Source organism: Pleurodeles waltl, chromosome 3_1, assembly GCF_031143425.1.
Source record: "Pleurodeles waltl isolate 20211129_DDA chromosome 3_1, aPleWal1.hap1.20221129, whole genome shotgun sequence".
NCBI lineage: Eukaryota > Metazoa > Chordata > Amphibia > Caudata > Salamandridae > Pleurodeles > Pleurodeles waltl.
The window spans coordinates 348,743,750-349,032,107 of NC_090440.1; the positions used below are offsets into that span (position 1 = coordinate 348,743,750).

General features: G+C 47.7%; 1 long non-coding RNA gene across 1 annotated transcript; it reads left to right on the forward strand.

Moving 5' to 3' along the window:
- Positions 1–23,660: 23,660 nt before the first annotated feature.
- Positions 23,661–167,038, forward strand: LOC138284081 (uncharacterized). The gene is made up of 3 exons (XR_011201341.1): positions 23,661–23,792; positions 91,553–91,633; positions 166,592–167,038. It is a non-coding gene; the product is annotated as an uncharacterized lncRNA (long non-coding RNA).
- Positions 167,039–288,358: the final 121,320 nt, after the last annotated feature.

Here is a 288,358-nt window from a genome sequence, read left to right on the forward strand (position 1 = left end):
TAAAAGTATTACGTTTTTCTTGAGATATGCCGGTACTCTCCCTCTCAAAATAAAAAAGTGCCGGCACTCAGTACCTGTGAGTACCGGCCCATATAAAGCACTGCCCTTAAGTCAGGGAGGCCGAGGCCCCCTTCCCTTATACGGCAATATAATGTATCCAGAGACAGTCTAGGAATTGTTTTGGCCTATAAAAAAGCTGAAAAATTCCCTCTAGCTCCACAAGAAACTTCATCTGCAGTGCCAGAGGGAGGGCGGCAAATAGAAAGTTGCATAGGGGAAGAATAGACATACGAATCAGGGCAGCCCAGCCTAAGATCGATAGTGGCAAATTGGTTCATTTAGAAAACAGTGTCTTAATTTTAACAATGAGGGGGTATAATTTAGCACATATAAATCATTAATATTGCCAGATACAAACACTCCGAGGTAGCACTTAAGATTAACGTTAATTAGCAAGCGAAACTCAGGATGTAAAGTATCGGCTGCGCAGTTGTGCAGCAAAATCTCTATTTTGGATTTATTAATTTTATATGTCCCAAGCACTTGATATTTTCGAAAAATCCCAAAGACCTTTTCTTGGGTTTCTATGCCAGCTTTTAGGGACAAAGCAATGTTATCTGCATAGAGTTTAATAGTCGTCATCCCACTTGTGGGAGGTACCACTTCTGTATTCGTGTGAATAGCTATTGCTAATGGTTCAGTGAACAAGGCAAAAAGTAGTGATGACAGGGGTCAACCCTGCCGCGTGCCCCTGTCCACTTGACACCTGCCGACCTTAGTGTAGTCTACAATTATTTGTTCCATTGTGCCCCTACACAGGTGCATTACAATCTATAAAACTAAAAGGAAAGACAAATTCCACAAGAATGATAAAAAGACGTTCCCAGCAGACCAAATTAAATGCCTTTTTGGCACAAAAACATTCTCTGAACTGCTGGTATTTTCTGTGTAAGATAGTCTAAAGCTTCAATTGGAAAGTTAGTGTCAGTGAATAATTGCCTATTTGGCACAAAGCCACACTGGTTAGCATGTATAACAGAACCCATGACCTTACGCATGAGATTGGCTAATAATTTAGCAAACTTTTGGGTTCCACATTCAACAGGCTAATAGGTCTGTAAGAATTGATGTTACTCTTATCCTTGCCCTTCTTTAAGAAGCTTACTACTGCAGCTGTGCAAAAGGACAATGGAATTCCCCTCCCTTGTAGAATATGATTTGCTAATTTTAGTAATTAAGGGTTTGCTACTTGTGCAAATTTCTTAAAATATTTGGCTGGTAGGTCATCTTGCCCTGCAGCTTTACCACTAGCCAATGATTTCAGAGCCAGCTTTACTTCTTCTAACGTAGATTTGGCCATCAAAGCCTGAGCTTGGCTTGTTTGTAGCTTGGGGATGGGAAGTTTACTTAAAAGTGCCCTTAATCCAGTAGCACCTACCTGCTGTTGCTTATTGAAGGCTTCTGTATAATGTTGAAGGAAAACTTTATGAATGTCTTCTGGATCAGTTATAGGGAGATATGTGCCCTGTTCAATGAGCAAAGTGATTTTATTTTGCAAAGCCCACTGTTATACATGCAGTGCAAGAAACCTACCTGCATACTCACTTTCTTTGTATACCTGCTGGAGATAAGCAAAGTTGGTGGCATAGCCTTTCGTCAGATAATAGTACTGCATGCGACTTTTTGCCAGGTTAAGCGCTGCCTTATTAGCAGGAGTTCTACAGTGCGAAACATTAAAACTCTCAATATTCATTGCTGTTTCAAACTCTGCCCTCTAAGCCACCCGGTTTCTGCACTGTGTAATTTCTTTAGAAGTAATGTGACTACAAATAGTTGTTATACAGGCCTCTCAGATATTCTCCACCTGGGCCGAGCTTGTATTAACTTTAAAGTAATGTATGAATTTGGTGTTGATGTCTCTACACCATCCTTTATTTTTCAAATTTACTCTGCTAAAGGACCACCTCTCACCTACCCTTTCAACCTTAATACTCACTACCTCCATTTTAACCAGAGTGTGATCGGAGAATCCATTCTGGACATGCATGCAATTTTTTAATTGCAAATTATATGAACTAATAAAAATACAGAGTTATATTTAGCTGAGTAGCATGAGAACTCTCAGGCATCTGGATATGCATTGCGCTAAAGATCTATGAGACTGGGGGCATCCGCAAACTAAGCCAAACAGCTGGTCATATGTTGCTTATCCTGCCTACACATACCTGTTGAATCCAACTCTGTGTTTTGGAGAAAATTAAAATCTCCCCCCAAATTCAACAAACCTGGTATAATAAACAATGTCTGGCACAGTTCAGTCAAGGGCTTTGAGTCATCTGAAATTGGTGCATATAGAGTGGCTATAGCAGGCCTAGTTTGGTTTAAGAGCCCACTTACTAGCAGCCATCTACCTTCTGGATCAACCTGGGAGAAAGTAACCTCAAAAGGAAAATATCTACTAACATGAAGAGCTACTCCTCTGCATGCAGCACTCACATTTGACATACAGCAGAACCCAGCTTACTGTATTAACATTCTATATGAATCAAGACTCTTGTCCCTGAAGTGCATCTCTTGAAGAAGCATGACATTCGGAGAGTGTAACTTAATACAAGCTTCTACGGCCCTAGCTTTGTTTTTATTATTGAGGCCGTTTACATTAAATGAACTATCCTTATATAGTCTTTGTGTATCGTCGTTGTAGATATTAATACCTAATGTCTACATTATAAGTATTCTAATTCAAATAACATAACAGCTGAATTTACTTCTAGCTTCCCGGGCAATCTAAAGTGCCTAAAGTGACTACAGTGCCTAAAGTGCCTTGATTCCTCCATCATTTTAAAGTGCTTAAAGTGACTGAGGGAGCTACTTTCATGATCACTATGATCAATCAGCATTACATAAATTACAGTTGCTTCATATTTTGACAGTGACTAGTTCATCTCTCTTTTGGTCCTGTACACCATATAATATTCCTGGAACGAGTGTGTTTGCATTGTTATGGGGCATATCTTTAACCAAATTCATTGTTAATTTCCAACCCATGTTCATTATAGAGGAACTCCCTCTTTTTCCAACTTGCAGTGACTTACCCAGCCCCTCTACCTCTTGCCCAACCCTGTGCCCATCCAAAGAAAGGAGTGCCCACATTTTCTCCCTTACCCCCAAAAGTCATTTTGCTGCCTTTCTATTGCACCCTACTGTGCCCTTAAACCACCAGGCCCCTGCCTGGAAGGTTCTCGACCCAAAACCCCCGCCTCCCAGAAGAGTCAAATAAATATCGCTCAGCCCCCTGCCTCATTATGATATTATGCATCATTTGTGAAAAATAGATTACTTTCATGCAGAGCTTTCCAATGCCAGTGGCACTTCCCGCATCTGTTACAAAATATACTCAGTAGTACCCCTGCCTATCTAATGTCCTGGCAACCCACCTCCCGAAGGACCACCTGCTCTTGGCTGTAATGCTATGTGTATTAAACCACCAACTCCATCTTCATCATTGACTCAGTTTTGTGCACTGCTTCAGATGCCACCACAGCAGTGCAGGGCTTTTCCACACACAGCTTGTTTTTAGCACAGAAAGGCCCTCATTCTGACCCTGGCGGTCGGCGGAGAGACGGCGGTCGGACCGCGAACAGACCGGCGGTATTAAAAATGGCATTCTGACCGCGGCGGTCCCCGCCGCGACCGACCGCTACTTCTCCACTCCGACCGCCGCGGCGGTCATGACCGCGGGGCTGGAGTTTGCGCACTCCGGCCCGGCGGTCGTCCCAAGACCGCCAAGGGTATTATGACCCTGCCTACCGCCGCGGTTTCTTGCGGGCGGGAACCGCCGTGCGAACCATGGCGGTAAGCACTATCGGGGCCAGGGAATTCCTTCCCTGGCACTGATAGGGGTCTCCCCCACCCCCCACTACCCACCCGAGTCCTCCCCCCACACCCTCCACCCCCCTGCCACCCCCCAGAGGTGGTACGAACCCCCTCCCCACCCCCACCCCGACATGCACATACATGTACCCCGACATGCACACACCCCCAACATGCACATATACACCCCCCCTACACACACATACACAACGGGGACACATACCCGCACACATACATGCCGACATGCGCACCTGCCGAACAGCACACATTACCCATAGACACAGCAGCACCCCCGCCCGCATACACGCACTCACACACCCCCTCTACACACTCACACGCACACCCCCATGCACGCCCACATCACACAACACCCCCCCACCCCCTCCCCTCACGGACGATCAACTTACCTTGTGCGTTGATCCTCCGGGAGGCGACGGGAGCCATAGGGACGTGACCGCCAACAGAAGACCGCCAACAGAAGACCGCCACACAGAAATGTGGGTCGTAATTCTGTGGGCGGTGTTCTGCTGGCGTGGCGGTGGAGGTTGACCAGTCTCCACTTTCCCGCCGACCGCCAGTGTGGCTGCTGGCGGTTTTCCGGCGGAACGCTCCCAGCGGTCAGAATGCGCACAGCGGCACACCGCCGCGGTCGGCGGTCTTCACCGCGGCGGTAACTCAGCGGTCTTGCGAAAAGACCGCCAAGGTCAGAATGAGGGCCAAAGTGTTTTTGCTTTTCTCATCAGGACAGGGTCATACCGTGTTGGAAGATATTATTATTGGAGTCTGGCCAGTTCTTTTGCATGTTTTCGACACAGACCAAGTACAGCCAGCAATTTTGTAACAGAGGGAAGAGTGTTCTAGAATGCTCTCCTAGCTTGTTTAAGGTATAAAAGACTTGGCGCTAAGAGAGGAGCTCACCTGTGGAGTGGACGCACTGCCTGGGAGAATTTTAATCCCATGTGTGGTCTACTGCCAAGGCCGTCAGAAGGTTTCCCAGACGTGGTGCTGGCTAGAATGATGGATTAACCCCTCATGGTTATGCATTTTAGCTTTTGATTATGCTACGTATACATATATACGTATTCTCTGTTGATGCATTCCACATCGCTGTCTGTGATTGTTTAATTGCTTTGATTCTTCTTGTGTATACACGTTTTACTTCATTTAAGTTAATTGCTTATTTTCGTATACCTGTGTAATTTTATTTGATATCTGGATAAGTTCATTACTCAGACTGAGAGTGCTGCATTCTTTGGCATAGTTTCCTCTTAGTTTAAGCAAGAGAACTACATTTGCTAACATCATTAAACAGACAAAAACTGTCCCTTTGCAAGGACATGAAGTTTGGACTGCTGAACGACAGTTGCTTGAGCCCCACTGACTTTAAAAAAGTAAATTATCATAATGAAATCTTTGCACTTCAGTGCCACGGCTTCTGACATGTCGGAAAAAAATCAGAATTGAGGCACCTGCAGGGTTGAAAGAGTTCTCTTTACAGTAGTCTTGGACAAAATAAGCTCCTTCACCTATAAACAGCAAAGTTTAGTAAGATAATACATGAATATTTTGCCCGCAGAATTTGTTGCGCAGGAAGTCTATATGATCTGGTAATAGTTAAATCCCCAGACAGCTCTGGAATTGCTTACTTCAAAAGAGATTCTGTCCATTTCCTTACTTGGGATCTTTTACTCCCTTCCACCACTCCCACTATAGGGAGATTCAGACGCCGATTGTAGTTCTTCAGATCCTGTAGTTTAAATTCCAAGGTGTTTTTGCCATTTGTCAGTTGTGTGACTTCCTGCTGCATCAAGAGGACCTGGTCCTCTAGTGCCGAAATCCAACTCTCAGCCTCTTTCAATCTCTGTGGGAGCAAAGCCAGCACTTCCTCTATTTTTGATAGCCTTTCATGGATCATAGCTATCTCAGGTGCCTGTGCGCTCTTCAGATCCATAAGTTTAATCAAAATAGTGTCCAAAGTACTTTTTACGGACTGCGCAAACTATTCTTAATGGTCATTTGCATTCAATGTCTGTTGAATCAGCTGGGGCCCCATCTTGATCATATCTGCTGCTGGGAATGGAGACACCACCCCCTCCGTATTGCTGGTGTTTAGGGATCACTCTATTTCCACTTCACCTTCTCTATCTTAGTTGTTATTCTGGGAGTTCTGAGGGTTTGCTTGAGAAATTGTTTGAGGAATTGTTTGAGCTTCCACCAGAGCCAAAGGCTCACTTGGTTGTTCCACAAACAGCGGATACTGTTTGAGGCTAGAAGGGGGAGATATAGGATAAGCATGCGTATCTTGAAAGGAGTTTACTATTCCTACTGATGCAGGATCCACACCAGAGGTCTCTAATTCCGCTTGCCCCCTGTCCCTTAGCGGCTCTTCATGGGTCATACAGTTCTTTAAGCCCCCTGAAATGTCACCTTCCATGCGTGAGAAATTGGGCTACAAGAAGAATTATCAGGATTTGTATGTGCATGCTGCATAGTGGATCTAGCACAGGGAGAGATAGTCTAGCGTGAATTTTCATAAAGTAGTGAGAGAAGACAGTGTTCAGAAATATTTTCGAGGACATCTTTAAGGTGTATGATATGCCTATTGAATAATAATCAAGGCACAAAAACACAAACAGTGGTGAACCATAATAACAAATCAGAGGCAGACGTTATTGAGCTGCTAATGTACAATGAATTGAAAAGCTTGTTAGTAATTCTCTGCTTGTTCTCTAAATGGGTTGAGGCCTATCCTGTGCGGAGATCAGGTAGCCTAAAATTGCCACATTGTTATGAGGTAATTGATTCAGAGATTTGGGTTGCAAACTTTGATTGGGACAGGTTGTGGTACTCATTTTAAAAATTAAGTTTTGCAAATATTTTGTACAGCATTTCAGATCAACCAGAGGTTCCAGTCTAATTATTGTCCCCAAACTTCTGTTGTGGTTGAGAGAGCTAAAGGTACTCTAAAAAATAAACCATTCTTCTATTGGATGCATTTCCTTTCAAAGAGCATGAGAAGTACTCTTGACTAAAAAAAGACTTGGTTGTCACCCCAAGAAATAGTTATGGGGAGAGCAATGAGGCTTGCATGTGTTCCTTCGGTTGTACTAGTTTCATTAACAGATTATATTGTGCTAGATTAATGCAACTGTCTTATTGATATGGTAAAGTCTGTCTCTCATTGGGTAAATGTGGCAAAAGAAGAAACAAAAGATATTTACTTTTACAGTTTGGATCCTGGGGATTGGGAGTGGATCAGAATCACATCAGGAAAAACTGCTGTGAAGAGAGGCGGGGGGACCCTTTCAGGTGATAATGACGACAAACACTGCGGTGAAGAGTGCAGGGGTGCCACACAGCATATCCACTCTGCTCACGCCAAAAGAGGCTGATGAAGCACTCAAAGAATCAACTGATGAATCAGACATAAGTCCACATAGACAAGTGCAAAGGCAATTACAAAGTGAAAAATCTCAAAGCCAAGCTCAAATTTGCGATGTGTATCCAAAGGGGAGGTGAAAATTTTTAAACTGGTGAAGAAAACGAAAGAAATCAAGTTGAGAAATTTCAAGTTATTGAAAGGTCTATAGAAAAACCTTAAAATTCTGAAGCCCAGTTTCAAAATGGAGATCAGAGTGAAGGGCTATTACAGTGAAAATGTCAAAAGCATGAGTGGCAGCAAGAAGAAGTAGTATCTGATCCAGTCAATGAGGAAGTTCACTTGAAAATCAGTTTTGCAAGAACCTCCAAAGGAAAATGAAGTTCACTGTAACCAAGCAGACAAATTTGATCAAGGTTCAAGCTCACATTTAAGTTCAGATCTAAGGTCTTCTCTAAGGAGACCTTGACATAGACTGTTGCTACAGAGAGAAAAACTGAAAAATAAATTTGAAGAAAAATAACTCGCAAAAGAAAGCACTGTGAACCAGAAGAAAGGCTTGAGAGACGGATAGCGGGAGTGAATCACCAGTGGCAAAAATATCAAGAAGCAGGGGAGTACTAAACAGAAAGTATGTTTCACCTCAGTGGGTATATAGAGCTAAAGAAGAAGAAGGAAAAGAAGAAAGAGAAGGAGGAGAAGAAGGAGAAGAAGGAAGGAGAAGGAGGAAAAAAAGATGATGAAGAAAAAGATGGTTAAGAAGATGATGATGATTAAGAAGAAGAAGATTATAATTAAGAAGAAGATGATGATGGTAAGACGAAGAAGATGATAATTCAGAAAAAGACTCTGATAATGTAGAAGAAGATGTTGATGATTAAGAAGAAGATTATTATTAAGAAGACAATGATGATGATGATTAAGAAGATGATGACGATGATTAAGAAGAAGATGGTTATTAAAAAGATGATGATGATTAAAAAGATGATGATGATTAAGAAGATGATAATGAATAAGAAGATGGTGATGATGAATAATAACATGGTGATGATAAAGAAGATGAAGATGATGATTAAGAATAAGATGATTATGTTGATGATTAAGAAGAAAACAAAAAAGAATATGATGGCGATGATTAAAAAAAGATGATAATGATTAAGAAGAAGGGGAAGATGATGATGATTAACAAGAAGAAGAAGATGATTGATTAAGAAGAAGAAAAGGATGATGATGAAGAAGATGATGATGATTAAGAAAATGATGATAATTAAGAAGAAAAAGATGATGATAAAGATAAAGATGATGATTAAGAAGATTATGATTATGAATATGAAAAACAAGTTGATGATTCAGAAGAAGATGATGATAATGATTAAGAAGAAGATGATTAGGGAGAAAAAGATGAAGATGATTAAGAAGCAGAAAAAGATAATTAAGAAGAAAAAGATGATGATTAAAAAGAAGATGATTAAGAAGCAGAAAAAGATAATTAAGAAGAAAAAGATGATGATTAAGAAGAAGATGATTAAGAAGCTGAAGATGAAGACGAAGATTACAAAGAAGAAAAATAAATAGATGATTAAGAAGATGATTGAAAAAAGAGGATTAAGATGATGATAATGATTAAGAATAAGACGATGATGATGATGACAATGATGATTAAGAAGAAAATGATGATGATTAAGAAGAAGAAGTAGGTGATGATGATGACGATTAAGAAGAAGAAGATGAAGACTATGATGATGATTACGAAAAAGGTGATTAAGGAGATGAAGATGATCATTAAGAAGAAGATGAAAAAGGAGAAGAAGATGGTTAAGAAGAAAAAGAGAAAGAAGAAGACGATTAAGAAGAAGAGTAAGATGAAGTGTAAAAAGAAGATGATTAAGAAGAAAAAGATGATTAAGAAGAACCTGAATATGATTCAGAAGACGGTGATGATGATTAAAAAGAAGATGCCTAAGAAGAAGATTAAGAAGAAGATTAAGAGGAAGAAGAAGATTAAGATTACAACCCAGTGAATCATTGCCAGTACAATTTTGAAACTTAATCTGATAATGGACCAGAGACAGAAGAATAACCACATCAAATAACAAAGAAAGTGTTACGGCAAAACTAAGAAGTGCTGTTGAGCAAGATAAGAGATTTTAGAGTCTAGAAACTGAGTAACTGAAATTAACTGAATTAATGAAAACATTGCAAAGAAAAGAAGAAAATTATTTTTTGAAATTTTGTCTTTGACTATTGTTTTAAAGAAAGAAGAAGAAATCGAGAAACATCATTGTTTTAAAGAAATTGTTTTTTTGCTTTTCTTTTTTGAGTTTCACAATACTTTTTGTATTAACCAGCAAACCGTGTACAGCTAACACTGTAAAATTATAAAGATAATGATAATAATAATAATAGCAATACCAGTTTTAGATGGACTGCTGGTGTGCCCACTATCTCTGGTGAGAAATGCTTCTGATTTTGAACTAACTACTTTTAGCAGTAAGTTAAATCATAGTATTTTGGAGCATAAGGAAATTTGAATTTTGGATTTCATGATACCATATATATTACAATGATTCATAAGTATGTTAATATAATAAAAGTTAGTAAATGCTAAATATGCACATTACTTCCTACTTCTGTTGATAAGGAACCAATCTACATACACCTTCCATTGTCCTACACAATGTCATGCAATGTGTATGTTGGTATATTTTCTTTCTCCTTACTACATACAGGCTACAATGGCAGGCCTGAGTTATGCTTTATGAGGCTACATCATAAGATGGCACAATAAGCTCAGCAGGTATATTAGTAGTCTTTAATTTACAGGGCCGAAGTCTGACAGTTCTAACGAGTTGGCTCTTGCTATTTTGCTTTAGTGTTTCCCAGAGTTTATCATTTGAGTGAAATAGATGATGTAGTGAACCAGACAAGGATGAAAAGGAGTTTTTGAAAGGTAGTCATGGATATATTAGGTGCTATGACTCCTTCTACAGTGTGGCAATCAATAGTGTGAAAATTAGATGTATGTCTACTTTAGTTGAAAAGTATAGTTATTCCTATCCAATTAGCATTCAATATTTTGCTGGTGGAGGAGAGAGGAGTATACAATGGAATTAAAGCAAATCATTATTGTACATACATACCTGATTACATTAGGGTTATTCATTCTTGTATAACTAACATTACTAGTGTTTTGCATGCTGTTAAAACTGTGGTAGCATTTTTCTAGGTTTATATTTTCAGGATTAAGCATTGATGATAAATAAAGATTTTTATGATTGATCCAACACGAAAATGCTGAATTAATATAATTGTAGTTCAAACTGATTAATATGATATCTAGAAGTGTATGTATTACCATGAGTTAGCTGTGCCATATTTTTACAAACACCATATTAGTTACCATGGATATTTTTCTGATGCCTCATTGTCATCTCACTCTACTCTTTCCTGTGCACATCTTTTCACCTCATAGCCTCTGCAGAAGCGATAACGAGCTGATGTCATAGCATTTTCATAGTGTGCATTGTATTATGAATGCACACTATGACCTGGTTAGTGAACTGCTCTGCCTCCGCACAGCTCCACCAGTAAGTGGAAACCCGTTCTGACTTGAACTCTGACCTCGGTCAGAAGTTCAAGGCCCTTCTCCACCCGCAGGCTTCTGCATGTGCCTCATCCCTGGTATCTAGTGGGATAGCTATGTTCTTCTGCTGGGCTGCCCTCTGCCTCTTTTCTCTTTTCTCCTCATTTCTTCTTTTGTGTGCTGTTTTTGTGCCTTTCACTTTCTGCGCTTTCCTCTATCTTTTCCTCATTTTCTCCTCACTCTTGCATCTCTCTCTCGCCTCTCTCTTACTCTCCTCGCCGCTGCTAGCTCTGTGGCCCGCGCCTGTCCTTTCTCTCATTCTCCCTGCCACTGCTGCCCCTGTGGTCCCACCCCCCAGCCCCCTTTTTTGCACCGCTCCCGCCTCCCAGGAGTCCTCTTCTTCCCCCTCCCTACTTATTGGCGGCCGAACACAGCGGGCACGCCACTGGTGCGCCCCTGGCACACTAAAGATGCACCTAAGGCAAGCCTGTCTGCGCCCGTCCGTGACCCGGCCCGACCAGTGCCAGGACCCCTGGACCTCTCGCCCACCACCACTATACGCCAGCAGCACTCATCGCTCTCAACCCAGGACTCAACAACAACTGTAAACAGGCCTCACAAAGCAACACCAAGGGACCCTTCACCTGTCACCACTGCAAATTCACCAGCCCCCATCACTCAAGCCTACCCCCGAGGACCCACAAAGGAGAACACAACCCCAGATGTATCCTAATCAACACTTGCTCCATCCACAGGAACGCCATAAAACTCTGGAACCTCATCGATACCACATCCCCAGATGTCGCCTTCTGCACAGAGACCTGGCGTAACCCCTCCACGGCTCCACACATCGCCATCTCAGACAGCTGCAAGATCATCCGCAAAGACTGCACAAACTGCCCCACGGGAGACATCGCCATCGTACACAAAGAGTCCCTACCCCTCTCCACCAGCACCGAAGACTGCAAAACCAACATGGAACTCCTCCACTTCCAGATTGGAACCAACCCTAACACAATGCTGTGGGGCACCCTCATCTACAGGCCGCCGGGACCCACCCCCTGAACTCCAATGGGCCGACCACCACTGTATCCACTTTACCTTCACCAAAACCCCCGACTGACACCTCGCTCACCTACCCCCCCCCCACAGAAGCTGGAAAAAGATCACCAAGGACTAGCTACTCACCAGTCTTAACAACTCACCCCCCCCAGATGTCCTCAATACTAACACAGCTGCCCAAGACCTCATCAACTGGATCTCGGACTGCGCCAACAACTTAGCCCCCATTAAAAAACCCTCCAACAGGCGCAAATCAACGAAAGCCAGCTGATTCACCCCCACCTTGAAGGAGTCCAAACAAAACTGCAGGCGCCTCGAAAGAAAATGGCGCACCAAGAAGACCCCTACCAACCACAAAGTCTTCAAAATAGCCATAAACACACACCACCAACTTATCAGGACCACCAAGAGAAACGCCTTCCAGGAAAGCATCAACAGCAACGTACACAACAGAAAGGAACTCTTCACAATCACTATCGAACTGACCGACCCAAGAGCGAACTCCACGGATATCCCCCTCACAAGAACTCTGCAATAACCTCTCCACCTACTTTCACCCCAAGATAGAAGACATCTACGACAGCTTCCCGACTCAGGACATTCCCACGCCCACACCGGCATATCCACCACCAAAGTTCCTCCAAACCCCCACCACCTCCTCTGCTGGCCAGCATCTCAGATGAAGAAACCCTCAACATCAGGAAATCCATCCACTCTGGCTCTCCCTACGGTCCCTGCCCCCACCATATCTTCAACAAAGCAAATAGCACCATCGCACCTAAACTCCGGCACATCATCAACTGCTCCTTCGAAACCGCCACCTTCCCAGAAATCTGGAAATACGGCAAAATCAAGCCCTTCCTGAAGAAACCCACTGCAGACCCAGGCGACCTCAAGAACTTCCGGCCCATCTCTCTGCTCCCCTTCCCAAGTAAGTCATCAAAAAGGCTGTCAACAGACAACTCACCAGACACATCGAACTCAACAACTTCCTGGACCCCTCACAGTCAGGCTTTCTGAGCAACCACAGCACCGAGACCGCCCTCCTGACTGCCACAGAGGACATCCGCATCCTCCTAGACAGGGGTGAGACCACAGCTCTCATCCCCCTCGCTCTCATCCCCCTCAACCTGTCTGCCGTCTTCAACACCATCTGCCACCGCACGCTACAGACTTGTCTCCACGACGCCGGCATCCAAGACAAAGCACTAGAATGGATCACCCCCTTCCTCTCCGACAGGACCCAAAGAGCTCGACTCCCCCCTTCTACTCAGAGACCATCACTCTCTTCAACCTCTACATGGCCCCCCTAGCCAACATCATCAGACACCACACACTCAACATCGTCTCATACGCTGAAGACACCCAGATAATCATATCCCTCACCAACAACCCGCACACAGCCAAAACCAACTTCCACAATGGAATGACGGCAGTCGCCGCCTGGATGAAGGAGAGCTGCTTCAAGCTGAATACCAAAAAAACAGAAGTCATCATCATCGTCAACAACCCCTCAGCCTGGGACATTTCCTGGTGGCCAACTGCCCTTGAAAGCACTCCGGCCCACACCGACCACCCCTGCAACCTCAGCTTCATCTTGGACTCTTGATGAACCGTCAAGTAAGTACAGTCTCCTCCGCCTGCTTCAACACCATGCGCATGCTCTGGAAGATCTTTAAATGGATCCCACCCGAATCCAAAAGAACAGTCACCCAGGCCCTAGTCAGCAGCTGCCTAGACTACGGCAACGCACTCTACGCCAGAACCACCACCAAGGTACAGAAAAGACTGCAATGCATCCAGAACGCCCCCGCCCGTCTCATCTTTAACACCACAAACACAGCCACACCTCCGCTCTACTGAGAGACCTGCACTGGCTCCCAATAGACAAGAGAATCACATTCAAGCTTCTCACGCATGCATACAAAGCCCTCCACAACACTGGACCAGATTACCTCAACCAAAGACTCCACTTCTACACGCCCACCAGACAGCTCTGCTCCGCCAACCTCACACTCGCTGCTGTCCCACACGTCTGGAAGGCCACAGCAGGAGGAAGATCCTTCTCCCACCACACCGCCAAGACCTGGAACTCCCTTCCCATCCACCTCAGAAGATCTTCCACTTTATTGCAATTCAGAAAGGACCTCAAAACTTGTCTCTTCACCTGATCCCCTCTGTTGTTCAACGACCTCTCACTTACTCCCCCCTAGTGCCTAGTCGTGCTTTACAAGTATTATGATTGATTGATTAATTAAGTTAATTTCCCTGTGCTGTTGTAGTTGTTCCCTAGAAAAGTTGATTGATTCAAAAAATGTGCAGGACTTTTGTTCCCTGGTGAAGTTGATCCAAATATCGGAGTCAAGCGCTAAGGGAGAAATATGTGCAAGTAGTGTCTTGATTTTTTAATACCATAAAAATATCAAAAAACATTAACTGTAAAACGTATGCATGCCTAGAATACGACATAGACATTTGGTTTTTGACGACAGAAGCTGTAGCATGCTTTATGTTTGTGGCTGCATAATATTAGGGATTTGGTTCATTCAAATAACATGAAAACAGACATTGAAATGGGTCCCTGTCTGGCCTGGTATTCATGCCCTTAACATTAATGCTAAAAACACAGATTGATTTTTGAACAATTAATGTTAAAAATGTTAAGATAATTGTAGTAATCACGCAGGTGATTATTAGTAAAGTTTCTTTTATTGCCAATAAGATCATGAACAGCTTATATAACTCCCAGCTTCCTCCCAGACCAAACCTCCAGTGTCCTCACTCCATTCCAAGCCCCCACCTAGAATCTTATCCATCCCATATTCTATTCCATTCCATTCCTATGAACTTAACCCTACACATATTCCCCTTAAATAATCTAAACAAAATGTGTTACTAATTACATAACCTACCATGACTTATATACATAGATAAATAATATGTAACCATGACTTATATACATAGATAAATAATATGTACACATGACATCCTATACCATCCTGTGTACTTAGCAAAATCTTTACACATCCTTCAATTTACATAGATTTCCTACGCTCCATTCTCTGCCATCCTCCAACTTAACTACAAAATGTTTCACTGATATTACTCTCTGTGGTTCATAAAACTTACTTTCACCTTTCTTTATAATTCCAACCTTCCTCACCGCAACCAGATCTCCAGGCTTCACATTGGCACTCTTCACACTTTTCCTTTTGTCATAATTCATTTTATTCTTTCTTTGGAAATACACAGCTCTCGCCTTCAAGTCTTTCTGATCAATCCTCACCTGTTTTTCACATTCATCCACCAAGGAGATTCTTTAGTTCCTGGTTCCCTGCCCTTAAGGGCAATGAAGGGTGACACCTCTGTCACCGAATGAGGCATTACTCTGTGCGCCCACAACATCTTGCTCAATTCCTCCCTCTAATTCAACCCATTCTCCAACGACAACTGTATGTTCTCCATTATAATTCTGTTCACCCTTTCCACCAACCCATTAGCCGGTGGTCGGAACAATGCCACCCTTTAATGTTCCACCCTCAACCAATTGTACTCCATTATCTGTCACTAAGACCTTAGGGATACCTTCCTCCAAAAACATTTCCCTAAGGAATTCTTTAACATTGTTGGTAGTAACTTGTTCAATAGTTTTGACTACAAACCACTTACTATAATAGTCTACTAAGACCATTATAAAAACGACTCCTTCTTCCCAATTTGTCCACAGGCCCCAATAGGTCAAAGGCTAATTTCTCCCACGGTGCCTCAGGAAACTGCCTGGAACCCAAAGGCGGTTCCCTGACCACTTTCGATTTGTCACTATTCCTACAAGCTTGACATTCCTCCACCATCTTCTCCACATCCCTGTCCATTCCAGGCCACCAGCAAAATTGTCGCAACCTCCTCTTAGTCAAGCTCCTCCCCAAATGCCCTTCATGAACAATTTTTCCCAATCTTACTCTGAACTTTATGGGAGGCACAATTCTGTCCCGCCTCAACACACGTTCACCTTGCACACTCAGTTCATCACTCCCCATTAAGTACTGCTTCAAGTTACTCCGCACCGCATCAGAACTTTCACCCATTATGAATCTTCTTAATTCATCATACTATACATCATTTCTTACAGCCTCCTCCCATTCATCCTCACCTAGGGCTAATTCTCCATCAATAGAAAATGCTTCCAACTGCATATCACATGCTCCATTAACACCTCCATCAATTCGCTATCTACCTCCCTCACTCCTCCTATCTTCCTATCTCTCTAGCTCCCTATCTCACTATCTAACTCCCCCACTCTCCACCTCCTCCTACCTACCTATCTGTCTATCTATCTATTTCCCTATCTATCGACTTCTCTATCTATTTTCTCTATCTATTTCTCTATCTCTCCCCCCCTCCCGCCACCCCCTCTACTACCTATCTCCCTATCCTCTCACTCTACCTCTCTCCCTCACCCACCTCTACAACCCCCCCTCCCCTATCTTGACAACCCTACTCCTATCTCTCTCCCTAACCTCCTAACACTCACCCTCCTCCACCCTAAACCCCCTCCCCCAGCTCCTCTCACTCTACCTGTCCCCCCCCCCTCCCTCGCGCTTTCCCGCCGCGACCTCCTGCACGCCCCCGCCCCCCAGCTCCCATTCGCCCCCAGCTGACCCCTCCCCCCCTCCTACCTCTTATGGCGGCCGCTGCGCGACAGTGGTAGCGACCCTTGACCCAAGGGTAGGTCGCTCCCCCTGCCGCTGCAGCTCCTCCAAGTTCCCGAGTTCCTGTGTTCCTGAGACCCACCTAACTGTAAGTACCCCCCTCCTCCCAGCCCCTCGCCCTGCCCCGCGCCACTCACCTTCTCTCCTGCTCCTGCTTCTTTTCCTCCTCTCTGTCTCTTCCTCCTCGCCCCCCCTCTGCAATCTTCTTCTGTGTTCTTCTGTTCTTCTCTTCTGTTCTTCTGTTCTTCCCTTCTGTTCTTCTGTGTTCTTCCGGTCTTCTGTGTTCTTCTTCTCTGTTCTTCTCGGTGCTTCTGTGTTCTTCTTCTCGGTTCTTCTGTGTTCTTCTGTGTTCTTCTCTGTTCTTCTCTGTTCTTCTGCTCTTCCGATCTTCTGTGCTTCTGTCTTCTGGTCTTCTGTCTTCTGTTCTCCTGTCTTCGGCTCTTCTACCTCCTCTGTCTTCTTCCCCCGAGCCTGCCCTCCTGCTCCTTCCTCATCCCCCTCCCTCACTCGCCTCCCCCTCTCTCACCCCTAGCTAACCCGTTCGCTATCTACCTCCCTCACTCCTCCTATCTTCCTATCTCTCTAGCTCCCTATCTCACTATCTAACTCCCCCACTCTCCACCTCCTCCTACCTACCTATCTGTCTATCTATCTATTTCCCTATCTATCGACTTCTCTATCTATTTTCTCTATCTATTTCTCTATCTCTCCCCCCCCTCCCGCCACCCCCTCTACTACCTATCTCCCTATCCTCTCACTCTACCTCTCTCCCTCACCCACCTCTACAACCCCCCCTCCCCTATCTTCACAACCCTACTCCTATCTCTCTCCCTAACCTCCAAACCTCCTAACACTCACCCTCCTCCACCCTAAACCCCCTCCCCCAGCTCCTATCACTCTACCTGTCCCCCCCCTCCCTCGCGCTTTCCCGCCGCGACCTCCTGCACGCCCCCGCCCCCCAGCTCCCATTCGCCCCCAGCTGACCCCTCCCCCCCCTCCTACCTCTTATGGCGCCCGTCCGCGCCTGGCCCGCGCCCAGCGCCACGACCCCTGGTCCCCAGCTCCCCCAAGCCCCGCTGATCCGCTACGACCCCACCACCCTCCACGCCCTCAACCCAGGGCGCTCCAAAACCTGCTTCCTAGCTCACCCCAAACGCACCCATGGACCCTTCGCCTGCAACTCCTGCAAACGCATCTTCCACCACGCAACTACCACGACCACAAGCCCACGCGCCATCAACCACCTCAAGTGCATCCTGATCAACGCTCGTTCCGTCCACAAGCACGCCGTTGAACTTTGGGACCTCCTGGACTCCACAGCCCCGGACGTCGCCTTCATCACGGAGACATGGAGGAACGCCTCCTCTGCTCCAGACATCGCTACCCGCCATCCCCGAAGGCTACAAGATCTCCAGAAAAGACCGCACCAACCAAGTAGGAGGAGGTGTCGCCATCATCTTCAAAGACTCCATCAGCGTCACCACCTCCACCGAAGACCCCCCCCTCGCCGCTGAACACCTGCATTTTCAGATTCGCACCGACCCAAGGACCACCCTCAGAGGATCCCTCGTCTACCGTCCTCCCGGACCTCGCGCCTCTTTCAGCGACGCCATCGCCGACTTCATCTCCCCGCACGCCCTCGCCTCACCGGACTACATCCTCCTAGGCGACCTCAACTTCCATCTGGAACAAAACAACGACCCCAACACCACCACCCTGCTCGACAACCTCGCCAACCTCGGCCTCAAACAACTGGTGAACACCGCCACCCACATCGCCGGACACACGCTCGACCCTATCTTCTCCGCCAGCAAACACGTCTTCTTCAGCCACACCTCTGCCCTACACTGGACCGACCACAGCTGCGTCCACTTCACATTCCGACGCGAGACCTCCCACCTCCGCACTCAACCCATCCCTCATCGACAGTGGAACAAGATCCCTGAAGAGCAACTCTTCTCCGCTCTCGCCGCCAACCAACCCACCCTCACCACCGACCCCAACGACGCAGCTCTCAACCTCACAAACTGGATCTCCAACTGCGCTGACAACCTTGCTCCCCTCAAACGCACGCATCGACAGACCAACACCAAAAAACCTCTCTGGTTCTCTGACACCCTCAAAGAATCAAAGAAAACTTGTCGTGCCCTTGAGAAGGCCTGGCGCAAGGACCACACCGCTGACAACATGACCGCCCTCAAGAACGCTACACGCGAACACCACCACCTGATCCGCACTGCCAAAAGGAACTTTTTCACCGACAGACTAGACAAAAACAGCCACAACAGCAGAGAACTCTTCAGCATCGTCAAAGAGTTCTCCAACCCCAGCGCCAGCGCCAACGCCGTCACGCCCTCACAGGATTTGTGCGAATCCCTCGCCACTTTCTTCCATCGCAAGATCAGCGACCTCCACGACAGCTTCGGACACCAGACCCAACCATACACCACTGAACCCGCTTCCCCGGACATCACCCTCAACAACTGGACCCACATCAACACGGAAGAAACCAAATCCATCATGAACTCTATCCACTCCGGCGCCCCTTCGGACCCCTGCCCGCACTTCATCTTTAACAAAGCCGACGACATCATCGCCCCGCACCTCCAGACCGTCATCAACTCTTCTTTTTCTTCTGCTACCTTCCCCGAATGCTGGAAGCACGCTGAAGTCAACGCCCTACTAAAGAAACCTACGGCTGACCCAAGCGACCTGAAAAACTTCCGCCCCATCTCTCTTCTACCTTTCCCAGCCAAGGTAATAGAAAAGACCGTCAACAAACAGCTGACCACCTTCCTGGAAGACAACAACCTGCTCGACCCTTCACAAACCGGATTCCGAACCAACCACAGCACGGAAACCGCCCTCATCTCAGTCACAGACGACATCAGAACCCTGATGGACAACGGTGAAACAGTCGCCCTCATTCTCCTCGACCTCTCGGCTGCCTTTGACACCGTCTGTCACCGCACCCTAATCACCCGCCTACGCTCCACCGGGATCCAAGGCCAGGCCCTGGACTGGATCGCCTCCTTCCTCGCTAACCGCTCCCAAAGAGTTTACCTCCCTCCGTTTCGCTCAGAACCCACCAAGATCATCTGCGGCGTACCTCAAGGCTCATCGCTCAGCCCGACACTCTTCAATGTCTACATGAGCCCCCTCGCCGACATCGTACGCAAGCACGACATCATCATCACCTCCTACGCCGACGACACCCAACTTGTACTCTCCCTCACCAAGGACCCCGCCAGCGCCAAGACCAACCTACAAGAGGGTATGAAGGACGTCGCAGATTGGATGAGGCTCAGCCGCCTAAAGCTGAACTCTGAAAAAACGGAAGTCCTCATCCTCGGCAACACCCCGTCCGCCTGGGACGACTCCTGGTGGCCCACGGCCCTCGGCACCGCACCGACCCCCGCAGACCACGCCCGCAACCTCGGCTTCATCTTGGACCCTCTTCTCACCATGACCAAGCAAGTCAACGCCGTGTCCTCCGCCTGCTTCCTCACTCTCCGCATGCTCCGTAAGATCTTCCGCTGGATCCCCGCCGACACCAGAAAAACCGTGACCCACGCCCTCGTCACGAGCCGCCTGGACTACGGCAACACCCTCTACGCCGGGACCACAGCCAAACTCCAAAACCGCCTGCAACGCATCCAAAACGCCTCGGCCCGCCTCATCCTCGACGTACCCCGCAACAGCCACATCTCCGCACACCTGAGACACCTGCATTGGCTCCCAGTCAGCAAAAGGATCACCTTCCGTCTTCTCACCCACGCACACAAAGCCCTCCACAACAAGGGACCGGAATACCTCAACAGACGCCTCAGCTTCTACGTCCCCACCCGCCCCCTCCGCTCCGCTGGCCTCGCACTTGCTGCCGTCCCTCGCACCCGCCGCTCCACGGCGGGTGGGAGATCTTTCTCCTTCCTGGCGGCCAAGACCTGGAACTCCCTCCCCACCAGCCTCAGGACCACCCAGGACCACTCCGCTTTCCGGAGACTCCTAAAGACTTGGCTGTTCGAGCAGCGATAACCCCCCCCTTTCCCCCCTAGCGCCTTGAGACCCGCACGGGTGAGTAGCGCGCTTTATAAATGTTAATGATTTGATTTGATTTGATGATTTAGGTAACCGAGATAAGCAATCTGCCACCACATTTTTCCTTCCCCTCACCATTTCAATTACAAAATTGAAATCAATTACGGTTATTAGCCACCTAGGGATGCGAGGTGTTAAACTCCCTTCCAGTCCATGACCATTTTTGAAAATTTGCAATACAGGCTTATGGTCTGTATGGAGGATAAAAGGTAAACCCCATAAGCAAATACCTAAAGTGGTTTATGCCCCAGCAACAGGCTAACGCCTCCTTCTCTATAGCAGAATAAGACCGTTCAGCCCCTTGTAAACGGCGTGAGGCAAATCCAATGATCCTTTCCTCTCTGTCCACCATTTGGATTAATACTGCACCCAAACCTACACTGCTAGCATCAGTCATTACAATTGTCTTTTTGGTGACATCAAAATGTCCCAACGTAGGGGCACCAGCAACCAATCGTTTAATATCTTCAAATGCCCTCTCACTATCAAGTTTCCACTCAAACACTGTTCCTTTTTTCAACACTCTCAGGGCTCCACCAGATCAGCAAAATTATGCACAAATTTCAAACAATACTCAGCTAAACCGAGGAAAGACCTCAACTGATCTTTGTTGCTTGGTCTAGGAGCTTCACTAATAGCCTTTACAATGCTTTTTTTGGTTTAATTCCCTCTGCAGATATCTCATGCCCCAAGTAGTTCACACAACCTTTCCTTAACTGGCACTTTTCCATCTTTACTGTTAGTCCATGGTATTCAGTTTTTCGTAGCACATTCTCCAATAACTTATTATGCTCCTCAAAAGATTTGCCTACAATGATTATGTCATCCTGGAAACACAGTACATTGCTTAGATCTTTGAAAATGTTCTGCATTATCCTCTGGATGCTAGGCTGAAAGGCATCCTACAATACTGATATGCCCCCAACGGCTTCACAAAGGAAGTTAGGGGTCGAGATTCGGGATGCAAGTTGATCTGATGATACGCTGCAGACATGTCCAAAACGCTAAACACCTTCCCACCTCCCATCACACTTAACATCTCTGTGATGTTCGTTAAGGGTTGCCTATCTACCCAAATACTCCTGTTCAGATCTCTCAGGTCAATGAAGAACCTAATCTTATTCCCTTCCTTAGGTGCCATGACTATTGGTGCCAACCACTCAGATGACTCTATTGGTTCAATTATATTTTGTTCAAGCAACTTCTCCGACTCTTGTCGCAGTGGTGTCCTCATCAAAAACAGTACAGGCCTCAATTTGTGTACAACTGGAACTGCATTACTTTTTAAAATTATACGATGTGTGAATCCTTTCAATTTGCCTAGTTTGTCAGTAAAAACTCTAGGAAACTTGGCCACTATTTCTTCACACCACTGCTAATTAGATTTTAAATATTCCACATTAGCCATCCACTCTACAGCCATAACCGGTTCCGGTGCATTGGGATCAAGTATAATGTTCAAGTCCTTCTGATGCTGCCATCCTAGGAGGTCCGAACCCTCACCAGTGATGTACACCTTTCCATGAACTCCATTATCTTTAAATAAAATGTCCATCCATTGCATCCCCAATATATCTATTCTCTTCCCACCATATCCAACCGCCTTTACATCAGTTTTCAACAGGTCTGCAAATTTCTTTCCCAAGATCTTCTCATATGTTTCTCTCGATATGAGTGTGAACAAACTTCCAGAGTCCACCAACACCTTTACAATTGCGGAATCCATCATCCCATTGCAATGCGTTTTCTGCAGTTTACATGAACTTTCTGTCTTCCACTTTCCACTGCTCGAGGATTCTGCAACTAGTTCACCAGACTCCTCAACTTCATCAACAGACAGCACAATTTCATGATGTTCATCTTCCTTATCATCCACAGATTTAACACTACCAGTTATTACTTTTCCTTTAGGCCTACATACCTTAGCTGTATGACTCCTTTTCCCGCACGATCTGCATGTTAAAGTTCGTGCTGTACAACTTGGACTAGAAGCTATGTGCCCTGGACATCCGCACCTGAAACACAAAATATTAATCTTTTTCTTCTCTCCAGCTTTCATTTCAACATTCTCTGGCATCCACACTTGTTTCTTGGACTTAATCTCCTTTACCTCCACAGTGGTCCCTAAGTATTTCATATAAGTTCTAGTTGCTTCAATTTCCTTCATCCAAGCAGCAGTATGTTCCATACTTCTTGCTATTTGAAAGCGTTCTTCTAACATCGGATCCATGGACAATAATTTCTCTTTCACTTTGCTATTACTTGTACTACGCACTATTTGGTCACGTATCTGAGAGTCACATAAGTCACAGAAATCACACGTGACAGCCAAACTCTTAAAGCAGCCACATATGACATTACATCCTCATCATGAGCTTGAACTCGGGAAAATAATTTATGACGTTCAAACACTATGCTTAATTTAGGAGTAAAATGTTTTTCTAACATCTGCAGGGACATCTCATAAACGTTCATCTGTTGTCCCTCTCCTGTACTCAAGGGTATTTCAGGTAAGTCATCATATATCCTCCTTCCTTCTGCTCCCAAAAGATGTAGTAGAATCACTTGTTTCCTCATAGGACTATATGTATCTCCTGCTATAGCCAATAAATAAGTAGTAAATATGTTTTTCTATCTTAATATAACGTTATTACTGGTTCAGCTGGCACAGGCAGAAAGCACAGTGGTGCAGAAATATTCTGCTCAGCCATCCTGCAAAGAAAGATGCAAAGCAACAAACTACCAAAAATTTCAAAAATAACAATCCAAATTAATAAACTAATAATATAACAATCTAAAATAAAAATGTAAAATAATAATTTAAAATAACAAAGCGAATAATTTAGCCAAGAAGTTATCCCCCATAAACTCCACTTCATCTCAGATGCAGCAGTCCCCTTTCTATTGTTAATACTTTGTAACTTTGTATAGTCCTTTTTCCCTTTCCACACTTCCAGAGTGTGAGTTTTGCCAGCAGTAATGCCCAATTCCTATGCAGATGAAGTCACGCCTACAAGCTTCCCGATAGCTTTACAGATCCTATGAATACTCATGTCAATTCCGGTCTTGGATCGTCTTCAGAGAGCTTGTGAGTATTACAGTTTTATACTTGCAATGTCGAATATCCGCTTTATATTACGGAGTTAACACGCACATACACTGTAGACCGGCGCCGCATGCCAAGGAGAGTGTGTGGCGCGTGAGTTATTTTCAAAGAGCGTCTTCGCACGCAGCAGCTATTGCGCTTCAATATGTTTCCCTTTAATAAATACGCTGTATATCTTCTCAACAATATACTCCTTAGCATATGCTTGTGCTTTGCCCTTTTGCAATACGTAAACTTGCTGAAACAACGCCGATGACCGTTACAATTTCATTAAACACATTACATGACAGTTCCAAGCACCTTCCTCCATGATTCAGGGCTCTGTAGAAGAAAAGTTACTTTATCACCTTTCCCAAATAAAAACACTTTAAAGTTGCACGTAGGTTCTGTAAGTCACATCAATCTCGGTCTTGATCTCGTAGAACTGGCATCCAGTTTCTTTCAACCAGGGGTTGGTAGTTACACCTGTCTCTGCCCCCTGCGCAGAGTCCCTCGTCGCCAATTCATGTAGTAATCACGCAGGTGATCATTAGTAAAGTTTCTTTTATTGCCAATAAGATCATGAACAGCTTACATAACTCCCAGCTTCCTCCCAGACCAAACCTCCAGTGTCCTCACTCCATTCCAAGCCCCCACCTAGAATCTTATCCATCCCACATTCTATTCCATTCCATTCCTATGAACTTAACCCTACAATAATACCTCAGCAATTTAGCTCCTGTTTCTATTTTAAATATTTGACCTAATCTTGCATTCCCTAAGAGTGTTAGCTAATTCCATCATGTTGTGTTTCTGTGTTTTTTTGTGTAGTGCATATTTTCAATTGCACCAGGCGTTTATAACGGGCCTTGATTGAGAGCTCTGGTGCTGAGGCTCTAGGCAGTGCAAGTTTCTCACAGTGCATGTTAGTAGGTTGGCCTCTCTGCAAAGCAATGGTCACAGATTTCAGTTTCAACTGAAATTGTGCGTCATTGTGTGCCAATAGGGGTGCATCGTTATCAAAATATTGAGAAGGCAAAGAAAATAAAGTGCGTATATGTGAGTAAGTGCGGTGTGTGTTTTTAAGGTTGGTAAAGTGAAGGAGATGCAAGGAAGTGCAATCAGGAGAGGAGAGAATGAAGAGAGGGTACTAGAGAGGAATGAGATGAGGTTTAAGATATGCAGCTGGGTGAGATGTGGAAAGAAAAAAAGGCATACATGTCTAAGTGCCCTTAACTGAAGACCAATACTCCTTCCACAAGCCTCAAGAATATTTAATTTACAGCCTCACAATTTCAGAATTGAAACATTTTCAATATTATTTATTTACAACAGTCATTGTTGCTACTCAGTTTCATAGACAGCTAAAAATCATTGACAAAGCCAATAGTCCTGGCAGGTTTTAGGTGTATGTCAGTTGTTTTATATATCTGACTGCATTAACAGAAAGCTCAAAGAGAAACCAAAATACCAGTTGGGCAACCACTATGGGAATTTCAGAAAATTATTTTACATGTTCAAGCCACGTCCCTTTTAGAGACCCCACTTTTATCTTCCCACTTAAAGCACTTTCTGCACATATTTCTCTATGAGTGATTGAGGCCAGCAGCTGGGTGGGCTTCTCCAAACCTGGATAGAGCATTTTCTTTCAAAGTTGATGCTGCACACAGTGCAAGACACTGGGCAAGCACACACTTTAAAGAGGCCGAAGTTGCCACACTGTGTAATTTGCACACTACAATAACTGTTGAATATGTTAATGCAATAATGTATGGGGCAGTTTTTGACCTGTTTAAATATTTCAAGAATACATGTTCAGAACTGCTTTGTAAAACGTCTTGCTTTCCCACTAAATTCTTTATAAAAATGTGCTTTAAAATGTACCATTTGCCAATCTTTTTAAAATTTTTAGGTTTGCCCACTGAGCTTTGCTCACTACTTACAAGTCATAGCTAACTTTTACAACCCACCACTTTCAAATGTAAGCAGCCGCCAATGACCTGAATAAGAGTTTCACAAACTGAGGACCAAACATACTACTTTAAATCTTCTTCTTTTCTGTCTCTTAATTTTGTAGAGTTTCCCAAGTACTGGCCTTTTTTATAATCAGAATTTACATTAACAATGTGCTTCATGGCCGTCTTATATTTTTCACAAGCAATTAATGGAAGGGCATGTTTATGTTGGTGCAGCTGAAAAAAGGCCTGTTGAGACATTTTACAAATCGTGGATTTAATATTTAGGTCGTGATCCCAAATGATAACCCCACTTTTATCTTTCTGTATGAAGGCAAATCAGAATATAAAGCATTGTTACTCCTCTTCCCATGACAAAACATCTCTTCTCATTGAAAAAACTTAGGGCCTGATTTAGATTTCGGCAGATGGGTTACTCCGTCACAATGGTTACGAATATCCCATTCCCCAAAATCTAAATCCCATAGAAAATAATGGGATGTATATGTTGGGGACAGGGTATCCAAATGTAAAACAAAGACAGACTGTGAGAAAGTAGCCTCTTTCTAGCCTTGTTACCCCCACTTTTGGCCTGTTTGGGAGTGTATGTCAGGATGTTTTCACTGTCTCACTGGAATCCTGCTAGCCAGGGCCCAGTGCTCATAGTGAAAACCCTATGTTTTCAGTATGTTTGTTATGTATCACTGGGACCCTGCTAGTCAGGACCCCAGTGCTCATAAGTTTGTGGCCTATATGTATGTGTTCCCTGTGTGGTGCCTAACTGTCTCACTGAGGCTCTGCTAACCAGAACCTCAGTGGTTATGCTCTCTCATTTCTTTCCAAATTGTCACTAACAGGCTAGTGACCAATTTTACCAATTTACATTGGCTTACTGGAACACCCTTATAATTCCCTAGTATATGGTACTGAGGTACCCAGGGTATTGGGGTTCCAGGAGATCCATATGGGCTGCAGCATTTCTTTTGCCACCCATAGGGAGCTCTGACAATTCTTACACAGGCCTGCCACTGCAGCCTGAGTGAAATAACGTCCACGTTATTTCACAGCCATTTTACACTGCACTTAAGTAACTTATAAGTCACCTATATGTCTAACCTTTACCTGATAAAGGTTAGGTGCAAAGTTACTTAGTGTGAGGGCACCCTGGCACTAGCCAAGGTGCCCCCACATTGTTCAGAGCCAATTCCCTGAACTTTGTGAGTGCGGGGACACCATTACACGCGTGCACTACATATAGGTCACTACCTATATGTAGCTTCACAATGGTAACTCCGAATATGGCCATGTAACATGTCTAAGATCATGGAATTGCCCCCTCTATGCCATCCTGGCATTGTTGGCACAATTCCATGATCCCAGTGGTCTGTAGCACAGACCCTGGTACTGCCAAACTGCCTTTCCTGGGGTTTCACTGCAGCTGCTGCTGCTGCCAACCCCTCAGACAGGCATCTGCCCTCCTGGGGTCCAGCCAGGCCTGGCCCAGGATGGCAGAACAAAGAACTTCCTCTGAGAGAGGGTGTGACACCCTCTCCCTTTGGAAAATGGTGTGAAGGCAGGGGAGGAGTAGCCTCCCCCAGCCTCTGGAAATGCTTTCTTGGGCACAGATGTGCCCAATTCTGCATAAGCCAGTCTACACCGGTTCAGGAGACCCCTTAGCCCTGCTCTGGCGCGAAACTGGACAAAGGAAAGGGGAGTGACCACTCCCCTGACCTGCACCTCCCCTGGGAGGTGTCCAGAGCTCCTCCAGTGTGCTCCAGACCTCTGCCATCTTGGAAACAGAGGTGCTGCTGGCACACTGGACTGCTCTGAGTGGCCAGTGCCACCAGGTGACGTCAGAGACTCCTTGTGATAGGCTTCTTCAGGTGTTGCTAGCCTATCCTCTCTCCTAAGTAGCCAAACCCTCTTTTCTGGCTATTTAGGGTCTCTGTCTCTGGGGAAACTTTAGATAACGAATGCAAGAGCTCATCCGAGTTCCTCTGCATCTCTCTCTTCACCTTCTGCCAAGGAATCGACTGCTGACCGCGCTGGAAGCCTGCAACACTGCAACAAAGTAGCAAAGACGACTACTGCAACTCTGTAACGCTGATCCTGCCGCCTTCTCGACTGTTTTCCTGGTGGTGCATGCTGTGGGGGTAGTCTGCCTCCTCTCTGCACTAGAAGCTCCGAAGAAATCTCCCGTGGGTCGACGGAATCTTCCCCCTGCAACCGCAGGCACCAAAAAGCTGCATTACCGGTCCCTTGGGTCTCCTCTCAGCACGACGAGCGAGGTCCCTCGAATCCAGCAACTCTGTCCAAGTGGCCCCCACAGTCCAGTGACTCTTCAGTCCAAGTTTGGTGGAGGTAAGTCCTTGCCTCACCTCGCTGGGCTGCATTGCTGGGAACCGCGACTTTTGCAGCTACTCCAGCCCCTGTGCACTTCTGGCGGAAATCCTTTGTGCACAGCCAAGCCTGGGTCCACGGCACTCTAACCTGCATTGCACGACTTTCTAAGTTGGTCTCCGGCGACGTGGGACTCCTTTGTGTAACTTCGGGTGAGCACCGTTTCACGCATCCTTGTAGTGCCTGTTTCTGGCACTTCTCCGGGTGCTACCTGCTGCTGAGAGGGCTCCTTGTCTTGCTCGACGTCCCCTCTCTCTCCTGGTCCAATTTGCGACCTCCTGGTCCCTCCAGGGCCACAGCAGCGTCCAAAAACGCTAACTGCACGATTTGCAGCTAGCAAGGCTTGTTGGCGTTCTGTCGGCGGGAAAACACTTCTGCACAACTCTCCACGGCGAGAGGGATCCGTCCACCAAAGGGGAAGTCTCTAGCCCTTTTCGTTCCTGCAGAAACCTTAGCTTCTTTTGTCCAGTAGAAGCTTCTTTGCACCCACAGCTGGCATTTCCTGGGCATATGCCCATCTCCGACTTGCTTGTGACTTTTGGACTTGGTCCCCTTGTTCCACAGGTACCCTAGATTGGAAATCCACAGTTGTTGCATTGTTGGTTTGTGTCTTTCCTGCATTATTCCTCTATCACGACTTCTTTGTCTTTTGGGGAACTTTAGTGCACTTTGCACTCACTTTTCAGGGTCTTGGGGAGGGTTATTTTTCTAACTCTCACTATTTTCTAATAGTCCCAGCGACCCTCTACAAGGTCACATAGGTTTGGGGTCCATTCGTGGTTCGCATACCACTTTTGGAGTATATGGTTTGTGTTGCCCCTATCCCTATGTGTCCCCATTGCATCCTATTGTAACTATACATTGTTTGCACTGTTTTCTAAGACTATACTGCATATTTTTTGCTATTGTGTATATATATCTTGTGTATATTTCCTATCCTCTCACTGAGGGTACACTCTAAGATACTTTGGCATATTGTCATAAAAATAAAGTACCTTTATTTTTAGTATAACTGTGTATTGTGTTTTCTTATGATATTGTGCATATGACACTAAGTGGTACTGTAGTAGCTTCACACGTCTCCTAGTTCAGCCTAAGCTGCTCTGCTAAGCTACCATTATCTATCAGCCTAAGCTGCTAGACACCCTATACACTAATAAGGGATAACTGGGCCTGGTGCAAGGTGCAAGTACCCCTTGGTACTCACTACAAGCCAGTCCAGCCTCCTACACAGACCAAGTGTAGTAGGTAACACAGTATGCATAGCACACTGAATGGAAATGTCTTCAGTGTGGTCATGGATGGATACTCCTACCTTAGTGCTCCAACTGAACTGATGTCTGGATGCTGATTTTTGTTGTCATATGTAATTACGTGTCATGCATAAGCACCATGAAATATGCATGTTTCATGGATTGCAGTCTTGTTTGGACCAGAAGGGGCACCACAGGCACTACTGTCGTAGTGGTGAAAGGTCCAGGAGTTGAGCATCACAAGCTTACTGGTGGCAACATACCATGTAGTGATCAGTAGGCGGGAACAGGTCCTTTTTAACCTGTCACTGAAGTGAGGCTTACAGGGTCACTCATTTAAGGTTCTGCTGCTGTGTGCGTAGCTCACCCTTGGCCTACGTTAGTTTGATGTGTAGTGCTGTGCAGTGTGTGGGTGGTATAGATATGCTGGATGTGAGAAAGTCATCCTTTTAGCATGTTCACCGAGATGTCAATGGCTGATACTGATGGTAACTGACCCTGACTGTGCCCTGGGCTCTGCTTAACAGGCCCAGGACCTGAAAACAATGTATATGGTCAAATGGCACAATGTTATAATTCCAATTGGCAATGACAGACCCTGTAAGTCCCTAGCATATAATAGGGCAAGGGGGATTCAAACTATCTGTAAGTCTCTAGTATATAACAGGGCAGGGAAGTTTAGAACCCAGTAGATTTCCTTCACTGGAGTGTGCACAGGTGTGTGCCTGCTGTCATTTTTTAAGGCAACCCTGCCTTGCAGACTGTCTTTAAAATGTAAAATGTATGCAACTTCGACTTTGGAATTAAAGGTACTTCCAAAGTAACAATCTATCTTGTTGTTACATACATATAACCTTTCTTCCGAGCAAAATCTGTTGTCCTCCCTTTGTATCCTGACAAGTGGAGCCCAATACTTTCAGCTTCTGCGCAGAGAATGGAGAGTCAAGGCCGGACAGCCCGGGTCCCGCACCTACCCCGCTCTGCTTCTTGGAGGGCTTGACCCGCGCGAAGATCTTTATGGTCTGCTTCACCATAGCGCCTCTGAGCTTACAGCGCCCCGACGGACCGCAGCAAGGCGCATGCCAACAACTTCAAACCAATGGTCAATAGCCGTAAGGCCGAGGCCTCATGGAGACGGACCCCGTCCAACAGTAATATACGAGTGGAAAGGAAAGGAAAGGAAGCGCCTCCTCTTTAACGGACTGTCCGTGACCACAAGGGGGCTGTGACGCGTGAGTCCTCCGTCGCCATGGACGAACTGGGAACTGAGGAGCCTCTCGCACAAAGGAGAGCCGGTTGCCAGCCACGAGGCGCTGCCATTTTCTTGGTGCGACGGTTGCGGGTCCTTTCTGCTGGTTTATAGTCCTCGAGTTTCGGCTCTCAGTTTCTACCGAGTAGCGGGTTGGACGTTGCGAAAACTGTTAGTTTAAATCGTGTGCCGCACACCGGGGTATGTTTCTGAAGAGAACTCTTAAATCGCGCGCGTACATGTGAAATAGGAGTCGTTTTTCGCCAGGTCTTAGTTAATCTCCGGTGTAGCCGAGGGTTGAAGTTATCGAAGGGGAGAGGAATTTGCGTTAAGGTCGGCGCTGAGGATCCGGGGTCGACCCTCGGCGTCGCCTCAACATCCAGTGATTTTTGGCAAATTACCCTTAGCACAAAAGTGACCTTGTGTAATATAACTGACTTGTTTAAAGCGCTACAGTACATAAAACTGCACAAAAGTTGAGGTTCTGAACAGAAAGCCTCTATTTCGGTCACAGGACCATGGTGCCTGACCCCAAAATGGCGGCGGAACGACGGCGACGGACTCCGGGCTGGGGGCTCCTGAACACGCCGACAGTGTAGGTGGTGTACGGATCAGCATGAATGTGGGTTGATGGTGCGAGCGGGGATATCGTGCTGGATATTGGAGCCAGGAGTTGCGCAGGCCGCAGATGCCTACTTTGCTGCACGGGCGCTTCGAGATATGCGCGATTGTGCTATCACAATATATTTGAGGCTGCCTGTCTTTTAATTTTAGCTTTGTCAGACCCTCTGATCCTTGGGTAACAGTTTCTTCCTTTCAGCATAGAGACGCGCTGAAAACAGAGGCTGCCTGTCTCTCCTTGCTGGTGATTTAAAGCCCAGGACTGGAAACTTAATATTACCTTTTAGAGTCACGTTTTTCGAACATTTATTCAGTGGGTTGTGTGCACTTCAAAGACTCGAGTTACATCACTTGACGGAGGCAGACATATCCCTCTGAATGTAATGCACAAAAGGAATAATTCATACAGTAAAGTACTCAGCCTCGACATCATTTATATTTCCAATACCGGAAATGACTTCTATTTTGAGGGACTAAAGTCATCAATTATTTTTCTCTTGCCTGAGACATCAAGGTCACATCATTCTTCTATACTTCCCTGAAGAAGTTGTCTGGACTATATACGGTACTGCACGGACCACGCTGGTTGCTTTTTATGCAACACCAGTAGAAATTGAAGATAAAGGACTATAAGAAATGTTAAAAGACTGAATAAGTTCTTTTTGTCCTAGTCCGCTGCTCTTTATATAATTTAAGCTGGAGACAATGGTGGGAACAGCTGCACAATAAGAGCAGATAAATCCTCTCCCAACGGGTGAACTGACGAAAGTTATCCTCCTCTAGACTCTTAGGGCATTTGGAGGTAGTTCTGTCTGAGTTAGGAGTGAGATGCACTCCTTGCACCATTTCTTCACAGCTGTGCAGCACTTAGTGCCAGTTGCAACGTTTAGGTTTGCGCAAGTACGCACACTGGTCTTTCGCTGCATTGGCAGCAGCCCCGACATTCTGGAAACAGGGCATTTGAGCCCCTTTGAGTTGGCCAGTTGACCAGGGGGTCCTGGTGGTTTGTAGGGTGCCAGGCCCCATTGTGTATTTGTGGTGCTAGGAAATGTATTTCTTGTAGTTTGATTTTCAGACCCTGTTCTGGCTACCTCTAAATTGTGTTTTATGATTTTGAGGTTGTCTTGCATACTTTGGGTTATGCTAGTGAAATTATGTTCCACCCTGTGCTTTTTGCCCATAATGTTGGTGTTACTTAGGAGGTAAGTGTCTAATATTAGACTGTTGAGATTTTGGGCGTACAATGCGTTTGATACCTATTGTGATGCTGTGCTTTAAATAGTTTATATCTCAGGATGATAAGTACAGTGATTTTCCTCTTACACCACTCCATCTTCAGTCCTATCTTGTTGAATCAGCCCTGTTCTGAAGTAACAACCTATCCTTAATCGCCTCATTTTCCTGTCTCCACAATAACTCAGGTTCCTTCACCCGACGTCTGGAATACGTGTCCCCTTCTTGCCCTCATACTTCTCCCCACCACCACCGTCCTAGTAACACCCTTCCCTTATCCCCACCACCCTCCTCCTCCACAATTTCCCAACATGGCCACCGCTCGAATTAAGTCTGGAATTAATTGCTACAAAATCATCTACCCTTCTAACCTGACTAAAGCTGCAGCAAAACGTTTCAAGCATAACACCATTGAATGTTTCCCCGATTCCCTTTTTGTCGATCAGTTTTACAATGGTCGGTATGGGGGGCTCAAAAACGATCTAATTTTTTTCACGCGCGACATACCCTCTTGGTCTACCAGCTTTTACAATTTCTCTAACGTCACCTCCTCCTCCTCTATCCCTCATGGGAAACAGCTAAAAATTTCCCCCTCTGCGGGTTTTAACGGCTCCCTCACTATCTCACTCTATAACAACGGTACTGTTATGATCCAAGCCAAAGACACCTGTCTCTCTCTCTTTGACCGCCTCTTCCCTTCCCTGCTCCCCTCCCCTGCGACCGGGCTATCCCTTGACTCTCCATCTAGCTCCACCAATTACTCCCTTTCTCCTCCCTTGACCCCCCCACTCTCCAATAGGCTGCACCCTGGGGAGGCACAGGTCGACCCTCTTCTCTCCCCTCGGACCTCCCCTCCCACTCTTCCCCCCTCACAGTATGCCCCTCCCCTCTTCACTTCAGCCTTACCTCTAGCTAACACGCTCCTCGTCCATTCTGCACCGTCCCGGCACTCCATTCTCATCTCCTTCCCCCTATCCCTTCCGGCCACCCCCCTCCTTAGACCACCTCTCCTCCAGCCCTCTCCCCTTGTCTATGTTCCCTACAATCCCCTTGTTCCCTCCTCCTCTCTGCTTTTCCGCCCACTCCTCCCCTCACTATGTACCCCGATTTCCCCACAAATACATTCCATCTCTCTCCCTCCCCACTCTCCTCCAGCAATGCTGTGCTACCCCCTTTCCTCCCCTGGTAACCCCTTCCCTCCCTCGGACGGAGCAGAATCACTTCCTTTCTTCAACTTCCCTTTCTCCCAATCCCCCCCACTCTGCCTGATACCCGCTCCCTCACAGCCACCTCACTTAGCTACCAGGACCTATCCAACCCCCTCCCCTCCCTTCCTTCCAAACCTCCCTAATCCCTATGACTCCTCACTCTCCTCCCCTCTCCTACCGCCCCACCGCCCCACTCCTCTCCTATCGCCCCCTAATTTTGCCCTTAATTCCTATCCTTCTTGCAACGCCAACAACGACAACTCTCCTCTCACCCCTGACGCACCATCTCCTGCTCTCATCCAATACCTTTCCTCACCTCTGAACCCTATACCCCTACTCCCCTCCCGTTCCCCCACCTCTCCCTGCCGTACACTGCCTAGTGCACCCCCTCCTGTTTCCATCGAGCCACCCAACATGCTGTGCTCTTCCTTACTCTCTCTGGAAAATAAGCTAGGCTCTCTAATCTCCGCCATCTCCCAACTTGAAGCTACCATTTTAGTTTTAAGCTCCAAGATCTCGACTTTTCCACACACCTCAATTCCTTTGGCAAACACTCACCCTTCCACGAGATGCACCTCACCCCCATACCCCATTATAGCTAAGCATAGCCTGTCGTCTGCAATTCCACACAAGCACTTGAACGCCACCCTTCCTTCACTTCCACTTCCCAGTAACCCTGTTATCTACACTATTCCGACCATCTCCTCTGTCAGAACGACTCGCCCACCTAAACCCTCCCAAGCGCCCTCATATAAGTACAATATCCCTATCACCCCTCATAGCCCAGGTGCCCCCGTCACCAAAACAGTTGCGTCAGAGCTGCGCTGTTTGCTCCACAACTGCAGATCTGCAATAAAACACAAACTTGAAATCTCTGATACCATCAACTTGCACAATATTGACATGCTCTTCCTCACAGAGATCTGGTTCAACGATACCTCTCACTCTATGTTTGATCTCCTTGTACCCACAGGCTATTCTATACTTAGAAATGACAGAATTGACAAAGTTGGGGGAGGTGTTGCAGTCATCTTTAGAAACTCCCTTCAACTTAAGGCTCTTCCTAACAGCTCCTTCCACACTTTTGAATGCCTATCTCTTGAGCTTCAATTGCACCACCGCTCACCTCTCAGATTCCATGCTATTTACCACCCGCCTGGTAGCAGCCCTTCGTTTATGGAGGAACTCACGGACTGCATCAGCGACCAATACACGCAAAGTGACAATCAGATCTTCGTGGGTGACTTCAATGTCCACTGGGGCTCGCCTGAAGACACCTATGCGAATTTGCTGGCCACCTTCCTCTCTGCAAACGATCTTATCCAACACTGCACAGAAACAACACACTCTAAAGGCTCAATCCTGGACATTGTTATTTCTAAAGCAGGCTTGCTGACTCTCGCTACCCCTATTCATGTAGACTGGTCGGACCACCTCCTCATCCCATTCTCTCTTCACCTATCACACTCTATAACTCTTGGCCAGCCTAAGAGGGCTACTTCCTGGTTCCGTGACACTAAAAATATTGACCTCAGTACCCTCTGTGATTCTGCTTTGCTATCACTTCCAAGGCTAGACCCGGACCTAGATGTTAACGAACTCACCTCCCAATGCCTCACAGTCCTTGCAGTCGAAATCAATATTGTCACTCCTCTCCAAAGCAAAAAGAAAAGGCCCACTCCCTCAGCACCTTGGTTCAACAAATCCCTCTATGAAGAAAGGAAGTTCCTAAGAGCCCTTGAGAAACAATGGAGACAAGCGCCCTCCACTGAAAATTTGGCCACGCTTCGTTCAGCAAGATCCAAGTACCACAAGCTCATCTTCCTTGGAAAAGCGTCACACTACAAATCCCTCCTTGACTCAGCCAAAAATAGACCCAAAAAACTATTCGACCTCATCAAGAACCCAAACAGCTCTCCCCCAACCTCCAAATTGGAAGATTCCACAAAGAAAGCAGCGGAATTCGCTGTATTCTTTGACGAAAAGGTAAAATCACTTGTAGATCAGGTCATTCATCCTACCCCTACAGAGGAGCGCAAATCCTTAACCATTTGGCAAAACTTTGACCCCATCTCTGACGATGCTCTCCTTAAATGCATCCTCGATACAAAGCCCTCTAACCATTCTCTTGACCCCATCCCTAGTGCCATTGCCATTGACTTCTATACTAACTCTCTTTCCTATTGGACCACTCTGGTCAACCTCTCCCTCAGTCAAGGCTCCCTTCCTGTTTCCTTCAAAACTGGGCAGGTCACCCCTCTGCTTAAAAAACCCACCGCTGATGCAAACGACCTCAAGAACTACCGTCCCATCACTAACCTACCCTTTCTTGCGAAAATCACAGAAAAATGTGTAGCGAAACAACTCTCTCGCCATATCAAGGAAAATGATCTTCTTGACAATTTCCAGTCCGGCTTCATTCAAAACTGCAGCACTGAAACAGCCCTGCTGCTAGTGATTGATGACGCGCTGCGGATACTCGATTCAGGGGAGTCTTGTCTTCTAATTCTTCTTGACCTTTCTGCAGCCTTTGACACTGTCAATCACAACACTCTCCTTAACACTCTTCAACAGAGAATGGGCATGGAGGGCACTGTGCTCAAATGGTTTGCCTCCTTCCTCTCTGATAGATCCCAAATGATCAAAATAGCGAACAGTCTTTCAGCTCCTTTAGCGGTCAGTCAAGGTGTTCCTCAAAGCTCCATACTTGCACCCACACTGTTCAATCTCTATTTAGAACCGTTGGGAAATCTCCTGAGTAAATCCGGGATCCACTATCATCTATATGCGGATGACACTCAGATTTACCTTAAGGTGGCCTCCAATCACGATCTCTCCTTCCTTAGCTCTACTCTCGACTCCATTCAAAACTGGATGTTAACTCATCAACTGATCCTGAATCCCTCCAAAACAGAATTCATCCTCCTCTCCTCCTCACTTTCTCATCCCCCAGTGCAATCATGGATGGATCAGATCAATCTAATGAACAATAAGCCCATCATTGTCGAGAGGGCAAAATCCCTTGGTGTCATACTCGACAAAAAACTCAATCTACTCTCCCACATCGACTCCATTGCAAAGCCTGCTCGACACCAACTGCGCCTTCTTTGGGGGATTCGGCGCTTCTTCCCGGAGCACGACCCTAAAACCCTGGTCCAATCGCTGGTTCTCTCCAGATTGGACTACTGCAACTCTCTTCTTACTGGCCTTCCCAAATCCCACCTTTCCCCCCTGAAGTCTATTCTCCATTCAGCAGCTCGTTTCATATATGGGGCCAAAAGAAGCGACCACATTACACCCATTTTATCCACCCTCCGTTGGCTTCCCATAGAGGCAAGATCTATCTACAAAACTGCATGTATCACCCACAAAGCCTTGCACTCCTCCTCCCCTTGCTACCTGGTGAATAAACTGAAACTCTCTGGGGGCTCCAGACCATCACGTAATGCAGAAAAGTTATTGCTTGAACCTCCCATTTTCAAGAAGGAAAGATCGATGGCCCAATCCTTTTCAGGCAACGCGGTGAGAATCTGGAACTCACTTCCGCCTCAGCTTCGGACCACCACCTCTTCCCAGGCCTTCAAAACTGACCTCAAAGCTCTCCTCCTTCAAAGACACTTCCAAATTTAATTCAAGCCCTCTGTTTTCTGAAGGAAGTCCTTCCATTATAGGAAATTCTGTTCTCCATGCCTATAGAAGTGCCTTCCCAGGGTGTTTTTGTGTTTTGAGTGTCTGCCATTTAGTGCAGTATTATACCTCTACCTGTATTTTGTACTCTTTTGTATCATGCACACCGCACCTTTCCTTTTACAACGTATCATTTGCTACCTGTTATATCTTGTTTGCTTTTGATACATGCACAACGGCCACCACTGCCTCATGTAACGTAACTATTGTTTTAGTGTTTTGAGTGTCTACCTTTTTTTTTTTTTTTTCCTCTACTCGTACTTTATTTGCTCTTGTAACCTGCACACATCACTTTTTCCTTTCGTAACGTATCGTTTGCTACCTCGTTTATTTTTTGATACTTGCACAATTATCACTATTGCCTCATGTAATGTAACGTTTGCTTTTGTAACAGGCTCACTTGTAATTCTTCTCCTCTTGTATCTTTACTTTGCCTATTGTGAAGCGCTCTGACACCTTCGGGTAAAGTCCGCGCTACATAAAAACGCATTAAATAAATAAATTAAAAAAAATATAAGGCACCCCCAAGGTCTCCCCTAGATGCCCTAGGGGTAGCGTGCCATGTAACTATTACAAGGGACATCATAAAAGATGTTTTATATGCCCTGGTGAGGTTAAAAGTGCACCTTTCATTTTTGCCCTTTGTAGAATGTTGGCTTCATGGGCTACAATGGAAATATTTTTAATAAGCCTAAATATTACTAGGAAAAAGATGAAAATTCCATGAAAAGACTCAAATGAATGGTAATGATAAATGCAACAATTTGCAATTGTTGAATTTATCATAACGTATACAGAAAATAAGTTATGAGACTTTAGTTACTATAAGCCAAATTACAGCCTGTTAGAGGTCTCTCCTGATCCTCTGCCATAACAGGATTAGCCAGGCTGCTTTGATGAGGTGATAAGTGGCCTGCACTGAGCAGAGGTTATCTCATGCGAAAGGTAGGCAGATGGTGAAGCCAGACCAGGAAGGTGGCTGGGTGAATCAAGCTGAGGCTTCAATCAGACTACCAGTCAGAAAGGAATGCATCCAGGCTTGCACCCCACAGATAGACGGTGGATTTAGGAAAGGGATTTGCAGATGTCTAGAGGGGGAGTTAATGGAAATGCGATACACCACAGGGTTGGTTTAGCCAGATCTTACTCTTCAGGAGGAAAATCATCCACCTTTATAGGACAAGAAAATGACACACTTTGGAGAAAGCTGTTATACTTCTGGGTGGCACCCGGCAGCTCAGTGGACAAGGATGCCCAATGACTGTCCCCGAAGATGATTGCATAAAAGTGGCTGATCTGCATTGGAATTCAGATCTGCTGCCTGAAACCACAAGAAAAAGAAGGACTGCTCTGCTGAAACCCTGGTTTGCAACTCAGAGGCCTGCACACTTGAGGATTGTGCCTGTTGCACACTGGAACCATAAAAAGGGCTTCTAAAAGGGCTCAGGCATGGACTCTCTGAAGTAACAGGTTAAAAGAGCTTCCCTGCACTAACTTCCACTTAAACCCCAAGCCTGGAGTGCATCCAATGGACTTGCAAGGATTTGACCAGGTGCATTGTGGAAATTGTAGTCCCAACATCCTAATGAGCAACTTAGAGATTCTGGGACCTTGGATTGGGGTTGTGGATCACTTTTCTGCACCAAGAAACACTTCTGGAAGTAAGTATAAAAGTGTTACATTGTGGACGGCTGTAACTCTTTACTGTGTCCCGGTCCAGTGCAACCTTCCCTTTGAGTGCTATTTGCTTCTAAGTGCTAGTTTTACTTTTAATCTTTAAAAATTAATATCTCTGGTTCCCTATATTGGATTTTTGTCATTTTGGTGTCATTTTAGAGATAAACATATTTACTATTTTTATAGATTGGTGTGGGATCTTTATTGTGTGTTGTGTCTTACTTACTTACTGTATTGATGTATTAAAATGCCTTACATACCTGTCTCCTGAGTTAAGCCTGACTGCTCATTGCCAAGCTACCAGGGGTTCAGTTAGGGGCTAGTGTGTGGGACCTTGACTTGGCGCAACCCTGGTAGGTGTATTGCTAGTGGTAGGTGTGCACTTACCCCTACCACTAACCGGCCTCTAACATGTGCCTGTGAAAGATACAATACAGGGATAATGCAGTACATGAGCTGGATGTTGGTGTGCCTGTTAATAGTACAATACAAGAATAATGCAGTACTGTGCAGTGCATGTATGAAATGGGCATTTGATGTGTCTATGTGTGTAGGATGCTGGCCTGCTTTGTAGTGGGTACCATGGGTACTTACACCTTACACAAGGTCCAGTTATCCATTGTTAGTGAATGTAGTAGTGTTCTAACAGATTAGGCATATAGAGGTAGCTATAGAAGAGCAGCTTAGGCTGAACTAGGAGACATGCAAAGCTCATGCAATACCACTTATAGTTACACAGTACTTATACACAAGTAAAGACAATACTCAGTGATACCAAAAATAAAGGTATTTATTTGGGTGACACAGTACCTAAAATATCTCAGAGACAATACTCCTTCTGGAGGTGAGCATTGTACACAGTATATACACTAGACACCAAAATTAGACAAGTAAATAGTCATAGAACAATGCAAACAGTAGGAAATCCTATAGAATAAATGGGAGAAAATAGGTCTAGGGGAAACAAGAACCAAATACTAAAAAAGTGGAATGTGAATTATGAATTCCCCCCTAGACAAGTGTAGTGTGTGCAGAACCGCTGGAAGAGTAAGAATACAGTAAAGGTAAGTAAAGTACCCCGCCCTAGAGCCCAGAAAAGCAGGAGTAAAGTACTGCAAGTTTCCTTAGGACACAATACACCTTGTTTTGGGGATTGTGCAGCAGTCTACCAAGTCCGCAAAGAACAACTGCTGGATTATTGAACCTGAAGACCTGCAAAGGAAGGGGACCAAGTCCAGAAGTCGAAAGAAGTTCCAGGAAGGACAGGAGCCCCTGCCAACCCAGAAGAGGGTGCAAAAGAAGAGTCCCTGGTTAGTTGAAAACTGCAGAAATGCACCCTAGCAAGATGTGAGCGGGTTCATGCATGATGCAAAAGATGTCCTACGGCGTGAAGATCGCTGCAGATGAGATTTCTTGTTGGAAGGCACCAACAGACCTTGGGTACCGCAAAAGTGCATTTTTCATCAAAATGCGCTGGATGGACCCAGGAGGGACCTAGGGGCCTCAACTCTGTGTGAGGAGGAAGAGGGGTCTCTCAGCACTTTAGAGAGCCCTCAGGATGCCAGCCATCACCCCCAGAAGCCGCAGGATCCGGGTTCAAAGGAGGTGCAAAATGCAGTTGATGCAGCACAACAAATGAAGGTCCCACACCATCGGAGAACATCTCAACGAGTTGTGCATTGCAGGGTGGAGTGCTGGGAACCTGGATCAGGCTGTGCATGAAGGAATTTTGCAAAGAGTGCACAGAGGCCTCAGAAGGTGAAGAAGACACAAAACACAGGGGTACCATCATTCTCGGGGAAGGCAAGGTCTTACTTCCTCCAAATTGCATCAGCAGGACCTCAGGACAGTCTATGTTGATGATGTCCACCCTAATTGTCCTTAGGAGCATGCTCGTCGACGTGAGAGGAGTCCCAAGGTACCAGTCGTCGCTTTTAGCCTGCTTGGAGCAGGGGAGTGACTCTGTCACTCCACAGGAGATTTCTTTGGTCCTTCTGGTGCAGGATGAAGACAGGGAGTCCCCAGAGCAAGCAGACCGTGGAAACTGTTACAGTTCTGACTTGGAGCTGAGGTTGCTGAAGAAAACTGTCTCTTGTAGACACTTTGTTGCAGTTACAATGTTTCTTGGAGCAGGCTGCAGTTGATCTGAGGTCAGAGGATGCTGAAGTTGTTGCAGAGGATTCCCAAACGAAACTTGCAAGTAGAATCTGAAGAGAACCCACAGGAGAGACCCTAAATAGCCCTGAGAGGGGGATTGGCTACCTTATCAGGTATGGACCTATCAGGAGGAGTCTCTGATATCACCTGCTGGCACTGGCCACTAAGAGCCCTCAAGAGTGCCCCCACACCTTGCAAAGCAAGATGGCTGGAGTCTGGGAAACACTGGAGGAGCTCTGGGAAACACCCCTGGTGTGGTGATGGACAGGGGAGTGGTCACTCTCCTTTCCTCTGTCGAGTTTCCCACCAGAGCAGGGGAGAAGGGGTCTCTGAACCGGTGTAGACTGCTTTATGCAAGGAGGGCACCATCTGTGCCCTTCAAAGCATTCCCAGAGGCTGGGGGAGGTTACCCCTACCCAGCCTCCAACACCTATTTCCAAAGGGAGAGGATGTAACACCCTGCTCTCAGAGGAAATGCTTTGTTCTACCTTCCTGGGACTGGGCTGCCCAGCCCCAGGAGGCCAGAAGCCTGTCTGTGAGGTGGCAGTAGCTGCATCTGCAGTGCAAGCCTCAGAGAGCTGGTTTGGCAGTACTGGGGGTCCATGGTGGAGTCCCTAGGATGCATGGAATTGGCACCCCAATACCAGGTTTGGAATGGGGGAACAATTCCATGATATTAGACATGTTACATGGCCATATTCGGAGTTACCATTGTGAAGCTACATACAGGGAGTGCAGAATTATTAGGCAAATGAGTATTTTGACCACATCATCCTCTTTATGCATGTTGTCTTACTCCAAGCTGTATAGGCTCGAAAGCCTACTACCAATTAAGCATATTAGGTGATGTGCATCTCTGTAATGAGAAGGGGTGTGGTCTAATGACATCAACACCCTATATCAGGTGTGCATAATTATTAGGCAACTTCCTTTCCTTTGGCAAAATGGGTCAAAAGAAGGACTTGACAGGCTCAGAAAAGTCAAAAATAGTGAGATATCTTGCAGAGGGATGCAGCACTCTTAAAATTGCAAAGTTTCTGAAGCGTGATCATCGAACAATCAAGCGTTTCATTCAAAATAGTCAACAGGGTCGCAAGAAGCGTGTGGAAAAACCAAGGCGCAAAATAACTGCCCATGAACTGAGAAAAGTCAAGCGTGCAGCTGCCACGATGCCACTTGCCACCAGTTTGGCCATATTTCAGAGCTGCAACATCACTGGAGTGCCCAAAAGCACAAGGTGTGCAATACTCAGAGACATGGCCAAGGTAAGAAAGGCTGAAAGACGACCACCACTGAACAAGACACACAAGCTGAAACGTCAAGACTGGGCCAAGAAATATCTCAAGACTGATTTTCTAAGGTTTTATGGACTGATGAAATGAGAGTGAGTCTTGATGGGCCAGATGGATGGGCCCGTGGCTGGATTGGTAAAGGGCAGAGAGCTCCAGTCCGACTCAGACGCCAGCAAGGTGGAGGTGGAGTACTGGTTTGGGCTGGTATCATCAAAGATGAGCTTGTGGGGCCTTTTCGGGTTGAGGATGGAGTCAAGCTCAACTCCCAGTCCTACTGCCAGTTCCTGGTAGACACCTTCTTCAAGCAGTGGTACAGAAAGAAGTCTGCATCCTTCAAGAAAAACATGATTTTCATGCAGGACAATGCTCCATCACACGCGTCCAAGTACTCCACAGCGTGGCTGGCAAGAAAGGGTATAAAAGAAGGAAATCTAATGACATGGCCTCCTTGTTCACCTGATCTGAACCCCATTGAGAACCTGTGGTCCATCATCAAATGTGAGATTTACAAGGAGGGAAAACAGTACACCTCTCTGAACAGTGTCTGGGAGGCTGTGGTTGCTGCTGCACGCAATGTTGATGGTGAACAGATCAAAACACTGACAGAATCCATGGATGGCAGGCTTTTGAGTGTCCTTGCAAAGAAAGGTGGCTATATTGGTCACTGATTTGTTTTTGTTTTGTTTTTGAATGTCAGAAATGTATATTTGTGAATGTTGAGATGTTATATTGGTTTCACTGGTAATAATAAATAATTGAAATGGGTATATATTTGTTTTTTGTTAAGTTGCCTAATAATTATGCACAGTAATAGTCACCTGCACACACAGATATCCCCCTAACATAGCTAAAACTAAAAACAAACTAAAAACTACTTCCAAAAATATTCAGCTTTGATATTAATGAGTTTTTTGGGTTCATTGAGAACATGGTTGTTGTTCAATAATAAATTTAATCCTCAAAAATACAACTTGCCTAATAATTCTGCACTCCCTGTATAGGTATTCACCTATATGTAGTGCACGTGTGTAATGGCGTCCCCGCACTCACAAAGTCCCGGGAAATGGCCGTGAACTATGTGGGGGAACCTTTGCTAGTGCAAAGTGGCCCTCACACTTAGTAACTTTGCACCTAACATTCAGCAAGTGAAGATTAGACATATAGGTGACTTATAGAGTACTTAAGTGCAGTGAAAATGGCTGTGAAATAGTGTGTGCACTATTTCACGCAGGCTGCAATGGCAGTCCTGTGTAAGGGTTTGTCTGAGCTCCCTATGGGTGGCAAAAGAAATGCTGCAGCCCATATGCTTCTCCTGGAACCCCAATGCCCTGGGTACCTAGGTACCATATACTAGGGACTCATAAGGGGGGTCCAGTATGGCAATTGAGATTGGTAAATTAAGTCACTGGCCTACAGTGACAAATTTAAAGCAGAGAGGGCGTAAGCACTGAGGTTCTGGTTAGCAGAGCCTCAGTGACACAGTTAGGCACTACACAGGCATACACATTAGGCAACAAACTATGAGCACTGGGGTCCTGGCTAGCAGAATCCCAGTGAGACAGGCAAAACATACTGACATATTGGTTTTTATCTATAAGCACTGGGGTCCTGGCTAGCAGGATCCCAGTGACACAGTAAAAACACACTGACAAGCACTCACAAACAGGCCAAAAGTGGGGGTAACCATGCTAGAAAGGGGCTACTTTCTCACAATGTGTGCCTGTGAAGCCTACAATACATAAAGAATGCAACAATGTGTAGTGCGTGTATATTGTATGCACATGCTGGGTGTATGTGTGCCTGTGAATGGTACGGTGCATGTCAGACTCTGGGTTCCATTTTGGGAGACACCGGGCTGCATTGTGAAGCATGAGGAGAGGAGGTAGAGGAATCCCATGAGACAGATTGTGTATTGCTGCATTTCTGTAAGCTCGGTGAGGCACACTGGAGAAGGGAGAGACAGGATCCCCCAGTACACCTGAAAGGGTGCTCTTTGATTCAGATAGAAGTCACATGGAAGGGGCTTGGGCACATCTCTGTTAAAAGAGTCATTAAGAGTAGGGCTGAGTCCACAGGCTAACCTTTTTCATACCCATAGCACTATAGCTGGCCTCCAGGTGTGAACTGTAGTCATTCCTGTGGCCCATGTTGTGGGGCTATGCTATCAGATTTAGAGACACTCCTGCTGTCACAGACTGCTTTCAAAAGGAATGGAGAGCAGATGCGTGGGCACTTCAAAAGAAAGCAGACCCATAAGCACTGGAAGCAGGGGTGCTGGGGGTGCACCCTTAAAATAATCATGCTGGAGTTCAGAAGGTGAATGAGCAGTAAAGATGCCTTTACATTTAGTTTTAAACTGGTAAAACATTTTAGTGCTTCAAAGATAGAGATTAAGGCTCTCAATATGACTGTGGCAGTAGTGCTGCGTTGCACCGTCAGGACTGCCAGATTATGACTTAACGTTGGTCTGGCCATGCTGGCAGTCCTAATCTGGGATGCCCTGGAGATTATGACTCCCTTCTCCCCAAGGGGTTTCATGGCATTTGGCATGGGCAGTGCAGAGGCCCCCTTGGCCAGCCCTGTGTGCTTTGCAGAGAGTGAACATTGCAACAGGTGCTGCTGCACCCTACACACTACAGCATTGCTGCCGGCTCTATTATGAGCTGGAGACAATGTTGTAGACCGTTTACCGCTGGGCCAGCGGGCATAAACTCAGTTTCTGCCCACTGGCCCAGCGGGAAACTCATAATGGGCCCGGTGGGAAGACTGATGCACTGGCAGTAACCTACCCATAACCTACACATCGGGATGTCGGCAGACAGGCTATTCCGTCTGCCGAAGTGATAATTAGACCCTAAATTTCAGGCAATAACTTCTGGCAAATGCCTGTTTATCCCTTCCATATGGAGATTTATTTATTTTTAAAGTGAACTATGTGGCAATCTTGCAGGTACCCAGTAGAAGTCATTTTTAACACATACAATTTAAATACCTGTAAGTAAACTGTAAAATGTTTTAGACTGTATCACCAATTCATAAAATACAAATGAAGCACAATTGTGATAACATTCCGAAGTGTGATGGAAACAAAGATTTTAATAGGATCTAAATAAATCAAATAGTACTTATTTCCTAAAACTGGGTTTCCACCCATTATCGGTTGTGTGCTTTTTTCAGTAAAAACTGTGTGTGTCTGAGCAAATTTAGTCGCCATTTCAATAGAAAATGTGTTGACTATAAATGATGCTGTGTGATCATGCTTTACTAATATATTTGCAACAGTGTTCTCCAAAAAGCACCTAACATAATAAAATATGACCGCTCGACAAGGTCAAACCTAACTCAGGTTTTCTACTTAACCCACTATTTTGGGACTCAGTAGTCCTCTCTTTTAGCCATATTAGGAAGAGAACAGAAGAAAGGGGGGGATGAAACAGAACACAAGGAGGGGTCTTTCATTTTATGGAAGAGGAGGCCTCACAAACCTAATAATGTCATTCTTCATTGGCTTCCTCTCCCCATCCTGGTAGGAACAACGTCACTAGGGCGGACTCGACCCTGTCACTTATATAACAGTATGGATTTCTTAATAAATAACTACTGGATAAAAACTAGAATTTTATATTAGAATAAAAAATATCTTGTGTACAACCTTGGCAATTTGCATTTATTGGAGGGGAACACAGATATCATTAAAAACAACAGACCGTGAAACCATGATGATTATGGCCGTCATTACAACTGTAGCGGTTGGTGATAAAGTGGCGGTAATACCTCCAACAGGCTGACGGTAAATACTGCAAAATTATGACCATGGCGGAAACAGCTCAGACAGACAGCCACTTTAACACACCGACCGCCAGGGCAGAATCGACAGGCACAGAGGCAGTAACTGCCTACAGCCAGGCAGAAGCCAATGTTCCCCCACAGGAAACCGCCACCTTTTCCAAGGCTGTACCAACGACATCAAAATCCTGGTGGAAACAGATCTCAAAAGTCAAAGGATTCACCTGTGGAGACCTAGGGAAGAACCACAACGCCATGGAGCCCGAGCTGCACATATTTCCAATATTGATTTAAGTTCTGCTCCACTATGAACACCAACGATGGCGAAGACAACCACAATGAGTACAGTTGCCTAGCACACAGGGGAGTGGGGGAGGAAAAAGAGAGTGACACAAACACGCACAACACACCTCCCCACCCCCAACATCATACACACAAGCAGATGCAGTAACATAACATATTTACCCCGTACCCCTCAGGAATAATGCAAGGACAACTCCAATAGAGAAAAGGGAGTGTAATCAGATACATATAGCAGAAATACATGCATCCAAATCAAAAAGTATATACTTCTTTACAAATGAAGGGACACTGCCCAATTCTCATTGTTAGTGGGCCTCAGGGCCACATTACAAAGTCCAATGCCACACTTCACTCTTGCAACAAGACAGAGAGAACACTGCATGGAATCAGGTTGAAAATAGGCAGGCACCTCAGGGGGACAGGGAACGGGGGCACCTCAGCCGACAGATGCCCTGTGCTTTATCCTAGAGAGTGCAAGGCCACAGTTTCTCAAGTGGGTGACTTGCCCACTGGCACTGGAGGGTGCATCGTGCACTGTGCTGTGTCCTGGGGAGTGCAAGGCAACAGTCTCTCAAGTGGATGACTTGCCCACTGGCACTGGAGGGGGCAACATGCCCTGTGCTTTGTCCTGGGGAGCACAAGGCCACAGTTTCTCAAGTAGGTGACTTGCCCACATGCTCTGGAGGGGGCAACATGTCCTGTGCTTCATGCTGGGGAAGATGGGGTGAGTGGGTAGCTTCGCCACTGGTTCTGGAGGAGGCATTGTGCACAGTGAGCTTCATCCTGGGGAGGATGGGGTGAGTGGATGGCTTCTCCACTGGTTCTGGAGGGGGCATCGTGCCCAGTGGGCTTCATCCTGGGGAGGATGGGGTGAGTGGATGGCTTCTCCACTGGTTCAGGAGGGAGCATCGTACCCTGTGAGCTTCATCCTGGGGAGGATGCAGTGAGTGGATGGCTTCTCCACTGGTTCTGGAGGGGGCATCGTGCCCTTTGATGCAGATCTTGGGGAGTGCAAGGTCACAGTCTCACAGCTGGGTGTCATACCCACAGGATTTGCAAGGGACAGGCTTCACAACAGCCCATAGAGGCAGGTTTACAGAATGTCCGTCGGCGGTAACAGCTGTTCAGTGGTAGCAGTGGTGTTACTGCAGCTGGTAGTGGTGGGTGGAGGCTCCAGCCCATCCCCTGCAGCGTCGGACAGCTGCAAGGGCAGCTGGTGGTAGTGCTGTTGGCAGTGCTGCTGGCAGTGGTGGGGGGAGGCTCCAGCCCATCACCTGCAGCCTCGGACGGCTGCCCACTGGTGCTGCTGCTGCTGGTGGTAGTTGTGGAGGGAGGCTCCTGCCCATCCCCTGCAGCCTCGGATGGCTGCCCACTGATGCTACTTCTGCTGGTGGTAGTTGTTGAGGGGAGGCTTCAGCCCATCCCCTGCAGCCTCAGCGGGCTGCCCATTGGTGCTGCTGGTGGTGGTAGTGGTGGGGGAGGCTGCAGCCCATCCTCGGCAGCCTTGACGGCTTCCCACCGGTGCTGCTGGCGGAGCTGGTGGTAGTAGTGGTGGGGGGAGGCTCCAGCCCATCCCTTGCAGCCTCGGACGGCTGCCCACTGGTGCTGCTGGCAGAGCTGGTGGTGGTTGTGGTGGGGGGAGACTCCAGCCCAACCCCGGCAGCTTCAGACGGCTGCCCACTGGTGCTGCTGCTGGTGGTAGTTGTGGAGGGAGTCTCCTGCCCATCCCCTGCAGCCTCGGACAGCTGCACCACTATGGTTGGTGGTGGGGGCTCCAACTGAATCCCAGTGCCAGGCCCCTTGTACTTACTGCCTGCTTGTGCAGGCCCCTTGCCCTTCCTGCCAGCAGCTGGGGATGGCTCCTTGCTCCTTTTGGCAGCAACTGGGGATGCCTCCTTGTTTTCTTTTGGCAGCAGCTGGGGGTGGCTCCTTGCCCTTCCTTGCTGCAGCTGGGGGTGGCTCCTTCCCCTTCCTTCCTGCAGCTGGAGCTGGCTCCGTGCCTTTCCTTCCTGCATCTGGAGCTGCCTCCTTGCCCTTCCTTCCTGCAGATGGGGCTGGCTCCTTGCCCTTTCTTGAACCATTTAGGGCAGTCTCCCTTTCTGTCTGGCTGACTGGTGGCCGGGATCCTTTCCCACTGGAGTTGCTGGGGACACTACTGTGCCCATGGACTGGGTGGCTGAGGTGCTTGCCTGGGTTCTGACCACCCTGGCCTGACGTGAAGGACGGGGGGAGAAGGGGTAGGGAAGAGGTCAACGGTGGAGAGGAAAAGCTTCTTAGGGACATTGGGGTGGGGAGAGTGGGAAGGTCTGGGAGTGGAGGAAGAGGGAGTGGTTGTAGGAGGTGTCTGCTGTGTTTGGGTGCAGGTGCATGGGCTAGATGCTGTTGTGAGGCGGATGGCTGTTGAGTGTCTGAGTGCTTGCGTTTTTGTACTTTGGGAGGAGGGGGCACAGACACAGTGGGAGAGGACACAGGGGACGTGTGCATGGATGTGGGGTGGTGTCTGCCAGCGAGGTGTGTGTTCTGATTGGTGTGCTGGTGATGGGGTAGTGGATGAGGATATAGTGCATGGAGGTGTGAGTGTAGACGAAACTAGGAGGGAGGTAGAGGATGAGGAGGAGGGGGCCACAGTGGAGGCAGTGGATGTTGGTATGTCTGCATCTGTTTGTTGTTTGTGTGAGTGCCTGTGGGATGAAGTGTGTTGCTTGTGTTTGCCATGTCCACTCGTGTGCTGTCCTGTGTGCATGCTCGTCTGTCTGTGTGCTTGGGATAGGTTGGAGTTGAGGGGAATGGGACTGGGAAGAGGAAGTTGGAGGGTGGAAACAGGGACAAAGGCTGCTATCACAGAGGAGGCCAGAGCCTTGATTGATCTCTGATGGGCCGCCAAGCCAGTGTAAATGCCCACCAGAAATGCATTTGACTGTTGCATTTGGGCTGCCAGCCCCTAGATGGCATTCACAATGTCCAACAGAGATAGATCGCAGCAGGTCAATAGTCTGCTCACTCAGGGCAGCAGGGCTAACTGGGGCAGGGCCTGAGGTGCCTGGGGCAAAGGAGATGCCCACCCTCCTGGGTGAGTGGGCATGGCAAACCCGCTGAGGGGCTGCTGGGAGGGCGGTGCTGGTACGAGGGTGGTGGCTGTACCTGTTGCTAGGGTGGTCACACAGGTGTCCACCACCACCGGGTAGCTTCCATCGGAGGAGGTATCTGTGTCTGAACTGTCCCCTCCTGTCTCCGCTGTGGTGCTCCCCTCGCCCTCCATCCCACTGGTACCCTCAGCGTCGGAGGACTCTGCTTCCTTGGTTCTGTGGGATGCAGCTCCCCCCATCGCCGGTGCCTCTTCTCCTCCACCAGATGATGCTAATGCACATAAGGACAGGATGACAAAACAAAAAGGGGGGGAGAGACAAAGCATAAACTTGGTCAATGGCGCCACCAACACCACTGTTGGCGTACACAACAAACTCACACACAGGGAACAGCCCTACGCACTAGGCAATGCACTACCAGTTACAATGCTAGTCACCAGACCATGGGTAGGGACAGATACCACCAATTGCAGCATACCTGGAGCCCACACACCCCTGCCCAGTAGTGGATGGCTACTAGCTTGGTTGGAGGAATTTCACATCAGAACCCTGTCCAACATGGGACCTACTCTGCAATGTCAGGCCTGGCCTAGGGGCACCCACAGGCCCACATCCCCCAACCGGATACCACCCCACCAGGCGTAAGTAGTAATGAAGGGCACTGTTTCCTCACCCCCTTTTTGCTGCTGTGATGCCCCAAAGCACCCATCCAGCTCCAGATAGGCCACCGCCAGTACGCGGGCCCTCAGGGGGGTCAGTTTTCGACAGGCACCCCTTCCTCATTGGGAGGCCATCCCCAGCTGGGCCTCCTCCACCTTCCGTGCCCAGCATCTCGGGTCCTCCCACTGTTTGCGACAGTGGGTGGTCTGCCTGCCGTAGACCCCCAGGGTCAGCACATGCAGTGTAGGTCCTCTTCTGTTGAAGGTCAGGTAGCAAGTGAGTGAACAGATAGAAAATGGCAGTAATATCCGCGGCAATGCATACCATCACCGCCAGCGTACATCACCATTGGCCACTGTACCCCATAGGGCCCAATGGTAACCAATGAGGAGTTGCATGGCAGTTCACGACCACCTTCCACAACGGCGCCCAATGTCAGAGGAATTACCTCATTTCCGCTTGTCCCTCCATACAGAACAGGCAGACGCCATTTCAGGGGAGGGGGGCAGGTCATGGATCCTAACTGAGTCACTTTTCACAATTTCCCATTCTGGACATATACCATCAAAATATTGTAGCAATCACAATATGCCTTGTACTGTAGTGGTTACAATGTACAGATAATGGCCAGCTGCACACTCTTTTGCCCCATAGATTGCATCCGCTGCAGATGAATAGGAGATGGAGACATCCCCCGTGTACAGACCCCTTGTGGACTTGGCAACAATGGAGGACAGGCACATTATCCTCACCTACAGACTTGCCAGGGCCACAATCACAGAGCTGTGTGCCCAATTGGAGCCTGACCTAATATCTGCTATCCATCACCCCATCTGGATGCCCCCTCTTGTGGAAGTGCTATTAGTGCTCAATTTTTTGACAACAGGTTCTTTCCAAGTGACAGTGGGCTTGGCAGCTGGAATGTCACAGCCAATGTTCTCAATAGTTCTGACCCGAGTGTTGGGTGTCCTGATTAAACATATGCGCATCTACATTACTTTCCCCCAGGTGGAGGATTTGGCCACAGTGAAGGCTGACTTCTATGCAATGGGACATATCCCCAACATCATTGTTGCGATTGATGGGAAACTTATTGCATTTATCCCCCCCCCGGCGAAATGAACAGGTCTTCAGAAATCAAAAAGGTTATCACTCTATAAATGTGCAGATGGTGTGTTTGGCGGACCAGTACATTTCCCATGTCAATGCTAAGTATCCAGGCTCGTTGCATGATGCTTTTATCCTGAGGAATAGCAGCATCCCAAATATGATTGCCCAACTCCAGAGGCACAGGGTGTGGCTAATAGGTGAGCCCTGGTTCCCACCCAGTGGATGTTGGTGTATGGGTATGGTGTGGGACATAAGGGTTAGTGTATGGCTAACAGTTGTCCCTCGATATTTGCAGGTGACTCAGTTTACCCAAACCTATCATGGCTACTAACCCCTGTGAGGAATACCAGGACAAGGGCTGAAGAACGTTACAATGAGGCACCTGGGTGAACAAGAAGGATTATTGAATGTACATTCGGCCTTCTGAAGGCCAGGTTTCGGTGCCTCCATCTAACAGGTGCTACTCACCCAAGAAGGTCTGCCAGATAATCATGGCATGCTGCATGTTGCACAACCTTGCCTTGAGACGCCATTGGTGACCCGTATGGCAGGAAGGGTCACCATGAAGTGAGCCATGATTTTACCTGTGCTGAACTGTTCAGTGAGTGCTCTGAAGAGTTTGCTATGCCGAGCGGGCCATAGCCCATGTGTGGTGGGAGCTAGTTACCCTGTGTGCCAGGATGTGATGCCGTGAGGAAATCTACTGTGCAGATAGGGGTGTATCCCTCTGCAGGGGAGAGATAGTGGCCCTGTATGCTAGAGGGAGGGCACAGGGACCAAGCATGAAGTATGACCTGGTCAGAATCATCACCAGAGTAGAGAGGCTGCAGTGGTAACCCCAACGGACCTGCACCATGACTGAGGATGAGGATCAAGACCTTCGCTCTACTCGCCCGCAACTCACCATGGGATGGACCATAGAACTTACCCAACTTTTAGAAGACACAAAGGACATCTGGTTGCTGCAGCTGCACATCTGTGTGTGGGGAACTTGCCGACAGTTGAATGTAGGGCGCCAAAGCCGTGTGCAGTGCACTTACCTGAAAAAGCCACTGTACCTCCAGTACATCCTCTCGGACTCTGGTCACTCCGATTCTGCAGGTCTGGGTAAGACTGATTTCGAGGCTGTTGGCCTTGGGGCAACTTGCTTGCAAGATAGCACTTCATGCGCTGGAAACACTTGTTTTAATTCCGAGTTATTGGTAAACTCTTGAAACTTGGACTTCTAGTGGGGCTTAACCTGGATGTTGCCTCTAGTGAATTGGTACTTGTAGGAAAGTACCATCTTGCCTGGTATGTTACCCCCATTTTTACTGTTTGTGTGTTTGTTTTTGCCTGTGTCACTGGGATCCTGCTAGCCAGGACCCCAGTGCTCATAAAGTGTGCCCTGTATGTGTTCCCTGTGTGGTGCCTAACTGTATCACTGAGGCTCTGCTAACCAGAACCTCAGTGTTTATGCTCTCCCTGCTTTTAAAATTGTCACTGCAGGCTAGCGACTAATTTTACCAATTCTGATTGGCACACTGGAACACCCTTATAATTCCCTAGTATATGGTACCTAAGTACCTAGGGTATTGGGGTTCCAGGAGATCCCTATGGGCTGCAGCATTTCTTTTGCCACCCATAGGGAGCTCAGGCAATTCTTACACAGGACTGCCACTGCAGCCTGAGTGAAATAGCGTCCACATTATCTCACAGCCATTTTACACTGCACTTAAGTAACTTATAAGTCACCTATATGTCTAACCCTCACTTAGTGAAGATTAGGTGCAAAGTTACTTAGTGTGAGGACACCCTGGCACTAGCCAAGGTGCCCCCACATTGTTCAGGGCAATTTCCCCAGACTTTGTGAATGCGGGGACACCATTACACATGTGCACTGCATATAGGTCAATACCTATATGTAGCGTCACCATCGTAACTCCGAACATGGCCATGTAACATGTCTAGGATCATGGAATTGTCCCCCCAATACCATTCTGGTATTGGGGGGACAATTCCATGCACCCCCGGGGATCCAGCATAGAGCCTGGGTACTGCCAAACTAACTTTCCAGGGTTTTCTCTGCAGCTACCGCTGCTGGCAACCCTCAGACAGGTTTCTGCCCCCCTGGGGCCTGGGCAGCCCAATTCCAGGAAGGCAGAACAAAGGATTTCCTCTGAGAGAGGGTGTTACACCCTCTCCCTTTGGAAATAGGTGTGAAGGGCCTGAGAGGAGTAGCCTCTCCTGGCCTCTGAAAATTCTTTGAAGGGCACAGATGGTTCCCTCCTTGCATAAGCCAACCTACACCGTTTCAGGGATCCCCCCAGCACTGCTCTGGTGCGAAACTGGACAAAGGAAAGGGGAGTGACCACTCCCCTGACCAGCACCTCCCAGGGGAGGTGCCCAGAGCTCCTCCAGTGTGTCCCAGACCTCTGCCATCTTGGATGCAGTGGTGTGAGGGCACAATGGACACCTCTGAGTGGCCAGTGCCAGCAGGTGATGTCAAAGACCCCTCCTGATAGGTGCTTATCTTTCTCTGTAGCCAATCATCCTCTGAGGGCTATTTAGGGTCTCTCCTGTAGGTATCTCACCAGATAACGAATGCAAGAGCTCACCAGAGTTCCTCTGCACTTCCCTCTTCGACTTCTGCCAAGGATCGACCGCTGATTGCTCCAGGGCGCCTGCAGAACCGCAACAAACTAGCAAGAAGACTACCAGCAACATTGTAGCGCCTCATCCTGATGGCTTTCTCGACTGTTTCCTGGTGGTGCATGCTCTGAGGGCTGTCTGTCTTCACCCTGCACTGGAAGCCAAGAAGAAATCTCCAGTGGGGTGACGGAATCTTCCCCCTGCTAACGCAGGCACCAAACTTCTGCATCACCGGTCCTCTGGGTCCCCTCTCATCTTGACGAGCGTGGTCCCTGGAACACAGGAGCTGGGTCCAAGTGTCTTTGACAGTCCAGTGGCCCTTCTGTCCAAATTTGGTAGAGGTAAGTCCTTGCCTCCCCACGCCAGACAATAATCCTGTGTTCTGCGTGACCTGCAGCTGCTCTGGCTTCTGTGCACTTTTGCAAGACTTCCTTCGTGCACAGCCTAGCCCAGGTCCCCAGCACCCAGCACTCCGTCCTGCATTGCCCAACTCACTGAGTTGGACTCCGACATCGTGGGACCCTCCTTTGTGACTCTGAGTCGACCGCTGTCCTCAGACCTTCTAAGTGCCTGTTCAGGTGCTTCTGCGGGTGCTGCCTGCTTCTGCGTGGGTTTTCTGTGTTGCTGAGCGCCCCCTCTGTCTCCTCCTCCAAAGGTTGATCTCCTGGTCCTTCCTGGACCCTAGCAGCACCAAAAATCCTCAGCCATGACTCTTGCAGCTAGCAATGCTTGTTTGCGGTCTTTCTGCGTGGAAACAACTCTGCATCCTCCAGCACGCCTTGTGACATCTTCTGACCAAAGGAGAAGTTCCTGACACCTTCCGTTGTTGCAGAATCTTTGGCTTCTTCCACCCGGAGGCAGCCCTTTTGCACCTTTATCCGGGGTTTAGTGGGCTCCTGCCCCCCCTGGACACTTGCGTGACTCTTGGACTTGGTCCCCTTCCTTTACAGGTCCTCAGGTCCAGGAATCCGTCTTCATTAATTTGCAGTCAATTGTTGTCCTTGCAGAATCCCCTGTCTCAACTTTGCTGTCTTTCTGGGGTAGTAGGGTAACTTTACTCCTACCTTTCAGGGACTTGGGGTGGGGTATCTTGAACACCCTTAGTGTTTTCTTACACTCCAAGTGACCCTCTACACACTACACTAGGCCTGGGGTCCATTCGTGGTTCGCATTCCACTCTTGGAGTATATGCTTTGTGTTGCCCCTAGGCCTATTTCTTCCTATTGCATTCTATTGTGATTCTACATTGTTTGCACTACTTTTCTTACTGTTATTTACCTGATTTTGGTGTGTGTGCATATACTTTGTGTGTATTACTTACCTCCTAAGGGAGTGTATCCTCTGAGATACTTTTGGCATATTGTCACTAAAATAAAGTACCTTTATTTTTAGTTACTCTGAGTATTGTGTTTTCTTATGATATAGTGCTATATGATATAAGTGGTATAGTAGGAGCTTTGCATGTCTCCTAGTTCAGCCTAAGCTGCTCTGCTATAGCTACCTCTATCAGCCTAAGCTGCTAGAACAGCTCTATTCTATTAATAAGGGATAACTGGACCTGGCACAAGGTGTAAGTACCACAAGGTACCCACTCTAAGCCAGACCAGCCTCCCACAATTCCCCAGTATTTTAAGTTGAGGAAACATATGTCAGCTGAGGGATCCATGGCAGTGTGAGGGTAAAGTGATAGCGTATGGGGGTGGGCCACTATGAGGTTGTGCCTCCTTATCGTGCCAGCCGGGTCCTGTCCTATAACCCTTATAAGACCCACCCACCAGAGTGGAGTAAGTGTGGGGAGAAGTAAATGGGGCAACTGTGTCAACATGGGGCTGGTAAGATCCTAGTACTGGAGGTCCACCACAACCAGTGGTACGCCCAAATGGGGAATGTTAGGTGAGCTCTAGTGTATCGTGGCATAGCCAATGCCGGATGATAGTTGAGTGGCCATGGTGCCCTTAGTGCATTAGGGGTAGATTGTGCCAGCTTTGGCAGGAGACTTCCAGCGACCCAGGCACCCTATGTCGAAGTCTTGAGTGGAAAGAGCACAGGGACCTTGAATTTGGGTAGGAAGGGGAAGTGTGTGATGCAAGGAATTCAAGAGAGAAGGGCAGATGAAAAGGGCCTTCACTGAGGTGGCGGTGTGCGTATTGTTGATCTATTGAGTAGGACAAACCAGTTTCATGGAGCAGTTATCTATGGGAGCTCTGGGGACTCAGTGTTCAGATAAGGTTGTCTGCCATTTGTGACATCACCGGGAGGGGAGTTTGTGAGTCTTGATGAGAGTCCTTAGACTGGAGAAAGTAATCAACTAAAGAGAAAATATATGAGCCTTTCTCATCATTTGTGGCTGTGGAGTTAGTTCCCAGGTTAGTTGCAGCCTGTATAGCACGCCTGTGGTCTGCGATTATCTGCTCCAGGTTAGGTGAGTTTGTCAAGAATAGCGGATGTTGGAAATTACCCTTTCTGCATGGTTATCCCTAAACTTTTTTGCCTTCCTCCTTCTATTTTTCTGACCCTCTTTTTGTTGGCTTTAGGGCTCTGGGCAGTTTATCACTGCTAATCAGTGCTAAAGTGCACATTCTCTTTCGCCTTAAGCTTGGTATAGTTGACTTACACCTGTTTGGCTTATTTAATTTACCTATAAGTCCCTTGTAAAGTAGTATACCACTTATCCAGGGATTGTAAATGAAATGATGCTAATGGGCCTGAAGGGCAGATTGTGCCACCTACAGAAGTTAACTTTTTACTACACCTAAGTCATCCCTAATGTAGGCTCTAGATAGCCCTATGGGCTGGGTGCTGTGTATGTAAGAGGTAGTACATATATTTATATGTGTTAAATGTCCTAGTAGTGACAAACAGCTATTTTAGAAATGCCACTTTTAGAAAGAGGGCACATCTCTGTGCTTATAACTCTATGTGCTTTGTAACCTGACTCCAATCCACTTCCATGGAATAGTGACATCTACACTTTGTGCATACTTTCCAGACAGCCATCACACAGGAGAGCCTGGGTATGTCTGCATACTGATAGTATTCCTGGGCTGGAGGAGAGGGAGGTGGGGTGCACTTACATTTGTATAGACTGTGTCCTGCCCTCACACGAAGGGCTTGTTTACCCCCTACTGGTACTAGAGCCAAAGTAGGGGAGGAGGGAAACCCCTGGAACTTGTCAGACCTTCCTGGAAACCTCTCCCACCTTCTAGAAGCAGGGCACCAGGGCATAAGTACAGGTGCTCTGATCCCACGGAGGAGAGCACTTTTGGAACTAGGGCTAAACCTCTGTCAGAAGGACTGCTGGAATGCACAAAGGACTCATCTGGAATACTCTTCTGGAGATGCCCTGCTATCTGCTGCTGCTGGGTGGCATAAAGGGCTCACTAAATTGCATTTCAGTTTGTTACTCTGCTGCAAGCAGTTCCAGGACTTTGGAATCCCTAAGGCAAATTAGTGATGTGAAGAGGAACGGCCATCCCTGTTTTTTACCTGCCTGCATGTGCTAGCCTTCTTTTATGCTGTTCACTGTGTGTGCCCCCTCTCAATGTTCTAATGGGGCTTGGCGTCCTGCCATGTGTTTTTAAAGCGTGAGTGCATGGTGAGCGCTCCCTTTTGCATCTCAAGTATTGTGCCAATAGCCAGCACATGATGAATTGCTGCTCCCTCTTTTCTGAAACCCTAAGAGCATCGCGTGTTGGAGCCTTTTCTGACTCCAGAAGAGGCCCGGTTGTGATAGTCCCAGGGTTGACTAGCAACCCTGAAGCCTTCCTGATGGGACCCAGCCGCCGAGAGGAATCATGCTCTGCTCGGAAGTCAAGCCGCATAAGGAAGCCTAAAAGACCACTGTGACATGCCTGAACCAGCATCTGAACCGAAGACCACTCCCCACCGCCACCGGACACCAAGCAGACATGGGATAGAGTGGAGTGGTGTGATTTGTTCACCCCATGGGTGCGCGTGCCACCAGAGAAATTGTGCAGAGCCCGGGGCTGTTGCTTGGTGTCCTGCTGTCCCGTGCTGCTTCTGAGAGATCACTAGTCCCTTGTCAGTGAGTGGGGGTCCCTGAGGATTTCTCCCAGTCCAAGGACCACACCACCACTGTCTTCTGGGAAGGGGTGGCCCCACCATACTCCCATAAATGGATTGCTGCATCTTTTCTCTGTGCCGTTGCAGTTGTGTGGGAGCTTCGGGACTGAGTGAGGTCTCCACTGCGATCCCGATGCATGTCTCCCCCATCGCTGTGACATACTTAGGGGCACTGGTTCTTGGGGATACATAATGGGTAATCCTCAACAGAAGACCATGCTTTGTTAGTTCAGAGATCAGTAATCACTGTGTTCCATGTAGGAGGTGCCCAGAGGCTTCTGAGCCCTACAGGGTCTATTTACTACCGTAAGGAGTCCATTAGAACCACAAGAGTACTGTGAACTGTGTTTTTGTTGTGATACTATGTGATTTATTTGCTTTGCCTGTAACTTCCATGATGCATTTTATGCACTGGTGTTCTGATAAATGCCCTTTTGCCTTTTGACTGTCAGGATACCGAGTACTGTATCAGGAGTCTGCATGATATGCACAGTAATGTTTTCTTCCATGATGTTTGGCAACCTAACAATAATTCCTTTGTTGTACTCATTGTGATGTTTGTAACATTTATCTAGTAATCACCAAGTGATCACTGATTTATGTCATAAATTTATTTGATTTGTGTATAATATACATTATTTTTTATATAAAATTGTGTAGAGTCTCTTTTGTAATGTAATTTATTGTGTTACTGTTGTGAGTGAATTACGTAAATGCTTTACACATGACCTCTGGAGATAAGTCTGAGATCCAAAGTGGATCCAAGTGATGTTGTGTGATGAGTAGGGGGACCCACTGGTGTTGAGGCACGGGGGAGAGGAGAAAATGTTGGCATTGATGTTTCTGGCAAGGTAGGAGGGTCACCCCTTTATGCTGAGTCCTGAGTGCAGGCCTAGGCAGGTTCAAGAGTGGCCCAAAGTCTCACAGCATAGCAGGTAATCCATGTGCACCTCAGTTATGGTGTTGTTGCAGGAGAACTAAGAGGCAGATAGAGAGGAAGCCTCCCAACATCTGACCTGGAACTCTCAGCTCGGGTGATATATGGTATTGCAAAGGAGGAGGCGTCTGTGGAGCTTCAAGAGCAATGTTAGTCAGAAGCACCAAGGGCCCTATGGGTTGATGCAGTCAGAGGCCTTGGGGTCCACAAGGTGGTTGATGAGGGTCGGGTGCATGGGTTAGAGTTCCATTAGAACACTGCGTGCTGCCCCCCACACACCTCAGTTGCGTCGCCAGAGCAGGATGTGGGCTGGCTAGAGATTATCTGGTACCCCCAGGCATTATGACAAGAGGTCCTCCAGGGTGGAACCACTGGAACTGCGGAGGAGGTAGTCCACAGGGTGTTTGCCTCAGGTGTGGACCACTGAGGAGCCGCCGGCAGTAGAGCTTCTCAACTGACACCTCAGTGAGGGGCTAGATGTAGAGCGTTGTGTGGGTCCCAGGAGCTAGCTCGGGGGTTGTAGGAAGGTGAGTGAGTCTTCCCCATTTAGGGAGGGCGCCAGGCCGCAGTTATTATGATGAGCTATCATGCAAGCCACGAATATGGCACTGATGCTGTGAGTCAAGGTTTTTGAGAAGGAGGAAGCTTCCCAGTGGTGAGCCCGAGGCCCCTATCTGGACTGGTATACTGCCCTGCGTTTGGAGCAGGTGTTGCTTGGAGCCTGCAAAATCAATAAAAGCCTGGGGCTGATGAAGTCCCCGGGGCAGATGTAGCTGAGGCTCGGGCGGAGATACCCAGTGGGTCTGCAATGTGAGTGGTGGGGGTGAAGTGTAAGGGTGATGGCCCCCTGGCCCACCAAATGGCACCACTTCCTCCCGCACACCATGGTTATACTGCAGATGTGGGGGTTGAGGAATTGGGGGGAATAGGCCACCAGGCATTTTTTTGAGTTGCAGGGAAGGAGCCCACAGGGTAGAATCAAAGGTGGTGGGAGTGGAGGTGCTCTTCAGGGCACTCACCCAAAGAGGGTCCCCCCGGCCAGAATGTCCCATTTACTGGGGACTTACAGTGATATTTAGGAGTGTGTCTAATTGTGCCAAGCATCACAACATATTTAGGGGAAGAGCTCTGGCCCAGGGAACCTGGTTAGCAGGGGCCCTGGGCACTACATTTTATAGGACACATCAACATCAGGCAAAAATTGGGGGGCTAAGCTGGCAAAATGAGGCCTCATCTCACACGTCACTTTTTCAAATCTTTAAGAGATCCTTTCAGGCTGCCTTGAGCTTCACATAATACCCCAAAAATCGAGCTTTAAGCATACTTGATTTTTCAAAGAGACCAAATTCCAGATATATTTAGGAAGAAGGGCGGCATCTGGCAGCTGGAATAAGCATCTGTAGCATCGAGTTTGTCCTTTATCCAGCCAAGTAGCAAGGTGATCTTTAAACATCAATGAGCCATAAAATAAAGTTGGCATATACTTGGCATCAATTACTCTACAGATGCCAATTTAGGGGTATCCAGGGGTCACAGCTGCGACCCCTATCTTTCCCCCTGCGGCCCCCGGCATCTGAGGTAGCAAAATCAGTGGCAAAAACTCAGGGGCGATTTGCGTTATAAGAGTAATGTTCCAGCCTCGTGTTCTGCTCATTTCTATTACATTAATAGTGAATAATAGTGTATTATTCACTGTTAGTGTAAGAAAAAGTAGAGCAGCAAGATCTGGATCGGGACCTTCACTGGCATCTTAGGTGAGAAAAATAAAATTACTTTAAATGTATGTTGTGTGCGTGCATGTGGGCGAGAGTGAGTTTGTGTGAGAGAGCATTTGTCCTTAAACATGTATGTTTGTATGTGGGATTTTGAGTGAGTGTATATATGTGTGAAATGAGTAAGTATAATTGAGTTAGGTTAAGAGTGAGTGAGAGAGAGAGTGCAAATGACTGAGTCAAGGTAAGACTGAGTGCAAAATACTGAGTGAAAATGGATGAGTGCTAATTCGTGAATGAGTGTGAGTAAGTGAATGTAAGAGAGCATGAGTGAGAATTTGTTATTATGCTTGGAAATCTGCTGTTGGAGCAGGCATGCGTCTCGGCTTAAAGAAGCATCCTTGGCAAAATGCCGGCACTGGCATACTTGAGGCAATCCTTGCATGTAGGATACCAACAGCAATATGCTAGTGCTGGCATACAGTAGGTACATTTTGGCATGCAGCACAGGTGAAAATATGCTAGTGCTGGCACAGTGAAGAAAAGTATTGGTATGGGTAGCATGTGTGGCAAATGGATGGTGATGGTACACTGGAGGTAATTTTGTGGCATACGGGAGGACAACAGTGGCAATGTCATTGGGCCATCCATGACAAATTATGGTCCTTTTGACAAAACGGTCCTCTATAGCAGTGTTCCCCAAACCGGTCCCCGGATCAATCGGCACCGGGCCGCCCGAGGTCTTCAAATCTTGAAGGCATGTTTAAATACAATTAAATTAAAATTATTAAATCAAAACAAGCGGGCCACGGAAAAATTATCAAACATTTACCGGTCCGCGGCGATAAAAAGGTTGGGATTCACTGCTCTATAGTAAGCAGCAGTATTAACAAAATTCTGGCACTGGCATATTGCTTATAATGTTTGGGCAAAGGCGGGTGACATGGCAGAATGCTGGCCCTGACAATGGGGGTAATTTTTCACATAAGCGTGCACCCAAAGTCCATTTTAAAACATAGTTCAGTCAACTCATGGGGACTGTACGGTTTCATTAGATTGGCACACCAGAAAAGGACTTAAATATTTAATTAGTGTCTTTTCAGAGTCTGGCTTTTTACCAGATCTATGTGAACATTTTGTGTTAAAATGCCCTATTAGAGACCGTGTTTTCCAAAATGTGCTCAATAGAGAGAAACCCCAACCTTTGCTCTCCCCTAGAAGATGTCAGACTCATTTTCCCTTCTTGCTACAATTCAGCTGACTGTTCACATGACACATCATGTTCGCACCTTTGAATAGATGATATCTAAAATTAATTATGTAAGTGCAGCATTGTTAAATATTATGATGTCGTCGGGATTAAGGGCATGTGACATCACTTCCTAGGAAAACTCAGGCTCAAAGGTCATATGATGTCACTTCCTGTCACATCATTAAGGTCAAAGGGTATATAATGTCAGTTCCACTACCCCTGACATTCTGGTGAATGGATGTCTGCAGTCATGACAGAAATTAAGAAACAGAGACCCATCTTCAGAGCCCATACACCATTCTGCTCGGGCTGTGCTGGTGGTATGACAAGGCCAAAACTCTGAAATTGCTGGTCGCCAAAGAGATTTTTCAACTCTGGCACATTCAGAAAAGTTAATTATTATGGAACCTCTGAAAACAGCCATATTACGATACTACCATCCTCCAAAGACACATATCTTGAAAACCATTGGATGTTGTTAACTTTTCGTGTGCTAGCAGATGTGTCAGCCGTTCAAGACACCGTAGGGCAGAACAAAAGCTTTGTACGAGCAGCAAATTTAAAGTAGAATTTCTCTGTAACTGCTTCAAAGACTAAGCCACTGTTTGCAGCATAGAGATCATCACAACAGTCCCTATCTTGTAGCCACAACAGCGTACTGGGTTGGAAGTGAAGTATATAGGGGTATATCACAGATACTGGCCTGCACTTCTTTTCCACCAAGTCACACACAGTGCAGGTGGTCTTTCTTAGGGCTTCAGCAATCTCATTCTAGTAGGTCTCTTCGCAGCGGAGCCACACTCCATGGCGGATTAGCGGTTCCCTTCTTTTGGCCATCCTAGCCATAGTTTTTAGAGAGGCTAACTTAAAAATATCCTGCTGGTGAAAGTGGAGGAAGGTGGAGACAGAAGTCTAACCTCTCTCCATTGTCCATGGTACTAAGGACATTCTTGTCACCCTTGCCTCCTTGCTCAAGGCCAACACGATTAAAGATGCCCCTTCCCTCTATACTGCCTTCCTCGACTTTATCATTGCGTTTGACAAAGCTCTGGCTGAAGCTTCAAAAGTGGGATTTTCCAGAAAAACTGTTGAGCGCTATCATGAGCATATACACAAGAACCTGGCCAATAGGGTTACAATACACAAGATTTTGACTAAAACTGGGCTAAAACAGGGATGTATTCTAGCTCCCCTCCTATTTAATCTGTACTTGGCAGACATAAACAGTGCATTAGCCTCAGTGGGAACTCCCCCAAATTTGCAGGCACTCATATGCCAGTGACACACTATTAGTCGACCATATGACTGTTGGCCTTCAAAGGGCCTTGGGCGCCCTCTCGCTGTGCTGCAAGGAAAACAAGTTAACAGTTAACCAAAACCAATCCAAAACAAAAATCATGATCTGTGGTGCTAGAAGCGTCAACCAAGAAAAAAATTGTCACTGATGAAGTGAGATTGCAACAAGTACCATGCATAAAGTACTTGGGCATCCACTTTGATCAGGGTGGCTTGCATCAGGCTCAGCTGGCAACCTCAAAAGTCTCCTCCTTAGCTATGATCATGAGTTTCCAAAATGTATTAAAGAAGATGGGCAGCCCAGAACTTACTCTATGCCTAATTTTCATAAAGCAATGCCACATTCAAATTTCTAACCCTCTACAATTTGATAAATCAGGCCGATTTGTTTGATTCCTCACACAATCCTGATATTAATGCAAGCCTCTGCATGCTAAACCAGAATCAGCATTGGCAAGCCAACAAGTCTGGCTTTATCATGGTAAAATGTAGAAACACAGGCATACACAAGTGCTCATAGGCAATTTGTGCCATGACTTTGTGTTGTGCAATCTATCTCTTTCTGTGCCTGACGTGGGTGTGTCCTATTTTACTTCCCAAGCTTGCACTACTTCAGGTTTTTATTCTCCAGGCTTGTGGTGCTTGTGCCTTAATTGGGGAATACAAAAATGAGAACAGACATAGAAGGGACAGAATGTTAAAGTTGGCCTACTTCAACTCACACATAAGAGGTAGTAGTGGACACTAGCCCGGTCAGGCTTGTGGTCATCCTACTTCAAGAGCGGCAGAGCCAAGAGTGGGTGCCGGTGGCCTATGCCAGCCAGTCCCTATCTGCCGTTGAAACAAGATACGCTCAGATCAAGAGAGAGGTGGTAGCGATTCGGTGAGTGTGCCAACATTTCCAACTGTATCTGTGTGGGCACGAGTTCTGGGTGGTCACTGATCATAAACCGTTGGTGTCCCTCTTCACAGGAACCACCAAGAATTGAAAGGTGGGCCGTGCTGTTGCAACCAAACCAATTTGAGGTCACATATAGGCCAGATGTCAACAACTTGGCTGACTATCTGTCACGGAAGCCTCAGCCACAGACTGAGAACGAGACCGAGGACGATAAAGCGCAGGCCAAATGTTTTGTGCAGATGGTTGTACAGCTGGCGTGTCCCACAGCGCTAACAGTGTTGGGAATCGTGGCGTCCACATAAGAAGAAGCCAGCCGACAGAAAGCCAAGGAGACACTGGCAAAGACTCAGTGGCAGCGCTTCTTAGAAGGATCCAAACACACTCTCATTATGGGCACCAAGTGAGACAACAGTTGTGGAAGGCGCAGAGTGAAATCTCTGAAACCAGGGACAGCCTTTTGCTCCGAGGGCAGAAGATTATGATGCCACACTGCCTGTGGAACCGAATGGTGAAGTTGGCTCACCAAGAACACCAAGGAATGGTTAAGCCCAAAGCCTGCCTACGAAGTAAATTGTGGTTCCCTGCAATGGATGCCCTGGTGGAGGAGCGTGTGATAAACTGCTGCAGACCAACCTGGGGCCCCTGTTCTCACCAAACAAACCAGCGCCCTACCACGGACTCAGCTGAGCATGGACTTTGGGAATTTCCTATATGGCCGTCTGACTGCCGTATTGGTTGATTTGTGCACTCGATCTGGTGATGTTGTCAGCATTTGAGCATGTCAAACCAGCACAGGGGCAGACATTCACACTTCTAGGCCTATGTGAAGAGATAAAGACTGACAATGAGTCTCCCTTCCATGGTCAAGAGTTCCAAAACTATTTTGCTTCCCTCACCATCCGGCATACAAGGATCACTGCTCAGTGGCCCCCAGCCAATGGGGATGTCGAAAGATACATGAGGTTTCTGAACCAAGTGCTGAGGATATGGGTAGACCAAGGGGAGGACTTGGAATGGTCTCTCCACCGTCACGGGTCATAGGGGAGGAGGAACTATGACTAAAAGCATTGTGTGGTTCAAACGAACCAACCCGGTTGGCGGTGGCAATGGAGATGATGCCACCGGCGAGTGGGAAGAGGAAGACAGAGTATTCCCTGCCAGCCCCCATGGCTATCCAGCTGGGATGGCACTGCCACCCAGTGGAAAGAAAGGGGACTCGCCATCACCACAAAGGTTAACACCGGGTGGTGGTTCCGGTGGCATGCGAGAGGGAGCGTCAGCAGAAGCCAGAAGTGCGGATTGTGCCCTAATCCACCTCCAGCCAGCGACTAGAGACTATGTTTGCCACCTGTGAGCAATGGTTCCTGGCTATGAGTTTTGTTTGTTGTTTCTTTTGCCTCACTGTCCTCTCTCTCGGTTTCTCTTTTTTATTTTCTCTTTTCTTCTGTCTTTTCCTTTTGCTTCTTATTTTCTGTTTCCTTCGTTTGTTGATCTATAACAGGGGAGATATGTAGAGAGCCACCCAGGCTCTGCTATATTTTGCTGCTGGCCTTGCACGCCATGGGCAGAACTCCGCCTGGAGACTATAAATAAAAGGTAGAGAAGTCGCTCGCTGCTTTTTGTCTTCCAAAAGATCAACTGTGGGTGCATGTGTTTATTTGGTAGAACCGGGCCTTCTCACGGCCGTGTCGTGTCCCACTGCGGTGCAACCATCGAGGTTCCTGGCCCTCGCTACAATGCCGTACAGCATCACCAGAAGGCATTGACAAATCAAATAAGTAAAAAAGGCAAGTCCCACTCCCTTTTGCCAATGCTTGCTTTTGTTGTTGCGAGAGGCATAACAATAAGACCGATTTTGAGCCCTTCAAGGGACCTCAATATAAAATGTACACAAGGAGTGGTGGGAATAGCCCATGGAAGAAATGCCATTATGAAGCACCAAAGCAACAATCATTTTGTGTTGTGAGTTTGGACTCTAATAATTCAGAAGCAAGTGATTGTTCTGCTTTCACTCAAAGTGTTTTAAGTATGTAATTCACGAGAACTATTGACTTTACCAAACAATAATTATAATAATATTTAATATTATTAGAGGGGTCAAATTAAGAGATTAAGGGCCAGATGTATCAAAGGGTTTTTTACCCATTGTGAGTCTATGGGAGAATGTGCTCGTACATTATATGGCCCTAAGCTTCTGTCGTACGGTTTTATTGAAGTTGCAGCTTGCAGTTTCTAAAAGTGTCCACTAGATGTCGTCTAGAGTCTTTTCTATCCATTTCGGTGCTCTTTGTAAAGGATCACTCTAATTAAGACGAGTTATGCCCGTCAGCAATTTTATTTGTCGAAAGCTAAAGTGCAAACATGCTAAAATGTGGTCATTAGGAAGGAAACAATACTATTTATGTACGGGCTGATGACGGGGCACCTTACCCCCAGACGCCCGGTGCTACTGCTCTTTCTGCGGTTTTGCTGTGCAGACTGTACTTTCATTCTTATTCTTAAAATGCTTAAAATCCGCGGGGCAATTTAAAAACACGCCTTTTATATTTACTCAGTAGAGTTACAGTGTTTATACAGAAGTGCACGCTGCACGGAGGTCTACCTTTAAAATGAGAGATCTTCGACTATTTGTGAAGGTTCTTTCTTGGGGGGTAACAAGGTTGCAGCAGTTATCAGAATCTCCAGAGAGCGGACACAGGTAGCCTGTGCAGTTTCCTTTTGAATGTTCATTGTGTTTTGGCCTCACGAGTGTTAAATGCATTCAGTATTAAGTAAACGTCTGTGACCGGGCCTATTTCCTGTCGTGACAACGATTTGCTTGTAAGAATAACAGTGTCCTTTTATTTTTAAGAGTGCAGCATGATGGTTTTGGCAGGCCCCGCTCTTTTGACTTGCATACATTTGTGGCCTCAAGTGCAAGAAGTGTGAATGCCTGCTTCAGTGCATAAAATCTAAAGCTTGCTTCTCTTCCGATTTCCCACATATTTCAATGAGCGATTGTGCCAGGTGCCATCTAAAGGCGCCAGAACTCCTAGTAGTGAGATCAAAGTCTGCACCAAGCCAAATGCATACACATTGGCCTCCTTTGTCAAAGACAAAGGGGCAGAGCTCCTAACAATTTGCAGCGGTTTGCACCACACAAGTGACACAAACGAGAGCAAACTTAGAATTGGGATTTATTTTCAAACACAAAACTTGTTTTGTATCGGAAAGAAGACCATGATTTTTGACACGAAACTCTCTACTAATATTTGTAGACACGGCTTTGCTTCAAATAATAACAGCTTTTAGAGGTCGACATTAACATGGAGTATTGTTTTTATTTCTGCAAACTTTTCAAACTTGGCATGTGTACCACACGCTTACAAAACTATGGGCCTCATTCCTACCTTGGCGGGCGGCGGTCGCCGCCCACCAAGCAGGAAGCGCCACTTGGCCGCTCCGCGGTCAAAAGACCGCGGAGGCCATTCTGGGTTTCCCGCTGGGCCGGCGGGCAACCGCCAAAAGGGCGCCCGCCGGCCCAGCGGGAAAGACCCTGCAACGAGGAAGCCGGCTCCGAATGGAGCCGGCGGAGTTGCAGGGGTGCGACGGGTGCAGTAGCACCCATCGCGATTTTCACTGTCTGCATAGCAGACAGTGAAAATCATGGTGGGGCCCTGTTAGGGGGCCCCTGCACTGCCCATGCCAGGGGCCCCACGACACCCGTTCCTGCCATCCTGTTCCTGGCGGTAAAAACCGCCAGGAACAGGCTGGCGGGAAGGGGGTCGGAATCCCCATGGCGGCGCTGCAAGCAGCGCCGCCATGGAGGATTCCCTGGACCAGGGGAAAACCGTCGGGAAACCGCCGGTTCCCCTTTTCTGACTGCGGCTTTACCGCCGCGGTCAGAATAGCCCTGGAAGCACCGCCAGCCTGTTGGCGGTGCTTCCGTCATTTTAGCCCTGGCGGTCGCCGACCGCCAGGGTTAGAATGACCCCCTATGACCCTCATTACAACCATCGCATCGGTGATAAAGCGGCGGTAGTACCGCCAACAGGCAGGCAGTAAAAAAATTGAATTATGACCACGTCGGAAACCTCCCACACAGACAGCCACTTTAATACACTGAACGCTACAGCGGTAGCAACAAGCACCGCGGCGGTAACAGCCAACAGCCAGGCGGAAGAGAATGTACCGCCCACTGTATTACAACAGGCCTATCCGCCACCTTTTCTGGGCTGGTACCAACAACATCAAAAGCACAGAGGAAACAACACAGAAGGCAAAGGACTCACCTCTGGAGACTCAAGGAAGAACCACAACGCCATTGAGCCTGAGTTGCACATATTTCCCATGATTGTATACCTCCTCATTCAGTACAAACATCAACACCGGCGAAGACGACCACGGTGAGTGCTGCTGCCTAGCACACAAGGGAGCGGGGAGGAAAAAGAGAGTGACACACACACGCAACCCCCCCACCCCCAACGCCATACAAACAAACAGATGCAGTAACATTACATTATACACCCCGTACCCCTCAGGAATAATGCAAGGACAAAATGAACTGATTAAAGTGAGTGTAATAAGATACAATACTAGAAATTTGTGATTCAAATTCAATACCCTATATACATATATACAAATGGAAGTTCTGGAGGGGGCATTGTGCCCTGTGATGCAGATCTTGGGGACTGCAAGGTCACAATCTGTCACCTGGGTGTTAGACCCACAGGATTTGCAGGGTCCAGGACGCACTACAGCCCATGGAGGTAGGACTACACACTGCCCGCCGGTGGTGATGGCTGCTCGGTGGTAGCAGTGGAGGTGCTGGTGTCGAGGCTGGCAGTGGTGGGGGGAGGCACCAGCCCATCCCCTGCAGCCTCGGACGGCTGCCCACTGGGGCTGCTGCTGCTGGCAGTGGTGCTGGTGGCAGTGCTGGTGCGGTGATGGTGGTGGTGCAGGCAGTGGTGGGGGGAGGCTCCAGCCTTTCCCCTGCAGCCTCGGACAGCTGCCCAGTGGGGCTGCTGCTGCTGGCAGTGGTGCTGGTGGCGGTGCTGGTGGCAGTGCAGGCAGTTGTGGGGGGAGGCTCCAGCCCTTCCCCTTCAGCCTCGGATGGCTGCCCACTGAGGATGCTGCTGCTGGCAGTGGTGCTGGTGGCGGTGCTGGTGTTAGGGATGCCAGTGGTGGGGGGAGGCTCCAGCCCTTTCCCTGCAGCCTCGGACGGCTGAACTGCCATGGTTGGTGGTGGGGGCTCAGAATCAGTCCCAGCCTCCTGTCCGTCCTGCCTGTAGGTGCAGGCCCTTCCCCATGGCAGCTGGTGGTGTCTCCTTGCCCTTCTCCTTGGCAGCTGGTGGTGCCTCCTTGCCCTTCTCCTTGGCAGCTGGTGGTGCCTCCTTGCCCTTCCCCTTGGCAGCTGGTGGTGCCTCCTTGCCCTTCCCCATGGCAGCTGGTGGTGCCTCCTTGTCCTTCCCCTTGGCAGCTGTTGCAGGCAGACTGTCAGTGCTGATGGTTGGTTCCTTGGAACCTCTCCGACCTGCAGTAGCTGCCGACACTACTGTGGCTGTGGACTGGGTGGCTGAGATGCTAGTTGGGTTCTGACCACCCTGGCCCAACATGAAGGACGGGGTGGGAAGGTGTAGGGAAGAGGTTAACGGCGGAGAGGAAAAGCTTCTTAGGGACACTGGGGCGGGCAGAGGGTGAAGGTTTGGGAGTGGAGGAAGAGGGAGTGGTTGTTGGAGGTGTCTGTCTGCTGTGTGTGGGTGCAGGTGCATGGGCTGGATGTTGTTGTGAGGTAGATGGCTGTTGGGTGTCTGAGTGCTTGCGTTTGTGTACCTTAGGAGGGGGGGCACAGACACAGTCGGAGAGGACACAGGGGATGTGTGCATGGATGTGGGGGTGATGACTGCCAGTGAGGGGTGTGTAGTGATAGGGTGATGGTGATGGGGGTAGTGCATGAGGATGTAGTGTATGCAGGTGTGAGTGGAGACACTACTGGGAGGGTGTTGGATGAGGAGGAGGAGGGGAACACAGGGGAGGCAGTGGGTGTTGTTATGTCTGTATCTGGATGGTGTTTGTGTGAGTGCCTGTAGGATGATGTGTAGTGCCTGTGTTTGCCTGAGACACTCCTGTGTGTTGTCTTGGGTGCATGCTGGTCTGAATGTGTGCTTGGGATAGGTTGGGGTTGAGGGGAATGAGACTGGGCAGAGGAAGTTGGAGGTGGGGAGGCTAGAGTCAGGGACAGTGGCTGCCATCAGGGAGGAGGCAAGAGCCTGGATTGATCTCTGTTGGACAGCCATGCCAGAGTGAATGCCCCCCAGGAATGCATTTGTTTGTTGCAAATGGCCTGCCAGCCCAAGGATGGCATTCACTATGGTTGACTGCCCAACAGAGATGGATCGCAGGAGGTCAATAGCCTCCTCACTCCGGGCAGCGGGGCTAAATGGGGCACGGCCTGAGGTGCCTGGGGTGAAGGAGATGCCACCCTCCTGGGTGAGCAGGCACAGGAAACTCACTGAGGGGCTGCTGGCAGGGCAGTGCCAATACGGGGGTGGCGGCTGTACCTTGGGGTGGGCACAGAGGTGTCCACCACCAGCAGGGAGCTTCCATCGGAGGGGGTATCACTGTCTGAACTGTCTCCTCCTGTCTCTGCTGTGGTGCTCCCCTCGCCCTACGTCCCACTGATGCCCTCACCGTTGGTGGATTCGGCCTCATGGGCCCTGTGGGATGCAGCTCCCCCCGTCGCTGGTGCCTCTGCTCCTCCGCCAGATGATGCTAATGCACATAAGAACAGGGTGACAAAACAAAAAGGGGGGGAGACAAAGGATACACGTGGTCAATGGCAGCAACAACACCACCGTTGGCGTAATCAACACACACACACACACAGAACAGCCCTATGCACTAGGCAGTGCGCTACCAGTCACAATTCTAGTCACCAGCCCATGGACAGGAATACCTAATGCCAATAGCAGCATGCCTGGGACCCACAGTCCCCTGCCCAGTAGTGGATGCCAACTAGCTTGATTGGAGGTGGTGTTCATCAGTCCCTGCCCAACATGGAACCTACCCTGCAATTTTCGGCCTGGCCAGTCTTTCCAACTCCACAGTGGTGAAGGTAGGGGCCCTTTCCTCAGTGACACGAGCCATGGTCGGTTCCAGACACAGGCCTCAGCAGCACTTGCAGTGTACGTCGTGTCCTGTTGAAGGTCAGGTAGCAAGTGAGTGAACAGATAGAAAATGGAGGTCACGTCCGCAGCGGTGTGTACCGTCACCGCCGACATACATCACCGTTGGCCACTGTAACCCATAGGGCCCATAGACAACCAATGAGATGGTCCACGGCGGTACTCGACCGCCTCCCGCAACGGCGCACAACATCAGCGGAATTACCATATTTCCACCTGTCCTTCCAAACAGGACAGGCGGATGCCATTTCAGGGGGGGGCAGGCCATGGCACCTAAGTGCATCACAGTACACATAGGTACCATTTGGGCCTAACCAACAACATACTATTACAGTCACAACATGCAATGCAATGTAGTGTTTGGAAATGTGGAATACTGACCATCTGCTCCCCGTTTTGGTCCCTAGATTACAACCGCTACAGATGAATAGGAGATGGAGACATCCCCCTGTGTACAGACCGCTGGTGGACTTGTCAACAATGGAGGACAGGCACATTATCCTCATCTATAGACTTGACAGGGCCACAATCACAGAGCTGTGTGCCCAATTGGACCCTGACCTGATATCTGCTATCTGTCAACCCCACTGGGATCCCCTCTCTTGTGCAAGTTCTATCAATGATCCATTTCCTGGCAACTGTTTTTTTCTAAGTGACAGTGGGCTTGGCAGCAGGAATGTCACAGCCAATGTTCTCAATTGTGCAGGCCAGAGTGTTTTCTGCCCTGATTAAACACATGTACAGCTACATTGTATTTCCTCAGGTGGAAGATTTGGCCACAGTGAAGGCTGAATTCTATGCAATGGGACATATCCCCAACATAACTGGTGCAACTAATGGAACACATATTGCATTTGTCCCCGTCAAAATGAACAGGTGTACAGAAATCGTAAGAGTTTTCACTCATTGAATGTGCAGATGGTGTGCTTGGTGGACCAGTACATCTCCCATGTCAATGATAAGTATCCATGTACCTTTTCTGCAGGAGGAGAAGGCTGGAGATGCCCGTGTGGCAGCAGTGGACCCTGTGGACAGTGAGGATGAGGAGGCAGAGGATGAGGATGAGGACAACAGAACAGCAGTGATCAGACAATATTTCCAATGACACACAGGTAAGACAGTGTTACTTCACATTTCATTGTCATTATTTTGAAATTCTTTGGCACAGGCATGCTGTTATTTCCCACTTCTATGCCCACTTACTATACCCTTTGGCAATTCGTTTAACAGATGTTAACAGATGTTGGTGCCTCACAATAGCTCCTGGTGTGATCACTGCAGCCAACTACAGGTCTTTCATATGTGCTCATTTACTGTACAGTTGAATTGCAATGTTTGTACATGGTTAAAAATATACATACTTAAAAATGTGACATACTCCATAAACTATTTTTTTCAAGGGTGTTAATTGACGTGCTAAGATATTGAGGGGCAAGTGCAATGGGATGGGGTGATGAGGGAGGAAACTCCAGGGTATAGTTCCAGTCTGCAGCACAGGAGCATTGTCCATGGGAACATAGGAAGGGCAGAAATGGCAGTTCAAGGTAGACAGGGTGACAGAGTGGGACACAAGGGTGACAACCAGGAGAGTCTCATTTCCTGGCGGGGGTCTTGGCAATAGTCTCTGGCTTCTGCCTGGATCCCAGGGAACGTTTGCGGGGTGGTTCTCCTTCTGCAGGGGGAGGGGTGCTGGTGGCCTGTGAGTCCTGTGGCCGGGCCTCCTACGCACTAGCGGAGGTGGAAGGCAGTTCAGATGTCTGGCTAGTGGCAGGGGCCCGCTGTGGTGAGATTGCCTCCCTCATAATATTGGCCATGTCTGCCACCCCTGCTATAGAGACCAGGGTGGTGTTGATGGCTTGCAAGTCCTCCATGATTCCCCGGTACTCCCCGTCCTGCAGCCGCCTGTTCTCCTGCACATTGTCCATGATCTGGCCCATCGTGTCCTGGGAATGTTGGTATGCTCCCACGATCTCTGCAAGTGCCTCCTGGAGAGTTGGTTCCCTAGGCCTGTCCTCCCCCTGGCACACAGCACTCCTCCAAGTTTCCCTGTTGTCCTGTGCCTCTGTTCCCTTAAACGTGTGCCCACTGCCACTGACCCCAGGTCCCTGATTGTCATGGGTTTTAGGTGTGCCCTGGGGTCCCTGTAGAGGTGGACACACTGCTGATTGACGTGTCCTGGGGACAGAGGTGTGGGTATGCTGGGTGGGTGCTGTGGTGGTGTTTCCAGATGGGGGAGGTTCTGTGACTGTAGGTGACTGGGCTTGGGTAACCGACTGCCCATAGGTCCCTGATGTACCAGGTTGGTCATCCAGATCCAGGCAACCAGAGTTGCTGTCATCACTGTGGGCCTCTTCAGTTGGGGGACTGGATATTGCTGGCATCTCCTCTCCGGTGACATTGGCTGAAATACCTGTGGGGATGTAAAGGATGTGTTATTGTTTCTCTGTCTGACATATTGTGCATTGGTGGCTTGACCTCTTTGGTTGGATTTGCCCTGGCTGCTTTCACTTGTGTAAGTTGGTATGTGGTGGGCTAGCTGATTCTCTCTAGTGTGCAGGCTTTAGTGGTAGGTGTCCATGCAGGTCTGTGAGTGGTGTCCATGCATCAGTATGGCATGCAGGGCTTGGCATTGGGATGAGTGAGATGTGATGGTGGGGTGTGTGGGAAGTGGTGGAGTGATGGGAGAGAGGGTGAGGGTGGGGTATGTGATGGCATGCAGGGAGGGGGGTAGTAGTAGTATAGAGTTGACTTACCAGAGTCCAGTCCTCCTCCTACTCCGGCCAGGCCCGCAGGATGCATGATTGACAAGAATTGCTCCTCCCATGTTGTTAATTGTGGGGGAGGAGGTGGGGGTCCCCCGCCAGTCGTCTGTAAAGTGAGTTGGTGTCTTGCTGCAATGGAACATACCTTCCCCCGTAGATCATTCCACCTCTTCCTGATGTCATCCCTGGTTCTTGGGTGCTGTCCCATGGCGTTGAACCTGTCCACAATTCTCCACCATAGCTCCATCTTCCTAGCTATAGATATCTGCTGCACCTGTGCTCCAAATAGCTGTGGCTCTACCCTGATGATTTCCTCCACCATGACCCTTAGCTCTTCCTCAGAGAATCTGCTGTGTCTTTGTGGTGTCATGAGTGTTGTGTGAGTGGTGTAGGTGAGGGTGTGTAGGGTGAAGTGTTGCGTTGTGTGATGTGGGGTGCGTGGGTGGTCTATAGGTGTAAGTAGTAGGTGCCTCCGGTTTTGTCTGTGGTCGTGGTGTCTGTCTTGTGCCAATGTTTTGTAGTCGTAAAGGGTTGTGGGTAATGTTGGTGTGTGTTTTATAGTGGTGTGGATGTGTGGGTGTGGTGTGTGTATGGGTGTCAAGTGTATGTTGTTTGAATTGTCCAATGTGGTGTTCTTTTGTTTGAGCACGGAGGTATGTACCGCCTATGGTTTTCTGCCATTGAATGTCCGCCGTGGTGATTCGTGGGTCATAATGTGATGTGCGTTGTTCTGTTGGTGTAACGGTGTGGGTTTGGATATCACCAGTTTATCACTGACCTTTGGTGTGAGGGATTTGTGTCTGTGGCTGAATACTGACGGATTGGTGTGTGTGTGTCATAACATGGTGAACGGATATCCGTCGCAGCTGCGGTATGTTGGCGACACTTAGCGTGGTGGTAAGTGGGATTTACGGCCAATGTCATAATGAGGGCCTAAGTCTTTTTGGCCCTGAGATGTCAGAAAACAGGAGGCAAGCTCAATTCAAGCCCTTGGAGAGCACTTCTCAGCAGAGCCGGAGGGCAGCAAGGCAGCAGGGCAACAGCAGGGCAGCAGTCCTTTGCAGAAAAGCAGTCAAATGAGTCCTTTGGGCAGCCAGGAAGTTCTTCTTGACAGGTTGCAGGTTCAGGTCTAGAAGTGTCTGAGTTTGTAGGGTCAGAGGCCCCGCTTAAATACCCAAATGTGCCTTTGAAGTGGGGGAGACTTCAAAGAGTGGCTTAGAAGTGCACAAGGTCCCCTTTCAGTTCCATCCTGTCTGCCAGGGTCCCAGTAGGGGGTTTGGCAGTCCATTATGTGAGGGCAGGCCACTGTCCTTTGACATGTAAGTGTCAGGCCTTCCACCCTCCCAGCTCAGGAAGACCCATTCAGTATGCAGATGTGAGCAGGTGTAACTGAGCATCCTGTGTTTGTGGTTGTCTGAGTGAAATGCACAAGGGAGCCGTCAACTAATCCGGACAGATGTGGAGTGTAAGGCACAGAAGGATTTATTTGAAGTGAAATGCTCACTTTCTAAAAGTGTAATTTCTAAAATAGTAATATTAAATCCAACTTCACCAGTCAGCAGGATTTTGTATTACCATTATGGCCATACTAAATATGACCTTGTTACTAATTTCAGGTCAGAATCTACCACTCAAACAGTATATGAGGGTAGCCCTAATGTTAGCCTATGAAAGGAGCAGGCCTCACAGCAGTGGAAAACGCATGTAGGAGTTTTACACTACCAGGACATATAAACTACACAGGTACATGTCCTACCTTTTCCCTACATAGCGCCCTGCCCTATGGGTTCCCTGGGGCCTACCTTAAGGGTGACTTATATGTAGAAAAAGAGGAGTTTAAGGCTTGGCAAGTACTATTAAATGCCAAGTCGAATTTGCAGTCAAACTGCACACACAGGTCTTGCAGTGGCAGGCCTGAGGCATGGTTAAGGGGCTCCTTATGTGGGTGGCACAACGAGTGCTGCAGGCCCACTAGTAGCATTTAATCTACTGGCCCCGGGCACATGTAGTGCACTTTTCTAGGGACTTATAACTAAACTAAATAAGCCAATTGGGTATGAGCCAATTTCACCATGTTTTAAGGGAGAGAACATATGCACTTTAGCACTGTTTAGCAGTGGTAAAGTGCGCAGAGTCCTAAAACCAGCAAAAACAGTGTCCAAAAAGTGGAGGGAGGCTGGCAAAAAATTAGGAGTGACCACCCCAAGGCTGTCAGTTCTAACAGTAATGTTCAGAGATGGATGGGGAGGCTGTTCCAGGATGTCATGGTGAGGTAGGAGAAGGAACAATCTCAACTATTGCAGCGGCGGATGCGGTGGTGAGAGAGAGGAAGGCGGAGCGCAGGGGTTTGGAGGGAAGATGTAAGCTAAGGTAGTGGTTGAGGTATGCTGCTCCTTGGTTCTGAAGAGCTTTGTAGGTGTGTGTCAGCATCTTCAATTGGCATAGCCAGTGGAGTTTCCTTAGGTGGGGAGTGATGTGGGTCTGCCTGGGGATGTTCTGTGCACACGTCCAGAGATATTCCTGAAGGAATGGTTTCGGTCCTGGGTGCCCTTTCCCACTGCTTTGTGCTGGAGCATGCCCATCCTGCTCTGACATCCAGACAACCATCTGCTTTTCCTCGCACCATAATAATACACTATCTGAACTATGATGACAGAGATTCTATCCTGAGGGTGGCTTTGGAGAGAAAGGAGGTTCTCTGCAACACCACACAAAAAATTACTGTTGCCTATCTACACAGCAAAGGTGCAGCACCAGAGTTGGTCCTCCATGGAGGTGAAACAAATGCTGACAGTCATTCAATTGCAGTACTTACTCCTGTACTCAGCCAAACTAACAGTGATATTCCAGTGGAAAATATATTTCTTTTTTACTCACCTGAAAAAACATGTGAGTTCATAGAGGAGAAGTAAAACATCCGGAGATCACAGTAGGCCCCAGCAATGTAGACATCTATCGGATAAGCACTGAGAAACCCTGGTGCTGCCCCCACCCAAGGAGTAAATGGCGACAGAGACTCAGATCAAAACAACTTGAGGGAACAGGAGGCCCAGGCTCAGTATCCCATGAATTGAGGGGTTATGAGGGGATTACCAAAGAGATGGTGGACATGGGTGGGGAACCTGTGAGCGGGTAGGTGGATGGGAGTGGGAAATGGTTTAAACAACAGAGTTGTTCTAGGGGATGGTCAAATGCAATAAACAAGTCCACCAGTCTGTATGACCACTCATCCACTTAAGTGGCCTAACAGTCCATGTTAGTCACCAGAAAGAAGCCTCTTAGTTGAGTTTAGGGGTGACAGATGCTTCAATTTAGGACGTTTGGGGTGGGAGGACATGGGGTAGGAAGTTTGTTTTCAACTTAGTTATGGAGTACCAGGTCGCGCTCAGTTAAATGGTTTGTCCCATTATACATCAAAGCCTTGCCTGTACTATGCCCCTATTGTCTGACTTTAAAATTATTTCCTGGAATGTCAGTGACTGTCAGGCAGGAGCTCACAGAAAAATTACTAGAGAAGACCAAGAGAAGCTGGGTTTCCTCCCAACATCATCTATATGAAAGGGAGGACATTTGCTAGTTAGCTCACAGTGACCAGGAACTTAGGTTGATTCCGGGTATATGGGGCCTCTCAGGTACAGTGGTGGCTAAGTCTGCACAAAAACTGAGTACACTGTTCTGAAGTTTGCAGACCCTTCGCACAGCACGTCAAAATTTTCCATGCACCGACCCTGGGTGTCAAAATCTTTAACATCACCACACAGATCAGAGGCTGCTTGTTCAGAAATTGAGGCATCCCTTCCCTGTGAGGAAAGAATTGATGCATTGCTTATCTGGTGGAGAAAGAATCAATGCACAGCATCACTTGTGAGTAAGGATTCGATGCATCGATTGCTTTTTAGATGCACGCTCCTGTGCGGCTTTATTTTTAACACATACCAGGTACCTTGTTCTAAAACAACACCTCCATTAATTTCTATGGATTAAGACTCTTTTTACTTTAAAAATGAATATCTTTGCTTGTATATGTTGAATTTGTTGTTGTTTTGGTCCTGTTTGATTTGAATAAGTATTGGCTATTTTTCTAAACTTGTATGGAGTCCTTTTGTTGTGTTTTCACTGTGTTACTGTGTGTGTTTGTGCAAATACTTTAGACATTGCCTCTGAGATAAGCCTGACTGCTTGTGCTAAGCTATCAAGGGGGTGAGCAGGGGTTATCTGGGCTGTGTATCTCCCTTACCCTGACTAGAGTGAGGGTCTCAACTTGGACACAGTGAAGCTGACTACTAACTAGAGACCTAATTTGTAACACCCATGTATAATTGTTTTGTGACTGTCAATACAGGCGCAAAACAATTGCAGCTACAACCAATTTCAAATTGGATGGTAACTCATTCATAAACGTGAAGGGGTCCCCAAGGGACCTTTTCTACTTTGTGAATGGGGGCACCAGAATTTTTTCAGAGAAGGCAGTAGTCCCACAGACCTACTCTGAAAAAATGAAAATGAAACGTTTCATTGTTTTTTTTAAATGCATCCCATTTTCCTTTAAGGAAAACGGGCTGCTTTTTAAAAGAAACTGCTTTATTTAAAAAGGAGTCAGAGACATGAGGGTGCGATTATTCCCAAAAAGGTTGCAAATTGTGACCTGCCTCATGAATATTAATGAGACAGGTCCCTTGTGACCCATTTGGGAATCACAGTGTGGTTGACAGTGTTGTACATTTTGTTTTGCAGATCATAATTTGTGATCCGCAAAAAAGCACAAATTCCAAGTCGCAAAACAAAATGATTGTACATCTCTATGTGTGCAGACATAGCTGACACATTTGCAGACTACTACAGCAAGCTTTAAAAAGTGTCTCTATTCCTGGGACAGACATAAAAAGCCCATCATAAAAGATCTCCCAGTTGCAATGCTCCGACCGGATGACAGAGACAGAGACGCCTTAGACTTACCCATATCAGACACAGACATATGCTGTGATTAATAAAATGCGAAAAGAACAAGTGAAGGACAGAATGCTGAACAATGTCAAACATTCACCTACAGTACAGATACCTGGGCCTAAACCCATCTTTTTTTGCTACACATTCCATTCCAGTTTGGACCCATCCATATGCAAATCAGTCTTTTTAAAAATATATATTTTTATTAAACAACGAAACAGCCATTGTACAGTAAAGCAAGCAACAATTAGACTGCCCATTGATTAGTCGCCACCAAGAAACTCACCTCTGTGAATAGCAAGTTGCAAGGGTTCACACACCACTCAAGCAACTTCCCAGTCTGATAGTCCAATGCTGTCAAGGTCTTGACTGCCCCCGCCCGCACATATCCCACCGAAAGTCATCCCGTGGATCTATGGACCCCCCACCCACCCCAGACCTTCTTCCACTTCTTGGGGTAGCCCCTATTCTCATATATTACTTTTTCAGTGCTGCAGCACCAGTCCAGGTCCGCCTCCCAGTAATGTATCTTGGGCTGAGACTTAGTACCCCATGTTCGCGTTTATGATGCCTTTAGCTATTATCGCTGCAATGGCTATCCATAGTGCTTGCTGCTTCGACCAGTGTTCCTCGCCTGTCACATTCAGCTGGAGCAGCTTAGGGTCCAGTGGGACCTCCCTCCCCAATACTCGGGCTGCCAACTCAGTAACCCCTTCTCAATAGGTCTTTATCGCAGGGCGGGTCCATAGAATATTATAAAAGGTGCCCTACCACCCACAGCGCTGCGGGCACAGTGTGGTCTGCGCCCTGCCCATTTTGTGCAATACCACCCTAGAGTAATATGACCTATGTAGAATCCTTAGCTAGATCAATCGGAGATGTGCCTTGATCGCCACAACTCTGGGACCCTATTTCGCCTCCCTCCAGTCCTCATCATTCAGTGCTCCCATGTCCGCCTCCCATGTGGCGCGCAGGGTGGTCATCGGGTCCGGGGAATAGTTCATTAATTTCTTGTACAGTAACGAGATGGCCTTCGCCACCAGAGGCTCTGTCAAAAGGCAGTCCTCCAGGGGGGCCGCCTCCGGCAGATGTTCCCTCACTGGGACATAGCGACCCAGCGCATGCCACAGCTGCTGATATCCAAACCGTTCTGTTCCAGCCATGGTGTATTCCCCCTGCAGGACCTCAAATGTCACCATTGCCTGACCACTCCAGATGACTCGCAAATGCTCAATCCCCAGAAAAGACCACCTGCAGGAACCCGCCCAGGGTCTTTAAGTCCTCCAACAGATCGCTACACCACAGGGGAGTCCTGGCCGTCAAAGTAGTTCCCCACCCAAGGAATCAGGTAGCATTCCACCACGCCCCCTCACCACGATGCGGTGTGTGCAGGCAGTGCCCACCCGCTCGCTGGGGCGTATAGTGCCCGCTCATATCCCCCGTTGCTCATCGTCTGCCAGTCCACCCAGGACATTGGGTCCTCCTGGTCAGCGAAAGGCCCAGTCATTGACCGTCACCAACTGCGTCACCCAGTAGTAACAACGAGGATCCGGAATCGCCAGACCTCCCTCGTACACCCCAAGTTCCAATTTCTGGAGTGCCACCCGGGAGCAGCCACCAACCCAGAGCTGTGATCTGAAGTCCCGGTCGAGGCGCTGGAACACCTCCTCCGGAATCTTGTAGGGGGTATTCTGAAAGACGTATAGCAGAGGCAGCAACGTCATCATCTTATAAAGGGCCGCTCTACCCATAAGAGAGAGGGGCAGCGCTCTCCAACGAGCCATGTCCCCTCAAAATCTGTCAAGCAGGGGCTGCAAATTCTCACTAAGGAAGCGCTCCTGATCCCTTGTCATGTATATACCCAGTTATTTGAAGCCTCCCGTGGAGATCGTTACATCACACTCCGGGGATGGCTGGGGGGGCCTCTGGTCAGAGGAAACATCAGCGACTTGGCCCAATTGCTCTGATAGCTAGAGTGATCCCTGAATATGCAAAAGATCTGAAGGATCCTATTTACTAACCATCAGGGATGGGTGACATACAGCAGAATATCATCTGAGTATAGGGAGATACGCTCCTCCCATGATGCTCCCGAGGCAATGCCCGTAATCAGGAGGTCCTGTCTGATCCATTCCTCCAAGGGCTCATGCGCTAATGCAAATAGGATCGGAGAGAGCAGGCCCCCCTTCCTCGTGCCCCTGGGTAGGGCAATGGGACATGACAATGTCGCACTGACCCGCACTCGGGCCACCGGCTTACTGTATAACAGCCTGATACAGGCCGGGAATCGTGGGCCCACTCCAATCCTTTTGAGAACTGCAAAAATATAGGGCCTTTCCACACTGCCGAAAGCCATTCTTGCATCAAGGGACAGAAGCTCTGCCTGCCCCTCCGTCCACTGGTCCGTCATGTGTAAGACCCCATAGAGTCTCCGCGATTTTCAGCTTGTCGACCTGGACGGCATGAAGCGCGATTGGTCCGGATGAATGAGCTCAGTAATAATCGTGCGCAATCTAGTAGCCAGGACTTTTGCCAGGACCTTGACCTCTGTATTTAAAAGGGATATGGGCCTGTAGGAGGCACACTTCTCAGGGTGTTTACCCTTCTTTGGAATCACTACGATAGTGGCCGTCCGCTGGTCCAGGTGTAGCGCCCCTTCCTCCCTCACATCCTGAAACACCTAATATGGCGTGTTATCTTGCTTCCCAGGCATTTGAACAACTCCACCGGGAGTCCGTTGGGACCCGCTGCTTTACCCGACTGCAGCCCCCCCAGCGCTGTGGTAACCTCCTCCTCTGTCAACCCGGCATCCAATGCTTGCCTCTCCTCAGCAGAGAGTCTGCGCAATCATCCTCCGTCATCCGAGTCACTGAGGTATACAACCCCTATGGGGGAGTGATCCAAAATCCCTCCTGGATAATGGGCTGCCTCCCGGAACTCGCCCAGCTGGGCCCCCGACGTGAGTAAATAGTCAAGCCCAGAGGAACTGTCATGGCGGATAGAGGTATATGTGTATTGCCGTTTCCCAGGATTGAGTGCCCTCCACAGATCTGTCAACCCAAAAGAGTCCATAAAGGACTGGAGCGCCACCGCGGCAGGGGGCCCCTTTGCATGTGAGAGCCTGTCTAACCCCGGGTCAGAAAGCAAGTTCATATCACCCCCATAATCAAGCAGCAGGGAGCCGAGGTCCATCAGGGTGGCTCCCTGAAGTCTTGGGGGAACATATACCGAACACAGATTGAGGACTCGGCCTTCCCAAACAACTGAAACAGCTACATATTACCCCAAGGGGTCTCACCCGGTGTGTGACAGGATGAAGGGCATAGATTTTAGGAGAATCCCCACTCCTCTAGAGTCTGATGTATAACCTGCGTGTACTACCAATAGATACCCAAACCTGTCTAGAACCTTATAATGGTTCCTCTTCAGGTATGTTTCTTGTAAAAGGACTAGGTCGGGCCGTACCTACACAGGTAATGAAGGACTATGGTGCGTTTAATACAACTGCATAGACCATTCACATTCTATGTCATGACCCTAAGGGAGTCTGTCATCGTTCCTGCCATGTGTATTCCCTCATCCCCGCCCTGGTCGCTGCGCAGCTCATCAGATCTGGTGTTCTCTCCCTGGCTGCTCCGCTCCCAGCACCATCTCACGGTAGCCCATTGCTGTACCATGTTGGAAACAGCATACAACCAAAAACAGTAGGTCAATAATTACCAACTAAACATTCCACCCACCCTGCTGCCCCATTTAGAGGGCTTAAAACTGCCCCGCCGCCAATCAGTGGAGTGCCTGTCACCCAAAACAACTTCAACTCTTGCATGGGTGGGCCGACGCCATCGTCCCACATCACTTCCAATAGTAATGCCAAGATAAAATGCATTTCAAGAACTATCCCCCAATATTCATTAGGGCTGTGTGCCTCCCAAAAATTCTTTGCAGGCGCAACGCCTGCTCTGTCCCCAGTCGACACTAGGGACCACCACTGCATGGGCCCAGTAGTCACTGCGATATGTTACTGCCAACATCACCATGCCTGACGACTACTTGCCAGCTGCCTCAATTCCCAGTTCCTGTCTCTGGGAGGAAGCGGTCATCCGCCCCCTCCCTCACGACTGCCTCCAGAACCCCTTTGAGCTGCACGGCCCCACCGACTGGGACCCCTCAAGCCACTCCCAGGCCTCCTCAAAGTGTCAAAATGCCAGGCCTTCCCCTCTGCGATCACTCTCAGTCTCAACGGGAAGAGCATCATGTATTTGAATTTGCGGTCCTGCAGTGCTTTTTTGACCTCCTGAAAGCTTTGGCGCCTCTGTTGGATCCTCAGCGTGAAGTCTCTAAACAAACCTACAGTAGCATTCTCATTTTGAAGATCTTTTTGAAAGTAAAACATTTGTGCAATGATGGTCCTCTGGGGGGGGCCCGGTCTGGGGGCGGGACTGGAGCCCTATGCACCAGCTCGACTATGAAGAACTTAGAGAGTCCCTTAGAGTGCAAGAAGTCCACGATCAGGGTCTCCAAGAAAAGCTTGACACTCTGGCCCTCAGTGCCCTCTGGGACCCCAACCACTCTAATATTGTTTCTTCGGGCACTCCCCTCCTAATCCTCCAGGCGCGCCATTATTTTCTCATGCTCTGTGGTAAGGAACTGGACCTGATCCTCCAGCCTCTTAGATGTAGACTGTAGCCGGGCTATATCTATTTCTGCATTAGTGACCTTCTCCGGGACTTTTTGGAGATCTGCGCAAAGAAGATTTATGTCCACCATGACCGCGTCCAGCTTGGGTTACAGTGAGCCACTTAGATCTTGGATTGCCTCCATTATTGCGCTCAGAGAAGGCTCGTCCGCCGGACCTTCTCCTGACCCCCCTCAGCGTCATCCGGTACCACCCTTCCCCCCCCCAGGTTTCGGCAATGCATATTTGTCCATTTTGTTCGCCTGGAGCAGAGGGCGTCCCCTTGTTTCTGACCATGCTAGTAAGGCAAGGAGGTCCACTAGCAACCCCTCCAGTCGCAGTCACGCTCACCTTCCGAACTCAATACACTCCCATGGCAAGGTCCACAAGCCAGTTGAGCCCCCTGCTGTGCGCTGTGCCCACGTCTGCACTGCGCCGTTCGTTCTGCCTCCGGACACCAGCTCCGCCAAAGGTTCTTCACTAAAGAGGGGGGGAGGCAGAGCCCTTCAGTCCCCAGCTGTGTCAGCCGTGTCCTCGCCTCCGCAGAGATGAAATGTCAGCGGGCGAGTAGGGGGTAGAGGGAGCCAACCATCCATAGCTCCCCCTTTGCAGGTCCATCACCCCTCAGCACGGGCCGCCAAGCCTGGGCTGCAGCCCATTTGCACCACACCCCGCCCAGTACCTCAGCCTCGGGTCCGTTATGTAGCAGCAGGCCTCCTCCAGCCTAACCTTCATGCTCGCCACCCCTCGTGCTGTCTGCCTCCTTGGTCCCGGATGACTTAGCCGCCACTGCCATTAGAGAGGGAGGTTGGGCTGGGGAGCAAAGACCCACCGGGCCACACACGCAAGCCCCCGGACCCGAGGGCTGTCCACAATCGCCGCCCTCCTCTGTCCACCAGCCGACGCAAGTCCAACGGCATGGCACATCACCTCTCTGCGGCCGACACCACGCGCCTGCCCTGCCGCTCACAGGCCGCAGGGTGTCCCGGCCCTCTCTGCCGTGAATCTCGGGGCATGATCAGCCCCAGACCTCCGCCCCATCAGAATGGCCGTTCCCAGCCCTTCCGCTCCGTCAGGAGGCCGGATTGTTGTACGGATATGAGGGGGGTGAGAGAGCAGAGAAAGGAGCTCCGCTAAATGGCAGCCGTTGCGGTTGGCCCCTAGCCACGCCCCCGCAAATCAGTCTTGACCCTGCTCCCCATGGGAACAGTCCAGCCCAAACTGCCAGGCCAGTCCTCCCTAGAATGGAAACCAGCATTGTGGGACCAGTTTTGGGGTATAACACCTCACCAGGCTAGCTTGACTTCAGAGGCACGATGGAGCACGGGACCCTTGTCTTGGCATACCCGTCCCACTTAGGGCAACAATTGCAAAAGGAGCAAGTGATGGACGGAATACTGAGCCTTATTCTGTATCAGTTGCAGTTACCACTGTCATGAGGTTATTTTAGTAGTTTTTATGTGCACATTATTTTAGCCACAGGCCTGTAGCTTGTGCCCTTTAGCCTAGTAACAATTTGTTTTATTTTTTTAGCAGAAGCTCTCTTCTGTGGTGTTGTTTTATTTTCCTTTATCTCATACACTTTTAACACAAAAAGTGTTTTAATTTATTTTACTCAAACATTGTTGTTCTGTGCTTTGCTCCCATGGGAACAGTCCAGCCCGAACTGCCAGGCCAGTCCTCACTGGACTGGAAACCAGCATCCTGGGACCAGTTTTGGGGTGTAGCCCCTCATCAGGCAGGCTAGCTTGACTTCAGAGGCATGGGGAGCACGGGACCCTTGTCTGGGCATACCCGTCCCACTTAGGGCAACAAGTGCAAAAGGAGCAAGTGATGGACCGAATACTGAGCCTTATTCTGTAGTAAGGCCCAAGTATGATTGTTTTGTGACGATGAAGGGGGTCGCAAATCAGTTGCAGTTACCACTGTCATGAGGTTATTTTAGTAGTTTTTATGGGCACATTATTTTAGCCACAGGCCTGTAGCTTGTGCCCTTTAGCCTAGTAACAATTTGTTTTTGTTTTTAGCAGAAGCTCTCCTTTGTGGTGTTGATTTATTTTCCTTTATCTCATATACTTTTAGCACAAAAAGTGTTTTAATTTCTTTCACTCAGACATTCTTGTTTTGTGCTTTTCTCAAGGTTGTCTCCAATATGTTGTCAGTTAAAGTAGAACATAGCAATCTTTGTCACTTCATGAAAAACATATGTGTTCTCACATTTGGGCAGGTTACTCAGAACACCAGCTGTTTTATTATACAACACCCCTCTGCCCCCTATATGTTAGAAGGAGAGTTCCAGCCAGAGAATTACCACTGCAGGCTGTAGCTTCTTTGCAGCTATTTGCTGAGACCTGGTATCTTTCCATTTACAGGACAGAGGACTCTCAGTAGACCAACAGCCTGCTTTACTACTTCATATTCAGTTATCGTATCTTCCTAGGGAACCAGAAGGGGGGGTTAGGGCTAACACTGCTGTGCTTTAGTAGTACTTTAGTGGCATAGGTAGGAATCCTGACACCTAGCACTGTGACACATTGGTGGGACTTTTCTTTTGTTTCACTTTCCTTGTCACCGCATTGCTATGATTCTGTTCTGTTTTATCATCCTAATCATTGCAGAACATGCTATTTTATCTAGAATGCAGTTGATTCAATAACATATATGATTTCTGTGTCTGTTTGCCTTTGCATGTGTCAGATTAATGTAACTGAGAGAAAAGGATGAGATTTGGTACACCATAATTTCCCTAAGAAATCAGAATGTCATGTGCATGGCTTCCACCAATTACTGCCACTTTCAGGTGCTGGTGAGGTACTGGTAGCTGGCCTGAAAGGTTAGGCCAACAATTGTCATACCATATGGAATTGGACTCAGTTCCCCACAACCTGGTGGTGCTGCCGTCTGAATCCAGCAGTCTCATTTAGTATGTTGAGAGCCAAACATGACATGGTGCCACCAATGTTTAATCAGGCACTGAATTACAGATCTCCCTGAGTATCTCTGTCTCACTACGTGCTAAAGACACCCCAATACTATATAAGGAGACTTCCCTGGTATTGAGGATTTCCTCCTCAGCTTGAACCTTATAAGGATTAATCCCCAGTTGGTGTCCTTATCTCTGAACCAGTATATTTAACATGGCAAACCTGCAACAGGTGGTAAATGCAGTAAACATGAGGCCCCCCTCACTAATAATTTATTAAATAATGGGCTTACAGCCCGAGGGATGCTGTTACATTTGTGGTTGAGGCTCAACCAGCTTATAGAACAGAAATGTTTTACTTTTGGGTCAATTTTCCAGCAGTTGATGGGAACACTAATACATTTCATCATTATACACATGCTAAAGCACCTGCGCAATACAGAGCATATGCACACATACCTCTATCTTCTCAAGACCACCAAAACTGGCTTAATGTGCTCTACCACATACAACACTACATGTTAGGCTAGGTCCTCTGAGTAATGATGGTCCTACTTGGCCACAGTTGGCCACATATACACTGCATCCAATGCAAGCACATTGGCGGTAACCGAGGTTCACCGCTTATGCATTGAGCTTGTAACAATATAAAGACTCTTAGTACAGTTTGTAATGCAACCATTAAATACTAACCCATCATGAGCTGCTCCAGCACAACCGCACACAGTCACACTAGGCATTACCCTGCAACAGTGTATTCAATTATGGGCCAAGTACCCTCCAAACATGAAGAAATTCAGTTATGGTTAGCTCAAAAAATAAATGTGCTGGAATGCCACACAAGATGAGAGTTTTATTGAAGAACAGGAACTGGGCACTGGCTTTGCTAGACAGTGCAGCAGAGGTCACAATAATTCATGGAAATATTCTAGAGCATCGGGAGGTGAAAGCAACTGATGACTTCATAAAAGTCAAAACTGCGGACATGCGCGTCTCCCCCCCCAATAGGGTGTATGAAATAAAAATGCAATTAGAGGGAGACATTGAGTGCCCAATTGATATAATATTTTGGAAATAATTAACTGGAATTTATTACATTTTGTTGGCTAGGAAGAATTGCCCACCAGAATTTGTCAGTGAAGACAAGCGGGGGCAGATCACAAAGCCTTCGCTCTCACCCCTAGTTTCAAATCGCATTAGGGTTTATAGAGCGCAACTTCTCACCTGTAATGGCCTCAAAGCTAGTTTCTATAGAATTAGTTGAGTCATACTAATTCGATTGGGCATTGGCATAGGACCCTGTGCTACAACGCAACCATGTTGGGTGGGAAAAGTATTCTCCCTACCTCATAATACCAATAAGGTCCCAAACACCTCAATATCCTACTAAGCATGAGGCAAAAGCTCCTGTGAGAGAGATTCTCACACAGCTAGAGTACCAGGGTGTAATTGAGCCCTGTGTCTCACCAATGAACAATAATTTATTTCCTGTTGCCAAACCAGAAAATTTATATAAAATAGTCTTAGATTATAGACATTTAAACAGTCATACATGCACATTTGCTATTCAAAACTCACACAGCCAGGACTCATTACAATTTAGTTCTCAAAAATGACAAAACAATGGATATTTCCAATGATTTCTTCTGTCAAAATATAGCTCCTGAAAGCAGGGATCTAACAGGCTCAGAGAAAAAAAATTAAAGGCTTTTACAGGGGTATAAAAACAGTCCTGGGCTGTTTTCAGCTTGTGTGACTTCTACTTTACACGACATTGACCCTGAGGCGTTGTCCTATGTTGATAACATCTACCTAATGGATGATGATCTAATTCACCACCTGAAACGGGTGGCCTGCTTTGGTGTGGGATTTACCGAATGCGGCTATAAACTTAATTTTAAGAAAACAAAAATTGCCTTTCCTAGTGTCCTACTTTTGGGATATGAGTTCTCAGATGAAGGCAAGAGTGTAACACCCCACTTTCTAGAAACGTCAGCACAATTGCAACCACCAAACACCACAAAAAATCTCCAGTCTTTATTGGATTTTCTTTAACTTTGGCAGAAATTACATTCCTGATTATGCACAACGCATAAAACCATTAAATGATTTTATACGCCCCGTCTTTTCAAGCAAATATTGAACCCAGGCATTCTCAGAGCATTACAACAAGACATGCTTGCAGCAAAACATTTACACACAAGGGACAAGACACATTTGGTCATCAGAGTAATTGCTTGTGCTATCAGTTTCACTTATGTAACATTTAATGAGGGTTATAGCGTCCCTATTGCATACAACTCACACTTGTGCTCCATAGCTGAACAACAATCTGCTCCCATAGAATAGATTCTGATTGCTGTTCAGATGGCTCTTAAAGAGAGACCTCTGGCTCAGGGGAAGCACAATATTGTTGTCTCTCCAAACTCAGGCATCGAGGCTGTCACAAAGGCTGGCGTTCCTATCGCAAAAGCATTACATCCACATTGGATTCAATGGGCAATGCTCTGACAGCCACTGGTGTAGACTACATCTATGATCCAAAATATGAAACTCAAAAATTCCTTACAAAATGGAATATCCAATACCAGCAAACACTTTGCCAATTGACCAATAGAAAACAATTATTTACACTGATGGATCAGCCCAACCAGCCATAGGATTAAAACATCAATACTCTGCTGCTTGTATGGCTGCGAGTGGCTACATGAAAGATGGTGAATTCCATCAACAAACACATACAGGCAGACCTTGGGGGACTGGACTGCACTGCACAACTAGCAGAGCCCAAGGCTCTGGTCATGGCACTGGAAGACACAGATCCAGAATAGCTGACTCTGATAGTCTGTGATTCATATTACTGTGTACAGTCTTTTAATGAATGCCTGCATTACTGGCGTCAGAATTGTTTCAGTGGTTCAAAAAGGAACACCATAAAAGACAATTTGCTGTGGGGGAAAGCAGGGGACCTGAAGGAAATGCTATCTGATGTCCATTTAGTGAATACATTGGGACATCAATGTGTAGGAGTACACGTTGCAGGCAATACCTTGGCCGATGAAGCGGCCAAGTCAGCATTAGCTACGGCTTCTGTTGCTGCAATAACTAGTTCACGAACAAGGTTGGATCATGAAACACTTGCTGCTATGAAAGCTTCAGCTGACAGCAAGCCATTACTAAAGTCATATCCTTCCAAATATCACTACCACATAACTAGCCTAAACACTGTCCTAGTAACAGTACCAGGGCTGGGCGCTCGTTTGATCCCCAATGGAGATCAAAAATCTGAGTTGAGAAAAGCGGCACATGAGGGAGTTGCTTCTGCCTATGCAGGTGTGGTGGCTACCATTTATTTAATGCAGAAACGTTATTGGTGGCCAGGTTTATACAAATAGACAAAACAATATATCCTATGCTGTGACATTTGTCAGCAAACTAAAGGGTCCACCATTAAACGCCCACCATAGACACCCCTTCTAATTTCAAACAAACAATTACAATGTGTGTACCTGAACTATTGTGGTCCCCTGATGGTGCACACAAATATATTCTAGTTGCTGACGACTCATGCACCAGATTTCTATGGGTCTGGCCACAACAATCAGCTGACACTCAAACTGTTATTAAGCATTTGCAGGTCTTTATCAGTATATATGCAGTTGTGGCTTTCCACTCAGACCAATGCCCTGCTTTTGCCTCAAGGGCATACAGGGACACCTAGTTTTATTAGCGGTTCAACTAAAGTTTTTGTACTCCTACCATTCTGAGGGTAGCAGTGAAGTGGAGTGGAAGAATCGAGGCTTAAAGCAACCCTTAACCGCAAGAGTAATATACACAGGTCATAGTTGGCTTAGTGACATGTATAGAGTCCAGAGAGCATTTAATAATCTACCCAGAAGGTCCTTGGGAGGGCGCACCCCAAACGAGGTGCTGCTTTGGACACAAATTTATGTTTCAGATCTTGATAGATCTGGTGCGGTGGTGGAAGACACACCTTTTGACATGTATGAACATGTCACTGTCTTGCAAGAATTAAAAAAACAGTTACAGGATGGAAACGTGTCTTTGCCACTGCCTTAGTACTTAGGGATGCACCAATCACATCTACCATCTACTGGCTGAATTCCGAAAGTTAGAGATCCAATATGAGAAAACATTGCTATGAAGAAGGAGTTTGGTTCATCATATCATGCACTGGTTCCAGTCCTGGGAATACACAATACCAGAACAGTTATTCCACCACCACTGCCTGGATCAAAAGAAAATCAGTTTGTCTCCTTTGATAATAGCAAGCTACACCGTATGGCCAATGCTCCACAGCAGACCTAATGGACTCCTGGGTAGTTCCTGAATCCCTCTAACTACAGACCAGGATGTTCATCTACAGGTTTTGAGCAGCGATGTGACATTTTCCCAAGCTTGGGAGGGTGGAAAATGAGCTTTCATTAGTACCACTATCTTCATCTGCGACAAGAAACAACCAAGGTAATGAGCACTACTACTCAAAAGCAACTCAAATTGAATGGCATTGCCTACTATGAACCACCGAGGGAGACTTCTGTTAGTTCTCCACTTCCTAACAGGGCTCCAGCTTTTGCACTAACAGCTTCTGGATATTTTGCCGATCACAGTGAGTCCTCTTGACTCATTCACTTCTTCTGCGACACCATTGTTAAGAGCACGTAAGCTGATAAATTGGCTTAAATATAACTATCTCATTTATCCATGGAACTATCTGTGTCTTTTATTAACTGTACTTGCCTTTCTTCTTCGGATTGGGATTGTCATCGTCTTTTTCTTACAGATACATGGTCATTACCTTCCTGAACGCTCTGCAGTCGAACTGGTGGATGACGTCCTGAAACCACATTTTTCTTCTCATAAGGTCAGTTAAGACTTGTCCCTAGTAAACATTTCAGCTATACCAATTCCTGATGGAATTGTTTTTGTTAAAGTATTTTTTTATATATTCAGGTCCGCAGAAGTTCTGCAAATACCATATGTTTTTAAACTTTATTTAAATTATGTAATAATACCTGGGGTTGTTTCTGATGACTGAGATGTAAAAACTGTTGATTCTATGTTATCTGAATTAAAGTACTTTACTGTATTTGAAAGTGAAGACATTTACCAACCAAAAGAAAATGATGGTGATATGTTCTGTCACAATTATTATGGACATCATTTCATTCATTGAGCAAGTACTAGAAAGATTATTTTTAATTAGACACAATGGGAACATTGTCTTAACCTGCCAATGAAGAGCTCTAAAACATATATGGATAAGTTTACATATTTTTCACCAACCAAAGAAAATGATGGTGATATGTTCTGTCACAATTATTATGGACATCATTTCATTCATAGAGCAAGTACCAGAAAGATTATTTTTAATTAGACACAATGGGAACATTGTCTTAACCTGCCAATGAAAATCTCTAAAACATATATGGATAAGTTTACATTTTTTTCGGCATGATGTTCAAGATGCTGTGTCCTACTACTTTTAATTACCCTCATTAGAAATGCAATATGTATTCTTGACTGATACAAAATTGATTTATTCTGATTCCTTTGTTTCCCTGTTGGCTACAGAAGGCTATGAATATTGGATGAAGTCGATGGTCTTAAAGAGTGTTTGGAGAACTAAACATAGGCAAAAACAGGGAATGGAAGGGTCATTTAGAGCATGTCTGATACCTATACAAATGATATTATTAAATGACACACTGCAGCAGACAAGGGGGTTATTACAACTTTGGAGGAGGTGTTAATCCGTCCCAAAAGTGACGGTAAAGTGACGGATATACCACCAGCCGTATTACCAGTCCATTATATCCTATGGAACTCGTAATACGGCCGGTGGTATATCCATCACTTTACCGTCACTTTTGGGACAGATTAACACCTCCTCCAAAGTTGTAATAACCCCCAAGTTGTTTAGGCTTGGCGAAAATTAAAGAATGAAATGCGCCCAGTATACCCACTCTCGCAAAATTTTACATTTGGCAAAAATACACTTATGCAACAGACGAACAGCTCAATGAGTGGGTCCACAATGGAACTTTCAACACAACACTTTCACGTTCTGGTGGGTTGTAAATTCCATGGGGGGTTTTAGAGCGAATAGACCAGACCTTTACTATGTGTCAATAGAACAGTCTGGTATTGTGATAACATACAGTGTGGGAAAATTATGCCAGCAATGGTTAAAAAGTTCCTCACTAGATGCTGTAAAAGAACATCTCAGTTACCTATCTAATAACACAGACTTACAAGACTTTCTGTTAGGCCCCAGAAGACAACGTAAAAAGTGCTTCTTATATTCAATTTATAATTAAATTAGGAAACTTTCACAACAAGAAGCTGCAGCCCAGTAAAGGCAAATAGATCAGGAAAACTTACAGAATGCATTAGCCATTGAAGATAATGGGGTTAACACCTTGTCTGACCACTTCAACACTCGCAACAACATAATTTCTTCTGCAATTGACACTATGCAAACTGACATGTCATCTCTGCAACATGGACAGAGTCAACTTAGGTCATTATGCAGTTAGATTGGACACTATAAACATTTTAAAATGGTCAAGTTCCATGGCATTATGTTAAGGCTAAGGACCTGTTTGCCGTATTTAATTTGACGTGACAACAACAAATATTGGATGAGAAAGAGGCTACCTATATTATGCTGAACATCAAACAACTTTTACTGTGTCGGAAATACCATCTGCTGTCTGGCTAATTCATAGGGCTATTAATCTGCCTATTTCAACACTTCAATTCACATCCTGCTTCAAAAACATTCCTGTAGGCAGATATGAAAGGATATGAAAGACTTGGAAACAGTTACATTCATGAGGTGCGGGAGCTGCCTTTTTCATACCAATGTTTCAATGGCATGAAAGAGGTCTTTCTTAGTGGCAGCAAATGTGAGATTTCTGTGAGCCATTCAATGGTTTGTAAGCAGCTTTCCTTGCACAAAGCATGTAATGCTTCAGCAGCAGATTTGGCCTCTTATCTGAAGGGAGTTCCAGCCCCTTGATTTGACCAGTGTTCCAGGTGTTCTCAAATGTAAATTATGTATTTCTTAACAGTAAGAACTGTTGTGGAATGTGAGTCAGAATTGCCTATGTAGTTTCAGGCTCCCAAATTGTAACTTGTTGTGATAACATCCTTTTTCTTCGTACGCAGTAGATGAAAGTAGCAGACATCTGGCCTCATGTTGCTACTTCTAATGTAAAGTCTGACAAACTGAGCAGACTGAAACCTCTATTTTTTCAGAAACATGTAGCTCTGACATTTGCATGTGAGACCTGTGCACTCCAATTCACAAGGTCATCCACGGAAATACAGTCTCTTTTAAATACAAACGTTCCAAGATACTTTGGTGAACTCGTGGGGCAAATATTTAATATGTCCAATAACTTCTCATTTATATTTGGCATAATACCTTCAGCCTTACTCTCAATATTTTTGGGCATTTTTAGGGCATTCCCAATTACTTTGGCCTTAATTGGTGGCATTTTGCTGTTGCTGTATTTCATTCGCAATGGATGCCCAATCTCACCAAGGAGGACTGATGGCTTTTCCACCAGCGCAACTGTGTCGTGAACGCATTATGCAGTATTCCGGAGCACCACTCCTAGAGGAACTAGAGTGCAACTGGTCTCTGTCATTCAGACCGGTACTGAACTGTGTGCAGGTCGTGTTTCATTGCCTTTGGTGCCTTTTCAAATGTGCACTTCAACTGTGTATTTCTATGAGGTGCTTACTTTCACTGGATGCTGATCTTTTGAGGTTCTCGATGAGGGCTCATTACCAGACATGCACGTTGAGGGTGAATTTGATACAGGAAGCTTCCTATGAGCCGCCCTTTGTGAAACAAGTGTCTCTGGGCACTTCAACATCTGGCACTGCCTGGACTACTGCCACCTCGGCTGGAGCTGAGGTTCTAGAACACAAGTGCTCTTTGGCTTTCCTTGACACTGATTTGGTCACATTACCATCTGCCGAAGTGGGATCATTTACTCGATTTGATTGTCCTGGATATAATTGGATCTTCTCAAAATGACAATGACTTGAAAAATATGTCATTCTGCTTTTAATACCAAGATCAACTTGGACATTTATATATATATATATATATCTATATATATATATATATATATATAAATATATATATATATATATATATACACTTTCCTTAGTCAATACACGAGGATACGGCACTCCACAGACAAAAAAAAATAATTAAAAATCCATTTATGCGACACGCGAAGGAATGCGTTTCGGCATAGCAGCCTTTGTCAACCTGACGGTCGGTAAATTGTTACATAAAGCTTCTCAATTTTCACATTGTTCTCACATTATATACACAATTATTACATTGAATTGCCACATTAAACATTTCATTTATAAAACCATCTCGTCTCAACAAAACATAATGACATGGATAGTACTCCAATACCGGTTCAATCATGATCTCAATTTATATTCGACTTTGATATCCATATTGGCTTTTCTACTTATCATCTGATTTTCTTTACTGAAATTTAAATTGTTAAACAAAGCTTCTCAATTTTTACATTATATACACAATTATTGCATTGAATTGCCACGTTTAACATTTCATTTATAAAACCATCTCATCCCAAACAAAACACAATGACATGGATGGTGCTCCAATACAAATACTAGTTGAATCATAACCTCAATTTACATTATATTTTGATACCCAAATTGGCTTTTCTACATATCATCTCATTTTCTTTACTGAATTTTCTGGACTCTTATTATTGCCAAACTTTTTATCCATTATGTGACTAATCAATGTACTTAATAATTTGTTTTCATTTGTCCTATTATTTTATTCTATCTGTAATGTGATAACATATATTAACATGAGCATAGATGGTATACTACCAAACACTGAACTAATGTTATTAATTTTCACCATTATTATTGTCTTTATAGATGTATATACAGTTCTTCACTACTATTTAAACTTATAGGTTCTTTGGTGTCCAACCTCAATATATATCTTGACTCCAAGATTCTTATTTTTTTCTCTCTATTACCTCCTCTAATATCTTTATTGATTCCATCAATTACGCTATATTTTATTTCATCCACCTTTCCATCGTGCCTGTCATATATATGTCGAGCAACAGGGTAAGTTTCGTCCATGTTTTGAATTTCTCTTAAATGTTGAAGAATTCTTTATGTACTTGCAATTTAGAACTCCCCACATATTTCTTGGGACAACTGCATCTTAAAACATATATTACAAAGTCACTTTTGCAGGTGTATTGTCCCTTAATCTTATGAATTATCTTATGTTCTACCTCAAATGACTTGATGTTCTCACCATGTTTACATGCTTTACATTTGGGACATTTATAAAATCCATCCTGTTGTTTTAACCAACTGTTCTCCACCTCCTGTGTCCCAATGTCACTCTTAACTAGTGCCAGTGCATTTGAAGCACTCTCCTAACTTGCATGTACCCCCTGTTATATGTAGTTATAAATCTGTAGCATCCTGTAACCTTCCCGTCCTTTTTCTTTCTTTTGTCCTGTGCATTGAACAAAAGGGAGTCTCTAGTACGAGATTTCACTTTCTTTTTAGCACTTTCCAATGTTGCCTCAGAGTATCCGCTCATTCTTAATCTCAATATTATATCCTGTTGCACTGACCCAAATTCACTTGCTGTACTGCAGATTCTTTTGGCTCTTAATAATTCCCCTAATGGAATGCTTTCCTTCAATGGTTGTGGGTGAAAACTACTTGCATGCAATATACTGTTACCTGCAATGGGTTTCCTAAATACTGAGGTTTCCATTTTTCCATTTTCTATCTTAATTTTGACATCTAAAAATTCAATTTCCTGAGTATGTATATCAGCTGTGAATTTCAAATTGAAATCATTCTCGTTAATGTCATGAACAAAGTTTTTTTGCACTTTCTTCATCACTTTTCCATATGACAAAGAAATCATCTATATATCTCACCCACATAACTATATTTTCATTTCATCCATCTAATGGGGGACTATTGAGCACCTGTTCTTCCCACCAGCCTATATATGGATTTGTGTAGCTTGGGGCAACGCAAGTTCCCATCGCCGTTCCGCACTTTTGTTCAAAAATTTCATTATTGAAAATGATAATGTTGTGTTTCAGACACCAATATATAATCGAAATTAACATTTTACAATGTTTATAAAGTCTTATAGGTCTTTCTCTAAAAAAGTGTTTATATATAAAGTATATAAAGTATATAAAGCAGTAACATCCAAGGTCATAAGAATCATGTTAGTGTCCCAACTCATATCGAAAACATATTGTAAAAACTCAGTGGTGTCTTTTAAATATTAAGGTAGACCTTCTACTAATGGATGTAAAAATACTTCAATATACTGTGATACAAATTCAAACAGGCTATTGCGTATTGCTACAATAGGTCTGCCTGGAGGTTTCCTCTAATTTTTAGGTATCTTGGGAATCAGATAGCATACTGGAAGTTTAGGATAATGAACCATCAGAAAATTGTATTCCTCATTAGTGATGAACCCTTGCTCTTTCCACAAGCTCAAATTTTCATCAAACTCTCTTTTGACGTTTTCAACATATTTCAAATCAACCCGCTTATAACAGGCTTCATCACTTAGTTCAGCATTTAGTTGCTTGTATGCTTCATCCATATAGTCTTTTATGGGCCATATCACAACATTACCTCCCTTGTCTGAACTTCTAATTACAATTTGTGAATTCTTGGACAGTTTATCTAATGTTTTGTTATAGCTTGTTATCATCCTTTTGATTGTCTCCTTTTTTTTAATTTATTAACCTTTTCAATTCTTTTATTATTATTTCTGCAAACTGATCAAACAGATATCCACAATATGGTGGAATCGTCTTCGATTTTGGTTTTAAACAGGATCTTCCCTCTTCATCCAATTTTACACCTTTAGACTCTAATCTTTCTATAACTCTCATCTCATCAATATTTACCATGGCATTTTCTTCTAGTTCCCATAATTCTTTCATCATAAAAAGTCCTCTGTTAATAAATTTTGTTGCTCCTGAGTCATATCTCCTCTAGTTTCCAATTTTGCTTTTTCACCTTAAGTTTAAGGATTTTCATTAATTTTAATTTTCTCACAAACAGGAAAAGGTCTATTCTACTTTGTACATAATCAAATTTGTTCATTTCACAAAACGATAATCCGAGTGACACGTTTTTCTCAACTTTTTCAGCCAGTATACAGTTAGATAAATTCAACACTGTCTTATTGTCCATCAATATCGCTTATTGCTCCGAGTCATCTTTCCTTGTTCGTCTGTACTTGTCTCTCTTACCGCCTCGTCTCTTCTTCCTCTTCCTTTTGGTTTGCCACTTCCTCGCCATGGCCGATGATTGGTCCTTCGATCTTGCCTTAAAAAATCAAACTATTCCTGCAGGGGGTGGTATGTGATTGAGCTCTTCCCGTTTCTTCCACATCTGTGTCTGAACTTATCACAACATTTTTTCCCATTGTTACATAAACTTCCTTGATATAAGATCCATTTGACCTTTGTCTTCTCCAATAATCAAACTTCCCCGCAAATGGGTAAATCTGACCTGTTTCATAATCTATTTTATCTCTATTAAATTTACATGTTTTTTTGTGTACAATATCTTCTTCCACTTTTCTTAAACAGTCTTCCATTGCTTGATCCAAAGTTTCTACTGACTTCTTATCAGTTAACACATCTATTTGTTTGCTAACTGTTTCAATCTGTTCTATTGTGTTGTCCCTATCTATTTGAGCATACTTCATCAATATTTTCATCATTCCCATCAAACTTTGGGTATTATGGATTGCCCATTCTTTTAACAATTCAGGATTGGGATTATCATATGTGGGAATATTAATGATTCTCAGCCCTCTTGGCACTCTTTCTGCTTCCAAATATCTAGTTATTGACTTGCACTCCACCATTTCTCTAGTTCTCTTTTTTTCAATTTTCCCCAGTTCTCTGAACAAGCCATAAATGTCTTTATCACTATTGCCATCTTCATTTGTCTGTTGTCTCCCCTCATTGTTCAATGGTTTGGCAAATAACATTTCTGCTCTTTGTTTCCTGTCATCATACGTATTCACAGTTTTGCTGGCCATATTGTATTCCATTTTCTGACTGCTCAGTATTAATTGTCTAATCGTCTGTGAGCTACATTCTTTTGGTTTAGTAATACATTCCACATGGCGGCACCCGGCTCCGCTTGTATTGATCAATGCAAACCGCTCTTACATCTTGTCAAAGTGTAAACTCCTCCCAGCGTCCTCCGACCCTGCGACGAGTTCCCACCCGGCTTTCGGCAATGCGAACAGCTCTATTCCCAAAGCAGGGGCTGAAAAGCAAATGTCAAATCACTCGTTTGTACTGTAACTACATTATATATTACATATATATTCATTTTAATGTAGTTTAGAGTGTTTCCTCTAACACTTTGAATGGACAAGGGGAGGGTGTTGTGAGGTTATTTTAGTAGATTTTATGGACATGTTATTTTAGCCATAGGCCTGCATCTTGTGCCCTTTAGCCTAGTAACAATTCATTTTATTTTCTGAGAAGAAGCTCTCTTCTGTAGTGATGTTTTATTTTCCTTTATTTCATACGCTTTTAGCAAAGAAACTGTTTTCATTACTTTTACTCAGACGTTCTCATTCTGTGCTGTTCTCAAGGTTGTCTTCAATATGGTGTCACTACAAAATGAAACACCACAATCTTTCTCACTTTTCGAGAAACATATTTGTTCTTACGTTAGGGCAGGTTTCTCAGAACACCAGATGTTTTATTATAGAACATCCCTCCCCCCATACATTGGAAGGAGAGTTACAGCCAGAAACGTGCCGCTGCATGCTGTATCTTCACTACAGCTGTCTGCTAAGACTTGGCGTCTTTCCATTTACATGAGAGAGGACTCTCAGTAGATCAACAGCGCTCTTCAGTACTATCATATTCAGGTGTGGGGGGTGGTGTCTTCCTATGGAACCTGAAGGTCAGATTAGGACTAACACTGCTGTGCTCTAGTAGTACTTCAGTGGAGTAGGTAGGAATCCTGACACCTAGCACTCTGACACTATCGTGGGACTTTTCTTGTGTTTCACTTTCCTTGTTACCGCATTGCTATTATTCTGTTTTAGCACCCTAATCATTACAGAACATGCTATTTTATCTAGAACGCAGTTGATTCAATAAAATATATTGAACCAATTTCTGCTTCTGTTTGTCTTTGCATGTGTAAGATGAATGTAATTGAGAGAAAAATATGAGAACTGTTGCACCACGATTTCCCTGAGAAATCAAAATGTTGTGCCCATGGCTGCCACAAATTATTGCCACTTTCAGGTGCTGGTGAGTTACTGCTTGCTGGACGTAAGGGTTAGGCTGACAGTTGTCACACGATGTGGAATTGGACTCAGTTCCCCACAGCCTAGGAGGGCTGCTGCCTAAATCCAGCAGTCACATTTAGTATGTTGAGAGCCAAAATGACACCGCCAATTTCAAATTGTACCAAAGAGACCCTTTTGCCTTTGTGAATGGGGGCACCAACATTTTTTCAGGGCAGCCAGTGGTCCCACGGACCACTGCCTACACTGAGAAAATGAAACTGAAATGTTTCATTTTTATTTTTGAAATGTATCCCGTTTTCCTTTAAGGAAAACAGGCTGCATTTTAAAAAAAACTGCTTGGTTTAAAAAGAAAATCACAGACATTGTGGTCTGTTGATCCCAGCAGGCCACCATCCCTGTGAGTATGGCCATTTCCAAATAGGTTACACATTGCGACCTGCTTTATGAACATTAATGAGGCAGGCCCCTTGCGACCGAATTGTGAATCACAAACAGTGTGGTTGGTACTGTTGCACATTTTGTTTTGCAACTCAGAACTTGCGATTCGCAAAAAAGCACAAATTGTGAGTCGCAAAAAAAAATAGTTGTACATCTGTCCGTATGTGTGCAGACATAGCTGATACCTTCGCAGATTACTACAGCAAGCTGTACAAAGTGCCCCCTATCCCTGGGACAGACATAAAAACCCCATCATAAAAGATCTCCCAGTTGCAGTGCTCTGATCGTATGACAGAGACACCCTAGACTTACCTATATCAGACACAGAAATATATGCTGTGATTAAAAAAAGTCAAAAAGAAGTGATGGATGGAATGCTGAACAATGTCAAACATTCATCCCAGTACAGAGACCTGGGCCTAAATCCAGCATTTTTTGCTACCCATACCATTCCAGTTTGGACCCAGCCATATGCAAATCAGTCTTGACCTTGCTCCCCATGGGAACAATCCAGACTGAATTGCCAAGCCAGGTCCTCCCTGTACTGAAAACAAGCATCCTGGGACCAGTTTCAGGATACACCCCTCATCAGCCAGGCTATCTTGACTCCAGATGCATGGGGAGCATGGTATCCACATCTGGGCATACGTGCCCCACTTAAACAATGTAATTTACCCCAGTACAAAAATCTGGTCCTCCATCCTAGTTTTTTTGCTATCCATGCCATTACAGTTTGGACCGAGACATATGCAAATCAGTCTTGATCCTGCTCCCCATAGGAACAGCCCAGCCTGAACTGCCAGGCCAGGTCCTCCCTGGACTGGAACCATGCATCCTGGGACCAGGTTTGGGGCTTGACACCAGAAGAGAAGTACAGACAGAATTTCAGGGACAGTCAGAAGCTATCCCAGCAGACCTGGATGTATTTTGTTGATCCCTTTTTTAAGGAACTGGATGGTTGGATGAAGAGCAGTGAGGTAAAGGATTACCAGGGGCTGTATAATTTGGTTCACATGTTCAGTCTTTAATTTTCCAGGTCTATGCCAATACCTTGTTCACAGTAAGATCTCTGACCCCAGATAGCTTTCTAAGAAGGCGGACTGCTGGGTTATCACCAGGGTCCACTGAAAGGTATCTGGGGGGATCACCCCAAGGGTGGGTAGGTTCCCCATCAGAAGATGTGGGGGAGGTAAAAAAAAAAGCAAAGAGTTCTCAAAAGGGTCCCAAAATAGTTCTTCACGTCAGGACTCCCATCTCTCTACTGAGAAGAAGGAGGAATGGTTCCCTAACAGTAGAGCTGCATGGAAAGCACCCCTGAAGTCCTTTGTCAACAGGGAAGGCTTTTTAGGGGAGATGCCAAGTGTCTAAACAAGCGGGCACAGCCCCCACTGGCAGGCAGTCACAGGGGTTGGCTAGTGTCGTGCTTGGGGAGAAGTTTGTCCAAGATAGTGTTGGGGACAGATTAGAGGTTACCCTAGTGTCCCTGGGTGATGGAGAAATGATGCAGAGAACCCACATGCCTAGTAACACCAGGAAGTACAGACAGTGGGTCACCATTAATGGGCAAAGGGTGGAGGCTCTGAGAGACACTGGAACCAGCATGACAACTATCGAGTGTCATCTGGCGTCTTTAGAGCAGGAAGTCCCTAATGTGTTCCACCAAGTTGTTGCTGCTGACAACCATGAGAACCACTATTCATTGGCTCTGGTTTCCTCTGAATGGGTAGGGAGATCTCAGGATCCTTGAGGGTAGCTGTGAGTCCAAGCAAGCCTGTGGATTGTCTGGTAGGGGTAGCTGAGGGATTGTGCCAGACCACATGGTCCATGGCAGCCCAAGATGGTGATCAGAAGGACCCATAGCCTGGAAGAATAGCCAAGGGTCCTACCAAAAAGAGGAAGGCAAGGTTTGAGGGAAACCCGCTCCTGAAACTCCCATGTTGTTGGAGGAGGCTGATGCTGAGGGGGACACCCAGGAGCCTACAAGGTGGCTGAACTGAGGAACATGCTTGAGCTGTCCAACTGGCAACAGGAAGGGGGTCCCACCAGTGAGGAGTTCTGCAAGGCACAGAGGGAATGCTCTAATCTTGTGGGTCTTCAGAAGCAGGCTGTGACTCAGGCAGCTGGTGATGCCTCTGACAAACACCTGATTTACTGGGACAACGGTTTCCTGTATAGTTAGCCTAAGGCTCCTAAACTTGGTGCAACCCATGTGTTGGTGGTCCCCCAGTGCTAGAGGGACTTTCTACAAGGGTCTGGCTCATGATATGCCACTGGCAAGTCATTTGGAGCAAGAGAGGACCTTTGACAGGCTTGCCACCCACTTCTATTGGCCTCAAATGAGGAAGGCTTCAGGTGCGTACTGTAGGTCGTGTGCTACCTGCTAGGCAAGTGGCAATTCAGGGGAGAAGTGCAAGGCTCACCTGCACTGATTCCTGTCATTAGCACCTCCTTTAAGAGGGTGGGCATCAACATTATTGGGACTGTGGGTCACACGACCTCCATGGGCAATAGATTTGTTCTGGTCTTGGTGGAGCATGCCACCAGGTACCTGGTGGCTATCCCTCTGAGGACAGTGACTCAGCTGACTGTGGCCATGGCACTGATGGGGACCTTTACCCATGTGGGTTTCCCCAAGGAGGTGGTATCTAACCAGGGTACCAACTCCATGTCTGGGTACATGAAGGTCATGTGGAAGTAGTGTATGGTAACCTACAAGTTCTCCACTCCTTACCACCCCTGAACAAATGGGTTGGTTGAAAGATTCAACCCAATACTAAAGGGCATGATCATGGGTCTACCAGAACCCATGAGGGATAAGTGGGACGCCTTCCTGCCATGCCTGTTGTTCACCTATAGGGTGGTATCACAGAAGGGGGTTGGCTTCAGCCCCTTTGAACTTCTGTCCTGGCCCCCTATGAGAGGGTCTCTCAGTTTGGTGAAGGAGGGCTGGGAGGGAGCAAGCTCCCTAGAAAGCCCCCCAACCAAACAGTGTGCTTCTAGAAACTCACCCAGGAGAATCTGGAAGCCAGCCACGAGGACATAAAATACTCATATGTAGAGACTGCCACTCTGGTTAAGTTTCAGCCTTGCCAAGAGGTGCGGGTGACGGAGCCTGTGCAGCCCTTCAAGACCACTGGTCTGGGCCTACTGAGGTGAAAGAGCACCAGAGCGATGTCACCTTCCTGGTGAACCTCAAGATTCCTAGGAACCCTTTGAGGGACCTGCATGTTAATCACCTCAAGCCCCACTTTGAGAGGTGTGAGCTTACCATGCTCTTGGTTACTGATGATGGGATGGAAGAGGAGAGTGAACCTCTCCCCGACCTCCTATCTTTAAGGGAGTAGTTAATGGAGAGTGTGAGCTTCTCCCCTACACGGACTCCAGACCAACAAAAAGTCTTCTGCCAGTTGCTGGGGCAGTTTTCCTATATATTCTCATTTACACCAGGATTCTCTACACCTATAAAGATAAAATTTAGTTTGTCCAATAAGGTGAGAACCAGCATCAAGGAGCATCAATTTTCCCCCTCCTGTGCCAGGCCTTTTTTTGCCTGTTTGGGGCAGTTCGCGCTTAGGCCTCATAACTTTTTGTCCACATAAGCTAACCAAGCCAAATTTGCGTCCTTTTTTTCCAACATCCTAGGGATTCTAGAGGTACCCAGACTTTGTGGGTTCCCCTGAAGGAGGCCAAGAAATTAGCCAAAATACAGTGAAAAATTTGTTTTTGTTTTTAAAATGGGAAAAAGTGTCTGCAAAAGAAGGCTTGTGGTTTTTCCCCTGAAAATGGCATCAACAAAGGGTTTGCAGTGCTAAACTCAGCAGCTTCCCAGCTTTCAGGAACAGGCAGACTTGAATCAGAAAACCCAATTTTTCAACACAATTTTGGCATTTTACTGGGACATACCCCATTTTTGCAATTTTTTGTGCTTTCAGCCTCCTTCGAGTCAGTGACAGAAATGGGCATGAAACCAATGCTGGATCCCAGAAACCTAAACATTTCTGTAAAGTAGACAAAATTCTGAATTCAGCAAGGGATCATTTGTGTAGATCCTACAAGGGTTTCCTACTGAAAATAACAACTGAAAAAGAAAAATATTGAAATTGAGGTAAAAAAACATTAATTTTTCTCTACGTTTTACTCTGTAACTTTTCCCTGCAATATCAGATTATCGAAAGCAATATACCGTTACGTCTGCTGGACTCCTCTGGTTGCGGGGATATATAGGGCTTGTAGGTTCATCAAGAACCCTAGGTACCCAGAGCCAATAAATGAGCTGCACCCTGCAGTGCGTTTTCATTCTATACCGGGTATACAGCAATTCATTTGCTGAAATATAAAGAGTAAAAAATAGCTATCAAGAAAACCTTTGTATTTCCAAAAAGGGCACAAGATAAGGTGTTGAGGAGCAGGGGTTATTTGCACATCTATGAATTCCGGGGTGACCATACTAGCATGTGAATTACAGGGCATTTCTCAAATAGATGTCTTTTTTACACACTCTCCTATATTTGGAAGGAAAAAATGTAGAGAAAGACAAGGGGCAATAACACTTGTTTTGCTAATCTAAGTTCCCCCAAGTCTCCCGATAAAAATTATACCTCACTTGTGTGGGTAGGCCTAGCGCCCGCGACAGGAAACGCCCCAAAACACAACGTAGACACATCCCATTTTTTTTCAAGAAAACAGAGGTGTTTTTTGCAAAGTGCCTACCTGTAGATTTTGGCCTCTAGCTCAGCCGGCACCTAGGGAAACCTACCAAACCTGTGCATTTCTGTAAACTAGAGACCTAGGGGAATCCAAGATGGGGTGACTGGTGGGGCTCTGACCAGGTTTTGTTACCCAGAATCCTTTGCAAACCTTAAAATTTGGCTAAAAAAACACGTGTTCCTCACATTTCTGTGGCAGAAAGTTCTGGAATCTGAGAGGAGGCACAAATTTCCTTCCACCGAGCCTTCCCCCAAGTCTCCCGATAAAAATGATACCTCACTTGTGTGGGTAGGCCTAGCGCCCGCGACAGGAAATGCCCCAAAGCACAACATGGACACATCCCATTTTTTGACAGAAAACAGAGCTGTATTTTGCAAAGTGCCTACCTGTAGATTTTGGCCTCTAGCTCAGCCGGCACCTAGGGAAACCTACCAAGCCTGTGCATTTCTGAAAACTAGAGACCTAGGGGAATCCAAGATGGGGTGACTTGTGGGGCTCTGACCAGGTTCTGTTACCCAGAATCCTTTGCAAACCTCAAAATTTGGCTAAAAAAACACATGTTCCTCACATTTCTGTGGCAGAAAGTTCTGGAATCAGAGAGGAGGCACACATTTCCTTCCATCCAGCGTTCCCCCAAGTCTCCCGATAAAAATGATACCTCACTTGTGTGGGTAGGCCTAGCGCCCGCGACAGGAAATGCCCCAAAGCACAACGTGGACACATCCCATTTTTGGACAGAAAACAGAGCTGTATTTTGCAAAGTGCCTTCCTGTAGATTTTGGCCTCTAGCTCAGCCGGCACCTAGGGAAATCTACCAAACCTGTGCATTTCTGGAAACTAGAGACCTAGGGGAATCCAAGATGGGGTGACTTGTGGGGCTCTGACCAGGTTCTGTTACCCAGAATCCTTTGCAAACCTCACAATTTGGCTAAAAAAACACATGTTCCTCACATTTCTGTGGCAGAAAGTTCTGGAATCAGAGAGGAGGCACAAATTTCCTTCCACCCAGCGTTCCCCCAAGTCTCCCGATAAAAATGATACCTCACTTGTGTGGGTAGGCCTAGCGCCCGCGACAGGAAATGCCACAAAGCACAACGTGGACACATCCCATTTTTTGACAGAAAACAGAGCTGTTTTTTCCAAAGTGCCTACCTGTAGATTTTGGCCTCTAGCTCAGCCGGCACCTAGGGAAACCTACCAAACCTGTGCATTTCTGAAAACTAGAGACCTAGGGGAATCCAAGATGGGGTGACTTGTGGGGTTCTGACCAGGTTCTGTTACACAGAATCCTTTGCAAACCTCAAAATTTGGCTAAAAAAACACATGTTCCTCACATTTCTGTGGCAGAAAGTTCTGGAATCTGAGAGGAGGCACACATTTCCTTCCACCCAGTGTTCCCCCAAGTATACCGATAAAAATGATACCTCACTTGTGTGGGTAGGCCTAGCGCCCACGAAAGGAAATGGCCCAAAATACAACGTGGACACAACATATTTTTTGACAGAAAACAGAGGTGTTTTTTGCAAAGTGCCTACCTGTGGATTTTGGCCTCTAGCTCAGCTGGCCCGGGGGGGGAGGGGGGGCAGAATTGCCCTAAAATAAATTTGACCCCCCACCCCCCCTGCCCGGGAGCGAACCTTGCCTACGGGGTCGCTCCCCATGCGTGACATTGGCGCCAAAAAACAAATCCCTGGTGCCTAGTGGTTTCTGCCCCCTTGGGGGCAGATTGACCTAAAATCGGCCAATCTGCACCCAAGGGGGGCAGAAATGGTCTAAATACAATTTGCCCCCCAGGGCAGCGACCCTTGCCTGATGTGTCGCTCCCCATCTCTAAATAAACAAAGAAACAAAACAAAAAACACAAGAAAAAAAAAATTACCCTGGCGCCTAGAGGTTTCTGCCCCCAGTTGGGCAGAAATGGCCTAAAATAAATTTGCCCCCTCAACCCGACCCCCCCCCCCCCCGGGAGCGACCCTTGCCTACCGGGTCGCTCCCCCTGCGTGACATTGGCGCCAAAAAACAAATCCCCGGTGCCTAGTGGTTTCTGCCCCCTTGTGGGCAGATTGACCTAAATTTGGCCAATCTGCCCCCAAGGGGGGCAGAAATGGTCTAAATACAATTTGCCCCCCAGGGCAGCGACCCTTGCCTGATGGGTCGCTCCCCATCTCTAAAAAAACAAACAAACAAAAAAAAAAACACAAAAAAAAAATTGCCCTGGCGCCTAGAGGTTTCTGCCCTCCCGGGGGCAGATTTGGCCTAATAATAGGCCGATCTGCCCCGGGGGGTCAGAAATGGCCTAAAATAAATTTGCCCCCCCAACCCCCACCCCCCCTGGGAGCGACCCTTGCCTACGGGGTCGCTCCCCCTGCGTGACATTGGTGCCAAAAAACAAATCCCCGGTGCCTGGTGGTTCCTGCCCCCTTGGGGGCAGATTGACCTAAAATCGCCCAATCTGCCCTCAAGGGGGGCAGAAATGGTCTAAATACAATTTGCCCCCCAGGGCAGCGACCCTTGCCTGATGGGTCGCTCCCCATCTCTAAAAAAACAAACAAACAAAAAAAAAAACACAAAATTTTTTTTTGCCCTGGCGCCTAGAGGTTTCTGCCCTCCCGGGGGCAGAAGTGGCCTAAAATAAATTTGCCCCCCCAACCCCCACTCCGGGAGCGACCCTTGCCTACGGGGTCGCTCCCCCTGCGTGACATTGGCGGCAAAAAACAAATCCCCGGTGCCTAGTGGTTTCTGCCCCCTTGGGGGCAGATTGACCTAAAATCGCCCAATCTGCCCTCAAGGGGGGCAGTAATGGTCTAAGTACAATTTGCCTTGCCTAATGGGTCGCTACCCACCTCTAAAAAAACAAACAAACAAAAAAAAAAACACACAAAAAAAATTGCCCTGCCGCCCAGAGGTTTCATCAAAATAGGCCAATCTGCCCCCAAGGGGGGCAGAAATGGCCTAAATATAATTTGCCCCCTAGGGAAGCGACCCTTGCCTAAGGGGTCGCTCCCCATCTAAAAAAAAAAAAAAAAAAAAGATTCCTGGTGCCTAGAGGTTTCTGCCCCCCCTGGGGGCAGAAAAGGCCTTCCTGAAAAATGCCTCCCCCCCCCCCCCGGGAGCGACCCTTGCCCAAGGTGTCGCTCCCTTTTGTCAATTTCTGAAAGAAAAAAAAAATCCCTGGTGTGTAGTGGGGTTTCAAAAGCCGGATTGAAAGCAATCCGGCTTTTGAAATCCTGGGAGAGACTTCAAAGGGAATGAAATACATTTCCTTCCCTTTGAAGCCCCTCCGGGCCTCCCCCAGTGATTGAAAGAGAAATGCTTTGCAAGCAGAGCTTCCAGCGCGATGGGGGTGGCCCCTGTGACAAATCCGCGTGCGCTCACGCGCTGACGTCACGGGGGGTGGGCGGGGTCGGGGTGGAAGGGGAAGGTCTTCCCCTTCCATCTCCGCCTTGGGGGGGTGCACAGGGAGGGCGCGCTTGCGCTCCCCCAAGTTCCCGTGTGCCTTGGACGAGGTGACCTCGTCCAAGGCACACAGGAACTGTAGCCTTGGACGAGGTCACCTCGTCCAAGGCACAGAAGGGGTTAAGGAACTGCTTCAGTCTCTGCAGAGTGCAGGCCTGGCTATCAAGGCTAGTAAGTGTCAGATGGGGCAGGGATCAGTGGTCTACTTGGGTCACCAAGTGGGAGGTGGCAAGGCGCAGCCCCTTTAGGCCAAAATTGAGATCATGCAGGAGTGCAACCCCCAAGATCCAGACAGAAGTGAGAGCCTTTTTAGGCCTCACTGGATGCCACAGGAGATGTGTCAAGGGGAATGGCAACATTATTGCCCCCCTGACAGAGCTGACTTCCAGGAAGCAGTCATATCAGGTGATTTAGAAAGAGGCATTTAAGAAAGTTTTTCACACTTAGAAGTAGGACATGTGCACAGCACCCATGCCTAAGGCCCCTGACTTCTCCCGAGAATTAATTGTGCAGACACAAGCCTCAGAGCATGGCGTAGGAGCTGTGCTCTCACAGCTGAATGAAGAGGGCCTGGATCAGCCTGTAGCCTACACCAGTAGGAGGCTACTTCCCAAGGAACAGAGGTGGAGAGCAAAAGAAAAGGAAGCCTTTGCTGTGGTCCGGGCTCTGAAGAAGCTGAGACTATGGGGGTCATTACAACCCTGGTGGGCGGTGTTAAAGCGGCAGTAAAACGCCAACAGGCTGGCGGTAAAAAAATTGGAATTATGACCGTGGCGGAAACCGCCAACAAAGACAGACACTTTAACACTCCGACCGCCACGGCGGTACAGACAAACAGCGCGGCGGTCACCGCCAACAGACAGGCGGAGGACAATGTACCACCCACAGTATCACAACCTACCAATCCGCCACCTTTTCCGGGGCGGATTCACCGCGGATAAAAACACGGCGGAAACAGCCATTTGAAAGGGAAAACGCTCACCTCTTCACACTCCACGAGGAACGACGACACCATGGAGCCGGAACTCCATATTCTGCAAGCGAGAGTCTTCCTGCACCTATAGGAGGACCAACAACGCCGGCGGCGAAGACCACGGTGAGTACTGCACCTACGGCATAGGGGAGGGGGAGGCAAAAACACAGGGACACACACAACCAACATCCCAACCCCCACCCCGACCCTCACCCACTACAACACATACACCAATGCATATCCAAACATTACAGTAACAACCCCCAACCCCCCTGAAGAATGCAAAGACAAAAGGAAATGAGTTGAACCATTGTAATATATCAAAATACAGTAACCAAATATATACAGATATATATATACACATTAAACAAAATATACAACCTTATTAGTAGTGCAGGTAATGCACCATTCATTGTCCGTGGACCACTGGGCCCAAAATGCATGGGTGAGGCCCACACTAGATACCTGATCAAAACGGAGAGAACACTGCAGGGGCATCAGATAGAAATACAACAGGCACCTCAGGGGGAAGGGAAGGGGGGGCACCTCAGCCGGATGAGTGCACCACGCCAGATCCACGAGGGGGCTCCATGCCCATTGATGTATCCTGGGGAGTGCAAAGCCACAGTCTCTCAAGTCTCTACAGTGGGTGGGCTGCCCACTGTACCATCCTGGGGAGTGCAAAGCCACAGTCTCTCAAGTCTCTACAGTGGGTGGTTTGCCCACTGTACCATCCTGGGGAGTGCAAAGCCACAGTCTCTCAAGTCTCTACAGTGGGTGGGTTGCCCACTGTTCAATCCTGGGGAGTGCAAAGCCACAGTCTCTCAAGTCCCTCCAGTGGGTGGGTTGCCCACTGCCATATCCTGGGGAGTGCAAAGCCACAGTCTCTCAAGTCCCTCCAGTGGGTGGGTTGCCCACTGTTCAATCCTAGGGAGTGCAAAGCCACAGTCTCTCAAGTCTCTACAGTGGGTGGTTTGCACACTGTACCATCCTGGGGAGTGCAAAGACACAGTCTCTCAAGTGGATGCATGTCTCCACTGGTTCTGGAGGGGGACTGGTGCCCAGAGTGCTTCATCCTGTGCAGGATAGATGGAGTGGATGCATATCTCCACTGGTTCTGGAGGGGGACTGGTGCCCAGAGTGCTTCATCCTGTGCAGGACAGACGGAGTGGATGCATGTTTTCACTGGTTCTGGAGGTGGACTGGTGCCCAGAGTGCTTCATCCTGTGCAGGATAGACAGAGTGGATGCATGTCTCCACTGGTTCTGAAGGGGGACTGGTGCCCAGAGTGCAGCACTCACCCCGTGACGGTCACAGTTCCGTCACTGCCCCTGCCGCTAATGGGCTAGCGGTGCTTGCCATGGCGGTCTTTGCCCTGTTCGGCGGTGCTTGAGTAGGCAATTTCTGACCTGTTCAGCGGTGCTTGCCCTGTTCAGCGGTGCTTGCCATGGCGGTCTTTGCCCTGTTCAGCGGTGCTTGAGTTGGCAGTTTCTGACCTGTTCAGCGGTGCTTGCCCTGTTCAGCGGTGCATTCCATGTCTGTCTTTGCCCTGTTCAGTGGTGCTTGAGTTGGCATTTTCTGACCTGTTCAGCAGTGCTTGCCCTGTTCAGCGGTGCTTGCCATGGCGGTCTTTGCCTTGTTCAGTGGTCCCTGGCCTGTTCAGCGTTGCTTGCCAGGTCGGTCCTACATTGCCCAGCAGGCCTGGTACTGGCGGTCCTTCATGGGTCAGCTGGGCTGAGGCTTGCGGGGCCCTCCTGGCCAGTGACTCTGGGGCTGGCGGTGGCCTCCTGGCCAGTGACTATGGGGCTGGCCTTCTGGGCAGTGACTCTGGCGGTGGCCTCCTGGCCAGTGACGATTGGGCTGGCATCCTGGGCAGTGACTCTGGCGGTGGCCTCCTGGCCAGTGACGATTGGGCTGCAGTGGCCTCCTGGGCAGCGGGGATGATGGCGGTCTTCTCCACCGTACTGCTCCTCCCAGACTTTGGAGATTTCTTCTGCCCCTTCCCCACCTTGGGAGGAGTCACAGCTGAGTCGACACTACCCCCGGGACCCTTATGAGCGGCTTTGCTGGCTGGAGTCTTCCCCCTCTCCCGCCGGGCACTGTCCAACTTCTGGTGCTTCACGGGGAGGAGTGGCTGTGCTATGGCTCCGTGCCACACTGGCTGGCCTGGTGGCCGGTGCACTCCACATACCTGCAACAGACACCACTGGTCCCGGCGATTTTTTGGCTGAGGTGCTAGTACGGGACCTATGAGTTGGAGGGAGGGGGGCGGTGGGAAAGAGGTCAAGGTTGGCCAGGAAAAGTTTCTTAGGAACACTGGGACGGGTAGCTGGAGGGGGTTTGGGAGTGAAGGAAGAGGTAGTGGTTGTAGGAGGTGTATGTTTGGTGACTTTGGGTGAAGGTGCATGGGCTGGAGGCTGTCGTGAGGTGGATGGCTGTTGGGTGGGTGTGTGCCTGCGTTTGTGTATCTTCGGAGGGGGCGTCACAGACACACTGGGAGAGGACACAGGGGACGTGGAAATGGGAGTGGGGGTGGTGAGTGCACGTGAGCGGGGTGTGGTGGTGGGTGTGCTGATGCGGGACGTAGTGGCTGTGGTGGTAGTGCATGCAGTTGAGAGTGTAGACGAGACTGGGAGGGAGGAGGGAGACGACGAGGAGGGGGACACAGTGGAGGCAGTGGATGTTGCTGTGTCTGTATGTGTGTGATGCTTGTGTGAGTGCCTGTGGGATGTGTGGTGCTTATGTGTGCCTGAGCTTCCCTTCTGTGGTGAGGTGTGTGCAGGCTGGTCTGATGGTGTGCTTGGGATAGGCTGGGGTAGAGGGGATTGGGTCTGGGTGGAGGAAGTTGGAGGGGGGAGGCTAGAGACAGGGACAATGGCTGCCATCAGTGCTGAGGCCAGAGTTTGCAGGGTTCGATGAAGGGCAGCCTGACCAGAATGAATGCCCTCCAGGAATGCATTTGTGTGTTGCAATTCCCTTTCTACACCCTGGATGGCATTCAAAATGGTAGACTGCCCAACAGTGAGGGACCTGAGGAGGTCAATGGCCTCCTCACTGAGGGCAGCAGAGGTGACAGGGGCAGGGCCTGAGGTGACAGGGGCGAAGGTGATGCCCACCCTCCTGGGTGAGCGGGCACGGGGCGAAGGCTGAGGGGCTGCTGGGAGGGCGGTGCTGGTAGGGGGGGTGGTGGCTGTACCTGTAGAAGTGGGGGCCAACACAAGGGAGCTCCCATCAGAGGACGAGTCTGTGTCGCTGGTTGCTGATCCTGTGACCGCCGTGTTGCTCCCCTCGCCCTCTGTCCCACTGGTGTATTCCGAGTCCGTGGTGTGGCCCTCCATGGCAATGTGGGATGCAGCTCCCTCGTGCTCCGGTGCCACTGTACCTCCGCCTGATGATGCTGATGCACACAAGAACAGGGAGACCACAAAAAGGAAGGGGGAACGACAGAAGAAAGACAGGTTGAGTGCATGTCTTACCGCTACTGTTGGCAAACAATACAGACACAGCAGCCCCCTGCACTACGTCGCGCTGTTGGGCTCTACAGATGCAATTCCTGGGATATGTCCTACATGGCTATGGTCGACATCTGCACACATAGATGACACAGGGGAATGTATACCTGTACTTGGCACCCTACAGAGGTTGGGGTGGGGTGCCACATGGCCTGCATTACAGAGGGACCTAGCCTATGGAACTCGCCCTGACCTAGGGAAACCCACAGCCCTCCTCCCCCACCCAGACACCTTCACTGCGCGCAAAGTCCGCTGAATGATGTTGTACTCCCCCCCTTGTGTCTGCTGTGATGCCCTCAGGCGCCCATCAAACTCAGGGTAGGCCACCACCAGGATCCGGAACATCAGGGGGGTCATGGTTCGACGGGCACCCCTCCCACGTTGGGAGGCCATCCCCAGCTGAGCCTCCGCCGTCTTCTTGCTCCAGTGGCGAATGTCCTCCCATCTTTTCCGGCAGTGAGTGCTCCGTTTGTGGTGGACCCCCAGGGTCCGGACGTCCTTGGCGATGGCACGCCAAATATGCTTCTTCTGGTGGGCGCTGACCTACATGACATGTACAGGGGAGGAAGAGAAGTCATTACTAACTGCACCGTCGAAGTGAGTGGCCCACATCCCTACCCTGGCCATGTGGCACATGCATTCACAGTCCTTCAAGCACGCAGAACTGTGCCCCTTCATTCTTACAACCAGCTCTCTCCACACAGGCATAACCCATACAACGTGCTCCCTGTGTACTTACCTGTTGGTCTGGAGGACCGTAGAGTAGCGTGTACTGGGGGAGGACCCCGTCCACGAGCTTCTCCAACTCCTCTGCAGTGAAGGCAGGGGCCCTTTCCCCAGACGCACAAGACATTGGCCCTCATTCTGACCTTGGCGGGCGGCGGAGGCCGCCCGCCAAAGTCCCGCCGTCAGGTTACCGTTCCGCGGTCGAAAGACCGCGGCGGTAATTCTGACATTCCCGCTGGGCTGGCGGGCGGCCGCCTTCAGGCCGCCCGCCAGCCCAGCGGGAAAGAGGCTTCCACGATGAAGCCGGCTCGGAATCGAGCCGGCGGAGTGAAAGCTGTGCGACGGGTGCAGTTGCACCCGTCGCGTATTTCACTGTCTGCGCAGCAGACAGTGAAATACTTGTAGGGGCCCTCTTACGGGGGCCCCTGCAGTGCCCATGCCAGTGGCATGGGCACTGCAGGGGCCCCCAAGGGCCCCGCGACCCCCCCTACCGCCATCCGGTTCCCGGCGGTCGGACCGCCGGGATCTGGATGGCGGTAGGGGGGGTCGGAATCCCCTCGGCGGCGCAGCAAGCTGCCCCGCCTTGGAGGATTCAATGGGGCGGCGGGACACTGGCGGGAGACCGCCAGTGTTGCCGGTCCGACCGCGGCTTTACCGCTGCGGTCGGAATCCCCATTGGAGCACCGCCGGCCTCTCGGCGGTGCTCCCGCGGTCCTCCGCCCTGGCGGTCTTTGACCGCCAGGGTCAGAATGACCGCCATTGTCTCTTCCAGACCGAGGTCACAGCAGCACTTGCAGTGTAGGTCCTCTCCTGTCGAAGATCAGGTATCGAGTGATTGAACAGATTGAAAATGGCGGTCATGTCCGCGGCGGTGTGTACCATCACCGCCGGCGTACATCGTCATTGGTTCCTGGGACCCCTAGGGTCCAATGTTAACCAATGCAGCATTGCGCTGCGGTCTTCAACCGCATACCGCAATGGTGTACAACGCCAGCGCAGTTACCTCACATCTCATTGTCCCACTTTAGAGGTCAGGCAGCCGCCATTTCAGGGGCCCACATGGCCTAATTACCAACTGCGTCACACAGACCTAGGCCTTGTCGCGCAACACAAATACAGGCCAGATTTTGTGTATGAATGGTGTTCTGTGTAGACTGTGGGTACATACCTCTGAGTTGTTTGACTCTGTAGTCGCTGTTGTCATTCCTAGGCACCGTCCGCTGGGACATGTGAGGAGATGGCGGAATCCTCTGGTGTACCGACCACTGGTGGACCTGTCGACAATGGAGGAAAGACATTTGATCATCACCTACAGGTTTGACCGTGCCACAATTCAGGAACTGTGTGCCCAGTTGGAGCCAGACCTGATGTCAGCAATCCGCCATCCCACAGGGATCCCCCCTCAAGTGCAGGTGCTATCAGTGCTCCATTTCCTTGCAAGTGGGTCATTTCAAACAACAGTGGCCATGACATCAGGGATGTCCCAGCCTATGTTTTCCAACGTGTTGTCCAGAGTGTTGTCTGCCCTGCTGAAACACATGCGGAGCTACATCGTTTTCCCTCAGGTGGAGGATTTGCCTACAGTTAAAGGTGACTTCTATGCCCTTGGACATATCCCCAACATCATAGGTGCCATTGATGGGACCCATGTAGCTCTGGTCCCCCTCCACAGCAGTGAACAGGTGTACAGGACCCGGAAGAGTTATCATTCCATGAATGTACAGATGGTATGTTTGGCAGACCAGTACATCTCCCAGGTAAATGCTATGTTCCCTGGCTCTGTGCATGACGCCTACATCCTGCGGAATAGCAGCATCCCTTATGTGATGGGTCAACTCCAGAGGCACCGGGTGTGGCTATTAGGGGACTCTGGTTACCCCAACCTGCCATGGCTACTGACCCCATTGAGGAATCCCAGGACAAGGGCAGAGGAACGCTACAATGAGGCCCATGGGCGGACTAGGCGGGTGATCGAACGCACCTTCGGCCTCCTGAAGGCCAGGTTCTGGTGCCTCCATATACAACTTGGCTTTGCGACGACAGGTGCCTTTCTGCAGGAGGATGGTCCAGATGATGGTGTTGTGGCAGCTGTGGAGCCTGTGGACAGTGATGAGGAGGAAGCAGAGGAAGAAGACATTGACAACAGGGACTCAGTTATCCAGCAATATTTCCAGTGACACACAGGTGAGAACACATTCCTGCCTACTACAAGTACTTTAACACTTCTACCTCTATCCTCTCTGTCAATTTCAACGAGTATTTGGTAATTGAGTTGTACATTTCCCTTACGGTTTCACAGGTGTGGTTTCCAACGTGTGTCATCTGCTTAGATTCCTCATGGACTTGAGATGTGTGACATAGATATGTTGACATTACATTTGAAAACGCATTTTGTCACTGTCATTGCTAATACACATTTTCGAAATCATAGACTGACTCCAGATTGTTTTGTGCTTCAAGGGTGTTTATTGAAGTGCTCAATATTGGGGGGGGGGTTGTAAAATGGTGAGGGGTGATGGTGGAGGACTATCCTTGGCAGAGTCCAGTCTATTAGTCTCACAGGTGCATTGCCCATATGGGCATAGGAAGTGGAGCTCGGGCAGTTCCAATATGGACAGGGTTACAAAGTGGGACAGTAGGATGACAATCAGGTTGGTCTCATTTCTTGGCGGGGGTCTTGGCATCGTGCTCTGTCTTGTTCCTGGATCTCAGGGAACGTTTGCGGGGTGGTTCTCTGTCTGCAGGGGGTGGGGTGCTGGTGTGGTGGTCCTGTGGCGGAGCGTCCTGTCCACTAGCGCCGGCGGAGGTGGTGGGCAGTTCATCATCCATGCTAGTGTCAGGGGCCCCTTGGACTGCCACAGTGTCCCTCCTGGTGTTAAGTATCTCCTTCAGCACCCCTACGATGGTGCTCAAGGCAGAGCTGATGGTTCTGAGTTCCTCCCTGAACCCCAAATACTGTTCCTCCTGCAGCCGCTGGGTCTCCTGAAACTTGGCGAGGACCGTTGCCATTGTCTCCTGGGAGTGGTGGTATGCTCCCATGATGGAGGAGAGGGCCTCGTGGAGAGTGGGTTCCCTAGGCCTGTCCGCCCCTTGTCGCACAGCAGCCCTCCCAGTTCCCCTGTGTTCCTGGGCCTCCATCCCCTGGACCGTGTGCCCACTACCACTGCCCCCAGGTCCCTGTTGTTGTTGGGGTGGTGGGTTATCCTGGGTTCCCTGTAGTGGTGGACACACAGCTGATTAACGTGTCCTGGGGACGGAGGTATGGGCCCGCTGGGTGGGTGCTGTGCTGGTGTTACCAGAGGGTGGAAGGTCTGTGGTGGCCTGTGACTGGGTGTGGGGAACCGACTGTCCCGAGGTCCACGATGGTCCGGGCTGGTCATCTTGATCCCGTTGGACAGAGCTGCTGTCATCACTGTGGGCCTCTTATGTGGGTGGGGTGGAGATGTCTGGACCATCCTGTCTGGTGACGTTGGGTAGTGGTCATGCAGGGGTGTAAAAGCATGATTATTGCATCTGTGTGTGTCATGTGGGCAATGGGTGGGTGACCGTGTACCCCAGTGCTAGCATTCCTGTGTGGGGGCTTGTGTGATGATGGTTGAGGGGAGTGTTATGGGTATGTGCAGTGGGCATGCTTTAGTGATGGGTCTCTGTAGGAAGTTGGCTCTGTATGTACTATTTCAAAGTAAGAAATAGCATGCACAGAGTCCAAGGGTTCCCCTTAGAGGTAAGATAGTGGCAAAAAGAGATAATTCTAATGCTCTATTTTGTGGTGGTGTGGTCGAGCAGTAGGCTTATCAGAGGGTAGTGTTAAGCATTTGTTGTACACACACAGGCAATGAATGAGGAACACACATGCAGAGACAATTCCAGGCCAATAGGTTTTTGTATAGAAAAATATCTTTTCTTAGTTTATTTCAAGAACCACAGGTTCAAGATTCACAAACAATACTTTAAATGAAAGGTACTTCACTTAGGAACTTTAGGAACTTTGAATTAGCAAAAGAGCATATTCAGTTTTCACACAAATGGCATATAGCTATTTTAAAACTAGACACAGAGCAATTTTCAACAGTTCCTGGGGGAGGTAAGTGTTTGTTAGTTTTGCAGGTAAGTAAACCACCTATGGGGTTCAAAGTTGAGTCCAAGGTAGCCCACCGTTGGGGGTTCAGGGCAACCCCAAAGTTACCACACCAGCAGCTCGGAGCTGGTCAGGTGCAGAGGTCAAAGTGGTGCCCAAAACGCATAGGCTTCAATGGAGAAGGGGGTGCCCCGGTTCCAGTCTGCCAGCAGGTAAGTACCCGCGTCTTCAGAGGGCAGACTAGGGGGGTTTTGTAGGGCACCGGGGGGACACAAGTCAGCACAGAAAGTACACCCTAAACGGCACGGGGGCGGCCGTGTGCAGTGTGCAAACAAGCGTCGGGTTCGCAATAGGTTTCAAAGGGAGACCAAGGGGCCTCTTCAGCGATGCAGGCAGGCAAGGGGGGGGCTCCTTGGGGTAGCCACCACCTGGGCAAGGGAGAGGGCCACCTGGGGGTCGCTCCTGCACTGGAGGTCGGATCATTCAGGTCCTGGGGGCTGCGGGTGCAGTGTCTTTACCAGATGTCGGGTCTTTGAAGCAGGCAGTCGCGGTCAGGGGGAGCCTCGGGATTCCCTCTGCAGGCGTCGCTGTGGGGGCTCAGGGGGGTCAACTCTGGCTACTCACGGTCTCGTAGTCGCCGGTGAGTCCTCCCTGTGGTGTTTGTTCTCCACAAGTCGAGCCGGGGGCGTCGGGTGCAGAGTGCAAAGTCTCACGCTTCTGGCGGGAAACGTGCGTTGTTTCAAAGTTGCTTCTTTGTTGCAAAGTTGCAGTCTTTATGGAGCAGAGCCGATGTACTCGGCAGTTCTTGGTCCTTCTAGATGCAGGGTAGTCCTCTGAGGCTTCAGAGGTCGCTGGACCCTGTGGAACGTGTCGCTGGAGCAGTGTCTTTAGAAGTGGGGAGACAGGCCGGTAGAGCTGGGGCTAAAGCAGTTGGTGTGTCCGTCTTCTCTGCAGGTTTTTCAGCTCAGCAGTCCTTCTTCGTCTTAGGTTGCAGGAATCTATCTTGCTGTGTTCTGGGAGCCCCTAAATACTCGATTTAGGGGTGTGTTTAGGTCTGGGGGGTAAGTAGCCAATGGCTACTAGCCCTGAGGGTGGCTACACCCTCTTTGTGCCTCCTCCCTGAGGGGAGGGGGGCGCATTCCTATCCCTACTGGGGGAATCCTCCATCTGCAAGATGGAGGATTTCTAAAAGTCAGAGTCACCTCAGCTCAGGACACCTTAGGGGCTGTCCTGACTGGCCAGTGACTCCTCCTTGTTTTTCTCATTATCTCCTCCGGCCTTGCCGCCAAAAGTGGGGCCGTGGCCGGAGGGGGCGGGCAACTCCACTAGCTGGAGTGCCCTGGGGTGCTGTAACAAAGGAGGTGAGCCTTTGAAGCTCACCGCCAGGTGTTACAGTGCCTGCTGGGGGAGGTGAGAGGCAGCTCCACCCAGTACAGGCTTTGTTACTAGCCACAGAGTGACAAAGGCACTCTCCCCATGTGGCCAGAAACATGTCTGGTGTCTGGCAGGTTGCTAAAACTAGCCAGCCTACACTGGTAGTCGGTTAAGGTTTCAGGGGGCACCTCTAAGGTGTCCTCTGGGGTGTATGTTACAATAAAATGTACACTGGTATCAGTGTGCATTTATTGTGCTGAGAAGTTTGATACCAAACAGTTTTCAGTGTAGCCATTATGGTGCTGTGGAGTTTGTGCACGACAGACTCCCAGACCATATACTCTTATGGCTACCCTGCACGTTTTGCTTAGACACTGTAGGGGCATAGTGCTCATGCACTTATGCCCTCACCTATGGTATAGTGCACCCTGCCTTAGGGCTGTAAGGCCTGCTAGAGGGGTGACTTATCTATACCTGTAGGCAGTGTGAGGTTGGCATGGCACTCTGAGGGGAGTGCCATGTCGACTTACTCGTTTTATCCCCACTAGCACACACAAGCTGGCAAGCAGTGTGTCTGTGCTGAGTGAGGGGTCCCCAGGGTGGCATAAGACATGCTGCAGCCCTTAAAGACCTTCCCTGGCATCAGGGCTCTTGGTGCCAGGGGTACCAGTTACAAGGGACTTACCTGGATGCCAGGGTGTGCCAATTGTGGAAACAAAAGTACAGGTTAGGGAAACAACACTGGTGCTGGGGCCTGGTTAGCAGGCCTCAGCACACTTTCAAATCATAACTTGGCATCAGCAAAGGCAAAAAGTCAGGGGGTAACCATGCCAAGGAGGCATTTCCTTACAGTGTCCATGCTTTGTTGTGTCATGCTGGGCTTGGTGTTGGGATGGGTGGTTTGTGTTATTAGTACATTTGTGAGGAGTTCGAGTTATTGGGGAGGGGGCGAGGGCGGGGGTCTGTGATAGCATGCAGGTAGGGTGGGGGATATGATAGTTAAGATTTGACTTACCAGAGTTCATTCCTCCACCGACTCCTGCGAGGCCCTCAGGATGCAGAATAGTCAAGACCTGCTCCTCCCATGTTGTTAGTTGTGGGGGAGGAACTGGGGGTCCGCCGCCAGTCCGCTGTACCGCGATGTTGTGTCTTGAGACCACGGAACGCACCTTCCCCCTCTTCCTGATGTTGTCCCGATTTCTTGGGTGCTGTCCCACTGCATTGACGCTGTTGACTATTCTTCGCCATAGCTCCATCTTCCTAGCTATGGAGGTGTGCTGCACCTGTGATCCGAATAGCTGTGGCTCTACCCGGATGATTTCCTCCACCATGACCCTGAGCTCCTCCTCCGAGAACCTGGGGTGTCTTTGCCGTGCCATGGGGTGGTGTAGGTGATGTGTGGAGTGGTGTATGTGGTGATAAGTGTGGTGACATGTAGTGGTGTGTGGTGTTTTGTGCGTGGAAGTAGTGTGGGTGATGGTGTTGAGTGCCTGTGGCTGCTAGTTTGTGGATGGTGGTGTCTCTCTCTGGCCTTCTTTCTGAAATCTTTGTCGTAGGGGTTTGTGGGTGATGTGGGTCTGTGTTTTATATTGTATTGGGTGTGTGGGAGTGGTGTGTGTATGTGTATCAGGTGTGTTTATTTCGAATTGTCCAATGTGGCTGTGTTTTGTAAGAGTGTGTGTATTTTGAGCGCGGCAGTGTGCACCGCCAATGGAATACCGCGGTTGAAAGACCGCTGCGTGGATTCGTGGGTCGTGATAGCATGGGCGTATTTCTGTTGGTGTGACGGTGGAGGTTTTGTTTTTGGCAGTTTATCACTGACCTTTGGTGTGGCGGACTTGTGTGGGTGTCTGAATTTTGTCGGATTTCGGGATGTGGGTCGTAATAGCTGTGGTGGAATTCCGCGGCCGCGGTGGTGTGTTGGCAGTCTTCTGCACTGCAGTAAGCAGCTTTTACCGCCAATGTTGTAATGACCCCCTATAATTGTTTGGTATTCACTTCCGGGTTCAGACAGACCACAGGCCCCTCAAATGGTTAATGCAGATGGATGGTGAGAGTCCCAAACTGTTGAGGTGGTCCACCTCACTACAGGGAATGGACTTTACAGTGGAACACCATCCTGGAACAAACCACACTAATACTAATGGTCTCTCCAGATTATTCCACCTTAGTTAATAGAAAAACCAAGGGTTTGGGTAGCTCTCTGTAATTTCAGCCGGGGGGGGGCAATAAGTTAGACCGGGCATCCTTGGTGTGGTCTTGTTTGACTTTTTTGCCTTATGACCTCCTGTTTGCTGAATTCATTTTTGTTGGTCGTAGAACTCTGGGCACTTTACCACTACTAACCTTTGCTAAAGAGCGTGTGCTCTCTGCTTACAACATGGAAACGTTGGCTAATGCATAATTAGCACATTTAATTTACTTATATGTCCATAGTATGCCCAGGGCCTGTAAATTAAATGCTACTGGTGGACCTGCAGCACTGATTGTGCCACCCACTTCAGTAGAACTTTAAAAATGACTCAGGCCTGTCATCGAAGAGCCAGTGGGTGCAGTTGTAAACTCCCATGATGACCTGCCACCTTAACCCACTTGCCAGGCCCAAACCTTCATTTTTAATACATATAAGGTACACCCAAGGTAGACCCTGGACATGTTTAGATAGTACAAAGCTCCCAAATTTGTTTTTCCCAACTCCAAGGTCTATCTCTCCCATAGGATAACTTTGGGATTGCCTTGTTACATTTTATAAGCGTAATTTCTGATTGGTTTGAGCTGGAACCCCCAAGCTTGGTGTTTCTAGAATCACAATTTAAAATCACAACTTATGGTGAAGTTGGATTTTGAATTGTAATTCTGAAAATGCCACTTTTAGAAAGTTGGCATTTTCTTACTTTAACCATCTAGTGCCTTCTCCCTCTCTCTGAATACACACCTGGGTGGGTGACAGCTTGGCTCCAGTGCATTCCCTCCAGAGATCCACACACAATGGGTGCTTAGGTGTGACTGAGTGGCTATCTACTTGTTGATGGGCCATCCTGGCAGGACAGGAGGGAGGAGCTGACACTTACACCTGAATAGGCTGTCTTGATCCCATACGAAGAGCTGCATAACCCCCAGTAGTAAGTCTGTAGCTAGGTCAGAAGGAGCAGGGACTCTTTGCACTTCAAAGGCCTCTCTTTGAAGACTCCACCCCTTCAAAGGCACCACTGGGTATAAGAACTGGTCTTACGAAACCACCAAATCAGTACACATCTGGACCTGAGGGCATTCTGACAGGAAGAAGGAATGCCGTGCTGCTGAAGGGACTGTCACTCTGCTGGACTTTGCTGGACTTCCGCTGGCCTACTTCCCTGGGAGTGAGAAGGGCTGGACCTGCATCTCTACATCCCCAGAACCAAGGTTGATGTAAGGGCTTGCTGGCTTGCTCACTGTTCTGTAGTTTCAGGGACATCAAAGACTTCTCTTTCATCTAAAAACAGCACCTGGACTTTGTTTGTATTCAAGTTTTACTCTGCCAAGTGGTGCCAACCCAGTTCAGAGCCCTGGTAAGTGAGTATAAAGTGGTGCATCCGCCATAACCTGCACATCAATGCCGTTGTGTCCATCAGAACCAATGCATTGCCTGATGGGAGATCAGCTCTGATGCATCATCATTGTTGCAGGGACTGGACCAGCGCATTGTACTAGAAATTGCTGCTCCACATTTGGAACCACGCATTGCTGCCACTGCATGGAGAAGATCGACGAATCACCCCTCAAGGGTGGAATAATCTGGCGCATCACATTCGGAACCACCCTACTGGGAACCGGTGCATCGCACACAGAACAGATGCTTTGCAGCAGTTGCATGGAGAAATCTGTGGCCACACCCCAACTGCATGGCGCTCATTGCCGCATCTTGTGCTATGACAAGTGTTAGACCTGACAGCCTTAGGGTAGTCACCCCTGACTTTTTGCCTGCCTCCCTCCACTTTTTGGACACTGTTTTTGCTGGTTTATAGATTCTGCGCACTTTACCCCTGCTAACCAGGGCTAAAGTGCATATGCTCTCTCTCCTAAAACATGGTAACCTGGAATCATACCTGATTGGACTATTACTTTACTTATAAGTCCCTAGTAAGATGCACTTTATGTGCATAGGGCTGGTGAATTAAATGCTACTAGTGGGCCCGCAACACTGGTTGTGCCACCCACTTAAGTAGCCCCTTTTCCTTGTCTCAGGCCAGCCATTGCAAGGCCTGTGTGTGCAGTTTCACTGCCACGTCGACTTGGCATTTAAAAGTACTTGCCAAGCCTAGAACTCCCCTTTTTCTACATATAAGTCACCCTTAATGTGTGCCCTAGGTAACCCCTAGAGCAGGGTGCTGTGTGGGTAAAAGGCAGGACATGTACCTGTGTAGTTATATGTCCTGGTAGTGTAAAACTCCTAAATTCGTTTTTACGCTACTGTGAGGCCTGCTCCCTTCATAGGCTAACATTGGGGCTGCCCTCATACACTGTTGAAGTGGCAGCTGCTGATCTGACAGGAGCAGGAAGGTCATATTTAGTATGGCCAGAATGGTAATACAAAATCCTGCTGACTGGTGAAGTCGGATTTGATATTACTATTCTAGAAATGCCACTTTTAGAAAGTGAGCATTTCTTTGCACTTAAATCCTTCTGTGCCTTACAATCCACGTCTGGCTGGGCTTGGTTGACAGCTCCTTGTGCATTCACTCAGACACACCCCAAACACAGGGTACTCAGCCTCACTTGCATACATCTGCATTTTGAATGGGTCTTCCTGGGCTGGGAGTGTGGAGGGCCTGCTCTCACACAAAGGACTGCCACACCCCCTACTGGGACCCTGGCAGACAGGATTGAACTGAAAGGGGACCTGGTGCACTTCTTAGCCACTCTTTGAAGTCTCCCCCACTTCAAAGGCACATTTGGGTATAAAACAGGGCCTCTGCCCTACCTCATCAGACACTTGCTGGAGAAGAAACCTGAACCAGAAACTACATCCTGCCAAGAAGAACTGCCTGGCTGCTCAAAGGACTCACCTGCCTGCTTTCTACAAAGGACTGCTGCCTTGCTGTTGCCCTGCTGCCTTGCTGAACTCTTGTCTGGCTGTGAAAGTGCTCTCTAAGGGCTTGGATAGAGCTTGCCTCCTGTTCCTTGAAGTCTCAGGACCAAAAAGACTTCTCTCTTTTACTTGGACGCTCCGTGCGCCGAACATTTCGACGCACAGCTTGTTTCGCGGCGAGAAAAACGCTGCACTCCGACGCTGATCGACGCAACGCTCTTGGGACGATCGAAGATCCGACGCACGGCCTCGCAGGGACAACGCCGGCCGACCTCTAGAGGAGAAATCGAAGCGACGCCTGCCGTGAGATCGTAATTTCAACGCGCAGCCCCGCAGATCGAAGTCTAGAGGAGAAATCGACGCGACGCCTGCCGTGAGATCGTAATTTCGACGCGCAGCCCCACAGACCGACGCGCAGCCGGAGAACAAGCAGGAAAATCCACGCACAGACCCGGGACATCTGGTAATCCCCGCGATCCACAGAAAGAGACTGTCCGCGCGCCGGAAAACGACGCCCGACTTCCCCGCGTGGAAAATGACGACGCAAGTCCGTGTGTGCTGGGGAGAAATCGACGCACACACCCTTTTTCCACGCACCTCTTCTCTTGTGGCCCTCTGAGGAGATTTTTCCACGCTAAACCAGGTACTTGTGCTTGAAAGAGACTTTGTTTATATTCTAAAGACTTAAGACACTTTGGCCCTCATTCTGACCTTGGCGGGCGGCGGAGGCCGCCCGCCAAAGTCCCGCCGTCAGGTTACCGTTCCGCGGTCGAAAGACCGCGGCGGTAATTCTGACTTTCCCGCTGGGCTGGCGGGCGGTCGCCTTCAGGCCGCCCGCCAGCCCAGCGGGAAAGAGGCTTCCACGATGAAGCCGGCTCGGAATCGAGCCGGCGGAGTGGAAGCTGTGCGACGGGTGCAGTTGCACCCGTCGCGTATTTCACTGTCTGCGCAGCAGACAGTGAAATACATTTAGGGGCCCTCTTACGGGGGCCCCTGCAATGCCCATGCCAGTGGCATGGGCACTGCAGGGGCCCCCAGGGGCCCCGCGACCCCCCCTACCGCCATCCGGATCCCGGCGGTCGGACCGCCGGGATCTGGATGGCGGTAGGGGGGGTCGGAATCCCCTCGGCGGCGCAGCAAGCTGCGCCGCCTTGGAGGATTCAATGGGGCGGCGGTACACTGGCGGGAGCCCGCCAGTGGTGCCGGTCCGACCGCGGCTTTACCGCCGCGGTCGGAATCCCCATTGGAGCACCGCCGGCCTGTCGGCGGTGCTCCCGCGGTCCTCCGCCCTGGCGGTCTTTGACCGCCAGGGTCAGAATGACCGCCTTTATATCACTTTTCAGTGATATCCCTACAATTTCCCATTGCAACTTTATTCTTTTTGACCTACAATTATCCTGATAAATATTATATATTTTTCTAAACACTGTGTGGTGTATTTTTGTGATGCTATATGGTGGTATTGTATGATTTATTGCACAAATACTTTACACATTGCCTTCTAAGTTAAGCCTGACTGCTCGTGCCAAGCTACCAGAGGGTGGGCACAGGATAATCTTGGATTGTGTGTGACTTACCCTGACTAGAGTGAGGGCTTTTGCTTGGACAGGGGGTAACCTGACTGCCAACCAAAAACCCCATTTCTAACAACAAGGATTAAGGAACTGTTGATCAGCAGGCCCTGTGCAGGTTTTGTAGCCAGCCTGCGCTTCATCACGTCAGCGTGAATTCTGACGTAAGAACTGATGGGCATATTTATGAGCCCCTTATACCACAGCTGCATCACCTTTTGTGATGCAACGGCTACGCAAACCTTGCAATCATAGACTATGCAAAGCCACTTTGCATGGCTTTGAATGGCCTCTTAGTTATGGAGTAAGACAAGGCAATGCAAATCACGGTGTTTCCTTACTCTGCACAAGGAAGGCATTGTATTCTGCAGCACACCTAGAAAGAAAAAGCCTCCCAGAATTGTTTTTGTGCTGGAAGGTGCCCCTTCCTCCACAAAACAATCCTGCATGCAACACAGATACCCTTGCACTATGGTTCAAGGGTGCCTGCGTTGTTACTAGGTTGCCAAAACATCCCCAGCCCAGTGGGAAAGGACAGGATTTCACCCTATGCTATATGGTGAATTCCTGCCCTTTCCCTATGACTCAGGGCAGCGAAGCAAGGTGACTTCCTGCACTGCCCTGCGCCAAAAGCTCATAAATATGGGCCTATATTTGTAAGAATATGGGTCGTTAGTTGTGTTTTCTTGGGTGGCAGCATCTAGGCTCTGGCCCACTCCAGAGGCAGAGATCAAGTGCGGCAGGGGAGCCCCACGTGTTGTGTTGCTGAAAGTAGGTTCAAGGTTTCCAAACTTCATCAGGACATACCATGGGTTCCATTGGGCTGATTAGGGCGGTCTTTGGCTCGTTTTGCTCCTGGTGGCGAGCCCTAGCCACCTAGAGCATTTCCTCAGGCCTCCACAGGTGATGAACTTTACTTTTCCTCTGATCTTCTGTCCTCCCTTGCGTAGATGTCCAGTCTTTTCCAGCAGGCTCCTCCTTCCAATAGTCCATGACAGATGCCTCCAGTTTTAGTGTCCAGCAGGAAGCACACCCAACAGAGTTCTCTCCTCTGTGCAGGACCAGTTAAGCAGAGTTTGGAGTATCCAGTAGGGCTGCAAGTCGGGTCTATCCTGAGGTGTCACATCACCTCTCCGCATCTGTCCCAACCTCCCTGCACAGTCTCCTGGGATAGCTCAAAATGGTGTCATCCAGGAGTCATTTGCCACATGTGCTCTGGTGGTCTCAACTCCACCCCTCACTGACATTACTGATGGGCCTTCCCCAACAAATTGTTAAAGGAGCTACTTCCCCTGCCCCCGGTTCGGCTCCAGAGGTCTGGACTCTGTTTATGGCCAGAGACAGGCCTTCTTCCTGGCACAGAATGACAGCTGGCTCCTATGGAATTGACTTGAGCAGTGTTTATTGCTCCCTTTGTGGGGAGAGGCCTTTGGTCCTACAACTGCAGAGAAAAGTAATTAACCCGGCCCAGCAGGGTCATAAAAGCCCTGGGCTCTGATCGTGAGCAGATACAGAGAAATATCACATTCCTGGATGACCCATAATCTCTACAGATATGCCTTTGAACTTTACAAAATTATTTTCATTGAGGTTACAATGTAGATCGATACAACTCTGGAGTCTGTATACCAAAGGAGAGCGGAGCTGCACCTTAAGGCAGCCTTCCCCTTAAGTGTATAATGAGGTGTCACTGCAGAGAAGACAGTGAAACACACTGACTTCCCTTATATGTGCCCACCCACATTATAAGGCCTATCCCTGGTCAATACCCAACCCTGCATGGTCCCTTCTGTGCCAGGCTACCTGTGCACAGTTCCTCAGCTGTGTACAACAGAGGTCTCTCACACGTTTACATGCATGTGCACATGTTTTCACATGCAATCAGCCAAGTCCTCTTACCCTTTGCTGTGCCACAGCAGCCTTATCTTAAAAGGTGGACACTGTTGGTAGACACGCACAGTTCATTTGCAATAAGTTTACAGTGGATGAGTCCCAGGTTATGAGGTTTTACTGCAGTAAAAGATATAAAACCAGGTGATCAAAAAGCAAAAAATCTGGGTCGACTATATGGGCAGAACTACTTTCTTACAATATTGCATTTTAATCTTAAAAAATCCATATCTTGACTTCTAGTTACTGGATTTTTGTCATTTTCATCCTGTTCTGTTCATTAAATTACGCTGTATTTTTCTTGCCTGGTGTGGATTATATTTGTGAAGATTTATCACTGTTTTACTGTTTTAACTATTGCACAAATACTTTACACATTGCCTCATACGTTAAGCCTGCCTGCTCTGTGCGAAGCTACCAGAGGGTGAGCACAGGTTTATTTATAGTGTGTATCTGACTTACCCTCACTTGGATTGTGGATCCTGCATCAACAGGGTGCATACTTCTGCAACCAGAAACCCAATTACTAACACCAGCTTACTAGTTAACTCATTATTAGCTCTCCGCAATGAATCACTACAAACAGAAAAGTGCCCAAGAGACCTGTGGAGAGTTCCAGTGGTGGTTATCAGCTGTCCCCAAAGTGGAAAAATACCCCATAGACTGTCCTATCTCACTCATCAATACTGAGGAAAAAATACTGGCTAAAGTCCTGGCACCAAAGTTAGATGGGGGTCATCTGTACTCTGGTCCACACCAATAAAAATGGTTTTATACCAGACACGTTCTCAGGAGAAAACATATGATATTTGACCTCCTCTGCCAATATCCAAGATGGGCAGTGTTACTAGCCTTAGACCTCAGAAAGGTGTTTGATTCAGTGTCTACGCCCTTCCTATTTCAGGTGCTGCATAGAATGAAATTTGGCCCAGTTCCTTTCATACATACAGCTCCTTTACAACTCCCCCTGGACCTGGATCTGCATCAACAGCCCGTTCTCCCATGCCTTCCCAATTGAGTGAGGAATAAGGCACGGTTGCCCACTATCCCCGCTCCTATTTGCCCTAATGATTGCAGTCTTCATCCGAATCAATGCCCAGGTATGGGTCATGGACCTAGGTGAAGTTGAGGAGGATCGAATCTTACTCTACACAGACAAAACACTTTTTTGCTTGGAACGCCCGCAGTTATCAGTCCCCTGCATCTTGCAGATGCTGAAGGTCCATAAAGAAGCCTCAGGACTCACAGTCGATTGGCATAAATATAACCTTGTTAATCGGGGGTGACTAACAAGGTGGCCCTACCAAACATCCCTACAATCACCCAGCCCATTCAAAAATTGAGCCTTCAGGTCTTCTTGAGACTAGAGGACTATTGAGAGCAAAATGTGGAACTGCTACTAACCAAACTTAAATCACAACTGGCAGCTTGAGGCCGGCTTCCACTTTCAATCATGGGGCAAATAGCCCAATATAAAATGGTTTCCCTCCTACAACTGCTTTACATACTCCAAAACTACCCTCACCCACTGCCTGGCACCTTCTTCAGCAGACTCTGAACCATTCTTTTTAATTACATTTGGGAGAATGGCCCCCACACTTTCATTCTTTAAAGTGGTACAGTCACCATAGGTTGGGTACTTCGGCTACTGGATATAGAACTCTTCTATCTGATGGCCCACAAGCTCCCTATACCCTATACCCTAACTTTACATGGACCAAGATGACCCCACGATCCAACAAGAGCTCAGTGAAGTCTAGAAATATGGGGTGTTAACACTCCTATACAAAGTCAAAACACCAGTGAATCTCCCCCTGCTACGAAGCTGATGAGTGAATGCTAGCTAAAGGCTCTGAAACATATTAAATGGATGAAGTGGCCCACATGGGCAACCACGTTATGGGCGGGCGATTGGCTACCCTCAGCCATGCACCTTGCAGGGTTCGAGGCATGGGACAAAATAGGCATAACAAAATTAGGGGATGTCTGAGGCACATCACACATGAAATCGTATGCAGACCTCGGAACTGAATTCGACCTTCACAGATCACAATTCTTCAAGTTCCACCACTTAAGGCATGCCCTGGAGGCACATAAGCAGGGCCTCGATCCCATCCCAGTCAACAACTTGCTTGAAACTCACTTGATATATGAGGTAATTGTAGGAAAGTACCACCTTGCCTGGCATGTTACCCCCATTTTCACTGTATGTATGTTTGTTTTAGCCCCTGTGTCACTGAGATCCTGCCAGGCAGGACCCCAGTGCTCATAGTATGTGCCCTGTATGCGTTCCCTGTGTGGTGCTTAACTGTATCAATGAGGCTCTGCTAACCAGAACCTCAGTGTTTATGCTCTCTCTGCTTTCTAAATTTGTCACTGCAGGCTAGTGACTAAATTTACCAATTCTCATTGGCACACTGCTACACCCATATAATTCCCTTGTATATGGTACTGAGGTACCCAGGGTATTGGGGTCCCTATGGGCTGCAGCATTTCTTTTGCCACCCATAGGGAGCTCAGACAATTCTTACACAGGCCTGCCACTGCAGCCTGAGTTAAATAACGTCCACGTTATTTCACAGCCATTTTTCACTGCACATAAGTAACTTATAAGTCACCTATATGTCTAACCCTCACTTAGTGAAGGTTGGGTGCCAAGTTACTTAGTGTGTGGGCACCCTGGCACTAGCCAAGGTGCCCCCACATTGTTCAGGGCAAATTCCCCGAACTTTGTGAGTGTGGGGACACCATTACACGAGTGCACTATACATAGGTTACTACCTATGTATAGCATCACAATGGTAACTCCGAACATGGCCATGTAACATGTCTAAGATCATGGAATTGTCACCCCAATACCATTCTGGTATTGGGGTGACAATTCCATGATTCCCCGGGTCTCTAGCACTGAACCTGGGTGCTGCCAAACTGCCTTTCCGGGGTTTTCACTGCAGCTGCTGCTGCTGCCAACCCCTCAGACAGGATTCTGCCCTCCTAGGGTCTGGGCAGCCCCAGCCCAGGAAGACAGAACAAAGGATTTCCTCTGAGTGTTACACCCTCTCCCTTTGGAAATAGGTGTGAGGGGCTGGGGAGGAGTAGCCTCCCCCAGCCTCTGGAAATGCTTTGATGGCCACAGATGGTGCCCATCTCTGCATAAGCCAGTCTACACCGGTTCAGGGATCCCCCAGCCCTGCTCTGGCGCGAAACTGGACAAAGGAAAGGGGAGTGACCACTCCCCTGACCAGTACCTCACAGCGGAGGTGCCCAGAGCTCCTCCAGTGTGTCCCAGGCCTCTGCCATCTTGGAAACAGAGGTGTTGGGGGCACAATGGACTGCTCTGAGTGGCCAGTGCCAGCAGGTGACATCAGAGACCCCCTCTGATAGGCTCTTACCTCTCTTGGTAGCCAATCCTCCTTTATTGGTAGCCAAACCTCCTGTTCTGGCTATTTAGGGTCTCTCCTCTGGGGAATTCTTCAGATAACGAATGCAAGAGCTCACCAGAGTTCCTCTGCATCTCCCTCTTCGACTTCTGCCAAGGATTGACCGATGACTGCTCCAGGACGCCTGCAAAACTGCAGCAAAGTATCAAGGCGACTACCAGCAACATTGTAGCACCTCATCCTGCCGGCTTTCTCGACTGTTTCCTGGTGGTGCATGCTCTGGGGGTCATCTGCCTTCACCCTGTACTGGAAGCCAAGAAGAAATCTCCTGTGGGTCGACGGAATCTTCCCCCTGCTAACGCAGGCACCAAAAGACTGCATCACCGGTCCTCTGGGTCCCTTCTCATCCTGATAAGCGTGGTCCCTGGAACACAGTAACTCTATCCAAGTGACTCCACAGTCCAGTGATCCTTCAATCCAAGTTTGGTGGAGGTAAGTCCTTGCCTCCCCACGCTAGACTGCAAACCTGTGTACTGCGTGATTTGCAGCTGCTCTGGCTTCTGTGCACTCTTCCATGGATTCCTTTGTGCACAGCCTAGCCTGGGTCCCCAGCACTCCCTCCTGCAGTGCTCAACCCTCTGAGTTGGCCTCCGACATCGTGGGACCCTCCTTTGTGACTCTGAGCCAGCTCTGGTTCACAAATCTTCTAAGTGCCTGCTCCGGTACTTCTACGGGTGCTGCCTGCTTGTGTGGGGGCTCTCTGAGTTGCTGAGCACCACCTCTGTCTCCTCCTCCAAGCGGCGACATCCTGGTCCTTCCTGGTCCCCAGCAGCACCCAAAAACCTCTACCGCAACCCTTGCAGCTAGCAAGGCTTGTTTGTAGTATTTCTGCATGGGAACACTTCTGCTACCTTCAGCATGACGTGGGACATCTTCCATCCAAAGGAGAAGTTCCTAGTCCTCTTCGTTGTTGCAGAATCCTAAGCTTCTTTCATCCGGAGGCAGCTTCCTTGCATCTTCATCCGGGGTTTTCTGGGCTCCTGCCCCCCCTGGACACTATTGTGACTCTTGGACTTGGTCCCCTTGTCTTGCTGGTCCAGGTCCAGGAATCCGTCTTCAGTGCTTTGCTGGTGTTTGTGGTTCTTGCAGAATCCCCCTATCACGACTATTGTGTCCTTTTGGGGTAGTAGGGGTACTTTACTCCTATTTTTCAGGGTCTTGGGGTGGGGTATCTTGGACACCCTGACTGTTTTCTTACAGTCCCAGCAACTCTCTACAAGCTCCCATAGGTCTGGGGTCCATTCATGATTCGCATTCCACTTTTGGAGTATATGGCTTGTGTTGCCCCTAGACCTATGTTCACCTATTGCTTCCTATTGTAATTCTACACTGTTTGCATTACTTTTCTTACTATTACTTTCTTGTTTTGGGTTTGTGTATATATAACTTGTGTATATTACTTACCTTCTAACTGAGGGTACTCACTGAGATACTTTTGGCATATTGTCATAAAAATAAAGTACCTTTATTTTTAGTAACTCTGAGTATTATGTTTTCTTATGATATTGTGCTATATGATACAAGTGGTATAGTAGGAGCTTTTCATGTCTCCTAGTTCAGCCTAAGCTGCTTTGCCATAGCTACCTTCTATCAGCCTAAGCTGCTAGAAACACCTCTATTCGACTAATAAGAGATAAGTGGACCTGGCACAGGGTGTAAGTACCACAAGGTACCCACTATAAACCAGGCTAGCCTCCTACATTGGGGGTGCAGCGGTGGGATAAGTACTTGCAACTGCTTTACCACTTTGTCATTTGGGCCCATATTTATACTTTTTGACGCTAAACTGCGCTAACGCAGTTTAGCGTCAAAAAATTTAGCGCCGTCTAACGCCATTCTGAAGCGCCATGCGGGCACCGTATTTATGGAATGGCGTTAGCCGGCGCTAGCAGACCGGCGCTGCCTGGTGTGCGTGGAAAAAAACCACGTAGACCAGGCAGCGCCGGCGTAGGGGGAAAATGGCGTTAGGGCGTCTTAAAATGGGGCAAGTCAGGTTGAGGCAAAAAAATCGCCTCAACCCGATTTGCGCCATTTTTTTCGACGCCCAGACGCCATTTAAATGACTCCTGTCTTAGTAAAGACAGGAGTCATGCCCCCTTGCCCAATGGCCATGCCCAGGGGACTTATGTCCCCTGGGCATGGTCATTGGGCATAGTGGCATGTAGGGGGGCACAAATAAGGCCCCCTATGCCACCAAAAAAAATTAAAAAAAATAAAAAATGATACTTACCTGAACTTACCTGAATGTCCCTGGGATGGGTCCCTCCATCCTTGGGTGTCCTCCTGGGGTGGGCAAGGGTGGCAGGGGGGGTCCCTGGGGGCATGGGAGGGCACCTGTGGGCTCATTTTGAGCCCACAGGCCCCTTAACGCCTACCCTGACCCAGGCGTTAAAAAGTGGCGCAAATGCGGGGTTTTTTGACCCGACCACTCCCGGGCGTGATTTTTGCCCGGGAGTATAAATACGACGCATTTGCGTCGCCGTCATTTTTTTAGACGGGAACGCCTTCCTTGCATCTCATTAACGCAAGGAAGGCGTTCACGCAAAAAAATGACGCTATTTGCCCATACTTTGGCGCTAGACGCGTCTAACGCCAAAGTATAAATATGGCGTTAGTTTTGTGCCGAATTTGCGTCGAATAAAACGACGCTAATTCGGCGCAAACGGAGTATAAATACGGGCCTTGGTACTTTTCATAAGAGAATCATATACCAAATAGTTCACTATATGTACACTTAACCAAAAAAGTTTACTTTTCTATTCTAAAACTTTTAACAAAGTTCTGAAAAGTTTTTGAAAACTTCTAAAAGTTTTCCCAAAGTTTGAAAAGGTTTTTCTCTGTACTTTCTAAGGTTCTAAAACTTTTTCTTTCTCACTTTCCTTAAACCTATACTATCATGTCTGTTGTAGAGCCTACTCCCAAAACTGTTAAGGCAACATATGAGAGTTTAAGCTACAAAAGTTTAAGGGGTCTCTGCCTGGATAGCGGTTTGAGTATGGGAAAGAATCCTACAAAAGAGTTTCTCTTTAACATGCTTGTTGTAGATGACCAGAACCAGTCTGAACCATCACATGAGAGGTTAGAAAAGGGAGAAGCTTCCCAGTCAGATTCAGAGGAGTCCCCTGGAGAAGCTGGGGAGGGTTCTTACAAGGGTCTGCCCCCTAGCAGGGCACCTAGTGATGCTGGTAGTGATAGAGGTTCCCACAACAGTAGGGCATCCTTCATCCCTAGAGGCCAGGGGCCAGATGTAAAAAGGGTTTTGCGACTCGCAAACAGCGAAAAACGCCGTTTGCAAGGCGCAAAAGCCTCTCCGATATGCAGAAATGCATTTTGCGAGTCTAATCCCTTCCTATTTGCGACTCGCAATGCTATGGAATTTCATTTGCGACCGCGAAAGCGGTTGCAAATGAAATCACAGTTACCATCCACTTGAAGTGGATGGTAACCCAGTCGCAAACGGGAAGGGGTCCCCTTGGGACCCCTTCCCCTTTGTGAATGGAAAAAATAAATAAATTTCAGAGCAGGCAGTGGTCCAATGGACCACTGCCTGCTCTGAAAAAAACCGAAACTAAAGGTTTCGGTATTTTTTTTCAAGTGCAGCTCGTTTTCCTTTAAGGAAAACGGGCTGCAGATGGAAAAATAAAAACTGCTTTATTAAAAAGCGGTCACGGACATGGTGGTCTGCTGTCTCCAACAGGCCACCATCCCCGTGAGAGCCCATACTCGCAATGGGGTCGCAAACTGCGACCCCATTGCGAGTTGCAGAAGGTGTCTGAGACACCTTTCTGCATAGCAAATTGCGACTTGCAATTTGCCAGTCGCAAGGACTCGCAAATTGCAAGTCGCAATTTGCTTTTTTGCTACATCTGGCCCCAGGTTACTAGGGTCCAGACAGTTAGGGACAGGTCCCCCTCTGAAACTTCCCACATTTCCTCTGTGTCAAAGCATTCCCAACCCACCCACCCTGAGGATAACTTGTTAGAAAGGGAACTCAAAAAGTTGAGGGTTGAAGAGACCAGACTGAAGCTTAAACAGCAGCAGCTGGCCTTAGATAGGGAATCCCTAGACATAGAGAGGGAAAGACAGAGGTTGGGGTTAGTTCCCCATGGTGGCAGCAGCAGTATTTCTGATAGCAATCCTGTTAGAGAACAAGATACCAGGAATCTGCACAAGATAGTCCCCCCTTACGAGGAGGGGGATGACATTAATAAGTGGTTTGCTGCACTTGAGAAGGCCTGTATGGTACAGTTGGTCCCTCAAAGGCAGTGGGCTGCTATTTTGTGGCTATCTTTCATTGGGTAGGGATAGGCTCCTTACTGTTAGAGAAAGTGAAGCCAATAACTACAAAGTTTTGAAAGATACACTCTTGGATGGATTTGGCTTAACCACTGAACAATACAGGATTAAGTTCAGAGACACCAGAAAAGAGTCTTCTCAAGACTGGACAGATTTTGTGGACTATTCAGTGAAGGCCTTGGAAGGGTGGTTGCATGGCAGTAAGGTATCTGACTATGAAAGCCTGTACAATCTTATTCTGAGAGATCATATTCTCAACAATTGTGTGTCTGACTTGTTGCACCAATACCTAGTGGACTCTGATGTGACCTCTCCCCAAGAATTGGGAAAGAAGGCAGAGAAATGGGTCAGAACAAGAGTGAACAGAAAAAGTTCATACAGGGGGTGACATGGATGGCAAGAAGAAGGATGGTAAGTCTTCTGAGAAGGGTGGGGACAAAAGTAAGCATTATGAGTCTTCATCAGGCCCACAAAAATCCTCTGGGGGTGGTGGGTCCAAATCCTCTTCCAAAAATCAACCTAAAAAGCCTTGGTGTTATTTGTGTAAAGTCAAAGGCCATTGGTCAAGTGATTCCACTTGTCCAAAGGAAAACACCAAACCTCCCACCACCACAACCCCTGCTGAAAATTCTAGTGCCCCTAGTAATAGCAGTGGTAGTGGGAAATCTACTACTAATAGCCAATTCAAGGGTGTAGCTGGGATCACTATTGGCAATGTAGTTGGGGTTGGTCTTGTTAGGGAGACCACAGAGGCTGTTTTAGTCTCTGATGGTGGCATTGATTTTACCACCTTGGTTGCGTGTCCCATTAATATGGATAAGTACAAGCACCTTCCCCTAATCAATGGTGTTGAGGTTCAGGCCTACAGGGACACAGGAGCCAGTGTAACTATGGTGATAGAAAAACGGGTCCACCCTGAATAACACATACTTGGTCAACAGTACCAAGTGACAGACGCTCATAACAACACTCTTAGCCACCCCATGGCGGTTGTGAATCTCAACTGGGGGGGGGGGGGGTTACTGGTCCAAAGAAAGTTGTGGTAGCCACAGATTTACCTGTAGACTGTCTACTAGGAAATGATTTGGAGACATCAGCTTGGGCAGATGTGGAGTTGTAGGCCCATGCAGCAATGCTGGGCATTCCTGGGCATATCTTTGCTTTATCCAGGGCTCAGGCCAAAAAGCTAAAAGGACAGGGTAACTTGGATCCTGGAACAATGGACCAAGTGCTCCCTAAAGCTAGGGGTAAGAAGGCTAAATCCCTACCCACTATCCCTCCCTCTACAGATGATTCCCCTTCTGAGGAAGAGGAATGTCCTCCCTGTGCAGAACCTACACCAGAGGAGCTGGCAGCAGACACTGCTGAGCTTTTGGGTGGAGGAGGGCCTGCCAGGGAAGACCTGACTGTGGCACAGCAAACCTGTCCCACATTAGAGGGTCTCAGACAGCAAGCTGTCAAGCAGCAAAATGGGGATGTCAGTGACAGTCATAGGGTATACTGGGAAGATAACCTCTTGTACACAGAGTCAAGGGACCCAAAACCTGGAGCAGCCAGGAGATTGGTCATTCCCCTGCAGTAAAGAGAGTTTCTTCTCACCCTAGCACATGACATTCCTTTACCTGGGCATTTGGGCCAGACGAAAACTTGGGAAAGACTTGTCCCCTTGTTTCACTGGCCTCATATGTCAGAGGACACCAAAGATTTTTGCAAGTCTTGTGTGACCTGCCAAGCCAGTGGCAAGACTGGTGGCACTCCAAAGGCCCGTCTAATTCCACTTCCAGTGGTTGGGATGCCCTTTGAAAGGGTAGGGGTTGACATAGTTGCCCCCCTTGACCCTCCTACTGCTTCAGGTAATAGATTTATCTTAGTGGTAGTGGACCATGCCACAAGATACCCTGAAGCCATACCTTTAAGCACCACTACTGCTCCTGCAGTGGCAAAAGCCCTCCTGGGAATCTTTTCCAGGGTGGGTTTTCCTAAAGAGGTGGTGTCAGACAGAGGTGGTAACTTCATGTCTGAATACCTAAAAGCAATGTGGAAGGAGTGTGGTGTTACCCACAAGTTCACCACCCCTTACCATCCACAAACAAATGGTCTGGTTGAGAGGTTTAATAAAACTCTCAAAGGTATGATAATGGGACTCCCTGAAAAACTCAGGAGGAGATGGGATGTCCTGTTACCTTGCCTCCTTTTTGCTTACAGGGAGGTACCCCAGAAAGGAGTGGGCTTCAGCCCCTTTGAACTCCTCTTTGGGCACCCTGTAAGAGGTCCACTTACTCTTGTGAAGGAGGGTTGGGAACAACCTTTAAAAGCTCCTAAACAGGACATAGTAGACTATGTACTTGGCCTAAGATCCAGAATGGCTGAGTATATGAAAAAGGCCAGTAAAAACCTTCAGGCCAGCCAGGAGCTGCAAAAGCAATGGCACGACCAGAAGGCTGTCCTGATCCAGTACCAACCAAGACAGAAGGTGTGGGTATTGGAGCCTGTGGCCCCAAGAGCACTCTAAGACAAATGGAGTGGACCCCATCTAATTGTTGAGAAAAAGGGTGAGGTTACCTATTTGGTAGACCTGGGCACTGCCAGGAGTCCCCTTAGAATGATTCATGTCAACCGCCTGAAACCCTACTATGACAGGGCTGATCTCACCCTGCTCATGGCAACAGATGAGGGACAGGAAGAAGAGAGTGACCCTCTCCCTAATCTCTTCTCCACCACTGAAGCAGATGCCTTAGTCGAGGGAGTAGTTTTAGCAGATTGTCTGACTGCAGAATAGAAAGACAACTGCATCAATCTCCTAAACCAATTTTCAGACCTCTTTTCACTTGTACCAGGTACAACATCCTAGTGTGAACACACAACTGACACTGGAGACAGCCTGCCTGTCAAAAGTAAAATTTATAGGTAGCCTGACCATGTCAGAGACTGCATTAAATAAGAGGTGCAGAAAATGTTGGATTTAGGGGTGATTGAACCTTCTGAAAGCCCATGGGCTAGCCCAGTGGTGCTTGTACCTAAACCTCACACCAAAGATGAATAGAGAGATATGAAGTTTTGTGTAGATTACAGAGGGCTCAATCAGGTAACCAAAACTGATGCTCACCCTATACTCAGGGCAAATGAGCTCATTGATACACTGGCTTCTGCCAAGTATCTTAGCACTTTTGATCTAACTGCAGGGTATAGGCAGATTAGATTGGCAGAACATGCTAAACCCAAGACTGCATTTTCTACCATTGGAGGGCACTACCAATTCACAGTAATGCCCTTTGGTTTGAAAAATGCACCTGCCACTTTTCAGAGGTTGGTGAACACAGTCCTGCAAGGGTTGGAGGCTTTCAGTGCAGCATATCTAGATGATATTGCTGTCTTTAGCTCAACCTGGGATGATCACCTGGTCCACCTATGGAAAGTTTTGGAGGCCCTGCAAAAGGCAGGCCTCACCATCAAGGTCAAGTCCCAGATAGGGCAGGGGAAAGTGGTTTATCTGGGTCACCTGGTTGGTGGAGAACAGATTACACCACTAAAGGGGAAAACCCAGACTATCATGGATTGGGTGCCCCCTACAACACAGACCCAGGTGAGAGCCTTTTTAGGCCTCACAGGGTACTAAAGGAGATTCATCAAGAATTATGGCTCCATAGCAGCCCCTCTTAATGATCTCACTAGCAAGAAAATGCCTTAGAAGGTGTTATGGACAGCTAGCTGTCAGAGAGCTTTTGAGGAGCTCAAACAGGCCATGTGTTCTGCACCTGTCTGAAAAAGCCCATGTTACTCCAAGAAATTCATTGTTCAAAATGATGCATCTGAATTAGGGGTAGGGGCAGTACTATCACAACAGAATTCTGAGGGCCAGGATCAACCAGTTGCTTTTATCAGCAGAAGGTTGACCCCTAGAGAAAAGCGTTGGTCTGCCATAGAGAGGGAGGCCTTTGCTGTGGTCTGGGCACTGCTGAAAAAGTTGAGACCATACCTGTTTGATACTCACTTTATTGTTCAGACAGACCACAAACCTCTACTTTGGCTAAAACAAATGAAAGGTGAAAACCCTAAATTGTTGAGGTGGTCCATATCTCTACAGGGAATGGACTATACAGTGGAACATAGACCTGGGAGTACCCACTCCAATGCAGATGGACTCTCCACTTAGACAATGAAGACTCATCAGGATTTGTCCTTCGTTTGGGGGTGTTGTGTAGGAAAGTACAATCTTGACTGGCATGTTACCCCCATTTTCACTGTATGTATGTTTGTTTTAGCCCCTGTGTCACTGGGATCCTGCCAGGCAGGACCCCAGTGCTCATAGTATGTGCCCTGTATGTGTTCCCTGTGTGGTGCCTAACTGTATCAATGAGGCTCTGCTAACCTGAACCTCAGTGTTTATGCTCTCTCTGCTTTCTAAATTTGTCACTGCAGGCTAATGACTAAATTTACCAATTCTCATTGGCACACTGGCACACCCATATAATTCCCTTGTATATGGTACTAAGGTACCCAGGGTATTGGGGTCCCAGGAGATCCCTATGGGCTGCAGCATTTCTTTTGCCACCCATAGGGAACTCAGACAATTCTTACACAGGCCTGCAACTGCAGCCTGAGTGAAATAACGTCCACGTTATTTCACAGCCATTTTTCACTGCACATAAGTAACTTATAAGTCACCTATATGTCTAACCCTCACTTAGTGAAGGTTGGATGCCAAGTTACTTAGTGTGTGGGCACCCTGGCACTAGCCAAGGTGCCCCCACATTGTTCAGGGCAAATTCCCCGAACTTTGTGAGTGCGGGGACACCATTACACGCGTGGACTATACACAGGCTACTACCTATGTATAGCATCACAATGGAACTCCGAACATGGCCATGTAACATGTCTAAGATCATGGAATTATCACCCCAATACCATTCTGGTATTGGGGTGACAGTTCCATGATCCCCCGGGTCTCTAGCACTGAACCTGGGTGCTGCCAAACTGCCTTTCCGGGGTTTCCACTGCAGCTGCTGCTGCTGCCAAACACCTCAGACAGGATTCTGCCCTCCTGGGGTCTGGGCAGCCTCAGCCCAGGAAGGCAGAACAAAGGATTTCCTCTGAGAGAGGGTGTTACACACTCTCCCTTTGGCAATAGGTGTGAGGGGCTGGGGAGGAGTAGCCTCCCCCAGCCTCTGGAAATGCCTTGATGGGGGCACAGATGGTGCCCATCTCTGCATAAGCCAGTCTACACCGGTTCAGGGATCCCCCAGCCCTGCTCTGGCGCGAAACTGGACAAAGGAAAGGGGAGTGACCACTCCCCTGACCAGTACCTCCCAGCGGAGGTGCCCAGAGCTCCTCCAGTGTGTTCCAGACCTCTGCCATCTTGGAAACAGAGGTGTTGGGGGCACAATGGACTGCTCTGGGTGGCCAGTGCCAGCAGGTGACGTCAGAGACCCCCTCTGATAGGCTCTTACCTCTCTTGGTAGCCAATCCTCCTTTCTTGGTAGCCAAACCTCCTTTTCTGGCCATTTAGCCCCTCTGGGGAATTCTTCAGATAACGAATGCAAGAGCTCACCAGAGTTCCTCTACATCTCCCTCTTTGACTTCTGCCAAGGATTGACCGCTGACTGCTCCAGGACGCCTGCAGAACCGCAACAAATTAGCAAGACGACTACCAGCAACATTGTAGTGCCTCATCCTGCCGGCTTTCTCGACTGTTTCCTGGTGGTGCATGCTCTGGGGGTCATCTGCCTTCACCCTGCACTGGAAGCCAAGAAGAAATCTCCCATGGGTCGACGGAATCTTCCCCCTGCTAACGCAGGCACCAAAAGACTGCATCACCGGTCCTCTGGGTCCCCTCTCATCCTAACGAGCCTGGTCCCTGGAACACAGGAACTCTATCCAAGTGACTCCCACAGACCAGTGATTCTTCAGTCCAAGTTTGGTGGAGGTGAGTCCTTGCCTCCCCACGCTAGACTACAAACCTGTGTACTATGGGATTTGCAGCTGCTCCGGCTTCTGTGCACTCCTCCCCGGATTCCTTCATGCACAGCCTAGCCTGGGTCCCCAGCTCTGTGTCCTGCAGTGGTCAACCCTCTGAGTTGGCCTCCGACGTCATGGTACCCTCCTTTGTGACTCTGAGCCAGCTCTGGTTCACAAATCTTCTAAGTGCCTGCTCCAGTACTTCTGTGGGGGCTATCTGAGTTGCTGAGTGCCCCCTCTGTCTCCTCCTCCATGGGGCGACATCCTGGTCCTTCCTGGTCCCCAGCAGCACCCAAAAACCTCTACTGCGACCCTTGCAGCTAGCAAGGCTTGTTTGCGGTATTTCTGCGTGGGAACACTTCTGCAACCTTCAGCACGACGTGGGACATCTTCCATCCAAAGGAGAAGTTCCTAGTGCTTTTCGTTGTTGCAGAATCCTAAGCTTCTTCCATCCGGAGGCAGCTTCCTTGCACCTTCATCCGGGGATTTCTGGGCTCCTGCCCCCCTGGACACTATCGCGACTCTTGGACTTGGTCCCCTTGTCTTGCAGATCCTCAGGTCCAGGAATCCATCTTCAGTGCTTTGCTGGTGTTTGTGGTTCTGGCAGAATCCCCCTATCACGACAATTGTGTCCTTTGAGGGTAGTACAGGTACTTTAATCCTCCTTTTCCGGGTCTTGGGGTGGGGTATCTTGGACACCCTGACTGTTTTCTTACAGTCCCAGTGCCCCCCAACAAGCTCCCATAGGTCTGGGGTCCATTCGTGATTCACATTCCACTTTTGGAGTATATGGTTTGTGTTGCCCCTAGACCTATGTTCACCTATTGCATCCTATAGTAATTCTACACTGTTTGCATTACTTTTCTTACTATTACTTACCTGTTTTGGGTTTGTGTACATATAACTTGTGTCTATTACTTACCTTCTAACTGAGGGTACTCACTGAGATACTTTTGGCATATTGTCATAAAAATAAAGTACCTTTATTTTTTGTAACTCAGAGTATTGTGTTTTCTTATGATATTGTGCTATAAGATACAAGTGGTGTAGTAGGAGCTTTGCATGTCTCCTAGTTCAGCCTAAGCTGCTTTGCCATAGCTACCTTCTATCAGCCTAAGCTGCTAGAAACACCTCCAGTCTGCTAATAAGGGATAACTGGACCTGGCACAGGGTGTGAGTACCACAAGGTACCCACTATAAGCCAGACCAGCTTCCTACAGTAATAAAGAGTAAAGGGGTCTCCAGGCTATGTAGAACACTGGTAGCTAACTCCCCAGACCCTCTGATAAAACTGCAGGAACAATGGATGGCCAATGTGGGGGAATCAGATGATGACGATTGGTGAGACACCAAAATGCCAACTAGGACACAGGTCATGTCCTCCCAGCTATGTCTGGTATACTTCAAGTACTTCTACTGCATATACTATACACCAGAGAAATTACTCAAAATTAATAGATCCTCGACCGCCAAATGTACCTGCTGCCACACAGCGACGGGAACCCTGCTACATATGACTAACATGGTGGCCCTCCTGGAGATCCATGACCTTCGACAATCACCTGGCTATTCAAGTACTTGGTTCTTCAGGTCTTGCAGAGACCAAAGGACTATTGGGAGTTAAATGTGGAACCTTTACTAACCAGACTTGAATCACAACTGGCAACCTGGGGCCGGCTCCCACTTTCAATCATGGGACGAGTAGCCTTATATAAATTGGTTTCCCTCCCTCAACTGCTTTACATACTCCAAAACTACCCACACCAGCTGCCTGGGGCCTTCTTTAGCAGACTCTGAACCATTTGCATTTGAGTAGCGTTTGCAGCACCCTAGGCTACCCTGTAGACAATGAGCCTTGCAGGTCAATACACAGCATTGACGGAGGGTGGGATGGCAAGAACTTGTGGCAAGATACTTTATGATATTGGTTGTCTAGTAGCAAAAAGGGACAAAGCCAAACACTGGTGCTCACTAGAAGCTGTACCACTGGCAGAATGGCTACACAGATTGGACCAATGTGCACTAGCAGAGGCCACAGTAATAAAGGTTGCAGTTGTCCCAGGAAATATAGAAAGGTGTGAGGCAAATGGATGAAACATTTTCATGATGTACTACCATGATCCACTACTGATGTATTCCAGGAACCCGGGCATTGCCTGCCTGGGCACCCCAGATTCTTTTTATATGGCTTGCTTATAACAATGTGTCACAAAGGGGCAACCCCAGATGTACTGGTAACTTTGTTTGTTGTGGTGTCAGTTAGTTGTTGTGTCTTAACCATAAACACTACAATAAAAAAAGTTGAAAAAAGTGTAATTTAGAGTACAAATCTTACCACAGGTGCACAAAAACAATGAACGAAGAGAGAGGGATGCTGATAGCTACTGTTGCTTTTGTTCTGTAGCATTTAGCGCTATTTTCTTAGCACAGAATGCATACTTAGGCCCATTTAGGAGATGAGGGTACATTTTGCACTAGTAAATGAGCACTAAATGCTGGATTATGATTCTCATATAATTATGCCTAATTACAAGTACTTTTGCATTAATTACGAGTTATTGCACTAGAGAGAATTATGCCAGTTATACCCACCCTTAGTCTGAAACTTGACTGAGTGGTGCAAAGGAGTTGGTGTCATTAAGGTATTCAACGAGGTATATGTTGATGATCTCCTGGTAGCCAGGAGATCGTATGTAGTTTGCAAGCGTTGAAGGGTCCAGAAAGGGTTCATTCAGCAATGGGAGAACAGTTGTGTGTTTCCAGGCATCTTGAAGGTTGCTGAAGAGTTGTAGGCATTCAGAATGGGTGTGGCATGGTGCGGATTGGTTGCAGTCCTCTAGGGAAAGTGTGGTGGAGGCATGGGTCTTATTGGGCCCCTGAGTGGATGGACTTCATCATGGCAGCGGTTTCTTCTGGGGTGATACCAGGCCATGCGGTTATTATTCGTTCTTTGAATAAGATCAGGAGGCATCTGACAAAGTCGGCTGTGGGCCAAGGTTGCTGTAAATGGTGTTGATTCTGTTACTGAAGAATTAAGAAAGCTGTGGATGAAGCCTATGAATGTTGACTGCCAAATACTAAGAGTGCATAATCTTAATTTTTACCTCCTACCTCTTTTACTTACCACCAGACACTCCCTGCTTCTTTATCTCACTGTTTTGGGTTCTTTGTCATCTGTGCTTTCTCCCTTTATCACTGTTTTTACATCTTTTTCCTCCTCTTTCTTTCCCCGTTCTGTGTCTTCCCTCTATTGCTCTGGGTTAAAGTCTGATGAGTAATAATAAGTGATGATCCCAAAAAATAAGTGCAGATGCCCCTCACATCCCCGCAACCACCGGCTCAAACTAAGCACTATCAATTTGGGTCCTTCAAGGAACACAGTAACAGAGAGGAGCATTGAGGGTTCATTTAAACCATTGCTCAAATTACCAAGTATGCATCTGAAAGCTGGCCTCATCTAAGCTGTCTTGGCGCTCTAGGCATTGGTGAGCACTTTAGGCGTAACTCTAAGTAGATGTGCAGGGCAAGTCTAGTCTAGGTATACTACAGCACACATCACATTTGTAATAGTATGTATGTCTAGCTTAGGTCATGTGTTATACAACACTGCTGATATTATCTCATATATGTTAAGTACATTTGTAGAATAAGCAGTAATCAGAAAGAAGCACATAAACCCCAAAACTGAAAGTATGATTTGGTAATAACATAACGGATTGGCAACCTTGCAATGAGAATGGTTATCTCATGTCGAAACCACTAACCTGTTAAAGCAGATGGTAATGGCAATGTTCTCAACTCATTGTGGATACTGTAGCTTACTGGAGGATTATCTTCTCAACAAAACAAATTACTTTGTTTAACATCGCTATTTTTTAAGGTCCACAGCCCTAAATGGTTGCTAACATCTATTGACCACAGAGAAAAGTGAAAACAGTGCTAATGATAACTGAAAATATAGAAAACAACAACACAATGGGACTGAAACACTCTTATTTCCGCTGTCAGATATAAAATAAGATGTTTAGGGCCATATTGATGGCCTAGTTTGCGTCACTGTTGCACCATGTTGCATGGTGTAAAAGCAATGCAAACCTATTTTTTTTTTTTAAATATGTTTATTCACATTTTATCATGGGCTAAATACAAACAATAATATGACTCAACAGTTTCTTGTTGTATCATTCGCCAACGTTACTTGCTTCCACAGTGCACGTTTGTATTCGCCATTTATCTTATCTATGTTACCTTGTCTCTATGAGTGTGTTTCGTTGTTACACTTTCTCTGTCATGTGTTTGAGTGCAGCTTCTCCAGAAACCTCTGTCTTGTAATATGCTATCCCCCCCCCCCCCCTTCCATTTATCTTAACCAAACTCTTAACAACCTATTAACATGATGGCGCGCGTGGGAGCATGCTAAGGATAGTTACTGTAGGATGTGGGGCAGGCTCGTACCAGGGGGGATGCCCGGTTCTCCTTACCGTCTACATCCCAGTGTTGCCTCTCGGTCTCCCCGGTGTATCGTGTTACTCTCCGGGCCTGATTGGGAGGGGTCTGAGGGGGCCTATATCTTGGTCTGATTTCTTTTTATGTCTCACCCTTCTGTTGTGGGCCTGTCCTTCCCTCTCTACTCGCATGTCCCAACCAGTAATATGTGTCCTCTGTTTCTCATTATCAGGTCTCATTTGTCCGCTGTCGCCTTCTCCGCTCCTTCCTCTCCCTTGACTATTTGTTCCCACTTCATCAATATTTCTTCCCATGTTGGAGCAATGGGTGTTAGTCGTATTTCCCGCGCTTCTTCACATTTAAGGGCTTGTAGCTTGGCTCTGGCTCATTTCAGCCCGTCGCGTCTCCATTCACTCAGGGAGGGACTCCTAGGTGACCCCAAGCCAAGTGCTATTCATTTTCTAAATAGTACCAGTGCCAAATCCAGGAATCGTTCCTTTATCTTCCCCACTACTAATCCTGTTTTCAGGCCTAGGAGGCACACAGCTGGCGGCCGGGTTACCTCGATCTTGAGCAACTCTTTCAGTTCGGATACCACCGCTCCCCAGCCCCTCTGAATGTCAGGGCAGTGCCACACCATGTGGTCAAAGTCAGCATCCACCTCATAAAATTTAGGGCATACCTTGGGAGTTCCTCCGTATATTAAAGTCAATCTATGTGGGGTAAGGTACGTCCTATGTAAGTAGTTGAATTGGGTATATCTTAGTCGTGTGTTCCTTGATATGCCCTGCGGGTATGCTATTCCCTTCCGCCATTCAGAGACCGTGAGATCTCTACCCAAGGCCCTCTCCCATCTCTCCCTTTGAGGTTGTAGTGGGTCCAGTACGCTTTCGACCTGTGTCTTGTATAACTTCGTTATTAAGTGAGCGTCATCTCCTGCTGTCAGCACTAGGTGCAGTACTTTGTGTGTGGCCGGTTCCGCGTTTACCGTGTCCCAATGCTTCATTAAATTATGTGTTAGTCTCTTGTACTGGAGAAACTGTCCACTTGGTACCCCCCCATTTTCCATCAATTCCGTGAATGTCCTCAAAACACCGTTGCTAAAGAGGTCCCTAATTGTCTCTACTCCTGCTTTCCCCCATGTGCCTAGTCCGGTTCCCTTCCGGTCCCTGCCCTTCAATTCCAACAGGAGTACTGATAATGGTATTCCAGGCGAGTAAGCCGGTCCTACGCCCACCCTTTGTGTGCATCTCCTCCAGCAGACCAGTGCCACCTTTGTCATTCTACTTTTTTCCTGTGGTTCCACCTTCCGGTGTATCATCTGTGCTATGATGTCATCTCGGCTCATTTTGCTGCTCGTGACACATCTGTCCAGTCTGCTTCCTCCTGCCATCCACCTGGTGACCCACAGTAACTAGCACGCCAAGTAGTAGGACTCAAAGTCTGGGACACCAAGTCCACCCTCTAGAGTTGGCCTGCAGAGTATTGCTAGCGCTGTGCGCCTTCGACCTCTGTCCCATACCAGTTCCCTGAGCAAGGTATTCAACTCCCTGAACCACGATGCCGGGATCATCACTGGGAGGTTAACAAAATAGTAAAGGAGGCAGGGCAACATGACCATCTTAGATAGTGATATCCTGGCCATTGTCGGTAGCTTCAACGTCAGCCAGAACCTAACTGAGGTCCGAAGGGAAGAGAGTGCCCTTCCCAGGTTCCCATTTTGAAGATCTTTAACATCGTGGTACACCTGTACCCCCAAATATTTGATGGTTTGTGGAGCCCACACCATATCCGGAGGACAAGAGGATGGGCGTGTCAACCCTGCTGTGATAGGGAAGACAAACGTTTTGCTCCTGTTAAGTCGAAGCCCGGACATATTCCCGAAGCAGTACAATATTTGTAGTGCCCAGGGCAGTCCTGTCTCCCCGTCCCTAAGATAAATCAGGACATCGTCGGCATAAAGTGAGATTATTTGCTCCGTTTGTCCCCATTCTACCCCCCTGCCCGCTCCTTCCAGCCAAAATTGTGCCGCCAAGAGTTCAATAGCCAGGGCAAATAATAATTGGTGACAGTGGACAACCCTGCCTGGTGCCTCTGTGTATTGGATAGGGTTCTGAGATCGTCTTCCCAGTTCTTACTCGTGCCAGTGGAGATGTATATAACAGGTCCACCCATCTTACCCAATCTTCCCCTATCCCCATCCTAAGCATCACCTTTCATAAATAGTCCCATCTGACTGAGTCAAAAGCCTTCTCAAAGTCGATAGCTATTAGCGCACAAGTTGGGGGTCGTTCTGTAATTGTCTTCTGCAGTATGGCAAAGAGGCATCTGAGGTTCAGTGACGTACTACGGTATGGGACAAACCCATTCTGGTCCGCGTGGATCAGCTTTGATATATGCTGGAGCAATCGATTAGCCAGGACTTTGCTGAGGATTTTGAAATCGCTATTCAGCATGGTGCCTCTCTGAGAGAGTCTGGCAGTCGTCCGGCGCGCAGCATTTCTGCATATAATTCTACCAGCTGGGGCGCCAACAGTGTTGTGTATTTTTTGTAAAAATCCATTGGGAGACCATCTGTGCCAGGTGTCTACCCAGGGGCCAGCTGTGCGATAGCCTCCCTAACCTCTTCTATTGTCACCGGTTCCCCCAGTTCATCCCTCCCTTCATGCGCCAGTACAGTCAGTGAGAGTGGTTGTAGAAATGTATCTAGTCGTCCTTCCTCTATCTGGTTGGGGCTCCGGTACAAGTATGTATAATAGTCCCTGAAGGCGTAGTTTATAGGGCCTGGTCTGAATCTATGCTCGCCTTTCATATCCCGAATGCTCACGATGGGGGATCCCTCCCCTCCCGGCCTTACCAGCCAGGCTAACAGCTTACCTGCCCTCCCCTCTTCAGTTTGTATCAATGTTAAATATTTCTGTGTGCAGTGGCACATGAGCTGTTCTTCTACCTGGGAGTGGGTCCTCCTTGCCTGCATATATTGTTCCTGATTCGGCGTGCCTTGGCTCCCTGCCTTTTCTGCCTCATGTATGGTTGCCTCTAGTTTGGTTAGTTCGCGCTCTAGGGTGTGTTTAATACCCACCGTTTGCCCTATACAGTAACCTCTCGTTGCTACTTTAAGTGTTTCCCACTATATATGTCAGGTAGTGGCTGATCCTTTATTAATTTTAATGTGGTCTGTCAGGAATGAACGTAGCACCTCCCTGTATGCTTGGTCTTCAAGTGCGGCAGGTTTTAATCTCCATAACGGTATGGGGGGCCTATCCTCTGCGACTCTCCAGTTGAGTAATGGGGGATTGTGGTCAGATATTGTGCGTCCCAAGTATTCAGAGTGGGTCATTCCCTGTGCTAGGGCAGCTGAGCACACCACTCTGTCAATCCTGGTGTATATGTGGTGTAGCACTGAATAATATGAGTAATCCCTGTCCTCTGGGTGCTGTTTGCGCCAGACGTCAATCAGTCCCCAGTCATGCATCCATTCCCTTAGTTTTTGGGGTACTTTATGGACCGCTGCTCCGGGTAATGGCGGGATGGAGCGGTCCAAATCTATGTTCATTATGATACTGAAGTCCCCCCCAGCAATAACTCGCCGTGCTGCTGACGTGTGAAACGGCTCGACAAGCACTGCATAAAGGGAATCTGGTCCTGATTGGGGGCGTAAATACTTCCCAGCACCAATGGGGTCCCGTGGAGTTTCCCTTCCACCAATACAAACCTACCCTCCTGATCAATGTCAGTAGATACCACCTCAAAGGGGACACCTGCCCGCACCCAAACCAGTGCCCCCCTCGCCTATGCAGAATATTTAGTAGCGAACACCTGCCCTCTCCATCTACGCCTTAGCTTTTCCACTTTCGCTGCTGTTAGGTGGGTTTCCTGTAACATCTCTACATGTATGCCTCTCCTCTTTAGATAAGAGTATTCTGTGTCTTTTAACTGTTGACCCCATCCCTCTGATGTTCCACGTTAGAAAACTATAGTCTGTCATTTAAAAGCATCAAAGAGGGTCGGCCTAACCTACCACCCCGGTACTCCACATCCCTCCATCCGTTATTCTCGGTTGCTCAGTTATAATCTGTTGCCCCCAGGTGCCATCAAAACTTAAAATTGAAAATCCCAACTCCCCCTCCCCAGGGTGCCTCTGAAACTGTAGGTAGCCCAAATAACCAGTGCAACAGTGCAACTTTGTCATCAAAGTGAATATAGTTCTCGCCAGTCTAACTGAGTGGACAAGAAGTCGGTACAGGGGTGGGTGGGTCCATGCCCGTCGGGGCCTTCAAATACTCCGTGTGCCCCATCACCAGACCAGGTCGAATGCAGTTATCCCAAGTCATCTGCTGTTTGCGGAGTCACCCTCGGAGGTCACCCGGAGCAGCCGGAGCCCTCCGCTGATGAAGCTGTCGTGCCAACTGAGTCTCTCTCATTGCTCCCTGCAGGGGATGCTTCTCTGCCTATAGCAGCTGCCAATCTCAAGGCCTCTGTCCTCTCAGACTCCCTCTTTGATTTTGTCGGTCCGGATCGGAGTCGGTTCCGGCTCCGCCGCCCCCGGGAAGCTCCCCGCGTCACTCTCTCTGTGTTGTCCGATTTCGTAGGCCGCCCTGCTCATCCTCTATGGGTCTCTATCCACTCCCATGCCTCCTCTGGATTCTGGAAAAAAGTGGTCTTGTCCTCTGCGATCACTATCAATCTTGCTGGAAAAAGGAGGGAGTATGGATCCCTTCCTTTCTGAGGGCTCTCTTCACCGCCATGAAGGACGCTCTCCTAAGTTGGATGTCCATGGTAAAATCCGGAAAAAGAGTCACTTCTCCATTCGCCACCTTAAATGGTCCCGCCTCTCTGGCTCTCTGGAGTAGAATGTCTCTGTCTTTGTAGTGGAGCAACCTGACGACCACTGCACGGGGTGGTCTTCCTGTTGCCAGGGGTCTGGAGGGGACTCGGTGTGCCCTCTCCAGCGTAAAGAATGGTGTCAATTGTCCTGGTGCTACCACAGTGTGCAGCCATTCCTCAAGAAATTCTACCATATTTGTGCCTTCTGCTCCTTCCGGGAGCCCTACCACTCTTACATTGTTCCTTCAATTCCTTCCCTTCACGGCTTCTGCCCTGCACTCCAAGCGCATCACTCTGTCCGTGAGGCTCAGTATCGAGGCTTCTAGGTCTTTTTGTCTCTGTGTAATGTCCGCAAGCGTGGTCTCCGTTTCCTTGACCCTATCAGCAAGCTTCTGGTGGTCCGCACGTAGGAGGCCCATTTCCACCGCCACATGATTGATGTCATGCTTCAAGGTTGCTTTTGTGTCCTCAATTGCCCCCAGTATTTTATCTAGGGTATCTTGTACTTTGGTTTGCTGGAGGTCTCGCAGGTCCCCTCCACCGTGATCAGCGTTAGTGATGCTCTCCATCGCTTTACTGCCGCGCCGGCCCTTAGAGGTCATCAGCCCAGGGTGGCCCGGAGCCCGGGATCTTAACAGTGCTTGAGGCCAAAGACGCACCCCCGCCGGACCCTTCTATCTCTGGATCCAGTGCCTTCAGTTCAGGTTCTTTTACTAGCGCGGCGGTGCCCAGTAAATCCTCCTCTGGTTACCCCAGTTGTTCATACAAAGCGTGTTCTCTAGTATGCACTGTCCCAATGTGTAGGCCCCCCGGGCCCGGGCATGCCCCCTTCCAGGAATTGACGCCAGGTGTAGCCTTAGGCCTAGTGTCTTCTCCAATGGCTTGTCGGTGTACCCCTCCAGCTGTACTTAACTTGTATCTGAGTCTAGGCCTCGCAGTAAAGTCGGATTTATAGAGGGCCCCTCCTGGGTGTCCAGTTCCTCTTACCCCGGTGCTCGAGGGATCTAACAGGGTCCGAGATGTTTGGGGGCCTCTGCTCTTCTTCACCGGAGAAAAGTGTGGGTCTGGCAGGCCCAGCGCCATTCGCACGGTCCACCCGGGCAGGACTCCGCCTCCACCGCTCGGGCGGAGCGCAGCATGCCGCTCCCCCAGTCCGCAGGTCCCAACTGCACCTGCCGCTCCACCGCTCAGGGCGATGCGCCCTCTCCCCCTATCTAGGGGGCTGCGCAGCCGGCGCCACCCCTCCTCAGTTCCGTGGCACAGCATCTCCTCACCGTCACCAGGGAGACCAGCACTCGAGCCCTGGCTCCATTTTCTTCCTGGGCTCCAGTCGCAACGCTCCGCAGCTCTCCTCCCGGGGGGTTCATAAAAAACATTTTCGCACTGTCCCTTTGTTGAGGCCCTCCAGGCCCGGATATGACCTCCTCCAAGAATTGGCGCCAGGTGTAGCGCTAGGCTCCGCTCCACTTCGCACTTGACAAACTCATCGTCCACTGGGCCCCTGTTATCTTTGCAGAGAGCCTAATGTCTTCTCCAGTGTCTCGTTGGTGTGCCCCATCTGCTGCATTTGTTGCTGAGTCTAGGCCTCACTGTGAAGTTGGATTCATAGGGGGCTCCTCCCGGGGTGCCCGACTCTTCTCACCCCGGCGCTCGTGGGAGTCAGGAGGGCCCGAGGTGTTGGAGGGCCCCGCTCTTCCTCTCTGGCAAAAAATCTGGGTCTCGCAGGCCCAGCGCCGACCACCTCCACCGTTCCGTCAGAGCGTAGCACACCGCTCCCCCAGCCCGTAGGGGCCGACCGCACCCTCTGCTCCTCCACCAGGAGTTACGCGCCTCCTTCCCCCATCAAATGGGGCTGCGTGGTCGGCTCTGCTCCCCTTCGACTCCACGGCGTCAGCGGAGAGATCGGCATTCGAGCCCCCGGCTCCAGTTTCTCCCTGGGCCCCGGCTGAGACACTCCACAGCTCACCTCCTGAGGGGTCCCGGCGAACCAGAATCCCCTCCGCCGACTATTCTCTGTTCCAGTGACCCCCGATGCATGGCACTCCAAAGGATGGCCAAGGGATGGGGTTCGTTTTTGCGGATAATTAATAGGCCCCTCAGGAGCCAATGAATTAAGCGGCCGCCATCTTGCCCGGCCCAGCCACGCCCCCAAAGCAGTGCAAACCTTAAGTGAGATTTAGGAAGCCATGCAAGACCACCTTGCATGACCCAGCGTGGTTTCATAAATCTCGAGTAATGTAACACCACGCAAATCAGTGCGCTGCTGTGTGCCAAGGAGGTGTTTCTATGGGTCTTACGTGGTTGTTCCCAAGCAACATTCATGGATTGTTGTGCATATCCAGATTTACAAGAACTTGTAAACTTGGGAATGCGTCAAAAAGATACGCCTCCCAGGAGAGTCACAACGAGGAGAAATATCTTTATTTCTCCTTGTTTTCCCTCTTTCTATGTGTGCTGCATTCAGAGGAAAAAGCCTCCCAGGATTGTTTTTGTGCAAAAAGGTGTCTCTTCCTGCACAAAAACAATCATCCGTGCAACACAGGCACCCTTGAACCATGTACAGGGGTGCCTGCATTGGCGCTAGGCTGCCAAAAAGTCATCAGAAAAGGGGGACAGAATGGGAATGCGCCGTATTGGATCAATACGGCAAATTCCTGCCCATTCCCTGTGACGCAGGGCAGCACAGCAATGTGACATGCTGGACTGCTCTGTGCCACAAAGCCCATAAATATGGTCGTTGTGTACATCTATTTGGAATTATTTGTTACTGGATGCCAAGGAGTTTTTGGCACTCTGAAGAACTATTCCAAACTTCGGTAAGGACAGTTCATTTATAAGTTAGAATGTTATACCCCCTTAATTTGTTGTGGACTGTTTTTGTTCTCTATCAAGATCATTTAAAACTCTCCATTTGGAGGCACACGAGCTGCCAGCAAAGATGGCTGCCTGATATCGAAGCTCTGCGCATCATCGGACGCATTTTTGCCGGCGGAGCCATTTTTTTCCTTAATCTTTATGGTGTTTTGCTCACAATAACTGTTGGATGTTTTGTTGAGCATTTTTATTGTTTTAGAGGCCGCCTAGCTTCTTTTCCTGACTTTTAAATTGTGTTTTTACATTTCTCCTCATGAGAGCGGCCATTTTGAATAACTTTTGCTCACCAATACAATGTACTTATTTGTTTGTTCTTTGAATCTTTGATGGCTTTGCTTGCAGTTTTTGCTCAAGCCATTTAATTTATTTTTGCTGTCTCATCAACATATATTTGGAGTTCCTGTGTCACTCGTTTCCCTATTGAAGGCTTTTTATTTTTATATGGGCAAACTAAAGAAAATAAAATCTCTGTTGCGTCAGTTCTTCTCAACTGACAAACTTTTGCAGTTTTTACAATTGGATACTGCTGCTGCGGCGTCTTCTTCTTCCATGTCAAAGATGTCTTCCTCATCTTCTTCTTTGCCTAATATTTCTACAACTACTCATAAGAGGGTTGGGCGTGGCTAGGTCCACCAGCAAGATGGCCGTCACTCTTTGAGGCTCTGCTGGGGGCCTGATTTTGCAGTTATCCTTGGAGCAGCCCTTTTCAACGCTATATTTCAGTGGGGGGCCTTCCCACTAACTCTCCTGAGGCAGTGTGCAGTTTCCGCGGCTACCAGCGGCGGCTTCCCCGTGCGCCCCTAGCCGGGAGGGGGCCGGCCCGGTGACTCCGGCACCTCTCTGGAACCCGTGGTGGGGAGGAGCCTGTGGCCTCGTGGATCGCGCTGTCCCGGGGCAGCGCTGGTTTTCCTGGTGGGCCGCTGGGGTGGCGGTTCCGGCTCCGGAAGCAACGGCGGGCAGAAGGGGGTGGGTGTTGTGCTCGGCCCCTGAGGCCGGATTGGCGGTCAGGCCGGGCCGCGACCTTGAGTGGAATGCGGCCTTGATTGGGACAGGGCCTGTGCTGCTGGCGAGGGTTCTGTGTGGGCTGGTTGGCGGCGGCTGTGGCGCTGTGTGGGTGCTGCGCAGACCCTAGATGGTAGGTCCGTTCCATGGCGGTGGAAACAGGCCTGGCAGGGACATGCGGAGGTGGGTGCCCCGATTTCCGCAGACTGTGATACCGGAGAGGGCCTGAGGCACTACTAGGCAGAACCCTGCCGCTTGTGGCGGTGGCTTGGTGGTGGCTGCTGAAGTGGGCAGAAGGTGCACTAGACTTCCCCAGTTGAGGGGCCCTTCTGCAGTCGGGTCAGTCCGCAGGCCGTTTGAGGCGATGTGGAAGCTGCTTGGATTGGGCTTGGCGCTGGAGTCCTACCCTACGTGTTCCTTCCAGACCAGTGGTGCGAGGCAACTGCTGGACAGGACCTGTGGATGGGGGCTGTCCCCTGGCTCTGCCGGGATCGGCTCCGACAGGCCGCCACACCGAGAGTTACAATTCCTAAGGGACTGTTGATCTGGGCTGGCAGGCTGGGGCTCCCTGGGGCCCGGCTGGGACTTGAGGAGTGGCTGTGTCTGGGCCTGATGCACCTCTCATTCCTTTGGTGGTGCTGATCTGTGCTGTTGCATTGGGAGAGCCGTTGACACTCCTTGGCTGTGCATCTTTCTTATCTTCTGCAGTCCTACTGGGAAGACTGTGGCTGGTGCCCCTAGCTGCTGGACCTCACTGTGGCGATGATGGGCAAGGCGGAGCAGAAACAGGCGTAGCTCACCTTTGATGGGAGTAGGAAGAAGGGTGGAGGGCCTGGTTCCCATTCGGAAGAGACATCTGCAGAGGAGGGGGCTCCAGACGCTTCAGTCAAGGCTATGTTTCTCGATCTAAAGAACAGCGTCGTTGGTATTGATGCTAAGCTTGATCATCTGACGGAACAGCTGGACCGGATCAAGGCTAGGGTGGATGATCTTGATTCCCGGTTTGACCAGCTGGAGGTGCGCACGTCGGAGATGGAGGATCAGCGACGCAGCAATGGGGAACATCTACTGCGTATAGAGCATGTATTGGAAGTTATTCGTAATAAGAATGAGGACTTGGAGGCGCGGTCGCGCCGCAATAACATTCGCATAGTCGGCCTTCCGAAGTCTACTGCGATGGGAAGGATGGAAGATTTTGTGGAGTCCATACTGTGTGACCTTTCCCTGATGAACTCTCCCGGCTGCTGGTGGTGGAGAGGGCTCACAGGTCGTTGGGTCCTCAACCGCCACCTGGCACTCCTCTGCAGCCTATCATTGTTCGACTGTTAAATTACAGCAACATATACACTGTTCTCAGACTGGCGAGGGAGCGGCGACCTGTAATTTACAAAAACACTAAATTTAGTATTTTCCCTGATTACACCCCGGGAGTGCAGGCTGCACGCATGTCCTTCCTTCCTTGCTGAGTGTGCAACATGGGGGTAAATTGCATTTCTTTACGGACCCAAAATTGGCGGCCAAGTTTGCCAAAACAGTGCCTAAAAAGGCAGCATCGAGGGAGCCGGAGGCCTCTGGAGTTGAGAGAGGTGCATTAAGTGACAATGACTAGAATGGTGGGGTGGTGAGGATCTCAGCTCTCTGTCTCTGGTGACTATATGGGGGCTCCCTGTTACTGATACTGGGTTAATTGTTTCTTCCGGCTGCTCTGATGCATGATTTGTTCAAGGGCTCTTTGCCCCCGTTCTCCTTCCCCATCTTGTATGGGCAGGTGGGATGGATGGCCTGGCTTGCACCCCTTGGATGAGTCCTTTTGCTGTGTTTGGGATTCTATTTCTGAAGAGGGTGGGTTTTCTGCTTCGACCAGATTGGGTGGCTGCGTGGGAGGGTGGGCCCTGGTTCTTGTTTACTGTTCTTGTTCTTTTTTCTCTCACTTTACTCTTCTGCATATATGTGGTGGGCGATTGTAATGAGACACTGTGGCAGTGCAGTATATTGGATTGGAAGATGCAATGGTGCGTGGAGATGTGACACCGGTGCGCTGTCTTACTTGGAATGTGCCCGGTCTGAATGACGGGCGCAAGGTGCGGCTACTGTCTGCTTATGTGAAGTGGCAGGAGATTGATGTATGCATGCTGCAGGAGACCCACTTAGTGGCCGCAACTCCGAATCAATTGAAGGCTGGCTGGATTGGTGAGTGTCACGGAGCGGTGTTCTTGCGCTATGCGAGAGGGGTTGCAATTCTGCTGCGGAAGGGACTGCAGTGGCACACTCAAAGAGTAATTGTTGACCCCAATGGCAGATATGTCATGATGAGTGGAATGCTGTTAGACAGAGCTTGCAGGCTTGTTTCTATTTATGGTCCTAGTACCAATGACCCTGAATTTATTTGAGAAGTGTGCCGGCTGATTGAGTCGCTAGGCAGCGGCACCTTGATTTGGGGAGGGGACTTCAATGTGATTCTGGACCCTGGATTGGACTGCGAGAGCCTGGCTAGAGTGCAGCACGTTGCTGCTGCTAAAGCCCTGTCGTCTGTAATGACCGAGGGAGCCCTGGTGGATATATTGCGGGTGAGGCACGGGGCTGCTAGAGAGGTCACCTGTGTTAATTGTGCTCATAATAGCTAGTCTCGTATCGATCGCTGATTGGGCACAAGAGTTGTGGTGCTCTCGACGCAGTTGTTTGAGCACATGGTGCGCACTCTGTCGGATCACTCGCCGGTCAAGTTAGTGCTGGCAGTGCGGGGAGGGCCTGGGCGTGCGTATTCGTGGCGTCGGCTGCATGGAGCATTGAGAGATCAGGTGTTCCGGGAGGAAGTTCGTGAGGCCATTATTCACTATTTCAATGAGAACTGTGGGTCGTGAGTTCTGCTGGTAGCTTGTGGGAGGCATTCATGGTGGTAATTCGTTGGGTATGCCTTTCTAAACAGCATGGTGTGCTGAAGTCCCTGCAGCAGGATTTGGCTGATCTGGAGGTGCAGATAGTAGAACTGGAGGGGCGCCTGGTTGTTGACTGGTCTGGGGATATGCTAGCAGCTTTGCGAAGAACTGTCTCACAATATGAGGAGGCCTCTCTGCACGAGATCTGCTTCCTGGGGAAACATGCCAAGGCAAGGAGATACGGGGTAGGTGAGAGGTCAGGACACATACTCGCGAGTATGTTACAAAGTCCATGGGCTAGTAACTATATTGTCAAACTGAACGGCGTGTTGGGTGAGCGGGTGGCAGGATCGGATGGCGTCATGTGGGTCTTTACTGACTTTTTTGCAGAATTGTACGCAGAGTCTCCTGGTCTGGACGCTGAGGTGGAGAAGGACTACTTTTCCCAGATTAGCTTCCTCTGGTTTGATGACTCGCACAGGTCCTACCTAGACGCCCCCTTCACTGTGGATGATGTCAAAATGGCGATTTGTAGTTTGCCAGGAGATAAGTCTCCTGGCCTTGACGGTCTTACTCGTCCTTTTATAAAGAATATGCGGACATTGTTGCACCTCACTTTTTGGAGGTTTATGCGGAATCTATGGAGACTGGGGTTCTTCCCGCCTCCTTGCGAGAGGCCTTGATCGTCACAGTTCTAAAGCCTGGCAATGATCCGTGCAGCTGCAACTCATATCAACCACTTTCTATGATTAATATTGATAACAAAATCTTGGCCAAGATGATAGCTGCGAGATTAGAGCCTTTGCTCCCAAAGCTGGTGTTGCCAGACTAATTTGGGTTTGTTCCCGGTCGCTCTACGGCACATAATCTTTGCACGTTCTTCGCTGTCGCGAGTACGATTGAGGCTGAGGACAATGCAGCAGTGTTTTTTTTAGATGCTACCAAGGCTTTTGATTCTCTGGCGTGGAAGTATATGTTTGCGTTGCTAGCCAGAATGGGGATGAGCAGTAGGTTTGTGCAATTGATCCGCTTGCTGTACTCGGAGCCTACTGCTCGGTTGCGTGTAAATGGGATTGTTTCTGGTTCTTTCCAGGTGGCTCGTGGGACTCGACAGGGCTGCCCTCTATCTCTGTTGCTTTTCGCGATTGCAATGTACCCCCTTGCGGCGAGGCTGAGACAACACCATAATCACTGTGGACTGGCATTTTGCCAGCTCCCTATATTGATATCCATGTACGCGGATGACATTGCATTGTATGTTCGCAAGCCGCGTGATCATCTTGATATCCTGCTTGATGAGATAGTGCGGTTTGGTGCATTCTCCGGGATTACGATTAACTGGTCTAAGTCGGTGGCGATGCCTCTTTCTGTGGGAATGCTGCGCTTTTTTCCAGGTACCCTATTGGGTGGGCTGATGGCCTGGTGCGATACCTGGGCATTTGGCTAAGTGGAGAGGTAGAGACACTATGGTCAGTTAACTATGGAAGGGCAATGGCGTGGCAGGAGGACAGGGTGGAGGCCTGGCGTTCGTTACCACTTTCGCTCACTGGACGTATTGCGATTGCTAAAATGGTGGTGCTTCCCAAATTTTTATACTTGTTTGTGAATTTACCTTTTATTCTTACGGCTAGTTTTTTGCAAAGACTCTGCTCTGCGTTGATTCGGTTGGCCTGGGTGGGCGGGCAACCCAGAATCTCTTGGGACAAGTTGATGCTCCCGTTTGAATTGGGTGGCCTTGCTGCTCCAGATTTGAAGATTTACTATCACTGCGCACAGGCTCACTTTGCTCATTTCTGGATATGCCCTGTCCGGTATTTACCGCATCTTGCACCTGAGAGTGATGCGGTGTGGCCAGACGGATTGTCGCAGATGATCGGGGACCTGTCTCGTCCTAGGCCACGTGGAGTGGACAAAGTGGCCTGTTCGGCCCGAGCCTGGGCTGCTTGGCTGCGCCGGGCCGGTGTGCGCGAGCCGTCTGCCCCTTCGATGCCAGTACTTGATGCACCGGGACGTCCTACTGCGTAAATTCCTCCGTGAATCGGATTTAACTAATCTGGGAGACTGGTTCATGGAGGGGAGGTTTATCTTGTCGGAAACAGCGCTGGGGGATGGAAGAGACTCTGCGTTACATCGGCTATATGTGCTGTGCATTGGTGCGATGCTCTATACACGCTACCCGGTTCTCCCTGAGGCCCCGTTGGTGTGTCAGGCGCTGGAGTTGCTGTATTGTGCGCAATCTCCTCGCAGGCTCATTACTAAATTGTATAATTGCTTGCAAAGAGAGAAGCAGGGAACTAAAACTACTGCTAAGCCACTGTGGGAAGTGGACATTGGTGAAGATATATCTTATGAGATGTGGAGGAAATGTTGCGCGTATATGCAGGTGCTCTCCCCCAATTATAGACTACGTCTTATTAATTTCAAATTCTTGCACTGCTTATATTATACTCCCCGCGGTTTGCAAGGCATGTGACTGCAAGTTGATTCTTGTTGTGAACGATGTGGGGCATCTGACGCAGATTTTATTCACCTTGAGTGGAGCTGTGCGGCGGTGTGCGCTTACTGGAATGAGGTGATGCGTATGATTGATGGAATAACCGCCCTGGTTCTGTCCTTCTCCCCCAAGCTTGCGCTGCTTGGATATGTGGAGGAGATACCGTTGGTCCATAGGAAGCTGGTAGGCCTCCTGCTGTTGTTGGCTAAACGTAGAGTGGCAATGTGCTGGGGACGTGGGTGATCCTCACGAGGATCTGAGTTGTTGCGAGATGCCTCTTTTTGCCAAGAACAACTAATGCTTTATTGGGAGTTGATGCCTGAGGGATCCCGACCTCAGGATATTTGGGCCCGCTACGCTCTTTCTTGGAGACCAACCTGTGAGATTGCAGATGGGGAGCTGCTCCCCGCCACGTGCATCGTGGTTAGAACCCTGCTTTAAATCTCCGTGTGCTTTGACTGATTTGCTGGAATGGATGCTGCCACTGCTTCTGCATCTCTTCTAATCCCACCTTTTTCTCTTCTCTCTATTGGTTATAGGTAGTGTTATACAGCACTACGGATGTTTTTTTGAGTTTTAATCTTTGTCCTTGAGATAGTCGCTATCTCTGCACGCCTGTCGTGGTGGCACCGGCCATTTTTGACAGGCTCAATGGTTAAAGTGTTTCGTGAGATTGATATAGGATGTGCAGATTTACGTAACTGTTACTTGTTAATCAGATCTGCGTATATAACACAATTTCTTTATAATTCTATGTGATGGGCTGACTCTGTTGTTGTTAAACTCAATAAAAAGAATTAAAAAAAAACTACTCATAAGAGGGTCAAAGAAGGCCCACCTTCACCAGTAAAATCTCCCTCACCGATCTCTCTTGAACTTGTGCTTGACAAAATACTTGCATTGCGTCCTTTTATTAAAGAAACTAATTCTTGGATACAAAATCTTGATACTAACTGGTCCCAAATGGAAGTGAGAGTCTCTGTTTTGGAGCAAAGAGTCAGTGAGGTGCAAGATGAAACACATAAAATTACTATTTTGGAGAAGGAAGTGGCAACTTTGAAGACACTTGCGGAAGATTTGGAAATCAGAAACAGACGCAATAATCTTCGCCTTTATGGATTACCGGAGAGTCTTGAAGGGAGTGACCCAATTTAATTGTTTGCTTCCTTCTTTCCACAGTTAGTGGGCCTACCATCTTATGCAGTATTGAACATCCAAAGCGCACGCCGCACTGGTCATCATCCTCCCCATTCCTTCACATCTAAACCAAGAGGCGTGATTATTTTCTTTCTTGAATTTACTGATCTATTGAGAGTTCTTAATGCTGCGAAAGCCCAAAAAACAAACCTCTTGTCAAGGAAGTAAAATCTTCATCTCACAGGATGTGTCCAAAGCTACAGCAAACAAGAGGAAAGAATTTTTGGATCTTCATCCACAGCTTCGTGACTTGGGAGCTCGTTTTGGATTATTCCATCCGTGTTTGTGCACCATGACATATCAAAATAAGACCACTTCATATATCTCCCCTGCGGCTCTTCGCAATTTTCTAAGACTACACTCTACAAACCCTATGGAAACAGCTGGTCCTTCTACACGTTGACTATATACGTTTCTTAATTTATTATGCTCTTGTTTATTACTATTATGATGCAGTTGATGGTCCTTCATATGCAGTCTATACATTATATTATTTTGATGTGACTATAGGTCCTCTTTGTTAATGTATTGTTTTCTTTCCACAGGTTCCTGGTGTTCTATAATCATTATTGCTCTCAACATTTGTCCATTGATGCGTTCCGTTTCCTTGCTGTGCCGTCTTCAGTCTGTGCTGTCACCACCCCTCTCCTATTGTTCATTCATCTCAAGTATATTTTTGCAGTCGTCTTTATTTGACATGTACTGTCTCTTCTTTTTTTCTTGAATATTTTCCATCTTTTTGCTTGCTGTTTCCCCTTTACTCTTCTCTCTCTTTGTTTTTCTTGTTTTCGTTTCCCCTATATGTATTTTCAGTTATTTATAGTTCAAGTCCTTTCGTGTATATATATGGTTATGTGACATAAACATTCAGGTATTTCTTGGAATGTCAAAGGATTTATTAACCCAGTAAAAAGGCAGAGAATGTTATCCCATTTAGCTAAATATAATCCAGACTTGGTTCTTTTACATAAGACCCATTTGACGGATTCTGAAGCTCTGAAACTTAAAAGAGGTTGGGTGGGCAATGTTTTTACTTCTCCTACATCTACAAAGAAAAATGGTGTAATTGTGCTCTGCCATAAAAAATTATCAGTTAATGTTATTTTGCAAGACTCGGATTCCGATGGTAGATGGCTGTTTGTGAAGCTAAGTATTAATGGGATTATAATGACTATTGGTAATATTTATGGTCCTAATCACGCCGATTATCTTTTCTGGCCTAATGTTACTAAACAATGTTTGCATTAAAATTATGAATGTTTTCTTCTTGGAGGGGATTGCAATCAAATTATTGATCCTTTTATAGATAGGCAATCTGTAATTAAATGTTCTCCTCATAAAATGCATAAACAATATAAGGCATTTCTCTCACAATGTAATTTAATTGATTCATGGAGAACCTGTAATCCTGATAGCAGGGATTTTTCCCTTTATTCTCCACCACATGGCTCCTTATCTAGACTTGACCATATTTTTGTTTCAAAATCACTATCCCAAAATCTTATTTATTCCTCCATTGAACCTATGGTAATATCTGATCATGCTCCAGTCATCACAGATTTGATTTGCTCCCGGTGCATCCCAAATCTAATAGGTGGCGATTTAATAATTCTTTGTTGCTTGATTCTAAATGTTCTACTTCCTTCGTTGCCCTTGCAGAGGAATTTTTCCGATTTAATGATGACTCTCATGTTTCCCCACAATTGTTATGGGATTTGTTTAAGGCTGCAGCTCGTGGACATATAATACATTTTGTCTCTAATAAAAATAAAACTTTTAATGCACATCATCAATCTCTGCTTCTCAAAATTAAATGGTTAGAACATCGATATTATTCTTCCTGTTCTAATTTTAATCTACAAGAACTTTTTCAAGCAAAATTGCAATTTAACAAAATCTTGATGGATAATGCCTCCTCTTTTCTTCTATGTAGTAGAGTCCCTATTATGGAGGTCGAAATAGATTGGGGAAACTTCTGGCTAATTATTTAAAAGTACGAAAGCAACACCACACAGTGAAGTCCATAGTTACAGATACTGGTGAGTCCCTTTTTAAAGATGACGATATCTTAGCTGAATTTGTTAATTATTACCAGACACTTTATACTCCTGAATCAGTCCTGACCTCCTTACGAATTGATGATTATTTAAAGAAGAATCCAAACCCTAATGAGACGCTAGTTGATGTTTTTTCACTTGAAGTAGATATTTCTTCTTCAGAAAATTTTAAAGCCCTTCAACCTCTAAAAAAAGGTAAAATTCCTGGTCCTAATGGATTTACAGTGGAATTTTTTCTACATTTTTCTGACATTTTACTTCCCAAACTTTTACAGCTTTTTCAATTCTTCATAGGTTCTGGATGTACAGGGGAAACATTTCAAGAAGCTTTGATTTGTTTAATTCCAAAGGAAGGTAAGGATCATACTTTCTGTAAAAAATAGAGGCCAATCCCTCTCCTCAATACAGATTATAAAATCTTTGCTAAATTGTTAACCTTACGTCTTGATACTCTTTTACCTGCGCTGATAAGTAAGGAACAAACAGGTTTTGTCAAAGGTAGACTTGCTTCTGACAACTCTGGAACATTCTTCAATATACTCAGCAAAGTTCCCACTCATTCGTACTCCTTAGCAGCAATTTCCATAGATGCTGGGAAAGCGTTTGATCGGTTAGACTGGTCTTTTCTATTAAAAGCTTTAGCCTGGAATGGTTTAGGGCCTCATTTCATTTTGTTTATCTCTTTGCTTTATCAATCCTCAGTGGCAACGATATTGGTGAATGGGAAATTGTCCAGATACTTTGTATTACGTTGAGGCGTTCGTCAAGGGTGTCTGCTCTCTCCACTCCTATTTATTCTAGCTCTAGAGCCCTTTCTATCCTGAATTAGAAATAACATTAAAATTGAGGGTTTCCAATATGGTGAGAAACACTTAAAATTTGCGGCGTATGCAGATGATATACTTTTATATATCTCAAACCCTGAACTCTCGATTCCATCTCTACTTCGGGAGATTAAAGACTTTTCTTTGATTTCAGGTTATAAGATAAATTTGGATAAAACAGAAATCCTTCCTCTAACAACATTTTGTTTTAGGTCATTGTTCGATATTACTGACTTTCACTGGAATTCTTCCAAGATTAAATATTTAGGTATTTGGTTCACCTCATCCATTAAAAAGTCCATTGACGTAAATATCTCTGATGCTTTAGGAGAAGGTCGATTAATCCTTTTTTCTATGGAATCCCTTATTTTTATCTTGGTGGGGTCGCCTTGACTCAATCAAATTGATGATTTCTCCTAACATTTTATATATCCTATCCATGATTCTGATTCTTCTACCTGTTACTTTTTTTAAACAACTGGACTCCATATTGTCTAAATTCCTTTGGAACAATAAGAAATCTAGAATTTCTCTTAGTCACCTTTGTCATTCTAAACAGAAGGGGGGGCCAATTTTCCTGATTTCAGACTATATCACAAGTCCTTTTGTTTGCGTCAAGCTTCTAGGTGGATCTCTTTGTCAAGCTCTGTGTTACTCCCTTATGGTTGGATATTGAATGTTCTTTTCTTCTACCTCTTTCTCCTCGTGAGGTGGTGTCCTTTTCTTATAATATTTCGCTTATCTCCTCCCTGCTTTTTAAACATACTTGTGCTCTTCTGCGTTCTCACTATTTACCTCCAACCGTCACTTATTCCTCTTTTCTGAAATCCCCTATTTGGCATATTCACCTCATCACTATCAATAAAAAACCTTTATTTTGGAAATCCTGGAGACAAAGAAATATAGCTGGGTCAAATATTTATTTTCCAATGATACTCCTTTGCCCTCCTTTCGTACCTCATTTCCTAAGGCATCAAATATTTATAAACTTTTTAATTCTCCTGTTTTGACACAACCTAAATCTAAAATTGAATCTCAATGGGAATTGGAGTTGGGATGTACCTGGACTGTTCCCTTCTGGAATAAGATATGGCATTGATCTTATAAAATATCTAGATCAGCTTCTACCACACAGTCACTTTTCTTTCTGTACCGCAGACTTTATTTTACCCCTTCTACTATAGTAAAATTTTCTGTTGGTCCTGCGATAGTCCAAAGGGTTACCTTATGCATATCCTTTTTGAATGGCCTCCCACTGTGTCTTTTTGGAGAAAAGTTTGGTGTCAGCTTACCTCCATTTTTCATTTGCAATCCCAATTATCTCCCTCAGTGCTTTTTCTAGATAGCCTCTCTGCTAACATTGTTTCAGATGATGATCATTTAAAGCTGTTGGATCCCATGTTAGCTTTAACCTTTCAGCAAATTACTCTTAATTGGAAAAATTCATCCAACATTTCCTATAAGTCTTGGTGGTATTATGTTTGCCACTACCATAGACTAGGTATTGCTTTTACCTCTTTATTCTGCCCCTCCATAAATAGAGATCTGTATTGGTTACCTTTGACTGATTATCTTAATGCTGTTGCTTGCAATTCTACTAATTGTACATTATCTGAGAATTTTAAGCCACCATGAATTGTTTGTTTTCTCTGCTCTTGATTGAATTTAAATTTAGCTCAACTTTATGCTTCATTGAATATCACTGTTTTTAGCTTTTTAATACACATTGTACCTTTCTTATTTTAATTGGTCTTGTTCCATTTTATTGTTTTCCCCCATTTTATACTTTAAAATGTTAAGCAGCTTTTACAATTCTTTTCAAAATTAAATCATTAACATTGTGACAGATATCTTGCATTGTTATTATGAGACCCGTATGTATTTTGATTTTAATAAAGCCGATTTACCTTAAAACTCCCCATTCATTCTGTGATGCTATTGGGGCAGGTTGGCATTAATATTTAAACTTTATCTAGACTTACAAAGGGCACTTGATGTGTCTATTTTCTTTCTATCCTCAGTATACTTTACAATAGTGCACTTCTGAAGGAATAAAATCGATAAAGAACTCGGGTCAATTTACACTTGCTAATGCGAGAGAGTTAGACCCCTCTCCTGTGATATTTCAGGCACTGGTATCTTACCCCTATAAGGGGACGAAAGGACCACCAGTTAAAATCATAGTAGACATGGATATTTACATTAGAATTAGGTCTTAAGAAAACCTTGTAAGCATAAAATGAGAATGAGCATTACGTGCGTCTTGTTTACATTAGACACATGCATTTTATCAGAGCACAGTGCTCAATGTGAGTTGATGGTTTCATTTTTGGATCAAAGTAATTTTGTTTCCTCATTAGACTCTGACTCCGAGCAAGAGAGAGAAAAACTCACAAGAGGGAAAGAAGGAGGAAGAGAAAGACAGAAAAATCGTAAAAAAGGGAGAAATCAAGAACGTAAAAGAAACCTGAAACGTGAAATAAAGAGGCCGGGAGTGTCTTATGGTGGATTAAAGAGACAGAAGATGGAATTGAGACTATGCACCAATGGTATTGGACACGCCCATATTCAGTAGCTCAGGGGTGCGGGATTCTTGGGAAAACCCAAGGCCTCAACAAAAATTATGCACTGCTAGAGCACATTCTTCACAAGTAGAAGCACCAGGATTATCCAACCATCTGATGAGGATATTGCTTGTCAGTTTCGATTATCTCACTTAATACTTCTTGAATTGTGATTATTAATTTTTTTAAAAACTGAGCTTCGGTGAATGTTGGTTGTTTAGATACAAAACACATTTTTCACAGACATAAATAATAAATCTCTTTCTCTCAATCAATCAATCAGTATTTGTAAAGCACAGCTACTCACCCGTGAGGGTCTCAAGGTGCTGGGGGGTGGGGAGGGGCCTCATTCTAAGAGCCACGTCTTGAGGTTCTTCCTGAAGATGGTGAGTGACAGGCTTTGACTGAGGTGCAGGGGGAGGTTGTTCCAGCTCTTTGCTGTAGTGTAGGTGAAGAATCGTCCTCCGGTGGTGGTTTTGTGGATGCGTGGGATGGTGGCCAGGGCCATCTGAGCGAGCAGGTAGGGGTGTGGAAGGTGACACAGTGGTTCAGGTATGCTGGTCCTGCTTTGTGTATGGCCTTGTACGTGTGGTTGAGAAGCTTGAAAGGGATTCACTTCTTGATCAGTAGCCAGTGGAGGGTCCTTAGGTGTTGAGAGATGTGTTCTCAGTGAGGGAGGTCCAGTATGACTCTGGAGGCGGCATTCTGGATGAGTTGTAGTTTTATGATGTTCCTGGTTGAGCTCCCGGCATAGACGGCATTGCGGTAGTCGAGCTTGCTAGTGACTAAGGCGTGGGTGACTGTCCTGTGACAGACTGCTGGGATCCATCTGAAGATCTTCCGAAATTTGCGGAGTATGAGCCAGCAGGAGGAGGCAACAGAGTTTACCTGACAGGTCATGGATAGGGAGGAGACAAGGATGATTCCTAAGTAGCTGGCGTGCTCAGTCGGTGCAGGAGGGATGCTGAGGGTTGTGGGCCAGCAGGAGTCGTCCCTAGCTGAGTTGGTGTTTCAGAGGATGATGAGCTCAGTCTTGTCGGAGTTGAGCTTGAGGCAGCTTTCTCTCATCCAGGTGAGAACAGCTTCCATTCCAGAGTGGAAGTTCCTTTTGGCTGTGTCCAGGTCTTCAGTGAGGGAAATTATGAGTTGTGTGTCATCGGCATATGACAAGATGTTCATACCATGGCTTCTGACGATGGCAGCGAGAGGGGCCATGTACATGTTGAACAGTGTGGGACTCAGTGAGGATCCTTGGGAGACTCCACAGTTGATTCCTGTGGGTCTGGAAGTGTAAGGCAGGAGTCTGACCCTCTGCGTCCTCCTGGAGAGGAAGGAGTGGATCCATTCCAGGGCTCTTCCACAGATTCCTATGTGGTGGAGTCTGGTGCACAGGGTGCTGTGGGAGACCATGTTGAATGCTGGTGAGAGGTCGAGGAGTATGAGTGCTGTGGTGTGGCCGCAGTCTAGGAGTAATCTGATGTCGTCAGTGGCTGCCAGGAGGGCTGTCTCCGTGCTGTGGTTGCTGCGGAAGCCCGACTGGGAGCTGTCCAGGGAGTTGTTGGCTTCAATGAAATTCTGTAGTTGTGCGCGCTTTCTCCAGTACTTTGGCGGGTTAGGGTAGCAGCGAGATGGTCTGCAAATCTTTTTTTCTGATGGGTCAGGCGAAGTTTTATTCAGGAGAGGGCATATTTTGGCTTGTTTCCAGTCCTTGGGGAAGGTCCCTGTGTTGATGGAGCAGTTGATTGTGTTCCGAAGCTCCAGATGCGCTGGCTCTGATATATATGTCGTGCAGGCAGGGGTCTGACGGGGGCTTCCGGGTGGGTGTTGTTCATGATGTTGACTGTTTCCTCTGTGGTGAGCATGGACCAGTTGTGGATTGTGGGGTGGGTTCTGGGGGGGTGGGTCGGCCACAGGTTCTGGTGCCTGGATTTTCCGAGAGGAAGCTTTTGTAGATGTCCTGGATCTTGTGGTGGAAAAAGGAGGCGAGTTTGTCACAGAGGCCCTGTGACGGGGGATGCTGGTGGCTTCGGAGAGGGGTTCTGTGAACTCGATGACTGAGAAGAGTTCCTTAGCGATGTGTGCGGAGGAGTTGGTGCGCTCCGTAGTGTGTCCTTCCTAGCGTTCTTGATTTTTCATCGGTGGGCGGCAGTTGTGGCTCTGTTTAAGGCTAGGTCTTCACTGGTTTGGCTGTTCCTGCATTTTTTGATTCTTGGAGTTCGGTAGTGAACCAGCTGGCTTCCTTAGGTACGCGTTTGGCCGATGTCAGCTGGAGAGGGGCTAAAGAGTTGGCACATTCGGTAATCCATGCGTTGAGATTGCGTGCTGCTGTGTTTGCGTCGTCGGAGGGAGGGATTTGGCGAGCGATGAGTTGATTTGCTCATTGGTGATTTCATTCCATTTCCTGTGGGGGGTCCTGGAGGTGTGGGTGTGGCTGCTGGGTGTGGTGATTGTGAAGTGTATGCAGCGGTGGTCGGTCCAGTCTGGGGTGGAGATGGTCTCAATTGTGATCCGGTTGCTTGAGATGAAGATGGAGTCCAGTGTGTGTCCTACGATGTGTGTGGGTGCGGAGACCAGCTGTCTGAGGCCGAGGGTGGTGAGGTTGTAATGTAGAGCATTGGTGCTTGCATCAGTGCGGTCCTCGAGGTGGAAATTCAGGTCACCGAGGAGGAGGTAGTCGACTGACGCCAGGGCCTGGGGGTAGTGATGTCTATGACATCGTCTATGAAAGCTGGGCAGGGTGGCCTGTACACCAGGTGCCGCGGATGGAGGAGTTGTGGTTGGAGTGGACCACTTTTTCTCAATCACACACACGCACACACCCTGTAATTACTTGAAAAAACACAAAAATGAAAGCTACATTATAGTTATGTGAAGATGTCAGTTGACACATTAAATTTGAAGCTCTAAAAGCCACTGAAACTCACAACTACGCAAAGTGCCATTCTCTGCTATATGGTCGTGCTGGACATGGTCAAAGTTAGGCCAACTGCAATGGAGCGTGAGTCAGATACAGGGATTTGGTTCATCCCGGTGAAGAATTTACCTTCTCAGAGCTCACATCCACACAAGGAATCTCAGCTGGAGCTTTGCATTGGCTGTGGGGTCCTAGGAGGACAAAGTTGATGCAAGGAGGGCTCGTCACTGGAGCTTTGTGTTGGCAGGAATGGGCTGTTTTGTGCAAAGAGTACGTTGGCGTCTGAACTTCAAACTTGCAGGAGATGCAGCTACTGTTACTCACACAATGAGCCCACTGGTGGTTGGAAAGAGCCCCAAACTTGTGGATTTCCACCTGTAGCATGGTTTTGAGGCATGAAGAGTTCACTCTGATGATAGCCAAGGGCCCAGGTCCTGGAGGGAACCTCTTTGGGATGAGGACTAACTGTAGCAGAAGTCAGCAGCAGCCTCCAGGCAGGTCCAGGTGGTGCTAGTCAGCTGGACAATTGCAATAAGCCCTCTGGAAACTTGTGTCCTTTTAGCTCAAACAGGAGGTCAGCCAGCTGACACTTGGAGTCACTTCTGGGGATCCTGGGTTCACTGCAAGCAAGTCCAGTTTTCTTTCTTCAGACAGCATGGCAGTCCTTCTCATTCTTCCACAGTTTCAGAACTGTTCTGATAAGAGGTTCTGAAGGTGCTACATTTAAAGCTAGTGCCAGCCTTAGTGTGGGGGACAATCCCTGCTCCACTCCCAAAATGGTTCTGGCCAGTTCTTCCCCTAGTTTTGACTCCAAACTGTCTACAGTGACAATGGCAATAGCAGGCCTGATGTAAAGTTCTTTTTGTATGCTGCAGGCAGGGTCCTTTCATATGAAATCAATGCAGGGCATAACCCCTCCTCTTGTTAGGAAGACCCACTCCCTCTACACCCAGGCTCCTTCTGTCCCCATGTCCAGAAAAAATACACACCACACCACAGGCGAGTCATTCATAGATATGAGAATCTGGACACTGACAGAAAAGCCCATTTTTTTACATTTCTTTGTTAGGTTTTAGCCAAACCAAAAAAACATAAACAGAGCAAACTGGGCACACAACCTTACACTGCTATCGGTAATGTAGTCACACTTTCAAAGCAGTCCACCGTCCCAGAGGTGGGTTGGTCAGCCTCACCCATTTATATGCAGGCAGAAAGCATATAAAAACAATTTATGTAGAGGTGTAGTCAATTCACATATTGACATGCACTTCGGTTGACATAGGGTCTCATCAACAGTGAATAATGAAGGTTATAGTGCTCACGATGTCAGGTTTACAATTATTCAGTATACACATCATGTCTGGTAATAATTTCCATCTCATCACTTTTAGCCTTAAATTGTATGATATATTTGTCCCAGATAATGCCTATTGAATCCTTTCCACTCAAGAGTCAGGCCTTGGTGATGACATCCAACTCTGCCTTAGCCCATTTCAAAACCCACCGTAGTCAGTGCTTAGTTTCAGGCATCTGCTCCTGGATAGTACTAATGCCAGATCAATGAGCCTGCAAATATATCTGTCCCCTTTGGCTTTAGACCTCATTCCCAGGACACAGAATTCAGGGGTGAGTGCCATTATGTGGTCTACTACATCTGATAGGATGCCTGCCACGTCCCTACGCAGGAGTTGAAGCACCTGGGTGTCACACACCATGTGATATAAACCAGCATCTTGATGACAAAATCTAGGACATTCCGATGGAACCTCTATTGATCTATGTTGGGCCGCCAATCCAGTGTGAATGCCCTCTAGGAATGCATTTGTCTGTTGCATTTGGGCTGCCAGCCCCTGGATGGCATTCACAATGGCTGATTGCCCAACAGAGATTGATCTCTGGAGGTCAATAGCCTCCTCACTCAGGGCAACAGGGTTAACTGGGGCAGGGCCTGAGGTGTCTGGGGCGAAGGAGATGCCCACCCTCCTGGGTGAGCAGGCACGGTAGACCCGCTGAGGGTGGCTGCTGTACCTGTAGCTGTGCCAGCAGCAGCGCCACGCCAGTTGACCGCCACAGACCGTGTCATGATCCATGATACATCCTGGCTGTGTTCTGCTGGCAGCAGCACCACGTTCCGTCTCCTGACGGAGGACCCCCTGCAAGCAGGTAAGTCGGGTGCTCCGACAGGGGAGGGGGTGTTCTGTGTGTGTGTGGGGATATGTTTCTGTGTGCGTGCATGCGGGTGTGTGGTGTGTGTGTATGTTGCGTTGTGTAAATGCGTGTGTGCTTGTATGTATATCAGTGTGTGTGGATGTCTGTGTGAATGTATGTATGCATACGTGGGTGAATGTGGATATGAGTGTGTGTATGCGTGAATGTGCGTATATGTCGTGGGGGGTTGGGGAGGAGGGCGGGGGAGTACTCTGGGGAGGGGGTCGGGGGACACCCCTATCATTGTCAGGGAAGGAATTCCCTGGCACTGATATTGCCTACCGCCATGGTTTTCGTGGCAGTAAGGAAGCCACGAAAACCATGGCGGTAGCTGGGGTCATAATCCTGCGGGTGAGACAGTGACGGCTACCTGGCCGGAGACTGAAGTCTCTAGCCCGGTGGCTGTTACCACCCTGGCGGACGGAGTGGTACATTGGCAGTTTGGCTTGAGCCAAACCGCTAATGTCATATTTTGGGGAAAGGAACCTCCAGCTTGTTTGCAGGACCTTTCGCCAAAATAACGCCGTCCGCCAGGGATGTAATGAGTGCCTAAATATCTTTAAAATTCGTATCTTGACTTGTGTATGTTGGATTTTTGTCGAGTTGGTCTTGTTTGATTTAGATAATTATTAACTATTTTTCTAAACTGGTTTGGTGTCCATTTTGTAGTGTTTCACTGTATTACTGTGTGTGTTGGTACAAATACTTTACACATTGTTTCTGAAGTTAAGCCTGTCCGCTCGTGCTAAGCTACCAAGGGGGCGAGCGGGGTTAACTGAGGGTGATTTTCCTTTACCCTGACTAGAGTGAGGGTAACCTGACTGCCAACCAAAGACCCCATTTCTAACACCATGCCCATGTGGCAAATGTGTTAATGCAGGTCTAGAAAGCAAATACACCATCAACAGCATGGTCACACAACGGGACGGCTCCTTCGCAATGGCGAAGGAGCGTCACCCCACCGGCTGAACGAGTAGCAGAAAAATAAATGATAGTTCACTATTGTTTTAATATTCTTCTGCTGGCTCAGCCAGCAGCATGTGAATGGAAGGGTTGGGCTGGGCCACGGGAGAGGGTGGAAGAGTGGAGTGTACCAAAGTGTGAATGCATGTTTAGTTGGCCATCTCAGGCCCCCCAAACACACATGTGCCCTTAGGTTTCTCGGGCCCGGCTGTGTTGAACAGCTGGGCTGGAGAAACTGCACAGGCCCATGGTGGTGTCCGTGTGGCAGTCCAAGCATCTCAGACTAATTCTGACACTGCTTTCATGCTAGCCTTAGCTTGAAAGCAGCACCAGGATTGCTGGGGAGCCTGTGCTGGTGTCCCAGTAAATGCTGGGACACCTCATCGAGGGAAGAGGAGTGCGAGGCGGCAGGAGACAGTGGCATCCAAGAAAGTTAGTTTCTTTCATTTATTTATTTTTTATATTCACTCCCCCATCTACATCCTCTCCACCCCGTCCTTCCCTTTAGATTTGCGGCAGCCATTACTGGTAACACATCTAGATAAAGTAGGTGTGAGGTACACACATTACAATGGAAACATATCCTTTCAATTGTGTAGGAAGGTAGCACAATTGAACACCCTCTATGTGTGGGTAAACAAACCTTTAGCTTAGACGCATTAAACAAATGTCCAATCTACATCAGGAGGGGAAATGTAACCCAATAAATGTTTACAGTGGCCAATAAGCAATACTTACCATATGAAACAACACTCAATGCAATGCCAACCCAATTGAATCTCATCCAACACATTAATCCATAGAACATTTCCCCTTGTCCTGGGTGAGTCTAGCACTGGTTCCAGATATTACCAACCTCAGCAAATTGATCGTCAATCAGGGTGAAACAAACACAACTGTAGTCATACCTCACATATTAATCATGAACATCAAAACAGTAGAAAAGTAATGGCAGGACCAAAGCAAACAACTGAACTTTATTTACATGCCTCCAAAAATGGAGAAGAGGCCAATGGCCAGTCCTTGGTGAAAGGTGTGCTGAACACACTGCTGTGCCCAACAACTTGCCTCACAGATTACGGCCACAGAAACCTCCATAGGAAGGGGCATTTAGTGGGCATTCCAGGCAATTCATTGATTACCCTTGTGTGCGGTCGGGTTTAGGATGGGTGGGTTTGGTCTTGGGAGAGGTGGGCTTCACTTTGGGAGGGGTCAGTTTCTTCTTGGGTTTGGGTGGGGTATAATAGGGCTTGAGGGAGGCAGGTGCCACAGAGAAGGACTTAGACATGGAAGGGATGGGTTGAGGTGTGGTCGGGGTCCTTTTAACTTTGGGGTGGGGGGTGAGTTCTACAAGGGCAAGGGCAAAAATAAAAATTTCTTTGGGAAAATGGGGAAGGTATACAGGAGGGATGCGGGTTTGGGAGGTTGAGGAAATGCCTGTGTCAGGTGTGGCTTTGGGTATTGATGGTGCTGGTGTGTGTGTCTGAAGTATGTTTGTGTTCAACTGGTGCCTGTTCTGTGTATAAGTGTGAGGGTTTGCATCTCTTGGTGGGCTGTGATATGGATGTGATGGGTATGGTGGGAGTGGTGGATGTGTCTGTGTGGGTGAAGTGGTATCTAGAGGTATGAAGGATGTGATCACTGTGTCTGTGGCTGTTGGTGTGGTGTCTGGGGGTATGGTGGATGTGGTTTCTGTATCTTTGTGTATTGAGGTGGTGTCTGGGGGTGTGGTGGATGTGGGGGCTGTGTCTGTGTGTTGGAGTGGTATCTGGGGGTATGAGGATGTGGTGGTGGTTGTGAGTGAGGTTAGTGACTGTTCAGTGCTTGCGTGCTTGTATGTCTTGTGGTGTTTGTGTGTGCTGTTTGTGGTTGTTGAGATTGTGTGTGCATATGTGTGAGTGTGCTTTGGACAGAAATGAGAATAGGGAAATTGAATGGGAAAGATGAAGGCGGTGGGCGGAAGATTGTGGGGGGATGGAAGGCTGCCGTGGGGGAGGAGGCCAGAGTCAGAAAAGATCTCTGTGGGCCACACATAGCACTGTGAATGCCTTCCAGGTACGCAACTATCTGTTAAAGCTTGGTGCCCTGCATGGCATTCGGAATCACAGTCTGACCCACAGAGATGCTCCTCAGGTGGTCAATAGCCTCCTTATTCAGGGCAGCAGGCATAACAGAGGCAGGGGGTGACGTGCCTGGCATGAAGGACACTGCTCCCTCTTGGGGGAGCAGCCCCAGCAAACTGGGTGGGGAGCAACAGAGAGGGTGGAGATGGAACTGGGAGTGGTGGACAAGGCTGGAGCAGTTGCAGGTCCTGAGTGTTCGGCCACCACTAGGGAGTGTTCACTGGAGGTCGACTCCTAAGAAGATGATGTGGAGCCGGTCTCCTTTGCGGCTCTACCCTCACTCGCTGGGCTACTGGGTCCTTCCGTGTCAGATGTCTCATGACTGGTGGTACCGTGGCCAGCTGCTTCCCCATTGATGTAGGCCCTGTCTCCTCTGCTTGCCTGTGATGATGCTGAAATGACAAAGACAAATAGGGTCAGTCTGTGTGCCAGAGCACACTTGAACAACAGCTTTGATCACAAACCATTCTCATAAGGTACAGTAGCCCACAGCCACAGGGTCCTCCAATGTGCCTCCTACATTTACAACACCACATGGATGCAAGCTACATAAACAGTAAACATTTGCACACAGGAAAATCAGTATCACAGACAACTACAGTTGTATGAGTGAAGTTGTCCAATAAAAATAATCATGGATCAAGGAAGACACCTTGTCACCTTGAACGGGTTGGCTCTTGTAGCGCCCCTCACTAACCGGTTGGCATCAAATGTAATGGCAATGCCAAGCACATTCTCACAGATTCCACATAAGGCCCTGCAATCAGCAAATGTTCATATACACAAGACCACATCAGATGAAATGATGGACAAATAATCCAGTACAATTGCAGTAAGAAGTACAGTAGCCCAAAAAAGGTGACAAGATAACACCCATGACACACTGTAAAAAGTCACCAATGGTAACAACACAATATGTACATTGTCAAAATAGTGTGATGGAAGTTGCACCAATGTTGCTTTGATAGATAACACATTTTGCCTTAGAAAAGTACACTGGAGACAATCTGGTAAAAATATCTGGGAGATTTATCAACAAATATCCACATCAAAATGAATCAGCTAGGGAAATCGCCTGTTTCAATTGATCCTTCTGAGAACACCCTTCTAATATTGCATTACTGAAAGGCAATAGTCTATTGAATGTTGTTGTGGCTCAGGGAATCTCCAAAATCTGAAGATGGCCTTTACCATGTTTCTCAATGGGAAGGCTTATGTCTGTACCTTTGTGTAATGCAAACACAGATTTCATTAGATGCATGTCAACAGATAATGAACCTTCACCTTCAAAAGTTGACATATTCAAAGCACTTAGCCAAATGATTCAACATCAATGGCATGGAAATGCACATTGTAAGCAAGTAAATACTGGAGGTCTACCTGTTATGTTCTTCATTGCTTTTGCAATTGTTCATGATATGACATGGAGTAATGGGTTAGGGTATGTGTGACCCAACAAACAATGTTGACACACTCTGGTATGTGATAACACATGAACTGTATACAGATCACACACAATTATTTAACAAGAGCTTTTGTCATACACACATAAGTAATGGAATCAGACATCATCCCAGAAAGACAAGTAGAACAGTAGTGGAAATATTACTACAAAAGTGCAACGTGCACATGCTAACATGTAGCACAAATAGTGATGCCAACAGTGATGTTACACAAATCATTTAACTTTACATTCTCTACTTACCAGGGGAAAGTACTGCTCAGTGACTGCACACAAAGGACAATGTCTGCTATGTCACATGTGTATGATGGCCACCACTACGTGAGAGACAGTAGTGAGCCACCAGCACTCTTGTCACTCTAAGGACAAGTGGCCTGTTGGGTATAGATGCCAATATACTCCTTGACCAGACACATGGCTAAGTACAGTGATCTTCTACCTCATGGTGTTTGATGTTGGGGCTGACACACTGAAGACAAGTGGACTGTTGGGTACAAATGACACCCACAACATGAAACAACATGAGATGATTTACCACTGCACACAGCCTTTTATCTGCTCAAGAGAGTATATTGTTAGTGGACTGTACCATGTTGTGTCCCTGGTCACCAGGGCAAGAGTCAAGGCACATCACCATGCACCAACTGCCATACCTACACAAACAAAAACTCATCTTGTGTATTGCACATCGTCCATCTCCAATATTCATGTGACGATTGCTGTCTCTAACACATCAACCTGGCAATGCAACAGGTATGAATCCGCCCAGGAATCACCCCTTTGTAGCTGCTGTGCTCCCTCAAACGCCCATCAAGCTCGGGTAGGTTACCTCCAGTATGCGGGTCATCATGGGGGTCAGTGTCTGACATGTGCCCTGCTCACTTTGGGAGGACAGTCCAAGCTGGACCGCTGCGATCTTCAGGGCCCACCCAATGTCTCAGGTCTTCCCATCTTTTTTGACAGTGAATGTTCCACCAGCGATCGAACCCCCCAGTGTTCACACCTTCCGGGCAATGGCTCTTTAAATCCCTTGCTTCTGATGGGTGTTGACTCGTATGGCTGCAATAGACAAATCAAGAGGTGACAATTGCATTTTTTAAGGGTAACTGGTTGTGTAACACACATTTTTTAAACGCCTACCATAAGCATCTTATAATTGTCAACACACAACATGTGTAAAGCAAACATGGTGATAAGTACAGGGACACAAATGCACACTTTTGGAGTCTTCCGCTGACTATTCACAAACCTGGTCATGGCCTACACTGACTAAGCGATCCCACTGACATATTGTAGCCCAGGGCCAAGCAACATGTACTGTGATGTGAGCATCTAGGAAACACAACACACCATTGTGACTTTTGAAAAGATAAACTACTTGTACATAACTGTACAGACACCTTTACATCCAACCACATTGGCTCACTGCATACAGGAAACTACCATGGCATAGACTACACTGTAAGACTTAGGTGACAATGAAAGGGCTGGCATGGGTGTCACTGGAAGCTTCTTCTCTGTGGATGTGTGTTGTCTACATAATGGAATCTTATCCTAATTCTTAGTGGGTTTGTGTGGTATGTACTTGTATCACAGGAGACACCTCTTACCTTATGTAGCACTCCTACAGAGATTACATTGAACATACCTAGGTATGTTTGGTTTGATTAGTTGCATGGAACAAAGCTAGTGATATGTAATGTAATGTGATGTCATGATCTCCCCTGCATCAACCAATTATCTGCGCTGTGGATTTTTCACTTGTGCAATAGGCCTGCACTGTACAAATGTGGCTTCTGGAAGTGTGACAACAGATGTGTGGGAGTAAGGGGCCTGTCATTAGGCAATGACACACATTGACAGTGAGAGTCAATGGAAATAAGTAGGTGTTTACCTTAATCCCCATTCCTAATGCAGTTAATGTAAAAGCATGCAGGCCAAATCTTGCTTCAGAAGACTCATTTTGGCCGCATCCAAGGATCAGAAGGTCTAGATGGGGTGGGCCCAGTGCCTCAGTTGCATATCCACAGTTACCGTGCACCAGCCTGGGCTATGTCACATACTGTGGAAAGGCTTCGACCATCCTTGCTCTTTGCAGGCTGAGAAACAGAACCTACATGAACAGCACATTACCATGCATGATAGTACATCCTGTGGCCATCCAATATTAGAATTCAGGGTTGTGTGACACTCTGAAGGGCTCAGTGCGATTTACGTTGGTCTCATACCACAGTTTTCCAAGGCCTGATTTGGGCTGAGTGATTTGTGGGACTTTACACTTTGCTAACAACATCCTCAACTGACTCAAACAGTACATATATATATAAACCTCATACTGTAATGCAGATAAATGTACTGTGTTATTTACTATCATCAGATCAGACAAATCATTGTTTGGCTGTAAAGTGTATTCACATATATATTTGAATGCAACAGAAGGAGAATCTGGAGCTTATCACACATCACAAAAAAACAATTGTTGTATTGTATTGTATTGGAATAGTATTTATATAGTGCTTACTACCTCTGACGAGGCGTCAAAATGCTTTTCGGCGAGTAGCACGCTACTTCGGAACCCAACAAGAATTAGTGATGGATTACTATCGGGAAATATGAGTACAGTTTGAGTATTATTATGAGTTAATTTGAGCCGCAGATATGAGAGTTTGTTAGTTAGATTGACTGGAGTAATGGAGGAGTGGAGGAAGAAAGAAACCAGAATTGTTAATTGGGAGTATATGGTAATAGGATTTAGGCTTGGGATGAGTAAAGGGGGATGGAGGAGAGAAGAGTCTGTGGAAGGGGCTAGGGAGATCACAGTAGCAGGGTGAGACAAATGAGGGCTAGTTTAGTAGGGTTGTTTGGGAGGTCATGGAAGTAAAGTGAAGTTTGGTGATTTAGATGTGGAAGCGGAGGGAAGAGCTTAGGCAGAGTTATTTAGGAGATGAAAGTAGTAGAATGGATTTGGAATGAGTCAGGTGGGAATGGAGGATAGGTTGGTAGAGACATGACATATGATGATGGGTAGATAAGTTGATATAAGATGAGAGCAGGGATTCATAGATATCTAGTATAACAACCCATCTGGGAGCCATGCAATGACCCACCAACATGCCAAGCACAGAACAACATACACACATACATACATATATATATATATATATATATATATATACAAACACACACACATACATACACACATGAATATATACACATATGCGCACATATATGTACATACAATACATATTTAGAACCGTGGGTAAATATACTTAGTTAAACAGGTTTTAAAGGTGTGTGTGTATTTTATTGTTATGACATAGTAGTGATACATATTTTCTAAAGAACTATACATAACTAGAAATATACACATAATCAGAAAAAATATTTATCAAAATAAGCATATGCAGTCCATAGTTGTGTGAATATGGTGGTTACGAAGGAAAGAGACAACTCTTGAGTAGTTTTCTGAAGACAAGAAAGTTATCTGTGGCTCTTATAGTTGGGGGTAATAAATTCCATAGTTTGGCTGCTTGAACGGAGAAGGATGTACCACCTATAGTCTTTTTCTTGTATGGTGGTGTTCTAAGGCGGGGTGCCAATCTTGAGCGGAGGTTTCTTTGTTGGATGTATTTGGTTATTTTGTTTCTGATAAAAAGCAGTCCTGTTCCATGTATAGCTTTGTGGGTGATACAAAGCAGCCTGAAAGTGCATCGTCTGGCAATGGGTAACCAGTGCAGTGCTCTCAAGGCAGGGGAGATGTGGGCTTGCAGCTTTACATGTAGTAGTAGCCTGGCTGCGGAGTTCTGAATACTTTGTAGTTTTTTCATAATAGATAGAGATGATCCATGGTGGAGGCCATTGGCATAATCCAGTTTGGATAGTACAAGCAAGATAGTAGTTTGCACCTTGTGTGGAAATCCGAGGTGGGGGAAGATGCGTCGTAGAGTCTTCAAGGTGATGAAGCTTGTTCGTGCTAATTTGCCCACTTGGGCCTTCTTATTTAACTTGGAGTCCATGGTGATTCCAAGGTTTTTAACTTCCTTAGATAATTGAGGAGGTGGTCCGAGATCGTCAGGCCAGACGCACAGAGGGTCATAATTTTTCCAGTCACCACATATGAGTATTTCTGTTTTGGAGGTATTTAGTTTGAGATGGCTCCAGGTCATCCACTGATCAACGGCTCTGAGGCAACTGAAGATATCTGAGTTTTCAATGTTTTTGGGGCCTTCTAATTTAAGAAGTATTTGTGTGTCATCTGCATAGTTGTAGCATGTGAGATGAAAATCAGTGATCAGTTCTGGTAATGATATGCTTTTGTGAGGTACGGTTTGTACAAGAAGGGGGGCGAGTAGATGATATTAGATCTTTTTTGAAGATAGGAAGTAATCCAGTCGAGAGCGGTCCCTTGTATGCCGGCTTCGTGGAGTCTTTGAATTAGGGTGTCATGGTCAACCGTATCAAAGCCAGCAGACAGGTCCAAGAGAAGTAGTGCAGTGACTCCATTGCGGTTGACTGTGTTTTTAAGATCATCCCAGATTGTTATGAGTGCTGATTCAGTGCCTCTTCCTGGGTGGAATCCAGCTCGGAAGTCTGAAAGTATAGAATTGTCTTCAAGGAATTGTGACATCTGGGCGAATGCTGCTCTTTCTATCAATTTGCCCAGGAAAGGTCCATTTGTGATTGGTCTGTAGTTGTTGGGGTCCTGATGGTCTAGGTTTGTTTTCTTTAATAACAGTCGTATGTATGCCTTTTTCAGGTCTATAGGAAAAGTTCCTGTAGTTAAAGATTTGTTGATGATTCTTCTTACAGGTGTGGCAGCAGAAGTAGATAAAAGAATGTTCATTTGAATGGTCATTTGAAATACTCAGAGTGCAGGGCTTCACAATCCACAACCTGTCCATTTTATGTTTGGAACACAGATTGTGACAACAGAATACCAAATGGCTCACTGGGACTCAAAGACACATTTTAGCCTGTGAGGAACAAAAGGATGATTTAAAAATAGATAAATATGTATGTAAGATAGTTACTTGTTCTTCTGGTGAGCCATAGAACTGACCATACAGGGGAAAGACCTCTTCAACACGTTTTTACACCTCCTCTGACGAGAAGGGTGGGGCCCTTTCACTTGCTTGGCCAGACATGATTGCTCCCAGGAGCCGCACACAGCAGCTGAATTGGTGAAGGTGTTGATGTCAGCAGTGTCTGGAGGCAAGTGAATTATTTTGCAAAGCATGGTGTACATGTATGCCCCATACGCAGTCGCCACTGGTGGGCCATAACCGTCACAGTCAACAACGTTAGCCTATGGCTGTGTCCTCCATGGTTTGAACCTCCCACCACAAGGTCAACTTCATCCAGTGGCGAGAAGTCCCTATAGTCCAACAAACAAGGTCAGGCATCCTCCATTTTGGCAGTTGAAACTACAGTTTTGTTAAATGTTAAATGTGTCACAACATCTATTAATGTGTAGAAACATCTCAACAGATATAAAGCTCCCTTGATATGTAGATTCTCCTACACAGTCCTCAGTGCAGTACGTTGCTGGTCACAGATGCCATACAAATCGTGGTGCACTGCACCCCGCCGGTGACATTCTTTTGGGCGGTTGGAACATGCTTCACAAGATCAAAGGGCACAAGAGGGGCAGATAGGTGTGGTATGTGCATATATGTGTAGTAGACACATATCTGGACAACCATGGAGATCATAACTGGACCTTGAGTAGTAGATAGTTTTGTTGTGTAATGGATGTAATGTTTTTTTCAGTCAGTAATGTTTTGTCACATGACTTTGGTCTTAATCATCAGATATGTTCGTCTGGACACAGTAACTAATGTTCCAACTCATTTAATTCCACAAATAGGTACCCTGTGAGAGGGAGGATGCAACAGCCTCCAGTCTACCGTCCATTTCTAGACCTCCAGGCCATGAAAGAACATGACATAATAAAGCTGTTCTGTCAGAATAGGCAAAAAGACAAAGATCTATGTCATCAGTTGGAGCCAGATCTCATGCCTCAAAACACTAATCCAACATGTGTACTACCTAGTGTGAGACTCATGGCCGTATTGGACTTCCTGGCCACAGGGTCATTTCAATATACAGTGGCTATATCAAGTATTATGTCACAATATATGTTCAGTGGTGTTTTAAAAGACGTGCTATCAGCAATGATGATCACATTGACAGATATATTAGGCTCCCCAGATCTGAGGACTTAGCCAATGTGAAGGATGACTTCTATGGATGTGGTCACCTCCCGCATGTTGTGGGAGTCTTTGATGGAACCCATATTGCATTTGTGCCAGCACATGCCAGTGAACATGTTTATCAAAACAGAAAATACTTCCATTCAATGAACATGTAAGTTGTCTGCTTATCAGATCTGTATATTTCAGACATCTGTGCCCGGTTCCCAAGTTCAGCCCATGATTCCTCTGTAATGCGGAACTGCACCATGCCCCAGCTGATGTCACAACTGCAACCGGAGAGGGCTTGGCTTGTTGCTAAGTTACATCTGTTGTGATTTTGTGTGCGCAATGTCAGGAGCTGCAACTAGGAAGTGTGTGACTCATTGTGGCACTTATGTCTCATTACAAAACAGGAGATTCAGCATATCCCAACCGTCCTTGGTTGTTAAAACCGCTGCGGATCCAACTACGGCAGGGGAAGTCCGCTTCAAGGAGGCCAATGAAAGAATATAGCTGCCAATTGAATTGGCATTTGGGTTCCTGAAGGCCAGATTTCGCTCTCTGGACAAGACTGAGAGAGCCCTTCCCTACTCAGCTTGAAAGGTATGTGAAATCACTGTGTCATGCTGCGTACTCCATAACATCGCCCTGCGAAGGGCCATCCCTTACATCCCAGAGGAGGGGGAGCCTGCGGTGCCTTTGGGTGAGAATCCTGGCATGCAAAATGAAGATGATAGGGTGAAGAGGAAGGGGCTGATTTTCGACAAGATCTCAACAGCTTCTTCTCGTGAACGTAAGTATGTCCTGATATTTCATGACTTTGACTGTATAATCAACTCTTGTTGTGATGATGTGAGGACTATATTTTTTAAACAGTTCTGAAGCTGATGCTCTGGCAAAGTGTGTCTGATGACAATAACATTTAGGAGATGTTGCTTTGTTTGTGTGAGATTTATGAAATGCATTGCGTTCTCCAGACATTTGCTATATGAATTGTGTCATACCTCTGGTTTCATAACTATACTGCAAGATTTGCATTCGTTCAGATACCTTCATCATGACATCTTCATTGGGACATTTCTGAGTTGTGACATTAGCAGGTATATGATGCTGTTTTGACATATGAAGTGGACATGGATTGTTCCTGGGAATGTAGGTCACAGACCTTGAGTATATAAGATCTGTGCCAAGACAAGTGATAGGACGGACGTTTGGAAGCCTCCATTGAACTTGTTCCTTGTCATGTTGTGTCCCTGATGCTTCATATGTGTCATCATGTGGCCAGAAAATATGTAGCCCTAGGTTGAATTGTTGTTAATGTCCCTTCACATTGGCTAAACACTCTTTTTGTGTGAACTGTAAGTAGCTGCTTATGTGTTTCATCATTGTAGGTCAAAGTGCCTGTTGCACATCACATATATCTATTTATGTCATAACACCAGATCCAGAAGCACTGGATTGTAATGTCCCTGTGATCAGAAACGGTTGTACTGCCATATGTCTGACTCTTGCAATATATTATGTTGGATTCCTTTTGTGAGATTGGCGATGTGGCTCCTGCTGATGAAATCAACCAATTTTATGCTTGCCTGTTCTACAAGACAGTGTCTCATAAATCTCTTCCTTCCATGGTCTGGAGGTCTGTACCTGTAAAGTTGAACATTTACCCTGTATGATTCAATCATGTGTGCTTTGATTAGTTTCAGACATATTGACAGCCTATGAGCTGAACAATGTAATAAATGTTCTTGTTTGACAAGACACTTGTATGTATGCATTTGTGTAGAATGGTTTTAGTCCTAAGCTGGACACTGTGTACATGCAACATATCCCTGCTTTCATAAGTCACATGTTTTTTCATTGTATGGTTCACATGTTCTTACATATCTACATTGCTAAATGTGACATTTAAGACAACAGACAATGAGTTGGTGACTTGTCAATTTATTACAATGCTAAGAGTGAAAAAAACTTGTAACAAAAACTAACATAAATGAAAAGTGAAGGGGTCAGTCGTGGTGAATGAAATCTTAGGAGTAGATGCAGCACCATCGGAACTCCAAAGTCCAGAGTACTCCTCCCATCAGAAATGGAATGAAGTTCAGGATCAGTTCACACAGTGAGATGTGACACACAAAGGAGGACATTAAGAATGAGGTATTTGCTGGTAGTTGTTGGTGTCTTGCCATCAGCACCTCTTGGATTTTTACATGGACGTCCCTGCTTGAAAGGGCAGGAGGGTTCAGCTGCTGCAGAGGCAGGTATGTTTGAGGGTGGTTGGTCCTCTGGCAGGGCCTTCCTTCCTGTGTCTGCTGCAGATGTACTTGGGTTTGAGGTAGCCCACAGCAAGGGGGTAGATGTTGAGTAGATCAGGGTTGTATGGATGTCCCTCAGTATCCCTGTTAGGGTGCCCATGTAGGAGATATGGGCCTCCATATGTTGGTTCATGATCCTCTGCAGCTGCTTGATTTCCCGGAGTTCAGTTAGCACCTTGCCCATCACACCTTAAGACTCATGATAGACCCTCAAGATGTGGCTGATGGTATCCTGGTCATGAGTGGCCCAAGCGGCCTCTCTCTGGCAGCCCACAGCATCCCTCCCATGGACCCTACCCTCGCGAGCCTGTGCCCTTGGCACAGAGTGTCCTCTCCAACTTGGTCCTGGAACCTCAGTGTCAAGGTTGTTGATTTGCACCTCAGGGTCCAGGACTGGTGGGCACAAGATGGTAGCAACTGTGCTAGGTATGCAGGTTAGGGGACTCATTGTTGTCTGTGATGTTGAAGCAACCTGAATGGGAGGAGTGGTTGTGAGCACAGTGAGACTCACTGTTGCCATCTGACCAGGCAGGCCTGGACTGTCATCTATGTTCACATGTCCAGGAATGTCATCATCACTGAGGGCTTCATCCGGAGGTGGGTTGGGAGTCTGATTGGTGGACAATGTCTGTCTAGGTGCTGTACCAGCTCGACCTGTTGAGAAATAGAGTACAATATTATTGGTTGAAGTGTGGAATCTATATTCAAAGGTTTTGTGTGACTGTAAGTATAGACTATAGACACTCCTAATTGGTAGGCTTACTGATTGTGCTATGTTGCCATGGTAGTGAAGTTGTTGATGTAATGTGTGAAGCTTGCAGAAACTATTAGACTCAAACAACCTGTTAGATGTGGTGATCAGTGCACTTTAGATGAGGGAATGAACATGACATCTTAGAAACAGTTATGCCAACACAGTGGAGAAGATACATGTATATTTGACCATTCCAACACCTAGCTTTGTGCGTTACAGGAAAACACTCAACTTTGTTGTATATATGCAGCTGTAGCCATCCTATGAGCAGCTCTGAGTCAATGTGTTAAGTGCCACTACCAATCTGATGAAATGTCTTAATGTCTTAGAAATCCTAGGACGTAAACATTTGGCAAGGTGTCATTCCTGTCCTCAACAGTTTCATTTTGGCATACCAGGAGAAGGGCAAGCAAGGTAGACAGACACGTCCCTGAGTTTAGCATGATATGTAGATTGCTAACTACCAGGGCAGGGTATATAATTTGAGAGATCACATATAGGTGTATTTGGACACGTGCAGGAAGACCTGTTGGTTATAGGTACAGAATCAAGGCCTCCTGGTAGTTGTCATCTCACTTGGTGCCTCCCCACACTACACAAATGCTAAACTCCCAGGGGAGGGTACATCATTTGAGGGATGGCACACAGGTGTGTTTGGACAAGTGCAGGAAGACCTGTTGGTTAGAGGTACAGAAACAGGGTCTCCTGGTAGTTGTGGTCATGTCACTTTCTGGACTTCCCAACACTTGGCAGATGTTTAGTCATACACATCTGTTGCCACACTGCAGTTAGGTTGGCCCATTCATTTACATGTTGACCCATAACTTGTGTCCTAGGACGATTTTTTAACATTGAAACACTTACAGACCCAATTCCAACTTATGGCATGTAATAGGAATTGATATAGGTGATATTATCTACAACAATGCACATTGACAATCCTACATCTCTGCAACTCTGGGAATTGCATGTTGGGAAAGTAGATGAGCAACACAGTGGCAAAAGGTGAGATGTGAGCATACAGGACATGGAAGATGTGTGATAGTTTTTCTGTTGTAACTTACCAGACTTCACTCCCCCATCTATTCCTGTCAAGCCCTCAGGATGCAGGATGGCCAAGTCCTTCTCCTCCCAGGGAAAGAGTTGTAATGGGGCATTCGGAGGGCCACCACCAGTCTTATTGGCCTCCATGTGTTGCCTGGAGTGGCAGGGAATGCATCTTCCCCCTCAGGTCTTTCCTCCTCTTCCTAATGTCCTCCTTTTTTAACAGGGTGGTGCCTACAGCATTCACCCTGTCACCTATCCTTTGCCACATATACATTTTTCTACTGTGAGGAGTATGCTGGACTTGGGCTCCAAGCAATTGTGGCTCTACTCTAATGAGTTCATCAACCATGACTCAACTCATCTTCATTAAAATGAGGATTTTTAGAACATGACATGGGTGTAAAATGAAGTGCGTAACAGGGACTTACTTTAAAAAAGGGTGCTATAGGGAGTAAATGGACAAAACTGTGTGAAAGGTGTTGAATGGATTTGTGAAAAAAGGGGTGCCTTCTATGGCAAGGATGTGAAAAACTTTGGGCTCTGGTCTCTTTCTTGCAGTGGAGAGGCAAATGATCATGGTCTGGAAAGAGGTGTGTTTTATATTGTGTTTTACTGGTGTGTTCACTGGACCAATATATGTCAGCTGTGTTATTTTTTAATCCATCCAATAGGCACTTGTCTGTTGCTTTGTTGAATGCGTACTGTGGCAGCTGACCACTATCAGCTGGCCCCCGCAAGGAGACTACCACATCAACTACTTTTTGTAATGGGCTCTGTGGTTCCACGCGGCCATGATAATGATGGAGTGCACACTGCCAAGATTGCAGACCACCCTGCAGCTGATGAGCAGACATTTGATTTGGCGGTCAGCGGTCCAGCCTACATACATTGTATTACGGCAGTCTGGAGACCACCAGCACAGCAGTCTTTTTGGGACTGTCACCTTGGCGGTCTGGTGGACCAACTGCAAAATTCATAATCGGGCCCGTAATTTGAATGGTAATGTTGGAGAGTATGTAAATGTGTTTTTTAGTTCTTAAAGATAGAGATATATGTTAAACTCTAGCATACTGCTTTGCCTTTTGTGCTTCTAGTGTATGCTCTCTTTTTGCTGGTTCTTCAATTGAGGGCACCCATCATCTACACTTTATTTTGTTTGCACTGCTTCAGCAAGTCAAGCTAAGACTATCAACGTAAACCCAGATTTACTTAAAAGTGATGCAACGCAACAAGACAACTTGCTGCGCTGTGTGACAGGGAGAGAGCAGGAATGCACCATATCTACTAAAATATGATCCGATCCTGCTCCCTCCCTGCACTGGCAGTGCCTTGTATCATAGTGCAAGAGTGCCCTGTGTTACAGGCAGGCTTGTTTTTGTGTAGGAATAGGCACCTTTCTGCACAAAAACAACCTGCAGAGGAAGTTTACTTTATCTACATGTGCTGCAAAATGCAGCACATGTAGAAAGAGGAAATAACAAGAAGAAATAAAAATATTTCTACTCGTTACACCTCTGAAGGAAAGGAGTACCATTTTGGTGAATTCCACAGTTTACTATTCTAGTAAATCTGGGACTGTGCCAAATTCCATGGGTGGATGCGTGGGAATCTCCCACGCTCCACTCATGGAAAACCTTCACAACGAAGAGGAACACAAGTGTGCAGCTTTCACTGATTTGTGTTACTGTAGATTTACTAAGCCACACAAGGAGGCTTTGTATAGCTTTGTAAATATGACTTAAGGGCTTTCATTACCTTGCATCGTCTTGCTTGGCGAAAGGGCAATGCAAACCCTTAGTAAATCTGTGCTTTAATTTTTAGCCTCCAATTTTAAATTCTTTTACATTTACAGAATGTTTTCAATTTTTAATTTGCTTTCTTTATGTACATTTGATTGCTTTTAGTATTATTTCATTTTCTAACCAGCTGCAGACCCCCTGCGTAGGTGTCACAGACCGCTAGGTGTCCAGGGACCAGAGGTTAAGAACCACTGCTCTGGTCTGTAGCAGCTGTGGCATCTCTGATCCTTATGATGAATTCTTGGTGTGGGCAGCAGACAGTCCTTGTAGGAAGTTGGCTCTGTATGTACTATTTCAAAGTAAGAAATAGCATGCACAGAGTCCAAGGGTTCCCCTTAGAGGTAAGATAGTGGCAAAAAGAGATCATTCTAATGCTTTATATTGTGGCAGTGTGGTCGAGCAGTACGTTTATCAGAGGGTAGTGTTAAGCATTTGTTGTACACACACAGGCAATAAATGAGGAACACACACTCAAAGACAATTCTAGGTTTTCATATAGAAAAATATATTTTCTTAGTTTATTTTAAGAACCACAGGTTCAAGATTTACAAACAATACTTTAAGTGAAAGGTATTTCACTCAGGTATCTTAGGAACTTTGAATCAACACAATAGCATGTACAGTTTTGGCAAAATGGCAATAAGCTATTTTAAAATTGGACACTGCAAAATTCAACAGTTCCTGGGGGAGGTAAGTATTGGTTAGGTTTTCAGGTAAGTAAAGCACTTACAGAGTTCAAATTTGGGTCCAAGGTAGCCCACCGTTGGGGGTTCAGGGCAACCCCAAAGTTACCACACCAGCAGCTCAGGGCCTGTCAGGTGCAGAGGTCAAAGTGGTGCCCAAAATGCATAGGCTTCAATGGAGAAAGGGGTGCCCCGGTTCCAGTCTGCCAGCAGGTAAGTACCCGCGACTTCGAAGGGCAGACCAGCGGGGTTTTGTAGGGTGCTGGGGGACACACAAGTCAGCACAAAAAGTACACCCTCAGCGGCACAGGGGCGGCCGGGTGCAGAGTGCAAATAGGCATCGGGTTTGTAATAGGTTTAAATGGGAGACCCAGGGGTCTCTTCAGCGATGCAGTCAGGCAAGGGGGGGGGCTCGTCGGGGCAGCCACCACCTGGGCTAGGGAGAGGGCCTCCTGGGGATCACTCCTGCACTGGAGGTCGGATCCTTTAGGTCCTGGGGGCTGCGGGTGCAGTGTCTTTACCAGGCGTCGGGCTCCTTGAAGCAGGCAGTCGCTGTCAGGGGGAGCCTCTGGATTTCCTCTGCAGGCGTCGCTGGGGAGGCTCAGGGGGGTCAACTCTGGCAACTCACAGGGTCGCAGTCGCCGGGGAGTCCTCCCTGTAGAGTTAGTTTTCCGCAGGTCGAGCCGGCGGCTTTGGGTGCAGAGTGGAAAGTCTCACGCTTCCGGCGGGAAACGTGTGGTCTTTAAAAGTTGCTTCTTTGTTGCAAAGTTGCAGTTTCTTTCGAACAGGGCCACTGTCCTCTGGAGTTCTTGATCCTTTTAGATGCAGAGTAGTCCTCTGAGGCTTCAGAGGTCGCTGGACCCTGGGGGACGTGCCGCTGTTGCAGTTTTTCTAGAAATGGGGAGACAGGCCGGTAGGGCTGGGGCCAAAGCAGTTGGTATCTGCGTCTTCTCTGCAGGGCTTCAGGTCAGCAGTCCTTCTTCGTCTTCAGGTTGTAGGACTCTATCTTGCTTGGTTCTGGGGGCCACTAAATACTCAATTTAGGGGTGTGTGTTTAGGTCTGGAAGGTTAGTAGCCAATGGCTACTAGCCCTGAGGGTGGCTACACCCTCTTTGTGCCTCCTCCCTGAGGGGAGGGGGGCACATCCCTAATCCTATTGGGGGAATCCTCCATCTGCAAGATGGAGGATTTCTAAAAGTCAGAGTCACCTCAGCTCAGGACACCTTAGGGGTTGTCCTGACTGTCCAGTGACTCCTCCTTGTTTTTCTCATTATCTCCTCCAGCCTTGCCGCCAAAAGTGGGGCAATGGCTAGAGAGGGCGGGCATCTCCACTAGCTGGGATGCCCTGTGGCGCTGTAACAAAGGGGGCAAGCCTTTGAGGCTCACCACCAGGTGTTACAGTTCCTGCAGGGGGAGGTGAGAAGCGCCTCCACCAAGTACAGGCTTTGTTACTAGCCACAGAGTGACAAAGTCACTCTCCCCATGTGGCCAGCAACATGTCTGGTGTGTGGCAGGCTGGCAAAACTAGTCAGCCCACACTGGAAGTCGTGTATGTTTTCAGGGGGCATCTCTAAGGTGCCCTCTGGGTGTATTCCACAATAAAATGTACACTGGCATCAGTGTGCATTTATTGTGCTTAGAAGTTTGATACCAAACTTCCCAGTTTTCAGTGTAGCCATTATGGTGCTGTGGAGTTCGTGTATGACAAACTCCCAGCCCATATACTCTTATGGCTACCCTGCACTTACAATGTCTAAGGTTTTGCTTAGACACTGAAGGGGCATAGTGCTCATGCACATATGCCCTCACCTGTGGTATAGTGCACCCTGCCTTAGGGCTGTAAGGCCTGCTAGAGGGGTGACTTATCTATGCCATAGGCAGTGTGAGGTTGGCATAGCACCCTGAGGGGAGTGCCATGTTGACAGTCATTTTCTCCCCACCAGCACACACAAGCTGGCAAGCAGTGTGTCTGTGCTGAGTGAGGGGTCCCCAGGGTGGCAGAAGACATGCTGCAGCCCTTAGAGACCTTCCCTGGCATCAGGGCCCTTGGTACCAGGGGTACCAGTTACAAGGGACTTACCTGGATGCCAGGGTGTGCCAATTGTGGAGACAAAGGTACAGTTTTAGGGAAATAACACTGGTGCTGGGGCCTGGTTAGCAGCCCTCAGAACACTTTCAAATCATAACTTGGCATCAGCAAAGGCAAAAAGTCAGGGGGGTAACCATTCCAAGGATGCATTTCCTTACAGTCCTTGAACGTCAGGTGTTAGAATGATAAGTGGCCACTACAAAAAAAGTGCATGTTGTGTGTCCTGATGGACAAGATGGATCATATCAGTATTAGTGCAATTTCACTCTGGAAATGTTGCAAGGGAACTGGTTTCATTTTCACCTGTGTCTTGATGTCTCCTTATATTTCAGTCCATATGCGCTCACTATACACATTTCTTCTTGGTGAATATGTTCTCTGGTCTGCTTTGTTTCATGTCTTTGGGTGATAGACTACTTATGCGATTCCTATAGCTTCATTCATGTTTAGACAAAATATTGAGTTTTTAATATTGTGATACATAAATATTGTGTCAAAAAATATAATTACTAACAGAAACTTGTAAACAGAATACTGTTGTCAAGAATATTTTTTGGTATGTGTTACTGTTTTACATACTATCGCTTTATTTATTATTGTTTCCTTAAATTTCATTTTCATTTCCATTGAATTTATATTAGTTAAAACATTAATTTTAGGTATTAGTATTGTTAGTATAATTGTTATTATTTTTTGTGATATAGTTTTTATTTTAAAATGTTATATTTATTTGTTTTATCAACTTAGTAATTTATGAGTAGGGGAATAGGGTGCAAAGTGATTTAAATTATAATTTATTTAATTTTATTGTTAATTAAGTATGTATAGTGAATGAAAAACAGCTGAATAATCATTATTTTTTTCAATTGTTTAGTACTTATTTGATGTATTTAAGTTTAATTTAGTATGTTTAATGTATATTTACATTTTGATTATTATTTTCCATCCAGTAGCAGGTTGCTGTGTTTTGTTTTGTAATTTTGTATTTATGAAAATTATTTTTAAATTATTTACTTGTCTACTTGCTTAGCAATTATTTAAATATTTTGGTGGTCATTACAACCCTGGCGGTCGGTGTTAAAGCCAACAGGCTGGCGGTAAAAAAAAATGGAATCACGACTGTGGCGGAAACTGCCAACATAGACAGCCACTTTAACACTCCGACCGCCACGAAGGTACAAACAAACACCGAGGTGGTAACTGCCAACAGACAGGCGGAAGACAAGGTTCCGCCCACTGTATTACAACACGCCAATCTGCCACTGTTTCCGGGGTGGATTCACAACGAAAAAAAACACAGCGCAAACAGGACTGGGAAGGGAAAACGGTCACATCTACACACCCCACCAGGAACCAGGACGCCATGGAACCCGAGCTCCAGATACTGCCAGCCTTTGTCTTCCTGCTCCTCTACCACGAACATCAAAGACGGCGGCAAAGACCACGGTGAGTACTGCACCTACAACAAAGGGGAGGGCAAAAAAGAGTGACACACACTCGAACACCCACACCCTCACCCACTACAACACACACAAGTACATGTTGATACATTACATTTACAACCCCCAACCCCCCCAGAAGAATGCAAGGACAAAAGGAAATGAGTTGAACGTTTGTAATCTATTAAAATACAGTAATTAAAAATATATATACACACTATAAACAAATATATACACCAGGAATAAAAGTCCAAGGTATTCCACCATTAAAGTCCGTGGACCACAGGGCCCAAAATGCATGGGCTAGGCCCACACAAGACACCCGATCAAAACGGAGAGAACACTGTTGGGGCATCAGATAGAAATTCAACAGGCACCCCAGGGGGAAGGGAAGGGGGGGCACCTCAGCCGGATGAGTGCATGATGCCAGATCTACAAGGGGGCTCCATGCCCACTGCTGTATCCTGGGGAGTGCAAAGCCACAGGCTCTCAAGTCTCTCCAGTGGGTGGTTTGCCCACTGCTTTATCCTGGGGAGTGCAAAGCCACAGTCTCTCAAGTCTCTCCAGTGGGTGGTTTGTCCACCTCTTCATCCTGGGGAGTGCAAAGCCACAGTCTCTCAAGAATATCCAGTGGGTGGTTTGCCCACTGCGTCATCCTGGGGAGTGCAAAGCCACAGTCTCACAAGTCTTTACAGTGGGTGGTTTGCCTACTGCTGTATCCTGGGGAGTGCAAAGCCACAGTCTCACAAGTCTTTACAGTGGGTGATTTGCCCACTGCTTTATCCTGGGGAGTGCAAAGCCACAGTCTCTCAAATGGATAACAGACTCCACTGGTTCTGGAGGGGGCTTTGTGCCCAGCGTGCTTCATGCTGCCAAGGACAGAGGTAGTGGATGTGATACTCCACTGGTTCTGGAGGGGGCTTTGTGCCCAGAGTGCTTCATCCTGCCAAGGACAGAGGTAGTGGATGCCTTTCTCCACTGGTTCTGGAGGGGGCGTTGTGCCCAGAGTGCTTCATCCTGCCAAGGACAGAGGTAGTGGATGTGATACTCCACTGGTTCTGGAGGGGGCTTTGTGCCCAGAGTGCTTGATCCTGCCAAGGACAGAGGTAGTGGATGCCTTTGTCCACTGGTTCTGGAGGGGGCTTTGTGCCCAGAGTGCTTCATCCTGTCAAGGTCAGAGGTAGTGTATGTGATACTCCACTTGTTCTGGAGGGGGCTTTGTGCCCAGAGTGCTTCATCCTGCTCGTGGCGGCCTCAGTAGCGTCGGAGCTTTTGGCGCTCATTGGCCTGTGGTGCTAGTGGCGGCGGTGTCCTGTTCAGTGGTGCTGGTGGCGGTCTTGTCTTCGGCAGCAGTGCTGGTGGCGGTGGTGTCCTGTTCAGTGGTGCTGGTGGCGGTCTTGTCTTCGGCAGCAGTGCTGGTGGCGGTGGTGTCCTGTTCAGTGGTGCTGGTGGCGGCGGTGTCCTTGGCAGCAGTGCTTGTGGTGGCGGTGTCCTGTTCAGCTGTGCTGGTGATGGTCTTGTCCTTGGCAGCGGTGCTGGTGGCGGCGGTGTCGTGTTCACCGGTGCTTGTGGCAGCGGTGTCCTTGGCAGCGGTGCTTGTGGTGGCGGTGTCCTTGGCAGCGGTGCTGGTGGCGGCGGTGTCCTGTTCATTGGTACTGGTGGCGTTCTTGTCCGCCGTGCAGGTTTTCAGCGACTTGCCTGCTTTTGTGTGCCCCTTCCCCACCTTGGATGGTGGCGCAGCTGTCTTCCCACTCTCAACTGTACTCCTGGGAGAGGCTTTGGTGGTAGATGTTTTGCCTCTCTCCCGCCGGGCAGTGGCCAACTTTTTGTGCTTCTGAGGTGGGCGACTGTCCGTGGTCTGGCTCCTTGCCACACTGGCTGCCCTGCTGCTTGGCGCACTCCAGAAGCCGATTACTACTGGCACCACTGTTCCTGTTGATGTTGTGGCTGAGGTGCTGGGTTGGGACCTGGAAATGCCGCCTTAGGGGACTGGAAGGGTGGGGGAGGTGAGGGGAAGAGTTCAAGGTTGGAGAGGAAAAGGTTTTTGGACACACTGGGACGGGTAGATGGAGGGGGTTTGGGAGTGCAGGAAGAGGTAGTGGTTGTAGGAGGTGTACATTTGCTGATTTTGGGTGTAGGTGCATGGACTGGAGGCTGTTGTGAGGTGGATGGCTGTTGGGTGGGTGTGTGGCTGCGTTTTTGTACCTTGGGAGGTGGGCTCACTGACACACTGGGAGAGGACACAGGGGATGTGTGAATGGTAGTGGGGGTGGTGAGTGCGAGTGAGCCGGGTGTGCTGGTGGGTGTGCTGGTGATGGAGTTAGTGGCTGAAGATGTAGTGCATGCAGGTGTGAGTGGAGACGAGACTGGAAAGGAGGAGGGAGACGAGGAGGAGGGGGACACTGTGGAGGCAGTGGATGTTGGTATGTCTGCATGGGTATGATGCTTGTGTGAGTGCCTGTGGGATGCGTGGTGCTTATGTTTGCCTGAGCTTCCATTGTGTGTTGAGATGTGTGCATGCTGGTCAGATGGTGTGCTTGGGATAGGCTCAGGTACAGGGGTTTGGGTCTGGGTGGAGGAAGTTGGAGGGGGAGGCTGGACATAGGGACAATGGCTGCCATCAGTGCAGCAGCCAAAGTCTGAAAAGCTCGCTGTTGGGCTGCCTGACCAGAATGAATGCCCTCCAGGTATGCATTTGTCTGTTGCAACTGCCTCTCTACACCCTGGATGGCATTCAAAATGGTAGACTGCCCAACAGTGAGGGACCTGAGGAGGTCAATGGCCTCCTCACTGAGGGCAGCAGGGCTGACTAGGGCAGGGGCTGAGGTGCCTGGGGCGAAGGAGATGCCCACCCTCCTGGGTGAGCGGGCACGGGACACACGCTGAGGGGCTGTTGGGAGGGCGGTGCTGGTAGGGGGGTGGCAGCTGTACCTGTAGATGCGGGGGCACAGAGGGGCCCGCCACCGCACGGGAGCTCCCATCAGAGGAGGAGTCGCTGTCGCTGGTTTCAGCTCCTGTCCCCGCCATGTAGCTCCCCTCGCCCTCCATCCCACTGGTGGCTTCTGACTCTGTTGTGTCGCCCTCCAGGGCCATGTGGGATGCAGCGCCCTCCTGCTCCGGTGCCACTGCTCCTCCGCCTGATGATGCTAATGCACACAAGAACAGGGAGACCACAAAAAGGGGGGGGAGACAGAAGAAAGACATGTTGAGTGCATGCAATACCGCTACTGTTGGCGGAAACTACAGACACAGAAGCCCCTTGCACTATGCCGTGCACTTATAGTTCCCAAATTAATCACAGGGACATGGGGTACAAGGCCGATGTCCGATTGCTGCACACATGGAAGTCACAGGAGCCTGACTAGGTGTAGTTGGCTCTGAACAAAGGTGGGGTGGGGTGCCACATTGCCTTCCTTAAGAAGGGACCTTGCCTACTAAACTTGCCCTGGCCTAGGGGAACCCACAGCCCACCTCCCCCACCCAGACACCTACAATGCGCGCTGAATCAGCAGAATGAGAGTGTACTCACCCCCTTGTGGCTGCTGTGAAGCCCTCAAGTGCCCATCCAACTCTGGATACGCCACCGCCAGGATCTGAAACATCTGGGGGGGTCATGGTGCGACGGGCACCCCTCCCACATTGGGAGGCCATCCCCAGCTGGGCCTCAGCCATCTTCTTGCTCCAGCGGCGAATGTCCTCCCATCTTTTCCGGCAGTGGGTGCTCCGTCTGTGGTGGACCCTCAGGGTCCGGACTTCCTTGGCGATGGCATGCCAAATATCCTTCTTCTGGTGGGTGCTGACCTACAGGAATGGTACAGGGGAAAAGGAGAAGACATAAGCGTCTGCACCGTCACAGTCATTGGCCCACATCCCTACCCTTGCCATGACGCATTCATGCCTCATTCTTCCCCCCTATCTTTCATCCACACCACTCCACACAGGCATTGCCCGTTCGGCATGCTCACAATGTACTTACCTGTTTGTTTGGAGGACCATAGAGTACTGTGTACTGGGGGAGGACCCCATCCACTAGTTTCTCCAACTCCTCCGTGCTGAAGGCAGGGGCCCTTTCCCCAGACACATGAGCCATTGTGTCTTCCATACTGAGGTCACAGCAGCACTTGCAGTGTAGGTCCTCTCCTGTCGAAGATCAGGTATCAAGTGATTGAACAGAGAGAAAATGGCGGTGACGTCCACGGCGGTGCGTACCGTCGCCACCAGCCTACAATGTAATTGGCTCCTGGAACCCATAGGGTCCAATATTAACCAATGCAGGATTGTGCCGCAGTCTTTGACTGCCTACTACGACGGTGTACAACGCCAGCTCAGTTACCTCATATCCCCTTGTCCCACCTTACAGGTCAGGCAGCCACCATTTCAAGGGGCCACATGGCATTAATTTTGACTGCGTCACACATATCTAGGCCTAATACAGACATGTATCGATTTTCAAAACTTATGGAATAAAGTTGTGTTTACGTACCTCAGTGTTGGTTGACTCTCTGCTCGCTGTTCTCCTCCATATAGCCCGTCCACTGGGGCAGGTGAGGAGATGGCGGCATCCTCCGGTGTACAGACCGCTGGTGGACCTGTCGACAATGGAGAAGCGACATGTAATTGTCACATACAGACTTGATCGTACCACAATCCTAGAACTGTGTGCCCAGTTGGAGCCAGACCTGATGTCAGCTATCCGCAATCCCACAGGAATCCCTCCACTAGTGCAGGTCCTGTCAGTACTCCATTTCCTGGCCAGTGGGTCTTTTCAAACAACAGTGGCCATTGCATCAGGGATGTCACAGCCTATGTTCTCCAACGTGTTGTCCAGAGTGTTGTCTGCCCTGCTGAAAAACATGCGCAGCTACATCGTGTTCCCTTAGGTGGAGGATTTGCCTACAGTGAAAGGTGACTTCTATGCCCTGGAACATATCCCCAACATCATAGGTGTCATTCATGGGACACATGTGGCCTTGGTCCCCCCGCAGGAGTGAACAGGTGTACAGAAACCGGAAGAGTTACCATTCAATGAATGTGCAGATGGTGTGTTTGGCAGACCAGTACATCTCCCATGTGAATGCCAAGTTCCCTGGCTCAGTGCATGACACTTACATTTGAGGAATAGCAGCATCCCTTATGTGATGGGGCAAATCCAGAGGCACCGTGTGTGGCTATTAGGTGAGGACATGGACCCAATACAGTGTGACTAGGTGTCTGGGTCTGGGGATGTCCCTAAGAGTTAGTGTGTATCTAACAGTTGTCCCTCGACATTTGCAGGTGACTCTGGTTACCCCAACCTGTCATGGCTACTGACCCCAGTGAGGAATCCCAGGACAAGGGCTGAAGAACGCTACAATGAGGCACATGGGCGAACTAGGAGGATTATGGAGAGGACCTTCGGCCTCCTGAAGGCCAGGTTCAGCTGCCTCCATATGACAGGTGGTTCCTTATTCTACTCACCAAAGAAGGTGTGCCAGATCATCATGGCCTGCTGTATGCTTCACAAATTGGCATTGCAACGACAGGTGCCTTTTCTGCAGGAGGATGGTCCAGATGGAGGTGTTGTGGCAGCTGTGGAGCCTGTGGACAGTGAAGACGAGGAAGCAGAAGAAGAGGACATAGACAACAGGAACACAGTGATTACTCAATACTTCCAGTGAGACACAGGTAAGAAGACAACACTGCCTGCTACATCTGATATAATTCTTCTACCTCTCATCTGTCTGTCACTTTCACCCAGGGTATGGACCCTGATTTGTCACTTTCCCATTCCATTTCACAGATGTGGGTCCCACTGTATGACATCTGCTTTGTTTCCACATGGACTAGAGCTGTGTGACATAGGTATGTTGACAATACATTGGACATAGCATTTTTCCACAGTTATTGCAAATACACATTTTCGAAAGCACATACTGACTCCAGATAGTTTTGTGATTTAAGCGTGTTTATTTAAGTGCAAAATAGTGGAGGGGGTTGTAAATTGGTCAGGGGTGATGGTGGAGGAATGTCCATGGCAGAGTCCAGTTATTTGTCTCACGGGTGCATTGTCCAAAGGGGCATAGGAAGTGGAGCTAGGGCAGTTTAAGGATGGACAGGGTGTCAAAGTGGGACAAAAGGATGACAATCAGGGTGGTCTCATTTCTTGGCGGGGGTCTTGGCATTGTTCTCTGTCTTTGTCCTGGATCTCAGGGACCGTTTGCGGGGTGGTTCTCCATCTGCAGGGGATGGGGTGCTGGTGTTGTGGTCTTGTGGCAATGCCTCCTGTCCACTTGCGCCGGCGGAGGTGGTGGGCAGTTCATCATCCAGGCTAGTGTCAGGGGCCCCTTGTTGTGCCACAGTGTCCCTCTTGGTGTTGACGAGTTCCTTCAGCACCCCTACAATGGTGCCCAGAGTGGTATTGATGGATTTGAGTTCCTCCCTGAACCCCAAATACTGTTCCTCCTGCAGTAGCTGGGTCGCCTGAAACTTGTCCAGTACCGTTGCCATCGTCTCCTGGGAATGGTGGTAGGCTCTCATGATGTTGGAGAGGGCCTCGTGGAGAGTGGGTTCCCTGGGCCTGTCCTCCCCCTGTCGCACAGCAGCCCTCCCAGTTCCCCATTGTTCCTGGGCCTCTGTCCCCTAAACCGTGTGCCCACTACCACTGCCCCCATGTCCCTGGTGTTGTTGGGGTGGTGGGTTAGCCTGGGTTCCCTGTAGTGGTGGACACACTGCTGCTTGACGTGTCCTGGGGACAGAGGTATGGGCCCGCTGGGTGGGTGCTGTGCTGGTGTTTCCAGAGGGGGAAGCTCTGTAGTGGCCTGTGCCAGTTTGAGGAGAACCAACTGTCCCGAGGTCCCAGATTGGCCGGGCTGGTCATCTAGATCCAGTTGGACAGAGCTGCTGTCATCACTGTGGGTGGAGTGGACATGTCTGGACCCTCCTGTACAGTGATTTTGGGTAGGGGTCCTGCAGGGGTGTAAAGGCATGATTATTGCATCTGTATGTGCCATGGTGTGCAACGGGTGTGTGACCTTGTACCCCAGTGCTTGCATTCTTGTGTGGGACCTTGTGTGATAATGGTTTAGGGGTGGTGTGTGGGTATGTGCAGTGCCCATGCATTGGTGATGGGTGTCCATGCTTTGGTGTTGCATGCAGGGCTTGGGTTTGGGATGTGTGGTTTGTGATAGTGGGACATATGTGAGGAGTTGGAGTGATGGGGGTGAGGGCGAGGGTAGGGGTATGTGATTGCATGCAGGTAGGGTGGGGGATGAAGTATTTGAGATTTGCCTTACCAGAGTCCATTCCTCCAGCTACTCCTGCGAGGCTCTCAGGATGCAGTATAGCCAAGACCTTCTCCTCCCATGTTTTTAGTTCTGGGGGAGGAGGTGGGGGTCCGCCGCCAGTCTTCTGAACTGCAATGTGGTGTCTTGAGACCACGGAACGCACCTTTCCCCGTAGGTCGTTCCACCTTTTCCTGATGTCATCCCTAGTTCTTGGGTGCTGTCCCACTGCGTTGACCCTGTCCACGATTCTGCGCCATAGCTCCATCTTCCTAGCTATGGTGGTGTGCTGTACCTGTGATCCAAATAGCTGTGGCTCTACCCGGATGATTTCCTCCACCTTTACCCTGACCTCCTGCTCAGAGAACCTGGGGTGTCTTTGTGGTGCCATGGGGTGGTGTGGGTGATGTGTGGGGTGGTGTGTTTTGTGATGTGTGAGGGGATGTGGTTGTGTGTATTGTGTGAGGTGCATGGATGTTGTGTGAGTGATGGTGTTGTGTGCCTGTGGATGCTAGTTTGTTGATGGTGGTGTCTCTCTCTGTGCTTTGTTCTCAATTTTTGTCGTAGGGGTTTGTGGGTGATGTGGGTGTGTGTTTTATATTGTATTGGGTGTGTGGGAGTGGTGTGTGTATGTGTATCAGGTGTGTGTATTTCGATTTGTCCAATGTGGATGTGTTTTGTAAATGTGTGTGTATTTTGAGCGCGGCGGTGTGTACCGCCAATGGAATACCGCGGTTGAAAGACCGCTGCATGGATTCGTGGGTCGTAATAGTGTGGGCATATTCCTGTTGGCGTGACAGTGGCGGTTTTGTCATCGCCAGTTTATCACTGACCTTTGGTGTGGCGGACTTGTGTGGGTGTATAAATTTTGGTGGATTATGGGCTGTGGGTCATAATAGCTGTGGCGGAATTCCACAGCTGCAGCGGTGTGTTGGTGGTCTTCTGCACGGCGGTAAGCGCCATTTACCGCTAATGTTGTGATGACCCCATTCATGTTTTAATTTTAGAATTCATGTGCAACCTTTTACAGTAACCAGTATATTAAAATCTTTTCATGTTCTTCAATCAATCAATCAATCAAATAATTTCTTAAGCGCACTACTCACCCGGTAGGGTCTCAAAGCGCTGGGATGGGGGGGCGGTTACTGCTCGAAAAGCCATGTTTTTAGGTGCTTTCTGAAGGTTAGGAGGTCCTGGGTCTTGCATAGGTTGGTGGGGAGGGAGTTCCAGGTCTTGGCGGCAAAGTGGGAGAACTATCTGCCACCGGAGGTGGTGCGTTGGATGCAGGGTACTATAGTAAGGGCGAGGTCTGCGGAGCGGATCTGTCGAGTTGTTATATGGAAATTGACTCGTTTGTTGAGGTAGGCCGGTCCAGTGTTGTGGAGGGCTTTGTGGGCAGAGACAAGGATTTTGAAAATTATCATTTTGTTGATGGGCAGCCAGTGTAGGGATCTGAGGTGGGTGGATATGTGTTTGTGGCGAGGGAGGATGAGATGTGCGGCTGCGTTATGGATTCGCTGGAGTTTTCTTTGAAGCTTGGCTGTGGTCTCTGCATAGAGGACGTTGCCGTAGTCCGGTCTGCTGCTTAAGAGGGGGTGGGTGACTGTTCTTCTTGTATCTAAAGGGATCCATTTGAAAGTCTTGTGTAGCATGCAAAGGGTGTTGAAGCAGGAGAATGATATGGCGTTGATTTGCTGGGTCATGGAGAGAGACGAGTCCAGTATGACGCCAATGTTGCATGCGTGGGTGGTTGGTGTTGAGGGTGGTCCGAGGGTGGTGGGTCACCAAGAATCGTTCCATGCTGCCTTGTTGGGGCTGAGGATGATGATCTCTGTTTTGTCTAAGTTCAACTTGAGGTGGCTTGCTGACATCCAGTTGGCGATGTCTAGGAGTCCGGCGTGCAGGTTATTCTTGGCGGAGGCTGGGTTCCTAGTGAGGGAGATGATGAGCTGGGTGTCGTCAACATATGAAATGATGGTGATGCCGTGTGGGCGGAGGATGTTGGCGAGAGGAGCCATGTAGATGTTGAAGAGGGTGGGGCAGAGGGAGGATCCTTGGGGGACCCCACAGATGATCTTGGTGGCTGTAGACCGGAAAGGAGGGAGGCAAACTCTTTGGGTTCTTTCGGAGAGGAAGGAGGTGAGCCAGTCCAGGGCTTTGTGGCAAATTCCGCCGTCGAAAAGGCTTGTGCAGAGGGTTTGGTGGCATACAGTGTAAAAAACTGCAGAGAGGTCTAGGAGGATGAGGGCGACGGTCTCGCCCTTGTCCAATCTGGTCCTGATGACGTCTGTGCAGGTGACGAGGGCGGTCTCAAGTCTGTGGTTCTTGCGGAATCCAGACTGGGAGACGTCAAGTATGTTGTTGTCTTCTAGGAAGCAAGACAGTTGTACGTTTACTATCTTCTCCATGACCTTTGCGGGGAAGGGGAGAAGAGAGATGGGTCGGTAGTTTGTGAGGTCTTCAGGGTCTGCTTTGGGTTTTTTGAGAAGAGCGTTGACTTCGGCGTGCTACCAAATATCTGGGAAGTTTGCGGTGTCGAAGGAACTGTTGATGACGGCCCGGAGATGGGGAGCGATGATTTCGGTGGCTTTGGTGAAGATGTGGTGGGTCTGTTGGGGAGCCTGAGTGGATGGAGCTCATGGTTTTGCTGATTTGTTAATCATTGGTGGGGTTCAGGTGTTCAGAGGGTTGGTGCGGCAGGGTGGTGTGATATTGTTTGTATCAGTGGTGATGATGGTGGGTGCTGATGATGTGAAGCTGTTGTGTATGTCTGTGATTTTGCGGTGGAAGTAGTTGGAGAGGGAGTTGCAGAGGTCTTGGGAGTGTGGGGGGGGTCGATGGTGCAGGATTTGGGTTTTGTGAGTTCTTTGATGATGGCAAAAAGTTCCTTGCTGTTGTGTGTGTTGTTGTCTATGTGTTCTTTGTGGAAGGACCGTTTGGTGGTCCAGATGAGTTGGTGGTGTTTGCACATGGCTGTTTTGAGGGCGGAGAAGTTGCTCACTGAGGGTTCTTGGCGCCAGGCTTTCTCAATTTTTTGGCATTCTCGTTTGGAAGACTGAAGTTCTGTGGTGAACCAGGGGGCGATCTTGGTGGTGTGGGTGTTGTTGTTTGTTTTCAAACGGGCGAGAGAGTATGCACAAGTTTCTAGCCATTTTGTGAGGTTGAGGGAGGTGGTGTTGGGGTCGTTAGTGATGGGAGGTGGAGCTTGTGCGAGGTTGGAGATCTTGTTCCACTTGCAGTAGGGTGTAGTGTGTTGTTGGTGGTGGGTGGTGGGTGTCATGAAGGAGAAGTGGACGCAGTGGTGGTCAGTCCAGTGAAGTTTGGTGGTGTGAGTGAAGGCGATGTGGCTGCTGGAGGTGAAGATGGCGTCTAGCGTGTGTCCCGCTGAGTGGGTGGGTGAGGTGACCAGTTACTTGAGGCCGAGGTTTGCGAGGTTGTCCAGCAAGGCCATGGAGTTGCAGTCGTGGGTGCTTTCCAGGTGAAAGTTAAGGTCACCAAGGAGTATGTAGTCTGTGGAGATGAGGGCGTGGGAGCTGATAGTATCAGCAATGGTGTCACATAATGGGGGGCGGGGTCCTAGTGGTCTGTAGACGAGAGTTCTGCATTATCTAGGGTGTCGTTGGTGCTGGTGGAAATTTTGATGGAGTTTTTGTGTATTATGGAGATACCTTCTACTGGTTTGTTGGTGCGGTTTCTGCGGGTGATTTTGTAACCTTCTGGGATGGCTATGGCGATGTCGGGTTCTGATGAGGAGTTCATCCATGTTTCAGTGAGGAAGGCGATGTCAGGAGAGTTTGTGGTGAGCAGGTCCCAAAGCTCGATGGCGTGCTTGTGGACGGAGCAGGTGTTAAGGAGGATGCAGGTGAGGTGATTGTGGGGTTTGGTGTTGTTGCGTTGCTTGTTGATGTTGCTGGTGTTGGTGTGAGTGCAGGAGAAATGGCATGAGTGGCATTATGTTCTTCATAATTTATATTTTAGCAGGTCGGTATTGATTTTGTACGGGTATAGGATGAGAAGTAAATTAAAGTGCAGACGATTTTATTTTCATACTTATCATTTTTAATTGTTAAATACATATATTTGATTAAATCTGTGAATGTGTTTGGAAATGTTCCATTATTTATTTTGTTCATTTTACAGTATATTTAAATATTTAAATTTGTGTTTGCAATATCGATTTAGTAGTGGTTGTTCATATTGCAGGGTAATAGGGAGGGATGCTAGTTATAGTATTTTTTTACATAATTCTTAATATGTACTTGAATAATTGATGATTATTTGTGTTTCTTTTTATGTTCGAAATATGTCTATTATGTGTTTTATTTAATCATTTAGTGCTAAGTGTTTTAATAATAATGTTTGTAAAATGTAAATGTTTTCATAACTTTTCTGTTTTTGCTTAAGTAATATTTTAAACAAATATGTTGTATTTATTATGTACATTTTTGGGGTATTTTGTGCAGCTATTTTGAGGTAGGGAAGTAAATTTCATCCAAATGTATTTTATTTATTTCATCATATATTATTTTTTGTAGGAAGTACTATGTATTTTTTACTTATGATAAGATTGTAATTTTTTGTTTTATGTATTTACATATTTTGTAGTGGTGGGCGGAGCTCACTGAGTTCTACTCTGCAGAATTTCAAGGAGTTGGGTAAAACTCTGTGGAATTTCACAGTGTTCCTCATGCAGCGGAGTGCTGCTTGCCCTACCGCCCTAGCGCTGTATGAGCCCAATTTTGGAAGCGCTAAGCAGGGTCGGGCCTGGTTAGTAGTACTAACCAGGCCCGACCCTGCTTATCGCTTCCAAGATCGGACACATTCAGGCCAGGATATGCCAAAATGGCAGTGAAAGATGATGTTTCAGGCCTCTTGCGCTGACACAGCCCACCGGCCTGGAGCCTGCCTCTCTCAACCACACCTGTACACTTCCCTTCACCAACTGCCCTCTTTCACAAACTTGCTTCGGCAGGCCAAGCACATCCCCTGTCTTGCATCAGCCTTGCAATCTCTTCATCTGCACTTACACACAGCCTTAGACCACCCTTTATTTAGGGCCCAACACTAGCAGCAGCAAACCAGCTCACCACCAGCAGCCTGGTATTTTCACAAAGTGCCTAGCCCTGCTTGCCACTGGGTTCTAAGGCACTATCGCAGGCCACACACATCTCTATCTGGCGGGGGCTGCCGGACTACCATTCAGCAGCTCCCTGCCGGCAACAGCACTTCACCCAATAACTTCACATCCTTTCCCAGGGACTCTGGAGGGACAGGTCCTTTTCAAGTGGAGCTCTGACTGCAATTTTCATTTTTTTATACAGTACAAGCCCCTCCATCCCCCTCATCTGCAAATACTGTCCATGCCCAGTGGCAGCCCCTGTGTGCATAGAGAAAGTGAAACAAAGATCTTGCCAGCGGCCTGGCTCTCTGCTCCTCTCTGCCCCCTGCTCCCAGGCTTCTGAAGACAGGGAAAGGAGGGAGGCCTGGATCCAGTGCTGGTGCCAGTGCAGCCCCTCACCAGTAGCTTGCAGCAGCACCATGCCCGGTGGCTGCCGACATCTTTGGGCTGAGTGCACACTGCAGCCCGGTTATGGGCCACATAGTGCAAGCACAGACTGTCTGCGCTTGTGCTTGGTGGCCCATAATTGGGCTGCAGTGTGCACGTCTTGAGGTCCGCTACGCTGTCGGGGCTAGCGGAGTTTTTGGCCAAACTTTTATTTGGTCAAACTCCATGCTCCAAGCAGAGGGCAAAGTGCCAAAAACTCTGTTAACTCCGACCAACAGAGCTGAGCTCACCGTCCACCCCTAATATTTTGTATAAAATGATTTGTAGGTGGAAAATTATTTGTTGTCCCTTCAAAGTAGTACATTGCCTCCACTGCTGGTTACACTAGAGTGTGAATAGTAAATCTAACCCTTTTGGAGTTCAACTCTTTCGCAACTACTGCTTAGACTGGAGTGGGAAAAGAAAATCTAACTTCCGCGGAATCAAGCACTTTCCCTACTGTTGTTTAGACTGGTATGCAAATAGTAAAACTAACCCTTCTGGAGTTCAACACTTTCCCTACTGTTGCGTAGATTGGAGTGGGAATAGTAAAACACCTCTCTGAAGTCCAACATTGAGGGTTCCATTATGGGTTTGGCGGTCGGATGAGCCCACTGCCAAGCTCACGGTGAGGACCCTGCCGTCATGCCGGTGGTGTCCCCCTGTCATATTACCGCGTTCCTGCCTAGCTGGCTGGTGGGAACATTGTATTACGACGTTCCTGCTAGGGCTGACCGGCGGGAACAATGCAATGATATTGATCTCAACTTCTTAAGGAAGATGAAGCCAATACTATAGCACACCAGCACCCTCTCAATGTGCACTGCAAAGCATACAGTGCGCATTCGGAGGGTGCTTGGCAGGGGCCCCCTGCACTGCCCATGCCATGGGTATGGGCAGTGCAAGGTCCCCCCTGTGGACCCCTGCACTGGCTTTTCACCAGCCTTTTATAGTTGAGTTGCAATCAGCACAGCGACACTGAGTGCAGCACTGCCGTGACTGACCACAACTGAGACCGCCATCAGCCCATTGGGAACCATGCTCCTGGTGGGGACGGCAGCCCCCTGATAGTCCGACTGCAAAGGTTGTAATGTGGTGCTCGGACTGCCTGGAGTGTTGTGGTCCAACTATCATGCGAGTCTGGCAGTCTCATTACCACCAGCCACATAATGAGCTCCTCCGTTCATCATTCAACTTACTGTTATGTAAGATGGAGTGGGAATAGCAAAATAATTATTTAAGTAACTAAATCCTTTATGTAATGCTTGGTAATCAGTATTCATATGTTTGTTGATATTTTTATTGGTATTGGGTATGGGTATTAAATTATGTCTATCTTGTAAGGTTTATATTTTTATGTATTTATCATTGTTTTTGTTGTTAATTTATTTGGAATTTTCTGAATTGTAAATATGTTTGCTAATATTAAAAACAAATATATTATATATGTTTATACACTATATACATATATGCACTGAAAAAAACCAAAGGTTAGAAGGGCATTATAGTTAGGCTCACAGTGTCCAAAAGCATACAAATTCAACAGTTGTAGTTACCTTAGCTAACTATAACTTACACCCCCATAATGCACTGCTTATGACCTCAAAGATTACATGACATGGTCAGTGACATCACTGATCACATCTCAAATGCCCTCACTGATGACATCATCCAGTGATTGTAACTGATTGCATGAATGTGTAAGTGGGTGTATGAGTGGCTCTATGGGTATATGGTTGGTTCAATTATTAGGTGTATGGGACAGTGCATGGATGCGTGAATATCTGTACGGGTGATGAAATGAATGTGTGACTGCCTGTATTTGATTGAATGAATGGGTGTGTCAGTGACTGTTTGGGTGAATGAGTGACTGTATTAGTGGTTTTGTGTGCAAAGCAAGAGGTGTCATTCTATTTCTGGGTGAGTTGGTAAATGAGCTACTATCTAGTTATGTCACTGAGTCTATGAATGGCTGTAACTATAACTCCATTATACTGGTATAACTCAGTACCTCTGTCACTGACTGTATGTGAGAGTGAATAGGTGTGTAAGTGGGTGTGTCATAAAGTGAGTGGATGTATAAGTTTTGTATATTGGAGAATGAGTGGATGTGTTATTGCTTGTGTTGGTGAATGAGTAGGTGTGTTAGTGGCTACATTGGTGACTGAATGGGTGTATCAGTGCCTTTGCATGTCAGGGGTGTATCAGTGCCTTTGCATGTCAGTCAGCAGCTGTGTGAATGATTTTATGGTCAAGTGATTATGAGTGTTAGTGATTGTATTGAGGACTGAATAGGTAAGTTAGTGACTGAATGTGTGAATGTGTTAGTGGTTGTGCAGTTGATTCACTGAATGTGTCGAAAGATGAGTAATGTAATGATTGTTTTTTCTGATCCTTTGTATGGGTGTATCAATGGGTGTGTTAATGGCTGTATATGTGTATAAGTGGATGTGTAACTAGCTGTATGATTCTCTTAGTGTGTGAGTTAGTACTGTATGGGTGACTAATTGGTTCTGTCAGTGACTTATTAAGTGAATTCATATCTGTGTATCACTAGTTTTATCTATGTGTGAAGAAATATGTGAGTAGTTGTGTGTGCATGGACATAGAAGAGTTTCTGTGTGTGAATGAGTGGGTGTGTCAGTACATGGATGATGACATCAGTGATGTCATTTGAGATGTCATCAGTAATGTCATCAGTGATGTCACTGACCATGTCATGATTTATGTAATCTGAGAAGTTATTAGCAGTGCATTGGGGGGGTGCAAGTTATAGTTAGCTAAGGTAGCTATAACTGCTGAATTTCTATGGGTTTGTACGCTTGAAATGTGAACCTAACTATAACGTCCCTCTAACCTTTGGGTTTTTCAGCGAATTTCTGTTTAAAAAAAAATCTATTTCCTAATTATAACGTCCCTATAACCTTTGTTTTTTTTCAGTGAATTTCTATGTTTTTTTTAACAAATAGTAATTTTCATTACTATAGGTTAATCCAACCAACGCAGTACACAGCCTTTGGCTGTGCACAGCAGAGGTTGACCACAGGGCCAACCCCCTATAAACACTCAAGCTTGCACCGTGCACGGCCTTCACCAGTACGCAGGAGGGTCGCCCGTAAGACCTGGCCTGCAGCAAGACCCTGCAGCCAACTCCCCCTAACCACTCAAACCCAATCTGTACAAGGGCCTTTGGCCGTGCTCGGTGTGAGTTGTCCAGGCCTCTCAGGGTGTGAGAGTAGATGTGAGAGGATCAATTAGGGTGAGAGTGGGTGTCAGATTGTCTCTCTGGGTGTGAGAGTGCGTACATCAGTTTTTTAGTGGGTGTGTCAGTGTGTGCGCGGGTCTGTGAGTGGGTGCATGAGGGTGTGAGTGGGTCTGTGAGTTGGAGCGTGAGTGTCTGTGTGAGTGGGTGCGTAAGTATCTGAGTGGGAGAAATCGATTAAAGGAGAGAAAGAGAGAAAGAAAGTGAAAGGAAAAGAGATAGAGTTTCTTTAGGCTTTCACATCTCAAATATTTAGAATGAGATATTTGTGTTCAATTTAAAATTTAAAAAATGTATTTATTAGTTTAAATGAAATTATTTTTTCATTTTATAAAAATGGTAATGAGCCAAGCCCCCAAAGCAGGACTCAAACCCCTAAAGCTCAGTGTGAAGCTCTAGCGACCTAAAGGGATTTTTTTATTTATTATGTTTTTAGCCCTTTAAGGGCTTTTTGGGATCGAGAGGGAATTTAAGGGCTCTCCCATGGTACCTCCTTATTTATCTATGTTTTCTTTTTAAAAAATGTTATTTTTAATCAAATGCCCTTTATGGGCTACCTGGCACTGTAGGGAAAGCCTTAAGGCTTCCCTCGCAGTGGCATTGCTTCAGCAAGCATGCCCCATGCTTGATGAAGCACTTCATCTCTGTCCCCTGTACATGTGCAGGAGTCAGAGATGAAAGCTCTGCTGTTTGACAGAGGGACCTGCTTTAAAGGTCCCACTGTCAGACAACAGAGTGTTTGCTGTGGCTTGGTTGAAGCAGCTATGTCCCGGGGGTGAGGGGTGGTGGTCCCCAGAGCCATCAGAGGCTTCAAGAGGGGGGCTGCGCGGCTCCCCTCCAATGTGAAGATAGCCCCGGGGAGTGGTGGTCCCTGGGGCCTGGGGGTCCAAAACAGACCCTCTTTCAATTGTTTTTTGTTTGACCCAGGGGTTGTTGGTTCCATGGCACAGTGGGCCACGGGCCGCCCGCACATATGCTATAGATGCCCCCAGAGGGTGGTCCTAGGGGCTTGGGGTCCCATAGGGACCCTCTTTGAGTTTTTTAAAGATTTGCCCCGGGGGTGGTGGTCCTTCCAGCTCAAAATTCAGTGCAGCCCCAGGGGTAGTGGTCCCTGGGGCTTATGGGGGTCCCAAAGGGACCGCCTTTTCTTTTTTTTTTTTACTTGGTTAGGGAGATGGTGGTCACCAAGGCACCAGGAGACCACAGCCCTCCTGCATTTCTTTTGTTAAATGCCCTGGGGAGCTGGTGGTCCCAGGGGAAGCGGGAGGGGGAATGGTTCCCCCCATATCATAACAACCCTGGTTAGGTGACGGTCCCTAGGGCAGCGGGGGTCACACGGCCACCCTCACCTATACATTGTAAGCCCCGGGGAGGTGGCGGTACCCGGGGCAGCGGGAGGGGGCCAGGAGGCTGCCACCCACATTTCTAAAAAAATGCCCCCGGGACTTGGCCCACCTGAGGGCTTTTTAATAAGGAAGTGCAGAAGATCGTGCTTAGTTCTTTTTTAAAATTTTAAGGTGGATCCGCGGATCCGCCGTTGATCCAAGCGTAAAATAAAAAAAAAAAAGCTTTTTAGCACGGCGTGATTCCCTTTCGGACCCCACCACCAGAGCTAAGGGGTCTGTGTTCGTACTCTGGCCCTTTTGTAGTTTTTAATATTTTTTTCTGGGACTGGGCTGAAGCCGAGTCCCAAGATGTCTGACAACACTTCTGTTGTTGAAGTGTTATCAGCCAATCTGATCTCTGCACGAGAACGGAAGGGTTTGCGAATCCATCATGTCCCTATATATAGAAATTGGAATCAATCTCCAAATTCCAAAACCTACTGAACAGATTTACACCAAATAACAAAAAGGGCCCTTTCTGGACCAAGAACTACCTTTCTGCCAAATTTGGTGTAATTCTGTCCAATAGTTTTTGCGCAATCGATGTTCAAATTTTCCAATGGAAATTAACTTTGGAAAAGATCTAAATGTCACCCCCCTTTATCTCAGCCCCCGCTTGGTAGATCACCCCCAAATTTTCCAGACAGCAGCTCATGTGACTGTCAATTTTGGGGGAAAATTTTGTGAAGATTCATCAAGCGATGCCAAATATATAGGCAAGCAAAAAACAGTGTTTTTTCTATAGAAACTAGTTCCTAATTATAAATGCCTACTGGCGACTGCCAGTAGGTAATATATATATTACTTTCACTTTTTCCTGTCTCTCAATATATTATATACAAAACTAGATAGATAGATAGATAGATAGATAGATAGATAGATAGATAGATAGATAGATAGATAGATAGCTTCTGTGTTATGTTTTCTTTAAAGTTTTAAATATATATTTTTGTATATGTTTGCCTTAATATTTAAAATTAGTGATATATTTAATTGGATAAATAGTTTACAATTTTTTATTACATTTACTTTTAATATTTTCCTTTTCATGTATTTTAAAAATGTTTTATTACAGTTATATATACATATACCCCTGGGGGTATATATGTGGGGAGAGGAGCCATACAACTTCCCTTCCCGAACCTTTAGAGGCCCTGGGAAGCCCACCCTTGGGGCTGAAATTATTCAAAATAGAGAGAGGAGTCATGTGCCCCCCCACCTCTCAGCTATTAATTGCCCTAGGGAATCCAAACCCCGGGGCCAGCTCACATGTTATATTCTGGGAAGCCCACCCTCTTGACATACCTATTTCCCTGCCTCCAGCACAGTGGGCATGGAAACCTGTGTTTGTTTCTGCTTGACAGAAGCATTTTTTAATCTTCCTCCAAGTAGGAGCAAGCACAAGGTCTGCTCCTAGGTGGCAGGAACTTTAAAAATACTCCTGCCAGCTAGGAGCAGACTTTTGATCTGTTTCTCTGACTGCACTGATCCGGGGGGAAACAGATAAATATATTGTTCTCACCTGGAGGTGCAGCATTAGTAGCTACTAATTCTGGCGGGAGCAATGCCGGGTTCTGCTGCATGCAGGAAGCCAGTGGCGCTGTATGAGCCTTGGGGCACCACCCGCGGCCCCCACTGAGTATGTGGTGAGTGCCCGAAGGTTGGGGTTCCTGGGCCTGGAAAAAGGCTCAGGGAGGGGGCTGCATGGCCCCCTGACCCCTTAAATGTAATGGTGGCCCTGAGGGATGGGCCCAGGGCCTAACGCGGCTCAGGGAAGGGGAGTGTGTGACTCTTCAACCCTTTTATTAAAATAAATGGCCCTGGGGGTTGGGGTCCTATAGGCCTAAGGAGGCTCAGGGAGGCACCACGTGGACCCCCTCCCATTTATTTTAAGTGGTGGCCATGGGGGATGGAGTCTCCAGGGTCTAAAAAGGCTCAGGAAGGGGGGGCATGCAGCCCTATCTCTTTTAATTAAAAAGAGAAAGCGACCCTAGGGGAAGGTCTCCACAGGGCCTAATATTATTTGGGGTGCCCCCCTGCCTTTCATAAAAAGGCCCTAGGAGATACGATCCCCAGGGCCTAATAACATTTGTGGATGGGGGCCACACAGCTCCCTCACCTTTAATTAAAACAAAATTACCCTGGGGGATGGGGTCTCCAGGGCCCAATAAGTCTCTGGGAAGGGGGACACAAGGACCCCTTTCCTTTTAATTTAAGTAGAGGCCTGAGGAATGGGGTCCCCAGTGTGTAATAAGGGTCAGTGAGGATGACCATGTGCTCCCCTCCCATTTAAAGAAAATAAGGCTTGGTGGATGAAGTCCCCAGAGCCTAATAATGCTCATGGAGGTTGTCCACTTGGCTCCTCTACCTCTTTAATAATAAACAGCCTTGGGGAATGGGGTCTGCAGGTCCTAATAAGGCTCCTGGAGACTGGCAATGTGGCCCCCCTCCCCTTTTATAAACAAAGACCCTGGGGTGGGGCTCCCCAGGGCCTAATAAGGCTTGTTGAGGGTGGCCTTTGGCCAGCCTCCCCTTTATAAAATAAAAAAGGACCTGGAGGCTGGGGTCCTCGGGGACTAATAAGGCTTGCGGGGGAGGCATGAACCCCTCCTATTAAAAAGACTTAGGGCCTTATTATGATCTTGATGGCATAGCCGCCGAGACCGCTAATACAGCGATGGTGAGGCTGCAGTCAAGCCGACCGCTTCACCCCCGTTTTATTATGATGTTTCCACCAAGCTGACTGGCAGAAACCTCATATTACAATGGTCAGGCTGGTAAAAATAGTGCGGCAGCATTGGCCTCGGCTGTCAATGGCTGCAATAGCAGACAGTGAGCATTCCAAGGTTGCTGGCAGTGGGGGCCTTGCACTACCCCCGACATGGCTGTGGGCAGTGCAGGGGCCATCCTGTTGCACCCAGCATTGCCTTTCCGCCAGCCTTTTAATGGTGGGGACCCTGGTATTAAAAGGCTGGCAGAAAGGGAAGTCATGATCAGCACAGCGGTGCCGAACTCAACACCACTGTGGCCGACCATGACTTCGACCATCGCCAACTCGTCGGGATCCATGATCCTGACAGTGGCAGTAGTTTCCTGGCTGTTCGACTGCCAAAATATGATCCTGGTGGTCAGACCACTAGGAGTGTGGCAGTCCGACTGCCACCATGAGTTTGGTGGTCTGTTCACCGCCAAACTCGTAAAGAGGCCTAGAATGTCTTGTGGCTAACCCCCGCTGTGCACGACTGAAGGCTGTGTGCTGCAGGGGGTTGGCTTTCTGTATGGTAATAAAATATCACTGTACATTAAAAAAGTAGACGTTCATTGAAAAAAACATGTTTAAAGTAACTTTATAATTAGGTGAATATGTCAGTGATACCATTATTGTTGTGAACTAAAAAAACTAAGAAATTCACCAGTTATGGTTAGCAGGTATGCACTGCCTATGACCTTACATCACCCATGACATGTTCCATGACATCACGTATGACATCACTGAGAACATCTTACATTAAATAATTGATGACATCACTGATGACATCATCCGACCTTCTTTTTTTACAAAATAGCTCGGAATAATATGAAGCATCATTACTACTATTATACAAACAACCCCAATAGGTAAAGAAAGCTTCTGGTATGTGCAGCATTGACCCTGTACTATAAACTTCATGGGTAGCCGAGTTCATATTGACTATAAACCACTGGGGAAATGGTAATCTATCCTGCATATGCTTCAATCTGTATACAGCTGTTCAGGGAAACCAAGCACCTCCAGATACGGATGCCCTGTTACATAGCTAATGCCCTACTATTAACAGTATTTACTTGTATCAAACCCCTGACAGTCACCAAATCTACATTGAGACAAAAAGTGGATATAAGTAGTAAAGTGGGTACTGTTATCACTTTTTACTCTCTAGAGAGAGGTTTACGCTGTACCACATTGCAGACAGTGAAACCCCCATGAGAAATAGACCCCAGAGTATTAAAAAGTATCTACTAAGAAAGTGTACACTCTATGCAAAACATATCCAAAGAGTGACTATGCACTTAAAATAACACCAGTGATGTCATAAATGATGTCATAGAACATTTCATGAGTAATGTAATATGTGAGGTCATAAGCAGTGCATGGCGGGGTGCAAGTTCTTTACTAAATATAACTGGTTAATTCCTGTGCTTTTTTTTGTTCAAAACGTTAATGTTGTCACTGACGTATTCACCTAACTATAAACTTACATTAACCTTTGTTTTTTTCACTGACTATGCATACATATATCCTATATATATATATATATATATATATATATATATATATATATATATATACATGGGAAGAAAATCAAAGTTTAAAGTGACATTATAGGGAGGTATGGTTATAATGTCTTAATTTATATTTTAGAAAACCTGAAAACTTCACTGAAAAAACAGAGACGGGATAGGTAGGTGAAAATGCTAGTTAAAATAATCCACTTTAAATTCAGAAAGCACTGAAATTCCCCAGTTATAGTTAAATCAACTATAACTCACCACCTCCGCATGCACAGTGTTGTCATCAATGATGTCATTTCAGATGTTGCATCGATTTGATAAATTATGTCATAGCACATGTCATGTTCTTTGGACACAAAAGAGAGAGTTGTCCTGAACAAAAGCAAACTCACAACTGGTCATTATAGGATTGTACAAATATGGCCGGTTGTTTTAAATGGCCCCCATTAGTAAAAACAAGGAGACACCCAGCGAGGGTGAGCAGGGCCTTACGGTTCTCTCCTGGAATGTGAACGGACTGAGAGACAAGGTTAAACGTGGATTAGTGTCCCAATATATAAAAAGGCAGCAAGCGGCTATAGTACTCCTTCAGGAGACACATCTCTGGGGGTACAAAGTGTGTTTTCCTGAGTAGAGGCCCCTATGTTATGTTGGTGCAAGCAGGATATACGTCTGGATCCAGGGGAGTGGCGATTTTGATTTGTAGGTCTCCCCCCTTCCGTGTCACCCACCAATGGTCAGACCCTGCGGGCAGATATATAGGGGTGAAGGGGTTTTGGGGATGGAAGGAGGTTTCGCTGCTGAGTGCGTATGCCCTGCCGAGACTCCAGGCCCCCCGTAGGGGAAGATAGCAAAGATCCTGTTAGGGACTACTTCCCCATTCCATGTTCTGGGAGGAGATTTTGATGATGTGATGGAGGTGGATATGGATAGGTCTGAAACGAGGAAATCTTTGGGTCCCACTACCCCACTTCGCGAGTTTGCTACAACAATAGGATTGTTGGACCTGTGGAGAAGTACCCATCCCACAGACAGGAAATATTTCCATTTTTCAGGGGCTCATAGGGTGTTTTCCTGACTGGATTATATCTTTGCCCCGGCTGGAGAGGTGGGCACTATACAACAAGCCAATTACCTAGCGAGAGGGCTGTCGGATCACTCTCCTCTCATGGTGCGTCTGGGCGGCCGGGTGAAGGGGCGTGGAGGGTGGCGGTTGGGAGCCTGGGACCTACAGTACTGTGAAGTGGCACGTGGGCTTCGGATAGACACTGAACTATACTTTAAAGAAAATACAGGGTCAGTCGGCTCAGCAGTGGTGCTGTGGGAGGGTTACAAAATGGTACTTCGAGATAGTGCTCAAAATCTAGTAGCCCAGAAAAGAAGGAGAGAAAATGAACGACCGAATAAAATGGAACATCATCTCCTAGTTTTAGAGGAAAACGTAGGACAAGCGCTGGCACTCTCAGCGCTTCGTCAACTGGAGTTAGCGAGAGCTGAACATCAGGAAACAGCAAAAAAAGAGGCTCAGAGCCATTTGCAGGCTGTCCATTATAGGCTGTATGAGACTGGGGATAAGGCCGGGAAACTCCTGGCCTGGCTTGGGAGAAAGGAGAAGCAAGCTAGGTGGATACAGGAGGTGGAGACCCAGGAAGGGACTAGGGTGTCCGCTGACAACGATATTGCATAGACCTTTGCCTACTACTATAGGGACTTCTACAGGGCAAGATTACTGGAAAATGTCAACCACATCACTGAGTATCTAGACAGTATAGACTTTCCCACCTTGGAAGTGGAGGGACGGGAAGAGCTGGAGGGAGATATTACTTTAGAAGAGGTTACAGCCGCCTTGACAGGGCTCCGACCAGGCAAAGTTCTGGGACCTAACGGGTTTCCGGCAGAGCTTTTTAAGAAATTCTGCAATATCCCGGCTCCCCATCTCCTAAATATGTTTTTAGAGGCCTGAGTACAAGGAGCTCTCCCCCCTGTCTTAAGAAGGGCTGAGATAGCAGTTATACATATGAAGGGTCTGACCCAAGTGGATGTGTGCATCCCATAGACCGATATCCCTTCTGAACGTGGAAGTGAAAGTCCCAGCCACAGTATTGGCAACTCGCCTACATGGCGTTATCTCCTCGCTAGTTCACATGGACCAGACCGGCTTCATGCTGGGGCGTTCCACGAGACATAATCTGCGACGAGCGCATGTTTGGCTGACTACCATAATGGGCCGTCTGGACCACCATTTATTTTTAGCCTTGGATGCGGAGAAAGCATTTGATGCGGTGCATTGGCCTTTCCTGGAAGCTACACTAGAACGATTTGGATTTGGCCCGAGATATGGGGAGTTGGTGTAACCCGTTGGCGGCAGTAAGAGTAAACGGGGTCCTCTATTCCAACTTCCCCATTGCGCGGAGCATGAGGCAGGGATGCCCCTTGTACCCCCTATTGTTTGCTCTCACCTTGGAAACCTTAGCGTGTAAGATCCGTACTTATCCGGGGCTGCATGTTTTCAGACTGAGGGAGGAGGAAGATGTGGAGGAGCGTATTTCTCTGTATGTGGATGACATCCTGCTATATGTAGCGCGCCCAGAGATATCCCTATTTATACTTTTCTATCTGTTTGAGGAATATGGGAGGCATTCAGGATATCTCATTAATTGGGACAAAACAATCCTATATTCTCCGCAGGGAAATGAACCACTCCCCCCTCCCAGTACGCCTGCAAATCAGTACTGAAGGTTTCAAATACCTTGGCACCCACATAACACATAAGGCCGACAGCTGCCATGCTAATAACCTGGGGAGGGTAATGTAAGATTGCAGGGCTGATTTAAAAAGATAAAGAACTCTGCCTCTCTGGCTGATGGGGTGGGTTGCCATGATTAAGATGATCCCTTACCAAAGTTCCCCTAAGTTTTGCAGAACACATACTATCAGATCCCCCGGGCTTTTTCAGGGTCATAGAACAAGATGTCAGGCTCTTTTTGTGTGAGGGAAAACATCCCAGAATAGCTCTTAAGACGCTACAATGCAATCATTATGCGGGGGGCTGTCTCTCCTGGATCTAGAGGTGTATTATTAGGTAGCGCACTTGGTAAATGTCAATGACTGTTTATTCACACCAGGAAATCATCCTACCTTCCTCCTAGAGAGATTACAGTGGGAAGGGAAATCATGTAAGCATTACTTATATGAAGGAGGGGGACCGGGCATCTTTTGCCGGCAACCCAGCTGGCCTTAAAGGCTTGGATCAGAGCAACTAAGCTGACAGTTTGGCACTGTCGACCACCAGGGAGACCCCTCTTTAGGAGGGAGGCTGGCTGTTAGAAATTAGAAAATTGAAAGGCTTTGAGTGGTGGGACCGTATTGGTATCTCAAAGGTGGGGGACGTGATGGAGGGGGGGATATTATGTCCTTTGAATCTCTCCGGACTGAGTATGCACTGAGCAAGACACAGTTTTATCATTACACATGCTTGCGATATGCATGGAGAGCGGAGGGTCTCCTGGGAGGGGGAATACCTGATTATGCCCCTACAGAAAGTAGATTATTAATGGACGGCTTAGACGCTAAAGCAACATCCTTAACATATAAGACTATTAATAATAATATGCTGAATACACTTATAAACCTGCGTAGTCAGTGGGAAGCGGAGATAGGGGTTTTAGAACATATAGGCAGTCATTACAACATTGGCGGTAAAAGCCGCTTACTGCCGTGCAGAACACCGCCAACACACTGCCGCGGCCGTGGAAATCCACCACAGCTATTATGACCCACAGCACGGAATCCGCCAAAATTCAGACACCCACACAAGTCCGCCACACCAAAGGTCAGTAATAAACTGGCGAAAACAAAACCTCCACCATCACGCCAACAGAAATACGCACACACTATCACGACCCACGAATCCATGCGGCAGTCTTTCAACCGCGGAATTCCATTGGCGGTACACACCGCTGCGCTCAAAATACACACACATTTACAAAACACAGCCACATTGGACAAATCTAAATACACACACCTGATACACATACACACACCAGTCCCACACACCCAATACTATATAAAACACACACCCACAAACCCCTACGACCAGAATCACTGAGAGAAGGCCAGAGAGAGACACCACCATCAACAAAATAGCATCAACAGGCACACAACACCATCACCCACATAAATTCCACGCACCTCACACTACTACTTATCAGCACACTTATCACCACACACACCACCCCACACATCACCCACACCACCCCATGGCACGGCAAAGACATCCCAGGTTCTCGGAGGACGAGCTCAGGGTCATGGTGGAGGAAATCATCCGGGTAGAGCCACAGCTATTCGGATCACAGGTGCAGCACACCTCCATTGCTAGGAAGATAGAGCTATGGCGAAGAATAGTGGACAGGGTCAACGCAGTGGGACAGCACCCAAGAAATAGGGATGACATCAGGAAGAGGTGGAACGACCTACGGGGAAGGTGCGTTCCGTGGTCTCAAGACACCACCTTGCGGTTCAGCGGACTGGCGGCAGACCCCCACCTCCTCCCCCACAACTAACAACATGGGAGGAGCAGTTCTTGGCGATTCTGCATCCTGAGGGTCTCGCAGGAGTAGATGGAGGTATGGACTCAGGTAAGTCAAATCTCTCACTATTTCATCCCCCATCCAACCTGCATGCCATCACATAACCCCACCCTCACCCCCATCACTCCAACTCCTCACAAATGTCCCACTATCACAAACCACACCTCCTAACACCAAGCCCTGTATGCAACACCAAAGCATGGACAACCAACACCAAAGCATGCCCACTGCACAAACCCATACACCCCCCTAAACCATCCTCACACAAGGTCCCACACAGGAATGCAAGCACTGGGGTACACGGCCAACCACCCATTGCACACCATGGCACACACAGATGCAATAATCATGCTTTTACTCCCCTGCAGCACCCCTACCCAACGTCACTGCACAGGAGGGTCCAGACATGTCCACACCACCAACAGAGGAGGCCCACAGTGATGATAGCAGCTCTGTCCAACTGGATCTAGATGACCAGCCCGGCCCATTGGGGACCTCAGGACAGTCGGTTCCCATCACACAGTCACAGGCCACTACAGAGCTTCCCCCCTCTGCAACACCAGCACAGCACCCACCCAGCGGGCCCATACCTATGTCCCCAGGACACGTCAATCAGCAGTGTGACCACCACTACAGGGAACCCAGGCTAACCCACCACCCCAACAACACCAGGGACCTGGGGGCAGTGGTAGTGGGCACACGGTCCAGGGGACGGAGGCCCAGGAACACAGGGGAACTGGGAGGGCTGCTGTGCAACAGAACAGGGGGAGGACAGGGCAAGGGAACCCACTCTCCAAGAGGCCCTTTCCAACATCATTGGAGCCTACCACCACTCCCAGGAGACGATGGCAACGGTACTGGCCAAGTTTCAGGAGACCCAGCGCCTGCAGGAGGAACAGTATTTGGGGTTCAGGGAGGAACTCAGAGCCATCAATTCCACCCTGGGCACCATCGTAGGGGTGCTGAAGGAAGTACTCAACACCAGGAGGGACACTGTGGCACAAAAAGGGGCCCCTGACACTAGCCTGGACGATGAACTGCCCTCCACATCCGCCGGCGCTAGTGGACAGGAGGCACCGCCACAGGACCACCACACCAGCACCCCACCCCCTGCAGAGGGAGAACCACCCCGCAAACGGTCTCTGAGATCCAGGACAAAGACAGAGAACGATGCCAAGACCCCCGCCAAGAAATGAGACCACCCTGAATGTCATCTTTTTGTCCCACTTTGTCACCCTGTCCATCCTCAAACTGCCCCAGCTCCACTTCCTATACCCATTGGGGCAATGCACCTGTGAGACCAATAGACTGGACTCTGCCATGGACATACCTCCACCATCACCCCTCCCCATTTTGCAACCCCCTCCAATATTGAGCACTTAAATAAACACCCTTGAAGCACAAAACAATCTGGAGTCAGTCTGTGATTTCGAATTTGTGTATTATCAATTACTGTGGCAAAAAGCTCTTACATTTGTTATGTAAACATACCTCTGTCACACAGCTCTAGTCCATGAGGAATCAAAACAGATATCACACAGTGGGACCCACATCTGTGAAATCGTAAGGGAAAGTGACAACTCAGTGACCATACACTGGGTGAAAACGACAGTCAGTAGAGAGGTAGTAATGTTAAAGTACATGTAGTAGGCAGGTTTGTATTCTTACCTGTGTGTCACTGGAAATATTGCAGGATCACTGAGTCCCTGTTGTCGATGTCCTCTTCTTCTGCTTCCTCGTCTTCACTGTCCACTGGCTCCACAGCTGCAACAACACCGCCATCTGGACCATCCTCCTGCAGAAAAGGCACCTGTCGTCGCAAAGCTAAGTTGTGAAGCATACAGCAGGCCACGATGATCTGGCACACCTTCTTTGGTGAGTTGAATAGGGATCCACCTGTCATATGGAGGCACCGGAACCTGGCCTTCAGGAGGCCGAAGGTCCGCTCGATTATCCGCTGTGTTCGCCCATGGGCCTCATTGAGGCATTCCTCTGCCCTTGTCCTGGGATTCCTCACTGGGGTCAGTAGCCATGACAGGTTGGGATAACCAGAGTCACCTGCAAATGGCGAGGGACAACTGTTACACACACACTAACCTGTAGGGATATCCCCAGACAACCATTCCCACTGACTTGCTTCCAGGTGCTCACCTAATAGCCACACAGGGTGCCTCTGGAGTTGACCCATCACATAAGGGATGCTGCTATTCCGCAGGATGTAGGCGTCATGCACTGAGCCAGGGAACTTGGCATTAACATGGGAGATGTACTGGTCGGCCAAACATACCATCTGCACATTCATGGAATGATAACTCTTCCGGTTTCTGTACACCTGTTCACTCCTGTGGGGGGGATCAAAGCCACATGTGTCCCATCAGTGGCACCTATGATGTTGGGGACATGTCCCAGGGCATAGAAGTCACCTTTCACTGTAGGCAAATCCTCCACCTGGGGGAAAACGATGTAGCTCCGCATGTGTTTCAGTAGGGCAGACAACACTCTGGACAACACGTTGTAAAACATAGGCTGTGACATCCCTGATGCAATGGCTACAGTTGTTTCAAATGACCCACTTGCAAGGAAATGGAGCACTGACAGCACCTGCACTTGAGGGGGGATTCCTGTGGGATGGCGGATAGCTGACATCAGGTCTGGCTCCAGCTGGGAACACAGTTCCAGGATTGTGGCACGGTCAAGCCTGTATGTGATGATCCCATGTCTTTCTTCCATTGTCGATAGGTCCACCAGCGGTCTGTACACCAGAGGATGCCGCCATATCCTCACGTCCCAGCAGACGGTGCCTATGAAGGACAACAGCGAGCACAGAGTCAACCAACTCAGAGGTACGTACCCACAACTTACACAGAACACGATTCATAATCTGAAAAGTGGCCTGTATGTGTGTAGAGTCTAGGCCTAGGTATGTGTGACGCAGTTACAAATAAAGCCATGTTGGCCCCTGAAATGGCGACTACCTGACCTCTAAAGTGGGACAATGGGATGTGAGGTAACTGCGCTGGCGTTGTACACCGTTGCGGTAGGCGGATGAAGACCGCGGCGCAATGCTGCATTGGTTAACATTGGACCCTATGGGTCCCAGGAGCCAATGACGATGTACGCCGGCGGTGACGGTACGCACCGCCGCGGATGTGACCACCATTTTCTATCTGTTCAATCACTCGATACCTGATCTTTGACAGGAGAGGACCTACACTGCAAGTGCTGCTGTGACCTCGGTCTGGATGAGACAATGGCTTGAGTGTCTGGGGAAAGGGCCCCTGCCTTCACATCAGAGGAGTTGGAGAAACTCGTGGATGGGGTCCTCTCCCAGTACACACTAGTCTACGGTCCTCCAGACAAACAGGTAAATACACTGGGAGCATGTTGTATGGGCTATGCCTGTGTGGAGAGGGGTGGATGTAAGAAGGAAGGGGGAGAGTGCGGCGTGCATGAAACGACGGTGAGTGCATGTGCCACATGCCAAGGGTAGGGATGGGGGCCAATGACTGTGACTGTGCAGTTGGTAATAAGTTTCTCTTCCCCCTGTACAAATCATGTAGGTCAGCGCCCACCAGAAAAAAGATATTTGGCGTGCTATCGCCAAGAACATCCGGACCCTGGAGGTCTACCACAGACAGAGCACCCACTGCCGGAAAAGATGGGAGGACATTCGCCGCTGGAGCAAGAAGACAGTGGAGGCTCAGCTGGGGATGGCCTCCCAACGTGGGAGGGGTGCCCATCGCACTATGACCCCCCTGATGTTCAGGATCCTGGCGGTGGCGTACCTGGAATTGGATGGGCACTTGAGAGCATCACAGCAGCCACAAAGGGGTGAGTACACTCTCATCCTGCTGAATTAGCGCGCAGTGGGGGTGTCTGGGTGGGGGAGGTGGGCTGTGGGTTTCCCTAGGCCAGGGCGAGTTTAGTAGGCAAGGTCCCTCCGTAAGGCAGGCCATGTGGCACCCACCCCACCTCTGTAGAGTGCCATGTACACCTAGTCATGCCCCTGTGTCATCCATGTGTGCAGATGTCGTCCATAGCCTAGTAGGCCATGTCCCAGGGATTGCACAGTGGAGCCCAAGAGCGCTGCGTAGTGCAGGGGGCTTCTGTGTCTGTCGTGTCCGCCAACAGTAGCGGTAATGCATGCACTCAACATGTCTTTCTTCTGTCGTCCCCCCCTTTTTGTGGTCTCCCTTTTCTTGTGTGCATTAGCATCATCAGGCAGAAGAGCAGTGGCACCGGAGCAGGAGGGAGCTACATCCCACATGGCCCTGGAGGGCAAAACTACGGACTCAGAGTTCACCAGTGGGACGGAGGACGAGGGGAGCTCCACGGCGGGGACAGGAGCTGAAACCAGCGACATGGACTCGTCCTCTGATGGAAGCTCCCTTGTGGTGGCGGCAACATCTGTGCCCCCCCCGCATCTACAGGTACAGCTGCCACCCCCCCTACCAGCACCGCCCTCCCAGCAGCCCCTCAGCCTATGCCCCGTGCCCGCTCACCCAGGAAGGTGGGCATCACCTTCGCCCCAGGCACTTCAGGCCCTGCCCTAGTCACCCCTGCTGCCCTAGTCAGCCAGCTTTTCAGACTCTGGTCTCAGCACTGATGGCAGCCATTGTCCCCGTCTCTAGCCTCCCCCCTCCAACTTCCTCCACCCAGACCCAATCCCCTGTACCCCAGCCTATCCCAAGCACACCTTCAGACCAGCATGCACACACCTCAACACACAAGGGAAGCTCAGGCAGACATAAGCACTACACATCCCACAGGCACTCATGCAAGTATCACACACATGCAGACACACCAACATCCACTGCCTCCACTGTGTCCCCCTCCTCCTCGTCTCCCTCCTCCCTCCCAGTCTCGTCTACAATCACACCTGCATGCACAACATCTACAGCCACTACTGCCATCACCAGTACACACACCACCACACCCTGCTCACGTGCAGTCACCACCCCCACTAGCATCCACACGTCCCCTGTGTCTTCTCCCAGTGTGTCTGTGACGCCACCTCCCAAGATACACAAACGCAGGCACACAACCACCCAACAGCCATCCACCTCACGACAGCCTCCAGCGCATGCACCTTCACCCAAAGTCACCAAACGAACACCTCCTACAACCACAACCTCTTCCTCCACTCCCAAACCCCCTCCAGCTACCTGTCCCAGTGTCTCCAAAAAACTTTTGCTGTCCAACCTTGACCTCTTTCCCACACCTCACCCACCCCATCCGTCTCCTGGGTCCCGACTCTCCAGGTCCCAACCTAGCACCTCAGCCACAACATCTCCGGGACCAGTGGTGCCCGTAGTCACCGGAATCTGGAGTGCACCGGCCACCAGGGCAGCCAGTGTGGCACGGAGCCACAGCACGGACAGTCCCCCACCTGTCAAGCATCAGAAGTTGGCCAGTGCCCGGCGGGAGAGGGGGAAGACTCCAGCCACCAAAGCTGCTCCCAGGGGTCCCGGTGGGAGTGTGGAGTCAGCTGCGACACCTTCAAAGGTGAGGAAGGGCCACAAGAAACCCGGCAAGTCTGGGAAGAGCAGCACGGCGGAGGGCACCAGGCTCCCTCCAGAACCAGTGGAGTATCACATCCACTACCTCTGTCCTTAGCAGGATGAAGCACTCTGGGCACCAGGCCCCCTCCAGAAACAGTGGAGTATCACATTCACTACCTCTGTCCTTAACAGGATGAGGCACTCTGGCCACCGGGCCCCCTCCAGAACCAGTGGAGACTGTTATCCACTTGAGAGACTGTGGCATTGCACTCCCCAGGATGCAGTAGTGGGCAACCCTCCCACTGTAGAGACTTGAGAGACTGTGGCTTTGCACTCCCCAGGATGGAACAGTGAGCAAGCCACCCACTGTAGAGACTTGAGAGACTGTGCCTTTGCACTCCCCAGGATGGAGCAGTGGGCATGTGGCCCCCTCGTGGATTTGGCGTTGTGCACTCAACCGGCTGAGGTGCCCCCCTTTCCCTCCCCCTGAGGTGCCTGTTTTCTTGCTCTCTGATGCCGCTGCAGTGTTCTCTCCATCATGGTCAGGGATCTTGTGAGGGCCTCGCCCATACCGAGTGGGCCCAGTGTTCCACGGACTTCATTGGAGCACTACCTAGACTACTAAGCTTGGTGTATATTTTGTTTATGGTGTATATATATATTTTTGCATACTTGATTTTAATATATTACAATGGTTACACTAATTTCCTTTTGTCTTTGCATTCTTCCGGGGGTTGGGGGGTGTAACTATAATGTATAAATATGTATTAGTGTGTGTGTTGTAGTGGGTGAGGGTGGGGGTGTTGCGTGTGTGTATCCCTGTTTTTTCCCTCACCCCTCCCCTGTGTCGTAGGTACAGTACTCACCGTTGTCTTCACCGCTGACGTTCGTGCTCCTGGTAGAGGAGCAAGAAGATGAGGGCTGGAAAAATGTGCAGCTCTGGTTCCACGGCGTTCGGATTCCTTGTGGGGTATGTAGAGGTGAGCGTTTTCCCTTCGAAGTCCTGTTTCCACCGTGTTTTTGTCTGCGGTGATTCTGCCCCGGAAAAGGTGGCGGATTGGTAGGTTGTGATACTGTGGACGGTACATTCACTTCCGCCTGTCTGTTGTCGGTGACCGCCAAGCTGTTTGTCTGTACCGCCGTGGCGGTCGGAGTGTTAAAGTGGCTGTCTTTGTTGGCGGTTTCCGCCACGGTCGTAATTTCAATTTTTTTACCGCCGGTCTGTTGGCGGTCTTACCGCCGCTTTAACACTGTCCGCCAGGGTTGTAATGACCACCATAGACTGGGAGGCGGCTCTCATGTTCCCTAGAGAGGTGGCTATCCGGTCAAGAATTAGACTGATCCAATTTGAAATTCTACATAGGGTATACTATGATAAACAACGAATACATGTAATGGGAAGAATGCAGCATCCAAACTGTATTAGACGCCGAGGCAATATCGAATCCTTCTTTCATATACTATGGGAGTGCCCCAGGATCAAGGAGTACTGGAATGAGGTGATAGGAGAGATGGAGGGAGTGCTGTTGGTGCAGATTCCCCCGGGCCCCAAATATACCCTACTGGGAACACCCAATGATATTGACCTGCCCCGACAATAGCTCATGTTGTGTGGACTGGGACTGATGGTGGCAAAAAGGGACAACACCCGCCTTTGGGGCTCTAAGACATACTCCTCAGTAGATATGTGGAGGAGAGGGATGGATGGGTTCATGATGGGGGAGAAAGTGACCTACACAAATAGAGGCTGCCCTTGGCAGTTTAAAAAGATATGGGGAGACTGGATGACTTACTATTCCCTGGAGGTATAGCCGCTTGTCGAGTGTGGACTCCTGTGTTAACGAGAGGGCCATATCATACAATATCAAAAACTGAGAGGTCTCCGGGCTGGACGGCAGAGCGAGGAAACATGAAACCAGGGATTGCTCAATGTGCCAATGGGTTCTGTGTCTGGGGATGGTTGGAGAGGGAGGGAGGGGGATGTTTGATCTATGTTCTTAGTTTTGGTGCTGTAATGTCTATTTGGATATGCTATGCACCGGTTGAAAAGCATATTTTTTACAAAATAGTTCTCCATTTTGCAAATTTAAAAAAACTCTGAAGCAACCTGTCCTTAACCTTTTGACTTCTGCGGACCTCCACTTAACCAGTACTGGAACTTTAGGACCCCCACTGAATCATTTGAATCCGAGGACCCCCACTAAGTCATTCTTGATACGAGGGGCTAGTCAGCTAAGCGTTTTCAAAGATTTGGATCCTAAAACAATACATAAAAAAATACAGAAGCAAGCATTCATCAAACAAATACACAAATGGTGAGATTTTTTTTTAATTCACAAACAAATCATAAACAAATCAATATTTTAACTTTAATGATAATGTTGGAGCTTTTCTAAATTCAGCTGAGGCCACTCGTCCTCCATACTATATTCTGTTTGATGCATTTGCAATGCATCCACAAATCAAGTTGAGAATATTAATTTGATTTATAGACCTAAATTTCAAATTCCATCACATTTAATGAATGCCTTAAAATGTGTAAATTTACCATTTGCTTCTTTATTCATATACCTTTTATTAATCGGTTATTAATATTTAATTTTTTAAGCAATGCCTGAGGAGGCTTTGCAGACCCCCACAGGTCCCCAGACCACAGGTAAAGAATCACCGCTCTAAAACATCCACTAAAAACCTACCCTAGTCCAGGTCAGTACGTTCATTTTCCACCAACGTTCTAAACATGCAGCATATTAGGTCCTAAACACATGTGAGATCCAGTTTTTCTGGTTCTTCTTTTCTGATACCTCTTTTTCCATTTTCTGTAGTCCTTGTTTCCTACTGCCATTTTCCTGAGTATAGAAAGTTAGGGGCATATTTATGAGAGTCTTGTACCGCCGTTGCATCACTTCAGCAGAGGCGCAAACCACTCAACCATATCTTTGAGACCACTCAAAGCCACTTTGAGGCACTTTGAATGGCCTCATAGATAAGGAGTAAGGCAAAGCAGCGCAAGTCGCTGCGTTGCCTTACTCTGCGTCAGGGAGGAGTTCCATGGGCGTTGCGGTGGGTGTTCCCAAGCAACACCCATGGATTTTGATGCACCCTCAGATTTACAAGGCCATGTAACCCTGGAGGTGCATTAAAACCTTACGCCTCCCCAGGGGAGGCGCAATGAGCAGAAATATCTTTATTTCTCCTTCTTTTCTCTGCATTCTGCAGCACACATAGAAAGAAAGAGCCTCCCAGTATTGTTTTTGTGCAAGAAGGTGTCCCCCTCTGCACAAAAAAAATCCTGCATGCAACGGAGGCACCCTTGCACCATGGTGCAAAGGTGCCTCCTTTGGTGCTAGTCTGTCGATACCACGCTTGCGTGGTGGAAAGGGCAGGATTACACTCTATGCCATGGATAGGGCACATTTCTGCCTTTTCACTTTGACACAGCACAGCAAGGTGACTTGCTGTACTGCCCTGTACCAAATGCCCATACATCTGGGCCTATGTTTTTACTCCAATATCAATATGCATCTGAGCAGAGAATGGTGAAGCCAGGCTAATCAATTTATCTTCCCTATTATTGCATATGCCAGATGATCTTATCCCTGGTGATCTAACCCCACCTCCTTCTTCATATTGAGTTAATTAGTCCTCCTCGATTAACTAAACAGGAGAGTAATGAAGCAAGTAAGCACGTTTTGCTGCACGTTTCCTAGTGTCTGTTAATGATCTTTTCTCCAGTACCTGCACTTTTCTGGCACACTCTTGTCTTGACACTGGCTGTTCTGGAAACAAATATTTGTTTTTTCACAAAACAAGTGAGAGAGATCAGCTGTAACAGATGGGGATTTTGGAGAGCAACGCCTACCTCACCCTCTGTCGGCACCATGGCCTCCGTGATTCTACGCCCCATATTGCTGCAGCTGTTCTGTTTTTTTTTTTTTTTCAGCAGGGCGTTTCCATTTTAAACAAACACTGACTGATTTAATTGAGCACTTCTAATTTCCTGAGATTTTAACCATGCTCAAGAAAGAGGTAGTCGCCCCTTGTACAGAAGGTTGGAATGCTGAAGGGAGTACAGAAGGGTGGGGTGTTGAAGGGGAATACACGAAGGAGCGACATTCTGCGAGCACGATGACCTCAGCAACACAATGGTGACGCCATCACAAGGTGTGGCGAAGGACCGGATAATGTTACATCAAGCCCTGGTTTATTGCCTCACATCTTCTCCAATGGCAGATGGCTGTAAAGCAATGTCAACCAAGGCCGTCATAGTTCTTCTCACCCACCCTCCTATGAGGATGGAAGTCAGATGCAGGATAGAGGGTGGAAAACAGTTACATTTACTAACTCTGTGTATCATTGAAACAAAGCCCTAATGTAGAGAAGGTTGGGTTCTTTGCGTCACTACCACAATTTGGTAATTGTTTACAATTTAGCCATTGCATGGAGAATATTGTGCAGAAATGTTGATTCAGCGCGTTTGTCCGCGTTTAAGGGTGCAGACGTTTGGCCAGCTTTATGGTGGTAATAATAGGCACAGATCTGCTGTACAGTGAACTTGTATTTCTGTATTTCTTTGGTCTGGATAGAGGCACATTTAGCTGGCTGCTAGCCTCATGTGATGGCGAAAAAATAATTCATAGAGGGGCTGCAGTATTGATTTGCGCATGGATACATTTTGCATTGTGTTTTTCCATTGGTGAGAGGGTGAATAGTTCCTTTTTGCCTTATGAAGGGAAACGCTAGCGGCGCTTCCCGTGGCTTCCTATCACATTGACTCACATCCGCCACTCGCAGAGGCGGCAGAAAGTGCAGAGATCGTTTGGTTTGCTGCTGGATACTCTAAATGCAGGCTTTTTTTATTTGCTGCCAGACAAGCTCAATGTTAAAATAAGTGGCACAGGGGAGTCTGCTTTGTGTCAATAGGAGCCTCATGAAGTCAATGTTCTTTACTCACGCCTAAGTAAGAGTAAGGTGGATCTTTCATGTAACCCCCATTTCACTGCAGCCTGAGTTCTTTCCTCAGGCTTCAAGTAATGGAGCCAGACAGGAGGACAAGTTCCTCTGGGAATGACTCGGTTGTGCTCGTATAGTATTTACTACCGCAGTAACCTCGTCTCAAATACTAAGCGGGCCTGCGAGACACAGGCCGCGCCAGCTGATGGCATGCTTGTAGGGAGGTCAAAAGAGACATGCTGGGTGCTTCCGGGACGAGGATGGAAACATTCCATGGTGAGAATGATGATGACAATAGCCAAATTGTTGACAGTTCGATGCCAAGATGCTCCTTGCCCAGTATGTGATCATAGCAATTCATCATAAATAAACATTGTCATGCCTAGTAGACTCTTTACACAAACAGAAGTAAATGGAAGCCCCTTTCCATTTCCTTTTGACATGCCAATAATCCTTCTTTTAGGTTTTAGGCCCCCCCCCCCCCTTTAGCACTGGTGATAAAGCAGGACCCTCTGTAGAGGTGCTGTCAGGAGCTGGGTTCCATCTTTAAAATATAAATGTTTTTTCACTGTTTTTGGAGCTCTGGCTTTTAGACCTCAGCTGTGGTATAAGTCTCTGGAGGTAGAGTCTTATCCAATTTAATGTTTTGCTGAAATAATTTTTAGCTGTGACCTCCAAGCCCACCTTTCAAAATAGGTACAGCAGCTAGGAACTGCTGGCATAAGTGGCTTCACGTAGGTTGCATGTGAAATGTGTAAACGTAAACATGTTGTTTAACTCATCCTAGCACTGTGACCGATGGAACTCAATCTAAATGTTATAATTCAATTGGGGATGAAAGCGATATGCAGCGCTTCAGTTGAATAAATGGTGTAGTGTGCAATGTTTTACTCTGTCCACTTTGTTTGAAATAGTGTTAAAACTATTTTTGGATTGGGGCACAGCATACGAATTAGAGTTGTTGTTTTGTAAATATTTTAATGGATCCTGAATCCAAATCAAAGGTTATGTTTTTACCATAGACGTCTTCTTTATATAGTTATATAGTAGCATATTTTGAGTATAGTAGCCCTTTATGAGATGTGTGCTTTGAGCTGCCTGGCCTAGTGAATAACTGTGCCTCAGGTCCCCATATTTTCCCTGACTTTTTAACATGTATGTTCGACCTTTGATTCTTCTTATTAATGCCTTTGACCTGTACTGTATGGCATATGCTGACGACACTCAGATTCAGCAATTTCTTAGGCCATGCCTTGCTACCAGAGTCATCTATTTTGAGTTTGGGCCATGGCAGTTGCATCACCCATCCTTTCCAGACTCTACTACGACAAAGCCTGCTTGCTATCTAGGCTATCTTGAAAAAAGTTTGTTCCGACTTCAACCGATTCACAGTACAGCCGCAATTCTAATTCTTGGAAAGCATAAGTTCGAGCATATCACTAAAGCCAGACGTAAACTGCACTGACTTCTAGTTAAGGGAAGGATACTTTTTAAAACTTACAAACGTATATATAAGGTAGATGAATGTACCTCTGGTGACATTCTTGAATCACATTTGACCCACTAATGGGTCATGCCCCTCATAATCATAGTACACCCCCACCTGTACCAAATGCAACATCATAATGTTAGGCTGTGTCATTTGAAATAAAACTGGCTTTCTCGTGGGGTCAACAATTCAATATATAAAGCATACTTGTTGGCTTTGTCAAGGGGTCACCACATCAATATATAAAGGAAACCTATTGGTTTTGTCAAGGGGTCACCCCATTATACAATATTAGCTGAGTAATCACATGTTAGGATTCAACAGTAAAACCAATGGAATCAATGACTATGTTAAAATCCATTTATCATGACTATAACTACTCCAATGTTCATCAATAGTCATTGTTAATAAAGCGTTTTGAAAATCATCACAAGCATGTGTCATAGTCTTTTACACACTTCTCAGGCCACATCATGTTAACATAGGACCAGTCACTAGGAATCCCTGCACTCCCAAGCTGAAGAACACTAGGCTTCAGTTCCGTAAATGCTTAAATATAATTCAAAGTCTCCCTAAGTCACGTATCCTCTCACTTGGGAAACACAGGATGAGGGCATCAACTCAACCCCAGGGGGCTGCTGCCCTTCCCACAGCCCCCTCACAACATCTTGGTTGAATGTAGGTGGTCCCTTTGCCAGATTGTTGCATCCACAAGCATAAACAAACATAAAGAATAGACCGCTTGGGCCACTATGTGACACTCCCAAGTCTGGCATATTTGATGAGCAGGCTTCTCCTGCTTTTAGCATTTTTTTTAGTTGGGGGTGCCTCGTTTCCACCTGGGCACTCCGATGTCTCTACTCACCTTAGGGGGTGTGGCTGCACTACCTAGTGCCCTGCAACCCTTCCCTTAGCAGGAGCACACATCTCTGTTGTGCTCCTGCCTACTTTGCTTCCAGCGGGCTGGAGAAGAATGCTTTAGTCCGCCTGCTGTGATGACCACGAGCAGGAATATTCAGAAACAACCATATTATCATCCTGGGTCCCTGGGATTGGCTTCCGGGACCTCGTTCATTTGTTGTGGCCCTCCTCTGCATATCTCTGCGATAGACACTGGGGGAGAAGTTAATACAAGGAGGGGGGCTCCCCCTAAGAGTAATTAAAGGAAGTCGACGCACAGCCCCACATGCTCGATGGCTTACTGTAGGCATGTTTAGATTGACAAATATTCCAGGATGCATAGATCAGGTACTGTTGGGCTGATTTTCTTCATATTGTGCTCCTTTTCCTCCAGGTGCAAGTTCTAGCCACCAGGAGCATTTGTAACGCTAAAGGGGTGCACCTTGTGGGCAGATGGTTTCACTGACCCCTTGTGCCAACCTACTCCTCTGCTTTGCCCTATACAGGCCCCCTGGCCATCTTGCAGGGCTTTTGGAGGGGCAATAGGTTCCAAGTCTCCCCCCCAATCTGGTCCTCAGGGGGCACAAAGGGACCAGTGCTACTGGCCCTAGAGAGACCAATCTAGTCCTCCTGAAGATCAGTTAGGGGTAAAGCCCTTAGTCCATCAGGGCAGCAGGTGACTTCTCCTTCCAGCTTTCCATGATTCTTGTGTCATGGCTGTCTAGGTCTTGCTCACTGTCTCTCTCTTGTACAGTGTGGGTGGAAAGTTCTAGATGCCAAGTACCCCTTCGCCCCTGTTACAACCCTCCAGCCCAACATTCTGGACACTCTAATATGTCATCATCAAGTTTTCAATGTCAAAAACTCCTCTGAGGGGGTCAGCTCCACCTCTACATTGCATCATTGCCAACTACTTTCCTATTAAAACTCCAAATGGGATCACCTCCTGTGTTGTACCCAGATGTCTGGAGTCCTTCTTTGTTCAGTAGGATTGTCCCAGCCAATGTGCAGTGTGACCAGCTAATTATCAGATGCAGATTTCATTGCAAGACCAGAGGTTATCATTATTCATATACCTTTATTACAGCCCTACATGCAGCCCTTCGAATAACTTAAACACATCACAAAGCAAAAACCGTTCCATTCTGAAACCACCACACGGTATATATGTCAATGTCACACAACTATGTTCCTCCTTTATGTGTGCTCCTTTTCAGGTACATTTCTACTTCTTTGTAGTGGTATTTTACCAATTTGGAGTGTGATCATTTACATGAGTTGAGCTGGGGTATTCCAATATATGGAATAACTATTAGAGCATTGTAGATTCTGTTTTCTATTTAGGAAGGTTTCATTAAGTTGTACTAAGGTGCGCACACCCAGTGTCATTTGGTGTCACTGCCTGGCCTGGTCAATGACTGTAAAATAGGTCTTGTGCCCTGGCTGGATGATCACGATGCACTAGAATTGCATAGAGATGGCCGGGAGCGGAAAGTGGGAACTGGGAGGTGGCCGTAGGCAGAACCAGTGTTCCTCCTCTTTTGTGTAGGACAGCCCAACCCTTGGTGGTGATTGGGGCATTTTTCCTTTACTCCGGCTAATCGTGGAGCGGTCGCTCAGATTAAAAAGAGAATCAAACATACATAGAAAGAGGACTGATTGAGTTCAGCTGACATTTTAAGTTGGTGTAAAAATTATTACTGGTCACCATTGTGACATTGTTATTACACCATTATTTCATTATTTCAAGGTGGGCGTCAGTTGACACATAAGCTGACAATATTTAAACAGTGGTTTATCACAGCTGGAGGTGCCCTTATGTTTCCCCTTGGAAAATTACTCACTACTATCAGTATCCCTTTATCGAAGTGTGTTTTTTTTGTGTCTTTAGCTAGTTCTAGTTCTAGTTGTTAATGTTAGTAAGATAGTATTAGGTAGGTTAAAAAATATATATACATATATATATATATATATATATATATATATATATATATATATATATATATATATATTTTCACTGAAAAAAACAAAGGTTACAGGGCCTTTATAGTTAGGCTCTGAATTTACTCGTACCAAACCAATGAAATTCAGCAGTTCTATTTAGAGTTCTTTCAAGTAAATATTTCTATGTTTTTTAAATGTAAAGTCATTTTAATTACTATACTTTATTCCAACCCCGCCACGCTGAACCACCTAACCCCGTGCCACGCATGGCATTTGGCCATGCGCAGTGCAGGTTGTCCACAGGGCCTGTCTCTGTCAGTGGATGTATCAGTGGATGTGTGAGTGGGTGCATGAGTGTCTGAGCAGGTCTGAAAGTGAGCCTATGAGTGGGTCTGAGTGGGTGCATTAGTGTCTGAGTGTGTGTGTGAATGGGCGCCTGAGCCTCTGAGTGCATGTATGAGTGAATGAATGAGGTCAGGGGACCCCCAGGGGGGTCTGCAAAGCTTCCTCAGGGGGTCCGTGACTACTCAGAAAATTAAATAATATCAACAGATTAGGTCCCCAGCTTTGAGTAATGAATCAGTGGGGGGATCCAGTAATGATAAGGTGGGGTCCACAGAAGTCAAAAGGTTGGGAACCACTATATTAGTGTATGAATGAGTCTGTGGTTTTCTTACAAATTTTTCCATAATCGCAAATATCTTGTGAATAAATTGTGGATATTTGCGAAAATCCGTAAATTTTCATGCATATCACACACCGCGATGTAAAATTATATTAAACCTATATTTTGCCATAAAACACACCTATGTCACACATGTGAAGGTACCCTGACCCCTCATGCCAATTTCAATTTTAATTTTCACCCCCAGGGACTGTGTCCCATGAAATAAAATGGTGGTCGCAACTTTCTAGTCAGGTTGCGTCAGCCAATTGCAACGCTTCTTTTCGCATGCATATTTGCAAAAAATCACGTATTTCGCAAAGTATTTGTGGCCAGAGATATACAAATATATTTGCCCTTTAATATCTCCTAAACTACTGAATGGATTTACACCAAATACCAAAAAGCACAATCTGCGTACCGACAGCTAGCTTTCTGCCAAATGTGGTGTAATTCTGTTGAGTGGTTCGGGTTGTAGACTTGTTGACAGGTCCTATGGGAATTAACATGAGAAATGCAATGTTTTTTTAGACCCCTTTTTCTCGGCCCCCACTTGACGGATCACCCGGAAACCTTCTGTGCGTAACAAGAATCACAGGGCTACTTTTTTTGGGAAATTTGATTGAAATTCTTCAAACAGTTCCAAAGATATAACAAGTCAAAAATGCTTTTTTAAAAATAGAAACATGGTCCTAACTATAACTACCTACTGGTGACTGGCAGTAGGATTTATATACATATATATATATATATATATATATATATATATATATATATACACACACACATTTATACATTAAGTATAGGTTTAGGATTAAAGTTTAAATAATAGTTTTAATAATTTCTACTTTATTTGGATGGGAGAGGCCTGAGGAAAGGGAGGCATTATCCCAGATAGAGTTGAGTGAGGAGCCATTTAAAAGATACTTTGAAGAGGGGTTAAAGACCTCTATTAAGGACGCAATGGAAGCTTCTATCGCTAAACAGAAGAGAAACACTACTACAGAGGAGAATTATTTATCAACTTCTGAGGAAGTCATACCTACAAACCCTACAAAAAAGGGCAGAAAAGCCCTAAAAAAACAAGGCATTTGACCAGAAACTTAAATACCTCATCTGGTTCAGGGACATGGATGGAAAAACCCCTGTCCTCTAGGAGTGGTAGCTTTAGCGCTACAAAAGAATGGGATATCCTTAGCACTACAAACGTTGGTGGTGCCTGTGGCGGCACCAAGATGAATGTTGTCCTTAGCAGCACAAGAGATAACTAGGACTCTTTCAGCGACAATTTCTGGACGACAATTATGATGCCATTGATGATACGATATTTGATGAATTAATTTTCAACCCTGAAGAAGGGCTAGATAGTTATGAAAGTGTGGATGATGGTTTATAGTGTCCCTCAATGTCAAAACCAGTCAAGGATCCTCTTCAGGAGGACATGTTTAGCCCAGATGCATAAGACATCCATGCAGTTCAGAGCAGTGGCCCTTGTCGCATGTGGCCAAATTTATCAAACAGTGGGTGGGGAAACCACTGGAGAGACAGCATCATAATTTGATGCAGGCTGAATGTCCCAGGCCAATTATAGATAATAAGCCATGTCGTACCCTCAATCTGGGCCCAGAGCTTATTACTTGTTCAAATAGGGTAAAGATCCAAGAAAAGGCATCAAACCGTGACTTAAGCAATGCCAAGACAAACTACTAGACATCTTGGGCCCTTTGGCACCATATTGTGTATGGCTGAGGAGACACAGTTAAAGGACACAGAAATAGAAATTGAGATATTGAGGGGTTGGAGGCAAAGGGCAATTTTTATGTTGAGTTATGCCAACGCAGTCCTTAGTCCTGAGAGGAAAAAGGCTATCTTCATGAGAATGAACACAAAACGTGCGAAGTTGGCCAATAAGGAGATGGTAGGAGATCTCACTGGACCCCTTTTCAGTCACAACTTTATCAAGTCAGTTAGTCAAAATAACTTTATTCAGCGTGTTGCCATAAAAGTACACATGCATACATATAAATCATCATAAAATACAGTACTTATTGCATAATTCAAAAAGCAAGACTCTTCAATCTGCAAGTCTATAAAATCTAAGCATACCACTTAAGCCTACTAAATCAATATAGAATAATAAATACTTATAAAAACGTATACAGCAATAAAACAGTATTTGAATTCCATTAATAAATAATCACATTGCTAATTCATATCGATTCCTAATGGTGATAGCTGATTTGATAAAACTTAAAATAGAGCTGCATATTTGTGTGGACGAAAGGCTTTGAATGCCAACCAAACCTTCTTAATAAGAAAGAGTGTGCAAATTACGCAAAATAGGTAATAAAAAGGTTTCCCTAGGAGCCGAGTAGAGTGTACAAAATAAAATAAAGTGACAAGTACTTTGTTTAGAAAAATTGTCACAAGGACATGGCGGTAATGTTTTTTCCCACACGGATTTTGTTGGAAACGCCACTCTAAAATGAATCATATTAAATCTAAAAAGTACAAGTAAAGAGTATAGGGAAGGGATCGGAAACCAAACAAAATAAGGTTCTATCGCATTTGATGATGAAATTTGTACATATGAATCAAAAGAACTCAATTTCTCTGCCACTTGGTATCTAAGATTCGTAGCGTACTCTTTATGTCGAGATTTAACAATTTCCTTCGCGTTGGCGGGCAAGAGCTCTGGTTTAAAATACATAAATTCCAAGTCCAAGTTTCGGAAACAGTTATGAACAAATTTTAACCATGGAATATTGTTGTGGTTTGCTAACGAAATACAGTCTTTTACACAATCATGTGTTAAAGTAGCCGCCGGATTTGACCATACTTTTATCCATAACAAAAGGGGGGCAATATCTATCAAATCTGCAATGTAGCGGATTCCCAACTCCTCATGGCATATAATATTCGCTACATTCTTGGGTACCATAAGTAGCCGGTGGAGAAATTTATTCTCTGCCTGTTGTAATATACTTGAACTGGAATACCCCCAGAGGCCACCCCCATAAATCGCTGCCAAGACACATTTGGATTTATAAAGCGTGATGATCTGATGAACCGGTCTATGTCCCAATCTACGGGCAAAGCGAAAGATTGCTTCAACATTTCTTTCAATTTGTTGGAGCTTAAAATTCAAATGGAATTTCCATGACAGAGAGGAACTTAGATACAAACCTAAATAACAAAAGTCTTTTACCTTTGTTAAGGTGTTCCCCCCATTGTAAAACATTTAGTGCGTGTGTTTTTAGGACCGCAAATCATAACATGTGACTTTTTAAAATCAACTTTCAATTCAAGCTCTTGTGTGTGCGTTAAAAAAAGATCCAAGAGGATCTGTAGGCCATTGGCTGTGCGGGCAATTAAAACGGCTTCGTCAGCATACAATAAAATCGGCAGTTGTCTAAAACTCATCCTTGGGAAATCCTTACCATTTTGAGCTAAATAGCTATACAAGCCATTTATGTACAACAGAAATAAAAAAGGTGCCAAAGTACAGCCCTGTCTAACACCCTGATTGGATGCAAGGGGATGGGATCTTTCGCCATGTTGTCCAAACTGAATTGTGATAGTAAGGTCAGAATATGAACGTTTGATCAAATTCAACAAATCTTGCTCAACCCCCATTGTGTCCATTATTTCCCACAATTTTATTCTATTCACCATATCAAATGCACTGGACAGATCTATAAAGGCTAAGTGGATAGATTCCCTTTTTGCAGTAACATATTTGCTAAGGATAAGGTGTAAGTTTAGGGCCTGATCCACTGTGCCCAATCAAGGCCTAAACCCATATTGAATTGGCGATAGAATGTTTGTCCTTGCCACCCACTCCTCAAGCCGATTCAAAATGACACTCCCCAGAATCTTTGCCGTGGAGTCAATGAGAGAAATGGGTCTATAGCAAAAGGGGTCAAGCCTATTACCCTTTTTGAATATCAGGACAATTATTGCCGTTAGCCACGAGGAAGGGATAGAACTTTGAATAGCACTATTCAGAACGTTTGTGATTAGCGGAACCCACAAATCAGGTAAAGATTTGAATAGGCCCACTGGAACCCCGTCGGGGTCAGGGGCTTTCCTTAGTTTCATTTTATTTATTGCTGTGGTGATCTCATGTGTCTCAAGTAAAATTCCACTCTTAATTGGAATGGAAGTAGCCAGACATGGGAGGCCACATACCTCCACACCATAATTAAGGTTATTTGCGGACTGAAATACAGATGAAAAGTGTTCTACCCAGACCCACTCTGGTATCAGACAGTCATCATCCCTGTTTGCCTGTTCTGAAAAATATGGATGATTAACCACCTTCCAAAATTGAGAGGGGTCCCTCAATTCCGTAGCTGCCATGAGATCTTCCCATGCGTTAATACGTATTTCATTCTTCCTCTCCTCAAGGACTAACTTATATCGGCCCCTAGCCTGTTTAACTAAATCAAGACTAAATGGAGTCGTTTTAATAGCTGTTTTTAAATCTCTATGGGCAGCCGTACAGGCCGAATTAAACCAACGTTGAGGTTTTACGCCTTTAGGATGTTCGGCACACGTCAGTGCCTCAGAAATAGCACAGCTTAAATACTCAAAAGCAGTTATAAGATGGGCACAAGTGGATTGCAGAGACAGACAGGTATTAATGTGGACCTTATTTTGTATTATAAGGTCATGAAAGGTATTAGGGTTTACTCTCCCATCTCATACGGGGGCCAAAATTTCTTTCAAACTTTATCAAGTATTTGGACAAGTATGTGTCCACATTTACATCCTTGAGTAAGGCTTTATTTAATATGAGAAGTGTTTTGGTGCACAGAGTTTTGGACAGACCAACGGGGGGGCTGGCTGGTGGAAGAGGTATCAGAATGTCCCAGTTTTACTCGCAGAATTCTTATTCACAGAATTCAATAGGATTTGGGAGGAATTTCCAGTCCTCAACTGGATTCTGTCCACAGAGTGGAAGATCTAGAGCCAGAGGCGGTAGATCAAGGAGCAGGACATGAAGGTGAGTACCAAGGTGTATACTGGTTCTTTCCCAGTAAAGGTGGGTAAAGGGCTGAAGCTATTTGCACACAATTGGTTAGTAGTGGCAAGTGTCCCTTGGGTTCTGGAAACTATAGACTGTTTCAAGATAGATTTTTGGGATTTTCCTATCCAAATTTCCCAACCCAACTAGATTGTTTTCAAAAGAGAAAATATGGATTTAATAGAGTTGGAGGTTGCTCACATGTTAGAAAAGGGAGCAATAATAGAGGTATCAAACTCAGAAGAAGGTTTTGTAAGTGCAAGTTTCTTGGTAAAACATAAAGACAAAGTTTGACACCTAGTAATGTATTTGAGGGATTTTAACAAATATTTAGTTTACAGGCACTTGAAGATGGAATTAATCCATCTTTTAAGGGGTGTTTTGCAGGAAAAGGATTGGTAAGTAAAACTTGATTTCAGGGATGCATATTTATATATCATACATAAATCTCAGATTCAGATGTAAGGGTGTGTTGTACCAGTTTTGTTTTCTTCCTTTTGAGTTATCTTCCGCTCCATGGTGTTTCATTAAGGTCTTACAGCCGATAGTGACCTTTTAAAGAGAGGTGCTTGCTTAGGTTAGACAACATGTTGTTGATGGGTCAAGAAAGAACAGAGTTACTGGAACACTTACATATGACAAGGGATCTTCTGGAAGATATAGGTTTTATTGTGAACATGGAGACATCGGTGTTGGTACAAAGTCATACTTGCTAGGTGGACACTTTGCGAACTCAGTTACTTTTCCCTCAAAAGAAGATAAAGAAAATAAAGAAGGATGTAAGATACAGCCTAGGAAAGGAAGTGGTAGATCTCAGGGACCTTGCAAGGACAATTGGACAATTGGTCTTCAATCCTCATCTATTCAAGCAGTCTCTCCAGGGCCCCTGTATTACAGGGCTCTTCAGGGATTAAAAATAATAGGTTTAGGAAAAGGATTCTGGCATGTGAATTCGATGATGTTGTCCCTGGATGCACAGACAGATTTGGAGTGGTGGTTAGACAGCCTAGAGATTTTGAATGGCAAAGCTATTTTTGGAAATGTGGTAGAGTTTACCTTAGAAACAGATATCAGCAATTTAGGTTGGGGAGCTTGCCTGAACAAATTGGAGACAGGGATGAGATGGGCGTAGGAAGAGAGAATACTTCACATAAATTGTTTGAAGCTGATTGCAGGACTGAATGGTTTGAGTAGTTTCAAGAACTACTTAGCGAACAGCATTGTTTTAATTCGCATGGAAAATGTTTCAGTGTTTTTTTATATCAATCACTTTGGAGGGTTGAAGGTCAAAGCAGTAAGCGGATCTAGTGAAGGAAATTTGGTATTTCTGCTGGGAATACAAGATTGTTTTTTACGGCAGGTCACATTTCAGGTGCACAGAATCAGATGGCAGACTGGAATTTGCGATACCTCAGGGATTTCAGCGATTGGCGGTTGGACCCAGTAATTTTCAGGAAAGTGCAAAGACTTTGAGGCCCAATAGAGGTAGATCTGTTTGCAGGCAGACTCACATGGTAAGTGGCAAGGTATTTCAGTTGAAGACCAGACCCAGGGGCCACAGGAGTGGATACTTTTGTACAGGATTGGTTGGTGGAGAAGGCTTTGTGGAAGGTTCGGAAGAAGAAGTGCAGAATTGCCCAAGCGACCCCATTTTGGACTTTACAAGTTTGTTCTCAGGAGTAATGGAGCATGCTGTAGATGAACCTTGTTTTATACCGGTACATCAGGGTATACTGGTAGACCCAAAAAGAGCGGGACATCCTTTGGTGGTAGAAGGAAGGTTGAACCATTTGAAGCGTTTTTAGGTCTATGATACTGAAGGCCTTGTGGTATTGCCATGATAGGACTAGTATAATATTGACAAGAAAGATGCTGACTATTAGGACCAAGTTCATGGACTGTGTATTTCTGTGTGTCCTCTCTCATTGGACCACAGCATTGTGGGACTATGTAGCTCATATTTTCCCTAGACCCAGTAGGAATGTTTGTGTTGTGGAATGTGGCTTTTGTTATGGATCAGGGCCAGAAGGTCACATATCGGTACTGAACAGTGCATTCCAACTCAACATTAAGCGGGTCATTCTGACCCTGGCGGTCATGGAACGCCAGGGCCAACGACTGCGGAAGCACCGCCAACAGGCTGGCAGTGCTTCCTGGCCAATTCTGACCACGGCGGTAAAGCCACGGTCAGAAAAGGGAAACTGGCGGTTTCCCGCCGGTTTTCCCCTGGCCATAGGAATCCTCCATGGCGGCGCTGCAAGCAGCGCCGCCATGGGGATTCCGACCCCCTTCCCGCCATCCTGTTCCTGGCGGTAAGATGGCGGGAACGGGTGTCGTGGGGCCCCTGGGTGCCCCTGCACTGCCCATGCCACTGCACTGCCCATGCCACTGGCATGGGCAGTGCAGGGGCCCCCTAACAGGGCCCCATAAAGATTTTCAGTGTCTGCTTTGCAGACACTGAAAATCGCGACGGGTGCCACTGCACCCGTCGCACTCCTTCAACTCCGCCGGCTCCATTCGGAGCCGGCTTCATTGTTGAGGGGCTTTCCCGCTGGGCCGGCGGGCGGCCTTCTGGCGGTTGCCCGCCGGCCCAGCGGGAAAGTCAGAATGACCGCCGCGGTCATTTGACCGCAGTACGGTCTTCTGGCGGTTCCCGCCAGGCGGGCGGCTTTCGCCGCCCGCGGGAGTCAGAATGACCCCCTAAGTCCTCTGTTATCAGTGAGAAATTTTAAAATGTGTTGTTTTTTGTACTTTTGCACTACAGTCAATTCATGTGTGTTTCATTTTTGAATGACTGTTCACTTGAGGAATGTTACCCCGTACTTTGTGTCTACATAATGTTTTAACAATTTTGTAGTTATCTTTGCACTTCTAATGATAAATTTATGCTCCAATATTCTAGTTCATATTTTTCTGGTCACCATTCGTGTAGATATTAAATTGTATAGCCCTAAATTATATACTTAATTTTGACATTTGTAATTAGAATCTGACGTCTGTTTCCAAGAGGTCTTGAATTCAGGTGTAGGGTTTTTGACTGTGTCATGTGTTTATACCTGCTGCAAGACCTACAAAGGAAATGTGCCATTACTAGTGGGAAATCTTACAGGGTACTTTGTTGGCTGGATCCCTTAGTATGGATAGGTCTTGTGTGTACTACTTGATCCATGATGCTAGGAACTCTATAAAAGGTGAAGACGGTTTTCTTTGGTCTCTAATGCCCTGCTGCTTAAAGATACCATTACCTATTAACCAGTTTTTAATTAATAATGTGGAAAAGGTAGTAGCACGTTATCCTGTTCTGTTTTTATGGGTATCTAGTAAGGCCTCTTTCTGATAGTCGTGCAACTCTTTACTTGCCCTCTGCCTCTTGTAGACACCACATATACAAACAAGCATTTGCAATGCAATGGGTTTTGCATTTGCTCGAGTTAGAGCTATTAACGGTGTAAAACGGATAATGAAAAGTAAAACAGTTTCACATATGCAAGCTGATGGTTGCCATGAGCATGAAGGAGACACAGAAAAGGAAACTGAAGTTTGCTCGCAGTGGAACATATCGGTCAAAGTGCAATTATCCATGTAACCGGCAAAAGTAGAATTATCCATGTAACCAGCAAAAGTAGAATTATCCATGTAACAGGGTCGATGTCATGGAAAGCACTCAACTACTGCCCAGTGAGATCGCGCTGCATAGGAAATAAAAAGAACTAGTGCAGAAGCCATTTGGAAAACACAGAGCCTTGTATGTTTTCAGTAGTTTATCAGTGCTGTAGAGGAGGGCTAAACACCAGGAAAGGCTTGACTCATGCATGCCTTTCACTAATGAGATCAAGCAAATTTGAAAAGGCAAGCCCATAAACCAACCAAACTGATGGGCGTGGTTGAAAGCCCACAGAGAGATTACAACAGGGGCCAGAATCCTTGTGTGCGCTCAACCCTAAAAAGAAATTGAGTTAGGAGTGATGTGGTACTGTCTTATGCATGATTCACCCCTTTTATTATAGATGACTTCAACTACCCCTTCAAAGACCAGGGTGAGTCTTAGCTCTGGTGACACACAGCAACTCTTTCATTTTCTCTTCCCCGTGCTTGTTAGTGAGAACAAGAGCAAAAGGCTGAAGAGTAGTTCCATAGGGGGCATAGCCAAGATGGCACATGAAACAAATGCTCCATGAGTGAGCTCCATGCCGGGCCCCTAACTAGTCCTATACAATCCTGTTGCCATCCCATGAAACTACCCTATCAGACAAACGTAGTTGTTTAGAGAAATCCCCAGCAGCTGTGGACGCAACTTTCAGCACAATCCAACAAGGCACAGAGCCGACTTGCTTTGGAGGCAGGGTCTAGACAAGGCACCCAGAGCTTCCCTGGCTGGCCATGTGCGATTGGAAACCAGGGCCCAGATATTCCCGTAAGAAGAGTTCAGGATTTCCTCCCTCCCCTTCATTCACGCCGGTGGACCCACCCTCCTGGTAAGTAAACCCGCCTTCCGCATAGGGAGGAGACGCAAAGCCCAGAGCTGTGGACGGGCAGCCATTGGCCTGCGCAACACACTGTAAAGAAACTCCCCCAGGACTGCACACAGATCTGCCTGCCCAGGGGAGAAGAGACCATGGCCCAGACTGACCTGCAAGTCCTCGAAGGGAGCGCCTGGAACATTCCGACACACCTTTAGCACAGGCTTGAAGTGGAGATCAGGCTGAGCTTGACCGAGTGAGGTGACTGGAGGTGTTGGTGAGTGCCTGGCGGGCGACTGTAAATCCGGCGAGAGCTAATCTCGTCCCTATATTTCCCCCCCTCAGTAACTCCCTAGAAGTTGACCCACCTCCACTCTGGATGAGGGGTGGGGTGATTCACAAGCAGTCTGACTGTACAGCAAAGGACTTGGAGAGAGGCATGAGACATGGGAGTGCCTGGGAGCAGAGGCCAAAAGAGTTTGCAGAGCTCATGCCTGGTTCCTACCTGCTGTTTAAAACACTGGAGGGAGTCCTTAGGGGGATCAAGAGGAAACAGATGGCCCATTCCCCCTCCTGACAGACATAGGTCGGTCCAGGCCTAGGGAAACCGCAGACTATAGAAGCACTGGACAAATGACACCCTCGGGTGAAGACAGGTGATTTAGTGACTGTCCAGAACAGACCCGAAATCCAGAGGAGGAAGGCTTGCGTCCCCAGTGAGACTCAGAGACTTGAGGACAGTGTGCGAATCTGTGGCACTGGGGCGAAGACACGCAATAGAGGAGAGAGACACCAACCAATACCCTATCAATAGAGTAGTGTCGATGGGTGACGTCTTTCTTACCCCCACATAACGCTGCTTAAGTATGCTGAACAGAGCGGCTCAGACCTGATACCCTAATAATAAAAAAAATGATTTTTGAGACATCGAAGAGAAGACGTGGGAACCCATAGAAATGTGTGAAGGCACACAGGAACCACCACCACTGATACATCTGGTGAGCTGCAAGTAATGTTCAGCAGGGCACTTAGGGGGACAAAGGAAAGGGAGCTGGTGAAACCCAACAGTGAGACTGTTGCCTCAGAGGGGAAAGCCACTGTATGTGCCACTGGAAGAGATATGGTTTGTGACAAGGACCCGAAACCCCCTCGACAGGGCAAAATGGACAGGTATGCAAAAAACATTCTGCCTCCACCAGACGTTGACCCACTGGCTCTCCCTGACAATGCAGCCCTTCTCACGGCCATACAATTCTCATGTGAAGCCCTAGAAAGAAAGATGGGCGAGGTGCACACCGAGTTCTCCATTCTATTCCAAGACCTACGCAATGTGACAGAGAGGGTCATAACAGCTGAAACAAGAATCTCGGAGCAACAGGACATGGTAAAAGATCTCTGTAAAGAGGTATCTGAAGCACAAGCTGCCACCAAGACAATAATCTGGAGGTTGGAAGATGCAGAAAATCGATCTCGGAGAATATGGCACAATTCCTGGATGAGTTGGTGCGACACACCTTTCCCTCTGATCAATTCTCCTCCTGTTTCATAATAGAACAAGCACACTGACTGCTGGGGATGAGTATGCCCCCTCCCAGAACACCCCCAAGACTGGTGATAGCGAGATTCCTGAACTTTCAAGACCAAGATATAATTGTTACTGAAGCAAGAAGGGAGAAATCCGACATAAGAATGTAAAGATCATGGTGTTTACGGACTACACACGTGAAGTCCAAAAACAAAAATAGACCTTTGATTCCGCCAGACTGTCAGTTTGCAGTGTATGCCACTGTTCCCCACAAAGCTGAAGGTACTATTTCTTGAAAAATCCAGAAGACGTCTGGGAGTGGTTGAAAGAACAACATACACTAACCCCCACCCAAGACAGGGGATAGCCTGGCAAGCCATTGGTGAGGCAAGGACCCTCCTGGACACCTGGCTAACCCTGAGGCGGGTAGGCAGACCATCACTCCTAAACCAAGAAGAGAAGCAATGGAGAAACCCGGACAATTGGAGACAGCGAGACCTCACCTTTGACCCGCAGGGAGACTGGCCAGAAGACACAAAGAAAACTAAAAGTGACGCCCGGGAAAGAGACTCTGAGGAAAGTGACAGGAGAGAAGCACAAGAAACTGAGAATAATACCTTGCATCCATATTGGCAGCAGCAATTGCAAATCTGTCACGTGAGTCTCTGTCCCCCTCCCAAGATGATGAGGAAGTGGTTATATAGGAAACAACATGGTCGTGGGACAGGCAATCAGATCTGGGGCTGAATGGAACTAACAAAACACCTTTAAGCATGGGTGTCAATAGCCCAATAGTACACAAAGAGACATTTCACAGACTGGGGGAAACACCACGGAGATCACATGAGTGGGCCCCGAAAGGAGCTCCAGAACATTCGGATCTGATTATTGACCTCCCTTCCATTATTGCGTTTGAGGATGTCTGTGGACGAAAGAGTGGTGAATGCTGAATGTGTGCAAATGTTGGGGCACGTACAACACTACCTCCAAGTGAATGAGTGAGTTGACTGGGCGAAAAAGGAAGGGTGAGAAAAGCTTGCTTTGCTTCTCTTTGATTTAAAAGTTAATTGTTGGAAAGTTGGGGAGGGAGGGCAGCAGACCTTTCAAGCTTATCCCAGCGTCCAGTTGTTTTAAATTCATGGGGTTAGGCATGCACGGGGATGGAGGATGGGGGGCAGAGTTCAGGGGTTCATAGTTTACACTACCAAGTCACACAATCTCCTACCTGGGGGTCACCGAGACCAGGGCTCCACCACCATTTTATCAAGGAATGTAAATGGATTGGGAAACAAAATAAAAAGGGGACCACTGACCACATACAAAAGATGCCTAAAACCAGACTTTAGGTGGTCATTATGAACATGGCAGTAAATGCCTCTGGCGGTTGCGGTAACTACCGCCAACAAGCTGGCGATCCAGACCGCCAAATAATGAAGCACATGAGAAACAAGTAGCAGTCCATCCACATACCGCCATCATTGTAGTGCCGACGAGGACGGAGGACACTGCCCACAGGCCTGTGGAAAGGAACCACCCACCCACCTAATCATAAAGCACAAGACCGCCATCAGTTCCGGGGCGGTAACCACCGCTATACAAAGCATGGCGGAAATGAACAAAATAAAAGGAAATACTCACCAGAGGCACACAAAACACGCTGACACAGACAGGGAGAGAGAGAAAATAATGCCAGTGCTGCTCCTTGCCATATGCCTCCACGTCCGTGACCGCTGACGAAAACGACGGTGAGTACAGAAACATTGTACACATGGGAAGAAAGAGCACAGTTACACAACTACCCCACCCACCATGCCACGCACTCCCAACCCCTCCCACATCCCAAGCCATACATACCAAAACAAGATGTACCTACCCGACACAAGGCAACAAAGACCTGCACCAAAGTACACACATGTGCACACCACACTCCCACAGTGAAACACGGAAACAACATCACCATAATGTGCCAACAGCAAAACTGGGAGCTGCAATTTATTTACAGTAAAAAACATACTGTCCTAATAAGGCCATTGGCCAGTCCATCAGACAATCCCAGTAGGGCCAAAATATGCCGGACTTGACTCCCGCATGTGCACAGGTTACTCCACCTGAAGGGGGCATCAATGGGGCGGCCAGGCACCTCAGGGAACAGGGGCAGGGCGTGGTGGGTGGGGACTTACATCTGGAAGAAGGGGTTTGGGCTTAGGTTTGGAGGGTGGAGGGGGTTTGGGCTTGGCCTTGGAAGGTGGGGGAGTGGGCTTGAACCGGGGAGTGGCAGAGGGACCTGGGGCAACATAGGGCTTCTTCCTCCCTGGGGAAGGGGCACATGAATGGGAAGGGCAGACTTGGATGGACTTGAACGTGGAAAGAGATGGGCACGTTTAGGGACGACACAGGGTGGGCCAGTGGGTTCAAACAGGTCAACACGGGAGAGGAACAGCTTCTTAGGGGCAGATGGGGGGGATTTGGAGAAAGGTCTGGGAGTGTAGGTGGAGGGAGTGCTTGTACCAGGTGTAGGTGTGGATGCAGGTGCCTATAAAGTATGCTGATGTGTGGTGGATGTGTGTTGTGTGGATGTCTGTGAATGTTTGAGTGTTTTGGGAGGAGGGGGGTGGACACAGTGGGACAAGACAGGCTGCCAGTGTACATGGATGTTGTCTGGGTGTCTGCAGGTATGGTGAGTGCAGGTATGGTTTCAGTGGTGCATGTCTGAATGTCAGATGTTGTGGTGACTGCAAGAATGGGGCCAGCATCAGTGACTGAGGGTAGAGTGTTTGTGGGTGTGCATGGTGAGGTGACAGACAGGGTGGCGAGAGAGGTAGACACACTGGGGGAAGTGGGTGTTGTTGTGTGTGCTTTGGTATGTTGGGTGTGTGCATGCCTGTGGTGGGAAGTGTTGTGCTTGTGTTTCTCTGTATGCTTCTTGTGTGTTGATATGTGTGCATGGCTGTCTGGACATGTGCTTGGGACGGGTGAAGGGAGTGGGGTGCTGGAAGGGGTAGAGGTGGTGGGAGGGGGGCTGGAAAGACCAAGGACACTGGCTGCCGTCAAAGAGGAGGCCAGAGCCTGAAAATATCTCTGTAGACCAGATATGGCACCGTGAATGCCTTCCAGGTATGCATTGCACATGCCCTCACACCATCCCCAGGTCTTTGAGGGGGCAGGACTGCATGAACACACCTGTCTGAGTGCCTGGCACTAGACAGTACACATGCCACAGCATCCAAACACATCCATCAAAGAGTATCACAACAGTGTTGGTACTCACCCCCTTGTGGCTGCTGTGCTGCTTTCAAGTGCCCATCCAAGTCCAGATAGGCCACTGCCAGAATGGGGGCCATTAGGGGGGGTCAGGGTCCAACGGGCACCTCTTCCTCGTTGGGAGGCCTTCCCCAGCTGGGCCTCTCCGGTCTTCCTGGCCCACCCCCTCAGGTCCTCCCACTGCTTCCTGCAGTGGGTGCTCTGCTGGTTGTAGACCCCCTGGGTCCGCACCTCCTTGGCGATGGCTTGCCAGAGTCCCCTCTTCTGATGGGCGCTGACCTGCATGGGACACACAGAGCAGAAAAACAGACTTCAGTATGTGTTCTCCTAATACAGATGACATGTCATCCCCTATGGAACGGACATTTTTGAAAGCTATGTCATCAACACACATACAGTACATGCCAGACAGTCTACGGATGGGCAGTCACAAACTGAACACACATACGTACTGGCAACCGCCACAATCACACATATCCAAGGATGACAGCCGCCAACTCACCTGCTCCTCTGGTCGCCCATACAACTTGGCATACAGGGGTAGGACCCCATCCACCTGCTTCTCCAGTTCCTCCTTGGTGAAGGCCGGGCCCGTTCCCCTGTGACTCTCGCCATCTCAGGGACCAGAGTCAGGACACAGCAGCATACACAGTGGAGTACTGCCCTGCACGGGAATCAGGAGCCAAGTGACAAGGGTCTGACGACATGGCGTACATTCCGCGGCGGTGTGCACCATCACCACCGGCGGCAACCATGATATGCCCAGGTTCCCCATTGACAACCATGTAATCCAGTGATTGGGTGCACGGCGGTGAACACCGCCTTCCGACATGATGACTACCGCCAGCGGAATGATGTCACTTTCCCCCCTCAGACCTGGATGGCAGGAGGCTGCCAACTTGCTACCACCAAGTTCTCATAGCCTGGCCAGGGGCCCCATTCAGGGCTTCCTAGTATACGACCTTAGTCACTTGCTGACATGAGTTTCTGTTCTTCACATGCACCCATTTTTGGAAATGTGTCCACATAGGTATGCCATTTAAACGTAGTTTACTCTCCACACATTTGCCTGACGGTGTACTTTATCCTTAGCATTTGTGTGTGTAACCTACGTGTCGCACATTTAAGGATACAGTAACTACATGTGTTGCAGGTGTGTGAGTGCCCTTCATATGTGTACAGACCCATGTGGCGCGGGAGGGCCCCATCTGTGTACAGACCTCTGGTTGATTTAGAAACTAAGGATGAACGTCACATCATTGTCACCTACAGACTCAATTGTGCTACAATCCACGACCTGTGTGCTTTACTAGATCATGTACTGAAACCAGCTAATCGGAATCAGCATACCATCCCTACTGAAGTGCGAGTGCTATCTGTACTTCATTTTTTAGCTACAGGCTCATTTCAGGTGACATTGGGCATGGGTGCAGGGGCCTCTCAGCCAATGTTTAGCCTCATCCTGTCCAGATTCCTGGATGCATTCGTCCAACACCTGCAGACATATGTCCAGTTCCCCCAAAGGGCTGAACTGCCTGCCATCAAGTCTGGATTTTATGCCTTTGCTAACATTCCACATGTGATAGGTGCCATTAATGGAACCCACATAGCTCTCATACCCCAAGAGTGAATGAACAGGTGTACAGGAATCAAAAAAACTTCCACTCCATGAATATACAATTGGTGTTTACTGCTGACCAGTACATACCACATGTAAATGCCAGGATCCCAGGCTCAGTGCATGATTCGTTTTTCCTGAGAAATAGCAGTGTACAAGACTTGATGGGACAACTGCAAGGGGACAGCGGATGGCTCATAGGTGAGTTTGTATGACAATGGTTAGGTGACAGCCAGCCAAATGTATGTGCAGTCATTTCATTTTGGTCCTGTTTACATCCACTACTTGCAATGGCTCCTGACACCAGTGAGGAATCCCAGTGACAGAAGCAGAGAAGAATTATAATGAGACCCATGGACGTTCTAGGAGGGTGATTGAGCGCACTATAGGTTTTCTGAAGGCTAGATTTTGTTGCCTGCATCTCTCAGGGGGATCCCTGTGCTATATCCCTGACAAGGTGTGTAAGATAGTGGTGGCCTGCTGCATGTTGCACAACTTAGCTGTGAGGAAAGCTATCTCCCTTCTTGAAGAGGAGGATGCTGTCCAACCAGCCCAGCAGTCTCAGAGAGGGGATGAGAGCGATGGGGAGGAAGGAGAGGGGAAAGATCTTAACTCCAGGACTCAGCTGATCTGCCTATACTTCCAGTGACCCTGAAGTATTGTTTAATGATGCTGTTGTCTTCACTGCATAGTTTCAGTCTGCCTCATGGAATTGGTAATGTGGTGTCTATAGTCATTGGCACTGTTTACTGAGTAGTGAAGTGGCATGTGCCAGGGAACCCAATAATGTGTACATTGTGGCTTACTTCAGACACTACCGTGCATGGGATCCACTCCTGCAATAAAGGTATGAATATGAAATTGACTGGCTAATGCATACACACTCACAATTTGAATTCATAATGAGGAGGAACATTCATTTTGGGTGTAAATTTGTTTGTTTTTTAAGTGACACGAATTTGTTATATCGTTGTACAGTGAAAGGGAGTGGGCTCAAGGTGTATATCCATACTCTGGTGCATGTGCTCAGCTGATAGTGGCACTGGACTTTGGTCCATGTGTCCATTGGTAGATGGTGTGTTGGTAGTGGCAGGTCTACAAGGTAGCACAGTGGCACACTAGGGAGACAGTTCAGGGCAGAGTTACTTCTTAGTGGGGGCCTCGGTCTTGGCTGGTGTGCCATGTCTGGGTCTAAGGGCACATTTGTGTGACTGGAGCTAGGCTGCAGGGGTGGTTGGTGGGTGGAGACTCTGGCCTCTGTGCATGTCGGCCACCAGTCTGTGGCCGGGAGACACTGGTGTGGTGTCGTTTGGCCAAAACTGATGTTGGTGGCTGGGTTGTAGGGCTGTCTGTGGTATACTGAGTGGGGCTGCTGGAGGGTGACAGTTCAGGACTGTGTGACGGGCCAGGGTATTACTCACTTTCCATACATCCCTCTCCAGTCTCCTGAGTGGGTCTCTATCTCCTTGTGCGGCGCTGGCACTCCTTGGCCTTTCCGTCCGGGTGGCATGGGTGGTGGTGCCTGTGGAGGGGGAATGGACATTGATGCACAGCTCTGCCCTATTTTGTCCTTTTATTCGCCTGTCGTGGCATGCAGGGTCCTTAAGTGTACTTATCTTTGCATTTTGTGTGTGGCGTGGAGGTGCATTGTGGGTGCTGTAGTGCTACTAAGAATCCTTGCAGGGGTAGGTGACTGTGCACAGGGGGAAGGATGGGGAGCCTGTTTGTGGAATTGTGGGCATGCAGGGTAACTGGATGTGTGTGTTGTGGCCTGGGTGGGGTCCTGGTGATAGTGAGAGGGGTGGGGTGCTGCATGCATTATGGGTGAGGTGACTGTTCAGGTATTGTAGTTGACTTACCCAAGTCCAGTCCTCCAGTGAGTCCAGTGAGGCCCTCCGGGTACAGGATAGCCAGTACCTTCTCCTCCCAGTCGGTGTAGTGGGGGGTGGAGGTGGGGTCCTCCACCAGTCTTTTGTACGATGATGTTGTTCCAGGATGCCTTAGACCTCAACTTCCTGCGCAGGTCTTTCCATCTCTTCCGAATGTCGTCCCATGTGCGTGAATGGTTTCCCACTGCGTTCACCTTGTTGACAATCATCTGCCATAGCTCCATCTTCCAGGCGATGGGTGTCTGCTTCACCTGTGCCCCGAAAAGTTGTGGCTCGACCTTCAGTATTTCGTCCACCATTGTCCTTAGCTCCCTATCTGTGAAGCGGGGGTGCTTGGGGGTGCCATGGTGTGTGTTGTGGGTGCTGTGTTGTGGGTGTATTGGTGAGGGTGCTTTCGTGTAGTTATGTGTGTGGTCTATGAGGGTGTTTGGGGTTTGGGTGTGTTTTGGTGTTGTATTTGTGCGTTTGAATTTGTTGTATTGTGTTCAGTGCATGCGTGTTGTGTTGTCAATCTCAGTTGTCCTTTTGGTGATGCAAAGGATTGAGGGGTGTGTATGTGAGTGTTTTATAGTGTTGTGGATGTGTGTCAGGTGTGTGGGTGCTGGTATCGTGGGTGTTCTCTGGCAGTGCCACCAGTCCAGTGGATGCTGCAGATGTAGAAGTCAGGGCAGTGTCCTGGCTAGTGGTAGCGGCTTGCAGGTGGGTAGAGGTCTCAGGCTGGCTAGGGTAGTGGTGCTGCAGCACCCCTGCAATGGTGGCCATGGTGGCATTTAGCTGTTTCCATTGCTCCATGGCCTCTTGCTGGTGTGCTGTCTGCAGCCTTTGATTCTGCTCCAGGGTGGCCAGGATCTGGCCCATCCTGTCCTGGGTATAGTGGTATGCTCTCAGGACCTCAGATATCACTTCCTGGGCTGCAGCATCCATCCTTTGACTTTCCCCCTGGGCCACTGATGCCCCTGTGCCTGTGTCCCCTGCACAGGTCTGGCAGTCCCACTTGTACTGGGCCCTTCATCATCTTGCCTGTTGGTGGGTGGAGACTCTGGCCTCTGTGCATGTGGGCCACCAGTCTGTGGCCGGGAGACACTGGTGTGGTGTCGTTTGGCCAAAACTGATGTTGGTGGCTGGGTTGTAGGGCTGTCTGTGGTATACTGAGTGGGGCTGCTGGAGGCTGACAGTTCAGGATTGTGTGACGGGCCAGGGTATTACTCACTTTCCATACATCCCTCTCCAGTCTCCTGAGTGGGTCTCTGTCTCCTTGTGCGGCGCTGGCACTCCTTGGCCTTTCCGTCCGGGTGGCATGGGTGGTGGTGCCTGTGGAGGGGGAATGGACATTGATGCACAGCTCTGCCCTATTTTGTCCTTTTATTCGCCTGTCGTGGCATGCAGGGTCCTTAAGTGTACTTATCTTTGCATTTTGTGTGTGGCGTGGAGGTGCATTGTGGGTGCTGTAGTGCTACTAAGAATCCTTGCAGGGGTAGGTGACTGTGCACAGGGGGAAGGATGGGGAGCCTGTTTGTGGAATTGTGGGCATGCAGGGTAACTGGATGTGTGTGTTGTGGCCTGGGTGGGGTCCTGGTGATAGTGAGAGGGGTGGGGTGCTGCATGCATTATGGGTGAGGTGACTGTTCAGGTATTGTAGTTGACTTACCCAAGTCCAGTCCTCCAGTGAGTCCAGTGAGGCCCTCCGGGTACAGGATAGCCAGTACCTTCTCCTCCCAGTCGGTGTAGTGGGGGGTGGAGGTGGGGGTCCTCCACCAGTCTTTTGTACGATGATGTTGTTCCAGGATGCCTTAGACCTCAACTTCCTGCGCAGGTCTTTCCATCTCTTCCGAATGTCGTCCCATGTGCGTGAATGGTTTCCCACTGCGTTCACCTTGTTGACAATCATCTGCCATAGCTCCATCTTCCAGGCGATGGGTGTCTGCTTCACCTGTGCCCCGAAAAGTTGTGGCTCGACCTTCAGTATTTCGTCCACCATTGTCCTTAGCTCCCTATCTGTGAAGCGGGGGTGCTTGGGGGTGCCATGGTGTGTGTTGTGGGTGCTGTGTTGTGGGTGTATTGGTGAGGGTGCTTTCGTGTAGTTATGTGTGTGGTCTATGAGGGTGTTTGGGGTTTGGGTGTGTTTTGGTGTTGTATTTGTGCGTTTGAATTTGTTGTATTGTGTTCAGTGCATGCGTGTTGTGTTGTCAATCTCAGTTGTCCTTTTGGTGATGCAAAGGATTGAGGGGTGTGTATGTGAGTGTTTTATAGTGTTGTGGATGTGTGTCAGGTGTGTGGGTTTCAAAGTTGCTAATGTGTCCATTTGTTGTTGTTGGGTCCCATTGCTGGCCGTGGTGGTCCGTACCACCAATGGTCGTTTGGCATTCACTATCCGCCACACCGATTTGTGCTTCATTATTTGGTGGGTAGAGGATTGGTCTGCATGGTGGTGGCGGGGTGGGGTGTACTGCCTTTCCACCGTCGCATGCCCTGGCGGTGGGTGGAGGTTGCAGGATTTTTGGAAGTTTGGCTTTTTGGCATCATAATTTGGCGGTGTCCAGTCTTCTGCCACTGGCAGTCTTCTGTTCACCGTCACCACGACGGTCGGAGGTGTTTGCCGCCATGTTCATAATGACCACCTTAGCCTTCTTACAGAAGACACACCTAATGGGAACCAAGAACTGCTTTCTTAATAAAGGGGCCTACATTACTCTCACACAGGCCAGCTATGCCTGAGGCTCCTGGGGAGTAGTTATCCTAATTAGAAAAAAAAACATTTACAGTTCAGAAGACGTGGACTGACACAAGTGGAACATATATAGCCATCAGGGGATAATGGGGTAGATGAGACATTATGCTTATCAATGTAAATGCTCTCCAGAGATTACAACAAGCACAATTGAGAAAGGTACTGGGATACCGTTAGAAACGGACTCTTCACTACACATAGGTGGAGGTGACTTCAATTACGTCATGCTCCCAGGTCTAGATAGATTGTGCTCTGCTGTAGACTCCTCGAGGGACACACCACTGGCTAGCTTTGCACATATCCTGAGCCTTACTGGCCTCTGTCATAAATATCACCCACAAGAACGCAAATACTCCTACTATTCTACCACCCATAAGGCTTTCTTCTGCCTAGACTATGGGGGTCATTATGACCCCGGCGGTCGGCGGTAATATGGAGTAAAGTACTGCCAACAGGCTGGCGGTACTTTCCTGCGTATTATGACATTGGCAGTTTGGCTGAAGCCAAAGTGCAAATGTGCCACACCGACCGCCACAGCTGTAACGGTCGCCGGGCTGGAGACATCAGTCTCCAGCCCCGCGGCTGTCACTTGCCCCCATGCGGGATTATGACCCCGCCTACCGCCATGATGTTCATGGCTTCCTTACCGCCACGAAAACCATGGTGGTAGGCACTATCAGTGACAGGGAATCCATTCCCTGTCACTGATAGGGGTCTTCCCCACCCCCCTCCCTCTCCACAGGTTCCCTATCCAACCCCCCACTTCCTCTCCAGACCCCCCTTCAAACACGACCCTCCCTTCACACATGCACACACGCATATACACACCCATTTCCACATTCATCCATGCATGAATACCTCCATTCATACACATATCTACACACACTTACATACATACACACAGATACGCATTTACACAACTCAACATACACGCACTCACACCCCCATACATGCACACACATACAACACGCAACACACACCCGCATACATGCACACACATACACACACCCCCCACATACACACACAACACCCCCCACCCTCCTCCCCTGTTGAAGCACCCACTTACCTGTGTACAAGGGGTCCTCCAGCAGGAGACGGTACTGGCGCTGCTGCCAGCAGCAGCATTCGCCAGCAGAACACTGCCAGGCCGTATTCATTCTCATAATACGGCCCGTGGCGGTCTACTGGTGTGGCGCTGCTGCTGGCAGCAGCACCACCTTACCGCCATCCGCTGCCATGGCCACAGCTGGATTTCTGCCATCCTTCTGGCAGAAATCCAGCTGTAGTCATAATATGGAGGACGGCTGGTAGCCGCGGCGGCAGTCTTTTGGCAGCTGTTGCCGCGGTGGTAGGCGGTACATGCCGCCAAGGTCCAAATGAGGGACTATATGTTTCCCTGGCAGGGAAAATCGTCGCTATCACCAAGGCAGACTATTTGGCGAGGGGAATCTCACATCACTCACCACTTCTAATCAGCCTGGGGCCAGAAATCGCAAACCTGCCACGGATTGGCGCCTCAACCCCTGGGAGCTCAGAGACGCCCAGGTTTTGAAACAACTTAGGGTAGACACAGAGCTATACTTCAAGGACAACAAAGATTCAGTTGATGCAGCAGTGATATTATGGGAAGCCTTTAAAACAGTACTTCAGGACAGAGCCCAGAACATCATAGCAGATAAATGAAAAATAGAGGTACATGAACTGGGAACTATAGAAGAGAGGTTACTGGCCCTCGGGGAGTATGTGGGAAGAGAACCCGACCCCCTGACACTCCTCACTCAGGAGATACTCCAGGAAGAGTATTGAGCCCTGGCAGATAGAGAATTTAGTGCACAAATCTTAGCAACACAGCATAGGCTATACAATGCAGGTGATAAGGTGGGTAGATTGCTGGCCTGGTTGGAAAGTAAAGAAGTTGAGACTCCTTGGGTGCACTCCATAATAGACGAAACACACACTGTCTATGACACCGACAAGGCAATAGCCTAAGCATTTTACAAATACTACGTGGACATCTATAGAGCACACCCGTTAGCGGACGCCTCTCAAATAGATGTATACCTATAACACATCCCACTGCCGACCCTACCGACAGACGAACATAATGACCTGGAAGGCAATATTACTCTCTCAGAGGTAATAGATGCAATAGTGCAACTTAAGCCAGGCAAGGTGTCTGTCCCCAATAGATAGCCAGCTGATTTTTTTAAAAGACACCAATATCCTAGCACCTCACCTCCTACAACTCTATAACAGGGCTCGACAGGATGAACACCTTCCACCTGACTTGCGCACGGCAATAATAGTGGTTATCCTAAAACCAGGAAAGCAAGCCACACAATGTGCCCAATCTACCTCCTCAATGTGGAGACCAAACTATGAAGGTCCTAGGACAATTCGGCTTTGGATCCAAATTTAGGGAATGGATCGGTCTCCTATATTCCGACCTGGTGGCAACGGTCAGGGTGAATAGGACTCTGTAGTCCGAATTTCCCATAAGATGCAACACCAGACAGGGCTGCCGCTGTCACCTCTCCTGTTTGTCCTGGCTTTGGAGCCATTGGCCTGTCTGATCAGGATGCACCCAAAACTGGGCTTTCAGGCAGAGAGAGAGAGTTAGCTGAAGTGGAAAGAATTTCACTTCTTGAGGATGATAGCCTCTTATAGGTTCGGGACCCACAAGAAACTATCCCGGTGATATTAGAAGTTTTTGATACATACGCGGCGCACTCCAGTTATACCATCAATTGGGATAAGCCTGGTCTTTACCCATTAGTAGAAGAACAAGGGATGGGAGCACTCCCTAGACAGCTGCAGATCTGGAGAAAGGGCTTTAAATATCTTGTCATCTTCATCATCTCAGACAGGGATCGCCACTTTTAATGCAACTAAGCCACGTTTTGCAGGAGTTCCAGACAGACTGGGAAAGATCGGGGGAACTCCCGCTGACATTGCTCGGATCCGCAGCAATGTTCAAGATGATTACATTACTGAAATTATTACTTCTATCCTATCTTGGATGAATATTTCATCAGATTTAATGGGGAGTTGCGTAAATTGTTGTGGGATGGTGGCCACCCCAAAATAGCGCCACAAACCCAACAGTGGATCCCACACAATGGAGGAATAGCACTTCCCAACATCCGGGCATATTACTGGGCAACCCACCTGATAGCCATTAATGACTGGGGACACTTACCTGTTGATCATTCAATATACACCATGGAACGTCTTCAATTCTAAACTATGTTGTATCTGCACTACCTCTACGGAGGCAAAGGAATACAGGCACTACTGCTGGCTACACGCGTAACCATAGATGCTTGGAATAAAACATTGATATGCATAGGATGGGAGGGGAAATAAAGCAGACATACCCAGGTCTGCTTAGCAGCAAAGTTTTGTGAAATTAGCAAATTGACAGGTTTTAAAGAGTGGAATCTTTTAGGGATCTCCATGCTGGGAGACCTAGTTGAGAATGGAGAGTTAATTACCTTTGACTCCCTCCAACAAGTCTATCTTTTTCACGACTCACAATATTATAAGTACAGTATATGCAGTCACAGCACTCTTGGCGAGCAGAAAACCTAGATGTGACAGATATCGCTGACTACGGCCCCTTGAAAGGTAAACTACTCCAGGAGGAACTACAGGAGAAGGCAGTCTCATACACCTACAAAAAAATTGATCAAGTGCTAAGTGTAGAATCTGCTTAAAATGTGCAATCTATGTGGCCTCAGGCTCTTTACAAGTTAAAATAGCTTTCCTCTTAATAGCTTTATTATCAACATTACTTTTCAATAAAGTTCATATAAAGAGAACTTTCACTTTCCTCCCCTTGAAGCACAATGTTGGGTCATTGCACTTCTTTTAAAATCACCAGAGTCATGCAGAATCTGTCACTTTCTTCCTGCTTCATGATGCTACTAGCATATTTCTCACTGGTATTTGTCAATGAGGTCTGGATTTAACGGTGTATGTTGTAAGGTAGGAAGGAACAACAGGTTGGAGTGAGGGTTTCCTGTGCTGGCTCAGGTATTCTGGATGTTGATGCAGGCAGGAAGTTACATTTGTTGGGTGCAGCTGCACTGAGATCAGGGAACAGGATGCAGCAGAGCTGAGGGAAAAAAAGGAGAGGGTCAGGATGTTCAAACTATAGGGGCTGGATGCAGAGAGGCTCGTGCAATTAGAGGGTGCTGACAATCTGGGTATGGCAGGAGGACAATGTTTATCAGCATACTGTCTAGGCATCAGGTAAGGTGCCAAAGAGGAAGGACAATTGCAGATGCGTTTCACACACATTTAAGCCATCTTAGATTTATAATTGACTGGTCGAACACACATAGCAATTTCCTGAACACTACCATGCTAGAGATGCAGTGCATCTAACTTTTATGTTCATTATTGAATTTTTTCAGTGGCACACTAATCCTAAATTAAAGGATGCATGATAGCTCTCTATAAAACACGCAAACATGTGAACAGCATAACACCACACCAAGACAATATTAAACTGACCAGTAATGTCAGGAATTGATAAGAAATCTGGTGGGTCCCCAGAGTCATGGGGCCTGATTTCTAACCCTCTGATTTAAGGACTTCATTCAATGCATCAACAATCAATTATAAAGCAGGTTGGACTGCGGTCCTGAGACCAGCCCGCTGATCAATCCTACTCTGCCAGGATTTTCAGGTGACTTTTAGTCCCAGATGAGTTCAGCGACACAATGGTAATCCAAACAATAGCACGTTCATAAATAGCACTTATAGGTGGGAACATGTACTTCTAAAATTTGCAGTCTGGTGCATAAAGTATCTAGAGTAACCACACAGAAAGAGTCATTAAAGTAGTTTTAAGCATGTAATGGTCAGCAAAAACAAGATAAACATTTCTAACATTGTTAGTGAGTTTCTCACATCCTATAACTCTAATGTGATTTCTAAATGTTATGCTAAAATCTAGCTAAAACATTACATAGCAAGACCTGCCTTGCGAGTTTCTTAGGAAGAAATTCACCGAGTACCTTTGAATAGCTGGCTGCAGCTATTCCTTACCAGAGCTCTGCCGTAGAAGCAGGACATGCGCTGTACGTAAAGGACACGTTCTTCATAGCTTTTGGAACGAAGGGGCCTATTCACAAGCCCCTTGCGTTGCCGTTGCAGCACTTTTGTGTTGTGACAGTGGTGCACACCTGTCAATCATATGCATGAGGCATGGCTTTGGGTAGTCTAATAAACCTGGAGTAAGGCAACGCAGCGTAAATCGCTGCATTTCCTTACTCTGCGTTAGGGAGGCGTTCCATGGGTGTTGCAGTGGGTGTTCCCACGCAACACCCATGCATTTTGATACATCCCCAGATTTACCAGATCTTGTGATCCTGGAGATGCGCAGCAAGGAGAAATGTCTTTATTTCTCCTTGTTTTTTAGGTTGAGCCTAGACAGCGTTCATGTGCTGTCTTTCGTCATGCTGTAATCTACTTCTGTGGGCTTTCACCATGCCCATCACTTTCATTTGTTCCTTGGCCTACCTTTCAAAATTAATTTGGCTTGTTAGGTGAATGCTTTAGATTTGTCGTGCCTTGAGGCTATTTTTTTATCACCTTGGATACTGAACCTGTTAAATGGACGATTGCATGATTGGCTTTATACCTTAGTGTCAGTGCTCTACTTTTTTTCTTTTGTCTCTCTGCTTCACGCTTGTGGCAGTATATTGTTTCTTCCTCTGGCATCTCGCTGTTTCTTTGCTGTGTCTGCACCTGACAAAAGGCTGGAGGGGGATTCTTTTTTATTGATTTATATAGCGCAGACTTGACTCAAAGATTGGAGCCCCGGTTAAATATTCAGCCCCATTCATAAATTCTTCCCAAGTTTAGCAGTTGAAAAATATACAAACTGGCGCCTTTTAAATAGAACAAGCACAAGGGAAACCCTAATTGCGGCTCTCCCCGGCACATCGGTAGAGCTGATAATACAATATTCATTGCACTCGGGAAACTTGCCCCATAATGCTTTGTGGGGCATTCCTTTTACAACACATTTTGGACCATAACCCAGCCTATGGTGGTCCTAGGACAGTGGGACCACCGCAAAATGTTTAGCAAGATGTACCCTTTCTGTCCAGATCATCTTCTGGGTTCCAACACTAGTTTGGAGTTGGGAAGGCCCAAAAGCATAACCTCTCCCACCATTCAATGTATTTTTAAGCTCTCTCATGGCTGGAGCTTTTGCTTTACAGATGGGACTAGTTTGTACTTTAAGGCCCTTGTTTGTAAACATTTTGTAGCAGGACTTCTAGACCTGAAAATGTGTAATGCACTACGCCCTGTACGGGCTGAATACATAGTTACACTGAAATGCTCTCTGGTTGTCTCTTTTCATGTGGTTATGTCCTCTAGGGGATGTTCTAACAATTACAGTCTAATGCCAAGTGTATGAAGGAGTGCACAAACACATTTTATTTCTGATGAAGGTTTAATGTGCTGCATGGCTAAATAAGGTCCCACAGGTGAGAACTATTGACTACGCCAATGCTTGTTCCTCTTTCCATGTGTGCTACATTCTGAAGCACACATAGAAAAAGGAAATACCTCACAGGATTGTTTTGTGCAGGAAGGTCTCCCTTCCTGCACAAAAACAATCCTGCATGCAGTACAGGCACCCTTGCACCAAGGTTGGCGCTAGGCTGTCGAAACTTCACCAGCACGTGGGGAAAACACAGGAATGCACTGTATGCCATAGATACGGCACATTCCTGCGCTTTCCTTTTGATGCAGGGCAGCCCAGTAAGGTGACTTGCTGCACTGCCTTTTGTCAAAATGCCAAAAACATTGGTCCAGGTCTGTAACTGAGAGCAGGGGGTTTAACAATCTCGAATGATCTCTGGGGTAACTCTATTGTGAAAACCTATCTTAATCAATGGTCAAATGCTAGTTTTTTTTTACTCCATTTGGCCACTGATTTTTTCCTCATATTTACTGTAGGAGGCTGGTCTGGCTTATAGTGGGCACCCAATGATGCTTACACCTTGTGCCAGGTCCAGTTATCCCTTATTAGTAGATTAGTAGTGTTCTAGCAGTTTAGGCTGATAGAGGTAGCTATAGCAGAGTAGTTTAGGCTGAACTAGGAGACATTCAAAGCCCCTACTATACCACTTATATCATATAGCACTATATCATAAGAATCACAACACTCAGAGTTACCAAAAATAAAGTTACTTTTTTTAGTAACAATGTGTCAGAAATATCTCAGACGATATACTCACTTAGGAGGTAAATAAAATACACAAAATATACACACAAACCAAAATCAGGTAAGTAAACAGTTAGAAAAGTAGTACAAACACTGTAGAATACAATAGGATGCAATAGGCCTAGGGGCAAGACAAACCATATACTAAGAAAGTGGAATGCAAACCACTTAGGGACCCTAGGCCTAGTGTAGTGTGTAGAGGGACGCTGGGTGTGTAAGAAAACACTAAGGGTGTCCAAGATACCCCAAGACCCTGAAAAGTAGGAGTAAAGTGACCCTACTTCCCCAGAGACACACTAAGGTCGTGTTAGGAGATTCTGCAAAGACAAGAACTGACTGCAAAGCACTGAACACAGATTCCTGGACGTGAGGACCTGTAAAGGAAGGGGACCAAGTCAAAGAGTCACGAAAGTGTCCGGGGGGGCAGTAGCCCACTAAACCCCGGATGAAAGTGCTCGTCAAGATGAGAGGGGCCCCAGAGGACAGGTGATGCAGAAGTTTGGTGCCTGCGTTAGCAGGGGGAAGATTCCATCAACCCACAGGAGATTTTTTCTTGGCTTCCAATGCAGGGTGAAGGCAGACAGCCCTCAGAGCATGCACCACCAGGAAACAGTCGAGAAAGCCGGCCGGATTAGGCGATGCAATGTTGCTGGTAGTCGTCTTGCTAATTTGTTGCGGTTTTGCAAGTGTCCTGGAGCAGTCAGCGGTCGATCCTTGGCAGAAGTCGAAGAGGGAGATGCAGAGGAACTCTGGTGAGCTCTTGCATTTGTTATCTGAAGAGAAACCCACAGGAGAGACCCTAAATAACCCTCAGAGGAGGATTGGCCACCTAGTCAGGTAAGCACCTAACAGGAGGGGTCTCTGATGTCACCTTCTGGCACTGGCCACTCAGAGGCCTCCACTGTGCCCTCACACCTCTGCACTTAAGATGACAGAGGTCTGGGATACACTGGAGGAGCTCTGGGCACCACCCCTGGGGTGGTGATGGACAGGGGAGTGGTCACTCCCCTGTCCAGTTTCGCGCCAGAGCAGGATCTGGGGGATCCCTGAACCGGTGTACACTGGCTTATGCAAGGAGGGCACCATCTGTGCCCTTCAAAGCATTTCCAGAGGCTTAACACCTATTTCCAAAGGGAGAGGATGTAACACCCTCTCTCAGAGGAAATCCTTTGTTCTGCCTTCCTGGGACTGGGCTGCCCAGACCCCAGGAGGGCAGAAGCCTGTCTGTGGGTTGGCAACAGTGGTAGCTGCAGTGAAAACCCCAGAGAGCTAGTTTGGCAGTACCCGGGGTCCATGCTGGAGCCCCGGGGATGCATGGGATTGGCACCCCAATACCAGATTTGGCATGGGGGGACAATTCCATGATCTTAGACATGTTACATGGCCATATTCGGAGTTACCCTTGTGAAGCTACATATAGGTATTGACCTATATGTAGTGCACGCATGTAATGGTGCCCCCGTACTCACAAAGTCCGGGGAAATTGCCTTGAATAATGTGGGGGCACCTTGGCTAGTGCCAGGGTGCCCTCACACTTAGTAACTTTGCACCTAACCTTCATTAAGTGAGGGTTAGACATATAGGTGACTTATAAGTTACTGATGTGCAGTGTAAAATGGCTGTGAAATAACGTGTATGTTTTTTCACTCAGGCTGCTTTGGCAGTCCTGTGTAAAAAATGTCTGAGCTCCCTATGGGTGGCAAAAGAAATGCTGCAGCCCATAGGGATCTCCTGGAACCCCAATACCCTGGGCACCTAGGAACAATACACTAGGGAATTATAAGGGTGTTCCAGTGTGCCAATCAGAATTGGTAAAATGGTCACTAGCCTGCAGTTACAATTTTAAAGACAGAGAGAGCATAAGCACTGAGGTTCTGGTTAGCAGAGCCTCAGTGACACAGTTAGGCACCACACAGGGAACACATTCAGGCCACAAACTATGAGCACTGGGGTCCTGGATAGCAGGATCCCAGTGAGACAGTGAAAAACAAACTGACACACAAGTACAAATAGGGGTAACAGGCCAGGCAAGATGGTACTTTCCTACATTTACAAAATAAGCTAGGTTTTGGAGACACTAAGCCTACTCTCAGAGTCAACTAACATGGCGCAAAATGTGGCGGCTCAATCCACCTGTTGACATTAAGCATCCATCTTTGTAAACAATAAGCCTACACTGCAAGGGGCCATATTGAAATGGCTGTGTGCATTAGCATGAACAAAAAATGCAGCTTTCAGTGCTGATAGGCATGATAATATCAGCATTTCTGTGTGTGCCCTAAGTACTTCACGTTTTTTTTTAAAGATAAGGAAAAGCTGACAGCAAGCACGAAATTAAAACAGACTCATAGAATTAGCACTGCCACAGGGTTCACTAAAAAATAATCAGCAGGATAAGATCTCAAGTTACTTATCCTCTGGTAAAAACAACATGCTGTACGGTGGAAAACAGGGCCAATTAGTAAAGCTGCTACCTTTGGGAGAGAACAGTGTACTAGGTTAAAAAACTGTAGAATTATGGCACAGGGCCTCTTTGACAGATGTCACCCTCTGCCACTGATGTGGCTACACTCCAAGTAGCATTTCATCCCCTCGTGTTTATTTTGTCACAACCACATGATAAGCTACTACCACGTTTCCTGTTGTTTAAGGAATTTAAGGTAGCCAGATAGATAAATTCCAGCAGGTAGACCATTTAATGGGCATAATTCCTGACCACCAGTAAGCAAGTGATGAAAGGGCAAAAGTGACAAATTAGATTTTTGAAGTTTGGTGGGAATACCTCTCTTGATGTTTTAATCTTATGTGCTGTACATGATGCCTTGGATTGGATACTCTTAGCAAAGCCCTACCAACACAGCAGTTACTGTATTAAGGAATGTGAGCCCTGAGGGGTCTATGAAAGTAGGTATCCAGCTGCATTTTTCGGTTACAGTATTAGACTGGAAATCCCAGGCAGTGTACTCTGATATACTCTAATCTGGACTGCTTGGGGTTGCCGCCACTAAAGAAGGTATACAAAATGTTTTCAGACAGATCAAAGATGGTAGAAGCCTGTCTTTAATATGGTGTTTACTTGGGGTGCAATGGAAATGTTAGAATCAAACATGACACATAGGATTCTGATAGTTGCTAATGGGCATAGGGCAAGTATTCAGTGTTACTGAAGATGATAAATATTGAGAATGTTCTTGCTTTATCTTTTGGACAAAATGTACAAGTTACTCAGCAAAACGTCTTGAAATGCACTTTAGTTTAGGCACAGTGCATGTCAGGGACTTTCCTTGGATTTATCCTAATTTCACATTGGATTGCATAATTGCCACATCATTTAATAAATACCCAGAGGTACACTTTATTGAATTTATGTATAGGAAAGATTAGGTTTACCCAATAACCTTTGACATTTGTAGGGCCTAGCACAGGTTGGGTAGACCCTAATATCGACATATTAGAGAATGACTTATCAGCATCATGAGTGGGAGATCAATGATGTTAGTTGCCTAAGATTGTTAGATATTTGTATCACATTACATGTCATGAGGCGTATCAGGTACTCCATTACCAAATACTGCACGGGGCCCGGGTGGGCTGTAAAACAAGACATACAGTAAATATGGCTTGAATCAGATTTTGTACCAAATTGGGAAAGGGTTTTATAACCTTCATGCTTTTTTCACAATGCAAACCAGGCTGCAATCACAATATTTGTGCTTTTACATGTTAAAATGTTGTGAGGGTGCAATCATGGCCTTAATTGGAAGGGACAAATCATCTGTGACCCACGATTAAGGCTATCATTTAGCATATAGTAGTGTGGAAGATAACATGAATCAGACGTTCTTCTTGAACATCAGACCATGATTTTTTCCTTCCTTTTATAGACGTGAGGAAATCACCTGGATTCTGACATCGATTCTTGCCTAGCTCTGCCCCGGAAAAGCTTTAGCTGCTGGGTCATCCCCCACAAATAACCCAGGTAAGGAACATCAGAAGGCCCATCCTTCATTTTTTCCTGCCTGGGACCGCCTTGAGAGATATGGCAGTCCTAGGAAGCAAAAGCAGAAATATACCTGTGTGCAGTGAGAAAACACCTTATGCATCCGAGAAATTTCCTTCTTTGCTTCTAAAAAAATAAAACTTTAGAGATTTGTTTCTCATTAAAAAAACCGTCGCTGAGCTGGCCACCATAGCACAGCAGCCAGTTCAGCACAACCTTTCATCACTGTTCATCAAAAGTGCAGCAGGGGCACGTTAGACAAAAATACCTTGCCTAATGTAAAGACTCTCATGGAGCTGGCGAAGTCCACCACTGGCATTCAGAGACCCATCCACCAAACTTATAATGACTGCCCAACTAATTAGTAAGGTATTGTTATTGTAGTAATTCACAGATATTTTTGCAATTTTTGATAGCTGGCCATATAGTGGCTTGTATGATCTTTATTAAGAGACATGCTCTTTAAAGAAACCTGGTACAGTCACAGGAGAGTAACAGCATAGTTAGATGTTTGGCTTCCCATATATTTTGTGAGGTGTGGGGATTCTATCCTGTGAAGATCTGACTTCCTTCTTGTTTAGAGCAAAAGCAGTTCATGCAAGATGTAAGAAATGTTGGAGGTCTGCTTTCAGGTGGGAGAGGCAGACTTCTTCCTAATAGCCCACATGGTGGGATGGATAGTCATTGACAGGCTTGCCTTTGGTGCACCTGCTTGTACACCTGATTCAGGTATGGGTTGCCTCAAAATTCTGGACACCTCAAAATCCTATCTCAACTAAAATGCCCATTCACTGGACCAGAGAAGGTGTTAAGCCTTAATTTCGTGAGACATTGTGTCCCTGCATTAAAGCATCTCTGAATACATTAAAATACCAGGAAATCAATCAATTAGTAATTGGGCCCACTCAGTAACTGAGTTCTAGATCAAAGAAATGTTAAAGGGTTCTATTACAAAATTGAATATTAAAGCAATACAGAGTCAATGCCATGAAGGCTGTCAATGTAAAGGCAGTTCAAAGGAATAGCAAAACCTGAAATTATTGTAAGTCGTAAGTGGACAGCAAAATTGCAAAAGTAACGAACAGCATCTCTAGTTACACAGGAAAGTATTTTGGCTGACTCATACCGAAATCAAGGGTTTTTATACATTATTTTTGCATATGAAATTGACTGATATTTCATGTTAGAAACGGGGTCTCTGGTTGGCAGTCAGTTTGCAATCTGTCAAATCAGGGACAATCACTCTAGTTAGGGTAAGGGAGCTACACAACTAGGATAACCCCTGCTCGGTATAAGCTTGGCGCAAGCATTCAGGCTTATCTCAGAGGCAATGTGTGAGTATGTGTACAATCCACAAAGTAACACAGTGAAAACACCACAAAAGGACTCAACACCAGGTTAGAAAAAAAGCTAATATTTATCTGACTCCTGAAACACGACTAAAACAACAAAAATCCTACATACACAAGCAAAGTTATGAATTTTTAAAGATTAAACTTCTATATAGTGCTTAGAAACACAAATGCTGGGAATTGGGGCTATCACGGCATAGTGACAGATTTGTTTACAACAATCTGACGCCAATGGCGCCGGTCATGGAGTCACACAGTCTCCCAGGTACAGTTCCTTGTGAAAAAGAGGCAACAAGCCGGTGCACGGAGATCGAGGCGCTGCTGGATCCTGTGCTGTGTCGGTTCTGGTGCTGTGGAGCAAAGGAATGAAGGTGTCGGTGTGTAGCATCGGGTCCTTGCAGCAGAGGTGTGGAGGTGAGGCAGCACTGTTGCGAAGTGTCCATTCCTTGCACTGCGGGCGGGGTCAATATCTGGTGGTCATGGAGTGGTGCAGGGAAGTCGGGTGTCACAGGTGTCGTTGACACAGCACTTCAGAACTCACAGAGTCGTGGACTTCAGTGAGGCTGCGGCAGCGTCGGGCCTGCGGGACGGTCACACTCCAGCGGAGACCATGACTTCAGTTGCAGGAGGGATCTAGCAGTGGCATCAGTCCAGGCGTCTTCTGAAGTCAGTGCACTTGGTTCTTATTGGTTTTTCACCAGGTTCTCCTTTCAAGGGCCCAGGGACTGGATTAGGCACCACTTGTCAGGGTAGGAGTCTCAGCTAGGGAGTCCAGGTGCTGGTAGAGGACGTCTTTGATGGCCCTGAGGCTTCAGAACTGGGGACAAGCTCAGTCCAAGCCCTTGGAGAATATTCCCAAGCAGGATACACAGCAAAGTCAAGTCTTTGCCCCCTCTGAGGCAAATGCAGGCCAACCCAGCAAAGCATACACAGCAAAGGGCCAGTACTCCTCCAGCTCTTCAGCTCTTGTCCTTAGCAGATGTTCCTCTTGATCAAGAAGTGCTCTAAAAGTCTGGGGGTTGGGTCCACTACTTATACCCCTTTCTGCCTTTGAAGTAGGCAAACTTTAAAGTAAAGTCTCTGTTGTTGTCAAGATCCTGCCTTGCCCAGGCCTGGCCCCAGACACACACCATAGGGTTGGAGACTGTATTGTGTGAGGATAGGCACGGCCCATTCAGGTGTAAGTGCCAGCTTCTCCCTCCTCACTCTGGCCCTGGAGACGCCTCAGGATATGCAGGCTACAACCCTGCTCCCTTTGTGTCAATGTCCAGAGGGAATTCACACCAGCCCAACTGTCAATCTGACCCAGACGTGGAATACACAAGCAGGCAGAGGCACAGAATGGTTTAAGCAAGAAAATTCCCACTTTCTAAAAGTGGCATTTTCAAACTGACAATCTAAAACAAAAGATGTATTTTTAAATTATGAGTTCAGAGACCCAAACTCCAATCTCTATCTACACCCAATGGTAAACTGTGCTCAAAAGATATTTAAAGACAGTCCCCATGTTAACCTATGAGAGAGATAGGCCTTGCAACAGTGAAAAACGAATTTGCCAGTATTTCACTGTCAGGACATGTACACCACATCAGTACATGTCCTACCTTTAAGACACACTGCACCCTGCCCCTGGGGCTACCTAGGGCCTACCTTCGGGGTGCCTTACATGTACAAAAAGGGAAGGTTTGGGTCTGGCAAGTGTGTACACTTGCCAGGTTGATTGGGCAGTTTAAAACTGCACACACAGACAATGAAGTGACAGGTCTGAGCTATGTTTACAGGGCTACTCATGTGGGTGGCACAATCAGTGCTGCAGGCCCACTAGTAGCATTTGATTTACAGGCCCTGGGTACCTCTAGGGCACTTTACTAAGGACTGACTAATAAGTCAAATATGCCAGTCATGGAGAAGCCAATTACACATTCAGTTTACACAGAGAGCACTTGTACTTTAGCACTGGTCAGCACAGGTAAAGTGCCAAGCATACCAAAAACCAGCAAAAAACAAGCCCAACGCATAGTCAACACATAGGAAGCAGAGGCAAAAAGGCAAGGAAGTCTGCGCCAAGGCTGCCAGGTCTAACATTACAAAATCATTGTGGTGTGAGCAAATATATCATTCCATCAGCAAATCAGAGCACAATACATTTAAATGTCATATTGACTTAGCATCTAAGCACTATCCCACTATATGTATAATAATAATACCCTCTCTAATGTAATGTTGTCCAGAGCTTCTAGAACAAACAAGATACATTAAAAATATCATGTTATATGAATAAATACGGCACAGTGAACCAACGGATAGACCTTGGAGCTACTGTTGCAGGGTGTGACTCAGCCAGGGAAGTTTCATCGAGATCAATGTACAATGACACTGGACATTGGAAATAAACAAGTACATTTTAGCTCAACCATGTGCTACAGAAATTGCAAGGAGAGACATGGGCAGGGGGAAAGACATAAGTGACAAGGATGGCATCCTTCTTCTACAAGATGGATTTAGTATTAAATTGAGGCCTAGCTAACAAAGATCAGAAAAACATACTTCGACACATCATAGATGTTTTTTCAAAAGTAACAGCACTATGTAAATGTGTACACGTTTGATCCAGTGTGAAAATACATCCTGCACGTTGCTGATGGTGCACAACATTATGAATGCATAAAAATCTTTAATGCAGAGACACACCTCCCTCAGATTAAGTTGGAAAGTTTGATGTCAGGCATTACCATGAAAGAAGCTTCACCTGACTCAGACAGAATGAGGTTCTGGTATAATTCACCAGTACAATGCTGTGTCCAAGTAATGTAACCTTATGGTGACTTAATCAATTTGTATGTCTAGCAATAAGAATATGCCCTTTTTTCTTTTCATACCATTGCAAAAAGCAGTGGGGAAAGCGGGCATCCCTGCCAGGTGCTGTGTTGTGGGAGGCCGCATATTCTGGTTGGCTGAGGCTGGGCCATAGCCAGGCAGAACCTCGTCACTCCCATCAGAGGTGGGTGATTACACTCACTGTATAAGCTGTGCTCACCCGTGGGTAGCTTGGTACAGAGCAGTCAGACTTATCACAGGGGTAATGTGTAAATCAATGACATGGCAATACCACACAACAATTACGCTGAGTGTCACAAAAGAGACTTCACACAAGGTGTGTGTAAATAAGTTTTGTATTCAACACACACATTAATGAACACAGCATGAAAAACATGTAACTCTGGTCAGGAATTCCCATCTGAACAACACTAGCAGTACTAGGCCCAACTGTGTTAAAATGACATTTGCAATATGCACACGTGAGAAAAATAATACATTCCCTCCCAGCACCCACATGAGGTGCCAAACATTGTCAGCATGCGATCCACCCTAGTAATTATCTCAGTTCGTTTATACACAGTCCTAAGGTGCACCCTGGTTCACAATGATAGCAGCAATATGTACATACAGAGCAATGTAGCACTTTAAATTAGCTCCAAAGCCTTGGCCGCACAGGTAAAATCTAATGTCAACCATGTAAGACCTCTGACAAGAATTAACGTGTCTGGCAAAACCTCATACTGTGTAGTAATCACCCGTAATCGATCCCACACACTCACTCTGCATCCCGAAATGGTGCCACAGATATCAGGCTGCTCGTAAATTATGCACTCACATACATTCACTCCCAGCACCCTAATGTAGCACACTGATATTTGGCAGGTTAGCTATCACTGCAGACCCTACCTTGGGTCCCAAACCTTTCCTTCACCCTCCAACTGGCCCTACTACCCAGCCTCTCACTAGCTGAAGATCTGAACAGCATTTCCCCGGGTGCCAGGCCGCACACGGCCAGAGTCACACTTTTTCAGGCACTCAGGACATATATGTGGGGAAAGGAATAGTTACCAGAGGAGCAGATAATAGTCAACACCTCCCTGGGACAAGGCACAACGTCTGGAGTGCGAGTACTTGAAAAGCCCCAGACAGTCCCAATTGCACACAAAGAGATACCAATCCGCACCTCCCTGGATGGAGATGCTACGTTGGGTGCGCAATGACTTGAGTGGCACCTGACGATTCTGATCACAAACACAAAGTGCTCAATGCCTTACCTCCCTGAAATGAGGCACATCTGGTGCGGGATGACTTGAGTTGCACCAGTAGATATAATGAAGTGTGCCTTTGAAGTTGGGGGTGGTTCAAAGGGCTCCCTTTTGAATCACAGAGGTCTCCCCTAAATTTAAGTCCTGTCTGCCACATGGCCATGGAATGCAGATTGTTATATTTAGTCGGGCCGTGATCTGGCTACGAGAGGCTAAGTGTCAAAACATCTCCCTCCAGTCTATCCAGCCAGGTCCTCAACTGGCAGATGCCTGTCGTTCCCAGTGCCTACCTTTTATGGCTGTTGCTGGGAAATGCACAGATGTGCTGTCCCCACTCTCCAGTGAAATGGAGTTCAAATTAAAAGGCACAAAAGATAGTTATAGAACATAGAAATGCCCACTTCTTAGAAGTGGCATTTCAAGAGCACTGTTGACAAAACCGCCTTTACCATCGGGAGGGGTTTGTCTTTGTCCTTGTGAATCCAAAGATAGTAACCACCATGTGGCTGCTCCACTGCAATCCACTGCCACAGTTCAGGATCAATTGTAACCTTTCCCCGTGTTAACCTATGGGCAGAGCAGCTTTCATGTGTAGCAAAAACACACATGGGTATTGTTTCAATACAGGGGCACATGGGCCCTGGTGCACTCACAAGCCTGCAGGGGCAGACTGAACATAAGTTAACACCACACAGATGCAAGTGCGCCCATTCAGACCTGCTGTGACAGGTCAAGGACATAGGGGCACATCACTGTGCATATGTGCACATAATGGTCAGCACCACTTTCCTGGCATAGGGAGGAAGGCCTACATGTTTTCCCACTGTATTCACAGTGCGAAAGCACCTAGGGCCCCAAATGCACTTTAAATATCATTGTGTAAGTGCACACCCAGTAGCCTGCTATGTCAGGCTCAGTGTACATTGAAACACCATTGTGCAAGTGGACACTGTGGGGCATTAGCACACACACTAACCTGCCAGGCCAGGTTCAGCACGTGTCAGAACAACACTGCAGATGTTCCTACTCTGGCCTGCAGTGGCAGGTCCAGTACACACTGGTTAACACCACTCCCCACCATGTGTAGGAAGTTCGCTTGTGCTTCCACATTGTACTCACAGTGGGACAGTGCCCCAGGCCCTAAGGCCAATCAGCGAACCTATTGGAGGGGCTGACCCCCCTAGGTAGGAAGACCCCAAGTTGAGGTTCTTTCCTGCCTGTTCAGGGAACACCCTGGTGTCCCTGTCCTGCCTTACGCCTACTGCTCTCACTACCCTTCAGGGGCCATCCTAGGGGTAGCATAATGCATTCTCAGGTTTGATCAAGGAATAGGGTCACACCAAGAGAGTCAGCAAAAAGCCAGGAGGAAAAAGCAAAAAGGTTCAGTGAAATCCCCCCAACAAGGCCATGTCCAACACACATCTAAACTGAAAAAGAGCAGAAGTAAGACGTTCAAGGTGAATCCAGGAGGATGGATTAATATAAAGAAGTTTGACGTACGCTAGTATTCATTCCACTATGCCCATGCAAGCTATCACCTGGAAGAGAAAGTCCCAGGCCAGCATGTCAAACGCCTTTTCTAAATTTAGTATGAGACAGGTGGCCCGTGGATATCAGCCTTGAACATGATCTTGGATGTGGAAAAGATGCTGTATAATTTGTGAAGTGCATCAACCCGGAACAAACCTGTTTTGTTCCCTATTAATCAGCTCTTAAAGGACCAGGATTTTATAGTCTGCTTTGAGAATGGCAATGGGGCAGTAGGGAGGGGTCTTTGTCAGGTTTGAGGATTGTGACCAAGAGGGACTCTCTGAGAGATTGTGAAAGCTCACCAAGTTGGAGGGCTGCCTCAAACATCTCTGTGAGATGGGAGGAAAGGAGTGTAGAGAATTGAACATAGTATTCAAGGGGTAACCCTCATCCTGGGGTTTTATTGTGTGCTAGGTGTTTGATGGCCTGAGTGATCTCAGATGTCATTATGGCCGCGTCAAGGGTAAGACTGGTGGAGCTGGATACTCCCATGAGGGGGATGTCCTCTAGGAACGTGGATGATGCATTTGGGATGAGGAGTATCGGCACTTGATAGAGAGAAGAGTAGAATTCTTGTAAGATCTCACCGTGTGTGTATCGTGGTCCTGCCAGGCATTCCTGCCTGATCAGCCAGGGGAGGAGGCGACCTGACTTGTCACCTTCTCTGGGCACTTTGGCTGTGTGGGCTGTAAAAATTAAGCACAACAGTTTCTCCAACAGAGCTACTTATTCTGTTTTTGCTGTTGTATATGCTGGGAGTCTGGTCTGCTTGTTTTCATAGATCAGCAAGACAGTGCTCAACTGCCAACATCTCTTTATCTAGTCTTCTTGGGACAATTTCCTGCATGCATCTGTCTCTTGTTACCACCCTGTAAGCGTCCCATTCTAGGGTTCTGGTGGAAGCAGTGCCTTGAGTTTCAAGTATTTGTGGATGTACGTTTGTTCTGTCTCGTGAAAGACAGGGACTTCCAAACAAGCTCCTCAGAGTTTCCACGTGGGCATAGGTGGGTTGGGAGGTTGCCAACGCAGATCGATGATATGAGCATTGTGCTCACAACTATGTTGTCTGAATTGTATGATGACTGTCTACCACTGATTGGCATGAAAAAGGGATGGAGGGGTCAAATTAACTTATGTGTTAACTAGAAAAACAGTGAATGGGTCTATTGCAACCTGCAGTATGCCTAAACTGAGCATACTCAAGTGAACTCTAGAAGAACGTGGGAGTGTGGTCCCAAGTTGGAAAGATGAATAGGGTTGGCGTGCCCTGTAGTGCATTGGGTAGGTCATATCATACCTGCAAGGGGGAAGCCCGACATACTGCATTCCTGACCCAACCAGACCCAGACCACGAGGGGGGCATGGGGGGGAGGTCTAATGTAGTGTGTAGTCATGAATGCGGGCAAAGTGGAATTGCTTTGTTAGGTGGCAATATAACAGGCATTGTATTAATCACATATTGAATGCATGGGCAGGGAATGCCTGATGGTAATATGTCATAACTCAAAGTTATAGGTGGTGGGGAAGCAAAGAATGAGACTGTCTAGGGAGTCACCAGTGGTGGAGAGTGTGAGTCATAATGAGAATCATCGGAGAGGGAAGTGTCATCCTCAGAGATAAAAATGTGTGGTCTGTTCTCTTTGTCTGTAGTTTCGACGTTGGTGTGCAAGGTGGCAGCTACCTTCAGGGCTGTCCTCTTTGATGATCTGTTGTAGGTCAGCTTTGCTGGGGAATGTTAAGGGGCAGCCCCCGCCCACTGCTTGCCCTTGCATCTCTTTGGAGACTAAGACGGGCCCGGGGAGATTTCTTCCTCTCCAATGGACAACCCCTGTCATACTTTTACACCCAATCCCAGGCATCCTTTGGGTCTGTGAAGAATGTAGTGATGCCATTGACCATGACTTTGAGGCAGGCCAGGAACAATAGTGAGTACTGGACTCCCAGTTGGCATAGGTGATGTTCTACTTCCACAAAGCAGAAGCATTGGTGCTGCACAGTGTGGGTGTAGTCCGGAAATAACATTACAACTTTGTCTTCCACTTGGAATGGGCCAGCTCATCTGGCAGTCCACAAAAGAGCATTGCAGACTGTAGTGGAGGAGTTTTGCCAACTTGTGCCATGATGGGACACTTAGAGGGGGACGATGAGCGGGGACCCAATGGGCCCTCTGCAGGGAAAAGAAGGGGGTGAGATAAGATGGTTGAGTAAATGTGTTAAAGAAAGTCTCTAGGTAGGAGACAGGATCTTGCCCCTCGATGCCCTCTGGTAGCTCCAGGATCCAAACATGGCTTATTTGTTAGCAGCCCTCCGCGTCCTCTGCCCTGTTCTCAAGGAGTCTCACATGCACCTGCAGGCCGCAGATCACTGATTGTTTTTTCTCTGCCAGCAGTTGCAGGACAGCTAGTGTTTTTTCACCATTGGTGACTTTATCTGAAAGCTTGTGGTGATCATCGCATAAGAATCCAAGTTCCAAGGTCAGTGAGCCCAGCTATATTTCCATGGAGAATCTAGAACGTCCAGTTGCTGCCAGAACGTTGTCCAATTTGTCAGATATGAAGAGTTGTGGAGCAGCATCCGAGGATGGTGTGTCCCAGATCATGAAGGGAGGGTCCGCTGAGATGGAAGGTGATGCAGGAGTGGCAGAGTGGATCCTGTCTAATGTGAAAAATGGCACCCAGGTAAAGGTGGTGATCCCAGGAGTGGGAAGGGAGGTGGAAGTAAGTATGAGTCCCCAGGCGTGAACTGCTTCCCTGTGTGATGTGTGGGAGCTGCTGATGCCAAGGGGTGAAACCAACAGGCCCTGGTGCGTTGTGGTTTGCTGCACCCAGAGGTTATTTTCACATCGGTGGTGGAGTAAGTATGGTAAGTCCCTTGTGTCGAACCATGGGAGTTATTGTGCAGGAGCATGAAGGGTGCCCGGTTTCTGCCAAACTAGGTGGGAGAGGGCCACAAATGTTCATGGTGGCACGGGTAAGCAAGGTTGAGGTGGGGCTAGGTGGAGAAGTGTCCAAGCCCCAGTATGAAAGTTGTCAGGAGGGCCGAGGAGGGTGACCAGCTGTATTGCTCCACCATGCGGTGGTGCATCTGATGTGCAGATTCTGGCAGTAGATTACTTGATCCTTGCACACCCAATCTGAGTACCAAGAAGGGGGACAGCAATGGTCTACTCTTTGAGGGTAAGAGAACATGGATGATGCCAGATGCTCAATGGGAATGAAGATGGAGTTGCCCATGGTTCCTAAAAATGCGGGACCAGAAGAGTCAAAGGGGAGACGTACCATCTCCTGAGTCCAAGGGTAGAGAGGTGGCACAATCACTCACGTCCAAAGTTGTGGATGTCCAGGCTTCGCTGTGGCCTGGTGTCTAGCTCCCAGTGGGGGCAGATGGGCTTGCTACTAGTGTCTTTCACCCCAGCTGAGGTTCGTCTTGAGCTCTTGCAGGTCAGGGGAGCCCAGATGTCTCTGAGTGCCCTCCCCTTCAGTTCCAGTGGGCCTTTCAATTTGTTCTGGGCTTGGGGGACTATGTCAGAGGTGGGCGATAGGTGTTGCTGCTTGGGGAGCACAGACGGCCTTTCATTATGACTTGCTGCATCCCGATCTTAGCGCTGATATTGGGTCGCTGGGAAATGATGGATAGTGCAATGCTTTGGGAGCAGTGGTAGCAGCCGAGCACTCATCAGGGCCTACCCTGGTGCTGCAGGTAGAAGGATCCCATTGGGGACCGGCCTTCCAGGTAGGGGCCACCATCAGGATTGCAGGACCGGGGAGGCATTATCAAAAGAGCTGGCCTCGAATGCAAGCGTCCTGGACCTAGATTCTGGCCCCTGGAGCTACGTTGATGCCACTGAAGGCGTAGCTCCGCTCTCGGTGAGGGCCTGGTCTGGACTCGCATGGAGAGGTAAGGGACTCTGGTGGTCATTACAACCCTGGCGGACGGTGTTAAAGCTGCAGTAATACCGCAAACAGGCCGGCGGACAAAAACAAGGGAATTACGACCCTGGCGGAAACCGCCAACTAAGACAGCCACTTTAACACATCGCCCGCCACGGCGGTACAGAAAAACAGCGCAGCGTTCACCGCCAACAGACAGGCGGAGGACAATGTACCGCCCACACTATCACAACACACCAATCCGCCACCTTTTCCGGGGCAGATTCACAGTGGATATAAACACGGCGGAAACAGCTTGTGGTATGGGAAATCGCTCACCTCAAAACATCCCACGAGGAAGGAGGACACCATGGAGCCGGAACTACAAATAATCCCTGCCCTTGCATTCCTGCTCATCTACGACCAACAGCGACGTAGGCGCAGAACATACCGGTGAGTACAGCACCTACGACACGGGGGAGGGGGGAGCCAAAAGTTACGGGGACACCCACCAAACACCCCCACCCCCACCCTCGCATATTACAACATACACACCAATGCATTCACAAAAATCACAGTAACAACCCACTATCCCCCCGGAAGAATGCAAAGACAAAGCGAATAGCGGTCAAACTTTGTATTGTGCCAATATACTACTCATTAAAAAATATACGGATATATATATCACGAAATCTGTCAAAAATAAATGTACAATACAAGAAGGAGTGCAGATATGTACACCACAATGTCCGTGCACCAACAGTCCAAAAATGCATGGGCGATGCCCACAATAGATACCTGACCAAAATCCGAGAGAACACTGCCGGGGCATCAAATAGAAACAATACAGGCACCTCAGGGGGAAGGGAAGGAGGGGGGCACCTCAGCCAGATGAATGCGAAGCCAGATCCACAACAGGGCTACATGCCCATTGATGTATCCTGGGGAGTGCAAAGCCACAGTCTCTCAAGTCACTTCAGTGGGTGGGTAGCCCACTGTGCCATCCTGGGGGGTGCAAAGCCACAGTCTCTCAAGTCTCTACAGTGGGTGGCTTGCCCACTGTTACATCCTGGGGAGTGCAAAGCCACAGTCTCTCAAGTCTCACAAGTGGGTGGCTTGCCCACTGTTACATCCTGGGGAGTGCAAAGCCACAGTCTCTCAAGTCTCACAAGTGGGTGGCTTGCCCACTGTTACATCCTGGGGAGTGCAAAGCCACAGTCTCTCAAGTCTCTACAGTGGGTGGCTTGCCCACTGTGCCATCCTGGGGAGTGCAAAGACACATCTTCGCAAGTAGATGCAGTTCTCTACTGGTACTGGGTGGGACTGGTGCCCATACTGGATGAGTCTGCACACTGCGGTGCTTTGCCATGGCAGTCTGGGCCCTGTTCAGCGGTGCTTTGCCATGGCAGTCTTGGCCCTGTTCAGCGGTCTTCACCATGGTGGTCTTTGCCCTGTTCAGCGGTGCTTGCCCTGTTCAGCGATGCTTGCCATGGCGGTCTTTGCCCTGTTCAGCAGTGCTTGAGTTGGCAGGTTCTGACCTGTTCAGCGGTGCTTGCCCTGTTCAGCGGTGCTTGCCATGGCGGTCTTTGCCCAGTTCAGCGGTCTTCACCATGGCGGTCTTGGCCTTGTTCAGCGGTGCTTTGCCATGGCTGGCTATGGACTGTTTAGCGGTGCTTTGCCATGGCAGTCTTGGCCCTGTTCAGCGGTCTTCACCATGGGGGTCTTTGCCCTGTTCAGCGGTCTTCACCATGGCGGTCTTGGCCTTGTTCAGCGGTGCTTTGCCATGGCTGGCTATGGACTGTTCAGCGGTGCTTTGCCATGTCAGTCTTGGCCCTGTTCAGCGGTCTTCACCATGGCGGTCTTTGCCCTGTTCAGCGGTCTTCACCATGGCGGTCTTGGCCTTGTTCAGCGGTGCTTTGCCATGGCTGGCTATGGACTGTTCAGCGGTGCTTTGCCATGGCAGTCTTGGCCCTGTTCAGCGGTCTTCACCATGGCGGTCTTTGCCCTGTTCAGCGGTCTTCACCATGGCGGTCTTGGCCTTGTTCAGTGGTGCTTTGCCATGGCTGGCTATGAACTGTTCAGCGGTGCTTTGCCATGGCAGTCTTGGCCCTGTTCAGCGGTCTTCACCATGGCGGTCTTTGCCCTGTTCAGCGGTGCTTTACCATGGCGATTCTGGTACGGATATTGGTGTGTGGCATTACGATCTCCACAATGGACATTGGTGTGTGGCATGACAAACTGCACACTGGACATTGGTGTGTGGCATGACGATCTCCACACTGGACATTGGTGTGTGGCATGACGAACAGCACACTGGACATTGGTGTGTGGCATGACGAACTCCACACTGGACGTTGGTGTGTGGCATGACGAACTGCACACTGGACATTGGTGTGTGGCATGACGAACTCCACACTGGACGTTGTTGTATGGCATGACGAACTCCAAACTGGACGTTGGTGTGTGGCTTGACGTTCCATCATTGCCCAGCGGGGCTGTGGGATTCTGGACCCTCATGGGCTGTGACTCCGGCGGTGGTCTCCTGACCAGTTACAATACTTGAGCCCTCCTGGGCTGTGACTCCGGCGGTGGAGGTGGTCTCCTGTTATATTTAGTCGGGCCGTGATCTGGCTACGAGAGGCTAAGTGTCAAAACATCTCCCTCCAGTCTATCCAGCCAGGTCCTCAACTGGCAGAAGCCTGTCGTTCCCAGTGCCTACCTTTTATGGCTGTTGCTGGGAAATGCACAGATGTGCTGTCCCCACCCTCCAGTGAAATGGAGTTCAAATTAAAAGGCACAAAAGATAGTTTTAGAACATAGAAATGCCCACTTCTTAGAAGTGGCATTTCAAGAGCACTGTTGACAAAACCGCCTTTACCATCGGGAGGGGTTTGTCTTTGTCCTTGTGAACCCAAAGATAGTAACCACCATGTGGCTGCTCCACTGCAATCCACTGCCACAGTTCAGGATCAATTGTAACCTTTCCCCGTGTTAACCTATGGGCAGAGCAGCTTTCATGTGTAGCAAAAACACACATGGGTATTGTTTCAATACAGGGGCACATGGGCCCTGGTGCACTCACAAGCCTGCAGGGGCAGACTGAACATAAGTTAACACCACACAGATGCAAGTGCGCCCATTCAGACCTGCTGTGACAGGTCAAGGACATAGGGGCACATCACTGTGTATATGTGCACATAATGGTCAGCACCACTTTCCTGGCATAGGGAGGAAGGCCTACATGTTTTCCCACTGTATTCACAGTGCGAAAGCACCTAGGGCCCCAAATGCACTTTAAATATCATTGTGTAAGTGCACACCCAGTGGCCTGCTATGTCAGGCTCAGTGTATATTGAAACACCATTGTGCAAGTGGACACTGTGGGGCATTAGCACACATACTAACCTGCCAGGCCAGGATCAGCACGTGTCAGAACAACACTGCAGATGTTCCTACTCTGGCCTGCAGTGGCAGGTCCAGTACACACTGGTTAACACCACTCCCCACCATGTGTAGGAAGTTCGCTTGTGCTTCCACATTGTACTCACAGTGGGAAAGTGCCCCAGGCCCTAAGGCCAATCAGCGAACCTATTGGAGGGGCTGACACCCTAGGTAGGAAGACCCCAAGTTGAGGTTCTTTCCTGCCTGTTCAGGGAACACCCTGGTGTCCCTGTCCTGCCCTACGCCTACTGCTCTCACTACCCTTCAGGGGCCATCCTAGGGGTAGCATAATGCATTCTCAGGTTTGATCAAGGAATAGGGTCACACCAAGAGAGTCAGCAAAAAGCCAGGAGGAAAAAGCAAAAAGGTTCAGTGAAATCCCCCCAACAAGGCCATGTCCAACACACATCTAAACTGAAAAAGAGCAGAAGTAAGACGTTCAAGGTGAATCCAGGAGGATGGATTAATATAAAGAAGTTTGACGTACGCTAGTATTCATTCCACTATGCCCATGCAAGCTATCACCTGGAAGAGAAAGTCCCAGGCCAGCATGTCAAACGCCTTTTCTAAATTTAGTATGAGACAGGTGGCCCGTGGATATCAGCCTTGAACATGATCTTGAATGTGGAAAAGATGCTGTATAATTTGTGAAGTGCATCAACCCGGAACAAACCTGTTTTGTTCCCTATGGATCAGCTCTTAAAGGACCAGGATTTTATAGTCTGCTTTGAGAATGGCAATGGGGCAGTAGGGAGGGGTCTTTGTCAGGTTTGAGGATTGTGACCAAGAGGGACTCTCTGAGAGATTGTGAAAGCTCACCAAGTTGGAGGGCTGCCTCAAACATCTCTGTGAGATGGGAGGAAAGGAGCGTAGAGAATTGAACATAGTATTCAAGGGGTAACCCTCATCCTGGGGTTTTATTGTGTGCTAGGAGTTTGATGGCCTGAGTGATCTCAGATGTCATTATGGCCGCGTCAAGGGTAAGACTGGTGGAGCTGGATACTCCCATGAGGGGGATGTCCTCTAGGAACGTGGATGATGCATTTGGGATGAGGAGTATCGGCACTTGATAGAGAGAAGAGTAGAATTCTTGTAAGATCTCACCGTGTGTGTATCGTGGTCCTGCCAGGCATTCCTGCCTGATCAGCCAGGGGAGGAGGCGACCTGACTTGTCACCTTCTCTGGGCACTTTGGCTGTGTGGGCTGTAAAAATTAAGCACAACAGTTTCTCCAACAGAGCTACTTATTCTGTTTTTGCTGTTGTATATGCTGGGAGTCTGGTCTGCTTGTTTTCCTAGATCAGCAAGACAGTACTCAACTGCCAACATCTCTTTATCTAGTCTTCTTGGGACAATTTCCTGCATGCATCTGTCTCTTGTTACCACCCTGTAAGCGTCCCATTCTAGGGTTCTGGTGGAAGCAGTGCCTTGAGTTTCAAGTATTTGTGGATGTACGTTTGTTCTGTCTCGCGAAAGACAGGGACTTCCAAACAAGCTCCTCAGAGTTTCCACGTGGGCATAGGTGGGTTGGGAGGTTGCCAACGCAGATCGATGATATGAGCATTGTGCTCACAACTATGTTGTCTGAATTGTATGATGACTGTCTACCACTGATTGGCATGAAAAAGGGATGGAGGGGTCAAATTAACTTATGTGTTAACTAGAAAAACAGTGAATGGGTCTATTGCAACCTGCAGTATGCCTAAACTGAGCATACTCAAGTGAACTCTAGAAGAACGTGGGAGTGTGGTCCCAAGTTGGAAAGATGAATAGGGTTGGCGTGCCCTGTAGTGCATTGGGTAGGTCATATCATACCTGCAAGGGGGTAGCCCGACATACTGCATTCCTGACCCAACCAGACCCAGACCACGAGGGGGGCATGAGGGGGAGGTCTAATGTAGTGTGTAGTCATGAATGCGGGCAAAGTGGAATTGCTTTGTTAGGTGGCAATATAACAGGCATTGTATTAATCACATATTGAATGCATGGGCAGGGAATGCCTGATGGTAATATGTCATAACTCAAAGTTATAGGTGGTGGGGAAGCAAAGAATGAGACTGTCTAGGGAGTCACCAGTGGGGGAGAGTGTGAGTCATAATGAGAATCATCGGAGAGGGAAGTGTCATCCTCAGAGATAAAAATGTGTGGTCTGTTCTCTTTGTCTGTAGTTTTGACGTTGGTGTGCAAGGTGGCAGCTACCTTCAGGGCTGTCCTCTTTGATGATCTGTTGTAGGTCAGCTTTGCTGGGGAATGTTAAGGGGCAGCCCCCGCCCACTGCTTGCCCTTGCATCTCTTTGGAGACTAAGACGGGCCCGGGGAGATTTCTTCCTCTCCAATGGACAACCCCTGTCATACTTTTACACCCAATCCCAGGCATCCTTTGGGTCTGTGAAGAATGTAGTGATGCCATTGACCATGACTTTGAGGCAGGCCAGGAACAGTAGTGAGTACTGGACTCCCAGTTGGCATAGGTGATGTTCTACTTCCACAAAGCAGAAGCATTGGTGCTGCACAGTGTGGGTGTAGTCCGGAAATAACATTACAACTTTGTCTTCCACTTGGAATGGGCCAGCTCATCTGGCAGTCCACAAAAGAGCATTGCAGACTGTAGTGGAGGAGTTTTGCCAACTTGTGCCATGATGGGACACTTAGAGGGGGACGATGAGCGGGGACCCAATGGGCCCTCTGCAGAGAAAAGAAGGGGGTGAGATAAGATGGTTGAGTAAATGTGTTAAAGAAAGTCTCTAGGTAGGAGACAGGATCTTGCCCCTCGATGCCCTCTGGTAGCTCCAGGATCCAAACATGGCTTATTTGTTAGCAGCCCTCCGCGTCCTCTGCCCTGTTCTCAAGGAGTCTCACATGCACCTGCAGGCCGCGGATCACTGATTGTTTTTTCTCTGCCAGCAGTTGCAGGACAGCTAGTGTTTTTTCACCATTGGTGACTTTATCTGAAAGCTTGTGGTGATCATCGCATAAGAATCCAAGTTCCAAGGTCAGTGAGCCCAGCTGTATTTCCATGGAGAATCTAGAACGTCCAGTTGCTGCCAGAACGTTGTCCAATTTGTCAGATATGGAGAGTTGTGGAGCAGCATCCGAGGATGGTGTGTCCCAGATCATGAAGGGAGGGTCCGCTGAGATGGAAGGTGATGCAGGAGTGGCAGAGTGGATCCTGTCTAATGTGAAAAATGGCACCCAGGTAAAGGTGGTGATCCCAGGAGTGGGAAGGGAGGTGGAAGTAAGTATGAGTCCCCAGGGGTGAACTGCTTCCCTGTGTGATGTGTGGGAGCTGCTGATGCCAAGGGGTGAAACCAACAGGCCCTGGTGCGTTGTGGTTTGCTGCACCCAGAGGTTATTTTCACATCGGTGGTGGAGTAAGTATGGTAAGTCCCTTGTGTCGAACCATGGGAGTTATTGTGCAGGAGCATGAAGGGTGCCCGGTTTCTGCCAAACTAGGTGGGAGAGGGCACAAATGTTCTTGGTGGCAAGGGTAAGCAAGGTTGAGGTGGGGCTAGGTGGAGAAGTGTCCAAGCCCCAGTATGAAAGTTGTCAGGAGGGCCGAGGAGGGTGACCAGCTGTATTACTCCACCATGCGGTGGTGCATCTGATGTGCAGATTCTGGCAGTAGATTACTTGATCCTTGCACACCCAATCTGAGTACCAAGAAGGGGGACAGCAATGGTCTACTCTTTGAGGGTAAGAGAACATGGATGATGCCAGATGCTCAATGGGAATGAAGATGGAGTTGCCCATGGTTCCTAAAAATGTGGGACCAGAAGAGTCAAAGGGGAGACGTACCATCTCCTGAGTCCAAGGGTAGAGAGGTGGCACAATCACTCACGTCCAAAGTTGTGGATGTCCAGGCTTCGCTGTGGCCTGGTGTCTAGCTCCCAGTGGGGGCAGATGGGCTTGCTACTAGTGTCTTTCACCCCAGCTGAGGTTCGTCTTGAGCTCTTGCAGGTCAGGGGAGCCCAGATGTCTCTGAGTGCCCTCCCCTTCAGTTCCAGTGGGTCTTTCAATTTGTTCTGGGCTTGGGGGACTATGTCAGAGGTGGGCGATAGGTGTTGCTGCTTGGGGAGCACAGACGGCCTTTCATTATGACTTGCTGCATCCCGATCTTAGCGCTGATATTGGGTCGCTGGGAAATGATGGATAGTGCAATGCTTTGGGAGCAGTGGTAGCAGCCGAGCACTCATCAGGGCCCACCCTGGTGCTGCAGGTAGAAGGATCCCATTGGGGACGGGCCTTCCAGGTAGGGGCCACCATCAGGATTGCAGGACCGGGGAGGCATTATCAAAAGAGCTGGCCTCGAATGCAAGCGTCCTGGACCTAGATTCTGGCCCCTGGAGCTACGTTGATGCCACTGAAGGCGTAGCTCCGCTCTCGGTGAGGGCCTGGTCTGGACTTGCATGGAGAGGTAAGGGTCGTCATTACAACCCTGGCGGACGGTGTTAAAGCTGCAGTAATACCGCAAACAGGCCGGCGGACAAAAAAAAGGGAATTACGACCCTGGCGGAAACCGCCAACTAAGACAGCCACTTTAACACATCGCCCGCCACAGCGGTACAGAAAAACAGCACGGCGTTGACCGCCAACAGACAGGCGGAGGACAATGTACCACCCACACTATCACAACACACCAATCCGCCACCTTTTCCGGGGCAGATTCACAGTGGATATAAACACGGCGGAAACAGCTTGTGCTATGGGAAATCGCTCACCTCAACACATCCCACGAGGAAGGAGGACACCATGGAGCCGGAACTACAAATAATCCCTGCCCTTGCATTCCTGCTCATCTACGACTAGCAGCGACGTAGGCGCAGAACATACCGGTGAGTACAGCACCTACGACACGGGGAGGAGGGAGCCAAAAGTTACGGGGACACCCACCAAACACCCCCACCCCCACCCTCGCATATTACAACATACACACCAATGCATTCACAAAAATCACAGAAACAATCCACTATCCCCCCGGAAGAATGCAAAGACAAAGCGAATAGCGGTCAAACTTTGTATTGTGCCAATATACTACTCATTAAAAAATATACGGATATATATATCACGAAATCTGTCAAAAATAAATGTACAATACAAGAAGTAGTGCAGATATGTACACAACAATGTCCGTGCACCAACAGTCCAAAAATGCATGGGCGATGCCCACAATAGATACCTGACCAAAATCCGAGAGAACACTGCCGGGGCATCAAATAGAAACAATACAGGCACCTCAGGGGGAAGGGAAGGAGGGGGGCACCTCAGCCAGATGAATGCGAAGCCAGATCCACAACAGGGCTACAAGCCCATTGATGTATCCTGGGGAGTGCAAAGCCACAGTCTCTCAAGTCACTTCAGTGGGTGGGTTGCCCACTGTGCCATCCTGGGGAGTGCAAAGCCACAGTCTCTCAAGTCTCTACAGTGGGTGGCTTGCCCACTGTTACATCCTGGGGAGCGCAAAGCCACAGTCTCTCAAGTCTCACAAGTGGGTGGCTTGCCCACTGTTACATCCTGGGGAGTGCAAAGCCACAGTCTCTCAAGTCTCACAAGTGGGTGGCTTGCCCACTGTTACATCCTGGGGAGTGCAAAGCCACAGTCTCTCAAGTCTCTACAGTGGGTGGCTTGCCCACTGTGCCATCCTGGGGAGTGCAAAGACACATCTTCGCAAGTAGATGCAGTTCTCTACTGGTACTGGGTGGGACTGGTGCCCATACTGGATGAGTCTGCACACTGCAGTGCTTTGCCATGGCAGTCTTGGCCCTGTTCAGCGGTGCTTTGCCATGGCAGTCTTTGCCCTGTTCAGCGGTCTTCACCATGGCGGTCTTGGCCTTGTTCAGCGGTGCTTTGCCATGGCTGGCTATGGACTGTTCAGCGGTGCTTTGCCATGGCAGTCTTGGCCCTGTTCAGCGGTCTTCACATGGCGGTCTTTGCCCTGTTCAGCGGTCTTCACCATGGCGGTCTTGGCCTTGTTCAGTGGTGCTTTGCCATGGCTGGCTATGAACTGTTCAGCGGTGCTTTGCCATGGCAGTCTTGGCCCTGTTCAGCGGTCTTCACCATGGCGGTCTTTGCCCTGTTCAGCGGTGCTTTGCCATGGCGATTCTGGTACGGATATTGGTGTGTGGCATTACGATCTCCACAATGGACATTGGTGTGTGGCATGACAAACTGCACACTGGACATTGGTGTGTGGCATGACGATCTCCACACTGGACATTGGTGTGTGGCATGACGAACTGCACACTGGACATTGGTGTGTGGCATGACGATCTCCACACTGGACATTGGTGTGTGGCATGACGAACAGCACACTGGACATTGGTGTGTGGCATGACGAACTCCACACTGGACGTTGGTGTGTGGCATGACGAACTGCACACTGGACATTGGTGTGTGGCATGACGAACTCCACACTGGACGTTGTTGTATGGCATGACGAACTCCAAACTGGACGTTGGTGTGTGGCTTGACGTTCCATCATTGCCCAGCGGGGCTGTGGGATTCTGGACCCTCATGGGCTGTGACTCCGGCGGTGGTCTCCTGACCAGTTACGATACTTGAGCCCTCCTGGGCTGTGACTCCGGCAGTGGCGGTGGTCTCCTGACCAGTAACGATACTTGGGCCCTCCTGGGCTATGACTCTGGCGGTGGTGGTGGTCTCCTGACCAGTTACGATACTTGAGCCCTCCTGGGCTATGACTCTGGCGGTGGCGGTGGTCTCCTGACCAGTTACGATACTTGAGCCCTCCTGGGCTATGACTCTGGCGGTGGTCTCCTGACCAGCTACGATACTTGAGCCTTCCTGGGCTGTGACTCTGGCAGTGGTCTCCTGACCAGTAACGACGGTGCTGGCGGTTGTGTCTGGACCGCCTGAAATGATGGTGCACTTCTCCGCCGTGACACTCACAACAGGTTGGGGAGACTTCCTCAGGACCTTCCCCACCTTCTTTTGAGTTACAGATGACTCACCAATCGCCTTGGATCCCATTTCACTGTTTGTCCCACCAGGAGTCTTGACATGGTCCCGTCGTCCACTCTCCAATTTTGGAGCCTTTACAGGGGGTGGCTGACAGTGCCTTAGCTCCGGGTCCTACTGCCTGCCCTGGTGGACGGGGTACTCCAAAAACCTGGTACACGCACCACTGGTACTGGAGGCTTTTTGGCTGAGGCGCCACGACGGGACTGATGAATTGGAGGGGGGGGGGGGGGTGGGGGCAAAAAGGTCAATTTGACATAGAGACAGTTTCTGACGTACACTGGGATGGGTAGCTGGAGGGGCTCTGGGAGTGGAGGAAGAGGAGGTGGTTGTAAGAGGTGTCACTTTAGGTGTTTTGGGTGCAGGTGCAGGTACTGGAGGCTGTCGTGAGGTGGATGGATGTTGGGTGAGTGATTGCCGGCGTTTGTGTACTTTTGGAGGGGGCGTCACAGACACACTGGGAGAGGACACAGGGGACGTGTATATGGCAGTGGAGGTGGTGAGTGCAGGTGAGCGGCTTGTGGTGCTGGGTGTCCTGGTGCGAGTCCTAGTGCCTGTAGATGTGGTGCATGCAGGTGTGTGTGTAGACGAGACTGGGAGGGAGGAGGGAGAAGAGGAGGAGGGGGACACAGTGGAGACAGTGGATATTGCTGTGTCTGTATGGGTCTGATGCCTGTGTGAGTGCCTGTGGTGTGTGTGGTGCCTATGTTTGCTTGAGCTACTTTTGTGTGTTGACTTGTGTGCATGCTGGTCTGTAGGTGTGCTTGGGATGGGCTGAGGTACAGGGGATTGGGTCTGGGTGG